General features: G+C 40.9%; 1 protein-coding gene across 1 annotated transcript; it reads left to right on the top strand.

The window, feature by feature from the left end:
* The first annotated feature begins 124,185 nt into the window (after positions 1-124,185).
* On the top strand, positions 124,186-253,300 carry KLF7 (KLF transcription factor 7). The gene is made up of 4 exons (XM_063430091.1): positions 124,186-124,687; positions 212,186-212,798; positions 240,517-240,640; positions 250,883-253,300. The coding sequence occupies exons 1-4, from the start codon at positions 124,586-124,588 to the stop codon at positions 250,932-250,934; spliced, it is 891 nt and encodes a 296-aa protein (XP_063286161.1). The 5' UTR covers positions 124,186-124,585; the 3' UTR covers positions 250,935-253,300.
* Positions 253,301-288,358: the final 35,058 nt, after the last annotated feature.

Here is a 288,358-nt window from a genome sequence, read left to right as displayed (position 1 = left end):
GAGATTGGTCTCGTCACATCCACCTTATGTTTTACTATATTACCCCTAGGATATGGAACAGATCTGAAAGGCTGCTGGTAGTCAAAAGCAAGTATAGGCCCTCTCTTGATGTTTATTGATACTTAGTTACCTTGGGCTGTGGGAAAAGGGAAATGGGCAAACAACCACTCAAGTTATTACAACCTCACCACAGCTTACTAGATGAAAAGTATAAGAGCCTCCTCCCCACAGATTATGGACTGTGACCCAGAACCCTCCCCATAGGCTCCTGGAACCATCCTCGCTAGACTGGTACTACCAAGCCACACACGTGAAACTCAGAGCCAGAACGGAGAATCACTGTGAACCCGTCACACTTTGAAGTATTATTAGTCAAGCTAGATGCCTCTGAGCCAGGTGCTATTTGAACTGTGCATGGCTGAGACTAGGGGCTATCTGGGAATCTGGGAATATACAATGTTGTGGTTACAGAAAAGACAAATATTTGTGTTTCTGAATACCTGGCATCCTTGTCTGAAAAGAAATAAACTATACATAACTTAATTAACCAACAAATAATATCATTAGCCTGGGCTGAATTAAATAAACTGCGATTAGCCCAAACTTAGGGAGCCAGGGAGGGAACTTTTTCAGTTGTTCTGTTAATCACCCCCTGTAGAGTTGATGTACATACGATCCAGTATAAATATTTGTGTGTTGTGTTAATAAACTAGTACTTGTTAAACCCACACTAAGTTTGGCCACTGTTTGCGGAAAGGGCTATTCACAATACTGTGATATCCTGTGACTAGAAGGAGTGGAAATAACAGAGATATCCAGTCTAAGTACCGAACTCTGCTACAAAAGGTATATCTTAAACCAGAGTGCCCAGTATAAATATTTATGTGTTGTGTTAATAAACTAGTACTTGTTAAACCCACACTAAGTTTTGGCTACTGTATGGGGAAAGGGCTATTCACAATACTGTGATATCCTGTGACTAGAAGGAGTGGAAATAACAGAGATACCCAGTCTAAGTACCGATCTCTACTACAAAAGGTATTTCTTAAACCAGAGTGCCAAACTTGGCTTGTAAAGGTATCTCTTAAACCAGAAAAGGCAGAGAAAATTCAAGTACTTTGTTCACAAGGCTATTGCAAATGATATATACCGTATCTAGTATAAAATCATTGCTTTTGTATAGACTTTAAAGATTAATTATAACCCTCCAGCTTTTATGGGCTCCTGTTATCTTATTTCTTTTACTTTGGAGCAGATGTTAAATGGAACACTAGGCATATGGGGTGCTGAATACCAATTACAGTAGTATTGGGCAGAAAAAAATAAGAAGGGGAATGGATATATGTCTGTCTATCTATCTCTATCATTTAATTTGTGATTGAATATAATTCCACCTTTTGTATATAAAACAGGGTTACTCGCTTACGTGGAAACTGTTTGTAATTTGCTAGAATAGCTAAGTTAAAACCATTAACCATTTTCTATTTCAGGAAGTTCAACCTAACTAGTGAATAACTCAATAATTGGAAATGTACATCTATTCAATAACTTTTAAGAATATTAATTAAACCAAAAATTGTAGAAGAACAAAATGGGAAACCAAAGATTTTTCAGTCAAGTCAAGTGATCTGGAGAAAGTAGACATTAAGAATATTTCCAATTATGATACTTTGTCTTGACATGTACATTTTTGGCCTAAATTCTCTATCAATTCTTCACAATGCCCAGTTTAGAAAATAACACGCTTTGTGGTGCATTTTAAAGGAGAGGTAAAGAGCCAGACCTTCATTAGGAGATAAAACTCTTATTACTGCTCAGATCATGTGCATTATTTTTATTTGGCAGACCATCTTTAACGTTAATACTATATGTATAATATTGCATCCCCGGTAATTTAGGCAGTCCGGTTACCTTTCAATCCTTTCAGTTGTGTTAAACATTTCTGAAGTATATGGGAATTACTGAGTGATTTTGTGGCTTTGTTTTCTCTGTACCAACAGAAAACTGCAAAGTATGAGTGAATAAATAAATTATTCTCATGCGGCAAAATTTACAAAACTTAGCTATCTGTGCATCAACACAATAATTCACATATTCTGAATCTCTGAATCCTAATAGTCCTAATGAACACATGGAGTGTCAATGTAAGATCAAACCAATTTAAGTAGTAAAAATAAAAGTGACAGAATCCATGTAGAAGCAATGACTTTGTCTAAATCCTTGGCTATAGATAGATATATTTGAAAGACAGACACAATAAAACTGGACAGCTAATAACTCCAAAGCCGTGTTCTTTTATTGGCTCATGTGTTGCTATTTATGGTACTGGATTGTAAATACAGATATTCCCAATGCTTTTGTTTTATTATAATGATAAAAATAACTCACCTTTGATTGTGTTTGGTTTGTTTATGTGTATGCTGCCTAGGAAGGGGGCTTAATGAAGATGCATGTTGTAATTTGCTCAAATTAAGGGATGTGGCCAGGATAGAGCCTTGATAACGTCCAGATAAAGAGAGATTATGGAAGATATCCAGATTGTTTCATTGCTAATTTACCATAAACCATTAACATATAGACCATGTTTTCCAATTTTAGGTATCATTTTACGTATATAAATCAGCAAAAGAAATATATTTTTGTTTTATAGTACCTGTGAAACACATAATCTGGGGACAAGCAATTGACAAGGAAACTTGGAGAAGATACAATTATCACCTATGTTGGCTTATACTTTCCAAACCCATTATATCCTTAAAGGGAAACTCCAGTGCCAGAAAAACGATCCGTTTTTCTGGCACTGGAGGGTCCCTCTCCCTCCCACCCACCAATCCCCGGTTACTGAAGGGGTGAAAACCCCTTCAGTGACTTACCTGGGACAGCGGCGATGTCCCTCGCCGCTGTCTCCGCCTCCGCGACGCTCCTCCTAGTGTTTACGTCGGCCGGTGGGCGAGACTAATCTCGCTCACCGGCCGAGGAGACCTAATGCGCATGCGCGGAAATTCCGCGCATGCGCATTACGTCTCCCCATAGGAAAGCATTGAAAAATCATTTCAATGCTTTCCTATGGGGTTTTGAGCGACGCTGGAGGTCCTCACACAGCGTGAGGACGTCCAGCGACGCTCTAGCACAGGAAACCTGTGCTAGAACCCAGGAAGTGACCTCTAGTGGCTGTCTAATAGACAGCCACTAGAGGTGGAGTTAACCCTGCAATGTAAATATTGCAGTTTATGAAAAACTGCAATAATTACACTTGCAGGGTTAAGGGTAGTGGGAGTTGGCACCCAGACCACTCCAATGAGCAGAAGTGGTCTGGGTGCCTGGAGTGTCCCTTTAGCCACTTTGTGATTATTTAGTAAGGCCTGGAAGGTTTTCTACAGGAAAAGTATAATATGGTCCATGGAAAGGTTATAAAACTGTGTGCAGAAGATTGGAGGTCCTATCATATTATCATGGGATCTGCAAATGTGTTCTAATTTAGAGATCACACACACAATGCCCCTCATACACACACACTACCCCCTATACACACACACTGCCCCATAGCCACACACACACTACCCCATACACACACACACACTGCCCCCATACACACACTGCCCCCATACACACACACTGCCCTCATACACAAACTGCCCCCATACACACACTGGTCCCATACACACACTTCCTACATACACACACACACTGCCCCCTTACACACGCACTTCCCCTATACACACACACACTGCCCCCATACACACACACTGCCCCCTATATACACACACACACTGTCCCCATACACACACACACTTCCCCCTATACACACACACTGCTCCCATTCACACACACTTTTTTCTGGCTGACACCTGTCCGTGAAATATTTCTCCTCTTTTCGCCGGTCCCTGGGTGCTAAAAGGTGGCAGAACGCTGCCCTAGAGTATGTATGAATCTCTCAATGAATACATGCCCACAGACTACATTCTAGTGGCCTTTGACTGATGGTCACCTATAGCCCACTGCATATATTGGAAGGTATCTCACAGAGGCAAATAGGAAGAAGTTGGTGATGAAGGTTGACAGAGAAGAGACATTGTTCTTTTTTTCTCCACTGTCAAGTACATCAAGAGGAAAACAAACACTGGTCAGTATGGATTTTTCTCTCAAGCGGCATGTTCTGTGAATTCTCTGTGTTTGTATACACATAGCAGAATGAAAATCTTCTTCTTGCTTTACCTACGCAATACCTGAATGGCCTTAGGCAAAGTGTGAAGATGAACTCCATCGGAAAATCAAAACCCACAACTGAAAACAAACAAACAAACAAATAAACAAACAAACAAACAAAAAGAGCAATCTCAAGACAAGATTAGCATAGTTATTCACTAAGAGAATTTCAAATTGAAGGCCAAGGTAGTCAAAATGAATGCAAAGCTGACTGGGAGAAATTTTCTAGTTCAGCTAGTTTTACCTTAAATTTCAATTCTCTGCAATTCTAACGTTAGTGAATAACCCTGTGGAGTGATTTTTTTCTCCAAATCAGTTATGTTACTTTGGCTTTAAATTTGTAATTTACTTTGAATTAGTTTTGAATTCCTGACAGTTTTCACTTTGGCAAATAGCCCTGAATGCCTTCTCTGGAACTATTTTCCTATATTGCCAGTGCCCATATATTTAAAGAGACACTATAGATCACCAGAACAACTACAGCTTATTGAATTTGTTCTGGTGAGTAGAATCATTACCTTCAAGCTTTTTGCTGTAAACGCTGTCTTTAAAGAGAAAATGCAGTGTTTACATTACAGCCTAGTGATAACTTCACTGGCCACTCCTCAGATGGCTTATAGAGATCCTTCCTGGGTCATGGCTGCCTAAAATGCATCCGAACATTCAGTGTCTACACCCTCTGCATGCAGACACTGAACCTTTCTCATAGAGATTCATTGATTCAATTCATCTCTATGAGGAGATGCTGATTGACCAGGGCTATGTTTGAATTGTGCTGGCTCTGCCCCTGATCTGCCTCTTTGTCAGTCTCAGCCAATCCTATGGGGAAGCATTGTGATTGGATCAGGCTACCACTTCTGCTGATGTCAGCAGGCAGTGGGTAGGTCTAAAGGAAACAGGGACAAATCCAGCAGCTCCAGACTTGAATACATGTAAGATTTTACTATATTTAGGGAGGCAAGAGGGGGCAAGGGGGCCTAGATGGTGGTTTTAACCCTATAGGGTCAGGAATACATGTTTGTGTTCCTGACCCTATAGTGCTCATTTTACATTCTGATCATAACAATAGCATTATATAAATGTTTAGTTGCTTGTTGCATAGGGCAATTGTCAAGAGTATAGTTTTGCAATATAACTATAATAGATTCATTGCCTCTGAAAATGTTCTGCTGTTTATAATAAATTTTACATAACAAAGACAGCATTTGCTTGGAGTTCTGTGAACAGACTGTAAAGGTGAGTGCTAGATTTAGATGGAATAAGGACATAACACAGACATAAAGATGATCTTGTGTGTCCTGTGGGTCTTTGTGTTTTTGGCAGTGTAATGAAATTGCCCATATCATCAAAAGAATAGTTTTTCTCACTTCCATTTTTTGATTGACAAGCATGGTTCTTAGACATGGTGGCGAGAGGATTCCTATACAGACACAGGGAGATTATTCTTTACTTCTACAGTGCGCTGGCGGCCTTACTGTTTTTTCAAGACAAAGATATGTGAAAAATAAGAAATTTAGATGCAAAACACTGAATGAGCCATATACAGTGGTTTACACAAATACAACATTTTAAATGAACAGGAGCCTGGAAAATCTAGAGGTAACAGCATCAGGAATGAATTCTAATCTTATCGTTTAGGCTCTGAGGCAGGAGCTGGGCTGTGTGCGGATATAGTAATGATGGTTTGGGCCTCCCAGAATATAATAAAAAAAAAAAAAAGAATATAATATTGTCTGAGGTGTAGTGGGTAGAAAAAGTATAGACAGTGTGCACACAGTGATTTTTATCAGGCATCCCATTCTCTCTCCCTGTGTTTATGGAGAATTGCATGCTTTATCAAACTACAAGGTTCAGCATACAAATTTTCTTTGTGAAACAAATGCAGATAAAAAAAAGAGGACGATAGTAGTAGGTTACAGTTGGGTAACTCTCTTTTTAGATTACAAATACTATCGCTACTGAACAGGGAAAAAAAAAATGTTAGCGGTAGCAGATAAACATGTAAACAAAAATATATGTATTGATGCATGTCATTATATTTACAATGTACATTCGTTTTTTCAATGTTTTTATATACTTAGGCCTTCTCATGAGTGTGTTACTGTTTTTCTAATGTAGCGCATGACTGTCTCTCTAGCTTTCTGTGTGCCAATGAAAGACTCTGAGATGTCATAGTATGACATTTCCAGTTCATATCCAGTCATCATTTACCTCAGAAGAATTGTCTTATGAATATTTTTCCAAGGTCAAAAATGAGGAGCTTAACGTGAACCATAGCTCTCTCAGATTGCTGATCCAAAGCTCCTACATAAAACCATTCTGTCTTTCTCTACATGTCGCTACTGTGCTCTCACACAGAGCCTGCCCTTCAATCCTCTTTCTATTCAAAGGCATTGCTTTCCCTTAAGCTAAAGGCAAACAAGAAGTGGGGTTTCCTGTTAACAGTCATAAGGAGCACAGTCTTCTTATCTTTGTGCCAATTGGCACAGACTGATTAAGTGACAGGAGGAGGAAAAAGCTGTTTTGTTTTAGAGAAATCCAGACATTTGTGAGAAATTCCACTAGCACAATTTACAGATAAAATATGATTGTCTATAATTTGAGATTAAGTTGTGTTTATCGTGACAGCTATCCTTTAACCCCTTCAGGACGGAGTCAATAGTACATGTTCTGATCAAAACAAAATGTAAACAAAAAATTGAATTTGCGCTATGTCTGCTCAACCGTAATTCACCTCTTTTATATTAAGTGCACCCACACTTATTATATATTATTTTTTTCAGGAGAAACAGGGCTTTAATTTCTCATGAACTATTCATATATGAAACATAATTTATTATGAATAAAATAAAAACTTTCTTTTAGTACAAAGTGTAAATGTCATAATACTGTTAGCTTTTACTGCAATAAAATGCACATATTTGTATTTAGCAAAGTCTCACGAGTACAACAGTAACCCCTATTAACAGGTTTTACAGTGTTTTGGAAAGTTACAGGGTCAAATATAGCACATTCCATTTTTCTGTTTTTTTCACATTGAAATGTGTTACCTTTGAGACCGTGTGGTAGCCCAGGAATAAGAATTACCCCCATGATGGCATACCATTTGGAAAAGTAGACAACCCAAGGTATTGCAAGTGGGGTATGTCCAGTCTTTTTTAGTAGCCACTTAATTACAAACACTGGCCAAAGTTAGAGTTCATATTTGTTTTTGTGTGAAGAAAGCAAAAAACAAATATTTGGCCAGTGTTTGTGATTAAGTGGTAACTAAAAAAGACTGGACATACCCCACTTGCAATACTTTGGGTTCCCTACTTTTGCAAATGGTATGCCATCATGGGGGTAATTCTTATTCCTGGACTACCATACGGTCTCAAAGGCAACATTACCAAACTAGCAAACTTCAATGTGAAAAAAATGAAATGCAAGCCTCATATTTGACTCTCTAACTTTCCAAAACACCATAAAACCTGTACATGGAGGGGTCCTGTTATACTTGGAAGACTTCACTGAACACAAACATTAGTGTTTCAAAACAGTAAAACATATTACAACAATAATATCGTCAGTAAAAGTGCCATTCATGTGTCAAAAATGCAAAAACCGTCACTTTTACTAAAAATATAATCGTTGTAATACAATTTACCATTTTGAAACACTAATATTTGTGTTCAGCGAAGTCTCCCGAGTAAAACAGTACCCCCGCATGTACAGGTTTTATGGTGTCTTGGAAAGTTGCAGGGTTAAATATAGTACTTGCGAATTAAATTCTCTGCACTTTCTGCTTGGGTTGTCAGGCCGGTCAATCAAATTTTAAATAATAAAATCACATAATTATGCTAAAAGATTACTTAAATATACACATATAATTTGAATATATATATATATATATATATATATATATATATGTAGTTAAATGTTATGTGTATACTTATGTAATTATTAATGTAATTATATATATATATATATATATATATATATATATATATATATGTATCCATATATATATGCGGTTATTTGTATATTATATAGATAGAAATATATAGAATGTCATTCTAAGTGTATTTTGTTACCTATATATATATATATATATATATATTAATAACAAAGTACAGTTAGAATGAAATTACATATGTATATATAATTTATTTACATTTAAAAAATATATTTTATTATTTTATTTATTTATTATTGTAATTATATATATAGTAACGGGAGTTGCACTCCAGCTTTCCTCAAGTGTCTGCCCGGTGCTCGGCTGCACAAATGTATAGCGTTCAGAAAAAGTCAGCACTCAGGGACTTTCGTTTATAAAAAGTAAAAACCTTTTATTCCAATTTGTCTATGGGTCGACGTTTCAGTCCACCGTTGTGAACTGGTGTCCTGAGGAAAGTTCACAACGGTGGACTGAAACGTCGACCCATAGACAAATTGGAATAAAAGGTTTTTACTTTTTATAAACGAAAGTCCCTGAGTGCTGAATTTTTCTGAACGCTATATATATATATATATATATATATATATACAAAGATATTCTTGGCACTCACCCCTCAATGAATATACCGTTGCAGTCTGCCTGGGTGCAACCTTGGCGTCAATATATAGAAAAAATAGGAAAAAAGGTGCACTCACAGGTCTTCATCCAAGTGGTATTTTTATTCTGAGTTGTGGTATACAAATGTAAAAATGAATCAACGTTTCGACCCCGTCTCGGGTCTTTTTCAAGATAACATTACCTGTGAAACCATAGTGAATATATAGGTAACTAATTAAGGAGAACTTACTTACCGGTGTGTGAGGGCCAACTCCCGCCCGGCCATCCGAAACCCGGAAGTGCACTCGTGTAGTCACGTGAATGGGCGTGATGACGCCAGTGCTACGTGTCGTTGCTAAGTAACCGGATCAACAAACCCTCCGTGCAGCTATTCATAAACCGAGAGCTGCTCGAATTGTTTTTAGTGCGCACAAATGATCGAGTGAGTTAAGTGCCTGTGGTGAAAAGATCCAAGCATATAAAAAATAAGAAATCCCTCGGGTTACATCTATAACTCTAAGAGATTGTAGTGAACCGATACACTGCTAAGTGCCTATGGTGGAAGGATCCAAACTTATAGTAATAAGTGATCCTTCGGATTAAAACTATAACACTAGGAGGATATGGTAGAACGATGGACTACCAACTCTGGGTATCCATAATGAAACTAGATAGGTTGGAGCATATAAAACTCGTGTGTCACATGCACATGTGTATGCAAACAGTGTCCGTGAAACTTCAAACAAACAAATCCCATCACCATGTTTCCAACCCAACCTAGACAGGATGCCCAGATCTATATAGAATGTGTTCAGAAATAATACAATACAATGCATGTTAGTATGTAAATTACTTAATCACAAAATTCCATCATACTACTCTGTAATATGGTATCTTGCATATATTACCGTAAATTAAATATGGCTCTTGTAGTTACTAAAGCAGAATGTATCCTACCCCTCAACTCTGTATAGAGGCCATCCTAATAGGAATATACCTCTCTTAATACAAAAATTATGTATATATACAAAAATTATATACAAGAATAATATATACAAGAATAATATATACAAGGTGAAAAATCGGCGGTGAATCTGTCTAGTCCCTGATAAGGGTTCCAACATGCTAACTACAATCCATCACCAACCAGTGTATATGGACTAAACGCACCATGGCTCAAAAACCTGATGCTAATGTATAGGGATATACGAGCTATTATCGACTGATGAGAACAAAATTCTAAACCTTCAATGCACAAGAATATAATGATGTCACAAGAACATCGAGTAGGTATTGTATTCATTAAGACCTCTGGGTGTGACTGTGTCCAGGGTAAAGATCCAGTACGCTTCCCTTTGCACAAATGTATAGCGTTCAGAAAAAGTCAGCACTCAGGGACTTTCGTTTATAAAAAGTAAAAACCTTTTATTCCAATTTGTCTATGGGTCGACGTTTCAGTCCACCGTTGTGAACTGGTGTCCTGAGGAAAGTTCACAACGGTGGACTGAAACGTCGACCCATAGACAAATTGGAATAAAAGGTTTTTACTTTTTATAAACGAAAGTCCCTGAGTGCTGAATTTTTCTGAACGCTATATATATATATATATATATATATATATATATATATAATATAGTTTTATATATATATATATATATATATATATGTGTAACTTCATTCTAAGTGTATTTTAATACTAATATATATATTTATATTAATATTAAAATATACTACGTATGACGTTACATATATATATAAGATGTATATAATATATATATATATATATATATATATATATATATATAAAATATGCATAAATACTTTCTCAATTGTGTTAGGTGTTTCTGCAAACCCATCATTATTATTTCTGTATCTGATTCAAGAATGCACACTAAATACCTATTGTAATCACATGATTTTCAAACATTTTGAAATCCTTCACGATTTCTTGTATTGCTTATCTTAAGTAGCGTATCCTTCAAGAACGGTGACTTATCTAATAGTTACTGAGTCAGGGGTTGAGTGGTAATTTTCTTTAGTTTTTTCCAGAGATCATAAATAATACTTTAAATTTCACAGTTCTGCACAATGCTCTTTACTGATATTGTACGTGTTCAAGAGTCTTTTTTTTTTTACTTTACTCTTTAATGACCAACCAACAATGTAATGCAATGAAAGATATTCATGCCGTGTAACTACTTGCCTCTTAGTATGTGATTGATAAATATAGGCCAGTAAGGATGCAGTCAACTAACAAATGGCCTACGGCAGTGTCATTAGCTATATCTGACCTCAGGGCTGGCTGACTTTCACCTGAAATAGATCTCAAATATATGTGATATAAAACGTGGCCACCCTTTTATAAAATGTGTAAAATTTCTTCATGAATGTTACATTTGCTTTTTCTATGCTAATCTAATCAAATAGGTCATACCGACCTTCAAAATGACTTACTTTTCTCTGATGCTGTTTGTATGGTTTATGGTTAAATCGTACTAATTTATTAACTTTACCATAAACCAAGTGAACAGGGGAAGTCATGGCTGTTTTTAGCCACAATTTGGGGGTCAAAAAAAGAATAGATCATTGAGATATTGCTCCAATTAAGTACAAGGCATGCCCAGCTGACACTGGCTATGTTTTTGTTTTTTTTTGTAAATAGGTCTCAAAAACACATTATATATAAATAGGTCTCAAAAACACATTACAAAAATAATATCACAGAGAAAAAATATATGCTGTACACTCACATGGATCTGAGCCTGATATGCTCTTAAGGTATCACTTAATTCCAGAACAATTCTCTCTCAAATGGAAAATAGAATAACAATAATAGTGTAGTATTGCCAAGTTCAGTAGCATAAAAACACAGAGGTTGTATAATAACACTCACCCAATTTAGAGCCCTTAGATCCCTGTCTCTGAGGATTAATAGGGGTGACACTCCCCAAACTGGAAACGTGTGAATCACTTGGGCTATTAAGGTTCTATGGCAATGTTTATTTGTATTTTTTTCTCTTCTTTTTCTCATCTATGCTCTATCTATATTTGAGACTTATTATATTTGAGACTTATTATAGAAGGCCTATGGAGGGGTAAGCCCATTCCCCCATATGCACTATTGTATATTTTATACATTTATTGTAAGTGCTCCACTAACCGGGATATAGGATTGATAACACTTATATATACTGCTGCTTAGCTCACTGTAATGGTTGTGTTGTTTTGTATCTCTGGGTGACTCCATTTAACACTGGCGGGAGGGACAGCACCAGGGGACTCCAAGCTCTATAACCACTTTAATGAGATAAAATGGTCATTTGTGTACTTGTTTCTGCCAATTGCCTCTCTCCCTCCTCCCTAACTTGCTATTTCCTCATTTATTTTCTTTTTCCAGTTGTCTCAAATCCGAATTGCTTTAACCTCTGCATTACAGCTATTTAAAGCCTCAGTTTAATATTGTTGGGTAATTAGCATACAAATAATTTAGATATACTTTTAAAATAATTTTTAAAAATATTGAAAGTTTTTAATAGTTTGATAGTTTTTGATATTTATTTTTAAATATATGATTGTTTTTGTATTTTGAGAAAATCTTTTTCAAAAGTTTATCTGAAAATATTAAATCACTGGGAAAACTAATCATTGGAAAGCTTAGCCAAGTGTATTAAATCGAGGCCGTTGTTTACTTGTTTCACTGTGGTCAAAAATCTTTAGACTTAAAAAAGGGAGGCATTCCCAAAAACACATTACTGCTAATTTCTGGGTCCAATAAAAAAAAAAAAAGGTATTACAAGAAACTGCAATATTTCATTAAGTTGCAACTACATTATTGGACTAATACGGCAACTACAATATCATGATTAAATAATCCCTTAATGGTAAATATAACATTATCAATATAGTTTTAAAGAAAATATATTGCTTGTGTTCTTTGTGGTGAAGTTGAATAAGTAATTCCATTTTGTTCACTTGGAAGTTTATAGGATGGACAGGAGCTGGCTGCAGTTATAATTAATAAATGTGGGCTAAAATAAGACATTTTACAGTAAAAGCTTAGTCTAATGGAGTTTCTCACTTATGCCAGAAATCTTTTTTTTTCCTTTGTCAGCTTTCTACAGAGGAAAATAGCCACAAGAAAGTGGGTCACGCCAAAGAAAAGTGCAGTATACTCACACACAGGAACAAATCAATTTAATATAGTTAAAATCTTCAGAGTAATGCATAGATAAGAAATGCACTGTTACAAGGGTTTTTTTATTTCTCTCTCTACAATTTAGGATAATTAAGTGTTATTAAGATTTCTACAGATATACAAGTTATACATAATGATATGGAGCTTATTTATTTATTTAATTATATTTACTGGAAAATATTTTAACAGGATTAATACTCTGATATGTATTTTTGTTTTGGGTAAGTCTAGGACACAAACAATTCATTAAAGTTACTGGGTTACATCATGAAAATATGAAACACAATCCTAAAATATGGAATCACCATCATAAATGGTGAGTTCAGTGTGAAATTACACTTCCTCATTATTAATGTAATTTTTCCAATCTGGATGGCAGTGATTGTTTCGGATAGCCCAGTACTCTACGCTTACTTCTTCCATTAAGGTTAGACAAAATTGACAATGATGATGCAGATGAGCATTCCAGATGAGATGAAAGTGGTTTCTGGTTACTGCGGAGACATTCAGCTTTGGTCGAACCACTCCCAAATGGTCTTGTAAAATTCTGGGGGGAGACTTTAGGCAACATTATTATTATTATATTTATATAGCGCCAACAAATCCAGTAGCTCTTAACAATGGGTGGACTAAAAACCATGTGATTGTAACCAGACAAGTTTGACGCACAGAAACAGAGTGTTGAGGGCCCTGCTCAATGTGCTTAAGCAGTAGTGGTTATATTGCTTAGCTTTTAAAGCAGGGATCTCAAACACCAGCCCCCGAGATGTTTTCATCCTACAACTCCCATAAATTATGTGAATTCTGGTGAATATATATCTGCCACATTAAGGATCAGTGAGAATTTACGTAATTAAAATACCAAGGAGAGAGAAATTATAAAAAAAAAAAAAAAGACTGGCGGTTACTGTGCATGGGCCATTATAGATCATATAATTATTTGCAAAATAGTGTTGTGCTTCTGAGCAAACAGATGCATTTTATAAATAATGCATTAATTAAAATAAATATTAATAATGCAGGACTGGAGAAACTTATATTGAATTTTTTTTATATTTAATGTGCAGCTAAATTTGGTAGAAATACATCTTTCAATCACTCTCTTCTGTTTTCCTGATGTTTTTTCTTGTTTCTTAGACTGTCTGTGTCTGTTTTTAGCTCTTTTTTTTTTTTTTGCTGTGATGCTTTCTTGGCAGTCATCTTAGTAAACCCAGTATGTTATTAGTATCGGTCCAGCAGCTATCTTGGTACACTCATGATTGTGTTCTGAGAGGAATTTAACACTTTTTGTTTTACTGTAATCCTCTAAAAATACACAACAACGTGTAATCCAATTCAAGACAGTGGAGTGCTTATTTTCCTTTAAAGTGCAAAACATGCATGCATACCAGTATATAATATATATAATATAGTGGCATTTAACTTTGTATTCCAATTTGAAATGTGTCGGTCTTTTTACCTTTAAATACAAATAAAGTGCAAATATTGTAAAACCTTAAGTAACCACAACTAATAGGGAGTGCTATTGGAACACTCACATAATCAAGAGCTATAGAACTTAGTTCTGGTATGAAGGGCCCAGTTGGTCCGTTTATGGGCGACCACTCCCCTCTTGAATGAAGTAGGTTCAATTATTCCTCGAGTATCTCAGGATAAGGAAAAAAGACAATATAGTGAAGTTCCACTTGGCAGAAATATATAGGTGCTGATACTTATAATACTCACAAGTGTAGAGCCTGTGGTCTGGCTTAGTACAAAGGCTTGGTGCAGTGTGGGACTACATTCCATTCTGTATAGATGCAGGAATCCAGAAAGGTATAGTAAAAATATACTTTTATATATGTATAAAAACAATAAAAATCTAAATACAAATACCAATATGTAGCTATGAGTCCATTCAGATAGTCCTAAAAACGCGTTTCGCTGCTTTCCTTGCTTTCTCAGTTTAGTTGATGTGACTCCTCCGGTTCGTGCTGTTTAAATACCCTCCTTGTTTGTCGTAATCCTTTGCAGCTTGTGTTTTCTTTCATGTCGGTGTCGCGTGCCATTCACCATATTATCAAAAGGACTCTCCCACTTTTCATTTTTTTCCCCTAAGCGACGTTGCAGTCCAAGCCTCAATTTCATGGCGCGATCTCAAACTCATGTCAGGTCACATTTCCGTTTCCTGCTGGAAGAAGGTCACAGGGCTGGAGTACAGAGTCTTGAGTTCCACAGTGCGTTCCACTGTGTGGTACAGTCTCCATGAAATTGTTTCGTCAATACCTTTTATTATATATTGTAGTCCTCATAAGCATATTACATAAATTAAGGAAATAAAATAGAGAAATAGGAAAAAAGTGTTGAGAAAGGTGTCCTTATTAACCCCTTCAGGACGGAGTCAATAGTGCACGTTCTGATCAAAACAAAACGTAAACAAAAACTAGAATTTGCGCTATATGTCTGTTCACCCGTAGTTCCCCTCTTTCAAATTATATGCACCCACACTTATTATATATCATTTTGTTCAGGGGAAACAGGGCTTTAATTTATCATTAACTATTCACATATGGAACATTATTTATTATGAATAAATTTTGGTTCTTCCATTAAAATGTCTTTTAGGGAGCGGGGCCTGACCTTAATGGTGGATAGTCGCATGTCAAGAGAGCTCCTCACTTGTTGAGTGTTCTAACCCAAATACTCACCCATTACCGGTCTCTGCACTACATTGATTGTGCCCCACAGGCTCCTTAACCGGAGTGGATTAACGAGACTCAGCTGTTCAACTGGTGGTTTGATCCCCACCTAGGATTTCTTGGAGTTCACAACGATAAAAATGCCAGGTCAAAATCAAAAGAACAATTGTAGAGTGTATAAAAGATGATTGGCAAAAATAAAAGTAACCAACAGAGCTTTTAATGAGTAAAATACACAATATAAAAAGCTCTGCTGGTTACTTTTATTTGTGCCAATCATCTTTTATACACTCTACAATTATTCTTTTGATTTTTACCTGGCATTTTTATCGTTGTGAACTCCAAGAAATCCTAGGTGGGGATCAAACCAATAACGCTGATACCAGTGGGCACTTTGTCTGCCCCACCCTTGTGAGTACCATTTTATATATATTTTAACACCATTGTTTTATCCAGAGAGCACTATCGGTTGTCTCTATTTTATTCTCTTTGAGTGTTGAACATACCTTTGAAGCAAGACACCTGCACCATATCCCAAAAGCGGGGATTGTACCGCTGTACGCTGTCCATACTAGAGCTAGCTATAGCTCTTACACATGTGAGTTCATTACCGTCTTCCTTTTATCTTTTATTTTATCTTATTTGATATATTGCACTGTTTTGTTCTATCTTTTATTTTTATATATTATTGGATCATTTCGGGAAAGATCTACGTGAACACTATCCCTGACCAAGTACGTTACAGAACATTTGATCTAAAGAAAGAACTGTCAAGTTAAGACTTTTTGGGGATATATTACTGCTATCCTATTATATTTATTTTGTGTGGGGTAGCCTCTTTTCTGTATTTTCTCAGCTGTTCAACTCACTGTTTACCAGCAAATCTGACTCTACGCAGTGCGGCCTGGTGAACGTATGGAGCGGGAGAGGCGGTCGGTCTCCTGATCTTGAGTGTCCTGGCCCCTGTGTTGTCCCTCTAGTACCCCGTTACCTCCCCCCCCCCCCTGGACCGGTGGGGGTTATCCCGGCCTACCCCTCAGAGGCCCTGCTGTCTCACTACAACCTGTGAGCCTTCTCTAAAATGGCGGATGCCATGAGTCCCACTGTTTTGTATGTGGAGCAAGCCGACATCTCCTGTCACCTGGAGAGAATCTTTGCCGCGTTTTGGCAGAAGCTCCACCAGTGTCAACAGGCTACTGCTCAGCAGGAAGCATAATCACCACGGAGGCTGCTTGAAACCCCCAGCGCAAGACACCAGTTCCAATACCGGCTCTAGTCCGTTGCCAATAGCAAAGAGTACGGCCCTGCAGGATGGCGAAATCTGTCCCTGGTCCACTACGCGATCCTGATGCTCGGGTCCACATCTTGGATCTCCCAAAGGAACTGGGAGAAGGAGGATGACGCCGGGAAGATCACCAGGGCTGTTTCTCTGTGCTGCTTGGAGGTTGCCCCTCATGATGCCTGCGCCTTCAAGTCTACCAACTTGCACTAATACGCAGCACTCAAAATTGGCCCCAGGAGCGAGTCAGCTGAGCCAATGAATGTGCACGCTGAATGGCTCCACACAATGGTTTACACCTAAGTTTGAAAACCTGACACTATATAGTATTGCGGGACTCTGATATGCCTGTGGCTGGCATTGGTTGATCTCGACTCCTGAGCCCAGGGCCATCGTATTTGTCCATTCCATACTATACATGTTAGGAAGCTATACCCTCAGTAGAGATTCTGTTTGGTTGATCTTGTATACTGTCTTTACCCTGTGGCTTTACATTATTTTTGTTATTGCATGCTGACTTTATGTACTTACGCTACTAGCTATCAGTTGGTTTGGATAGTTTTCTTTACTTACATGCTTATGATTTAATCTATGACCAGACATGCTTACACAACCTATACTCTAAGAGTGAGGCAGACCTAGCCAGGAGACGATTCTCACCTTAACTCACACATGGTTAAGTGAAGCCTATATATCCACGTACTCAATGTGTATGTTATCACTCTGCTCCCTACATACTGTGCTATTTAAGCATAGTCTAGCGTGATTCCGACTTTGCTAGCTTACCTCCCTCCAGTATGACTGAATAGTCTTACATACCTATGCTTTTCCTGCACTTTAGTAGCTAGACATGTCAGAACAGCCTGATATTTTTGTTCCCTTTACTTAAACAAAATTTGCAGTTTTTCCTTGTACCATGATGCTGACTGCCTTTGACAAATGCCTTTGACAAATGCTTACTATTGCTATTGTGGCACTGAACGTTGATTGTCATCTCATGGACAACAAAAATAAAGAATTGAAAAAAAAAAGTGTTTTAGAACGAGGTCTTTTTGTAATATATGCCAATGGCGTTTTATTACATTTCTTACTTTCCTGTTGTCACTACTACTAGTTGCATATGAAGGGTATAACTTCTATTTGTTTTGTTTTTATTTTAATAGGTCTTTCCTATTTCTACCCTTTATTTCTATTTTAGCTCCTTCTAGTTTTTCTTCCTCATATCCTTTCTCTGTGAAGTCTTGTTTCATTTTTAAGGATTGTTCTTCATACATATTTACATCTGTTCAGTGTCTTCTTATTCTGAAGATCTGTTCTTTTGGGGAATTCTCTAAACAAGGGAAGTAGTGGCAACTATCTCTCCAACTACTATTGTTTTCCTTGGGTTTAAAATAATTTTTAGCTTTAATAACACCTCTCTCAATAAAAATATTTAAATCTAAATAACCAGAGAGGCATACTGCAGGCGATTCGGGGACCTAAGGAAGTTCGACAAAGACTTACATACCATGTGGGCATGTCGGCTCCACAGGGCTGCCATGAGATGGATACAAGCCCACCAAGTGAACTCCATGGAGGGACCATTGCAGCTGGAGCAATTTTATAATGGGCTATCCCTGGACATCCAAAAGTGGGTGAGAGACCGCAACCCCATCAATCTCACCGAAGCAGCAAAGCTGGCGGATGAATATGTAGATGTCCGCCGCCCACAGAGACCAGCACAACCAAAGATATTTACCAAAACCCTGCTGCCCCCTGCAATGCCAATGGCCCAACCTCGAAGCGGAGGCCCTTACCACCCACGGTTCCAGAACCAAAACAACACACAATGCCACTTGTGTAAAAAGATTGGGCACATGCGGAGAGACTGCCTACAAAACAGGGATTGGGCACATTGAATTCAGCCTGGGCCTAATTAACCGAACAGTCAGCCACTCGCTGCTACCAAACCAATACCACCAGCTCAGTTCGGTTCCCAATCCGCCAGAGGAAATTTGGGGAACCATGCATGAAGCCGACCATGTCCAAGTGGCCTCAAACAACAGACAGCACCACCGACAAACCGTACAGCTACAGAGACACTGGAGCGACCCTCATCCTAGACTGCAGACACCTGGTACCGGAGGCAGCACAGACCAGGAACTCCGTAGCCGTTGGAGTAACAGGGGGAGCTATCTACCGCATTCCCGCAGCACGGGTTTGAATTAGGGTGTGGGGTCAGGGATGGTGGAGGCAGCACTTGCCACTGGGAACTACTGGTAAACTACTTGGGTAAGCTCACCTCCGCCTTTGAGCCACCAACCCATACGCTATGTGATCGGCCCTTGCTCTGGAGCGGGAGGGCAATCCATGCTCCATGTGAACATGCTGAAGCCTACCACAAAAGAGCAGAGGACGTGGCGGACATCTGTGCCCCTGCCTCAGAGGACATTGAGGACATTCCCCTACCAGATCTCCTAGGGGACGGAAGTCAGACAGGTGAACTGGCAGAGGCCCAGTTGGGAGATAGGTTGTCCATGTACAAAAATTATTAGAAGCCACGAGGGCTACCTTTTCGAACATACCCACATACACTACTCTGGCCACTCACCATGTGAAAATCCCAGGTCAGTTACCACTAAGGCAGCCTCCCTATCGAATCCCTGATTGAGATGCTCTGACTGGGAGTGATCAAGCCATTGAGGAGATGCTCTGACTGAGAGTGATCAAGCCGCATGACAGCCTCTGGGCCTCCCCAGTAGTCCTGGTCTCGATGCAGGATGATACGACCCGCTTCTGCGTGGACTACCAGAGGTTAAATGACAAGACTGTGTCCTATGCCCAGGATAGATGAGTTGTTGGACAGGATGGCAAGGGACAGTACCTCACTACCATTAATCTATGTAAATGGTACTGGAAGATTCCCCTCGCCACAGAAGCCATCCCTAAGTCGGCATTCGTAACCCCATTTGGCTTGTACCAATTTCGCATCATGCCATTCGGGACAAAGAACGCTCCGGCTACCTTCCAGAGGATGGTAAACTGACTCCTAGATGGGTCCCAGGACTATGCCTGTGCCTACCTAGATGATATCGCCATCTTTAGCACTTGGCCCATATAGGAGCAATCCTAAATAGTATTAGGGAAGCAGGCTTAACTCTGAAGCCCAGCAAGTGCACTATAGGGATGGCCAAGGTACAGTATCTCGGTCACAGAGTGAGTTGCGGGCAGCAGAAGCCTGAGCCCACTAAGATTGAGGCAGTGACCCTGTGGCCTAACCCCAGACCAAAACTCAGGTGTTGGCTTTTTTAGAAACGGCAGGGTATTATTGGTAATTTGTTCCCAACTACAGTGCCCTGGCCAAACCCTTGACTGACCTGACCTGTAAAAACCTTCCCCGACAAGTCATCTGGGACCCAGAGTGTGAGCAGGCATTCCAGCAGTTAAAACAAGCTCTTATAAATGCCCCTGTCCTGGCAGTTCCCAACCCAACTAAACATTTTATCGTTCATACAGATCCTTCTATGTTTGCATTGGGAGCAGTACTGAGCCAAGTCTGAGCCAATGGCGGAGAACATTCCATGGCTTGCACCAGTTGCAAGCTGTTACCCAGAGAAGTAAGCTACAACGCCATTGAGAAGGAATGCCAGGCTGTGGTGTGTGCCCTTAAGAAATTGCAGCCCTATTTGTACAGGCAACCATTCTCCTTGCTCACGGATCACAACCCGTTGGTCTGGCTGAACAGGGTGGTAAGGGAAAATGCCAGGCTGCTGTGCTGGAGTTTGGCGCTGCAGCCCTTTGACTTCACAATCCATTACCACCGTCAGGGATCAGGCTGTGTATGCTGGCTTGTGGTTATGGGGGAGCAGTGTAAAATGTTTTAAAGAAATGTAAAAAAAAAAAAAAAATGCTCTCCCCCCCCTATCTCACCTATTGCAGCCACTAGTTTGCACAAACTACATGCCTATACACACTGCATTCATTATATACACATTACATCCCCACACAAACACACACCATGCATTCACTATACACACTGCATAAACACACACTGCATTAACTATACCCTACCTGCACTACACAAACACACACTGCATTCACTACACCCTACCTCTACTACACAAACACACACTGCATTCACTATATGCTACCTCCACTACACAAATACACACTGCATTCACTATACCCTACATCCACTACACAAACACACACTTCATTCACTATACACTACATCCACTACACACACACACTGCATTCACTATACACACAACATCCACTACACACACACACTGCATTCACTATGCACACAACATCCACTACACAAACACACACACACACTACATTCACTATACACACACTACATCCACTACACACACACACTCTGCATTCACTATATGCACTCTGCATTAATTATACACACTGCATCTACACATAAACACTACATCCACTACACAAACACATCTAATACACACAAACACACACTGTGCATATAATATACACTATATCAGTAATGGCGAACCTTTTTGAGCCCGAGTGCCCAAACCGCAATACATGCCAACTTTTTTTTCCTTAAAGTGCCAACACGGCAATTGCGTGTGTGTGGGGGGGGGGGGTGCGTGTGTGTGGGGGGGGTGCGTGTATGTGTGGGGGGTGCGTGTGTGTGTGTGGGGGGGGTGCGTGTGTGTGGGGGGGGTGTGTGTGTGTGTGTGTTGTATGTGAGGGGTGCTGTGTGTGTGTGTGAGGGGTGCTGTGTGTGTGTATGAGGGGTGCTGTGTGTGTGTATGAGGGGTGCTGTGTGTGTGTATGAGGGGTGCTGTGTGTGTGTGTGTGGGGTGCTGTGTGTGTGTGTGTGTGTTGGGTGCTGTGTGTGTGGGGGGGTGCTGTGTGTGTGTGTGTGTGGGGTGCTGTGTGTGTGTGTGTGTGTGGGGTGCTGTGTGTGTGTGTGGGGTGCTGTGTGTGTCTGTGGGGGTGCTGTGTGTGTGGGGGGGTGCTGTGTGTGTGTGGGGGGTGCTGTGTGTGGGGGTGCTGTGTGTGGGGGTGCTGTGTGTGGGGGTGGGGGTGCTGTGTGTGTGAGGGGGTGCTGTATGTGTGGTAGGGGTGCTGTATGTGTGTGTGAGAGGGGTGCTGTGCTGTGTGGGGGGTAGGGGTACTGTGTGGGGGGTAGGGATACTGCTGGCGGGGTATGGGTACTGCTGTGGGGGGTAGGGATACTGTGTGTGGGGGGTAGGGGTACTGTGTGTGGGGGGTAGGGGTACTGCTGAGGAGTAGGGGTACTGTGTGGGGGTAGGGGTCCTGCGTGGTGGGTAGGGGTCCTGCGTGGGGGGTAGGGGTACTGCGTGGGGGGGTAGGGGTACTGCTGAGGGGTAGGGGTACTGTGTGGGGGGGTAGGGGTATTGCGTGGGGTGTAGGGATACTGCGTGGGGGGTGTAGGGGTGCTGTGGGGGGGTAGGGGTACTGTGTGTGGGGGTAGGGGTACTGTGTGTGGGTAGGGGTACTGTGTGTGGGGGGTAGGGGTGCTGTGTGTGGGGGGTAGGGGTGCTGTGTGTGGGGGGTAGGGGTGCTGTGTGTGGGGGGGTAGGGGTACTGCGGGGGGTGGTAAGGGTACTGCTAGGGGTGGTAGGGGTACTGCTGAGAGGAGGTAGGGGTGCTGGGGGGGTAGGGGTGCTGGGGGGTAGGGATGCTGGGGGGGTAGGGGTGGTGCTGGGGAGATAGGGGTGGTGCTGGGGAGATAGAGGTGGTGCTGTGGGGGGTAAGGGTACTTCTGGGGGATAGGGTGCTGCTGGGGGGTGGGGTGGTGCTGTGGGGGGTAGAGGTGGTGCTGGGGAGATGGGGTGGTGCTGTGGGGGATAAGGGTACTTCTGGGGGGGTAGGGTGCTGCTGGGGGGTGGGGTGGTGCTGTGGGGGGTAGGGGTGGTGCTGGGGAGATGGGGTGGTGCTGTGGGGGGTAAGGGTACTTCTGGGGGGGTAGGGTGCTGCTGGGGGGGTGGGGTGGTGCTGTGGGGGGTAGGGGTGGTGCTGGGGAGATAGGGGTGGTGCTGTGGGGGGTAAGGGTACTTCTGGGGTGGGTAGGGTGCTGCTGGGGGGTGGAGTGGTGCTGTGGGGGGTAGGGGTGGTGCTGGGGAGAGAGGGGTGGTGCTGTGGGGGGTAAGGGTACTTCTGGGGGGGTAGGGTGCTGCTGGGGGGTGGGGTGGTGCTGTGGGGGGTAGGGGTGGTGCTGGGGAGATAGGGGTGGTGCTGTGGGGGGTAAGGGTACTTCTGGGGGGGTAGGGTGCTGCTGGGGGGGTGGGATGGTGCTGTGGGGGGTAGGGGTGTTGCTGGGGAGATAGGGGTGGTGCTGTGGGGGGTAAGGGTACTTCTGGAGGGGTAGGGGTGCTGTGTGTCAGTATCCCCCCCTCCCTCCTTCTTACCTTTAATGAAGTGGGGGGGGGGACACAGCCATCCCTGGTGGTCCGGTGGTGGCAGGCAGTGCTTCCGTGTCGGGAGGCAGGGGGAGGGATCTGTAATGCTGATCCCCTGTCCTCCCGCGCGATGCTGTGTGGAGCGTTGCCATGGTAACGCTCGGCAACGCTCCACACAGCATCGCGCGGGAGGACAGGGGATCAGCATCACAGATCCCTCCCCCTGCCTCCCGACACGGAAGCAGAGTAGGCGCCTGCCGTTTCGGGCAGGCAGGTGCCTACTCTGCAGTGATGGCGGACCTGTGGCCGCGTGCCCACAGAGAGGGCCCGGCGTGCCACCTGTAGCACGCGTGCCATAGGTTCGCCATCACTGCACTATATACATTACGCAAACGTACAAACTGCATCCACTACACACGCAATCTGCATCCACTATGCACATTCTACTCCCACTATACACACACCACATTTAATACACACACCGCATCCCTGTGGGCAGAATCAGGGGCGGCCCTGTGGACAGACTCGGGAGGTGGGCCGCGGGGGCCCAGACCTTAAGCTGTGTCAGGGGCCCCAAAATTTCTGATGGCAGCTCTGATCAGAAACCCTACATTCAGCTGTAGTGTTTTTCTGATAACTATAGTGTCCATTTAATAACTAGAAAAATATTACTATTATACAAAGAAAGATGAAAATAATTTTAAAATAATAATGTATACAATAATGTATAAACACAGAACACATTTATTACACTTATGTTATCTAATTATGAACTTTTTTGAAGCTTTGTTAATTGACTGAAAACCATATGCCATATAACGGTCTGGTACCCACATGGGTTAAGATGACACAACCTACTACTAATAATTAGTAGATGTATAAACACAATCCAAGCAACAAACAATTGAAAAGTCACAGTTGTTATTAGATAAGATTCAGGAACAGGAGTAAATAATTTAACATTACATAAATGCAAAGGTACACACTATGCACCATAACCATTACAGGAAGCTTCCTTGTGCTTTCTTACAATAAAGAATTAAACTATTTTGGAATGGTTTCACATTTACCTGGGTCCCTTGGGTGCCTATGCTCTTTCTGGGCTTTAGTGATATCACTGCAGTGGAAGTTTCCATTCTGTTTTAGAAATATCAGTATTGTCCAAATTTGGGCATCATCCCTTGGCTGAATGCCAGTCAAAATTTCGCAATTCCTGGTTTAGAGAATAACTCATTTTGTAAAAGCATTTTATTTTATTGGTAATTTAGTTTTGGGCTAACTGAAATATTTACCATCAAAGCTTTCATTTGCATATTTATGTACCCACAGGTACTGACACAATCAAGACCTCTTACTTGGATGATCTGCTTTAAATTTAAACATTAGGATGCAAGCTGAATGTTTGCCAAGTAAAACCTTTGAATCCTGAAGCCTTGTCAAAATAAATTTTGTTTCGAAATCGTTCACGTATTTGAAAGGCACCAAAAAAGGATACATTAAATGCAGCTTTAAATAATAAACTTTCAAACTGAGAACTACCAATATCTGATAGACTCCCTACCAACTCAATCAACAATCCTGTAACTTAATGCCTGAAATCTCTGAAACAATTAAACCTCACACAGCCATTTAAAACTTGAGATAACATAAAATAATTAAAGATTTATTTGTGTCCCCCAGTTAACTGTAAAAGGATATCCCTGTCAAGTGAAGTCTAATAGGGTATACCTATAACCCTTTACCATTTAGAATTTCAACATTACAACCATATCTACCAACCATGGGGACCACCCTGACTTACAAATGATATCATGTTTTGTTTTTTTTCACAAATTTACACATATACTTAGTTGTCTCAGAGTAATTCCCAAAGTATTTCTAGACAACCTCTCCTCCATGTCAACTCAAGTGTATATTGACAGAACTTATCCCACTACGACCAAGATAAAGAATAATAGCTTGGTTAAATATCCCAGCAATCAAATATTGTATATAAAATAACATATCCAGTCCACGTGTTTTTTTTTTTTTAAAAGTTACTACAACATGAGACTTTTCCGCCATATTTAAGGCCCGCCGCCCACACAATGTCTAAACTTTGCATTTGAGTAATGCATACTCATTCTCTATTGTATTTTGGCTATACGTCTGGTAGGCAATAATTCACATAAATAACTTAGACCACACAATAAACACAGACACCGTTTATTTTATTTCAATGGGCTTGGCTGTGGTTTTTTATTAAAGTTTGCAAATTGGGGCACACACCAAAACTTGATAACGGTAACATGTTAGGTAAACTTTTCACTTAACTTCACAAAAACTTTACTTTATTTTCCATCACTTAGTGCCAGTCAGTCATATCTAACCTGACCGCCTTTAACACCACCACTCAACAATATCCATCATCATCCTTGAACCTGAGGATGACTTTGCCCCCAAGCTTCTAAAAACCACAACATTACTTATACAACTTTAAACAAATAGGGGAGGTTGGGCGGGGTCCGCAAAGCTTCTCCCGTCCTGTCACGAACAGCTGGCAGGGAATCCCTTACTTACCTCCTTTAATTCTTACCTGGCTTCCCGCTCTTTTGCTGGCTTGCTGCCAGCAGCCAATCCTCAGTCAGCTACTGTCCCCAGCAACAGCTGTGTCACTACAACTGCCCAGATACCTGTCCCCCTGCTGCCCAATCACTGATCTTGGGGTCATGAACTTTATCTCAACTTCTTTTAACCTTGACTGGACTTCATTAACCATCTATTGCCACCCAACATACAGGGAGTGCAGAATTATTAGGCAAGTAGTATTTTTGAGGATTAATTTTATTATTGAACAACAACCATGTTCTCAATGAACCCAAAAAACTCATTAATATCAAAGCTGAATATTTTTGGAAGTAGTTTTTAGATTGTTTTTAGTTTTAGCTATTTTAGGGGGATATCTGTGTGTGCAGGTGACTATTACTGTGCATAATTATTAGGCAACTTAACAAAAAACAAATATATACCCATTTCAATTATTTATTTTTACCAGTGAAACCAATATAACATCTCAACATTCACAAATATAAATTTCTGACATTCAAAAACAAAACAAAAACAAATCAGTGACCAATATAGCCACCTTTCTTTGCAAGAACACTCAAAAGCCTGCCATCCATGGATTCTGTCAGTGTTTTGATCTGTTCACCATCAACATTGCGTGCAGAAGCAACCACAGCCTCCCAGACACTGTTCAGAGAGGTTGTAGCGTTACTTACCTTATCCGGGGGCCGGCCGCGGTCCTCTCTTCAAGCCGCGCGCGGTCCTGCGGCTGCACGAGCCGCGCGCGGCTCATCCGACTCTCCTAACAGGAAGACGGCAGTGACCGCGAGATGCGGTCACGTGTCCCGCCTGCAGCTAAGAGCGCGCCGCGAGTCTCGGGCGCGCTCTTAAAGAGACAGTGGGAGCCTAAATTGCAAAAAGGCTCCCATTGGCTCCTGTCATGCCAATCACCCCATACAGTTACCTGTTGGGGGTGTGGAAGTGACAGGAGCCAATCACATTAGTTTGAAGGCTACTTATACTCACCCTTTTCCCTTAGTTCCTTGCCCTATCGTGGTTTCTGCTACAGTTCCTTTTAGTGCTTCTTGTGTTCAGTTGTGTTTCTCCGTATTTGACCTTGGCTTTGTATTCTGACTTCGTTTTCGCTTTATCCTTGTCTGTACTGTTTGCCGGCTTGCTGATTCCTGTGTACCAGACCCCGGCTAGTTCTCGTTTACGCTGTCTCTTTGTGCCCTTGACCTCGGATCGTTCCTGACTCTGTACTTCTCCTATTACGTCGAGTCCGGTCACTCTAAGGTCCGGTAGACGTATCTCTCCTCTGTGCTGTCTTCTGTTTGGCTGGATCCTGCGTGTAGGGGTATATTCTCGTTACATTACGATAGGGCCATGGACCCCGCAGATTTAGCTCAACAGATGGCGTCCCATGAGGCTAGATTTGTAGAGCAGGATCATCGTATGGATCAGATAGCTCAGGCTCTCCAGACGCTCTTAGCTAGAACCATTCCAGCAACCGCACCTAACCCTCCTACACCCCTGCTTCCTGAAGTATCCACTTTGCCTACTACTTCGGCCCATTTAACACCTCCTCCTAGGTATGGAGGGGATTCTAAGACTTGCAGAGGGTTCATTAACCAAATAGAGTTTCATTTTGAGATGTATCCACGTTCATTTCCCACAGAGAGGTCTAAAGTTGGGTTCTTTATGCACCAACTCACCGACAAAGCACTTGAATGGGCAAACCCTATTTGGGAGGCTAATGGACCTATGGTGCATGACTTTCACAGTTTCCTTACAGCATTTCGCAGAACTTTTGACACTATGAAAAGGTCTAAGAATGCCGCAAGAGCATTAATGAGAGTTAAACAGGGTTCTAGGTCTGTGGCTGATTTCGCTATTCAGTTTCGTACCCTTGCCTCACAGGTAGACTGGACCAACAATGGGTTAACTACTGCCTTCATGGAAGGCTTATCAGACTCTATATTGGATGAGGTAGCGGCTAAGGAACTTCCTGTTGCCTTAGAGGACCTTATTGACTACCTCATCGATATAGATAATAGGATTCGTGACAGGCTCTATACCAAGAACAGGAATAGACGTTTTGTTACACCTATCCACCCCAGAGTTAATACACCGGAAAGTGTAAAAGTATCTGAAGAGGAACCCATGCAATTAGGGGTTGCCAAACTCTCTGATAATGAAAAATTACATAGGAGAAGGGAGGGACTCTGCCTGTATTGTGGTAGGAGAGACCATATGGTAAAGGAATGTCCTTTGCTCCCGGAAAACTCTCGCACCTAAGACCTTATAGGGGACTGGCCTTGGGTGTAATTTCTAAGTCTCCTACATTGCCTCCTAACCGACTGCTTCTCCCTGTTTCTTTACATATGGGAGAGAGTTGTATAGTTGATAATAAATACGCCCTGGTTGACTCTGGGGCAGCTGAGAACTTTATAGACTCTGGTTTTGTAAAGAAAAACAATATTCCCATCAGGGAGAAGGAGATACCCTTGGCCGTTGAGGCCATAGATGGTAGACCATTGATATCTCCAGTTGTTACTCATGAGACTGCACCGCTACACATGTACACAGGGGTTTTACACTATGAAACCATTCGGTTCCAGGTCATCACCTCTCCCTCTTCACAGTTGGTGTTAGGGTATCCATGGTTACGTGCCCACAATCCCATTTTTGACTGGGAGAAAGGGCAGATAAAATCATGGAGTGAAGCCTGTCATGAGTCCTGTACTATTGAAGTCACACCTATGAATTCTATTAATGTTCCTACCGTTCCTCCTTTGTCTACGGCTATACCCTCTCAGTATTTATCTTTAAAAACTGTCTTTGATAAAAGAGAGGCTGATAAATTACCGCCTCACAGACCCTACGATTGTGCTATTGACTTGTTGCCTGGCACTATACCTCCAAAGGGCAAGGTGTACCCCTTATCGGTTCAAGAAAACCGTGTCATGGAGGAGTATATTAAAGAATCATTAGACAAGGGATTTATTAGGAGATCCTCTTCTCCGGCTGGAGCGGGGTTCTTCTTTGTATAAAAGAAAGAAGGTGATTTAAGACCTTGCATAGATTATAGAGGTCTGAATAAAATCACCATCAAAAATGCTTACCCTATACCTTTAATAACAGAATTGTTTGACCGGCTCAAACATGCTACGGTATTCACCAAACTAGACCTTAGAGGAGCGTACAATTTAATACGTATAAAAAAGGACCACGAATGGAAGACAGCCTTCAACACTAGGTCAGGTCATTATGAGTATACCGTCATGCCATTTGGGCTTTGCAATGCCCCAGCCGTATTCCAAGAATTTATCAATGATGTCTTAAGAGACTTTATTCACTCATTTGTTATTGTGTACTTGGACGACATTTTAATATATTCTACAGACATTCACACTCATCACAGACATGTTACTACAGTTCTGAAGACCCTTCTTGCTAATGGTCTTTATTGCAAACTAGAAAAATGTCTATTCGACCAATCCGAGGTCCAGCTTTTGGGGTATTTGATTTCCGCTAAGGGTTTTCGGATGGATCCCCAGAAACTCGCTGCGGTCATAGAATGGCCTCTGCCACAAGGTCTGAAAGCCATCCAGCGTTTTCTGGGTTTCTCTAATTATTATAGACGTTTTATCAAAGGTTTTTCGTCTATCGTAGCACCTATTACTCGTATGACTAAAAAGGATGGCAATACACGTGCCTGGTCTACCGAGGCACTTCAGGCTTTTGACTTTCTTAAGACTACGTTCGCTTCTGCACCTATTTTACAGCATCCTGTCCCCTCATTGCCATATATACTTGAGGTTGATGCTTCCGATATAGGGGTAGGTGCTGTCTTATCCCAAAGAGAGTCTCCTGATAAGCCATTGCATCCTTGTGGCTTCTTTTCTAAACAAATGTCCAAAGCAGAAAGGAATTATGATGTGGGTAATCGCGAACTCCTTGCTATCATTTTAGCACTCAAAGAATGGAGACATTTGTTAGAGGGCACTAAGGATCCTATCCTCATATTTACGGATCATAAGAACCTATCCTACCTTAGCGAAGCTAACAGATTGTCTTCCAGGCAGGCTAGGTGGTCACTGTTCTTGTCTCATTTTAATTATATAATCACCTATAGACCAGGTGATCGGAACACTAAAGCGGACGCTCTGTCCAGACAGTTTGAAACTATTGACAAACAGGAGGTTGATGTTACTCCTGTCATCCCCCCAGACAGGATAATAGCTACTACTATATTGTCTATTTCCTCGTCCCTCTTGCAGGCCATACAAGCGAAACAAAGCATGGCACCTAGCGAGAGGCCTAACGATAAATTGTTCGTTGACATTCCCGAGAGAAGGGATATTCTGTCACTGTATCATGATACTAAGACTGCTGGACATCCTGGTATATCCAAAACGGTGTCAGCTGTTTCTCGGTATTTTTGGTGGGATACCTTACGCAAGGATGTCACTGATTATATAAGTGCTTGTTCTACTTGTGCATGTATGAAATCCTCTCGTAGAGTTCCTTGTGGGCTGTTGCATCCGTTACCCGTTCCCGAGAGACCTTGGTCTAATCTATCAATGGACTTTATTGTTGAATTACCCCCTTCGAATGGTAACACAGTCATCCTAATGATAGTAGATCGATTTTCCAAAATGGCTCACTTTGTGTCTCTTCGCAAGTTGCCCACTTCCAAGGAACTGGCTCTTATCTTCGCTAGAGAAGTGTTTCGGTTGCATGGTATTCCCGTATCTATTGTATCCGATAGGGGTAGCCAATTTATTTCCAGGTTCTGGAGAGCCTTTTGTTCGGAAATGGGGATTTCTCTCTCATTTTCTTCCGCTTACCATCCACAGTCTAATGGAGCTGCTGAACGTGCCAACCAGTCTCTGGAGCAGTACCTCCGTTGTTTTGTGTCTCACCATCAGGACAATTGGTCTGACCTGCTTCCTTGGGCTGAGTATCTCTCGGAATAACGCCACTCATGATTCTTCCGGCAAAAGCCCTTTTTACGTTGTCTATGGCCAGCATCCCGTTGTTCTTCCGGCTGCATTCTCCTCACAGGGCATGCCAGTTCTGGATGAGCATTTGGCTGGTTTGCGTAATACTTGGGAACAGGTTCAGCGTTCTTTGGTGGACTCTGCTGCCCGCCAGAAGGCTCAGGCTGACAAGCATCGCAGAGCGGCTCCTTCCTATGTTGTGGGGGAAAGGGTTTTGCTTTCCACACGGAATATTCGCCTCCGGGTGCCTTCTATGAAATTGGCTCCCCGCTTCATTGGTCCTTATCGCATTATACATAAGGTTAATCCCGTTTCTTATGCCTTGGGTCTGCCTAAGAATCTGCGTATACCTAATGTATTTCACACCTCGTTGTTGAAGCCTTACGTACGCAACCGCTATACCCGGCATACTCCCCCTCCCCCTCCTGTCTCTGTGGAGGATCATGAGGAGTTCGAAGTGTCTGCTGTTATTGACTCTCGTTTCCTTAGGGGTCGGCTTCAGTACTTGGTACATTGGAAGGGTTATGGGCCTGAGGAGCGCAGTTGGATTTCTGCGGATGCTGTTCATGCTCCCCGCCTTGTACATTCTTTCCATTCGCGTTTTCCTGCCAGGCCTGGTCCTGCCCTCGGGGGGGGGGGGGGTACTGTAGCGTTACTTACCTTATCCGGGGGCCGGCCGCGGTCCTCTCTTCAAGCCGCGCGCGGCCCTGCGGCTGCACGAGCCGCGTGCGGCTCATCCGACTCTCCTAACAGGAAGACGGGCAGTGACCGCGAGATGCGGTCACGTGTCCCGCCTGCAGCTAAGAGCGCGCCGCGAGTCTCGGGCGCGCTCTTAAAGAGACAGTGGGAGCCTAAATTGCAAAAAGGCTCCCATTGGCTCCTGTCATGCCAATCACCCCATACACTTACCTGTTGGGGGTGTGGAAGTGACAGGAGCCAATCACATTAGTTTGAAGGCTACTTATACTCACCCTTTTCCCTTAGTTCCTTGCCCTATCGTGGTTTCTGCTACAGTTCCCTTTAGTGCTTCTTGTGTTCAGTTGTGTTTCTCCGTATTTGACCTTGGCTTTGTATTCTGACTTCGTTTTCGCTTTATCCTTGTCTGTACTGTTTGCCGGCTTGCTGATTCCTGTGTACCAGACCCCGGCTAGTTCTCGTTTACGCTGTCTCTTTGTGCCCTTGACCTCGGATCGATCCTGACTCTGTACTTCTCCTATTACGTCGAGTCCGGCCACTCTAAGGTCCGGTAGACGTATCTCTCCTCTGTGCTGTCTTCTGTTTGGCTGGATCCTGCGTGTAGGGGTATATTCTCGTTACAGAGGTGTACTGTTTTCCCTCATGTAAATCTCACATTTGATGATGGACCACAGGTTCTCAATGGGGTTCAGATCAGGTGAACAAGGAGGCCATGTCATTAGATTTTCTTCTTTTATACCCTTTCTTGCCAGCCACGCTGTGGAGTACTTGGACGCGTGTGATGGAGCATTGTCCTGCATGAAAATCATGTTTTTCTTGAAGGATGCAGACTTCTTCCTGTACCACTGCTTGAAGAAGGTGTCTTCCAGAAACTGGCAGTAGGACTGGGAGTTGAGCTTGACTCCATCCTCAACCCGAAAAGGCCCCACAAGCTCATCTTTGATGATACCAGCCCAAACCAGTACTCCACCTCCACCTTGCTGGCGTCTGAGTCGGACTGGAGCTCTCTGCCCTTTACCAATCCAGCCACGGGCCCACCCATCTGGCCCATCAAGACTCACTCTCATTTCATCAGTCCATAAAACCTTAGAAAAATCAGTCTTGAGATATTTCTTGGCCCAGTCTTGACGTTTCAGCTTGTGTGTCTTGTTCAGTGGTGGTCGTCTTTCAGCCTTTCTTACCTTGGCCATGTCTCTGAGTATTGCACACCTTGTGCTTTTGGGCACTCCAGTGATGTTGCAGCTCTGAAATATGGCCAAACTGGTGGCAAGTGGCATCTTGGCAGCTGCACGCTTGACTTTTCTCAGTTCATGGGCAGTTATTTTGCGCCTTGGTTTTTCCACACGCTTCTTGCGACCCTGTTGACTATTTTGAATGAAACGCTTGATTGTTCGATGATCACGCTTCAGAAGCTTTGCAATTTTAAGAGTGCTGCATCCCTCTGCAAGATATCTCACTATTTTTGACTTTTCTGAGCCTGTCAAGTCCTTCTTTTGACCCATTTTGCCAAAGGAAAGGAAGTTGCCTAATAATTATGCACACCTGATATAGGGTGTTGATGTAATTAGACCACACCCCTTCTCATTACAGAGATGCACATCACCTAATATGCCTAATTGGTAGTAGGCTTTCGAGCCTATACAGCTTGGAGTAAGACAACATGCATAAAGAGGATGATGTGGTCAAAATACTCATTTGCCTAATAATTCTGCACTCCCTGTATATGCCACAGTGCTTAGTGCCTGTGGCATCTTTTTTGGCTTCAAATCTAAATGTCACTTTGGATTCACTTTAAATGCCTAATATTTCACACTTTGGTAAGTAACTATTAGACTAATTTCATATCAGGTTTATTTTTATTTTTTTTGCCATAGCCTAGAGATAACCACCTGTTAAAAAGAGCGGTATCCCACCTCTTAGTAAATTAAAATAATTTTAAAGTCCATACACTCAATGCATACATATAATGTATGCATTAATTAAATTGTTGCTAATAAATTAGTCTTCCATTATGCAATCTAAAGAACAAACAGTGACTTTTTATACACAAATACGGAAAGCTAAGACAAAACGTACAAAACAAAAACGTCTTGGAAAATATATGACCCACTGCCATAACTCCATGAATAAAAGTAAACCTATCAGTGGCTGTCTTTTTTGTTTTTTTTAACCAGACTTTCTTTTTTAAATAAAATTCATCATTAATTGAATTAGCAATTCATCTAGAAGCTTATATTCAATTTCAACTGTACCAATTAAAATTCAGAGAAAAGTAATTTGCTTAGTTGGCTATACTGTTTTCTCTTTTGCAGTGGAAAACCATACAGGTTTGTAAAGGATATAAAGACATTAAGTAAATCTCCACATACCTGAGTATCTTTTGATCCCATATATAAATTATAATTCAGGTAATGGGTCATACTTTAGAATCACAAATTCTTTTTAATAAAACATTATCTATGTAATGGATCAAATTCTATACTCCAAATTCTTTTTAATGACCCATCCACAAATCCATGATACCATTTTAAATAAGTGAATGGCAGACAGTAGCCCCTAAGGAGGCATTACTCAAAACAGTATTGACAGTCAATCTCAGAGTCTAATGGGTTAACGGCCCTTGGACTTATTGCCAAGAATCTAAAAGTTGACTGGATATCCAACCTTGCTAAAAAAAAATCTTTTTTTTACCCTTCTAAAGATTGTGTGATTTTGACATTCTATATCATTCATTCTCAACATACAAGAATAGCTCTGATGGGTATGAAAGATAATGGATCATCCCAAAGCATTCTTGTTCTTGATTTAGAATAATTTCTGTGAGGAATTCCCCACAAATTAGAATTAAGACCTGCAACCCTTACGACCTTTTTTCATGGCTATGGTTATCCTTTTCGATCTCAATAATCTGGTCAATTGATATTAAAATGCTTCCCTTAAATCTCCAATGCTATCAAAACTCAGGATCCTCAAAACCAATCAAAGGAACTCCCTCTTTATTTATTATCATTGTCTGCTTGTTTAGATATTGTGTAAGTCAATGGGCCAATCTTTCTAACTTCATTGGCATTTCCACATTTTCGATGTCTTGTCTAACCACATGTAGGATTGCAGCCAATTCCTTACTAACACACAGTGAGTGAATCTGCACACCAACAAGCAAATCACTATCCACATTCAAATCTACAATTATGTGGTCAAATAAAAGATTTGTTAAATGCCCTGTAAAAAATGTGCAAGGTATTCTAGAATTATGGATTTTAAATTGACTACCGTGAAACTGCCAACATAATAGAATAAGATGCAGCCAAAGAGCCACTTCCTTGGACCCAACAACAAATTTTTGTGCACTCCTCTATTTTTCTGAGTAATTCATACAGCTGAATCGTGTCATGCCCAGACATATTTATAGACTTCCAAAGAATCTGCAAGAACTAGAATTACCCAGAACAATAAACTGGTTATATTGTAAACGTTTACAATCATTAAATGTACAACTCCTATTCTGCTCTGCTTCTACACATACTCCCTGATCAATTCCAACAGTGACTATAAATCTATGTACAGTACTCTTGAAATCAAAATCCTTTTTTTATTATTATCATATGAAAATAGACCACTGTGTCTCTCTGACACACCACTGACATGCCAGACAAAATATCAATATAAACTGGGTATTTAGTTTGGCCTTTTCAAACTAAAAACACAGTTATCGTTATTACTCAGTTGATTGTATCGCTTTTTTTTAAATTGTTTACATTTCCCAAAATTATCTGTTTCTGTACTGTGTAAAAATTGTTTATTCAATGTTGTTTTCTAGCATACTCTTTAGCCAACAACTGTTAAACCCCTTAAGGACCAAACTTCTGGAATAAAAGGGAATCATGACATGTCATACATGTCATGTGTCCTTAAGGGGTTAAAATCATGTAAAACTTTACAAAACAAATACATTTTGCCTGTCTAACCATGTAGTTTTGCATACCTCTTTCACTTAGTTAAATGCTAAAATTCAGACCATCTTTAGGTGTTTAGATTTTAAAGAAAGATTACTTTTGCTTACCCAATTATGAATAGCTGCTTCCCATCTCTGGCCTCTCATTCTTCTTCCTAGTCCTTGTGCATTTATTTTGCCATGTAATGCAGCATTTGCTTCTTTTTGCAATTCTTCTAGGTTTTGCTCAAAAAAACTCAACTTACTGTTTCATAAAGCATTACTGCCTCTTATACTCATCATCGACTGATATAGTTTTTCCTGAGTTCTATTTTTTTTTTTATTATTATTTATTTATTTTTAATTCTTTATTTTTGTTCGTGCATAAGGGTAACAGGTGAGTTTGTACTGCCACAATAGCTAGTACCGTCGAGTTTGCATACATTCTTAGTCACTTGGCATTAATGACGTTGCACTTTTTTTTTAAAAGTAGTTATATAAACAAGATAATATCGTAAGCTTAGTAGTGTTAGCAATTTAAAGACTTAGACATAGACATAAACAAGGAGAAACAGTTGTGTGTCATATTAACTTTGCACAGTTTCAGAATGTAGGAGCATGCTAAGTCTATTGAGGCAATGGAGTGTTATGCAGGCTGAACATTGTGATTGTACATAGCCCTATAGATTGTGTAGCGGTTGTGCTCTGTTAAAAGTTTGGCATATGTTTATACTAGTGTTGTCAGTCAATAGGCATACAGAGAATTGCAGTAGGTTAGCGTGTGAGTTGTAGAGTATAGCATATGAGCATAAGAGTAACACTATATGTCTCAGGGGAACAGGAAAAAAGCTATGCCGTGATTGAGGGTATGTGACTGGTGTGAGTTAAAAGTCATCATTTAAGTAGTAAGAAATTACCATGAGGATGCCTAACAGTTAAACACTTAAACATATAAAAACAATTGAACAGTTAGGAAAGTTCACACTTTGAGGGTTATTGTAAAGTTCTCTGCCGCTGTAAATCTCAGTGAGGGAGGCTGCGTGTTGGTCTGGTCGGCATCTGTCTTGGCATAACGGTCGGTTAGGTGGGCCAGGTAGCGTATATAGTCCAGGTGTGGAACGGTACAAATCAGTCCGTGAGAGGAGAGCGTGACAGTAACTGAAATGTCCAGGCTGCATATTAGTGGTCGATCACCCCATCCCTTGTCTTGGTACCTGGCTTGTGAGAGTCTCGATGGCCCTGATCTTGTCGTGTTGTTTTTCCCATACTTGAGTCGGGTTCCGGTTCCTGCCGGTCCGGCTGCGTGCAGCTCCTCCGCTGGCTCGTTGCGGTGCAGTGCCGGCTTGCTCTTGAGGCCTCAACCTCTGTAGGTGCGAGATGTGCGCCGGGAGGCTCACCCTTGCTGTTTTTAACCGTCGGCAACGTTTAGGGGAGCCACCGATAGCAACCACTCTGCGGCCGCTCTTAGGGCTGGAGATTTCTGTGGGCATACTTGCAGAAGTGGTCTGCAGAGTGGAAGCGGCATGCAACTTTCTCTCTGTTACCTTCCTCAGCGTCATCTGTGGGTGCTTTGGACGTTGAATAGAGTTCACCGGGTTGGGTTTGTGTTTCGCCACTGCTGTTGGCAGTTGCTGTCGCTTCGGCCTGTAGGCTCCACGTGTCTGCTGGTTGTGGCTCACCTCGTGTGTCGCTGGAGCTCGCGGTGGCGTCGGCTCTGTGCAGGTGAGTGTCAGCTGCCTTGCAGGTATGTTTGTGCCCACCAGATGCTCCCTGGATGCCAGTTTCGCCCAGAACCTGGTGAACAGCTCATCTAAGTTAGCTTCAAGCGTTTGCTTGCCGCGTGTTGTGGAGTTAGGCGCATCCGTCATCTTGGGTGTCGTCGCTCTTTTTCTGCACGAGGGTGTCTCCGCTACCTCTGCTTTGTCCAGGGCTGCAGTCATCCAGCTCGGCAGGGACCGGGATAACCCCCGCCGGTCCAGGGGGGGAGAGAGGCAATGTGAGAGTGCTCCCCCTCGGCTCCCACCCGTGTAGGCTGCAGGCTGCGATGTGGTCGATTCAGCCACGGAGGGTCTCATATCGGGTATCCCCCGATGCAGCATCGCCCCCCTGGTTGGGACTATCACTGTCCACAGCTGGTACGCTTGGGTGGTCGGGCATTAACACCCAAATCTTGGCCTCAGGCTCAGCTCTTAGCAGGCACGTCTACTTTGCTCAGCAGGCAAGCTCCGCCCCCCCTGAGTTCTATTTTTCACTAGCTTCAGTGTATCATTTTTTGTGCAACCAAATCTACTTCTTTAGATCATTGTTTCTCAAATGGTGGTACTCATACACCAAGAGCTGGCAAACTTAGTTGGGCCGGCTGTGCACTAAGGCAGAATACACAGCTATTTACCTGGATGGCAGGTGCATACTCTGTCTAAATACAGTGTCCAAGAATGGAGGTAGAGGCGGAAAGGGAGTGTGATGCCGGGAGCCAGGTTATGATTTTGCTTGCCGCGTGTTGTGGAGTTAGGCGCATCCGTCATCTTGGGTGTCGTCGCTCTTTTTCTGCACGAGGGTGTCTCCGCTACCTCTGCTTTGTCCAGGGCTGCAGTCATCCAGCTCGGCAGGGACCGGGATAACCCCCGCCGGTCCAGGGGGGGAGAGAGGCAATGTGAGAGTGCTCCCCCTCGGCTCCCACCCGTGTAGGCTGCAGGCTGCGATGTGGTCGATTCAGCCACGGAGGGTCTCATATCGGGTATCCCCCGATGCAGCATCGCCCCCCTGGTTGGGACTATCACTGTCCACAGCTGGTACGCTTGGGTGGTCGGGCATTAACACCCAAATCTTGGCCTCAGGCTCAGCTCTTAGCAGGCACGTCTGCTTTGCTCAGCAGGCAAGCTCCGCCCCCCCTGAGTTCTATTTTTCACTAGCTTCAGTGTATCATTTTTTGTGCAACCAAATCTACTTCTTTAGATCATTGTTTCTCAAATGGTGGTACTCATACACCAAGAGCTGGCAAACTTAGTTGGGCCGGCTGTGCACTAAGGCAGAATACACAGCTATTTACCTGGATGGCAGGTGCATACTCTGTCTAAATACAGTGTCCAAGAATGGAGGTAGAGGCGGAAAGGGAGTGTGATGCCGGGAGCCAGGTTATGATTTCACTCCAGTCTCAGCATCGTTAAACAGTAGTAAGAGAGCAGTTCTGGAAGAGCACACAAGCCCCATACTGGACCCCAGGGAAAGGATCCGCTTCAGCTCTCCCAAAGGTAAAGAGGCTAGGTGGATAAAAAGAATTAAACAAATAATAATTTGCCTGTGTGTATGAGAGAATGTGTATGTGTCTGTCAGTGAGAGTGTGTGTGTGTGTGTGTGTCTGTCTTGTGTGTCAAATCAGTGAGTGTCTGTTAGTGCGTGTCAAATCAGTGTGTGTCTGTCAGTGAATGTGTGTCTCTGAGTGAATGTCTGTCAGTGTGTGTCAAATCAGTGAGTGTGTCTATCAGGGAATGTGTGTGTGCCAGTAAGAATGTCTGTTGGTGTGTGTCAAATCAGTAAGGATGTGCCTGCCAGCAGGGGAGGGCTGGCAGCCTTAGGCCTGGGGGGCAAATCCAGTCAAGTGGCCCATTGCACCAAGAGGAGAGTAAAAACACCTTTCCCATGTGATTGAAAGTGTGTGTGTGGGGGGGGGGGGAGCAGTCACCTAAACAGACAATCAATGACAGGCACACACACTTGCTGATTTGGCACACACTAAAAAACACACACACACTGACAGGCACACGCACACACTCACTGACAGGCACACAGACACACACAGAAAGACACATTGTTACAGGCATACTGACTCAGACAGACAGACATACTGACACACACAGGCATACTGGCTGACACAGACAAATTGGCACACACACAGAGACATACTTGCACACACAGACATACATACTTGCACACACATAGACAGACATACTGACACACACACAGACAGACATACTGGTACTCACACAGACACACACAGAAAGACACACTGTTACAGGCATACTGACTCAGACAGACATACTGACACGCACACACACACACAGGCATACTGGCTGACACACACAGACAAACTGGCATACACACAGAGACATACTTGCACACACAGACAGACATACTTGCACACACATAGACAGACATACTGACACACACACAGACAGACATACTGGCACACACATAGACAGACATACTGATGCACACACACAGACATACTGATGCACACACACACAGACATACTGACATACTGACTGACACAGACATACTGACTGACACAGACATACTGACACACACACCCAAACTTTACACTTTTAAAACCAGTGGACAGGGGCTGAGTAAGGGGACAGGGCTGTAGTGGGGGACAGGGGGTGGTAGTGGAGGGTATAAGCTGTAATTGGGGGTTTAGGAAATGTACGGGGGGACAGGGGCTGAAGCAAGTTGATGGCTACAATTTGGGAAAGGGGCTGTGGTGTGGGTAATATCGGTTGCAATTGGGGGAGAGGAGCTGTAGTGGGGATGTTATGGGGCTGTGGTGGGGGGCATGGGGCTGAGGAAGGGGGCAGGAGCTGAGAGGGGGGAAAGGAGCAGGGAAAGGGTGGGAAAGGGTGGGACAGGGGCTGATCAAGGGGACAGGGGCTGAGGTAGGGGACAGGGGCTGACTAAGGGGACAGGGGCTGACTAGGGGGACAGGGGCTGAGGTAGGGGACAGGGGCTGAGGTGGGGACAGGGGCTGACTAAGGCTGAGGTGGGGACAGGGGCTGAGGTGGGGACAGGGGCTGACTAAGGCTGAGGTGGGGATAGGGGCTGAGGTGGGGACAGGGGCTGACTAAGGCTGAGGTGGGGACAGGGGCTGAGGTGGGGACAGGGGCTGACTAAGGCTGAGGTGGGGACAGGGGCTGAGGTGGGGACAGGGGCTGACTAAGGCTGAGGTGGGGACAGGGGCTGAGGTGGGGACAGGGGCTGACTAAGGCTGAGGTGGGGACAGGGGCTGAGATGGGGACAGGGCTGAGGAGGGGACAGGGGCTGACTAAGGGGACAGGGGCTGAGGAGGGGGTACAGGGGCTGAGGAGGGGGGACAGGGGCTGACTAAGGGGACAGGGGCTGAGGAAGGGTGACAGGGGCTGAGGAGAGGACAGGGGCTGAGGAGGGGGCAGGGGCTGACTAAGGGGACAGGGCTGAATAAAAAAAAACACTAAAGTGTATTTCCCCCCTCCCTGAGTCTTACCTTAGGCCAGGGAGGGGTGGACAGCAACCAACAGGAGCAGCAACTAGCAGCAGCCAGTGAAGTCGTCCTCTCCTGATGATGTCAGGAGGAGGGGCCGTGACTTCCTCTGCTCTTCTCCCAGACTCCCCAGCGGTCCTGTGAGAAGAGCAGTGGAAGTCACGCCCCCTCCTCCTGACATCATCAGGAGAGGCCGGCCGACTCCACTGACTGCAGACTGCAGGAAGAGTGAGGTAAGTTGAAAAATCTGACTCATCAGCCAGAAGCAGGGGATTCAGATTTTTCTTTTATTTGCTGGGTGTGGGCGGCCCTGGGTTTAGGGTGGCCTGGGGGGCAATTGCCTCCCTGACCCCCTGCCCAGCCCGCCCCTGCCTGCCAGTGAGTGTGTGTCAGTTTCACCTGTGTGTAAGTGTGTGTCAGTATCCTTTGTGTGTAACTCTGTGTGTCAGTGTCCTCTGTGTTTAACTGTGTGTGTGTCTGCCAGTGAATGTGTGTATGTGTCAGCTTCCTCTGTCTGTGAGTGTGTGCCTCAGTGTCATCTTTGTATAAATCTGTGTGTCAGTGTACTCTGTGCGTGGTAGTGTCCTCTGTGTGTAAATATTATGTGTGTATTATAATCTCATTTTGTGATTTTTATTCTTTTAATTAATAGTACATACACACCTTCTTGCATTCGCAATATTCACGTTATGCCATATTTATTTTTAAAATATTCTTTACTACCTTTAATCAGGCTTGCTCTTCAATTAGCGATTAACTTAAAAAGCAGTGTCTTCACATTTCATTTGAAATGTAAATCAATATAAATTACTTTCTTGAGGCAGGGGTACATTAGGAATTTTGTTTAGACCGGCATGGGCACTTCTCTGTAAAAGGTTGAGAAACATTGCTTTAGAATAGATGATGACTCTTCTGCCATTTCTAGACACATAAGCAGCTATAAACAGATAGATTTGCTATACTCTGCAAATCCACCCTTTATGAGTTGCCCATACAACAGAGCAATATTTTAAATATACCTCTCCAATATATGTATAAAATGGAAACAAATATGTACTCAATCCTGCTACAGTTAAATGGATGGTCAGTCCTTTATAATACACATTTCAACAGAAACCGATTTCCTGGAGTTCAAGAAGTAAAAAGCAGCAAACATTATTCTCCCCTGTGCAATGTGCATCCAATAATTCACAAGCAGTGCCTTATCTCAGCACATGCCAAAGGGACACTATCTGAACCATCTACATGCTTCGTTATGTAGCATATAACTTTATCAAGATCCCCATACTTTGGTGCTTTGTACCACACTCACACACCACTACCATATGTAATCAATCCTCTTACACTGGGCGCTGCTATGACACCACAACACACACCTTGACACACTTATGCAATAAACGATACAACGACAGATCCTGCTTATTGATGGGCACACGACCCTGTGAATACCACACACAGCACACTATTCACATAACCCTAGCCTTAGACAACAAGGCGTTGCCATCACACAACTCTCATGTGCCATAGCACCGCCACTCCTCCTGGAGAACGAAAACACACCTGAAATTTACGAGTGGTTTTAAGTTGGAAAATGTTATTGTAAATTGTTTTTAAACATGACGCTTTCCTTATATGATGCTATATCTGTACGATTCTTAACAGTCCTTACACTGTACTCAAATTCTATTATTGCGGGCCTGCGTGCCCAACAGTATTGCTTTCATTGCTACCCAATAAAACTTGATTAACAAAAAAACAAACTAAAAAATACTTTATCAAGATCACCTGGGCAGCTCTCATGAACTTCTCCTGCCACCACAAGGCACCAGTGAAGAGAACCCTACGTTTCAACTGGTCCAGCAGCCAATATGGATCCCCCACCATGGCTCTTCATATGAAAGGGAACCATACAATTGCAGTTCCCACCATAAACCTGGTACATTACATAACTATGGGCAAGTTAACCCATAAGGCTCGATGACAAATATATGTCTGGGAATTTTTTTATTGTTTATGGCTTACTCCCATACCCAGCACTACATTGAGGCAAACCAAGTTATTGTCTTGGGCACAGACCCATGGATCCATTTTTATGTTTGTTTGTTTGTTTGTTTTTAGTGTAATCGCATATCACAGCACATAGTATCACAAAATACTGTTGCTACATGTAGGTCAGAAAGCATAACTCCTCATAAAACATTTTGCTTTTGAATCTATTACCACTGCAAGGTTTATGACCTAGAAGCAATAGCTAATTATATGCTAGATGTTCTTATCAGTCAGAGATGAGTATACTAATGGAAATTCCCATATGTGTGTATGTTTGTATTTCAAACATTTTCAACTAAACCCCTCAACCAGAATGCTCAGTGTGATACTTAAAGTGTTATATGCTTGATCTTTTACATTGGTTTTCAAGCTTACAAACAGGTTGTTAATCGTGAGACTATTTTCCTATTTAATTAATTTTAGGACACGGAGGGTGACCTATATTTAGGATATCCACAATATATTGTCCCTTCAATCAACTCCTGTTAGTGTTATGGGAGCATGGGTTGCAGGAATGACCACTGAGAATGGACAAGGAAGCCATAGCTGTCCATCCCACAAATGACTTGCACAGTATCAACAAAAAGTAGGAGTAGCAGCATGCCTTGTGTCAGCTTCCTGTGTACCTATATGTCTGCAGAGCAATAAATACTAAATGAATACAATTTAAAAAATGAAAATTTCCTAACAGTCCCTGTCACAAGAACTGTCAGGTAGGCAGAGAAAAAAGGCGACATCGGGCTTCAAGGTTACCTGTTCTAAAAGTATACAGTTGCTCAATCCCCTGGTATAATTTCATTGCTATACCTGTGAAAGTTGGCAAGTATATCAAGGGAAACATGCTCAGATAATCACAGTAAACAGTGTGGTTGCTGTGCCATGAATTGGACTATGTGCTTTTTATTACATGTAGGTTGCAAAATGGTAAATGGTATTAGTGTAGATGGACTATAGTAGTTATAGTTATTAAAGGGACACTCTGGTCGATTAAAGGTGAAATGCTTTATGTGTAAAGAGTGTGTCCTTTAGTGGTTAATGTTTACTTTAATAGCAGAAGTATGGAATTCATTTGGACAGTTAGATTTTGCACAGATGCATGGAAACATTTTGTCTCTGAGTGAATGTCTGTCAGTGTGTGTCAAATCAGTGAGTGTGCCTGTCAGTGAATGTGTGCATGCCAGTAAGTGTGTCTGTCGGTGTGTTTCAAATCAGTAAGAGTGTGTCTGTCAGTAAGTGTGTGTCAGTGTCCCCTGTGTGTAACTCTGTCTAGTCAGTGTCCTCTGTGTGTAACTGTGTGTGTCTATCAGTGAATGTGTGTATGTGTCAGTTTCCTCTCCAGGGCCGGTGTAAGGATTTTTGCCACCCTAGGCAAGCAAAAATTTGCCGCCCCACCCCCTCCCCCATATGTTCTGCCCATCATGTGACATCACAATGCCCCACCCATATGATCTGCCATATGAGCCAATGCCAATGCTGCACACAGTGTCTTTTCTCTAAAAAGGCAGTGTGTTTACATTAAAAAAGCCTGCAGGGATAGACTATAGACACCAGAACCGCTACATTAAGCGGTAGTGGTTCTGGTGACTATAGTGTCCCTTTAATGTGAGATAAATAGAGATTAATGCCACTAATATTTGTGGGGCTATAGCTGCTAGGTGACATCTGACTGCTATTTTGGGGTCAAGAAGGAATTTTTTCCTAGTTTGTTGCAAAATTGGAAGCGCATCAGACTAGGTTTTTTGCCTTCTTTTGGATCAACAGCAAAAACATGTGAGTAAGGCTGAACTTGATGGACACAAGTCTCTTTAGCTATGTAACTATGTAATACTATGTAATAATATAATAGATTGCCTACTTACCACCAGATGAGAACAAGATGATGATGGGCTCAGGCTGCAGTCTGACTCCACTGGTCTGGTGTAGAACAGGCTCTCTGGAGGCTGTTTGTATCAGTGCTCACAAAAATCAATTAACAGGAAGTAGTTCCATTATCTTGGACAGCTCAAGGTCTGGGCCCCCAGGGCCTGACCGTGAGTATGCCTACAAGGCTCGCCCATAAGTCCACCTACATGGCCCACACATGAGTTCGCTCACAGGGAGTGGAGTGTATGTGTGTAGGGGTTATGTTATGTGTTATTGTAAAGGATGCAGTGTGTGTGTGTGTATGGGATGTAGTGTGTGTATAGGGCATGTGAATAGGACATGCAGTGTGTTTGTGTGTAAGTTTGCGTGTGTGTGTGTGTGTAAGGGATGTAAGGTGTGTTTATGTGTATGTAAGGGATGCAGTGTGTGTCTATAAGGGTTGCATTGACTGTGTGTAAGATACATTGTATTTCTGTGTGTGTAAGAAGCAGTGTGTGTTGAGTTGTGTCTCCCTCATGAGCCCCTCTGTGTTTCTTTTTCACCCCTTCCTCAGCCTCTCTTTGTGTCTTACACTCCCCTAGTCCCTTAATGATCTCTTTCACTCCCCCTGTCCCTTATAGGTCTCCCATCCTATCCCTGAGAACGATCCCCTTCCCTCCTGGTCCCTTAGTGTCCTCCCATCCGCTCCTGTCCCTTAGTGCTTTCCCATCCCTTAGTGATCTCCACTGCCCCCCATGCCTCCCACCCATCCCTTAGTGCCCCCCCCCCATCCCTTAGTTCTCTCCCCTGGATCACTTGCTGCCCTCCTGTCTTTAGTAATCTCCCCACCTGTCCCTTAGTGCTCTCCATCCCTCAGTGATCTCCCCTCTCCCCGTCCCTTAGTGCTCTACTCTGCCACCTGTCCCTTAGTGCTCTCCCCTCCCCCTGTCCCTTAGTGATCTCCTCTGCTCCCCTACTGCTCTCCCCTGTCCTTTAGTGATCTATCCTACCCCCTCTGTCCCTTGTCCCTTAGTGCTCTCCCCTCCCCCTGTCCCTTAGTGATCTCCTCTGCTCCCCTACTGCTCTCCCCTGTCCTTTAGTGATCTATCCTACCCCCCCCCCGTCCCTTAGTGACATCCCCTTTCCCCCCTGTACCTTGGTGCACTCCCTGCCCCTTGTCCCTCAGGGGTCTCCCTCCCATGTCCCTTAGTGGTCTCTCCTCTCCCCCCCCCATCTGTCCTTTAGTGGTCTCTTCTCTTCCCTTCCCCCTTTCCTTAGTGGTCTCTCCTCTTCACTCACCCCTGTGCCTTAGTGATCTCCCCTGACTCCTTCTGTTAGAGTTCTCCCCCACCAACCCTGTCCCTAAGTGGTCTCTCCCTCCCCCTCCCCTGTTGGTCTCTCTCCCCACCCCTGTCCCCTGGTGGTCTCTCTCTCCCTCCCCTCCTTCCCTGGTGGTCTCTCCTCTCCCTCCCATCCTTCCCTGGTGGTCTCTCTTCTCCCACCCCTTCCCTGGTGGTCTCTCCTCTCCATCCCCCCTTTCCTGGTGGTCTCTACTCTCCCACCCACCCCCCTTCCCTGGTTGTCTCTCCTCTTCCACCCACCCCAACAACTTCTCTGGTGGTCTCTCCTCTCCCACCCACCCTTCCCTGGTGGTCTCTTCTCTCCCACCCCCCCTACCCTGGTGTCTCTCTGACCCCCCACCCTTCCCTGGTGGTCTTTCTGCCCCCTCTGACCCTTTCCTGGTGGTGTTTCCTTTCCCAACCTCCCCCCTTCCCTGGTGGTCTCTCCTTTCCCACTCCCCCCTTCCCTGGTGGTCTCTCCTCTCACCTTGTCCTTCTACCTCCCTGTGTAGCGTGGCCGGGTGGCACGGACCGCAAGACAGGATTTTCTGTTTCCTGAGCACACTTCCTGTCAGTCCGGGCGGGTACAGGAAACTGAAGGTCCTGTACCGCGGTCCGCTTTACTGAGTGTGTGCTTTCCTCCTGCTGGGTCACTTAAATTTTGCGCCCCCGGGTCAGTGCACCCTAGGCGACTGCCTAAGTGGCCTATAGGACGTGCCGGCTCTGTTCCTCTCTGAGTGAATTTATGCCTCAGTGTCATATTTGCATAAATGTGTGTGTCAGTGTATTCTGTGTGTGGTAGTGTTCTCTGTGTGTACATATTATGTGTGTATTATAATCTTGTTTTGTAATTTTTATACTTCTAATTAATAGTACATACTCACCTTCTTGCATTTGCAATATTCACATTATGTCATATTTATATATAAAGTGTTATAGGGGGATCCCTTAGCTTTTTAAAGTAAAGGTAATGGAATCCAGTGGCGTCTATAGGATTCATTTTTAGGGGGGGCACATGGTGGGCCAGGGACAAAAGTAGGGGGGCACATTTAACCCCGCCCTCACCGCAGTTTGACACCGCCCCTGCCGCATGTTAAGCCCCACCCCCGACATAATGTTTTTTTTGTTTGTTTTTTAATAATCCCTGGTGGAGAATTCAATTTTTTCCACCAAGGATTATTAAAAAAACAAACACATTTCCCTTGATACAGTCCATACACAGACTGCTGAGTCCTTACACACACAGAGACACAGACTGCTGACCATACACACACACACACACAGACTGCTGAGTCCATACACACACACACACAGACTGCTGAGTCTATACACACACACAAACACAGACTGCTGAGTCAATACACACATACAGACTGCTGAATTCATACACACACACTGCTGAGTCCATACACACATACAGACTGCTGAGTCCATACACACATACACACTGCTGAGTCCATACACACAGCTGAGTCCATACACACAGCTGAGTCCATACACACTGCTGAGTCCATACACACATACAGACTGCTGAGTTCATACACACATACAGACTGCTGAATCCAAACACACATACAGACTGCTGAATCCATACACACACTCTGCTGAGTCCATACACACATACAGACTGCTGAATCCATACACACACTGCTGAGTCCATACACACATACAGACTGCTGAATCCATACAGACTGCTGAGTCCATACATACACACTGCTGAGTCCATACACACATACAGACTGCTGAATCCATACACACACTGCTGAGACCATACACACATACTGATACCGGAGAAACTGACGGAAGCCAAGCACAGAGAAGTGGACACAGGTTTCTTCAGGAAGGAAGAGATTCTTTATTCGATTCACCGACCGGGGCTCAGAGGGACTAATGTCACCAAAATACAACAAGATCTGAGCCCAGAACTGACTGTGTAAATGCATGATATAGACATATAGCTCCTCCTATAGTTAACTCTACCCACATATACTCTTTACCCAATCAGCTGAACAAAGCCTAACTTCCCTTACCTGTTAGACCAAATGGCTCACCCAGAACAATGGAGGAGGGGAAGTGTTTTCAGTTTCTGCATTCCTGCACTTGCTCAGTACACTGTTGATTGTATCTTAGCTACGTGTAACTGACTAACTGATACACCAACATTTACACATATGCCACGTGGAAATCTCGACCTACTAAATTTAATTTCTACCGAGCTTCCACCACAATACAGACTGCTGAATCCATACATACAGACTGCTGAGTCCATACACACACACTGATGAGTCCATACACACATACAGACTGCTGAGTCCATACACACACACACACACACACACAAACACACACAAGCTTCCTCACTAGCAGACAGACAGACAGACAGACACACACACACAAGCACATTAAGCCTACCTGTCCCTGGAGCCTGTTGCTGGTGGTCAGACAGCCATCTTCCATCTTTTCCAGCAGCAGCATGGGCTGCTGCTTAACAGTGGGGGCGGGGCTTATGTGCGAGAGGCGGGCTTCATTTGGGGGCGGGGCCTGTGCCGGGGAAGCTGCTGGGTGCTGAAAACACCCAGCACCTTCCAGCTGCTCTGCCCTGCATTCCCTCGGGCTGTGACAGACTGTTACAGCCCGAGGGAAAAGAATTTAAACACATGGCCAGCAAGTTGCTGGCATTTGGGGGGGCTCAAGGGGGGGCACAGCATGATGTGGGGGGCCATGCCCCCCCCCTCCCCCCCCCCCCCAAGCGATGCCACTGATGGAATCCCCTTAGAAAAGGGATTTTTTTTAGGCAACACCTATATATTCAGTTATCAGAAAAAAAGGGGATTTTTTGGAACAAATGTACATTCAATATTTAGAAACAAATAGGATTTTTTTGTAAAACCTATGTATATACAGGATTATTTGCTAACATGTGAAATGTGAAATCACTGTAAATTTCAAATGTGTGGGTCAAAATAGACAAAATAGATAAATCCCTAAGTTAGCCATACCATTACTTTGGCTATTTTCACCTTTAATTTTAAATCTTTACATTCCTGAGAATTCAAAATTTTGTAAACAATCCTGTGTAACATCTGGTATAAAATAGACATTTTATTTAGTACCTAGCAATTTTATTGTGTCTGGAGTGTTCTTTTATTTTTAAAACAGTTACAATCAAACTCCAAAAAAATATATTTAATTTTCTATAACTTTTTTTATTATTATACGACATGGTTGACAACACTGAGCTCTTGAATATAAACTCTATAAAGTTATAACCGGGGTGTAATAAAACCTGGACCTTAATAATTATATTTAAACTGGTCTTAAATTATGAATATTAACCAGAAAGATTTAATTTTGAAAAAAAAAAAAAAATATTAGGATAAAATAGCTGAACTGCAAATGTTGTTTAGTGTTCTTTGCAGCTTGCAATTTCCATGTCAAGTCTTGATATTTCACAGTTTAGTGAATAAGCATAATAGTCTAATTATGGGTAAAAAGAAAATAGCAATGGCATTAAGTAAAGCTGGTAAAAGCAAAAGAATTGGAACATTTCAATTGAAATTTGAGAAATGTAATATGCTGTGTGTGAACAACGTGGCCAAATGTTTACCTAAGCTGACAATTTCTTTACATGAGGAAGTTATTTCTTGTTTAAAATTGGAAAAATTAGTATTTCCAGGAAATACATCTATTTGGGGGAATCCTGGGGAAATCCCTGAATCTGTATATATTGTGTATATACACAGCATTAAATCAATACATAATATTCTTCAAATTGGCACATTTGGTGGCACATTCAGGCATTGTTCTCCCTATTTTCAATAAAGAAAGAGCAGCAATGTATAATATTTGCAAGCTGCTTGTTAAATAAATGAATATTTGAGTATCTCACAGGTCCCTTTTTTAAGAAAAAAATGCCTGGTGACACAATAATAATAACAAAGTATTTAACCAGGAAAGGTACATTCAGATTGCTCTGGTTTCCAAGTACATCCTGGGGATGTTACTTTTGCCCAACATCCAGGGAACATGGCCGTTATTATATCCTTATATCAGAATTCCTATGAGCTCACCTTGTTTCAAAGTGGGGATATATACACAGCACTCAGCACCAGTACCACACCAGTTGGTCTACTGGAGAATCTTGGCTGCCGTCAAACCCAACCACATCCAAAATGACATTGTTAGTGGGGTAGGGTATTGGCAAGAGATGTGGGCTACTTGCCTCCTCTGCATGAGATCGCTCTATTTAAAAAAATAATTATATATAATTTAATGTTAGGACTCATGGCACCTATGCTGTAGGCATCCAGAAAGAGATTCTAGAAGCATATAAGGTCAATTAACTCTGCACTCTGTGCATCACTACTATGAGACAATAACTCTACTATGAATATAGGGTGCTGTCATTGGAAAACAGATAAATGAACAAAGAAAAAAAGGTCACCAAATGTCATTCCTTAACTTATATTTAGGAACTGCCCATATTTTTTGCTCTTACTATAATTCTATAGCCCATAATATGCAGATAGAGCTGCCTTACATAAAAATGTGGTGTTGAAAGCTTTTGAATGCCATAGTTTAATGTTATACTGTGTCTAAAAAAAAATAAAAATAAAAAAAAGCATAAGCAAAGTATATTTTCCGTAATCAAGACAAGCAAATAATTCCATCTCTATGGCAGAATCGTTTGAGCAGAAATCTGATATTGGATAAAATGCATATTTTATAATATTCTCCCAGCCGTAGCTGCATTTAAGTGCAGTTAAATGGATAGAATTATTTCCCACAATGCCCATTAGATGAAGAGTTGCAGAGAAAATAAAAGACATTACACCAATTCAAACCACAAATATAATAAATATGCATTTCTAAGCATCAAGAATATTTTTCTAAGATTTATATTTCACACAAAAATCCACAAAGCTAGCTCCGGTGGTTATGTTTAACGAATTGGTCAGGGGATAATCCCAAAACTGTTGCAATCAACATTAACATTGATTTGGTTTCCATTGTGACATGGTCATATTTGCAAGTTTGGTTCACTTTTGCTCTTTATACAAACCTCATATGCATGCCTACTTCTGTCAATCGTAGTTAACCATATATATGCCTTTTTTATTAAAGTGAAAATGGAATTGAAGAGATTGCAAAGAGAATTTCCTAATTTCATATTTTAGACCAAAATAGCTGAACCAGAAACCTAAATTTTTCCAGTTGAATAATTTTGGTCTTAAATTTTACATTGACGTTTAGTTCTAGATAATTCTCAATTTAGTAAATAACTCAGACAGCGAAAAATCTGCCACATACATTCTTATTTTATTCTTGTTTTGCTTCTTAGGAGTATATATCTGCTGTACATCCAATAAAATATATTTATCATTAAATACGTAGGCTTAGCACTTTGACTGTAAATAAAAGTCATTATTTATAATGCTGCAGTATGTAAAACTCAATTTAGAATGTGGAAATCCATATTTGAAGACTTCAATCAAACCGCGATCATGTTAGTAGTTGTGAGGTTGCATTGCAAATAAAAATAAGCCAGGAATGGAAGAGATATGTGAACTATTTTAAGATTTCCTGCGGGTTAGCTTTTTCAACTCTAATAGTATTCGTTGAGTAAGCACTTTAGTTTCTTAAAATAAAAATAAAAAAATAAAAAAATGTGTGAGTCTATTCAAATATGCATTTGGCTACCATAAATTGATGTGCCCATGTGGTTTATATTCTTTATTTTGATCTGATTGTGGGTGTCTAGTAGGCTTATTTTAATCTTCTTTTCAGTTTAAGAATATGTTAATTCTTTTTGTTTTACTGCTGGAAGCATAACCTTATCTGGAATCCTGGAAAAACTGGAGAAAATACACCAAAGGCTTAAAAATATAGCTATAATTATGCACACTTATGGAAGGCAAAGAGTAATCTGTCTACATAGATTCTTCACAGAGCTGCTCTCCATCTATTTAGTATGGCAGGGGTTACGAACTCTGCAGAAGGTGCCCAGTTAAGCTTTCTCAATGCTCTTACCCTAAAGAAATATGTTAGGTGAAGAAAAGAAAGTCACAAATATAGGTCAACAAATATTTCCTAACCTTCACATGCAAGGCAGAGTTCTTCGAGTGGCACAAAATAAAAAGTATAAATGCCAGGGTAAACTACTTTTTTCTCTAAAGCCTTTCAAGTTTTAAAAATATCTGAAAGTAATTCAAAGCAACAAATGGTTTAATAGAACACTTTGGGAAAATCGACATATTGAACTGTGCAATTCTCTGTTCATTGAAAATGTCTTTAATAAACCAGGCCATCGCATCCTGCGGTGTAAATACTGTGGGTGGCATGGGAATGTGACTTAGAGGCAAATGTCAGGACACGCATAGGTTTCACTCTGTGAGCGAGCTGGTAACTCAAAAGGTGTGGTACTAAGAGTTATGTTTCTGATTGATGAAGTATACTATACTTTCAAGCAGTGGCCACAAATAGAATTATAGAATTTAAAAAAAAGCTAGAAAGTGTAAAGACAATAATACTGAATCTTTATACAACAGTTTTAATTATTTCAAACTATTCTGTTATAGGCAGAGGTGTTCCATGATCCTCGAGCTCAAATATATTTTGCCGTGCCCCCTGCCATACTGTATGAGTTTCTATTGTGTCTCACTGTGCAATCCACTAACCCCAGTTTGTTCTTTAGGGAAACCACACATAAATTTATATACACATACATTCTAATTCACACATATTTACATTTACACATACAAACACAGACACACACATTGATATACATGCACACAGACTCATACCCACACACCTAGACAGATATACACACAGAGACTCTTCCTGTTGCAAATCTTCACCTAATTGTGCTTCTGTCTCCAGGAGCCGAGGTCAGCGCTCTAGTTATGCAAACGTGTGAGAATAAAGCATTTAAGTCCATGGAAAATGACATCAGACCCTCCATAGAAGGTGCTGATTTCCCTCCATTCCTCATTGGATTGATGGCAGAAGTTCTGCCTAATGTAAAGCTTTGACAGGCAGATGAAAAATACTGTCGATTTTTTGACTGGATTAGAATTTCAGTGGAAGCCCAACACAGTCATTCTGAGTATTCCATAAAGATTCTGTCTTTATTAGATACTAATTTTGGAGGGGTGGCAATGCCACTTTAGTATACAATCCTACATCACTATACTCATAAACCCTCTTTGGTGGTGTCATCTTCTGTTCTCTGCTCCTGCAAGAAGAAACTACCAGAAGGAAAATCTTCACCTTTCACATGTACAAGAGAACACAACTGTGGTGTAAGGAAGATTTAGTGATATGTCCACAGGTCATCTCATGCATGTGCAGGAAAATGTATATGTATCTATTCGCATCAAGCGCAATGGTATATTTTCCCATCAGCCATTACAAGTGAAGGCTGATGAGAAATCACAAGCAATGCAAGCAGAAGCTCAATCAAGCTCCATTTGTCATGTTTTGTTATTTTCCAACGTGTACATAATACAAAGAAGTCCATTTTTTTTCTAATGTATAATTTATTTATTGAATTTTAATTTTATTGGAATTCCACTGCAATATATTAGAAGTTTTCAAAAAGATAACTGATAGGTGGAAACATTTTTTATGTAATACACTTGCTTAAGCAAAATAGAGAATAAATATAAAAAATTCATTAAAACAAAACGTAATTCCCAAGTGAGATTTAAAGAGGATAATAATGGAGGCAGTATCTGTTTCTGATTTGTAAAAGAACATATGAGTTTTACTATCCCAGAGACCTTTTGTGGGTAATTTTGCAATAATCATTAGATTTTGTGTTTGCTTGTACACTGGCTAGTTCATGGGAAGCTGTCATTATTGACATTTACCTATTGACCCACCATTGATTTTTACCACTATTTTAAAAGTAGCTAAGAGTCACAAAAGAATTAGCCCAAACCATCAATTATGCTCAAATTTTCCTTCCATGAGTTGGTTTCCTGCAGACGGAGATGTAATTGGAGGATGGTATTTCACAGCACAATTGAAAGGCAAATGGTTTTGTTGCTATCTTTGTGAACCAAATGAATATATGAGATCAAAAAATGTTAAGTATCTTTCTGTTGCTAACGGAACATCATTTTAGACAGACAGACTTTTATTTTTCTGTGTTTTTATCCACACATATATTTATAGATACATATACATCCAAAATACATGTTATAAATTGTGAATCTAAATATATATACTAGATTTCTGTTTTCCTAAACACTAAGTGCTGGAGCTTCAATATAAATGTACAGTATTGATCACGTACACCACCACTCCCAAACAAGTGTGTGACTTAATTCAAAGAGTGAATGGGTACAAATCACTAATTGTCTGCACTATATCCCAAATAATGATACAAAATCCATCTTAACATCACCACACTTATCTCTAGTATCAAAAAGCTGCCACTACAAAGCAAATTTATAAATGGAGCACCCTAGGTTACTGCGCTAACTTAGCTTAAAAACCCACCCCAATTATTTTATAAGTGATTCTTATACCAGACAAAGGCAGAACTTACCAAAGGAATATTTTATCATTATTATCATCATTATTAGGAACAAGTTGTCACAGTGCAAACAAATACAAACTATATTACAAATACATTTACATACATCAACCAACAGATACAAATAAGAAGGATAGAAATAAAAATTAAGAGACAACCCTAATACTCACTGCACTAGCAAAGTACCAGTATCTTTGTACCATACACTGTCTCTCATAATGGATTACAAAGCTTTTAGGTTTCATCAGATACTATATACAGCTTTTCTGCTCATGTCATGTTAAAGACCTTCCTTTTGAATGGGTAAGGGGGGGTAGAAGAATCCAACTTTTATGAGGGGCAATTGTTTTTTTTTTTTAAACTGTTTTTTGTGAACCCATCCAATAGGTTTGATACAAAACATGACATATTTTGACATAATGCCACAAAATAAAATACCACTTAATATCACTTCCAATATTTGTTTATTTAACGGTAAAGTTTAATTTGAAAATAATATTTCAAAATTTGCCAAAATGTTTGATCAGTTTTAACATAAAAAAGGCATATTTCTTAAAAGAAATCCTAGCATCTTTGTTATGTACAGTTATAGAAAATACAATTAAATTTGATTATTTTTATCATATCATTATCAGTGATACTTTAGACTCAAAGATTTAATTGTTCTTGTTAGAAAACAGAAACATATCTTCCACAGTAAAAGATATAATAGTGACTGGGCCTCTTCTTTGACTTCTTTAAATCAATGTATTACTTGCTCATCTAAAAATGCAGAGGATTAAATGTCTATTTTGGCCAATGTATTACAAGCATTTTTGGTGGGCAATAGGTTAAATGACTGGGGGCACATGTTATATAGGATGTGACCCTCTGATAAAGAAAAGGTTTATGTTGTTAACAATAAATGTCATTTTTAAGTAATGACTGCAGATTCAGTGAGGGAATATCAGACGAAATCCAATACGTTTCCTGATGAAAAAGCACATTGGAGTTACAGGAATCTGAAGGTTATGTCTTCAGATACATTCCCCTTAGTCACATCTCACACAGTCTTTCTTAGATCTTTTTCCCAGTCTGAGCACCTATGATGGCCTATTATTTTCCATAGTGAATTAAAGGGGAACTGTCACTTCTCTGCAATTCACACCACTGAATAAAACATTGAAAATCACTTTAAATAAGTTATGTTAACCTATTTTTTTTATGTGACGCTATGTTTTGTTTACATTTATATTACATATATAACACATTAAATTAGAATCTCATTTAGGCAAGGCAAAGCCTTGCAGATGAGGATAAGACATATAAACATTATTTAATTCCTAATCTTCTCTCTATGCTTTCTCAATTCTGACTGTCAGGTGCAAAAGACAGATCTTATAACAATGGCTGACAAGAAGCTAAAATGGAGGTGCCCAGTTGCAGGAAAAAGGGGTGTGGAATTCTACATTTAATTTTATTTTTCACATGCCACAAATATATATTTACTAAATATATGGATGGGTAAACTATTCAAAACACTGGGAAGTGATAATTTCCCTTTAAATCTCAATATTTGTAATCGTTTGTATGTTAATTTCTTATTGGGTGAAACGCAGTCTAAATTGTTTCAATATTAAATTTTCAGTCACTAATGTAAAACTTTATTTTTATGTATATTTACATGAATATTTAAAAAAAGAAATACGTGTAGTAAAATATAGAAGATTCAATAGGGTATATGACAAATTTTTCATTGCAGTTTTATGGTGAAGTTGGCAAGTACCTGGAATAACCTTGCAGTAGAAACAGTAGTAGGTAAATATAATTAAGGAATTAAAAGTGTTTCGTATGCCAATCTATCCTGAAGGAAAAAATAATTAGTAGGTTTTAAGTTGAAGATTGGCAGGTCAAATAAGCCAGCAGAATTAATGCTTAAAATTTGGCATTCACACGGAATGTAGTCTTTGACGGATGGTGTGCCAAAGGTTATCATCCCAGCTGGACAATTTACCTTTACACATCACAAGAAAAAAATCTGTGATGGTGACTGACACTATAATCACTTCTTAAACAAATTATTCTGCAAAATATTTTGACCGTACTACATGGTGTAGCCGAATGATGGCTCTATCGTGCCCTACCTTAACTAATACAGTACCACATAAAACCAATACCATTATGAAAATGAATAGAATCAAAGCATTTATTCATAAAACGGTAGTGGTGAACTGACTGTTTTTAACTTTGTTTAATTTGCACACTCCAGTTATCGTAGACTGAGACTATTCCAGCTAATTTGGATATCTTTGTGACTATTTTTAACATTGTCACACTTTGATGTACTCATGGAAATTATATTGTCTGGAGACAATTGTGAGATTCTAAACCATGGACTTTTGTTTTCTTGCACCGTATTAGGTGGTAACTGGAACCTTCTACTCTGGACATTTATTTGACACAATATTTATATACAAAAGCCTTTTTAATAAAAATGTGTTGTACTTTATGTCATCATTAACTACATCAAGTTTTAGATATTTTGCAGAGGGTACAGCAAAATATATGATTTTATATTTGCATTAATAACGTGATTTCTTATTGCTACCTTTGTTGTTTATAGCTAATCCAATGAATAACTTGCTAACTTGCTCACTAGCATACCAGATCATATCTAAAAACAGCAAAGCCCAGCTCTCATCTTCAGCACTTTAAGTCAATAAATACATTGAATTCCATTAAAATAAGTTATTGATGGTCTCCATACAACTGGGGTAGACACACAATATTATTCATATAAAATAGGAGGCTCAGCAGTGTCATAGGGACGTGATTAGCAAACCAAGAACAAGAGTTATGACTGGCTTATGTCAAAGCTGTGCATATTTCAAAGCACAGAATGTCATTCATTCACTGAGAGCGATCAGCTGATATTCTCAGCCAATGAATGGCTGGCAGAATTGGTATTTGATTATCACAGATCTGCAGAAGCCTGGTGTCATTTAGCCCTATTTTATCTGTAAACTGGGATACAGGGCACATCACTGTTACATATTTATTTTCTATTATAAAAGAAAAATGTTATTTAAAACAATAACATCAATCAATATTGTTACTAATATGATCATTCACTTATAGGGATGTGAGAGCATATATGCTAAAATATTGATTTGGGGGAGGGGAGAATATCTAATTTAGTCAAGTTTCATTATTGTCCATTCCCACTGCTTCTCTTACATTTATTAAAAAACCTACTTATTCAACGACTTGATATTAAAGGGAAACTCATTTCTCTGAAATTTACTCAATGTTAATTTTATTTTAATGAGATGCTCCATTTTTATAAAGTATATGAAATATTTAGTAAATGCTATCACAATCCAGTTTAGACAAAGCAAACATCAAGAAGGACAAATCATAAATTCTACGTACCGAAAATTAAACCCCCAGCAGGGCCAGATTAAGAGCCCAGTGGGCCTGGTGCTGACAATTATGTGGGGCCTAAGTACAGAATCTTATCGACCAAAAACACTAAACCAGTCATACCTCCCAAGCGTTATGTATATGGTGGAGATTGCCAGAGGGAAATTCAAAGGATGCAGCTATAAGAAAACTCAGATTCTCTTAAAATATGCTAATCTCTCTCTTATTCATGCTTTCATCTTTCAAGTAAATCCATATCCCCTAACAGCAGTGTCCAGTGAAGCAGGAAGTCAATGGGTGGTGTAAAAGGATGGGCCACTGATGCAGATCATGTATCCCAAAAGGGACAAACATGCCCATACTTAAGCAAGAGTATGTGACGAGTAGTTAGGGTTGCCACCTTTCTTGGAAAAAAATACAGGCCATACTAATTTGCATAACTAATTATGTATGTGGGACTTCACATGATGTAAATCACAAGGAGTGACATAAGAGAAAATTCTGTAAAATCACAAAAAAACTACTTACAGTTTGATTCTGCTGTATAGATGGATTGTTCACAGTGTCTCCCTGTCTCCCAATGTCCCCCAGTGTCCCCTCGTGTCTGTGTCACTGATGTGGGATTATTTAAAAATCCTTATTGTACTTGTATTCAATTATTGCACTAACTCCATTTTAACCTCATATTGTGAATCCTCCATTTTGTCCTCATAACCTAACTTGTTCATTTTAAAACTACCTTACATGACAGAATTTCCCAGCACATCTAATACAATAGACAAAGACTGTATTTTCTATAAAGACATGATTAACACAGGAATTGCTGACTTTTCCTTAATAATTTGAAGGCCATGAGAACACAGTAGTAATGAAATGTTCTATTCATAAGAGACCTTGCACCTGGCCACGAGGCCTGAGATCACCGACCGTGTAAAATGACGTTCAAGACCCCCTTGTCCCCACCCGTGTCCAGAACAATCCCACCTCTTGGTGGGTGGGCACGGGACTAACCACTTAATTTTTGAGCCAATTAATAATATTGATAGGTGGACACTAATCCCGACACTTAACAATTAATCCAATTAATGATGTTTATTTGCTGATATTCTAATAATCAATGATGACGTAAAATGCCTCTTAAAAGGGCCTGCGCGCCCGCTTTTTAATCACTTGCCAATAAATTTTCTCGAAGTTATTTTAACCTGAACCTTGTGTGTCAGACTTAATTACTTCAGCGTATATACGCAATTCAATTTTATTAATTTGGACAGGAACAGATAGACATTTAAACATTTTGGTTTACTGCTAAAAAGTACCATAACAACTTTGGCGCCCAACGTGGGGCATCGGGCTATGTCCGGCCGGTGAGCCGTCCTAAGGAAGACAAGGGTGGACGGAGGAATCCAGGGGGAAGGAAAGGAGATTGATCACCTCCAGGTACACGGTAGAGACTTCTGCAGAGCCACCGGTATGTTCCGGCCCCTTTGATTGACCCGTCCACGTGTCTGTGACTGCTTCCCGGGAGGACATCAAAGACAGGTAATATCTTGCCCGGTGTCTCGTTACTCACTTGTTTACCTGCATTTTAGTCTATCTGTTGCCTGGGTGTGTTTGAATTGTTTGCCTGTTTCCCCATTTTGAGATAAAGGGGGGTGGACCTGCAGGGGATTTGCCTGGGGTTCTCTGTTTTGCTTGTTTTCCCCTTTTTGGGATAAAGGGGGGTGGACCTGAGGGGACTTGCCTGGGTCTTCAGTTTGTCTGTCTATCTGTTTGTATTTTACCCCTTTTGGGATAAAGGGGGGTGGACCTGTGGATGCGTTCCTGGGGGTCTTCTGTTGCCTGTTTTACTCCTTTTAGGAACCACGGTGCTGTGGTTGTAGGGAAAAAGGGGGGTTGACCTGTGGATGCGTTCCTGGGGGTCTTCTTTGCCTGTTTACCTCTTTTAGGAGCCTCGTGGCTGTGGCTGTAAGGAAAAAGAGGATTGTTGGAACTGTGGATTTTGTGTAGACTCATAATTTCCTGTGATCCTTCTTGTGTCACTTTGAGAGCCTAGCTAGCTTCTTTGTGCACGTGGTAACCCGCAGCTTCAAGTGTGGAGGCTGAGGGAATTCCAGTTTTCTTTTGGTAACCACAACCCCGAGCGCTGGGGCTGGTGGAATTCCAGTTTTCTGTTTATTTGTGGTAGGGGACTTAGTCTTGTGGCAGGGGACTCTGTTTCCTGGGGGGATTCAAGTAGGCATTGCTTGTTTTCCGCATCACGTGGTAGTGAGACTTATAAGTGGGTTTTATAGGGGCACTACGGGAGTGAGGATAGAGGTGGCCACATTCTTGTGGACTGCTGCGTAGAGGGAGGCTGACGGAATTCGGACCGGTGTCAGTTGTTTTCCGTGGCCGCTGGTAGTGAGACTTATGAAAGTCGTTCTCCGAGCGGAGACACTACGGGGTTGAGGGAGGTGACTTTGGAGTAAGCACACGAGTAAAGGAAAGGGATTATTGTTGATTTCATTTGAACTGTGATGCATGCACTGTATTTCAATTGTATTGTTGTCTTGTTTGTCTAATTAGGAGTCTCATGAACTCCTGTGTCTGTCTCTAAGGATTTTCCTTGCCTTTCATCTTTTCTACACTTCCTATATTATTATACTATCCACTCCCATTTCTCTTAAAAGAGAAGTGATTGGTCACACACTTCTCACCTCGCTCCAATCCGTGTCTACCACCCCGGGTAGGCGGATTCAGTGACTAGTCTACGTTTTGGGAAGACGCACCTGAGAAAGTCCCACGGTTCTCAGGTGGCAGTCGAGCATTGTAGACGTTCCTGTTCAGTTTTCCTTCTCTCTCCCTATATCTAGGACGCTGGTATAGGGGAAAAGGGATTATGGGGCAGGATTTAAGCAAGCCCAGTAAGGGCTGGTTAGCATGTGATTTAGTTGAGGACAGAGAGGGCGAGGAGATGGTTAAAGGTGTTGAAAAGATTGCAAAAGTATGTAAAATTGCTGTACCAACATGTGGAAGATTGCAACCAGAAAGTTGGCGTAGGTTACTGACAGAAAAGAAAGGCAAGCTTACAGATAATGGTTTATTAAAGACTGCTGAAGCATAGTACAGAGTAGCGAAGGCTATTCAGCTAGAAGGTTGGGTTGAGGAAGAAATAAATCACAAAGGTGTGAAATTGTTTGTGTATCATAATAATTGTGTTGCTGGGGTTTACCCTCAGCCAGCGCCCCAAAATGGCGCCCAGGGAATGTCTATCCCCAAGGTTCAGTCAGCAATAGGTCATAGCCAGCTGACTATGTTCCCCACTCCCAATCCTCCCGAAACCCATCCCATCACCTGCCCTGTCTGCCCGGTCCTGAATTCTGATGGATCTTTCTTTTCCCCTTCCCCGTCTCTAACATTCCCATCATCCTCATCCATCCCTATGCTACCTGCTGTACCTACTCCTAACATTTCATCTGCCATTCCTTCCCTGCATTCTCTCTCCGTTAATGATCCCCTCCCCTCTTCATCCGCCCAGCTAACCACCTCCTCCACCCTTGCCCCGGCTCCTCCCTCTACACCCACCTCTACCAATCCCTCTCCGTCCCCTCCCATCTCCACCCCAGTCCAATACCCCACCTCCTTAAATGTAAATACCCACCCTACTCTTCTCCCCTCCCCAGCCTGGCCCTACCCCTTCCCATATCCCATGGCCCTGCCCTATCCCGGCTACCCACAACCCCTTCCCCAAGCCACTCCCCAGGTTCCGGTCATGCCCAGTCCGGCACAGTCTGCCCCGGATGTGCCCACATCCAACATGGCCGCCACTTCTTCCCTTAATCCTAATGCAGTTCCTTTTCCGGCCACCAATATGGCGGCCCCCAGTACAACCCTGATGCCGGTAATTCCCGGTGACTACCTATCTGGTTCTGACCCGCTAACCACCCCTGCATCTGGGACCCCCTCTCATCCCCCGATCCTGTCACCTCACCCGGGCCCTGCACGCAAGAGAGCCCAGATCATAGAATTAGATGAGGAAGAGGAGGATAGGGTATCCCAGGACTCATTGGAGGCTGCAGGAGCCGCTGCAGGAGCCTCAGCTCATCGTTCTATCGATGATCCCTTTGGACACAAGGGTCGGGGAGAACGGGCCCCTCCTAAGTATGTTGCTTTTAACCCCACTCAAGCTAGTGCATTGATGAAATCGCTCCCTGACCCAGAAAAACAGCCTATGCCTTTTTACCGAGGGATAGTTCAAATTCAAAAGACTTATTCCGCCGCATGGCGTGATCTACTGAGCATTTGTGCTATTAAAGCAGGGGATGCATATTGGCCAAGTATGGCCCGTCACCTCAGTACAGATCTGCTTTCCAGTGATGTTGATTACCCCTCCGGGGTAACCTTTTGCAACCAATTAAGAGAATGGGCTAAGGACAAGCTTGCAGATCAGGCTGCTGGCCTTACTGATGTTATTCAAGATAAAGGAGAATCAGTGGAAAGGTTTCATGCAAGACTGTATCAAATGTTTACAGATTTGGGGTTTGATCTTACTGACAAGATTCATTCACAAATGCTGTCAGGTGCGTTTGTCCAAGGTGTTAAAGACTCTATACGCAAGGGAATCATTGCTGCACGCCCTGAATATAAGGTTGTTCCCCTGGATACCCTGCTTTTAGTTGCTAGAGGTTTGGAATCTGCTCAGACCCCAAGAAGACCCACTTCCGCTCCTCTCATGGTATCCCGCTCCACTCCAGTCCCAAGAGGTACCAGACCGGAGGAGGGGGGACATTGCTTTAATTGTGGAGCAAAGGGGCACTTTAGAAGTGACTGTCCAGAACCAAAAAAAGAGCCAAGGGAGCCCAGAAAACCATCCAAGCCTGCCCCGGCTCCCAAAGCCACCAAACAGGTTCCAATAGTTGAGGAACCCGATGAATAGGAGATTGGCAAGCCTGTGTCCGTAACCCCTGTCATGGCAGTGTCTACAGGGGATAAGGGGGGGCCACTTGCCACAGTGACTTTGCCCATTGAAGGCCACCCTACCACATTTCTAGTTGACACAGGTGCAGCCCGTAGTGTTCTGCGAGAACAAGACCTGCCAGACCTATCCTTCCTGTCAAATATTGATGTCTCTTGTGTTGGAGTGGATGGCCAGCCAAGACATAGCCCTTTAACAACTCCACTACGAGTTGGCTCTAGCCTGCTTGCTCGCTTTGTGGTATCCTCCACATGCCCAATTAACCTGTTAGGTGCTGATGTTCTCTCACGCCTGCAAGCATCCATCACCTTCACCCCAGACGGGCAGGTAGAAATGTCTACACCTCTATCTGAATCAGACACCTCAGCCCTGTGCTCCTTGCCTCTGATGCTGCATTTAGAAAAGCCCCGTGAGGAAGCAGCAGAATTAAGGTCCAATTTCCCAGAGGTATTAAAAACAGGGGTGCCCGCCAAGTTATGGTCCTCAGGCCCAGAGGACATAGGTCACCTAAATGTTCCCCCTGTGGTGGTAAAGCTTATTCCAGGAGCTAAGTTACCAAGAAAGCCACAATATCCATTAAAACCAGCACAGGCTGCTGCCATTTCTATCCACATCAAGGCACTCTTAGAGAAGGGTGCCCTGGTAAAATGTAAATCTGAATGCAACACCCCATTATTTCCTGTGAAAAAGAAAACTCCAAAAGGTGAGCCAGAGAAGTACAGGATGGTCCAGGATCTCCGTGCTGTCCATGAAGCTACCGTCCTGGACACCCCTCTTGTACCAAACCCCCATACTCTGCTCTCTGGAGTCCCACCATCTGCAAAATTTTTCACAGTCATTGACCTGGCCAATGCCTTTTTCAGTGTCCCACTGGACCCATCCTGTCAATACCTGTTTGCTTTCACTCATGAGATGCAACAGTATACCTGGACTGTCATGCCCCAAGGGGCACAAAATTCTCCAAGCCAATTTGCAAAGGCCATGGGTACCATCCTTGACCCATGGCAAGCTGAGCACCCAGAAGTTGTTTTGCTCCAATATGTGGATGATTTACTGCTCTGTGGAGATGATATACCCACTACTGAAAAGTGTTCAATTAGTCTTCTTTCCTATTTGGCAGAACAAGGATGCAAAGCTTCACTCATCAAGCTGCAATTCTGCCAATCTTCAGTGATTTTCCTTGGACATTGCCTATCTCAAGGTACCAGACATCTTACTCGGGACCGGGTAAGAGCTGTACTGGACATTCCACCTCCAAGGACTTCAAAGTCCCTCCATGCCTTCCTAGGCCTCATTTCCTACTGCAGAGCATGGATCCCAGAAGCCTCTCTGCTTATGCAACCTCTCTATGATGCACTTAAATCTGACCCATTCTGTTTGACCAATGAAGCTCTGGACAATTTCAATGCTCTAAAACGTGCCATTGCTTCTGCTCCTGCCTTGGGCCTACCTGACTACACCAAACCTTTCAAATTATTTGTCTCTGAAAGACAAGGCCATGCAACAGGAGTTCTCACCCAAACTAATGACTTAAGAGGCCGTCAGAGGCCTATTGGATATTTCTCATGTCAGCTGGACATTGTGGCCAGAGGGACCCCCTCCTGTCTCAGGGCCGTTTTTGCTGCAAGAGAGCTCATAGAAAGAACCTCAGACCTGGTCCTTGGCCACCCTCTGGTTGTTTTGGCCCCTCATGACATTTCTGCCATCATCAACCAAGTCCAGCTCAAGCACGTGTCTCCAGCCAGACACCTGCGCCTACAGTGTCATCTTCTTTTGCCTGACAACATTTCCATCCAGAGATGTCAAGTGCTTAATCCATCCACTCTTCTTCCACTCCCTGAGGGGGGTATCTACTATGGATTCATCACAGATGAGACCTACATTTACCTGCTCTGTGGGTGTATCAAGAAGATCATGCACCCACATTTGACATTTCAAGAAAATGAGAATCCTCTCTGTGAAGGCCCAGATTACGCCTTCTGTACCATGTGGTACAAACCAAACATTACTCCCGAACCTTGCTATGAAGATGAGCTTTACCACTGGACTGATGTGAAGCTCACTGCTCAAGATTTCTATTGTGATTCTGAAGGCAATAGCATGGTCTTGGTCCAAATACCTCAACAACTTAACTACCTCTACCGCCATTGGGATACCGCTATCCCACATATTCCTGTTACCAAGTTGAAGACAAGGTCATGGAATGATCTTGGGCCCATGGCAAAGCTATGGGCCACCATGGATGAAGAACAGCTACAGGAAAATGGTATTGCCAAATACCCAACAACTGACCTTCTAGAAGCATGGCCACGCCATTTCCTGGAAAAGGAATTTCAAGATCTGGTCATAAAGAATGATTATGACCCAGAAACACCTCATGACTGTTTCGAACAGATGAAAATGGAAACAGTGCACTTACCAACTGTACATGAGAATCCATTACCAGATCCAGATTTTACCCTGTTTGTGGACGGTTCAAGATATGCTGATGAAGAAGGAAGATACCATACAGGATATGCCGTAACCACAACAGATGAAGTTATCAAATCATCATCTTTACCACCAGCAATGTCTGCGCAAGAAGCTGAATTACAGGCTCTGACTTCAGCATGCAAAATTTCCGAAGGAAAACGTGCCAACATCTATACAGATTCAAGATATGCTCTGGGTGTGGCACATGACTTCGGCCTAATTTGGAAGACAAGAGGATTTCTTACCACCGCCGGTACACCAGTCAAACACAGCACTGCAATCAAGGAGCTAATGGATGCCCTCCTACTCCCTAAAGAAGTGGCCGTTTTGAAAGTCAAGGCCCATGGGAAATTGGATACAGATGAAGCAAAGGGCAACCATTTAGCTGATCAGGCTGCTAAGCTAGCGGCCAGGGATCTGCAGGAAGTGGATGAAGAAGTGTCCGGACAAGAAGAAGAAGAAGTTCCTATTTTTGCTCTGCAAACTCTTCCTACTGATTTGCGAATTTTGCGAGAACAGCAAGCTGCAGTCACTCCTGAAGAAATCCAGAAATGGAAACAGAAAGGAGCTGTCCAAAAGGACGGAGTATATTACAACAACTTCAAATTTTGTCTTCCCAGAAAATTATATCCAGCAGTTGTCCAATGGGCACATGGGCCTGCACACCTGTCAAAAGAATTGATGGCCGCCCTCATACAGAAGTATTATGAAGCACCTGGAATTACAACATTGATCAATAGCTTCTGCAAGGCCTGTGTCATTTGTGCAAAATGCAATCCAGGAAAACCAATCAAGGTGCCTGCAAAACACCTGGCGAAGCCCATGTACCCCTTTCAGAGAATTCAAATTGACCACATCCAAATGCCCAAGAGTGGGCCCCATGAATATGCACTAGTCATAGTGGACATGTTCTCAGGCTGGCCAGAAGCCTACCCAGTGGCCAATATCACTGCAAAAACAACCGCAAAGCGCCTACTTACAGATATTGTATGTAGATTCGGACTCCCAGAAGTCATTGAGAGTGATCAAGGCCCAGCCTTTACAGCAACAGTGACTAAAGAAATTTGGACTGCTCTAGGGGTGACTCTAGCCTTCCACACCCCTTACCACCCACAAAGTAGTGGTAAAGTGGAGCGCATGAATGGCACTTTAAAAACCAGAATGTTAAAAATGTCACAAGAAACAAAGATGCCCTGGCCAGAAAGCCTGCCAATAGCTTTATTTAGTGTTAGGCACACACCTAGAGGGAAGCATTCACTGTCCCCATATGAGATTCTATTTGGGACAGCACCCAGATTAGGTTGTTATTATCCGCAGCAGTTGCAGCTCCAATCAGATGTTTTAGTAGACTATGTAACTGAACTTGCAAGTGCCTTAAACAAAATACATGCCCAAGTTTTCTCTTCAATTCCAGATCCCGATTTGGATACAGGTACCCATAACCTGCTTCCCGGAGATTGGGTTCTGGTCAAGAAGTTTGTACGGAAAAATACCCTGGAACCAAGATTTGACGGTCCATTCCAAGTTCTCCTGATTACCGCAACCTCCGTCAAACTGGCCGGCAGGCCACATTGGATCCACGCTTCCCACTGCAAGAAGTCTCCTGCCCCGGAGGAAGCAAATACCGTACAAACATGTACCTCTGGTACACCTTCTCCCTAATTAGCCTAATAAAGGCCCAGCAAGTAGCCATCACCAAAGATATTAGTGGGTATACCTTCTGGTACAATTCATCATGCACCCATGTGGCTACTTATACCTTTGACTATTGTGATATTGTAGAATGCCCATTTCCCACCTCACAAATCCAGAGTATCTATAGAGATATCCCTCATTCAAAAGACCCATATGTTTGTGTAGTTGACAAGCAATGGGGGCACAATTGTGACCATTGGGGGGCGGCGGGATGGAATGCCGGGCCTGCCTGGGGTTACAAACCAAAAAGTGCCTTATCTAAAGTAGATGATCATGGTAGATCCCTTCTCCAGAGAATGACTTTGAGAAAGCCTGGGGGGGGTACACCAATGAAATTAATCCTTAACATTGAGCATCCAAGCCCCACGGATGCAGACCAGTATGTGATGGGAATGTATTGGAAAAAGGGTTCCTACCGTAAATTAGGGCATTTCTACCTCAAAGATATGTGCAACTCTTCTGAGTGGCAAGGGGCCACCCATATGGTCCCTAACCCATTAAAACCTCATATCCAGACCTTTCAAGACATGATGGCCATTGCTAACCCCACCTTTGAAGATACCATGGCCGCTGAAACAGGTTTTAATGATGTTAACCTATGGTTAGAATGGATGAAATACAATGCTAATAAGCATAACAAAACCGCATGCTATGTGTGTGGCGGTGCCCGGCCTCACCTGGGTACTGTGCCTTTAATCCTGCCAGTAGATATAGAAGAATGTGTTTTAAGCCTTTTTGCCTATCACTATGATTTTAACAGGTCCATATGTATAGCATGGACAAAGGAGTATCCTCTCCTAACTAAGGATGTCAAACCCCCAGATGGTATTACCGTGTATAAAGGTAATTACACTTGTTATGCTAATTATGATGGAATTGGTAAATTCTTGGGTAACTTCTCTAAGGGGTATTGTGCTACCTACAGAAATGTCTCTATGAACTTGTTGCAATTTCACACCAGGTCATTGGGGGATATTTACTGGTTGTGTGGGGATTTACAGCTAAGATCCAGAATGGACAAAGAGTGGTGGGGGGAGTGTACTCTGGCTAAAGCCATTATGCCTATACATATCATCTCTGACACACACCTCGTCACCCATGAGTCCAGGCAAACTAAGGTTAAGCGTGACGCCCCAGTGAAAGGAAGTTTTGATCCTCATGTTTATATTGATGCCATTGGAGTGCCTAGGGGGGTGCCCAATGAGTTTAAAGCAAGAGATGAAGTTGCTGCAGGATTTGAATCACTTTTTGCCATAGTTACCACAAACAAGAATTTAAATTGGATAAATTACATTTATTATAATCAACAACGTTTTGTTAATTATACCAGATACGCCCTCCAGGGGTTGGCCGAACAGTTGCAGGCCACATCCCAAATGGCTTTCCAGAATAGAATGGCCTTAGATATGATCTTAGCCGAAAAAGGAGGGGTTTGTAAAATTTTGCCTGACACCATGACATGTTGTACCTATATCCCAGAAAACACAGGCCCTAATGGTAAAGTTACATTAGCCATAGAAAAATTAAATGACCTGTCTGAAGAGTTAAAAAGGAATTCTGGGATAAAAGATCCCTGGGAAAGATGGTTTGGTTGGATGACAGGATGGCAAAAGGCTTTAATGCATATTGGTATGGCAATACTAATTTTTCTTTTTCTCTTTGCTCTTCTCTTTTGTTGTATCCTCCCATGTCTGAGAAAATCCCTCATGAAGACTGTTGACCAAGCGGCACCCACTTTCACTCATCTCGAAGTTGATGACCAAGATTTACAAGACATCAACTCACCCTGTATACCGCTGCAAACAATCCCTTTTGTTGATAAAGTGCAGGAATTCTAGGAAGGGACCAGCTTAGGGACAGCATCTGTCAGTGAATGGTAAAGGCCCCGTGTGGAGAAGTGGTGGGTTAGCTGCCATGGGACACCCATGGGTGTGAAGTGTTCGAGAGCCATGCTGACGGATGAGTTAGCCTATCAGGGTCAGATCTAGGGACAGTCTTGCACTTTGCATTAACACCTAGCTAGCGGCCACGGGGTTTCTGTGCCTTTGGGTTAACACGTCTTCCTGGTACTAACTTAATAAAGTTTTATCTCTTAGAATCTAACATTTCATAGGGGGGACTTATGTGGGATTATTTAAAAATCCTTATTGTACTTGTATTCAATTATTGCACTAACTCCATTTTAACCTCATATTGTGAATCCTCCATTTTGTCCTCATAACCTAACTTGTTCATTTTAAAACTACCTTACATGACAGAATTTCCCAGCACATCTAATACAATAGACAAAGACTGTATTTTCTATAAAGACATGATTAACACAGGAATTGCTGACTTTTCCTTAACTTGCAACATAGTATAATTTGAAGGCCATGAGAACACAGTAGTAATGAAATGTTCTATTCATAAGAGACCTTGCACCTGGCCACGAGGCCTGAGATCACCGACCGTGTAAAATGACGCTCAAGACCCCCTTGTCCCCACCCGTGTCCAGAACAATCCCACCTCTTGGTGGGTGGGCACGGGACTAACCACTTAATTTTTGAGCCAATTAATAATATTGCTAGGTGGACACTAATCCCGACACTTAACAATTAATCCAATTAATGATGTTTATTTGCTGATATTCTAATAATCAATGATGACGTAAAATGCCTCTTAAAAGGGCCTGCGCGCCCGCTTTTTAATCACTTGCCAATAAATTTTCTCGAAGTTATTTTAACCTGAACCTTGTGTGTCAGACTTAATTACTTCAGCGTATATACGCAATTCAATTTTATTAATTTGGACAGGAACAGATAGACATTTAAACATTTTGGTTTACTGCTAAAAAGTACCATAACATCCCCATGTCTCCCAGTGTCCCATGTCACTAGGGGACACTGAGAGACACGGGGACACTGAAATACTTGGGTACATTGGGAGACATGGAGACACAGACACTGGGAGACATGGGGACACTGAGACACTAGGTACACTGGGAGACATGGGAACACTGAGACACTGGGAGACATGGGCACACAGAAACAGTAGGGACACTTGGAGACATGGGGACACTCAGACACTAGGGACACTGGAAGACATGGGCACACAGAGACACTAGGGGATACTGAGAGACATGGGAACACTGAGACACTAGGGACACTGGGAGACATGGGCACACAGAGACACTAGGGGCACTGGGAGACATGGAAACACTGAGACACTAGGAGACATGGGCACACAGAGACAATAGGGACACTGGGAGACATGGGGACACTGAAACATTAGGCACACTGGGAGACATGGGGACACATAGACACTAAGGACACTGTGAGACATGGGGATAATGAGACACTAGGTACACTGGGAGACATGGGCACATAGAGACACCAGGGACCCTGGATAGGAGACATGGGGACACAGAGACACTTGGGTCCCATGTCTCCCAGTGTCCCCAAGTGTCTCAGTGTCCCCATTTGTGTCTGTGTCCCCAAGTGTGTGTTTCCATGTCTCCCAGCGTCCCCTAGTGGCTCAGTGTTCCCAGGTCTCAGTGTCCCCATATCTCTGTGATCCCAAGTGTCCCCATGTGTGTCTGTGTCCCGTATGCTGTAACTTCCTATCCCTGCCTCTCTCAATGGGCCTATTCAATGGGTATGGGCCTGAAGCTGCAGCTCCATCAGCTTCTAGGTTAATCCGGCCCTGACTTCCAGAGGTTCAAAGAGTTCCTCTCAGAAGGCATTCAGTCCTATGGTGGAATATGAGAACATTCTGGTAGACGAAGTTGATATGTAGCCTCGCAGAACATCCTTATAAGCACTTCTGAAGATTTAAAAAAAAAAATAAGAGCAGAGATTTCAACTTTTAGAGTGGAGAAAGACCCAGCTTAAAAGCTTCTTGAAGAAATTCCAGGATTACTGGAACTAATGGATTAAAAGACTCAAATGTATGGTGTTGACACCATGTAAGAAATGTATGCTATATCCATAAGTTTATTTTGTAAAAGAAGGTCTACAATATGTTCGTTAACACGCTTCTCCAAAAGGATCAACCTTGTAGCTACCATGTCTTTTGCTTAAAGGTGTGTTGAGTTTGTAATGGAACAGTTTTGTTTTCCAACATAAGATGTGTTACTGGCAGTTCCCAAGGTTCTGAGACTGTTAGATAAAATTGGAAACGAAACCAGCTGCAATTCGGCCAGAAATTAATGATTGCCAGCAAGGAGTATTGGTACTTTTTAATTTTCTGTAGGACCTTTGGCATTAAGGCTACTGGAAGAAAAAAGTTGTCCATTTGAAACGTCCATTTCACAGTGAAGAAGTCTACAATATCTGTATTGTCTAGTCTGTAAAGAGAAGTGAATTTCGGAACTTTTCGATTGGAAGTTGTAACTATGAGGTCTACTTGTGGTAAACCAAACTTTTGGACTAGACTTCTGAATAGCCAAGTCTGAGTGGCCACTTTGTTTCCAGAGATGTCTGCTGATATTGTCTGCTAGTTGATTTTCTATACCCTTTATGTGAATGGTGGAGATAGCTGAGAGGAACGTTTCTGCCCATGCAAAGATACATGCACATAAACCCACCAGGGATTGGACTCTTGTTGCTATTTGTTTGTTTAAGTATATGATACTGGTGAGGTTTTCTTATTGAATCTGTATGGCTTGATTTTTTTATAGCATAGCATCAAAACATAGCATTTCTCTTCATAGGTAGGGTGGTGGGAATATTGGCCTACTAGTAAGTGTTTAGGCCTGTGTTAATCACCTGGTTTCTGCTGGAGTGGGGCTAGATGTTCTGGCCTCGTGCCCCAGATAGGGCTTGGAAATTGTCCTCTGGACTCAGTGTCTATTATGTAACCAGTATTTTTTAATTGAGATAGAGGTGTAGGTACTCTGTGACCTTGGAGCCCTTTCCTTGAAACCACCAGGCGAGGGGAGGGAGAGAAGGGGGAGAATCTTATGGCTGACTGAGCATGGATTGCATTGACATTGCAGGTAACACAATACTTTCAGTAGACAGGAGCTGTATTGAAGGGGTGGGCTAAGTTATATTTCCTGGGAATCGTGTTGCGGGGCAATGTCATTTGGAGCATGTGTGATGGAGCATGTGTGTTCAAATTGTGAGAGGGCGGGGTTGACTTTTTGGAAGTATTGTCTCATTTGGAGGAAGTGAGTGAATTGGTTGTATTGGAATTTGTGTAATTGCATGTGAGTCCTGTCTGGAAGGAGTACACCTAGCTGTTTAACCCCTTTATCATCTACGAGAGTGTTCAGGGCCAAGTAAGGAATAGTGTGGTATTCCTTGTAAGTATCTCCGGATTCACCTGGTTTAAAACGTGGGTTGTGTGAAACCAGGTAGAGTGGAGAAGGGGACGGGGATATATCTGTGTGATGCGACCATAATCTCAGGGTAGGGGTGTTGCGAGTGTTTCAGAAGTGCTTGCCCTGATTTATGCCAAGGGACCGTGTAAATGGGGACCCAAAAGAATGTGTTATCTATTGCTACCCATTGCTTACTCACGGTAGCGTCAGGCCAGTCGTAAATTCTCTCTAGGAGTACCGCCTTGTGATATATTTCCACGTAACGCGTGGGACAATCTCGGATGTTTGTAGGACCTTATGAATGTAGTGAATAGTTTACGTAGTGTGTCAAAGAATAATTTCAGGAGCGTAATAGGGAAGACCTGGAGAAAGTATAAGATTCTAGTTAGGACATTCATGTTCAAGATATTTATTCTACAGATCCACCCGAAAGGGGTGCTAGGAGGTTAGGTCTTTGGAAATTGCTTGAATTAGAGGTGGGAAGTTGCATTCGTATATTTGTGACAATGAGGGACGAAAATATTTAATGGATACTTTGGCCCATGTGAAGGAAGGAGATGATATTAGCTGTGTTGGAATGTTTAATGGCAAAATTTTGCACTTACTCAGGTTCGTTTGGAAGTTAGAGACCTTGCTGTAAGTGCCCATTTCACGGCGTATGTAGGGCAGGGAGTGCACGGGATCTGCAACTGTGAACAACATGTCGTCTGCGAATGCAGACACCTTGTGTTCAGCCCCCCTGTTTGGAAACCCTTTATATGTGGGTTGCCTCGAACTCCTTGATGGAGGGGTTCTAGAACCAAGACAAAGAAGAAGGGGGATAACGGACACCCCTGTCTTGTGCCGTTCGAGATTTGTACTGGGGCCGACAGTTGGCCATTGATACGGAGTTTCGCAGTCGGTTTGGAGTATAGTGCGCTCATCCATCAGAGCCAGTTTGGGCCAAAACCCATCTGTTCCAATGTAGCGAGCATTAGGGACCAATCCACCCTGTCAAAAGCCTTTTCGGCATCTATAGATAGTAGTACAGTTGGTACGTGGGTATATTTGGATAGGTGTATGAGGTTTAGTAATTTTGTAGTGTTATCATTGGCTTCTCTACCTGGTATGAACCCTGCCTGATCAGGTTGGACTAGTCCTGGGAGGAGGGGGCCGAGGCGGTTCGCAAAGATTTTTGTGAAAGGTTTAAGGTGTATATTGATGAGGGATATATAGCTCCCACAAAGTGTTTGGGCAGAAGAGTTTGGTGGCATCTAGAGCTTGGGGTGGAAGGGAGGAGGTCGTGAGTAGAGAATTGAAAGAGTTTAGAAAGGGTTGTGAGAGCTGGGAGGAAAAGCATTTATAATATCTCTGTCAGGATTACTAATTGATCCAGCACGTAGAATTATGTCACACCTAGGACTAAAAGGTAACTGTTACGGTTACCTCCAAGCTAGCTGAAGGCTGGACCGCTTGGATGTCCTGGTTCCCGAGTGTGGAGAGAGAGGAGAGCAGTTCCGATCAGCATACAACGAGAATCCTGTAAATATAAAGCAATCCCACTAGCTATGGTACAGCTAGGATACCCTTTTCCCCACAAAACGAGTCGAAGCTGCGATTTGAGGGTCAAAACGAACTGAGTTTAATGGCACACAGGCATGGCAATTTATGCAAGACCCCAGGGACAGCCCCCTCTGGACCTGATGGGATACAGGGACAATACAAACAGTTGACCAATGGCATTACAATGTATCATTTGAAATGGTTACCGCCCAGCTTGGAGATAATGAATCCAATGGTTATGACAATTTAATTATCTCCAAGCGCCCAAAATCCCACGTTTTATTTTAACAGGTAAAACCGTATAAAAAGATGTAACTTTAATATTTTAGTAGCCACATCTTCCATTCAACCATTCTTTAGGTAGCCCAGATCTGAGTGCAACAGATAGGCGAATAGCGCTCAGATCACACGAACAGTATAGCCAGTTTCTTTATTACAAGGTCCGTTTGTGCCTTTTGTCCCGAACACGAGATGGCAGCCATGTTTTCAGGCAGGGAGAAAGAGAGCGGGACCTGGACCTAAAACCCATGGAGCGAGTAGCGGCTGAGCAGTTGCACGAACCCCGCTCAGAGGATCGTTGTCTCCGAACGGGGATCGCTATGAAAGGGGTACTTAACCCAACGTTCTAATAGTGGCCACACGCCAGGATGCGTTCAGGAGTCTTTCGTGAGTTCCAGTTCGGTGAATTGTCACACGAATGAGGCTGCCCTGAGACAGTCAATTAGGCTGCGGTTAACCGCAGTCCGCAGCTTCCCGGTGGTCAATTAGAGGCACACTCCGTTTGTAGGGTGGTTGGTCTTTAGGTTATTTCAGGGGTGACAAAGGTTAAGTGACGGCACACGCCAAGAGCCGGGTGGTCTGTCGTTCGTATGTACGAATGCATAGTCCTGACGGTTCGTAGAAGGGGTTTACACAGTCTAAATACCGAAACAGGGTATACTGTGAAACAAACAGGGGTAATTCCATAACAGTCTGTAAAGCTCCCGTAGCAGTAACATATTACCGGGCCTTAGAATGGCTGGACTTAACGCACCAAAGAATAGTCAGGAAACTTGCCGAGGTCGGGTGGGTACAGAATGAGACACAACGATAAGGGAAAAATAGCAGTCAGGGATATCAGAATACAGGGAAGTCAAAAGAAGCCAAAGTCAAATACCAGAAATAAAGGCTCAGGAACACACTTTCAAACAACCACTAGGGAAACCATGACAGGGAAATGAGGAAAAGTAAATTTGAGCTTAAATAAGTGCTTTACATTTCTTTTGACTCCAAAACGTGCGCCTCTCCCGCGTGATATCACGCGCACGCCGATGTCATCTTTAACGTGGGCGGACATGGGGGTATAATTTGGCATGGATCCGCAGCAGCCAGCGTCCATTAACATGCTGCAAGAGTCAGTCACACAGACGCACGGTCGCTGGGTGCTGGCTTTCCCTTATCATTGTGTCTTTATATAAAAATCATGAAAAGCCTCAGTAATGTCAGCCATCAGGCTAGATTTGGTGCACTTGGAGGTTGTTATGGTAGGTATAAATGTGGTCTGTCTCTGTTTCTTTAATGCCTGGGCCAGTAGGCGTCCGCGTTTCCCTCCTTGTGTGTAATATAGACTTTTAGTCAATACTAGTTTCCTTTTGATTTGGGCTCCCATAAGGATGGCCAATTCCGATCTCTTATCAGTCAGATTGCATGTTGCTAAGTCTGAGTCTGCTTTGTGTTTGCTTTCCAGTGTTCCTATATCTGCTAGAAGGGATTTGGTCTATTTTTCCCTTTTGCGTTTGTGGGCCGATACTAATTGTATGATTGTGCCTCTGACCACGCTTTTGTGCGCCTCCCAGATTATTGGATAGGGAGAGTCAGGATTTTTGTTTAGTGAGAAGTAGTGATCTAGGGATGTTTTGATTTTTGACACAATCTCTTTATCATTTAGCAAGGTATCATTTAATTTCCATTGAGCCCTAGAGGGATGGAGGGATGGGATTCGGATGCCAAGAGACAGGAGCGCATGGTCCGACCATGTTATTGAGCCATAAGAACAGTGAGTGATCAAATGGAGAAAACGGTAGTGTATGAAAAACATATCTATTCTAGTGTATGAGCCCGCGGAGTGAATAGAAGGAGTAATCTCTGGTCAAGGGGCGAAGTGTTCGCCAGTTGTCGAACAGTTGGGCTATATCAGAGGTGTCTGCATCTGCTTGCGTGTGGAAGTCTGGTATGCTTGTGTTGTAGATGTGGAATCTAGGGTGCTATCTAAATATGTGTTAAAATCCCCTCCCAGGAGCAGGAGATCCTCTGTGAATTGTTCTAATTTGTTGAGGATTTTGCATAAGGCATAGCACTGTTTTCAGTTGGGGAGGTAAAGGTTTGCGAAGGTGACCATCATTTTACCTATCAACCCCTTCACAAACAAGAACCTGCCATTGTTGTCAACCGTGTGATCCTTGTAGGTAAAAGGTAAATTGGCTCCCATGAGGATCGCCACCCTCCTAGCTTTGGATGCTGTGTAATTACTGAAATAACCTAGGGGGTAATGCTTGTCCCTGAGGTTGGGTGCCGAGTCTTTGTGGAAGTGGGTCTCTTGGAGGAAGGCCACCTCTGCTTTGAGGCGGCGTAGTTCAGTAAGTGCCATACGTCTCTTCTCCAGAGAGTTCAGGCCTCTTACGTTTAACGAGATTGTTCGTACCTCAGCCAAGGGTGATAATGTTAGGATTGGGGTTTTTATATGATGTCTCCTGCTGGATAGCGGGATGGGGGTTACCATAGGTTAGCAGGGAGTGAAGCGAGAAATGCAAGTACAATTCTGTAGGCTTAACAAACAAATATGCAACAATAACAGTAACTACATACAATAAAATAGCAAACAATCAAATGCCTTTTTTTAGTTGAGCTATGAGGGTAGAATTTGTAAACAAAAGTGCTGGTGTCGATCCCTGAGATTAACCAGAGTCTACAGGGAACAGATTTGTACTTTTCGACATTGCAAATAGGTAGAGAAAGGATCCAGTTAACAAAGGTGTGGAAACCACCTATCTACTGTGCGACTAGTAGTGTATTTGGGGTGAGTGTGCTTGGTAGAGTGTGTTCAGTTGAATATTTTGACATGAAGGTAAATGTTTTGGACGTATATTGGGTGGTGATGGATGGGTGTGGGCGTACAGGTGTAAATACTTAATTTGGGGTGAAAATGTTATTGAGGTATTAGAGTGTGATTCTGTTAGCACCCAATGTATGATAAATACTCCAGACCAGAGATAAAGGGGGAGGAGAGGAGTGGGGAGGGGGAGACGAAAGGTTAAGGGGGTTTAGATACATGTTTCCCCCCCTTTTTTTTTTTTATAAAATAACCCGTTAGTCCTTGTTTGAAAACTAGTAGGTTGTGTAAAAGCAAGGATTCAACCGGGAAGAGAGTGTAAGGGACTGAGTCATAGCTTTCGGTGGAGCCCTCATGTGTACCCTAGGGTAAATGTGAACATGGTCTGGTTCGATTGAGAGAACCGTTATGGGACTAGTTCAGAGGTGTAAAGGGACCCTCACGGATTTATAGCGTACGTGGTTAAACATCCCCAATAACTGTGGGTGCAGACATTTTCATATATAACAGCATAATACGACCTGATATTGTCTGATCACACATTAGACAGGGAACAAGAAGCTTCGTCCCTTTTTATTTGCTTATGAATACATTTGCCGAACCTCCATAGGAAATGTCCAGGGGTATGCCTTTTGGGACAGATGGCTTAGTGAATTCAGTTCTATCCATGAAATCTCCGTTAGCTGGATCAGTCCATTTATAGAATGATGGCTAAAGTTCGTCTATGCTGATTGCAGACGCGGGGGAATCCAAATATAAAATAGGTAGAAACACTGGAGACGGTGGGGGGGGTGATAAGGGTAGAGTCCTGGTAGGTCTGGAAAAAGTCCAGAGTCCTGGTAGGTCTGGAGAAAGTACAGAGAAAGTCTAGAAGATTATGAGAATAGAGAATATCCAGTTAGATCTTGGGTGCTTTGTCACAGAATGGGTATCCTTGGGGTAGATTAACGATTTTGGAGTCGCTCATGACTGTCGGAATGTTGAGAGGTGTCGGAGGGCTCCGTCCATTGCTTCTTCATGGGTGTCCTTCCCTTCTGGCATTCATAGCGGTTGAGCATTACTGGTTGGGTCATTGGAGTACCAGTCTGTAACATGGACTTTGTTAAGCTCGAATGCCCTTTTGAAGAGTTGGACATCCTGATGCGTTGCTATAGTGTGAGTGGAACTTTTGTGCACTACTATTAAGGTGAGGGGGAAGCCCCAACGATATTTAATTAGTTGTTGACCGCGGCGCAAGTATAACCTCCTCTTTATCCGCAAAGTAGTGCATTCTGCATATATTGTCCCAATGTGTGTCTGCCGTGTTTCTGGATTTAAATGAGCGGTGAGCTCTATCAAACAGTAACGGCATGTCTACGACCTTGCCCAGAATTAAATTAAATAGCTCTGAAAGCCTTGTGGGAATGTCTTCCCCTGCTGCTTCGGGTAGGCCCCTGACCCTAGGGTTGTTTCCGCGGCCCCTATTGTCCACGTCATCCAAGGAACGTTGAAGGTGTGCAAGATATGCAGCTTGGGAGTCTACCCTGGAGGTAAGTGTTTGTACTTGCGTTTGGATCGTGTCTCTGTCCTCCTCAAGGTCGTGGACGCGGTGACCTACATGGTGAATTTCCGATTCTAAGCCCTCCAGCCGAGTTTGGAATGTAACTTCCAGTTTTCCCAGCATGTCTGCAAGGTCTTTACTTGAGGGGAGAGTTTTCAGTATCTCCCTGATGTTGGGTTCTATACAGCCCGAAGAACTCTCAGAGGGCGCAGGACTGGGTGGCGTGGATTCAGGCAGCAAGGCTGTTGGCGCCATATTGGAGTCGGAGATGTCAGATATGCGCTCCGCATATTCTTTGAATAACTTCATTAGGGAGCCTGGTTTCCCAGAGGGAGTCTTCCCCGAGCTGGAGTGGCCACTCTGGAAGCATATAGGGTTAACCATAATTGTGTGGTACTGATTTGCCCGGAAATGTTTTAGCGTCTGTCCATCCCCGTTGGCAGTTGGCCATGCCCCCATTGCTTGATTTTTTTATGTGCTGTCTGCAGTAGAGAAGGGATTTCCAAATGGCTTTCCTTTTCTTAAAGTTGGATGATTTTTTTGGATATTCTTTGCCGACCAGCTTCCTTGATCCATTCATTTGCGAACCCGATGATGTTCCAGAAGTGTCTATAGTAATAATAACCCAGACTGTGATTACGAAAGACAGGCTGATACATGAACCTTGACCTTTTCCAACAATTTAGCTTGAAAAACATAAGCTCCTGTCCAGCTCTTCTGTGATCATGATCTGGTTCGATTGAGAATCAGATTGAGAACCAATCTTCCTGTTGTATGGACTTAGTGGGGTCTTATGTAAGCCTTTGCCCATTTTACTGCTGGAATTGTGGATGTCAGTAACCCCAACAGGCTCATTGCCTGCCTAACTTAAAAAAGAGGATTGCTTTGAAGGCTGGAAATAGCTTTGCTTATCTTGATCCTTTTGTGATCTTGAAGTAGAATGCATTCATTTCTTGAGTCCATGTCTAGAGAAAGGGGCAAAGAACAGGCTTTCACCAATTTTTCAGCCTACCATATCCTTGAAGTATAGTAAGAGCAACCTTCAGATAATCCTTTAGTTGGTAGTATGTTTTTTGCCTTTATATCGTCCTACATAAGGATTCTCTTTTCTCATAGGAGTGCGGCAACAGGAGCTAGGCTTTTTGTGAAAATCCTTTTTTACAGTGGTGAGGCTGGAGAGCAAGGCCACAAACTGAAAACTAAGAATTTTCTTGCAGTTTCTGAAGGCAATTCCTAAAAAGTTTTTGGATGCCTGAGCAATTGGAAGTTAGCATCTTTTGAGCATTTGGAATCTTTTCTTGGCTCTTTTTTGGAATAATTTTATTGTTTCTGAAAATAATGTAGAAATGGAGGCCTTGGTCTTGAGACAAACCTTATTTTTGTATCCATACTGAAAGGTATTTAGAATCCAAAAGGTTGTATGTGGTAGTGAGGCTGAAAACAACTGTTCCATTTAAGACTTATTTCTTGATGCAGTGCTTTCTTACTCTCAGTGTTCCATTTTATGCTGACTAAATGCAGTGTCAGCTGACCAGGATTTTAACCAGATGGGCAACAGAGCATAGCCCCATATTCCTTGCAGACTATTTCAACGATTCATCTGTCATCTCAGACAGATATTCTTTAATAGTTTAGTAGTATCTTTGCTACTTTGGGCTGTGGACAACCCTCCAGTTTCCGGATCCAAACACTCAGATTTGCTGATAAAAGCAGATGCCTGAAAAATACACCTGCAAGACATTTCAGTCCTTTTATCCATTGGGCCTTTTAAACCACAACCTTCACCAATGAGTAGAGTAGTCGTTTGGGATAGGTGTGCAATTGGAACATCTACTTAGGTTGCAAATTCCTGCAACCTAAACATTTGCTTAAACTTTTTAAAAATTAAAGTCTTCCTATTCATCAGGATTCATTGGAAAGCCTTTTACCTTCTTTTTCCATAGGGACTTCTACATTCAGGACTTCTTTAATTCGTTTTCCCAGTTTTTCCATTTGAAACCCAGTTTCTTGTTCAGATCACACACTGGAGGAATTAGAACTCTGATGAGCTGTGTGAACAATCTCTTGATGACAGCTCAGGTGTAGAACCAGACCGGCGCCTTTCGGTTGGTCTGCTACCTGCTTCAACTTCTTTAATGTTGACTTGTTTGAAATTGGAGAAGGTCTGAGACAAATTTTCCTGAAGCAATGACAGGAACTTATTCATATTTTGTTTTGCTTGGCCTTTTCAATGGCTTCCTGTTAGCAGATATTGCTCACCCTATTCCTGCAACCATCAGGATGTAGCATTGCACCTTTTGTGCTAGATAAATGCTTGGTTTTACTGGATGTCTTTTAGCTGGTGGTGGCTGAATCTTATCTCCCTTTTCCATTATTTCAATGATGTGCTAGACATCCACAAAATATATACAAAAGTCAAATTTTATGACCGACTGCAAAAATACAGAGAAAGACCAGAATATGATGATGAATAAACATAATTCAAACCTTATTTGGTTTCAGGGTCGTTAAGGGGGGCTGGTGGACACAACTTTCCTGTTATGACAAGCACCCTTGCTGTCAAACAAGTATAATGTCTATTAAAATACTTTGGACCATTTTAATTTGGCGCCAGGAGCTGGCTGTTTGCGCATGCTCAGTAGCGCATTTGGAACACCATGGATTGCATCAACTCTCAGTTGTGCATTCCATTAATGGCCTGTAACTAGATTGGCCACCACGCAGATCGGTCAATTGCCCGGCATATCATATGTTCGCCAGAAAATAAATGTGGGTGCTTCCTACATTCTGTAATGCCTTGCCAAAAACTACTGCTCACCTTGTTTCCCGGGTGGAATCTCACTGCTGGATGGCCCCCGGCAGCAATCAGTGCATGCTATACAACAGCAGACACAAAAGGAGGCATAACATGTCCGTCCCCAACCGGAAAAAGAAAGAACTGAGGGTGTCCAGTGCAAATAAGGTATTTATAGTAGAGCGATGGGATCTCTAACACATTTTATTTGCAGGATGCTACTTGTTCCTATGAATCTGAATATCCCTCACGTACTGTTGTTGTATGCAAGACAAATAGAAACTGTTTAATATCTCCTCTTCTCTGTATGCTTTCTTTATGCTGATGCCAGGTGCAAAAGACAGAGCATATAACTATGATTGACATGGAGCTGTGATTGATAGGGAGCTAAGATAGAGGCACCAAGTTGCAGTATGCAGAGGTATGGATTTCTACATTTACTTTTATTTTCCACGCCTCAAAAATAATATTTGTTATATATTGGGGATAAGTAAATATAATAAAAATCCTAGTTCCCCTTTAAGAAGATCTAGGAATTATATAATCCACACAGTTTTCGGCTGTAGCCTTATTCCGCTGTCATTTAATTTTAGATGTGATTTGCGGAAAAAATATGCCTATTATTGTGCTTCGATGCAGAAAATAAATAAACACAATAGAGATTCCAATACACTGTACGTTTTCAAAACTCGTCTAGAACAAGTACTATTTGAACCCCTTAAATGCAATGTCTGACAATATGTTGAATGCAGTAAATTTATTAGCAACTGCGGAATATGAGGATTCTCAGAGTGACACTCTAATAAAGCTTTTCAGTTAAGAATCAGCCAGGCCCATTAAGAATAAGCGAGACTTGCAAGACATATGCTGTGTGTGAATTTTCTCAAGCACGGATATTGAAAGGTTCAAATCATCTTCTAGAATCTAGATGAAAGACTCCTACAGTAGCAATGTATGCTTCTGAGTTTTTAAGTTTTGAGTGAAATAAGGGATTCCATCTAATTATGGTGCCTGACTCATTCAGAAAAGACACAATTGACACGTTGCAGCCTAGGAAAGAAAAAATATTTTTTTTTCCATCCTTGTTTAATGGTGTTGTCCAAAACCTCAAAAATGTCACTCAGGTTTCCATAGTTACCAAGCATAGCAACATCAGTAGCAACAGAGTAACTGGATATATTTCAAAGGGTCCTTTAGTTGTCTATGCATGCAGCTAAAACCGATGTGCATCCAAATTTTATGTCAGCTTGAATCTCTGCTAAGTGATAGCATTTTCTGTCTATTCATGAATAATGCCAAAAAAGCCATCTAAAACATACAGAAATTTCAGCAGCTATATCCTCACTCCTAATCTCTTTATCAATCCAACCCTCCCTACGAAATTTATAAACTGCTCTAAAAGGAGTAGAGGAAAAATAAAAAAAAAAGGACCACTTGAATTGAAATATAAGACAAACAGACCCGCAGTTAATATTTCTGAATTGAGAATGTACTGAATTATATTAGAATGGTTTATGCTGGTAGTGCATATACTGGGATTATTATATTTAATCCTTTCATATCACAAAACTGAGCTTTAAACCTATTATGGTAAATCAATATGAAAACAACAATTTACACTGGAAGGGTTAAACAGAAAATATTTTCTTGATGACATCCACTCTCCAGCTTTTAGGTTATTGAGGTATAAATGTCTTATTCCATAATGCACCTGTGTTTCTATGCTTTGGGCAGAGAAGGACAAAAATATCTTTATACGGTATAAAGATACAGAGGTAAGTAGTGTATGCAAAACATTTTTTAAATATAAAAGCAAAGACTAGATTAAAGGTATATGTTCAGTCCATGCCAGGTGGGCTTAGGTACAAATACAGCACGTTACAGAGGCAGCAATTTCACTGTGTGAACAGCCTAAAACATAAAACAGTGTTATAAGGTAATAGAGCTGTAGAACTTAATATATATATATATATATATATATATATCTGTTGGTGCGCTAAATAATAAATACTAAAAAATAGAGACTATATAGTTCTTTATTAAAATGTCAGGAATTCAAAGTGAACAGCATTTTTTTGGTCAAAATAAGTGAACTGAAAACATAGCCGATTTGTAAAATTTTTCAATTCTTCAATTCTGGCCTAAAATGTTAAATTCATTTTGAATTCTCAAAAAAAAATAAAAAAATTCACACTTCATTAAATAACTTGCGTGTTACAGAAAAAAAACCAAACAATCAAAATAGTTAATGTGCTAAGGTGAAAAATGAGGGGATGGAAAGAGGAAGGGGAATTTCAGCATATATCAGATGAAATGTATATTAAGATTAGATTAATTTATATGTCAATTACAGATTCTCTCTGTAATGGTGCAAATGCCAGTATGGTATGGCGACACTGGGTGGACGTTTAAAGCACAGATTGCAATTTATTGAAGCTTAATATACATTTAAAATCATTATTTCAAAGTATATAGTTTAGTTTACAAATTAAGCATTAATCTCTTTAGTTTCTTCTGAGCTCTGAATTTTCCTTTAATCTATACAATCAATGTATAATATAAGAAATAAAATGTAGCTATTTACTAAAACAATTCAAATGTTGATTTAAGAACCCTTGCACTAATAGCTGAAAGCCAAAATGTGTGGTTGGGCTGTCCCCCACTTACTTTCAATTCAAAGACTTGACAAACACCAAACCTGGTTCAAAACATTTATAGGACTATCCCTTGGGCTGAGTAAAGGTCAGTATTTTGCACCAGGTATATACTGAAGAATGTTGTGCTTGTTTCTGAAAAAAGGGGGTTATGTTAGCCTGACTGACACACACAGTGGCCGTGTACATTCAAGATTATCCATGGGCAAAGCACTGTTGAGTAACCATATAAGGACTTGCCCCAGAAGTGGGATACCAGAAAACAAATTGGAACAGCAGAGCAGGAGTCTATTTTGACCCTCTCTCACCAACCAGTGGACTGTTGGGAGGTATGGTAGGTTATGCCTTGGTTCAATGCACGTAATCTTTTCAGGGAATATCAGTTGTGTTATTACAGGAAACATAGTTAAAAATTACGAACATGGAAATCTATTGTCAATGGTTAAAACTATGTACTATAAAATTTTTGTTCATAGAATATAAATTAAAAAAACAAAACAAAAAAATTACAAAAAAAATTACGAGCATGTAATTTCTATGCTTACTTTACAAGTGAATAGCTAAGTAAAAAAAATGAATAAACATTAACAACGACTTACGTTGTAATGTCCCAAAAGTAAAAAGGCCAGTTCTTAGCACAAAGAATTCCACAATCGCTCAGTCATAAATAGCACCCAGTCATAAATAGCATGAATATGTTAGAGATAAAGCAGGAGATAAAGAAATGCATGGCATGTTAATATAAAGTATTTTGTTTTAAATTCCAGCTTTAAAATGTAACCATGTTTGTCATTTGAAATATTAATTAAAACCTAATACAAAAGTAAATAAAATGATTCTGTTAGTCTGTCTTCCAAAAACGGTCTTGCATTACCAGTGACTTGGATCACATTTTTATCATTAGGTAAATGTAGTTTATTTAGCCTACTTTCAGGACAGCTTCTATTATGCAAGGATGGGACAAGACAGAGAATAATTTTATTGCATCAGTAATACGAGCCATTTAAAAAAACAAAAACATTTTTTTTTCTAAATTTAAGATAGCATGGGGAGGGACCAATTCTAATGCTTTTATCCAGGTCAAACACGACAGGATTTACCAATGGTTAGCACCTCCCCCCACAAGTGGTGAATTTTGAATTTCTGCTGCCCCAAGCATGAACACACTCGGGCACTCCACCTAATTTAAACTCTCCCCACACCTTCCTATCAAGGCCGCACGTACTTCGACTGACAGACACTGCCTCACTGATGCATGCACTGACATACACACTGTTTACCCAACACACGCTTTCACTACAGACACACACACTCACATACACTGACATACAATTACATACACTCTCACTGATATGACACACTCTAAAAGTCACACACTATTACGCAGACACACACAGACAGACATACACACTCACTGGCAAACACACACACTCACTGACGGAAACACATACACACACACACACACTGACAGACACACTCTCACAGACACACACACTGACATACATACACTGACGTCATATTCCGGCTCCTGGCATCAATGAGTGCGCGCGATGGAGCTGATCAGGAAGAGCTCAGAGTACCGCACTCCTTCGCCACTCGACCGCAATGCAAGCTGCCGCCTATCTCGGGGGGCCCCAAAGCTGGCCAGTCAGCCAACTCTTGGACCCCCCAGAACATGCGGCTAACAAGACATCCGCCCCCAGGAAAGTGCTGCCCAAGGCAAATGCCTTGTTCGCCTCATGGTGAATACATCGCTGCCCCCCACAGCAGAAAGTACAATAAATAGAACTCTGACATTGGTATGAATGAATCCACACCACCAGGCATTCTTTTTTTTATCTGCCCTTACAGCAGTCTGCTTGTTATTTTTGTTTTGTCTAGGATCCTTTGAAAGCTGAATGCTTTCTTCCCAGAACAGATTACAGCTTGCCATGTAAAGCAAAGAGCAGATACATGGCTATCTTGCAGTCTGTGTGATAAACAAACATAAGGTAATTATTTTAGACTTGCTAATCTATACCTTCAATAATCATCCAGCTAGGACAGAGTATAGATCCATTAGTATTAGTGGATTGCAGTGGACCTCTGTCATGCATGACATAGTTTCTTAGATGGCAAAGATGTGCTGAATATAGTTATCCATATGTTGATAGTTTGAAATAACATGACTCAACAAAACTATCCCCTAAACCCTAGGCTCCACTTTAGACGGTGGGTTTGGTTGACCATGACTCAAAGTCAGAATTCTTAAACTGAATCTAATAAGCTACTATGAAAACCATTAAAGGCGGCATTATAGTAACCAGATAAACTATAACTTATTGTATGTGTTCTGGTGGTGAGTATAATCATAACCAGACTTTTTGCAGTAAACACTGTCTTTGCAGAGAAAATGCAATGTTTACCTTACAGTCTAGGGATGCCTCCAGATGGCTACTAGAGGTGCTTCCTGGGGCAGTGTGGCACAGTGTACAGCACTACCATTCAGTGTCTCCACCCTCTGCATGGAGATGCTGAGCTTCTCTCATAGAGATGCATTGATTCAATGCATCTCTATGAGGAGATGCTGATTCTCCAGGGCTGTGTTTGACTTGTGATGGCTCTGCCCTTGTTTCTATCTATTTGATAAAGTCTTGCAAGGCGAAACACGTTGTAGATATATATTTCTTTTTTTTTTTTTGTAAATCTCTTTTTTATTGAGGCATAAAGTCATGTGGGTACAGAATGTAGAAAGGGAGACAATAAGGTTTTCAAACAATACGGGGGTAATACCATGCAATACATATCATCTCTGTACGGTGTTAGCCTCTTTTTTGTAGATTTTATGTTCATTATTTCTTTTCTTTTTGTTTTTTGTTTTTTCAATCAAGACGTTTGAAGCTGTGAGACTCGCAGGTCTCCATAATGAGTTATATACAATTTAAATCAACATTAACAGTTTGGGCACGCAGGCCCGCATTGTTGTAGGTTTCGCAAATCACTAATGTCAATTCAGTCACGTTTCTGGTTGGATAAGTAGTCAAGTGTGTGTTAGCTGGTGTCTCCCCCAGTGTCTGTGTGGTTTGGTTGTGTTTGGGAGTCAGGTAGAGTGAGCGCCACCATAGCTGTTGGAGCGTAGTTTGTGGGTAACTTTCTTCAGTAGGTGTGTGAGTTAGCTCCTTCCCCTCCTTGTTTTCCTTATTCCCTTACTGTGGTTGGACCCTCCTATGCTATGTCTGTCCCCCCGAGGGGTTGAGTGAGTTGGTAAGTCCGAAACTTGTTTGGTTCCTTAGATTTCAGGGTTGTATGTAGTGTTGGCGGGGGGTCTACGGTGGCTGGGTAAGCTCTTGTTTAGGGTCTGTCGTTTTCCCTTGTGTTGGTGCGTTCCTGGGGGCTGAGGCAGGAGTGTAGCTAGGTCAACAGGGGGGGGGGGAGGTGGGAGGGGGGTGGGTTGAAGGTATGTCGGGTAGAAGAGGGGGGTCGGGTGCGTCCTTCGTCCGTCGTCCTCAGTCGTGTTTGTTGTGGGTTGGTCTAGTCTGGCTGTGTCTCAGTTGGCGTTAGTTCTGATGGTCTGTTGGAATCCTTCTTTTGCTGTCTCAAGGATCCAGTGTGTCCAAATGTCTAGGTAGGTCTTATGGGTCTGGTTGGCCGTCATCGTCAGTTCCTCAATTTTCCTAAGGTCTTCCATTTGGCTAAACCATGTCAGTAGCGGGGGTGTTGTAGTTTGCTTCCAGAATTGGGGGAGCACCTGTTTGGCTGTGTTGAGTATTCTAACGGTTATAGATTTTTTGTATTTGGAGTGTGGGACAGTTGTATGGTGTAGGAGCATCGCAGCCGGTTCCAGGGGGGGGGGCGCATCCGAGAACTTCTCCAGGACCTTGTGTATTCCCTCCCAGTATGTTTTGATTTTCTCACAGTCCCACCATATGTGTTTAATGGTTCCCACCTCTTTTTCGCATCTCCAGCATTGGTCAGAGTGTGTTGGGTCAATTTGGTGTAGGAGGTGTGGTGTTTTGTACCATTGTGTTAATAATTTGTATGCTGTCTCTTGAGTTTTACTGTGTGTTGAGCAGTGGTGTGTTAGGTAACAGATGGACTCCCATTCCTTATCCGTGAGTGTGGTGCGTAGGGCCGTCTCCCATTTACCCATGTAAAGTGGTGTGTCGGATGGGGTTTCTAGTTGTAGCATGGAGTATAGATAGGATATTCCATGCGGGAGTGGATCTGGGCTTGCGCTGACCGCTTCTATTGTGGTCAGGCCCCTAGTAAGCGCCGGGCCTTGCGGTAGCGTTCGGATAAAGTTAGTCAGCTGGGTGTGTCTGAACCTGTGCATGAATGTCATAGGTGTCTCCCCTAGTAGGGCTGTCAGTGGTTTACATTCACCTGCTTGGAGGATGTGGCGTAGGCGAGGGGTCTCGTCCGGAAGAATGTTGCGAAGTGCTTTCGGGTCTAGTCCCGGGGGGAAGTCGGGATTATATGTAAGGGGCAGAAGGGGGGAGGGGAATGGCGACATGTTGCCGGTCTTGGAGGCTCTCCTCCATACTTTCAAAGTGTGCCATGTGTATATGGACATGTCTTTCCCATCCGCTGCCTCCCGGCCCCAGGGTAGTCCGGAGAGCGGTCTGCCCACTTCTGCCTCCTCTACTGTTTTCCAGAGCTTCCCGACGGTATCCTTTGACCACTCCACGATCCGCAGTAGGTGCGCCGCGACGTAGTATTGGTAGAAGTCTGGGAGGGCTATTCCCCCCCTGTTTTTGGGGCGAGTTAGTGTGGTGAATTTCAATCTAGGTCTACCCCCGTTCCATACGTATTTGGTCATCTCCGATCTAAGGGACCCGAAGAATGTCTTTTGGATCGCTATGGGGATGGCCTGGAGGAGGTAGAGGAGACGTGGGAGGAAGTTCATTTTCAGGACCTGGACTCTTCCCAGCCAGGAGATGTGTGGGAAGGACCATTCTCGCATGTCTCTTTGGAATGATTGTAGTGTGGTCGTGAAATTTTCTTTGTACAAGTCCTCACTATGTCTTGTCAGCCATATCCCTAAGTACCTAATTTTGTGTTCGGCCCATTGGTATGGGAAGCTGTTTCGTAGGGGCTCTGTTTGTGTAGCATTTAAACTGACGTTGAGAATGAATGATTTCCCGTGGTTGATTTTTAGATTTGAAATGTTCCCGAATTCCCTTAGTTCTTTCTGCAGGTTTGGAAGGGAGATCTCGGGTTTGGTCACCACAAAGAGCATGTCGTCCGCGTACGCGGCGACCTTGTGGTGCACTTGCCCTGTTTCCACTCCGGTGATGTCTGTGTTGTGTCTAATGTGTGAGAGGAACGGTTCTAGTGCTAGAACAAATAAGAGTGGGGAGAGGGGGCAACCCTGTCTCGTGCCGTTGTGTATGGTGAAGGTCTCCGTGGGTGCTCCATTAACTATTACCTGGGCTGTCGGTTCCCGGTAAAGTTCCTCTATCCACCTTCTCAGGTGGGGTCCTAGTCCTGCTTGGGCCAGCACTTCGAAGAGGTACACCCAACAGACCCTATCGAAGGCCTTCTCTGCGTCAGTTGACAGGAGAAGAAGGCCTTCCCTCTTACCTGTACTACCGTGCATGAGGGTAAGCGCTCTGATGGTATTGTCGCGGGCCTCACGTCCCGCCACAAACCCCACCTGGTCCGGGTGGACCAGCGATGGGACATGTTTTGTGAGCCGTGTGGCCAGGATCTTGGCCAGTAGCTTGATGTCGCAATTGATGAGCGATATGGGCCTATAGTTACTACATTGTTCCCTGTCTTTACCGTCTTTGGGGATTATGGAGATATGCGCCGCTAGGGCTTGTTTAGGGATATTGTGTCCCTCCCTGACTGCATTAAAGGCTTCTACCATTGGTTGGTATAAGTCTTCAGCATAGGTCTTGTAGTATTTGGTCGGTAGGCCATCCGGCCCTGGGCTTTTACCTGTCTTAGTTTGCTTAATTGCCATCGCTAATTCCTCTATCGTGATAGGCACGTCTATCATGTCTGCTATGTCTGGGTCCAAGGTCGGCAGTGGGTGTTCAGCTAGGTATTTCCTGATCGCTTCGTGCAGGCGGGCTTTCGCCTTTTGAGTATGTGGTTGTGGCAGCGTGTACAGGTCCGAGTAATATGTGCGGATGGTGTTTTGTATGTCTTTCGGGAGATGGTGTAATTTCCCTTGTTTGTCTCGAATCTTGTCAATGTAAGTGTGTTGTCTCTGTTTTTTTAGCATCGCAGCTAGGAGCTTGCCGCTTTTGTTTCCCTGTTGTGCAAAGAGGGCCTTATGTCTTATTGCTTCTCTGTGGTGTTTGGTGTGTAGTAGGGTGGCGAGCTCTCTCCTTAGTTGAAGAAGTCGTGATTGGTGTGTGTTGTCAGGTGTTAGTTTGTTTTGTTCGTCAACCTTGTGGATGTTGGACAGTAGGTCGTTTAACCGTGCCTCGGTCCGTTTCTTCAGTAGTGCCCCCTGTTGTACGTAGTGTCCCCTTATCACGCTTTTGTGCGCTTCCCAACGGATTGTCGGGGAGGTCTGTTCGGCCGTGTTGAGTGTGAGGTATTCTTTTATTTTCTCGCCTATGAAGCCCGAGATCTCCTGGTTAGCTAGGAGGTACTCATTGAGTCTCCATTTCGGGTTTGTGGGACGGTAAAGTGGTGATGTCAGGGTCAGTAATACTGGGGCGTGGTCCGACCAGGTGGCCCCACCGATTGTGACTGTAGTCACCAGGGGAAGGTCGTGGTGCGTGGTATAGACATGGTCTATCCGAGAGTAGGAGTTATGTGGTTGGGAGTAGAAAGTGAAGTTCCTTTCATCTGGGTGGTGGGCTCTCCAGCAGTCAACTAGGCGCTGGCTACGGAGAAGGGATTTGATGTGTTGTAGGTGTTGTGTGGGGACATGGGAGACGCCTGATGAAGTGTCCCATGCCGGGTCTAGCGCAATATTAAAGTCCCCCCCTAGAATGAGAGTCCCTGCCGTGAAGTGTTGGAGCTTGCGTAGTGTCTGTTTGAGAAAGCGCGCTTGTTGTTTGTTTGGTGCATAGATGCTTGCGAACGTGTATTGGTGTCCCGCAATTGTCCCTTTGAGGAATAGGTATCGACCTTCGTCGTCGGTCATGCATCCCCCCTCCTGGAACGGCAGCCTTTTGTGAAGGAGTATCGCTGTCCCCCTGGCCTTACCACCATGGTAGTCGCTGTAATACCCTTGGCTATAGTGATGGTTTGTTAGTTTGGGTCTTGCCCCTTTTTTGAAGTGGGTTTCCTGAATCATGACTATTGAGGCCCTGTGTCTGTGGAAGTCTCGTAGGGCCCCCGTCCTCTTTTCCGGTTTGTTCAGTCCTTTAGCATTTATTGTGAGGACACGTAGTTGGTCGGGAGTCAGCGTCATGTCGTGTGGTCGGTTCGTGTCCGGACGGGTTTAAGGGGGGTGTCTCCGTCCGAGGTCTCTGTCTGTCGGGTAGGCACGTCGAGTCTCGGGTGTGTCGGGGAGGGTACGGTCAGAGGAGTGGGCGTTAGGGTGGGGATGGAGGTGGTATGGGGGTCCGGGTGGAAGGGTGAGTGGTGGAGGTGTGGAAGTGCCTCCGGGAGTCTCGTCACTACCTAATGACGATGAGGTATAGGCGTCGGTGAGCCTCACTCCACCGCACCTCCAGAGGTGTCAGTGGGCGGTTCGTTACCTGGTTGGCGCCTCCCTGTAGGGCGTCGGTTGGGCGTCCGGTGTGTCGAGTCGGTGTCCCTGTGGCGCGTCGGGTCACGTGGCTTCCCTATGTGGCTCGTCTTTGTTCGTTTGATATGTGCGTTTCTGTCGTCCCCGCCTCGGGGTGTAGTGGCCTTAAGGCCTGTATGGGTGCGTGTCGTTGAGTGCCTTAAGTCAGCGTGTGGCTGGTCTGTCATTTGTAATAAGGTCGCATTAATATAGCAGTGGTATAACAGGTTACATATCACAACAGGTGAAAACAGGTCTAAACAGTTCTAAACAGTTTGTAAACTTCACTAGATCGTGTACATTTCGCCCCCCCCCCTCCCCCAAAACCCACACAATTCCCCCACCCGGTGATTGAACATAACAAGGACGTCTGGGTCAGGTAGTGCTCGAGGTTCTGGGCCTCTCTATCCCGTGTCGTGAGTGGCACCCCCGACTGGGTCTATGCGTGTGGAAGGTTGGGACCGAATTATGGGTGTCTGAGACCCAGGGCGGTTTTAGTAGGGAAGCAGTACGGGTGGTTTGGCTATGCTAAGAGGATAATCACCAGGGTGCATGCCCTTTGTTGGCCCCGTCCCCTTCCCACATTCATAAAGCAGATATTCTTGCAATCCCCCCTTCTGGGTCTTCCGTATCACCCGTCTACTCATCGTCTGCTCTACAGAGTTTGGTCGTTTGTTCCTCCCCTCCCAGGTGTGCCCCACCAGCGGAGCCCCCCGCCTGCTCCCCGAGGTTCGTCACAGGTCGGGCGGGCTCCGGCGGTGGGGCCCAGCCGGGATACGGGGCTGCCCTGTGTTATGCCATCTAAGGTTGGATAAGTTTGCGAGCTTGTTCTCTTCCCAATAGTGGCCCTCCCCAGTTGGACCCTGTTGTCCCTGACTATTCAGCTAAGTGGTGGAATCTGGAGTCCGGAGCAATGTCCTGGTATCGCATTGTCCTTTATACTCTGCGGGCAGAACATGTCCGCCTGTGTCTCTAGTTCCCTGTGGCCCTGTAAGTTCTGAGTGTCTATCGCCCATTGGGCTGTATACTTGCGTTTCAGACGTGCGGGGTATCTTTAGTCTCTTGAAGTGGGGGTGGGCGACTGTGAGCTTGGTTGCGGTCGGTCTCCCGTGGGTTCCGGAGGTGGAGGGTTGCGGTTGTCTTCTTATGCGTTGGCTCCCGAGGGACGAGTAGCCTGTTGCCTCGTCCTCCGGGTTCTGGGAGGTTGCTGTGCCTGGCGGTGTGTCTCAGGAGCAAAGTTATAGAAGGCCAGTGGGTCCGGCCAAGTCATGTGTAGTGGGGGTAGTTGTAGTTCCTTCATGAGGTCCCCTAGATCTTCTTCTTTCCTCGCCGTGAGAGGGCCAGTCGGTGTGGCGATTTGAAGTCCTGTTGGGAAGTTCCAGCGGTATCTGATCCGGTTGGCCTGTAGCACGTGTGTGAGTGGGCGCATGGCCCGCCTGTACGCCAATGTTGCCGGCGATAAATCAGGGTATAGCTGTATGTCGTGGCCATTATGTGAGACTTGTTTCTTGTCCCTAGCGCTTCTCAGGATGTCTTCCTTTTCTTGAAAGTGTTGTAGGCAGCAGATAACATCCCTAGGGGGGGAATCTGGAGGTCCCCTAGGTCGGAGGGCTCTGTGGGCCCTGACAAAGATGATGGGCGTCTCGGTTGGCCTCTGCAGGAGGGAGTTAAATATTTCAGTTAGGGTGTCGCGTATTGGGGCAGTTTGGTCTAGATCTTCTGGTAGGCCCCTAATTCTTATGTTTTGCCGCCTCCCTCTGTTATCCAGGTCTTCAACGTGGAGGGCCATTTGGCGGATTTGGGCTGCTTGCTTCTGTATGATGTCTGCGGCTGTGTTTTGCGCCGCCACTACTTGGTCACACTCTGCCTCCAGTTTGTTTAGCTTGTGATGGATTCCCTGTATGTCCTCTCTTAGGGCTTGAAGTTCACCCTTTAAGGAGTTATGTAGTGCCGTGTTGGCCTCTTTTAAGTCGGCTTTAGTGGGTAAGCTGCTAATTAGTGCTACCCAGTCTGGCTGGAACTGGGCCTGGGGTGGATTAATTCCGGGCTGTACCTGTTGTGAGTGTTCGCCCTGCGGTGAGGACGGGCGTGGTAGGCCCGAGGCTTCTGCGCCGCTGGAGGCCTGTGCGGTGTGGTCGGCCGGGGCAGTAAGGTATTGGCGCATACCTGCCGGTTGAGAGTTCCTCGGTGTGCCGGTGGTTGAGGCAGCCTGCTGTTGCTTGGTGTTTTTCCCCATTTTTCCGTTGATTAGTGCTTGTTTAGCGGGTTTTAGCTGTGAGCCTGAAGGGAGCCCTCGTTTCACGCCGCCATCTCGTCCGGCGTCCAGGCCACGCCCCCCGATATATATTTCTTTTTATCTATTTGTACCAATAAAGGAATTTTTTTAATACCTTCTAAACCTGGCATCCTGACTCTACTATTTCAAGCGAGGACCAAAAGAATCCCAGGTGGGGAATATACCACCAGCGCCCTATTGATCAAGCAGTGAGCCTGCTCAGAAAAATGTGAGTACATTTCCTCCATTTTTTAAGTATTCTAATATCTTCTGCTACAGTGAGCACGGTATTTGTCATTTTTACTTTTCCGGTTTGGAATTATCACCACTGAAAATATCTGATGAAACTACATATTACACATATCCCGGAAGTGAGGATTATTTCACTTCACTCTATACACACCGGAGCTAGAAATAGCTCTGGTAAATGTAAGTAAAATATATCCCATTTGTTTCCATATACATATTGCATTATTTACTGCACCATTGGAGTTCCTTTGTCTTCCCTTGTGTCTTGCATATACCTCTGGAACGGCAAGAATCCCTCAAGAACGTTTTATCCTATCTAGATTGGCTGTTCCTCTTAAAGACGTTTTTATTCTTTCTTTTTATTTTAGTTCACCTGTATTTTATAAATTTAACTGGATATGTTATCTGTGATAAATACTTAATATATAAGTTTTGTTATATTTTAATTTATATTGGGCACAACCTTATTCTCTTTCTCTTTCTCTTGCTGCTAATTGTGGGGTATTAGGAGGGAACCCCTTTCTATCCTAAGGTGTGCTGCCCTAAAACAAATTGTATTTGTGACTTTATTCAGCTCTGACCCTTTTTTGAATATCTGCCCCTGGTCTGCCTCGACAGGGTCTGCCAATCCTATGGGAAAGCATTGTGATTGCTGATCAACACTTCTGATGATGTCATCCAAGAAGGCAGATCAGGGGCAGAGACAGCAGCAGCCTGGAATGAAAGAAAGATTTTTACTATATTTAGGTAGGGCAGGTGGGCTAGATAGTGTTTTTAACACTATAGAGTCGGGAATACATGTTTGTTTTCCTGACCCTATAGTGTTCCTTTACATATACATGAAAGCAGTTCAAATGATACTCTGAGCATGCTGGGTGTTTGTCCTCATAATCATGCAGTATATTTTCCCACATTTAAATATCTTTACTTTTGCTTTCTTCTACGCAAAGCCATGCATCCCCTTTTCACAATGCAACTAATTACACATATTCTGTGTAGGTACCGATCTCAGCCAATGAGAGGCCACTGTGAGCTGAGCGGGTTGACAAGAGCGGGTGGCCCCCCAGCCACTGTCCTCTTATTATCTGCCCTTTTTTCCCTTAGGACAACTTTAAAATGCAATGATGATAGTAGAGGACAGTAATTGGCTGTGGGACAGAGAGCTCTGTTTAGCTACAGTACACTGCATACCATCCAATAAGTAAGGTGTTTTGTGGGAAGGGGTGGAGTGGCTAGAGGGGCAGAGTTATGCTTTTGAATTAAGTAAACATATTTGAATAAACACAAAAATACAGCATGAATCCAATGCCAAAATGTATGAAAGAAACGTTAAGGGTTACTCCAACCTTTTCAAATATCTTTTTTATTTTTATTTTTATTTAGAATTTCCTTTTGGGCATTATTAATTAGGTCCCCCATCCCTTTAGTACTGCAAAATAAGCATTAAGCTTACCTGGAACCTAGTGCCAGAAAAGTTCCGCCTACTGACTCCCACGCCCAGCACGGCATCACTGCTTCCCTTTCTGTGGCCAAATGTTTCTCAAAGAGCAATCATATGATAGGCTTTAATATCACAAATCTTCAATCCACTTGTAAGGCACTTTACTAGATAGTTTGCATCAGAATTGACACTGGAGTAACGTAGGATGTTGCAGTGAGTGCAGAGAAGTGCTGTATCTACAAACTAGAAGAAATGTAGAGTTGTTGAGAGTTTTATAAGATGTAATATTTTGAACTGAATCCTATATGTTAAAGGAAGCCAATGAAATGATTGACAGAGGGGTGACATGTTAGAGGAGAGAAAAATCGACCCGGCAGCAGCATTCATTAAGGTATTTAGAGAGGCAGTGTGATTTCTGGAGAAATTAATTAGGAGGGAATTACAGTAGTCAATGGGAGAAGTTACAAGAGCATAAACAAGCTAATAAGCAGCATCTTGCATAAGAGAGGGACAAATGCATTCAATGCTTTCAAGGTGGAATTAGCAGCATTTGCCGACACACTAGATATGAGATGTAAAGGTAGGGCTGGAATCGAAGATAACACCAAGGTAGCGAGCTTTCAAGAAAGGGCTTATGCATGTACCATAAATGTGCAGGGAAAGTGACAGTAAATACTGCTGTTTTTGAGAAACTGCAAAAATTACCGTGGAGGGTTAACTCCACCACTAGTGGCTGGAGCAGGGGGGCGCAAAAATCAGAGTGGCTGGGGACTTGGATCTTTCAATTACCTCACTCTCCATGCAGCCTGCAGCCAGTGAAGTTGGCTGGCCTTCCTGATGATGTCAGGAGGAGGGGGCGTGACTGTCCCTGCTCTTCTCTCAGACAAAGAGCAGAGAAAGACACGCCCCTCCCGTTACATCATCAGGAGAGACCCCACTGGCTGCTGTGTGCTGGCTGCAGGCTCCAGCTCCTGTCCCTCCCCTCCCTGGCCCAAGGTAAACCTCAGGGAGGGGGGATACACTTTTGTTTTTTAATCCAGTTTTTTTAAAGCAGCCCCTGTGCCCACTCTCCAGCCCCTGTGCACCCATATACAGCACTCGTGCACCTCTCTACAGCTCCTGTGCACCCACCATAGCCCCTACTCCCTCTCACCACAGCCCCCGTCCCCCGCTCTCAGCCTCTGTCTCCCCCTCTCAGCTTCTGTTCCCTCCTTTCTGCCCCTGCACCCTCTAAAGTCCCTGTCCTTTGCTCTACAGCTCCTGCCCCACCCACCTTACCACAGCCCCTGCCCCCTCCACCACAGCCACTAACTCCCCTTTTATGCAACCCTCCAACTACAGCCTCTATCCCCCCATGTGCAGCCCTAATCCCACTACAGCCCCTATTCCCTTACTAAAGTCCCATATCATCCCCACTACAGCCCTTCTCCCTCAATTGCAGCCCATACCCCCCACACCACAGCACCTTTCTCAAATTGTAGCCATCAACCTACTTCTGTCCCTGTCCCCCCACTACATTTCATAACCCCCAACAACAGCCCATACCCTCAACAACAACCCAAAGCTTCCTACTACACCCTTAACTTTTTTATTACAGCCACTACAACCCACTACCAGTGCCCTTCCCAAGATTAGGTTCAGGATCCGCCCCTGCTCTGTATACATGTATCTGTATGACTATTTGACCGTGTATGTATGTCTTTGTATGCCTGTGTCTGAATGTCTCTGCATGATAGTGTCTGAAGGTCTGTCTGTGTGTGTGTGTGTGTCTGTATGATTGTAGCGGTACTTACCCTTTCCAGGGGCCGGCCGGGGTCCTCTGTTCGAGCCGCGCGCGGCTCATCCGACGGCTGTAACAGAAAGGCGGGCAGTGACCGCGAGAAGCGGTCACGTGCCCGCCTGACTCTAAGAGCACGCCGCGGGTCTCGGGCGCGCTCTTAAAGGAACAGTGGAGAGCCTAAATTGGAAAAGGTCTCCCATTGGCCCCTGTTATGCAACATTCCACATACACCCACCTTTTGGGGGCGTGGATATGACAGGGGGGCAATCATATTAATTACTAAGGTATATATACTCACCTTTTTCCCTTAGTATCTTGCCCTATCGTGGTTTCTGTTTCAGTTCCCTTTAGTGCTTGTTGTGTTCAGTTGTGTTTTTTCGTACTTGACCTTGGCTTTGTTTCTGACTCCGTTATCTCTTTATCCTTATCTGCTCTGTTTGCCGGCTTCCTGATTTTTGTGTACCAGACCTTGGCTAGTCCCAGTTTATGCTGTCTCTTTGTGCCCTTGACCTCGGATCGTTCCTGACTCTGTATCTCTCTCCTTTACGTCGAGTCTGGCCATTCTAAGGTCCGGTAGACGTATCTCTGCTCTGTGCTGTCATTTGTTAGCTGAATCCTGCGTGTTGGGGTATATCACCGTTACAATGACATTGTACCTGTATGTGTAGATTGTATGACTGTATTTGATAGTGTGTCTGCATATCTCTGTGACTGTGTGCCTGAATTATTTTGTGTGCTTGAATGGTTATGTTTTGGGAAGAAAAAGACACACAAAGGGCCCTGGGGGTAGGGACACACAAAACAGGTGGAGGGCAGAGAGCATCAGAAAGGGTCTGGGGGAAAGAAAGAGACACACAAGGGGAGTGTAAGAGACACGCAAAATGGTGTAGACATAGTAAAGGGGGCATAAAACACACTAAAGAAGCAAGAAATTCAAAAGGGGGGTTGGGGGGGGGGAGGGGAGACGGCAAAATGCATCTTCGCCTGTGTAGCCAAAAATCCTTCCAGTGGACCTGGAGGGACTTCAGGTTGGTAAGACGACTTTTGGTCGCCTGACGCTGGACATACTCACGCAATGTATGAGGACACCCAGCGTCACCAACAACCCAATAGGAAAGCATTACATATTAATGTAATGCTAGCACATAAGAACTAGGTTTTATTCCTAATATTGCATTTACTCAGTATTATATAATTTATATTTTTTTAGCTCTGGAATTATATATATTTTTTTTAAATTAATTTTATAAAGGTCTTGATCCACAACTAGTGAGAAATTCTAAAAGCTCGTAACTGTTACGGAATTTCTGCTTATTCATTTTCTGTGAATTTCTTCCAAAATTGTGGTGTAACTGAACTGCTATTAATAGGAACTGTTAAAGTCTTTTTATGTTCCAAAGAGGAGACTTCTAATGGTCTATGAATATATATGCAATGAAAATATTTTATCAGTGGGATGTACCCTTTTATTTTTTAATGTAAAATAAGCACATTGAGCAGTTATTACATTTAAATGGATATTGCAATTCAGAATATATTGCCAGTCATTCTGGCAGACTAAAGCTTCAGCTCACCGTGCAAGATTTACAGTGAAATATACTCAAGTCACATAACTCTGATCTTATTCTAATTATGATTATATGTGTATAAAGGGCAAGGACACTTTGATCAAATAGAAACCAACATGCTACCATAACACATTATTAAAAATACATATAATTTTTTTTTATATCAAATGAAGCACACATTAAAATTAAAACTTTTTTTCAACTTTGCCAGAGTAGCAAGATACTTAAAAATATAGCTGCTTAATATGCATTTGTTATACTTCCTAACAACTAGAAAAAGGGGTCCCATCAGAAATATTTGGTTCCAAGTCAGACTTAAAATTGCATTGTCACTTGTTTTGCAGACCCCCAATGTAATGTGTTTTTTTTTTTGTATAGTATTGTCTAGGGAAGTAGATACAGAAAACCACTTACCTGATGCTCCCATGTCTCTTCAGCACTTGCAAGTGTCACCTACATGGAACTTCATCAGTTGTGTACTGATCCACATGTGCAAGAGTTACAAACGGGATTCTATGGAAGATCTTGTGGCCATGGGTATCTATCTATTGCATATTAGTTAAAGGGACACTATAGTCACCTGAACAACTTTAGCTTAATGAAGCAGTTTTGGTGTATAGAACATGCCCCTGCAGCCTCACTGCTCAATCCTCTGCCATTTAGGAGTTAAATCCCTTTGTTTATGAACCCTAGTCACACCTCCCTGCATGTGACTTGCACAGCCTTCCATAAACACTTCCTGTAAAGAGAGCCCTATTTAGGCTTTCTTTATTTCAAGTTCTGTTAAATTAAGATTTTCTTATCCCCTGCTATGTTAATAGCTTGCTAGACCATGGAAGAGCCTCCTGTATGTGATTAAAGTTCAATTTAGAGATTGAGATACAATTATTTAAGGTAAATTACATCTGTTTGAAAGTGAAACCAGTTTTTTTTTCATGCAGGCTCTGTCAATCATAGCCAGGAGAGGTGTGGCTAGGGCTGCATAAACAGAAACAAATTGATTTAACTCCTAAATGACAGTGAATTGAGCAGTGAAATTGCAGGGGAATGATCTATACACTAAAACTGCTTTATTTAGCTAAAGTAATTTAGGTGACTATAGTGTTCCTTTAAGAAAAAGGGTTTTCAGCCGTCATCACTTGCAATGGAAGGATGCTGCAGGGGAAATTCTCTTCCCATTGCAACATTTTGTCAAAAAATCACAAGGACAGAGCAATCCCTTGTTTGTATCATGTAAATCTTTTGATTGTTAGACAGGTGAATTTGTTGTACTCTTCCTTAAAGGGACACTATAGTCACCACCAGGGCCGGCCTTAGGGGTGTGCGAGCTGTGCGGCCGCACAGGGCGCCATGGAGCAGGGGGCGCCCTGACAGCCGACACAACCCGCACATGGGCGGTGTCAGGGTCTATTTAAAATGTTTTTTTTAAAAATCGCGGCAGAGGGGGCGGGGCTTACCGAGCTGCGGGAGTGGGGCTTATCGCGAGGCAGAGGCGGGGCTAATACCTCCCGAAGCCCCTGCTGCACAGGAAGAGGGAAGGAGTCCCTGCTTCCCCATCAGCCAGCTGCATCCACTGGATAGAGGTAAGTGTGACTGTTTGCCTGTTAGCCCTCTATGTGTCCCACTATTCCCCCCTCCCAGCCCTTCATATGCTCCTATACCCCCCCCTCCAGCCCTTCATGTGTCCCTATAGGCCCCCCAGCCCTCCATGTGTCCCTGTACCCCCTCCCAGCCCTTCATATGTCCTTATAGCCCCATGTGTAGCCCCCTCCCCAGCCCCATGTGTCTCATTATAGCCCCCATGTGTCCCTATTGTCAGGATCCTGCGGGCGGCTGCGAGGGGAGGCTGCAGTCCGCTCGCGGCACTCACCCTCCAGCCGTCCGCGGTCCCCTTCCTGCCATGTGTTCGGCGGGCGGCATCCTCCCAGCCACGGGTGCCGCCCGCGTCTTCTTCCGGGTCCCCCGGCGGCAGCATGCATGACGCTGCACGCTGGGAGACCGCCCAATTTGTTACACGCCGGGGTCAGTCACCTGACCCGGCGTTAAAGGCACAGTGCCTCAATCACAGTGGGAGGTTTAGATTTCTCCCACGTGTGATTGTTAATTCTGATTGGAAATTAGCCAATCAGAATTAACCTTCTGGTTTAAATACTTACCTTTCCTGTTCCTCCCTGCCCTGTTGTGGTCTTTGCTTTATAGTATTGATTCTGAACGTGTGCTTTCTGGTTACGTACTCTCTGGCTTGTTATACTGACCTGTGACTTTCTCCTACCCTTTGACCTCGGCTTGTTTCTCGTTATTCTGTTTTCTGGTTCCCCTTACTCGGCTTGTCTCCTGACTATTCTGTGTGTGCTCAACCCGGCCACTCTAAGGACCGGTACTGCACACTTTCTGTGTGTGTGTCTGTGTGTGTGTTAGCGTGTTGGGTTCCCCGAATCGTGACATTACAACAGGGCCATAATGGAACCTGCTGACATACCACAGCTCCTAGTTAATCAGGAGGCTAGAATGGATGGCTTGGACCACCGTATGGATCAGTTTGCTCAAGCTTTGCAAACTATACTGGCTCGTACTGCACACTTGCAGCCTGCCGTTCAGGAGGCTGCTGCTGCTGTGCCCGAGCCCATTCCCACTCCGGTACCCGTTCCTGCTCATGTAGTGCATATGACGCCGCCACAGCGCTACAGCGGTGACCCAGCATTGTGTCGTGGTTTCCTCAACCAAATCGACATCCATTTGGTGATGAATCCACGTTACTATCCCACTGACAGATCTAAAATAGCCTTTTTGATAAACCACTTGTCAGGGAGAGCTTTAGCATGGGCTAATCCCATGTGGGAGAATGCTTCCCCAATGTCCTTTGCAGACTTTTTGACCGCTTTCAAACGCACATTTGATCAACCCGGTAGGGTTGCTTCTGCTGGCAAAGCTCTGCTTAGGGTACGACAGGGTAATAGATCTGTAGCGGATTACACTATCGAATTCCGCACTCTAGCAGCTGAAGTGGTTTGGAACAATGACGCCCTCGTAACAGCCTTTCAGGAGGGTTTGGCCGCTTACATACTGGATGAAATAGCATCCAGGAATTGCCTGTTCTTTTGGATGATGTTATAGACTATGTGATCCTTATTGATAACCGTATTAGAGAGAGGCGTAGTCAAAGACGGCTGGATACACGGGTGTTACCTGCTCTACCCAGTACTGCATTACTAGCACTACCCGCTCCTAGGCCACCATCCCCTGAACTCACGCAATTAGGCGCTACGGGGTTAACTGAGGCTGAAAGAGCGTACCGTAGAAGGGAGGGGTTATGCCTTTATTGTGGAAAGAGGGGGCACCACTGTAATGCCTGCCCTAAGGTACAGGGAAACTACAGCACCTAAGGCATAGAGAGGGGTCGGCCTCGGGTGTTATGACTTTGTCCCCTCATGTGTCCATCTCCAGACCGTTTATTACGGTTTCTCTTTTGGTCAATAAAACCACCATAACAACTAAAGCCTTGATCGATTCAGGTGCGGCAGACAACCTTATGGATGAAAACTTTGCCAAAACCGCAGCCCTGACTTTGATCCGAAAGGCCACACCCTTGGCCGTTGAGGCCATAGATGGTAGACCGCTTGAGAAACCTCTGGTAACCCATGAAACCCAAGAAATCATTATGTCTGTGGGTGCTTTGCACAAGGAAAGGTTAACCTTTCAAATAATTGACTCCCCTACTGCTTCCATCGTTCTGGGTTTTCCCTGGTTAGTTAAGCACAACCCGGTACTTGACTGGGGTTGTTTAGATATACTCTCCTGGGGGGAATCTTGTCAACGAGACTGTATGGCTCATGTACGTCCTGTTTGTTCACTCAATGTGCCCACGGCTAAACCACTTTCTGTTTCTGTCCCTTCTGTGTATGCAGACCTTGCATTGGTTTTTGAAAAAAGGGAGGCAGATAAACTACCCCCACATCGGGAGTATGACTGTGCCATAAACCTGTTACCGGGTACTATGCCTCCTAGGGGTAAGGTCTACCCTCTTTCTGAGAAAGAAAAACAGATCATGGAGGAGTACATACGGGAATCCTTAAGTAAAGGTTTTATTAGAAGGTCCTCTTCTCCTGCTGGTGCTGGTTTCTTTTTTGTGGCAAAGAAGGAGGGCGACTTGAGGCCATGTATAGACTACAGGGGTCTGAACAACATAACGATTAAAAACGCCTACCCTATCCCCCTCATCACTGAGTTGTTTGATCGTGTGAAAGGTTCTAAGTTCTTCACCAAATTAGACCTCAGGGGGGCTTATAACCTCGTCCGTATAAAGGAGAATGACGAGTGGAAAACAGCGTTTAATACGCGCAGTGGGCATTACGAATATCTGGTCATGACTTTTGGACTGTGTAATGCCCCTGCTGTGTTTCAGGACCTCATAAACGATGTCCTTAGGGATCTTTTGCATGTCTGTGCCGTGGTGTACCTTGACAACATACTTGTGTATTCCCCTGATTTGAAGTCACACCATAATCATGTTAGGATGGTGCTCAAGAAATTATTACAGAATGGACTCTACTGTAAGTTAGAAAAATGTTTGTTCGATCAAACCTCGGTGCAATTCCTTGGTTATATAATTACTGAACAGGGTTTCAGTATGGATCCTGCTAAATTGGAAGCCATACTGTCCTGGCCACTTCCCCAAGGACTTAAGGCTATCCAGCGTTTTATAGGATTTGCCAACTATTATAGGAAATTTATAAAGAACTTTTCACCCCTTATCTCTCCTATAACGAAGCTGACTAAAAAAGGTCTACACCCTAGGGTTTGGACTCCCGAAGCCCTTAAGGCCTTCGAAACTCTCAAGAAGGCATTTGCCTCTGCTCCAGTACTGCACCACCCTAATCCTTCTCTTCCCTTTGTTATGGAAGTAGACGCTTCTGAATCAGGTGTGGGAGCAGTACTGTCACAGAGGTTATCGCATGACGAACCCCTCCATCCCTGTTGTTTCTTTTCAAAAAGGTTGTCCGATCCAGAAAAGAATTACGATGTTGGGAACAGGGAACTATTAGCTATTGTGTTAGCTTTTAAGGAATGGAGGTACTTATTAGAGGGTTCTAGACACAAAATCATGGTTATTACTGATCATAAAAACCTCTCCTATATAGCTGACGCGAGAAGGTTATCTGCCCGGCAGGCTAGATGGTCTCTATTTCTTTCACGTTTTCAATACGTTATTACCTATAGACCTGGTTGCCGTAATGCCAAAGCTGACGCTATCTCCCGACAGCATGAACCTTTAGAATTTGTTAACCTGACTCCTGTACCTATTGTTCCTGCGTCTCAGATAATAGCTGCTACCTGTTTGGTTGTTTCATCTCCTTTTCTTGATAGTATTAAGACATACCAAACCCAAGCACCCCCTGAGACGCCGGCTGGTAAACTATATGTTAAAACAAAGGACAGAAAAAAAGCTGTTAACTTTATTTCACACCGCCAAAACTGCTGGTCATCCGGGGGTAACCAAAACCTATAAGGGCCTCCTTCAACAGTTCTGGTGGCCTTCGCTTAAGCAGGACGTAGGATATTTTGTACAGGCTTGTCGGGTCTGTACGCAGTGTAAGTCCCCTAATGTGAGACCCCAGGGTCTACTCTTGCCTCTGTCTATACCAAAGAAACCATGGACCCACTTATCCATGGATTTCATTGTAGACCTTCCTCTTTCTGATGGTCAGACGGTGATTTTGACTGTGACGGATAGGTTCTCTAAAATGGCGCACTTCATTCCGCTTAGAAAGCTTCCTTCTGCGGTTCAGTTGGCTCAGGTGTTTGCCAAAGAAGTGTTCCGCTTGCATGGGGTTCCTCAGGATATCGTGTCTGACAGGGGTCCTCAATTTGTCTCTCGGTTTTGGAGGGGCTTTTGTGCTGAGATGGGGGTCTCCTTGTCGTTCACTTCCTCCTATCACCCGCAATCTAATGGTGCAGCCGAACGTGCTAACCAGTCTGTGGAATTGTATTTGCGCTGCTTCACCAATGCGCACCAGGACGACTGGTCTCACCTCCTTCCGTGGGTTGAGTTTGCCAGGAATACGGTGTCTCACTCGTCTACTGGCTTAAGTCCTTTTGAGGTTGCTTATGGGTTTCGGCCTTCTGTCCTTCCCGGTGCGTTCTCCGACAAGGGAATGCCCGCCTTGGACCAGCACCTCGCCTCTTTGCGGAAGATGTGGGATCAGGTCCATGTTGCGCTGTCTCGTTCAGCAGCTGCTCAGAAGAGGTTTGCTGATCGCCGTAGGGTTGCGGCCCCTTCTTATATTCCGGGTGATAGGGTATGGTTGTCCTCCAGGAATCTCCGTCTCAAGGTTCCCTCGATGAAATTTGCTCCCAGATTTCTGGGTCCCTACAAGGTGTTGCGTAGGGTTAACCCCGTTTCCTACTCCCTTGACCTGCCTCCTTCCATGCGTATTCCGAACACGTTTCACGTCTCTCTTTTGAAACCCTTGCTGTGTAACCGGTTCTCTCGTCCCCTCGGGCAGCCCGTTTCCCCTCGCGCGGTCTCCAGTGACGTGTACGAGGTGGCTGCCCTTCTCGACTCTCGTGTTTCTAGGGGTCGGTTACAGTATCTGGTGGATTGGAAGGGGTACGGCCCTGAGGAGCGGTCTTGGGTTTCGAGCTCTGATTTGCACGCTCCCTCTTTGGTCCGCTCCTTTCATGCCCGGTTTGCTTTGAAGCCTTCTGCTTCCCGCCCTCCGGGCGGTCTTCGAGGGGGGGTAATGTCAGGATCCCGCGGGCGGCTGCGAGGGGAGGCTGCAGTCCGCTCGCTGCACTCACCCTCCAGCCGTCCGCGGTCCCCTTCCTGCCATGTGTTCGGCGGGCGGCATCCTCCCAGCCACGGGTGCCGCCCGCGTCTTCTTCCGGGTCCCCCGGCGGCAGCATGCATGACGCTGCACGCTGGGAGACCGCCCAATTTGTTACGCGCCGGGGTCAGTCACCTGACCCGGCATTAAAGGCACAGTGCCTCAATCACAGTGGGAGGTTTAGATATCTCCCACGTGTGATTGTTAATTCTGATTGGAAATTAGCCAATCAGAATTAACCTTCTGGTTTAAATACTTACCTTTCCTCTTCCTCCCTGCCCTGTTGTAGTCTTTGCTTTATAGTATTGATTCTGAACGTGTGCTTTCTGGTTACGTACTCTCTGGCTTGTTATATTGACTTTGTGACTTTCTCCTACCCTTTGACCTCGGCTTGTTTCTCGTTATTCTGTTTTCTGGTTCCCCTTACTCGGCTTGTCTCCTGACTATTCTGTGTGTGCTCAACCCGGCCACTCTAAGGACCGGTACTGCACACTTTCTGTGTGTGTGTCTGTGTGTGTGTTAGCGTGTTGGGTTCCCCGAATCGTGACACCTATAGCCCCCCCACATGTCCCATGTGGCTGTGTGACTGTGTGTGTGACTGTCTGTCTGCCTGACTGCCTGTGTGTGACTGTCTGTCTGTGTGTGACTACCTGTCTGTGTGTGTGTGTGTGACTGCCTGTCTGTGTGTGTGACTGCCTGTGTGTGTGTGTGACTGTCTGTCTGTGTGACTGCCTGTGTGTGTGACTGCCTGTGTGTGTGTGACTGCCTGTGTGTGTGACTGTCTGTGTGTGTGTCTGCCTGTCTAACTGTCTGTCTGTGTGTGACTGCCTGCCTGCGTGTGTGACTGCCTGCCTGCGTGTGTCTGTCTGTTTGTAACTGTCTGTATGTCTGTAACTGTCTGTATGTGACTGCCTGCCTGTGTGTGTGTGACTGCCTGTGTGTGTGTATAACTGTCTGTCTGTGTGGGTGACTGTCTGTGTGTGTGTGTGACTGTCTGTGTGTGTGACTGTCTGTGTGTGACTCTAATTGTGTGTGTCGCTGTAGCTGTGCCATTGTGTGTGCCTGTGCCTGTATGTGTGACTGCCTTTAACTGAGTGTGTGTGTGTGTGTGTACATGCCTGTAACCAAGTTTAAATTTCCCCCACCCCTTTCTGTCAAGGCCGCACTTTGACTGACAGACGCTCACTCACTGACAGACGCACACTCACTGACAGACACACACTCTCATATACACTAACAAACAATGACATACACACACACACTATTACTTGGACACACACTGACAGATGCACACTCTCACTGACAGACGCATGCACTCACTGAAAGACGCACGCCCCCACTGACCGACACATACACACATTCACTCACAGACACACACACACACATAAACACTTACACACACATTCACTCACAGACACACACACACACACTTACAGACACCTACAGACACACACACATTCACTCACAGACACACACACACACACATTCACTTAGACATACACACTCACAGACACACACACACACAGACATTTCCACTAACACTCACAAACTAATATTTTTTTAATTTTATTTTAAATCCACCCAGCCTCCATGGGAGAGCTGGAGTGGATTTCTTGCCTGCAGTCCAGTGTGGCTGCTGGGCGGGCAGGCAGGGGGCGCACAGACTGAGTAGGCGGCTCTTAGTGATGCCAGGAGCCGGACTGACGTCATATTCCGGCTCCCGGCTTCATTAAGCGGCGCAGAGGGAGCTGAGCAGGAAGAGCTCAGGTGAGTATGCTCCTTCGCTGCCCGCTGCCTGCCGGGGGGGGGGGCTCAAACATGGCCAGCCGGCCAGATCTTGAGCCCCCCAGGACATGAGGCAAGCAAGGGATCTGCCTGGGGGTTTGGGGGCGGCTTTTTTTGCCACCCCCTGCAAAGTGCCACCTAAGGCAGATGCCTTGTTTGCCTCACGATATACACGTCCCTGGTGCCTGTGTGTGTTACTGTATTCAGGCAACTTGGTGGGTGGTGGGGGGGCGCCATGAAGACTTTTTGCACAGGGCGCCTATTTGCCTAAGGCCGGCCCTGGTCACCACAACAACTACAGCTTATTGCATTTATTCTGGTAAGAAGAATCATTCCCTGTAGGCGTGCAGTAAACACGTTTTTTTCCCCAGAGAAAATTCAGTGTGTACATTACAGCCTAGGCTAGGGATACCTCCACAAGCTACTCCTCAGATGGCTACTAGAGGTGCTTCCTGGGGCAGTGCTGCACACTGTGCAGTACTGCCATTCAGTGTATCCACCCTCTTCATGGAGACACTGAACTTTCTTCATGGAGATGTATGAAGAGATGCTGATTGGCCAGGGCTGTGTTTGACTTGTGCTGGCTCTGCCCCTGATCTGCCTCATTGACACTCTCAGCCAATCCTATGGGAAAGCATTGTGATTGGCTCAGATAATCATTTATGATGATGTCAGCCAAGCAGGCAGATCAGGAACAGAGCCAGCAGCAGCAGACGTGACTAAAAGTAAGGTTTTACTATATTAAGGGGGCAAGGGGGCTTGATGACGGTTTTAATACTATGGGGTCATGGATACGTTTGTGTTTCTGACCCTATAGTGTTCCTTTAAATGAATTGATTTGACCGGCATAGAACCCTTTTCCATGGATTAATAAATTAAAAGAAAGGGGTTCTATGCTGGATGAATCAATTTGTCATTTGTTTAAAGAAGAGTGCAACAAATGCACGTATCTACTGATTATGTTGTAAGATCATTGAATTTCTAAGACAGTCTAAGATTTCTATAAAAACTAAAAAGCTACAGTGTCACTTCGAGAAACTAATACCCCATCTATTCATGCAGAATTATAAAGGTAACTCCTCCATTACATACATTATACATATATGATTATAGAAACATTATTACATATTGCATACTCACACATATTTATGTATATACATACATGCACATACATTAATACACATTTTATACATAGATCTAAAAGGGTTCTATATATAAGGGGATGTTAGGATAAATGGAAGTGAATAGTCTTGACTTTGTCTAGTGAAGCAAAAAACCTGAATACATTACAGTCCATTAGCCTGTTTGCTCTCTCCGGTTATCCTTTTTGTCAGGTTTATGCTGGTGCTATACTGATACTAATGCTTTCAGTAGTGAAAGAGTTAATAGGATATTAAGAAAAACACAAAGCAACAAAAATAATTTGTGCTTAAAACCACAATACAAGTCACAAATGAGCTATTAAATGATATGAAAAAAAGAGATAAATTAACTCTACAGTTAATTGAGTAATCTCAGTAAATTAGAAGGAATATATTTAAAGTGGCACTGTCACCATCGGGGGACTTTGACGAATTCGCAAAGTCCCCCGACAGTGATATCGCTGCTTAATTGCCCTGTGGCCCTGGGGACAGGTAAGGGTGAGATCACTTACCTGAACGTGTCCCTCGCGGGCGCTACCATCTCCTTCTGAAACCTCAAAATACAAACATTCAACCAAAACATTTAAGTCTTACTCCCACCTTCTCTTACTTTCTATGCTTCTGCTCCTGGCAGCTGGCGATGTCTCCCCAAACCCTGGTCCCGCCTCTACCTACCTACCTTGTGTCCAACCCAGAAACCTTTCCAATCTTATATCCATCCCATGTAACTCTCCCTTTAAGTCCTCCTTCCATTCTGCCCTCTGGAATGCACGCTCCGTGTGCATCATAACTAAATCTACTTCTATCCACGACTTTTTCATCTCACGCTCCCTAAACTTACTTGCTTTAGCTGAAACTTGGCTCTCTCCTTCCGACACAGCTACCCCTGCCTCATTATCCTATAGTGGTCTACAGTTTACGCACAACCCAAGACAGTCTGACAGTAAGGGTGGCAGTGTAGGGTTTCTCCTTTCTCCCCACTGCTCCTTCAAACCTCTACTCACCCCACTTCCCTCTCTTTCTCCTCCTATGAAATTCACTCAGTTTGCTTATTCAAACCCATATCTGCAAACATTGTAATTATTTATCGGCCCCCAGGTTCTCTTCGTCTCTTCCTTAAACATTTTGCTGCCTGGCTTTATACTTCCTCTCAATCAATATCCCATCCCTAATTCTAGGGGATTTCAACATTCCCATTAACCTACCCTTGTCCTCAGTAGCCTCAAAACTTAAATCAATCACCTACTCCTTTGGGCTATCGCAATGGGCTAATTCTTCCACACATGTAGCTGGCAATACCCTAGATCTTATTTTTTCAAATGCATGCTCAGTATCCAATCTCTGTAATACTCCATTTCCTCTATCAGACCACCACCTCCTATCATTTGTTCTTGAGTGCCCCCACACCTAATATCCTCAACCTTACCCCCTGCAACTCAGGAGGAATATGAATTCTCTTGACCCCCAGCAACTCTCATCTAATCTCCATTTCAAACTCTCATCCATCTCTACCTTCTCCTGTCCCTCTCTGGTTATCTCCTCATATAATGCTACCCTCACCTCTGCCCTAGGCGCTGCAGCCCCGCTCCAAGGCGCGCATCCAACCGTGGCTGAACGCTGCTGGTAGTAGTCCCGCACCTTGTCAGACTTTCTACACTATAAAATTGTCTTGCGCTCATACAGTGCAGTCCTCACCCTTGTCAAACAGTCCTACTTTTCTTTTCTCATTAGTTCATGCTACCGCAATCATAGGCATCTCTTTAATACTTTGAACTCTCTTCTTTGCCCTGCTGTGGCCACCCCACAAACTAATCTTTCAGCTGATAGTTTTGCATGTTACTTTATGGACAAAATTAAACAGTTAAGGAATTAATTCCCCCCCCCCCCCTTCTCCCATCTCTATCTCAACTTGGACCGTACCATTCCTACTCTCCAAGACTTCCCTCCAGCTACTGAACAGGAGGTGGCTGCACTTCTCCTCTTGCCCCACCACCTGTCCGCTTGATCCAGTACCTGTCCACCTCATGAGCGCTCTCACCCCTTGTCTTGTACCATCCTTAACACAAATCCTAAACTGCTCTCATTCATCTGGTGTTGTCCCTGCTCCCCTTAAGCATGCTACTGTCGTTCCCATCCTAAAAAAGCCATCCCTAGACCCGTCTTCCACTTCCAACTATTGTCCTATATCCCTGCTTCCTTTTCCCTCAAAGCTTCTAGGAAGGCTTGTCTTTACCCGTATGACTCACTTCCTAAATTCCAACTCCCTCCTCGATCCGCTTCAATCTGGTTTTCGCCCCCTCCACTCTACTGAGACTACTCTTATCAAAGTTACAAATTACCTAATCACAGCCAAATCCAAAGGTCACTACTCCATACTAATTCGTATTAACTTTTCTGCTGCCTTTGACACTGTTGATCATGGCCTTCTTCTCCTAACTCTTCAATCTCTTGGTATCTGTGACACAGCCCTCTCATGGTTCTCCATCTATCTCTCCCAATGCTCCTTTAGTGTCTTAAATTTAAAATACTAACCCTTACCTATAAAACTCTAACCAACTCTAGCCCTTCTTACATTTCTTCACAGATCCATAGGTATGCCCCCTCTCCACTCTACTAGTGACCTCCCCCTTACTGCAAATTCACGCCTGCAAGACTTCTCACGGGCAGCTCCTTTACTTTGGAACAGCCTGCCTACCCCTGTCAGACTCTTCCCTAGTCTTCAATCTTTTAAGAAGTCCATCAAAACACATCTTTTCAGGAATGCTTATGGCCTCCAAGAGTAACTTCTATCTCTTAAACCTTCCTCTCGCTATCTCCTATAGGGCCACATTCCACTCTCACCTCCAGTTCTGCCACTTTCCCACTATGTCTATTTGTTGTATCTCTCAATATCCTTCCTATTGTGTTTTTATACCCCACCTTCTCTAGACTGTAAGCTCGTTTGAGCAGGGTCCTCAACTACCTATTGTTCCTGTTACATTTAGTTATTGTCTCATTTGGTAAATTCCCCTTTTTATTTTAAAGCACTGCAGAATAAGCTGGCACTATATAAATAACAATAATAATAACAGTCATGGTTGTCACCCCCTGATGGCGGCCCTGGGCTCAGAGACAAAGTAGCGCTCCACTGGGTTTACTTAAAATGGCTTGGATCCACTCAGTTCACTAGTCCCTACTTTGTCTCTGTATTTCTCTTAAATGGGTTGGAATTTCCGTGATACTATCTTTATGAAATACTCATTTTATTTTTGACAATCTTTATTTTGTAATTTTGTTTTTTGAACAAGAGAATACATGTAACAATCAGGTACACAAAAGTATTTTGAAGACGACATCTGTATCTTTATAAGGGACAGTAATAATAAACATTACCCATCTGACAGATAGCTCTTCCGAAAGTAAAAGCATAGGTTCAAACAAGCTGCAATAGCTTTATCAGGCCTAACACAAACAATAGGGTATTCTCAACTGATACAGGCTTTTGGGAATTATCCAGTCCCAGTGTACCTTCTTTTCTTACTATTACATACAAGTACATATATGGCATAGGGGTACTGTTGAGCTGAGAAATTGTAACATCGAATAAGAAGCAATATGAAGTAACAGTAACTTGTACAGTGTATATGTGCAACAGAGACTGTGAGTTGCTGTGCATCATAGCTCGTGTTACACCGTTACAGGGTTAGCGGGCGTACAGTATAGAGAATACTAGGGTCAGTTTCGGCAGACCAGAAACAGCTTAGCCGTAGTTGGGTCTCCTTGTATTTGTTTTTTTACTTAGGTTGGTCATATTGCCTATATTTTTCGAAAAGGCAGGTATCAGATAGGGGCGGGGGACTAAGGTGGACGGGAGGATAGATAGAGAAAGGGGGGGGAGGGGGTTCGGCCCACATTAGTCTAGGGACCTAACCAGTATCTGGAGTCTGGTTGTCTGGGAGATATATGCCATCCAGGGTGTCCAGGTGTTAAGGTGTTTGTCTGAGGTGCCCCAGAGGGCTGCGGTAAGAAACTTTCAGCTATCTCCTCTACTCTAGCTATCCACTACTGGAGGGTAGGCACCCTCAGGGCTTTCACATGGTTGGGATTAAGGATTTGGCTGCTATGAGTAGGTTTTTAATCAGGGATTTTGTGTAGGGCCACTGTTAGTTGCATGAATATATCGTCTGTCAGGGTGCTATTGTGAGTCTGTTCTAACTCGGCAATTCAGGAGAGTAGGTCGGTGATGTGCTTAGTGCGTTCCTTTTTTCGCTGAAAGCAAATGGTAATGTGAGGAGGTTTTAGTTTAGTTTCCACTGGTGGCCTGTGGGTTTAAACAGGAGGGATGTGATCTGTACCAATGTCGGAGAATGGTCAGAGGTATCGAAGAGCCCTATGTCGCTTTACAAAAGGAGGGAAAGGTATTCTTGTGCTAGGAAAATATAGTCTATGCGACTATACTGTTTGTGGACTGGGGAGTAATACGTGAAGTTTTTATCTTCGTGGTGCGCCACCCTTCAGCAATCTACCAAGCCCAGTCCACGCAGGACTGTCTGCGCTGAATGGATGCAGTGAGGCAATATGGTGCTAGTCCCCCTGGAGGAGTCCATATGGGGTTCCAGGGGAAGATTGAGGTTCCCAGCCAGGACTAGTAGGCCCTCACTGAACATTTGGAGCTTCACAAGGGTCTTAGTGAGGAAGGTGTGCTGTCTAAGTTTGGGGCCTTTTATACAGGCCAAGGTATATGTACACTTGGCAATAGTGTCTTTTACAAATAGGAACCTTCCCAGGGTGTCTTCAAGGGTGGCCTGGCATTGGAATGGGATCGTGCGGGCGAACAGGATTGCGACACCAGGGAGGGAGCGTGGAGGGTGGGAGTAGAGGGGGGAAGGCAGAGGAGGAAGAGGGAAGGTGTGAAGATGGGGAGAGAAGAAATAGGGGTGTAGCAAGCAAACACGACTCTAGATCGGGGAGTATCGGGTAGGGATGCACAGGCCCGAGGGTCTCTGTACGTTCCACCCCACCGATCGTATGTACACTGGGAGTCTTTTGCGAGGGGGACTAGGAAGTGTAATGGTAGGTAGGTCGGAGAACACTACGGCATAACAGGCGTAGGTACCCAACTCACAGTTATGCAGCAAATAACACTTTCAGCATATGTTTAACAATTTTTAGAAAAGGGAAATATATACAATTGCAAGTTAACCATCTCCCAGAAGTGTGGACTGGTCCATGTCTCCCTCGCCCACCCCATTGCGTAGTCCAGGGGTCCCAGTGTGAGGTAACTTGGGTAACATCAGCACCCTAATCGTCGGTGGAGTGCAGTCGGGAATCGTGCTACTACTGGTGTCTAGGGGGGGGTACGTCAGAGACAGTTCAGATGTTTAAGATCACCTGGTCTAGGTCCTCGGGGTACTTGGACACATCCAGTCGACCCCCCACCCCTCCACCCATCCCGACACATAATATGCATTTGGTTGTACCTTCCATGGCAATACTCAGGGCATTGCAAGGAATAGAATGTGGGAAGGGCTGATGCACATGGGGGTAACAACAGCTGTTACTTGCGTCTGGTACTTGCAACAGTGAAGTTCGTACGGTGGGTCCGAGAGGGAGCTGCGAGCTACCATCCCGGAGAGTGTAGGAGAGGTTTATGTTCAAATTCCAAGAGGGAATCCCATATCTCTATCCCGTCCACCCCCACTCAATATGAATAGTGGGTTCCATCCCAACCCACAGGGGTCTACATTCCGAAGGGGCGACCATCCTTCCAGGGCCATGTAGCGCAGGGGAGGGGAGAGGGCAAAGGCCGCCCGGCGGACAATGTTCCTAGCGTTTATGATCAGGATAAGGGCCTGGTTTCAGAGTTCGGGGGATTAGGGTCTAAAAGGTGTGCTCACCTCTGGTGTTGAGCCCTATGGGCATGGGAACAATATGGCCCCTAGTCCTGGTAGTGTTGGTTGCTGTGGCTGAGAGCCCTCAAGAATCCAATTTTGGATAGCCACCGCCGGCAACCTCATGGCTTGCAGGAAATGGGGTACATTGTTGGGCCAGCGGACCACATGCCAGGTGTTGTCCATGTGGGCCTGGAGACTGAAGGGGTACCCCCAGCAGTAGGGGATCCGTTTTTCTTGTAACATGCATGTCAGAGGCCTCAGTGATCTCTGCGCTTCCAGTGTCAGGGTGGAGATGTCCTGGAATAGATTGACTTGTGTGTCCATGAAATGGATTGAGTTCAGGGATCTTGCCACCCTCATGATATTGGCCTTCAGTTGAAAGGACAGTAGACAGCATACAACGTCTCTCAGCAAGCCATCTCTTCTAGGAGGCCAGAGGGCCCTATGGGCGTGTTCATTATTATATTCCACTGCTGCTGATTTACCCAGGATCTGTGTGAACAGGCTCGGCAGGATTTCTTGCAGGCTCTCGTCGTCTGTCTCAGGGATATTGTTCTGCCGGCCCCTGTTATCTCGGTCTTCTACCTGCCGCTGAAACTCCAGGAGCAAGGAGACCTGTCTGGAGGTCACTAGGTCTGCAGCCTGTGTGTGTTGCGTGAGGCGCAGGCCTTCTGCCTCCAGTTACTCCACCCGGTTTTCAAGGGCTTCAAGGTCTCTGCGAAGTTCTCCTATTTCCTCCCGGATCGCTGCTCTCAGTTCTGTGGGAGGAGAATGCAGGGAAAGGAGGGAGTCAGTGTGGGAGCTCTGACTCCCATCACCATTCGGCAGCCACTGGAAGCCAGGGACGTCACCCTCCTGCACCTAAAGGTAGGAAACAGGAGGGTGACTAACATTTTTAACAGTTTGTGTGTGTTGTGTGAATGTCTTTATGTGTGTGTGAATGTGTGTCTGTATCCGTGTGTGTTTGTGAATGTCTGTATCTGTATATCTGTGTGTGCTAAATGTTTGTCATTAAGTGTGTCTGTGTATCTGCATGCATGTCTATATGTGTATCTGTCTGTATGTGCATCTGTGTATCCACATGTGTCTGTGTGTTCTGTGTCTGTATGTGTATCTGTTTGTCTTTATGTGTCAGTGTGTGCCCCTATGTATCTGTATGTGTGTCACTGTTTATATCTGTATGTGTATCATTCTGTGTATCTGAATGTTTGTCATTAAGGCTGTCTGTGTATCTGCATGCGTGTCTATGTGTTTCTGTGTATCCGCATGTGTATCTGCATATGCATATTTGTATGTGTATCTGTTTGTCTGCATGTGTCTGTATGTGTATTTGTATGTCTGCATGTGTGTCTGTATGTGTATCTTTTATTGCTGCACGTGTGTATCTGTCTGCATGTCAGTGTGTGCCCCTATGTATCTGTATGCGTGTCATTGTGTATGTGTATCTGCATTTGTCTATATGTGTATCTCTCTGTATGTGTGTGTCTGTGTATCCGCATGTGTCAGTGTTTGTATCTGAATGTGTGTCATTCTGTGTGTCCGTGTATATAAATTGTGTTATGTTTTACAAATGGTGGGACAGGGGTAGGGGGTAAGGAAGATGTATGGGGGGCGGGGGACCCAGGACAGTTTTCGCACGGGGCCCTGTGGTTTCTAGTTACGCCTCTGATTGACCAATGGAACCAATGTAAAGATGGCCCTTGTGCAAACAAAAGTCCCCCTACCCTCCCCTGTAGACCATTTGTAGCCAAAAGGTGATCCTCAACTGTGGTACAACTCTTATGATGCTTCACCAGCTGTAGATCTACTATTCGCCCATACTTGCAGAGTTCTATGTGTGTGCTGTGCCTATGTGTGAATATAGGTGTTCTTTTGTACAGAGTATATATGTGAATGTATGTGTATTTGTGTATAATGCTGATGTTTGACTGCATGGGTGTATTTGTGTATAGCATTGGTGTTTGAATGCAGGAGTATGTTTGTGATTAGTGTCAGTGTTTACATGTAGGGATGTTTGTAGTGTTTGCATGCAGACGTGTGTTTATGTACAGTGTTGGTGTTTGAATGCAGTGGTGTGTTTGTGTGTAATGAAAGTGTTTCCATGCAGAAGCGTATTCACAGACATACATTGTTAACCACAGAAACACACACACACATGCACTACTATAGATATATATTCCACAGATTTACACACATACATAGGGATCTTCACACGCTGACAAACATGCACAGAAACACACTCGCACACACATAGATTGATTCACATGCACAGATCTACCCACACAGATACATACACTGACTTGAAATAAACAGATACTCACCCTCTCTTGGAGTGTAGCTCTCCCTCCTTGGGCCATGTTTCCTTACATTTTGCGGTGAGAACCACCGGCTATGACACCACAGCCAGGAAGTGCCTCATGGAGCTGCACCTATATCTGGCATTGGCAGGCCTCCTGACTCTCTGAAGTCCTGGTGTGCCAGAAATACCGCACATGGTGGCCAGTGGCAGAGAACTATCAGCTTTTGTGGGTTTATGCTCTCTGGATTCAAAAGTAGATGGAAAGGTAAAACTTGACTTGTGTTTCGACAGAAAAATTATATATGGAAGGTTTGTAGGACTGCAGAGGCATGTGCTTTACCATGATCATTTTGAAAATATTTATTTTTATTTACAGGACAAAAAAATTAGGAACTGCAAAATTCTGGAATTCTAGACATGGGGAATACTGGCCTATAATGTGAAGTTAATTACAAAATCGGGACCAGCTATCTAGAACTATTTTTAGTTCCAACCTCTCCTTTTACTGTTTCGACCTCTCTTCTTGACTCTTTTTCTCATTATACGTAATTGTACTTTTATGAACCTCCTATCTCACCATGTGCTTCTCTCTATTCATGTTTAACTTTTGTGCCATAACAATAACCCTTCAATCCCCAAATATTTGTTTATTTGTATTTTTCTCTTGCTCCACTCTTTCCTTTCTTTATTGCTGTGCCTTTTAAATTTTCCATTTTCTCAGCTTTGTAGTTGTAATATTTTTGCATCATGCTAGCTTTTCTACATTCTCTGTCTACCTTTTATTTATAATTTTGGATTTAAAACCATAAAAATAGGTATTAGAAATGTTGGTGCATAGATGTTCAGAAGATAGGCTGATGGAAGTGCTACTCCTCCCAGGATCTATGGTTTCGCCACTCCTAGTTTAGAGAAATGTCCAAGTCTAGAGATTGCGACAAAGAGCAACATACCAAAGTAAAGCAATGATTCTGGCTCATACTGGGATTGTCATGTCAGTATCGGAAAGATCTGATGAAATTTTCAGAAAAAATCTAGAAAGATAAAAAAAAAAAAAAAAAAAAACTATTGACACACGTGCCCCTCCCTCCCCACACTTAAAAGCTTTTGTAAAATATTCTTATTTACCGTTGATATGAAGCTTTTCGCTGGATGCAAATAAATAGTAATCTTTGAAAATATTTATATTTTCTTGTTCCATGATCAAGGACTTGTGTTTGAAATGTCACCAGCAGTCTTTTGTGTTATGCACACAAGGGGTTTGTACGGTTATGCCTTGCAATACAATTAATACACACATGCTCAGTTGTGCATTATATTTTTATGCGTGCAGCAAGGTGGAAGATGAAAAATATGAGCTACATAAAAGGCTAAATAAAAATGATACCTTCGAGGGAGTTTATTTTAATATAGCATTTGAGTTTCAATAGCAATGTCTCAGCTATATAGTATTATATTCACATAATCAAAACTGTTACGGGTGAGGATATATATTTGCATGAATTTAATGGTTTCTTTTTTGAAAGAAAACAACATATTTTCCAACTGAAATAAGGACAGATATAATAATGGCATTGTAAATGTAGCCTAATTGAGAGGGAGGTAAAATAAATGAATTGAAAATGCAGTTTGTGATTTAATGATAAAACAGACAGCGCTAAATTAGGAGTCTTAATTATGGTTCACAAGGACAGCTATCATGGCTCATTGACTCACACTTCGATGTCACTCACTGAGAACCAGACATTCCCTGCTTTAAAGAAGCAGGACATCATCTATTATTATTATTGCTTAAATAATAAAAATTCTGAAACTGGTAAGCCTCTCTGATCCGAACAATTCCCCATATTTAAATTCTAGATAGCAGATATACACATTACATTATCAGAGTAGGTTCAGCCCTGTAAGAACCACATTTATAATCCCTTAATGATCACAATCTGATTCCTAGAGTCCATATGTCCTTCTAATTTAGTATTTGCAGCTTTGTACAACCCTGAAATTGTTAAAGGGACACTATAGCACTTCCTGCTGTTTAACGGAGTGTGACTCTGTAAAATGATGCTGGATGTCCTCACGCTTTGCATGAGGACGTATAGCGTTTTCAGAATTGCTGTGCGTGCTTATTAGGTTTCCCTGATCGTCCGATGACGGCGGAGCAGCCAGACAAAGTGCCGAACATATTACATAGTTACATAGCTGAAAAGAGACTTGCGTCCACCAAGTTCAGCCTTCCTCACATGTTTTTTGCTGTTGATCCAAAAGAAGGCATAAAAAAAAAAACCAAAAAACCCAGTTTGAAGCACTTCCAATTTTGCAACAACCTAGGAAAAAAATTCCTTCTTGACCCCAGAATGGCAGTCAGATTTATCCTTGGATCAAGCAGTTATTACCCTACATTGAAAGATTATATCCTTGAATATTCTGTTTCTGCAAGTATGCATCTAGTAGCTGTTTGAACATCTGTATGGACTCTGATAAAACCACTTCTTCAGGCAGAGAATTCCACATCCTGATTGTTCTTACAGTAAAAAAACCTTTCCTTTGCCTTAGACGAAATCTTCTTTCTTCTAGTCTAAACGCATGACCTCGTGTCCTATGTAAAGTCCGGTTTGTGAATAGATTTCCACACAATGGTTTGTATTGGCCTCGAATATATTTGTATAATGTTATCATATCCCCTCTCAGGCGACGTTTTTCTAAACTAAATAGGTTTAAATTTGTTAACCTTTCTTCATAGCTGATATGTTCCATTCCTTTTATTAATTTTGTAGCCCGCCTCTGCACTTTTTCTAGTGCCATAATATCCTTCTTTAGAACAGGTGCCCAAAATTGCACAGCATATTCAATGTGTGGTCTTACATTACAGGGTCTTATATTGACGCTGGAATCAGGAAGGTGCAAGGTTGGGTGAACAGATATTTTCTATAGTGTTCCTAACACTATAAGGCAGCCCATATAGGAAAAACATTACACTTTCTATATCTCAAGACATTAGTCTCATGGATGGAATGCCTATATTACTTTGCAATTGTATGTCATCCACATTGCTATGGCACCATTATCCAGGCATGTGTTTTTTGCTTGTTTTCTTTCTTTACGGAATTGGACAATTCACCTGCAAGTTTACCTATATAAATTTATCTTCATGTGTTTTTATATTGTCGATAAAAGATCTGTCCGAAGATTTGTTTCTGTCTCCACAAAGGTTGCTGTTGCAAATAGATATGTTTAATGCATACACCATCCCCCACACACCTGTATCATGTGGCACCCCACAATTCCTAGTATGAAACCTTTGGTAGCCATTGTAGGATGCCATGTGTTATTTGTGGGTAGCCAGATGTGTGTATATCTGTTAAGAGAAGCCAGATTTGTGGTTTACAATAAAAGAGGGCACAGGTACAGGGTTATTGGTCATTGTTTCTGTCTGAAAGGAATTGGTAAGTTAGCTATACATTTTCTTAGATATTTGGCTAGCTCAATGTATAACTGTATGATTATTGAAATAGTTGCCTCCTTTAGACCATTATCTGCTTGCTCACTGGATCAGGGTTAAATACTAAAATGAGGGTTGTTGGGAATTCAAAGTGAAATTAAATTTTTAGACCAAAATAGCCAACCTGGAAGCACAGTTGACTTGGCCTTAAATCTGAAATTCATTTTGAACGTACTTTGAATTTCAACAATTCTCACTTTAGTGAATAATTCTGCGTGTCTGTAATTCAGTATAAGACAGAGGGGTTGCTAGGTTCCACAAACATCTGGGGCGTGATCACAAAGCAAAACGTGATAACCCCTATATAATAATGACATATTTTCTTTTTAGGTTTGCTCTCCTCCGCTCTACCCATGCACAACATGTGGCTTCTGCTACGCTATCGTGGAGAACATAAGCAAGTACCAGGTATCCTGTCATGCTAACTACTTATAGAGTGGTGTGCAGCAAAGTTGCCTCCTCCCCAGGCTTACCTAGTTAATTATACAAACAATTACTTAAAATGAATACTATAGGAATCCAGGCCACTTCATCTCATTGAAGTGGATTGTGTTTTATATATGGTGGCAGCAACACCTCCCTGGATGTCACTCAGACTGCCAATGAGTTCTTCTCCTGCCTATGTTTGCTCTTCAGAGCTAACAGAAGCAGCAGATGTGCTAAACTAGAGTGCACTTGCCTTCACCCTTCTCAAGGAGCTGTACTGCGATTGTGTGTGTGCGTGCGTGCGCACACACGCTGCTCCAGCACAGAGGTTTCTCCATGAGAAGCTTTTGATGGGTCATTTTAATCTGTCTCTGAGAAAGAGGGCTTTTAAGGATGCAGACCGCAAGCCTCTAACTTTTGCAAGACTTTTTTTTCCTTCCCATATACCCCCAAAGGGGAAAAAAATAAATAAAATAAAAATACATACGTTTCCTAATTTAGTAGATAAAACCTGCAGAGTAACCATTGGACATATAGTGATAGACAGGGCCGCCATCAGGGGGTCACAACCATGACGGTTGTCACGAGCCCGGCCCCCACGTGAAGTGGCGAAACTGCCACAGGTGCATCTGCACCAGGGCCCATCAGATGGCCCAAGCATTTAGGGACACCCAATGGGCCCTATATCTTCAGGGGCCCGGTCAGCACTGCGGCCAGGTAATTGCGCGACCGGGTCCCTTTTAAAAAAATTGAGGCTACACTGCAAGTGCTGCTGGGAGGAAGGGACGGCCAGTCACTTCCTCCCAGCTTACTCCGCACGGGGGGAGAGGACACCAGAGGCATCCGCTCCCATCATCCCCAGCCACCCTCCTGCAACTTAAAGGTAAGAGGAGGGTGGCTGATAAATGACGTGTGTATATGTATGTGTCTGCAAGTATGTATGTATGTATGTGTGTGTGTATGTGTCTGCAAGTATGTATGTATGTCAGGGGAGCTGGGGCAGTGGGTGATAGTTGCAGAGGGTGGTAAGAGGGCAGAGACAGGGTAGAGGATGGTAGGGGGGCTGGGGCAGAGGATGGTAGGAGGGCTGGGGCAGAGGATGGTAGGAGGGCTGGGGCAGGGGGCATGGGCATAGAGTGGCTGGGTTGGTGGGGCAGTGACAGGGTAGGGGCAGAGGGTGGCTGCAGCAGAGGGTGGTAGTGACAGGGTAGGGGCAGAGGGTGGTAGGAGTCAGTGACCAGATAGGGAGCAGAGGGTGGTATGGGGCAGTGACAGGGTAGGGGGTGGCTGGGGCAGGAGGTGGTAGGGGGGCAGTTACAGGATAGGGAGCGGAGACTGTGACAGGGGATGATAAATACCTTTACAATAAACTGATTTCCTGGTGGGCTCCCTATCTTGTAAGCAGCTCCGTCAGGTGCAGAGCTGCAGACCATGTGTTAAGTATTGAGATCTCCAGGAGGTGGTAGGGGGGCAGAGGGTGCTGGGGCAGAGGATGGTAGGGGGCTGTGACAAGGCAGTGGGTGCTAGAGGGCAGTGACAGGGTAGGGGGTGGAAGGAGGGCAGTGAGCAGAGAGGTAGGGGGCAGAGGGTGGTAGAGTGACAGGGTAGGGGGTGATAGGAGGGCATTGACAGGGTAGGAGGTGGGAAGCAGAGACTGTGATAGGGCAGGGGGTGATAAATACCTTTTCAATAAACAGATTTCCTGGTGGTCTCCCTATCTGGTCTGCAGCTCTGTCGGGTGTAGAGCTGCAGACCATGTGTTAAGTCTCACGATCTCCAGTCAGAGCGTTCTGATTGGCTGAGATTGTGAAATCCCTCAGTCTGCAGCTCTGCACCTGGCTCTCTCCCGGGCAGGCGGTGTAGAGGGGCCTCGCTCCCGGTGGCATAAAGGGCAAAACGCTGTGACCCCTCCTATGTCAAGACAGAGTGCCCGACATGTCACACTGCCCCAATGCGATTTAAGTGGCTGCAAGGCCCCCCATCAGTGCTAATTAGAGAGCCGCCTCTGCGGACAGGAATACTGCACCCAGACCAGTTCAATGAGAAGAAATGACATGGGTGCCTATAGTGTCCCTTTAACATTCTCCTGGTTTCTGCAGAAAACTATGCTATTCACTGGTTAAATGTGTCAGCTGACTGTTTTCAGCCAAAGACTGCAATTCTGTGCAATGCAATTAACAGAGAACTGATATTAGTGGAGTTCAGAGCAGGCTGATGACACCCTAATGGTGCTGACAGAGGTGAACTGCATATGTGCAGGGTTTAAAATCAAAACTGTACACATGCAAACTTCAGGCACCATGACCACTTGAAATCACTGAAGTGTTCATGGTGCTTGATGTAAACCTAGGCAGCTTCAGAACTACTAGTTTTACAATGTTTTTCACTTCTGCTTTAGATGGGGTTCAGCAAAACCTTAACTATACATTTACATGGTTTATCTAAATCCTAGAGACGTTACAATGTGTACAGAATATCACTGCTAGAGAATGTTTGGTACCCCTGGGCTGTGTATCAGCGGCTCCATGGAGAACATACCTGGTTTGTGAACTAAGCCCTATGGAAACTTCACATTCTGCACCAATGATTTAGAATCATAGGTTCCCCAACTTTTGGGAACTACCATTCCCATAATCCTTAGCCAAGCATCGCTAGACCACAAGAGCAGAATAGCCAAAGGCTGGTAGCAGCCATTCACTGGTGTCAATGAGCCCAGCCATCCCCGGAGTGCACCATGCACAGTGTGTGAGTAGTCTACAGAGGGGATACTACATGTTTCCTGCTAGGTCTCCAGCCATTTAAAATTTAGAATCCGAGCCAGCACATGCGTTCGCCAGTGGTCGACAGAGATGCTCTCGCACTCCGAGCTCTGCACAATTTCCTAGGCCAAGCGGCTCTGCGATGACACGCTGCGGCTTATATAGGGCTCCAAAAATAGCTCCCCTTACACTGCCTTGTAAGGCAGCACAGAGGGGCTCGCTCAGCCAATCACAAAACGCTCAGCTCGCTAAGCCCCGCCCTTAGCCGGTCTCTGCCTGTTCCGATTGGTCGCGAGTGACGTTGCAGCACCCCTCCAGCCTAAAACCCGCCCCTTTCTCTTCCCTTGTTTTCCTAACATGGTCACAAGGCTCTCCGGAGTGACAGCTTCTTCCAAGAATTCCTTGCGCATGCGCAGTGCGGGCAGGGGACATCGAAGTGGAGAAGGAGGAGGGGGAAAGGACTAAGGGAGGAGCTCAACTCATCTGCCAGATCTGGAGGAGGAGGAGGAGGGAGAGAGAAAGTCTCTTAAGAAGCAAAAAAGGGAGGGGGGAGTGAAAAAACGAGAGAGAGAGAGAGAGAGAGAGAGAGAGAAAAAAAAAAAAAAAAACAGAGGGGGGGTGAAAAATGCAAGCACTTCTCTTCCCCTTCCTCCTAAAAAAAAAAAGAGCTAAGATTGCATCCAGGAGCAGGCAGCACTGGTATACAAATAGATGATGGCAATTTAATGTCAGTGAGTTTGCATCTTTCTTCCTGGTACAAGCTCTGGAGTGATCACCAGCTTTGCAAAAGGATTTCTTGCATCCCTTAAAGTGCTCTCTGGATGTTGACTTTTTCATTATTATTTTTTTTATTCTATTCTATTTTTTTTTTTTTTTTTTGCCCATATACATTTATCACCCATGTAATATATTTTTCTTCCAAATGCTGGGGTTTGATTGATCAGTTCTCCTGCTTGCTCTTTGCATTGACTGTGTAATCACCCTGTGTAAAACATTTCAAAGAGAGGACTTTTTGTCTGGATCTATCTTTGTTATAGGAGGACGCTATAATCAAGGAATATACATATTTTTTTTTCTTAGCTTGCAATTGCAAACATGGATGTTTTGGGTAGTTATAGCATATTCCAGGAGCTGCAGATTGTACATGACACGGGCTACTTCTCAGCAATGCCGTCTTTGGAGGAAAATTGGCAGCAGGTGAATGATTTAAATTAATCTTGTAAATCTTTAACTGCATACACACGTTCACTTTCACATTGCCTTGATTTTCTTTCCCTGGTACCTTGCAGAATCCGAGTAATCAGCAGCTCATTCTAAATTCTTAACCCTCACCTTCTATTTGGAAACTGCATTAGGCTTTTAGAATGAACAACATGTGGATACGATTGCAATTCCATGTTGTATTCAGTAAACTGAAAGAGTTGCCCATTAAGAAATCATGGTATAAAACTGTCATTCTTGGTTTTTAAATTTCTGTTTTATGTTATATGTGAAAGATAGGTACATATGCTTTCATGCCTGTGTCATTTCAGCAGACAGATTTCTTTTTTCTCTCTGTAAAAGCAACATGCTTAATCAGCAAAACCCAGTGACTTTTTTCTGAAAGGCTACCGATGACCTGCTTGTTTTCACCCCATCATCAGAAATCTCATGACCCTTAGTCATATAATAATAATTATATATTTTTTAAAATACACAGAGTTTAATTCATGATTATGTTTCTTTCATTCAAATTACATTAAAATGGAAGTGTGTAATGCATGTCACATTCAAGGTTCCTGACTGAGTATACAATGCAAATAAGGAAGCTAAATATATATATATATATATATATATATATATATATATATATATATATAATGTAATCTTTAAGCAATGTATGTTTTGAGTGCTGCCATGCTGTAAGATTGCAGGGTTATAATTGTATTTTTTCCTCCATGTGTTGATGAGAGGCAGTGTAACAGAATAACTGCAGCTGCAAAGTCAATTACACTATAAAACAAAAGAGTTGTGTTTTAAAGTATTGTCATACAGCACACTACTTAGTGCTTGCAGGAGACATGAAGGGTGCATTTTATAACCCTTTAAGTGCTGGACCTGGGCACATGCCTTGTTCGAGTGACAGTCCTGAGATCTCATTTGGCCCTGAAGGGGTTAAATATAATTTACTTGATGGATGAAATGTGAATCTCTTCCCACTCTGCACTATAATAATGGGTTAGAATGCATTTGTGGGGGGGAAAAAAAAAGGGGATTTCCATTAGTACAATTACATGAATACCATAATAAATCAAAACCTGTAACTGCTTTTGGTTCTGTTAAGTCAACATGTTAGAATTGTCTCTGGAAAATTTTGTGTATTCTGATGTGTCTTGAAATATTTCCAGTTTTGTCACCCTTGGCAATTCCATAAAGACTATTTTTTTTTTTTATAAACGTGTTTCAGTGTACAGTAACAGAGAAGATGATTTTGTGTCTAACACAAGTTGTAGGGACTGGTTGTTTCATTCATAGAACCTCTCTACTGGCTTTGATAATTAATACTGTCACTTTAATGCATGCATCTCCTTCCTTCCAAAACACAGATATGACATTTAATAAGCACATTACTTGCTTTCTTTCAATGGGTGTCCGCTGAGATGCGTTCATGCTATTATTTCCTCTTGTGTGCATGATGGGTATTAAATCCGCTGCCATTTTTTTTTTTTTTTTTATATTGAGCAGGATAATTAAAAAAGATTATGCTACTTGGCCCCCCAAAAACACAACCCACAAGGCCAGTATTTTGAATCAGTTGCATATTAATAACAGTCTAGACAGCTCAATGCAAGATAATCTGTTGACATAGCCAGCATGCCCAAGGCAGACTGTATGTGATACTTTGGCTGCAGCTGTTGCCTTACTCCAGTAGGAAACCATAACAGCAGTTGCACTTTAGAACAATAGATCAAAGTACAGTGAGAATCCCATTTAAGTTTTAAGAGTCATAATAAAAGTGGTAGTATAAGCCTGTGTGAGATCATCTATTGGTCCCTTGATTGGGGGGTAAAAAGCGTGAAGTAAGAAAATGGTTAATTTTGAAACGCTGCGATGGTTTGCACAACATGGATAGCAGCCTTCAGAATAAAACTAAAACGCAATGTGTTTTTTTTTTTTGTTTTTTTTTTCAGTGACATACAAACATTTTACTTTCATTTCTGTGTAATCCGTAAGGTTGCTTCAATCTACTTTTTCCATAAAAGTGGAACTTGCAGATACGGTAGCTGAGAAAAAAGCAAAACCCATGTTTTTTTAAAGATGGAAATGTAAGCTCTTGGGAATGTATGGGTTAATATGCTCATTATATGTATCCATACTACTTCGTTAAGGTCAATGTTATTTGAAAAAAAGGCCATGGTTTTAGTTTTGAATATATATATTTTTTAAATGGCGTTTCCTATTGACGTCTGAATTTATATTCAGAAAATAAATGAAATTCTTTGAATTCCGAAAACCAGCAACAAGATTTGAGTACATGTTGCTACCACTAACCATCTTGCTGGTTCTGGCTTTTATCAGTATTTATTGTGTAACCAAGTCAATGGCTAGTTTCGTTCTGGCCAGATAACATATTTTTAATGATATTTTAAATTTTGTTTGAAGCTTTCAATTGACATTTACAATGCATATATTTTCTAAGAATATGTATATTTAGAATTTCAAATTGCTCTACCACGTGTGGGTGGATTGTCTTTTTTTTTTTTTTTTGTCCTAAATGGATTCATTGATTTTGTTCCAGAGATATGGGGGAGGTGTGAGATTGCATACTGCTAATGTTTTATAATCTCTTTTTGAATAGATCACAGCTATGCATCCATACAGTTGAAGTTATACTTTTTGTAAAGCAAAATGGGATTTATATCCGAGGGGGGGGGGGGGGAAATGTCCTCCATTTAATTTCAAAGCTCCAATATGAATAATTCAAACAAGGACCAAAAGCATATTGCCCTAATGTTTAATAATTCAGCATTAAATCAGTTGCAAAACCATTAGATTTTTTTCAAGTCTGTGTATCGTCTAGGTAGTCAGTGACGCATTCTATAGCCATTTGACTTTTTTTTTTCTCATAAAATTGTACAAAGAAGAAGATGATGGGAAAATATGCTTTTTGCATGAAAGTCATTAAAGAGATTAAGTTCTAGGAATCCATGATGAGCATAGTGTATATCCAAATGTCAGTTCTAGCATCTGATGCTCAGCATGTATCCAATGTGATATTTACTATATGCAGTAATTGTGCTTGTCTGTTCCATGCAATCTGAGAACAGACATGCGGTTTCAGGATTTTTAGCTCAGCGACTGATACCTTTTGGCTGGCTGAGCTTTTTGAGAAGTATGGTTCACCATAGCTGGAATTCCACATGATAGCCATCACTGCAAATACAAATATGCATGGTATTGTGATGTATTTGAATTGTGCTATCCCAAAAAATGATTACCGTACTTTGATTATAAATATTAAGGTTTTGTTTCAGTGTATGTTTAGCTGATACTATTGGTATGTGTTAATGATCATGTGATACATTTTCTATAGTGGAATAACTCTTGATAATTACTAGTGCTCATCCACTAAACCAATCATCTGTCATAGTAGGTAGTTTTTTGTTTTGTCTTGGTTTTTACATTTAATAGATATGTGCACAAGAATACTTGATACATCATTTTGGTTATATGATCAGCTAACCTAGATATGTTAATAAAATACCAATTTTTTTATATTTTTTTTAAAGCCAAAAGACAAACTGATCGTTTTTGATGGATATTTTCCCTCTTGAGAGAAAATTGCTGATCGCAGTTGCGTCGAAATAGGCAGCCAATTGAGTGTTTTGTTCTGGGATATGGGCAAGGTGGTGATGTCACAAAGCACAGGAAGGCCTACGGGAAGGGGGGCGGGGGGGATCTACCTATTTATTATAAAATAAGTCTTAAAATACTGGTAATTGTTTGAAGTGTCTTACAGATTTAATTTAATGTTATGTATATGAATTATTTGTGAGCCGCTTCAATGAAGCAGATTTGTGAAATCTGTGCAGCAGGTGCTCTGACATTTTCATCATAAACCTGTCTTAAAAATTATTCACACAGATGGGAAGAGGTAGGCAAAGAAAGCTTTTAATTGCTTTGCTCCATTTACCAGTATATGCATTTCTTCATCGTATACAATAGAGCATCCACTTCCTTTATTTCAGCCAGTGATTCTAGCCATGAAGAACCTTGCTAAAACAATGAATGCCAAAATGTGTGATGCTATTTGACAAATGATGACTTATATTGGTTTTCATGTAGATTAGTTAGAATTGCAGACTGTTTTGTCATTACACAAGTATAGATAATATACCTGTAGAACTGTACTACTACCAAAAACAAAACCACTACGTAAAACAAAAATCCATTATATTTGAGAGAGGGAGGATCTTCTGAAAGCTTGTCTTTTTCAAATTTCTGTTAGTACATAAACAAACAGTGTATTGTCTGATTTTTGGCACAACCCTATAGCTAACTGGTTTTAAAATTATTTTTGATAAAATCTGTATTTGCATCTTGTGCCAAAATGTCCTGGCATAGCTAGAACATGCAGGCCTATTTGCTTAATTTCCACAATGCCATGCACATGTTCATCATGAGGGTGCATGCCCATTTCCGGCAATATGGAAGAAATTCCCAGGCCCCTAAGTGCTCGTACAGCACTGACCATGTAGATTTCCAAGCATCTGTGAATATGACTGGGGCATCATGGTGTGATATTATCCACACTCCCAAGTGATACAGAGGTAATTAATTGTGCTTTATGTAGCCCATGGATCAGCACAGCTAGGGGAGTGGGCCTTGACAGAGCCAGGAGGTAGGCATAACAGCCAAAGGAAGTTGAGTGACCGTTAATAAGCTGGGTTAGGCGGAGCTACAACGGGAGTATTTATACCGGCCATCTTATGAAGTAGCCATCTTAACTAAACTTACCTGTCAGTTGTCTCTAATTGGCTAGGTTATAACATTTTCTAGTTTTTTCACAGCGGCGGGGAATGGCCTGGTTAAATCAGGAGTTAGATGGAGGAGGAAGTGGGCATCCTGAGGTTTAGTGTTGATTAGGCAGTGTTACATGTGGTTGGTAGGCTCGAGCCTGTCAGTGGCTCAGAACCTGGGGGTGTAGCCATGTCTTGGTACACCCCTACAATTAATCTGGTGGAAATGTGGTCATATTGGACGGCCAGTTTCTGTGTTAATATGTTAATTGTTATTATTGTGGGGTCATTGCCAGGGGTATGTTATGTATATGGGGGGGGGGGGGGGGGGGATGATGACTTTAATAACATTTGTTGGCAATAACCCTATTTGTTATTACTTAATTAATAAAGCTGTGGACTAATATTTCTAATATTATAACCTGTGTCCGTTTCTTAATGGGGTTTGGGTTAAGGTTAGTATATATGCCAGTAAATCAGACTGTGCGCCTGTCATGAATTCTGTGCATATTCTTTGGTTATTCATCTGCTGAGTGCGCTCAGCTGAGGGTCTCAACCAATAGCTAGATTTGTGTCACACAGCACCAGGGGAGACTACGTTCCTGGCAGGATCCAGGCAAGAGGGCAAACTCTTGCAAAATGGTTTGCTCCATTACTAGGGAACAGCACCGGGGTACTCCTGTAATTATAGCAACTACAGTTGGGATGCAGTGGTTATGATGCTTGGAGTAACCTTTCAAGAGAAGGGATAGTTCCTCTTTTAAGTCCTATGGTACAATGTCAGTGTTGGCCCAATTCACTATCACACTATCAACATAATTCTGATTAGGGAGACAGATATGTGTTTTATTCAACAATCATCAAGAAGCTGAAAAAGCAGTTTAGTAGTAACCACAAGGAAAATGGAAATCCTAGTGTGGCTTGAATTAAATATTTGTTTATTAAGGGTTCTCTCACCACTGTTAATATTGAGTAATGAGTTTACTCTAATCTATAAAGTTGTGTTGACCCCCTGACACCTCTACTACTTGATCTAATGGTGGGAAAAAAAAAACACAAGCTTCCCCATTATGTCTGGCTCCTACACATTGCAAACATTTGTTAAACATGTTTAGAATTGTGTTTTTATATAGAAGGATAATCAGTGTGACGTAACATTAGTGTTTTAGCGTTAATTTAAATCCATAACCACATGCAAGCATATATGCTCACATATGCACATACAGCTCTGCATCCTGAATAATGCATTAAATCATCTCTCTCGCCTTCTGGTGTGCTGTACAGCAGAGCTATACTTGCCTGATGGTCTCTCCCCATAGACGCCGCCATCTTCAATCATCAGCTTCTGGTGCTTCATCCACCATGAGCCCACTTCAGTGCGAGGGGGAAGTGACAAAACTCTGCCTTTTGTCAAGAGGAGGATAACCATAAGACAAAGTAGCCCCTGCTTTGTCTTTTGATAACTTTTGATGGAAATTGCAACTGAAACACCGTCTTTATGAACATTTCATGTTCTCTTCATGAAATGCTGAGAAAATGTTTTCTGAGTGACAGAGCTTCTTTAAGTGGGAACAGAAATTGTTGTTTAGCAGCTGCAGAAACAATGTGTATACTTTATTGTTTTTAATCAATCTAGTGCCTTGCCCCTCTCCGTGAAATTCTACAGTTATATACTAACAGACACATTTCCATTCCTGCTATTCATGTTTAATATCAGTTATTGTCTTTTTTTTCTTTTCTTTTTTTCCCCCCCCTACATTCATATACCCATATTATCCAAAAAAGGTGTGTGTTACTTTTCCCTGATTAGAGAGAAGTGATTTGTACTCTAATTTAATTTATAATTTACAAGATTGTTTAACATGTGCCAATAAAAAAAATATTCAAAGTCATGTTGGACATTCCAAAAGTAGCACTGGACCAATTAGGGAAAGGGTAAATTGGTCCAAGGGTAAAAGTGCGGTAATATTTACAAATATTGACCGTTTTGATTTAAAAAGTGCTTGGCCTTAAAGCCTTACCCGTTTGTCATCAGGGGAAATCAAGAACGAAGATTCTACACCAACAGTCCCACCTCTCTCGTTTACTGTTCTTTATTACTGTACATTTGTTGTTTTGTGGGCATTTATTTTTTATTTTTTGTCTCCGCACTGGAGAACCTTGCCATCAAAAATGTCACACAGATACCTACAGTTAAACTTACTGGGGAGACAAGTCCTTGGTCTTTCTGTGTGATGACCAGGGCGAGAGCTCATGCAAAGAATCAGTGGGACATGCACACCGTGCAGGTTCAATGGCTGGTGGCATTACATTTTGTCATAATGTCTTGTTTATTATGCTGTAGACTGTTCCCACACTTAAGTTGTCTGTGTCCTATTAGACATTGGTCAGATGGGAAATCTAGTTCTTAGAGTTCATGTTTTTGATTTGAGATTATGCCATTATAAGAAATACACTATTTTCCTTTTGACTCAGGGCCCTTCCCAAATTGATGTTTTGGTTGGCCTCTTATTTCAAATAGAAATTGTAAAGCCCTTTAACTACTTGTCTGGTGCCAGAGATTTTCACAGAACTTGATACAGTAAATGGTCATAATAATAGCCTTTTAAATGTAATAATATTTCAAATGGCAAAATGTTTAATGCTTCAAAAATGGCAAAGTGAAAGTAAAAGTCTAAATAGAGAAAAATGAATAGAAAGGCAGTGGAAGATTATTTTAACAAAGGTTATGCTTCCACACAGTCAACGCTTATATACACAGAGGCCAGAAAGGAAACAATCCGCATCGGAGATCATAATTTTACTACTACGATATGTAGTACATTGATTATCTATCGGTCACTGGTGACCATGGCAAGTGAATTATCCGCTTTGACTTACTAATGATTATTTCAAAAAAGTGTCGCGTGAGATCCTTTGAGACCTTTTTGCAGTTTTTCAATAATTTTACAACCTCTTGCCAGTAAGTCTTTCAGTGGAGAGGTGTGTCATTTAGCTTTTGTTTTTTCAAACCGCATAATTGTTTGTTTTGTGTGTAATTTTTCTTTTTTTTGCTTAATTTTGTTCTAATATGTTGGGTTAGAGTTCTGTTATTTGTAGTTTTTTTGAGTAAATGCGCACATTCAAATTTATTTATTTTTTTAAATTACTTTTTAAAGGGACACTCCACTGCCCAAATAAAAGAGAAATTCACGTTTAGTTGATATATCTTATTGAAAGCATACATATAATTCTACATTAAAAAAAATAATAATTCTGAAGTGATTGCAAGCACAGACTTCCCAATGCTGTTCAATAAGAAGTATTTCCAAGGCAGGTTCTCTGGACTGTTACCTGCCTCTTAAAGGTCAACTCTAGGCAGCCAGACCACTTCAGCTTAATAAAGTGGTCTGGGTGCCAGGTCCCTTTAGGATTAACCCTTTTTTTTTTTATAAAATGTTTATATTGGGGTTAATCCAGCCTCCAAATCCTCTAGTGGCTGTCTCACTGACAGCCGCTAGAGGCGCTTGCGTGATTCTCACTGTGAAAATCACAGTGAGAGCATGCAAGCGTCCATAGGAAAGCATTGTGAATGCTTTCCTATGCGACCGGCTGAATGCGTGCGCAGCTCTTTCCGCGCATTCAGCCGAAAGGGAGGATCGGAGAGGAGGAGGAGAGCTCCCCACCCGGCGCTGGAATAAAGGTAAGTTTTAACCCTTTCCTCATCCCAGAGCCCGGCGGGAGGGGGTCCCTGAGGGTGGGGGCACCCTCAGGGCACTATAGTGCCAGGAAAACGAATATGTTTTCCTGGCACTATAGTGGTCCTTTAAGTTCAGCACAACTGAAGTAACAGGACTGGTTGTCTGATTGACAGCCGGGGTGGGGGGTGTAACAAGATTGATTTATAAAAGTGCCAATTTCTAGAAAAATCTGCACTTTTGTAAAATTTAAAAAAAGAGAACCCACTTCACACACACAATGTATAAATATATATATTTTTTAAATGACTACCACATCTCAATGACGTGGTCTGGGTGCTGTGGTCCTTTAGTTTTAATCCTGTAATATAAAGAAGCGCTGTTCTTACATTTTAAATATGCCTTCAGTGGATGTCTTCTTGACCGCCACTAGAGGCACTTCCTTTGAGAAACAAGTCAAACTCTGATCCCACAGCTAACCTCCAATAGGAGCGCAGTGCGGCCGCACATGTGTTTTGTTTTTTTATCCCAATGCTCATCTACGAGGACCATAGGATTGGACTTTTTTTTTGTTTTTTTGTTAATATATTTTTCTTTATTTCAAATGATATTACATACATGACATAACAATATTCTAATAAAAGCTTATAATTACTGTAATACATCTACAGCATTAACATCATAAATATACAGACAAGAATATAAATAAGCATCACTGAGAGATAAAGGTAGGAGCACTTTCCTTTCCACTAAAAATACTTGTTTCTTATAACAATATATGCGCATTTAGGGGGTCTAGCCTTTTAATCCAGTATATTCACATTCTAACCAGGTTTGAGTTACAACTGTCTGTTCTTGCACATCCTAACTCCATTTTGCATTACCAGATAATCTGTTCATATAGTCCGTCACATCGAAGTAAACTAGCAGGTTTCCCATTTCCTAGCAATTATTCATTTTGGCTGCTGTAAGGATGTGAAGGACTATAGGGAGAGAATCTTTATGCGCTGTATTAAGATTGAAGTGTAGCAACGCTACCTCTGGAGATCCGTCTATCTTCATGTCACATAAAAAATTTTATAAACAAAAAGGCCTCTTCCCAAAAAAGAAATAATCAATTGACAAGTCCACCATGTATGGAAAAAATTACCTATATTCAAACCACATCTCCAACACTTTGTATCTGGACTTACACAATTCTTTATTTAGCTAATGTACTTGGTACCCAATACAGTCTATTGTGTATTTTATATTGTACCTCTCTCAAATTCAGAGCATGATTATGTATATAGGTTAATACTAGAGAGGCCGTCCACTTATGGTAGTGCAGTTCTTACCTAGATCTCGCTCCCATTTTCTTCTTGAAATACAATTATTGCCATCACACTTTTTTTTTTATATAATATTTTCACTTATTTTGAGATATAGCCTTTAAAATTAGATTGATTATATAGCAATTCTAGGTATTCCACTGCCTCTGAAATACTACTTGGAAAATACTTATAAATTAGACCACTTATTCTTAAATAATTAAAATAATTAAATAATTCTCTCCCTGGAATATATATATATATATTTTTTTTTTTTTTTTCCCGAAACAAAAGTAGAAAACGATTTGACCTTATTCACAGTAGTGATATCCTTCATATTATGTAATCCACGACTGTACCAATTACTTAGATTTATATTTTCAATATTTTCTTCGACTTTTTTTTAAATAATGAACCCAACAATTTATTTGTTCGAGTTTCTTCTTTATATATTTCCATTCATCCAATATGTCCATTTGAGATTTTAATTCTGAAAATGAAACATAATTTATTAAGATGTTCTGTAAAGCTATACAAGCAAAATAAAAATCCTAGATCTCTAGAACATGACATTTCATATTATTGAGACAACAAATTGGACATTCTACAAATGGAGAAAATATGCTTTACATTGAAATGTCAGAAATCCGTATTACAGGATCCAGGTAGTTGAGAAGTGTCTGTAATTTTTTTACTTTTAGTATGATCTGAATCAATTACTCCCCTTTTTTGGAGGACCTAAGCTCCCCTGTCAAGTATTTTCTATGTTAAGGTTTCCCTTTTATAGGAACCTTGAATTTGTGGTGTGTATCAATTTATAATTGATCAGTTGAGAAAAACTTGCTCTAAGGATTATTTATGGCTAACTAAGGTGGTATAAACTGGGTTCCATGAGAAATGTAGAGCAATGTTGACAGTTGTCGGCATTTATGCACAAAGATTTACATTTTTTACACTTGGCCTTCTATGTCTCCGTTCTTTAATTGCGATATTTTAGTGAACTTCTTTCAAAACACGTAGAGCAAGGCTGTCAATCATTTCTTGAATTAAATCACTGTTCTGTCTGCAGGTATGTAATTGGTAAAGAACTGCAGCAGATCAAAACCATCCAGATGGTGCCACACCGTTGCTCTCTTTGTATCTATTAATATAGGATATTTTCAGCTTTGTTTATTAAAGGTTACTCCAACGGGTTTTGGTTAGAGTAACCATTTAAAAATAAATATGCCAAAATCTCACCATCACAGAGTAAAAATTTTCATCTAACCCAATCACTCCCCCTCGCCTGAGGGTTAGGAAGGTCAGGGAAGACGGATTGAGGGGATAACCGGGGTGGCACAGGCAGGAAACTGGGCCACCATTGACTGTATGCTACCATCATGCTGTACATGTTGGCATCGGTCGCCAGTTGGGCACAGAACTGACCTTAACCAGCACGGAACTAATGAAGCTGCTGGAGTTGGCGTTACAATTCTGGCAACTAAGATGTTAATCTATGTGTTTGCAGAATTTCAAATCAATGAAGTAGTGATGGCGCTTGGAGTAACCCTTTAATCTGAGTGCACGTAACGTTTATTTTTCTCTCTCTCTCCCTCTCTCGTGCACGCACTATCACAAATATAAGGATGTAGTGTACCTGGTGTGCTAGTTTATTTAAGGGAAATTAATTTTCTGATCATTTCCTTTGTCTTAAAGTGCCTTCATAGGATTTTTAACACTGGGTTTAGTTATTACTATAGGTCTGAAATATGCATTTGTAAGGTGAGTAATGCAATGTGAATGTAGAAATCCACACCTCTTTATCCTGCAACTGGGTGCCTCCATCTTGGCTCCCGGGTCATTGTTAAAATCTCTGTCTTTTTGCACCCAACTGAGACTCCGCACAGAGAAAGCATACAGGCAAGAGGGCAAATTAAACAATATTTCTTTTTCTCTTATCTTGGCAAAGTTTTATCAGGCTTTTCCTTGTCTGAACTGGATTATGATGTCCTCTGCTAAATCTGTAATATAAATTTTAAAGGAACTGGAGTGTCTCATGAAAATAAGGTTCACTTGCGTTATAGGTGATTTTTCAATGTTTTTATTCTATGGTGTAAATTCTAGAGAAGTGACAGTTCCTCTTTAATCAGGATATTAACCCACACGACTACAATATGTGAGAAAGTGTGTTCTCTGCTGTACAGTATCTCCCCACTTCATTGAAAAGGCAGCACTGGCAAAATCCAATTTTCATCTTGAGACTTTAATTAGGCCTTGGTACAGTCTGTATCTATTACACTTTTGTGTAGAATATATCCTGTATTCTGCATTTTGGGAATTGTTTTTGCATACATTTTCAAATATAGACATTGGATGATGATCATGTGACATGTATATTGTTAAATAGTGTCATTACTTATGAACGTTCATGGATCTTGGTATAGATGAGCTGACCATATAACACTTCTGAGAGAAATATAGAGGTGTGTTTGTTTGTGAGATGAGGGCATAGATGTAGGATATCTCTAAGGGCAAGTGTTTTCTACTTTAGGTGAAGGACTGGCAAAAACATTGACTGCTGACCGTATATTGGAAGCTGTAAATCTATCAATCAACTGTATTTGTGAAGAATACATTTTGACAATGTAAGAAAATGAATGTAAGTCTGATTGCAACTATGGGGAGCCATTTTACCAGTAGAAATTAGAATATAAACCTATGATATGATTATTTTGCAACATGCACATGCACATCAATTTGTTTTTAATTTTCAGTACAATTTAATATAAAACCACAGGGTGATCTACCAGATAATATTCCTTCTATACATTGTGCTAATTGCTAGCACATGCATACATTTAAAGGACCACTTTACATCCATAAAGCACTCAATCTTGCTGAAGTGCTTAAAGTGCAGAGAGGATCTCATTATATTGAAAGCTTATAAAAGTGCAATTTCTATATAAAAAAAAAAATAGCCATTTTTATAAATAATGAAACACTTCACCGACTTAATCAAACGGCTCTACTTCACCGTGAAAAGACTTGGTCTGTCCTGGGTTAAAAGGGCAGGGCTTGCTACGGCCTTTGGAAGCTCTTTTAAGATATACGTCCAGTGAATACTTGCATGAAAAAATAATTTGTTTCTTCATTGAGGTATAACTATTAAATAGTGATATCTATTTTTTTGCCCACTTGGGCAGTGGAATGTTCCCTTAAGTGTGTGTATGGTATACGTATACTTAAATGATCACTCTAAGCATGCTGTAGTGGTTATGGTGCCAGGAGTTCTCTGGCACCTCCTTATGTATGTAGTCAACTAGTTTTTCAGCTTACCAGGGGTTTGTAGGGTCTTGTCAATCATCACTTCTAAATATATTCTCACTGTTTAACAGAGATTCTTCATGCCTGGCCTCCAATAACAAACTGGTAGAAGCGATGCTATGTTCCTTTTCACTTCAGACCAGAGGGTGAATGTTACCTGAACACTCTTACCCTGCACTGTGATGCCCTAGGATTATTATTTATTGCTCTTAGCCATTCGCTGCCACAATACCTGGTATGAATTAGCATGGTGAGAGGCGGACGCATAGCTCCATTTCTGCCACGTCCACAAAGAATGCTGGGTTAAGACCAAGAATCTCTATTAAATAATATGCAAACCATTTAGCAGTTTGAGCCTCCTGTGAAGTATATAGTAAGGGAGGAGTTGTACTAGTTTCCCATGTTGTTAGATTATAGTGTATGTAAGCATTTGCTGGATGCTGGTGCCAGGTAGATTTTGTATTGGTGCAGTGAACCACAGAATTTACCTTGGTGTGACAGAGCAGTTTCAAAGCAGAAGTGCAAGTACATAAGTGCTTTATCCTGCCTGATTGAGTGCATTTCATGTTTGTATACACTTTTCATAGTAATTCACTATACGTGGTCCCTCTGTGTATGCTTAACTTGTAGTGTGAAGATTATTAATGAAGCGGTGGGACTGCTGGTCAGCATAGCTGCTCATGCGGTCTCCCCTATTCTTTTCGGATATTGCACAATTCTAAAGACACTCTCTGTTCTATCTTATTGATTTATTTGTGAGAGATTGGGTGCAGTTGTTGAGCTAATAAGGATATTGGTGCACAGCCTGAACTAGGTTTATTGTTTTTGGACAGATTTAAACCGTTTAGCAGTGGTGTGAGAAGCCGCGCTCACAGAATCCAGGTACCACAGCCGTGTTAATTTATTCAATAGATTCACACCAAAATGTAATGTTCTGCACTCGCCTTTGGGTAGCTGTGTGTAAGTGTATCATTTTTATTGCTGGCTATTCCACAATGTATACATCAAATCTGTATCTAGCTGGAGGTGTATATCCATAAATGTTGTAGATGACAAGTTTGAAATCTTCTCTATCTGTAGACTATACGTACATGAAAACATAACATACACTTTAATAACAGCTGTTATAAAGGCATTTTTAATTCACTTCCTCTGTTTCCATTTAAAGGGGCCTTCCTTAACCACAAAGAAATCACTTCAATGCATCACTGGCATTGTTGCATTTGCACTTTTGCGAGCTTTAGATAATTGTGTTTTATCCGCATTTGCAAGCACTTCCCCAGACATCCTATTACAAATGCAGTTCTTTATTATCTAGTAAAGGCGCACAGACCATTAGCAAATGCATTTTTTATGGGGAAGGCCTTCTGGAAGTAACATGGATCTTAGAGTTTGTCCTTCCATTGGTTTAATTAACATGGATTTTTATTATAAATTTAAACCCTAAATTTGCTAAAGACTCTTTTTTTCTAGGTAGCCTTGTCCAGCTTATTTTAATTGGGCAATAATGATAAAGGTAAGTTATTTGAAATCAATGCCACAGACTAATTCATCTTACTGAGCTGTATCTGACGTTTCATTTTCTTTGCTTTTGTCCCTAACATTTGCATGTTCTACATCCTTTTCATTGACTTAGAAAAGTAGACAAATGCTTTCTAATGCTGAGAATACCCTTGAGATAATTTAAAATAGAGGCTAAATGACACACAATTCTTTAATGGCAGTTTTTTATGCTAATTGAGTAGTTACCATATTGGTGTTCTAAAACCTAAGATCATATGCAGTTCAAAACATTTTAGTCTTAAACCTAAAAGTATAGCCCCTACAAGTGAGAAAAAATAAAAACAAAAAGATTTTGTAAAAAAACTGTTTTTTTTGTTATAATGTCCTATACCTGTAATCCAGTCTCTAGACTGATTATTCATTCTAGTCTGATCATCCTACTGTGAGACCATCAAGATTGGTGATCTTTGTCGAAATCAGATGCTTCTTTTAGGAAAACATTAAGGACGCATGCGCATCGATCGTCGGCCAGTTGAATGATTTTCTATGAGAAGCATTAAAACCGATTTTACATTTTGATGCCAAACCTCAAATGAATTCAATAACGAATCTATATCGGTCCGCACCTCTCGTGACTGATTGTCTGACAGCCAGTAGTAGGTGTCCTAATTGTGCAGTTTCTCAGAATCACCCAGACTTCAGAGGCATCTATGCCCCGGCATTACTTCATGATGGTGAAGTGATTTTGATGCATAGACTATGCCTTAAACGAGCAAGACAAAACATATCTATTATCAAATTAAAGGGACACTGTAGGCACCCAGACCACTTCAGCTCATTGAAGTGGTCTGGGTGCCAACTCCCATTACCCTTAACTCTGCAAGTGTAATTATTGCAATTTTTTTTTTAAATGTGTTTTCCCCCATGTAGTTTTATTCCAAGTGTGTAATATGCCTTTTGACTGCGCGGGGGCACTCCAGCAGAGCCTGTGCGCTTACAGAACGAGGACCACCCCTGTGCCCCATTAGAAGGTTTCCACCAATTAATCAGAACGTCCACACTTGCAACATAGGTGTGAAACCGCAAAGGACGTAATTAATGAGCGCTCCCCTGGGTGGCCCCCAGGGGGAGCATTCCCCTGGGTGACCACCAGGGGGAGCGTTCAGATCCCAAAGAGCAACGCTTCCCTTGTGGGGGGCTTCACACTGGGACTCCAGGGACAGGTCCCTGATGTTGGTGGGAATATCTTCTGGGGTATTGGTGGTCCGGATCACCTTAACCTACTCCTAAAGGAGCCATAATCACTGTTCCACTGTTCCTCAGTGGAGGTAGCCGCCGGGAAGAGGCGTGAGCCCCAGCGGGGACTGTGGGGCTGTGAGTCTGCTTCGCAGCCGCAGAGTCCCCGCTGGCCGCCTGGAAGTCCGTGACGACCAATGGGTTTGCGCCATTCTCCTGATTGGTAGACCCGAGGGAGCGCTGATTGGTCGCTGCAGTGCGCAGGCCACCAGTCCGAGAAGGAGCCTTCCAAATGGGGTTTTGCGCCCTTTCGTCTGATTGGGAGGCGAAACCCCTCTCCTCACGAGCGCTGATTGGCGCGATTTGGTTTGCACCCTTTAAGCTGATTGGTTGTTGCTTGGCTTGGGCGCGAAGTTTGAATTCACCAGACTAAACCAAGCAACTCCCTGGAACTAATTTCGGGGATGTACAGAGCCTCGAGCCCCAGACTTTAGACAATGATTTCTCGGATTCTGTACATCCGATAGCCCTGCTATTTGTAGGAATCTCAGAGGAGACCCGGGTCTATCCAGTGATATGTGTCTGATATGTGTGACCCCTTCCTTTCCCGGGGTGCCGAGCCCTTAAGTGTCCCCCCTGTATGTACTATGTTTTTTAATATGTGTAACTATTGTCCAGTTGGTATCTCCCAGAGCGGAAGATGGTTATCTGCTGTAAGCCATCCCCCGCCAGCCTGGGACTGAGGAATTTGTACGGAATGATTGGAGACCCCCTGTTGGGGTCTGTGCATAAAAGTAGCCTGTTTATAATAAAGATTGTCAGAGTTGTACCTCCAGAACTGTGTCTCGTCCGGTTACTGGGGGAAAATGGGTCTCTTTGTATTTTAAATTGTTCATGACCGGCTGAAGGAAGGGGAATTAGCGGAGGTAACCAGTCTGGTTACCAGGTGGTCCGCTACATATATAATGAAGCTGAGTACTTGTTAAACTGTGTTATACTCTTCCTTGTTGCTAATGAAATAATTCCGAAGATGTTTTGATCTAATTTTTGCGCTTTCCTAAATAAGATGGTCAACAAAAATGTATAATATGCAAAGTGCAAGATTGTTCATTGCGCACTGTCTGTACAAATGCACGCAGATCACAAATTCTTTTCTAAAACTGGATGCCATTTAAAGGTTTGCTAAAAGCAGAATAAATCATTTCAACTGCTTATGATTTTAGTTTTACATTTCTTTTCCCCCAGTTGAAAATGTAAGAGGATTTCACAAATACCTTTCCATAGACTACAGAAAAGATGAAAACTCCAAAACATATACTTGAATTTGTGTGTTTAGTTGTGTTTTTTTTTTATTTATTTTTTTATTTTACCCATTGTATGACCTTGAAAATTATTTTATCTAATCTTGCCCATCATGCCTTTGTTTGACTGATACAGCTGAAATCCAGCATCCTTTTCAAATGCAAATTGAATTTAAAGAAACCTCCTGTACATCACCCCCCCCCCCCCCCCCGCAGTAAGAAAGGAAGTCATTATTTTATTATTGCATTTCCCTTTTACTGTAGTTATTGCACAGCCTAATATATCCACCTACTGTGTTAAGATTTATTTATATATTTTTCCTTTACCAGGCAGAATGTGACATAAAATAAATTAATATCTACCTTGTTTGTAAAGCAGATGTGATATTTTCATATATTATCTATCTATCTATCTATCCCGTGTTATTTTAAGGTTCTGAGAAGTGAGACACAGATTGAACATTATTAATTGGCTCAGAGGCATCAGCCGATAATATTTAAACTTGGTATAACGTTGGTATGATAATGTGGATGAACTTCAATTTTAACTATTTCAGCTGCAAGTGGAAGCAGTGTGGGCAACAAGCAGAGCCAAACTACTATTAAACCTGTAACTTATAATGACTTGACAGTCTACAACTGGATAGTGCCAAGAAACTGCTGGCATCATATCAACTGCAATGCACTGTAGTGATTATTATTTGTTAGTGTGTGGGTGTGTGTGTGTGTGTGTGTGTGTGCGTTTTGTGTGTATAAAATGTACACTCACTGATCCTTTGCTGTTTTGGTGGCGGTGGAACCAGACTGGTTGAAGAGATTAACTGTGTGTTGTCTGATGCTGGTGTTGACTAGGCTGTACTAAGACTCCAGTGAGAGGGTAGTGTGCAGCATGTTCCACTATATAAACTGATCTTTTCCTCTCCGACTCCATCTTGGACCTGGATAATTGGACTCCCAATGTCATATAACCCTTATGGTAGTTCTGACAAAATGGGACAAGCAATATATTGGACATTCTCTCTGGTCTCTAGATTTCCAATCTGGTCATTATTGACATTGTGATTGCTACCATGGTTTATTTTTGGTTTAGATAGGGTTATTGACATTCTCATAATTCTTCATTTAGTTCAGTTAGTGTTCACAAGTAAAGGTTTTGCTAACTAAATAGTTATACCACACGCTGTTGGTGAGACTGTAAACAATAGCCACTTATTCTTAAGGACAGGCTGTTTTGTGAAATATAAAAATGGAATGTATGGTTCTCCTGATGTATGAGACAAGTTACCTTGTTGCTTTTATTTAAAATTAAGAAAAAAGATAACTATAATGGCTTTCACAGTGTAACAGACGCGACATCAGGCCTGAGGCCTAGTAACTTTGCCAGGGCCCTTGGCTCAAACAAGCAACGTTGCCAGTGCTTATCTTGTAGACTGAGAATTCCGGTTCCCTAAAGGGTTTTAATGCAATTAACATCATTTTCTCAAACCCATTCTCATTTTCCTCACAATGTGTCGTTCATTTGGGGAAGAATATTAAGAAATAAGTCTTCAGTAATTACAAAATTTCAGTAAAAAGCCATCCATCTCAAGTGCTTCTGAATTATTTCAAAAAAAGAATAGGATATTCCAAAATATAAACAAAAAGCTGTAACCGCTTTAGATTGGATACAGAAGCTACATTTACTGAATTAGATAGTGTTCCAAAGAATCTCACTGAATATTTGATTTTTTTTTATATTCGGCAAATAGCTGAAGTGTGCTTCATTAAATGAGCAATGTCATATGGGTTTAAGACCGTTTGATTTAGCAAAACGTTAATATATTTAGTATATTTGTGTTCATACATCTTTGGCTTGTAACATGTAGCAAACATTCTATATAACAAAAAAAAGGCTTATAAAATGAAGTCTAATCACGTGATGATGTGAGCATGCATATGTATTCACGAATTCAGAAGTACACTTTTACCTTTTTAATCTTGAAATTTCGCTCCTTCTTCAACCCCTTAAGGACCAAACTTCTGGAATAAAAGGGAATCATGACAAGTCAGACATGTCATGTGTCCTTAAGGGGTTAAGTGACCAGCAGCTCTCTAACTGCTCATCTACCACTCACATGCTTCCCCAGACCCAGAGGAGACCAGAATGGCTACAGATCATAAGAGTTGGTTTATGAAAATAGTTGGACAACTGTTGGCCATCTTGTGCCAGCTGTTTTTACATTATATTTGGTAATAAAATGTCTGACTGTTGACGTGCAGTGAATTTTGTTGACTAATTGTAGAGTTAATTGTGTCTCCATCCCTGGTGATTAGGTGTTCTCTATATGGATTTTATTTTATTATTTTTTTTAATCCAAGCTTTTTAAGAAATGCATGGTCTCGATCTCACTGAGCAATTTACTTTTTAAAGTTGCATCAGGAATTTCATTTAATGTCATCAGCACTTCCTGGAAGTAACTCTACAATTTAGCAAAGCCTTTCTTTGATTTAAAGTTGCCAGCTTTACTGATGGAGAAACAAATGCTGTCCATGTCTTTGATCGCACATGCATACTTTTCGTAGATTACATTTTATCAACCTACTGGTTTTATTTGATGCATTCTATTTATGTGTTTGTATTTTTCCTGATTCATTTCGAAGGACATTTTGTTTCTGTCATTTACAAAATTCTTTGTGTGCATTTGTCTTTTTTTTTTTTGTGTGTGTTTTATCCTCTGAAAAAAAAACAATTGAAATGACTTATAGTTTCTTCTTCTGTAATCAAAATGTGCAGAAGTATGAAACTGATATTTGCATGGAAGGGGTTAACCATAGAGTAGATGACAATGGACGAAGTATAGACCTTTCTTATTGTTTAATATGCTGTTGTTTCTATTGGACTGTAATGTGCTGAGATTTTGAAAGCGCTTTCTTTTATCAGATTATTCACTCCCCTTCTGTTACTCCCTCTCATTTTAATGTTTCCCAGTGTGTGCCCTTTACTTGCATTAGACACATTAACCATCTGAGAGCATTGATAACTTTACAAGACAATGCATTAATCAGTACAGCAATTTATAAATTTCATTTATGGAATTTTTAAAACTGGATCAATTGCAATCCCTATTTGAAAACCATGTTTACATAAACAAAATAGAATTTCCTTTGGGACTTGCATTTCTGCTTCCCTTTACTGTTTGAAGATATGTTCTCTACCACCGCTGCGTCCAGAATTCCCTTCTTCATTACTTTTGATTACTGGTGATAAAACGTATGTTTATGATAGCCTGTATTATATCACTATGCTATATCCCTAAACCCAATCTCACATTCTCCACCGGTTTTTACTTCTCCTCAAAAATATCATAAACATTATTAGAGGGGATTTATTTGTGCTACATAAAGCCCATTTGAAAAAAAAAAAAAATTTGCTATGAGTTATAGTAAGTATAAAAAAGAACAAGTGTTGCATTCTTCAATGTATGTTCTTAAATGTTCTAGCTTGCATTGTTTATGCTCAAAGAATCTAATTTTAAAAAGTGTCTGTAGCTCATCCTGATCTAAAAATAGGGATAAGGGTGCCATAAAGTGACTGGCTGGGTGCTGTGGGTGTCAAAGGGATGTTTGGAAAGTTATTTTATGTGGTTAGAGGACAATGTGGGTCACTAGATTCTATGGGTGATGGTTGATCCTGTTGGACGCGAAGGGTATAATGGATGCTGTGTGTAAGGTGAATAAAAGGAAATATCCACAGTTTACCAAAAATACTTTTACAAAAATTTGGTCCCAGATTAAGATTAGTCACAGGGTAATTTGTGAATAATCCCTTTTCATCTTATTGTGCCATCGGTAATTTTTGCTGCCTCTGTATCTGCTCTGAAATTGACTTTTATTGGAAGAAGCTCCTGGAAATGTTACATGGTCATCCGCTGAGTAATCTTTTCTCTCTGTCTGTGCCAAAGATGCTGATGTCTCCATTGTCGGACAAAAAAAAAAAGAAGCAATTCCAGGAAAGCAGATGAAAAGCTCTCAAATGAGGAAATAGATTCTGCTGCCTGCAAAGAGAGGCATAACTCGAGGCAGTGGTGGGTTAGCTAACCCCTATTAGGAGGTGTGGGAGAAATGATGGCAGCCTGGGGGGGAAGAATTGTAATTTCAGGGTGAGATAAATTCTACCCAATCCACATTTGTTATGTCAGTATCTTTATTTTCTTGCTTTCTGTTTCTCTTTCTCTCTCACTTCTACATTTTCCTTCTTTTGCTATGTATCTTTTTGGTGTTTTTGTGTTTCCCTTTTTCACTTTCTTAACCTTGACTTCCCACCATATCAGCAGATATCCGGTTCTTAATTAAAGGGACACTATAGTCGCCAAAACAACTTTAGCTTAATGAAGCCGTTTTTAAGCAGCTGCAGTTCTGCTTAAATGACCACTAAAGGTACCCGGACCCCTTCATCACAATTAAGTAGTCTGGATGCAGTGGACATGTAGTTTTAACCCTGCAATGTTAAACATTGCAGTTTTGTAGAAACAGTCTCCCTGACAGCAGCTAGAGGCACTTGGTTGTGAAAATTGATAACAAATTTGGTTGACTGCCAAATGCTACTCCTAGAGCAGAATTTGATTGGTGCAACAATTTGCCACGTATGCACACCAGCCTCCCTCTGTGAGAAAGCATTGGATTGGCTGAAATCGTCAAGTCTTGATGATATCAGCCAGGAAGGCAGAGAGGCCACAGTAAGACCAGCACGCCACATTAGTTGGGACTGTTTAGTAGCTTACTTGCTGTCATAGGAGAAAGTTTGGCTAGATAGCATGCTCATTCTACCAATTTTATGTTGATGGTTCCCCCCCCCCCCCCCCCCCCTCCACTTTTATATAAAGTTAGGTCTGGAAATATTTGGACACTGACACAAGTTTTGCTATTTTGGCCGGTTACCAAAATAAATTCAAGTTACAGTTAAATAATGAATATGGGCTTAAATTGCAGTCTCTCAGCTTTAATTTGAGGGTATTCACATCCAAATTAGAGAAAGGGTTTAGGGATTATTGCTCTTGAATTTGTAGCCCCCTCTCTTTAAGGGGACCAAAAGTAATTGGACAGTTGACTCAAAAGCTGTTTCATACACAGGTGTGGGTTATTTCTTTGTTGTTTTTCTTACTCAATTAAGCAGGTTACAGATCTGGAGTTGACTTCAGATGTGGCATTCACATTTCGAAGCTATTTCTGTGAACCGGCAATATGTGGTCAAAGGAGCTCTAAATGGAAGTGAAACAGGCTGAAAAAGAAAAGCCATCAGAGAGATAGCAGGAACATTATGAGTGGCTATATTGAACATTTTTGGTACATTCTGAGATAAAAAGAACGCACTGGTGAGGTCTACAAAACACAAATGCCTGGACATCCACAGAAAACAGTGGTGGAAAATCGTAGGATCCTTTCCAGGGTAAAGAAAAACCTCTTCACAATATCCAGCCAAGTGAAGAACACTTCATGAGGTAGTCATATCATTATCCACTTTTACCATAAAGAGAAGACTTGTACAGAAGGTTCACCACAAAGTGCAAACCATTCATAAGCCTCAAGAATACAAAAGCTAGATTAGACTTTGCCAAAAAACATTTTAAAAAGCCAGCCCAGTTCTGGAACAGCATTCTTTGGACAGGTTGAACTAAGCACAATCTGTACCAGATTGATGGGAAGAAAAAAGTATGGAGAAGGCTTGGATCCAAAGCATACTACAACATCGTCTGTAAAACACGGTGGAGGCAGTGTGATGGCATTGGCATGCATGGCTTCCAATGGCACTGTGTCACTAGTATTTATTGATGGTGTGACAGAAGCAGCCAAATTAATAAAGTGTATAGGGACATATTATCTGCTTGGTTTCAGCTAAGTTGATTGGTCGGCGCTTCACTTTACAGTTGGACAATGACACAAATATACAGCAAACGCAACCAATAAATAAAAAATGTATTTTTAAAGGCAAAGAAGTGGAATATTCTGCAATGGCCAAGTCAATCACCTGATCTCAACACGATCGAGCATGCATTTCACTTGAGGAAAACAAAACCTAAGGCAGAAAGACCCATGGCTAAACAACAACTGAAGATATCTATAGTAAAGGCCTGGCAAAGCATCACAAAGTAGCAAAGCCAGCGTTTGGTGGTGTCCATGCTTTTCAGACTTCAAGCACTCATTGCCTGCCAAGGATTCTCAAGAAATATTACAAATTAACTTTTTATTTATGGATGTGTTAATCTGCCCAATTACATTTGAGTCACTAAAGTAAGGACTCTGTGTATGAAAAATGTTGCAATTCCTTAAAGGACCACTATAGTCCCAGGAAAACATACTTGTTTTCCTGGCACTTTAGTGCCCTGAGGGTGCCACCACCCTCAGGGTCCCACTCCCGTGGTGCTGAAGGGGGAGGAAGGGGTTAATCCCTTACCTTTTTTTCCAGCGCTGGGCTCCCTCGGCGCTGGGACTCTCCTCCCTCTTCTTCCGTCATCGGCTGAATGCGCATGCGCGGCAAGAGCCGCGCGCGCATTCAGACAGTCTCATAGGAAAGCATTATCAATGCTTTCCTATGGACGCTGGCATCTTCTCACTGTGAAAATCACAGTGAGAAGCGCGGAAGCGCCTCTAGCGGCTGTCAATGAGACAGCCACTAGAGGCTGGATTAACCCATAGGTAAACATAGCAGTTTCTCAGAAACTGCTATGTTTACTGCAAAAAGGGTTAAACCTAGATGGACCTGGCGCCCAGACCACTTCATTAAGCTGACGTGGTCTGGGTGCCTATAGTGGTCGTTTAAAGTTACAATCTGGTCCCATAACTTCATCTCAAAGTTTTTATGAAGCCTGGATTAGCTGGAGTCATTACATTATAACGCTTTCCAAATGGTTTAATGCTGAAGTTCTGTCGCTGACCATGAAAAAATGGGTTAACCCTAGAAGGACCTGGCACCCAGACCACTTCATTAAGCTAAAGTGGTCTGGGTGCCTATAGTGGTCCTTTAACGTTTCATACAATATTTTTGTTGAACACCATGGATTAAAGCTGAAAGTCTGCACTTAAATTGCATCTTGGTTGTTTTATTTCAAATCCATTGTGGTAGCATACAGCGCCCAAATTAATAAAAATTGTTTGTGTCCAAATATTTCCGGACCTAACTTTATTTAACCCCTTAAGGACACATGACATTTCATGATTCCCTTTTATTCCAGAAGTTTGGTCCTTAAGGGGTTATATACCCAGTCCTCTTATTTACAGTTCTGCATCACTGGACTCTTTGCAACAGAGATAATTGTTTATTCACTGAACTCCGAACTGGAGCAAATTGAAATTTGTCAAAATTCAGGGTAAAATAGCCAAACGGTCACTATCGTTGTGGGAATTTCTCCAGATCTGCATTTTTAGCCTAACTCCCATTCATATTTTAGTTGAGTAAATTTAATAAACACCAGGGTCTGTTTCATGTCCACTTCTCTTTAAATTTGCTCAGATCTCAAATTGTACTTTTATTCAAGATTTTTTTTAATGGCATTGTATATGTTCTTCCTTAATAATATTTCTATGTAATGTGGTTTTTTTCTTTCTTTTCTTTTCAATTAGAAATAGCAGTAAAAAAAAGCATTGATACATACACAATAGCTTTGCTCAGCATTCTGAAGATGACTGTATTGTCCTTCCAAAACTCGATCATGACCTATTGCCATGATAAAATTCCTCTTTACACAGTATAATATAAACTTCTAAAGCGTGGTATATAATGCTGTACTGGGAAAGAGAAGAATTCATTTAATAGCTTCCTGGAAACTGCAAGCCTTGCTGAATTGGGTGACTTATCTATCAGAAAGCATTTTGTTCTACCTGCGCATAAAATGGTATATCTGAGCATACAGTGTGCATTTTCATTTAAACATTTTTACTACAAACAGGATGAGCCTGAGCTATTTTATTTTATTTAATTTTTTTAAACCTATTTAAATTGATATCGGTTTGCAATGGCAGCATGAGCATTAATAGTATCAGATATCAGCATCTGCTTACTCCTCTATAAATATATATGAACCTAATTTAAAATGCAAGGTAGAAAAAATATATGATGTAAAACAAAGGCTCCAGGCACTTATAGCCAGGAGGAGGGCAGAATACAATACAATGGAGTGGCTATAATATAGTAAAGTAGACTGTACCAAGGCATTAAACTATTTTACCAATGGCTGGCTTTTGCCCATTCTATTTTATAGTTAATTTAGACTAGTGTATCATACTAATAAGCCTTGCACAATATTCAACACTGAAGAAAGATTTTAGATTAAACAAATTCATAGAGAATGTCTACTTACATGTGTATAGAAATATTGATTTATTTTTAAATTCATATTTTTTTTTTATTTGACAACTGAAAAGAACCAGTGTTCCCATCTGTTCTTTCAACTCAAAAATAAATAATATTTTTTTATGGAAATTTAAGCTTATTGTAAAATACTATCTTATAGACCTCCCTTCAAGTTCTCTAAAAAGCACTTTTTTTTTATTCTTAATTTTTATTTCCAGCCTATTTTGTGTATTAAATGTTGACTGTAACTATTATACTGGTGAACATATCAGAGAGCCAAGTCTCTCCACTACACAATTGTATTTAATAATAATAATAAAAAAAATAAAATAAAAAAAAAAGTAAGGCAATGCATTCCTTTTCCTAGGTATTGCTGTTACTTTCATCTTTTTTTTTTTTTTTTTTATTTAATTTTTTTTCCCTTCTGGAAGAAAAATGTGTGTTTACATAGTTACATAGGCTGGAAAGAGACATGTGTCTGTCAAGTTCAGCCTTCCTCACATTAGTTTTTTGTTGTTGATCCAAAAGAAGGCGAAAAAATAAAACCATTTTGAAGCACTTCCAATTTTGCAACAAACTAGGGGGAAAAAAATTCCCGTTTGACCCCAGAATGGCAGTCCGATTAATCCTTGGATCAAGAAGCATTTACCCTACATTAAATAATTATAAGTATGCATCTAGTTGCTGTTTAAACATCTGTACGGACTCTGATAGTTTTTTTTTTTTTTTTTTTTTTTTTTAAAGGAACACTTTATTAACACTTTATTTATGGCATATTTGTATATTTTTCACTGTGAAACAAAATATCACTTAACGTTTTTTTTTTTTTTTGTTTTTGTTGTTTTTTTACAGTGCATTTCTGTAGAAATAGTCATACACTGTTTATTCTCTCTAAAATACTCGCATTATAAATTGTATAATGAAATATATTACTTGTTTGTGTGATATTTTGTCTCTGGTTAGAAACAGAGACAAACTCTAAAGCAGATTTGGCCTGACATGGCAACTGTCAAATCACCATTTTCCAGGCTGATTAGCTGTGTGACACGAGTCCGTGTAAAGCAATATATATCTGCAAAGATAAATGACGGTTTTATGATGCTCTTGTGACTACTTCATTTTGGTAGTTAATTCCATTACAAAGTAAAAAAAAAAAATAGTGTCACTTTATACCCACCGTTCATGCATTTATCGTGATTTCCATCTCTGATACACTGGAACTACAAGTGATTTAATGGGTAATGTCAGATATTATTATTTTATTTTATTATTTATTTAGCGCCAACAAATTCCGTAGCGCTGTACAATGGGTGGACTAACAAACACATAAATGAGATCAGACAACCGGACGTACAGGAACAGAGGGGGATGATTGGATAGTGCCACATAAATAATGGCTTTTTAACATGTTGCTCATATTTTTATTTTTTTTGTTTTTTATTTTTTTACTGTGTACCCTTTTTGTAATATATGTACTATACATATGTCTTTTAGATGATGACTATTTTCAATCTATACGGCATAGAACTAAATTATTAGATATTTTCTATATCAAAATATGGTTGTTGCAAAAAAAAATTAAATTTTAATACCATCAACAGCATAGGGATGTAGGTAAAACATGTTGGGGTTTATTTGCTTAGTAGCTAAATAAACTGATCATTTTTGTAAGTGTAGCAGTTTGGTTTAAAATACGCTACGTATTGTTTAGTGAATAAGCTCCATATTTTTGGTGGGGTCCATTTTTCTTAGCATTTTGGTTAGATTAGAGCATTAATTAAAACGTGTAGTCTTTAGAGTGCATCCAAGTTCTTTTTAAATGGCAGGCCACCTTTAATATCAAATCTCATCCATGAGAGAAAAAAGGTCCTATTTATAAATCAGTCGCATTCATATAGAGCCCCTTTGTGTTCTAAACAATGCAGCTGTCATCATAAACAGACCAGTACCAAGCTTTGTCCATTTTAAATGCAATAACGGGAATCCATGTCACAAGAGGAATTCCCCTCCTAAATGCCTGGTTGTAATGTATTTTGTTCTCCTGTCATCTAATCATCAATATTGTGCAGCAGGCCACACACACCTAGACATTGAACTCTATGCTTGGATTAAGAAGGTGTGGGAGCATGCAAACAGAAACTCGAGTTGTCTGATTATAGTGATTTAATCTATTTTTTTCCTTTCTGGAACTATGACAAGAAGTAATGTAGCTCTCCAGTAGATTGGACCCCCAGGCCATATAAAGAGGTTATTAAAAGGGCAGTAGGATGATAAATGAGATATATTTTTATTTTTTTCCTGCTGGTCTTTTGAAACTCTTGGTAGTTCTGCACCTTATTGTATAGTGTATATGACGCTTAAGGCATTTACCATTCTGTAGCTGACCCGTGGATGTCCAGAATGGAGTTGGCAAATCATAAATTCTTCATTTCATATTAAATATTTAGGGGTTTTCTGAACAGTTTTTAGTTTATTGGTTTGTTTTTAGCAAATATGTGGCTTTTTGTGTGATTTTACAATATAGATGTCTGTAAGTGGATTCTTATATACAGTGTGCAGTGTATTTAAGTATTGTTTTGCTTTTCATTTTGTTTTTATTTATATTTTTATAGTATAACTTATTTACTTAAAGGACCACCAAAGTGCCAGGAAAACAAACTTGTTTTCCTGCCACTAGATGGTCTTTGGGTCCCCCCCCCCCCCCACCCTCCCCATCCTCAAGGTCCCACTCCCGCCGGGCTCTAAGGGGAGGAAGGGGTTAAACACTTACCTTTCTCCAGCGCCGGGCTCCCCCCTTACCTTCTCAATGCTTTCATATGGACGCTGGCGTCTTCTCACTGGGAAAATAACCGTGAGAAGCGCGGAAGCGCCTCTAGCAGCTGTCAATGAGACAGCCACTAGAGGCTGGATTAACCCATAGGTAAACATAGCAGTTTCTCTGAAACTGCTATGTTTACAGCAGGCAGGGTTAACCCTAGATGGACCTGGCACCCAGACCACTTCATTAAGCTGACGTGGTCTGGGTGCCTATAGTGGTCGTTTAAAGTTACAATCTGGTCCCATAACTTCATCTCAAAGTTTTTATAAAGCCTGGATTAGCTGGAGTCATTACATTATAACGCTTTCCAAATGGTTTAATGCTGAAGTTCTGTCGCTGACCATCTTTCTGACCACCTGCTCTCATTTCTCTTTAGTCGATTGGCTAATAGGGAAGCATTGGCATGGGCAAGCCAGTGTTGGTTGAGAGTGTATGCTGCAGGTTTTGCAGTGATTATAGTTACTGTCACCAATGCTGCAGGGTGCAAAGCTTTCACAAACTCTAGATATCGTAGGTTATGGATTTCTGAGAACTCTCTTCTATCCCTGAACCTCACATTTCTAAGGGAGGATGTTTTGTGTCTTTAGATATGTGCTATTGTGTTACTGAAAAGGTTGGTGTCAGTGACGGTAAACGTATGTTAATGTGGTTAGTTCTGTATGTGAAACGATTATGCTTGCATGGAGAAAACGCTGTACAAATATCTTACCCAGGACGCTGCATCTGATAAGGTTGGCCCTACCCTTAAAGGAACACTATATAGTCACCTAAATTGCTTTAGCTAAATAAAGCGGTTTTAGTGTATAGATCATTCCCCTGCAATTTCACTGCTCAATTCACTGTCATTTAGGAGTTAAATCACTTTGTTTCTGTTTATGCAGCTCTAGCCACACCTCCACTGGCTATGATTGACAGAGCCTGCATGAAAAAAAAACTGGTTTCACTTTCAAACAGATGTAATTTACCTTAAATAATTGTACCTAAATCTCTAAATTGAACTTTAATCACATACAGGAGGCTCTTGCAGGGTCTAGCAAGCTATTAACATAGCAGGGGATAAGAAAATCTTAATTAAACAGAACTTGCAATAAAGAAAGCCTAAATAGGGCTCTCTTTACAGGAAGTGTTTATGGAAGGCTGTGCAAGTCACATGCAGGGAGGTGTGACTAGGGTTCATAAACAAAGGGATTTAACTCCTAAATGGCAGAGGATTGAGCAGTGAAGCTGCAGGGGCATGTTCTATACACCAAAACTGCTTAATTAAGCTAAAGTTGTTCAGGTGACTATAGTGTCCCTTTAAGTTTGACTATGGTACGTAAGAAGTCTTACATTTCACATTGATCAGTCGCACATAAAATGTATCCATTGCGATATAGATTTAAGAGAGATCAAACTAATAATAACCATGTTGTGATTTGAGAGCTAAAACGAATGGCCTCGGTGGTGTTTATGTTAACTTTTAATGTATTTCATTGCTGACATCTCAGTTTTTGTATCTGGAGTTGCCATTGATAGAACTAGCTATTCTACTGCTACAACTCCTATAAAGCTTTAACTAGGGATTTATGTTTTTTGGCCTCGCCGGTTTAGAAGAGCGATATATATAATTTAAAGTTCTTGCCTTTTGCTCTAGGTAATTTGTCACTTTACTGTACAACGACTTAACATAAATAAAGCAGATAATGTTCATGGGTGACTGTGTATTATGAGGCTGTATGTTGGCTACATTTAAGGATTCTGGTCCTGTATTGTTCAGTAAGGTTGCTCCATTTATTACCCCCAAGTCTCTCTTTATACAATTCTAAAACAAAAGAATTGCATTCTTCTCCAAGATAAAAATCTCTCCATTATTTTTCACATATAAAATAAATCCATTGCATGGATATGAATTTCAAAAAATGTGTATAAAATCATTCTGAAAAAAGCTTGCCTCGTTACACGTTTCGTGCTATGCCTATACTGACTCATTCTGGTGCGCAAAACATGTAAACATATAAGGAGTGAATCTTGTTTCAAGGTGAGGTTTGTGTGAATTTATACACTTTCCCCCCCCCCCCCCCCACTATTTTTAGAATCATATTCATGCAGTGGGTGAATTTTATATGTGAACGATAAAGGGGAATGCTTTTATCTTGTCAACAATTCTTTTGTTCTGAATGCAAAGCTGTTCAGACGATCCCAGATTGCTGTCTCCAACCATTTTGCCTAAATAATGATTGAGATAGGTGAGCACACACCGTTCCTATTTTTTCTTTCTTTTTTTTTTTTTTGATTCTGTGTGAATTGTCGACTAACACAATTCTAATCCCATGAAAACAGGAACCTGTGACCTCCACTGTAATTTATTTAGGAATGGAAAATCGGTGCAAACGAGTTTTTACTTGGCTGAACCGATCAGTCAGGAGCAAAGTGCTATTGAACAGAGCAGCTATGTTTGATAACTATATTATCGACACGTTGACTTGGTTACCATTCTGTCTTTCGGATTGTGAGCAAATCCAATAAGTTTGTTTCTTGGGAATTCATGCGTTTCTAAGATAAAACAGCATTTTCCTTACATAGAGGTGGTGTTATTACTTTAAAAAAAAAAATGTATATCATATTGCTTATAAAAAGAATATATGTACTTTTTTCCCCTTAGTGTTTACAATCAAACTGCCTCGTGAATATTAATGGCTAAGAACTGGAAATGAATCACCGATCACAATTTTATTTTGAAATTGACTGCATTATCTACAATTTATCTAAGCATTTAAAATGTTACAATGTACCGAGATAAATGGTGTGCAGTAAAGTTAATTGACAATTTCTTAGTATAATTTCTCAGAGTTTTTCTTCTTCAGGTTGAGTAGGCTCCAGGTGATAACCCAAATGGGTAAAATAATGTTTTAAGATGCCAATGCCTTCATTTTAAAAGTGGCTGAGACTAATTGGAGATATGCCATGTTGGTGTTGGGTTAAGGTTTAGAGACACCCTTGATAAAGGCAGCAGTTGGTTGCCGAAACGTTGGGGATTGTTGTGGCTCGTGTTTCTGCCCTAGGGCTATGTAGAGTTCTGCTGGTATTGTATTATTTACTATTATATTTGCCCTTGTTACTGTCATTTTGTTCAATTGTTTTTGTATTCTTCTTTTGTGGTACTGTTTTTGTACTTAATAAATTATATATTTTTTACTTGCAGTGATTATAGTGTGCATTCTGTAATTTATGATTATAAGGTTTAGAGATTACCATCATTTCCCAAGTATTGTGTCTCAATTTTTTTCCATCTTTTTTGAGGTTGCCCTTATTACTCAATACTCAGAGATTTGGGGATTCTACTTTGTCGCTCTAAGCCCATCAATGGTTGCCCATTTAGAGAGGTAGTAATATTGTTCTTAATTGGCATCTACTGATGGGCTTAGAGTGTCAGCTGAAGCTCTCAGCTTGTCACCGGGCTCCTGGCTAACTTTTCCTCATACTGCAGTACAGAGAGGAAGAGTAACCTGGAGGCAAATGCCCTGGGTGCCAAGCCCAACTTCGGGTTAAACCTTTGCATATTGGTGTAACCTCTGAAGGTAAGAAGGTATTTTGGCACATATATATATATATATATATATATATATATATATATATATATATATATATATATATATATATATATATATATATATATATATAATTATACTGCCATGTATGCTACCCTCTTCAGCTCTGCAATAGACTGTCCTGTCTTTTTACCTCTCACCTCAGGGAGGTATGGCTGGGTGTATTGTTTCTTTTAAAAATACTTTAATTTTTAAACAAACTCGTTTTCCTGGCACTGTGGGGTCATTAGGTGTGTCCTCTCCCCCCCCCCCCCCTTTGGGGCCCCCCTCCCACTGGGCTGAAGGGGTTAAATCCCCTCCAGTGCAGGGCTCCCTCGGCTTTGGGGAACTCTCCACCCGCTGCCGACGTCCGATCCGAATGCGCATGCGCGGCAAGAGCCGCGCGCACATTCAAACCACCCATATGAAAGCATTACTCAATGCTTTCCTATGGATGTCCAGCGTCTTCTCACTGTGATTTTCACAATGAGAATCGCAGAAGCGCCTCTAGCGGCTGTCAGTGAGACAGCCACTAGAGGCTGGATTAACCCTCAGTGAATCTAAGCAGTTTCTATGAAACTACTATGTTTTCAGCTGCAGGGTTAAAACTAGAGGGACCTGGCACCCAGATCACTTCATTGAGCTGAAGTGGTCTGGGTGCCTATAGTGGTCCTTTTAAATTGACTATTTATTTATTTATTTATTTTTTTGAAAAAAAAAAAAATGGAAGCAATGCAGTACAGAGATTAGTTCGTTCTTGGCAATCCGTGACATAGTATTACACTGAGCATCTTTACTTAATTACAATTCAAATGGCTTTTCTAAATAAATCTGCACCTTATACTCTAACCTTGGAATATGCAGAAAATCCTTTCTATTTCACTGCAGAATTATACAGTAACTTGCATATCTTTTCATGGTTTTAATGGTCTAATTGCTTTCATTAGCATAGCAATTTACTATGCATTTTTAACAGAGTGTTAATCAATTGTAATCCATTTTTTGATAAAAGTGCATTACAACGCTACACAAAGGCAGTCTGGAAATGTACAGTTCTGTTGTAACAAACCAATGTGCCCCTGGGCTTGTGTAATGAGTTTTGGGAAGGTGATTATCTGCTCATGCCTTGTTATTCAAAAGACGGGCTTTAAACATGCCGGCCCACTGAAACACGGCACAAGCACTCAAGTGACTGGTGGCACATAAATGAAGAAAATATGCCCCCATTTTCCTTTAGTTTACAAGTAATATACCATTTTCTTAATGTATAATATATTAACTAGGTTATTCTATATATTTAATACCCTTTGTTTTGGTCAGTATTGTGTTTTCAGTTCCATCTTTCCCTCGTTTGAAGGTATGGATTCATGACGGGAAGATGGGCCTTTGGAGGGTCATCACCAGTGCAACACGAACAATGCCCATAATGGGTGGGCATGCCCATTTTAAAGGGTGTATCAGTCTGGCATCACGCACACCAACAATTCTACAACCGTGCAGGAGTGCTCTCTGCATAATTCTAGTGTGAGAGCATGTCTAATGATGCACTTGCACTGTGCTTCCCGAGACAGTTCTCTGGTGTTCCCAGATGCAGAACAAACGGGAACTTAATTGAGACAGCAGAACAGGACCCCCAAATAGGAACAGTTGGGAGATCTTCACATACTAGCATTTAAAATATACGGTAATACTTCAAACTTTAAAAAATGATTCTTTGTTAAACTTTAAAAATTACTTGATTTATCAGAAGGTTTTCAAGATACATTTTCCTTTTGAAATTTGCTTGTTTGTTAATGCATCTGAATGTGTATGTTCCAGTCTCCATGGAGATCCCCTCACTCTTTCTTCATTGGATTTTTTAAGTGAGCGGTGTTTCCATGAAAGAATGTGGTTTTTAATTTCTGTAGCGCATCTCTGCACACATTACAGATACTTCATGGTAATTATGTTTTTTTTTTTTTCCTTAAAGGACCACTCTAGTGCCAGGAAAACATACTCGTTTTCCTGGCACTAGAGTGCCCTGAGGGTGTCCCCACCCTCAGGGACCCCCTCCCGCCCGGCTCTGGAAAGGGGAAAGGGGTTAAATCTTACCTTTTTCCAGCGCTGGGCGGAGAGATCTCCTCCTGCTCTCCTCCTCCGATCCTCCTCTTCTCCTCCCCGTCGGCTGAATGCGCACGCGCGGCAAGAGCTGCGCGCGCATTCAGCCGGTCACATAGGAAAGCATTCATAATGCTTTCCTATGGACGCTTGCGTGCTCTCACTGTGATTTTCACAGTGAGAATCACTCAAGCGCCTCTAGCGGCTGTCAATGAGACAGCCACTAGAGGACATAGGGGGAAGGCTTAACCCATTCATAAACATAGCAGTTTCTCTGAAACTGCTATGTTTATGAAAAAATGGGTTAACCCTAGAAGGACCTGGCACCCAGACCACCTCATTAAGCTGAAGTGGTCTGGGTGCCTAGAGTGGTCCTTTAAACATGGATAAGCCAGGACAATTCCAGAACGTTCTCAGCTAAGGTGCTAATGTCTTTTTATTTAGTTTTTTTGATACCCAGCTATGACTGTGTGTCTAGTTTTACCAGATCTTATCAGAGTTGGCATGGAATGATCACTTGTGCAATAGCAATTGCATGATGATTTATAGTCGCACAACAATACACAAACTGATTTGGGTACAATGTACACAGTGCACTGCTGTCACTACAAACTAAACTTAAACCAACACCAAATGCTGCAATAAATTAACTGTGCTTTATGTTAGAAATGAAATAAAGTGCATACATATACAACATTTAAGGTATTGTAGTGAATTACTAATATGAGGGCACATATTGACCCCCACAGACTTTTTTTTGTTTGTCATTAAAAAAATGCAGTAAATGTACTTCTTATGTTTATTTACCAGAGGCTTGTTTGGCTGCTTGTATTTCTGCTGGCGTTAAATCCAGCTGAAATAAAAAAATAAAAAGTCAGAAAACAGTCCATAATTTATTGCCTGTTTTTTGTCAATTTAATTCAAGGCCATTGTTGGGGAAAATCGAGTGTCTTTCTGCCAGATTTGTAATATTAAGTTTCAGAATCCTGGTGGAATCCGATTTAGATCTACAAGAACATCAAATTCAAAGATATGGTATATTGTGTCATAAAGATTATTTTAAGATTTTGACATTTTCAGTATTGGTTTTCCTTTAAGCAAATACACAGAATGGCAGCAAGTAATTGAAAAATCATTTTGGGGATAGGGGAATTAAGTGGGGCCCTGGTATCATACCATTCATAAGAAATCTCTTTATATATATATATATATATATATATATATATATATATATATATATAATCTACATGTGGATGTTCTGTATAAATCATGGTTTAATTATTTCTTGGAACTCCTGACAAGTACGGTCTACACTGGCTGGAGTAGGTCTATACTGCAGTTCTATCGTTGTGTGCCAGGCTAGGATCTTGACTTGGTGTGGAAGGCAGGGGGGGTGGTGGGGTTGTTAAAGTTTCTGAGATTTTTCTATATTTTATCTAATATTGCAGATAAATCCCTTTATTGCCCATAAACTTTTTACCGAGTTTGTGTATCTACATGAAAGGCTAGAAAATGAACTACAGAAGACGTTGTTAAAGTTAAGCAAAACTTCTATACTTAATTTGGCTTAAAGTAACCACCATTTGAAATGCAAATTAAAGCACTTTCAATTTTTTAAGTTTTATTAATACTATATAGTCACGACAGGCTTCTCTCTGTCACAAAAGCTCTACATTTGGCCTTCATTTCAGCAGGTAGATGAGTGCTTTTTAATTTGTGCAGATGTGCCCATTCTAGGGTTATCTGCTATGCATCATTTGCTGGAAAGTGGAGTGGGATTCAGGGCACTGATTGTGATGCTTACTTACCAATTAACCATAAGCTGCTCCATTCGGACACCTGGCATCCCATCCATCTGTCACTGTGTTTCTCTGCACTCTTCCCCCCCGACCCCATCCCATTGCATTTGTAGATAACGCAGACATGACAAGTCAATTTCACCTTGATAGCACTATTCTGTTTGAGAAACCCAAATTAATACAATAAACCGAACATTAACCTTTTAAAAGTTAAAGGGACATCTGAACACTACAACTCTTAATTGCCACTTTTTCATGAATCACAATCTTTTATGTGTTAAGAGAGAAGTGGTTAAAATAAACCCGAGCAGCATACCATTTTATGTTCTTGTACAAATTATGGTAGTACCATTTGACCTTTTCGATTTTATTTTTTTTCTAAAATAAATACCCTCTTGATTTTTCAAGGCTTGTTATGTTCCAGCTGTGTGTGGCATTCGTCCAACTCTTCAAAGAAATGCAGGTGGACCGTTTCCTTTACTCCTACAAAAAATAATCTATAAAATAGGAGACCTTCTCCTACGTATAGTTTAGGTTATATTAAGTGGTTATGCATCCTTGTGCAGTTTACAGTGTAAAGCAATACATTCTACAATTTTGACGTGTGTGTACGTTAGCTGTAAATTTGGAGCTTGGAATTTGCTCCCCAGGAATGAAGCCTTATATGTATTCAGCTGTATCTGAAATGTGTGGCATTTCCCAGTTAATGTGTGTGCTCAAAATCGGTAGTAGTGGCATTGCTTTCTGATTGCATAATTTTATTTATTTTATCCTTTGCAGCAGAATCAAAATTCCTTGTGATCAAACAGGTGTACGAGGTAGATAGTGAAAATAAAATGACATTTAATAATGGTTACATTCTTGTTACCTTACAAATAACTACTTTTGGAAGCCTGGCCACCATATTTAGTTAGACTACATTAATGATCTCAAGTCATCCTGATCTGTATTTATTAAATCAAGTTTGACTAGGAAGGACATATTAAGATTTTAAATTATTGTTTTCAAATATGTCCTAAACTTGGAAAATATATACAAATAAACTGTTACATATATACTGTGAGACATTATTTATTAACAGAGTGCATAACTGTTTTTTTTTTTTTTTTTGTCTTTTGCCTTTTTTGTTTTTTATATTTATAAAGCTTTTTTTTTAAAATGTTTTATTTATTTTTGAGACCACACAAGACCCACAGGACTCACAACATCAATAAGTGAGCACACACATCTGATTAAAGTGCTTTGTGAAACTAACTGTCATTTCATGGGTCCCACCTTTTGGGAAGATCGAGCCGTGTGGTTGGTGTCCCTGACTCTACAGATTATGGTGGATGTTCTTACACAATTTAGAGAGAACACATCTGTTGACCAATGTGTTTTCATAAGTAGTATAAGTGTCTGTTAACTTGGTGGGAGAAGATGCCACCATGGAGACAGATCAACTGTTTTACATAGAATTTCTGATATCACTTAATTTGCTTTAACCCAAAACCTGATCACATTTAGGCATTTACACCATATGTGGCACAATGTAACTCTTTCAATATAGACCCATAGATCTAAGGGGATACAACCCATATAAAAATGGCTTCATAGGCATCTCAAACAATTTCATGAAGAACCACAAAAATGGAAAAGTTAGATGTGGCCTCCCATATGTGTTCCCACTCAACTCTAGCCTCTGTCATACAGTTAAGGAATTTATTTCTGGCATGAGGAACATTAATGATGGTATAAGTGTGTGAGAAGACATTCTGTTTGTATGTGCAGCTTGTGCCACTTCTGGTTTACCAGTAAGGCTATGCAACTGAAGGGAATGGAAGTTGTCCTCAAGTGTGAGGTTACCCTCAACCAAAGAATTTCAAAAGAGATCACCTTACCTTCCTAAAACTGAGTCTCTGTACATCCACTTCCTCATGGTGGCTGACACCATGCTCAGGATAAATTATGGGGTAAAATGTTGTTGTATTGCTAGATGGATTTGTGGCACAGGTGCATACAAATACTACATATCCATAGTCTATGACTGGCATTGATATTTGCTGCACAGCCCTTTTGTGTAGCAAGATCTAAGTAGGCTATAATTCTGAACAGAACTTATAGTTTTTGATAATACATTTTGATAAAATTCCTTGATAACGCATAAGAGCAGCAAAATGTGCACTCAGGATATTTGGACATCTCAGCATGTCACCCTGTTGAGCTGGCATGTAAACTTGTGATTAGACACAAATTTATATGCATAGTTTGTAGTAGGAATGTCAAAAGTATAATATGTACAGCTATCGAAAACATGGTGTAGGAAGGGTAAGAAATGCAAAACGGCTAGGAGTGAGGGGCATTGCGAGAGAGAAATTGGAGTGAGGATGTGATAAAACACACGAGACAAGATTTTGGGCAGATAGAGTATGAAAATAAATTTCCAGTTCCCTACTTCAGAAAGTTTAAGATAGTCTACTTCAGGTGACCTTAAAGGAACACTGTAGTGTCAGGAATACAAACCTGTATTCCTGACACTATAGTGCTGGTGTAGCTGTTTAGATGACTTTAAAAATCACTTTAAAAAGTGAATTTACTCACCTTTTCTCCCATGCTGCGGCTGGCCCTGTCTCCATGGCTGAGACCATCAATATTGATGATCTCAACCAATCCAATGCTTTCCCATAGGAAAGCATCATGAAGCTATTGCTGGCAAAACGCAGCGCTGCACCAATCAGCATGTCCATGCAGAGCATTGAGATGCTGAATGTCACTGTTACACACTGTGCAGCACTGGACTAAGAAGTACAGCTAGTGGGCGTCTGAGTAACTGCCACTAGAGGAACTACTATGCAACAACGTAATGCTGCCTTTTCACTGAAAAGGCAGTGTTTACATTGCAAGGCTGCAGGTACAATTATACAACTAGGGTGGATATGCTACATATATTTTTTTTAATTTTTTTAAATCTCTATTTATGTTAAGATTTTAGTTAGGTCAGAAAAAGGTTGTACAGAGAATGCAACAGAGAAAGCACGCAGGCTTCTTAACCAATAGCATGAGTTAGGCATAAAAATATAAGTTTGCAACGTAACATTCCACAAACAACTGCCCTACACCCGCTATTGCCAAATACCTCCTTGTTAGCCAGTAGTTGCTGAAAATGCCTGCAGAAAGGTAATATATCAAAAGAATAGTCACCAAAAGAATGAAATGGTTCTTGGGGCGTGTTACCCCTCCAGAAGGCCACCCCCCCACATTCCCTCCTGGGGAACCGGAGGACATGCTACGTATTAACTCCAGCCGAAAGCCAAACTCAGCAATTTTATGTAATATCATTTTGAGAAGCTTTTACTTTTAAATATTGTTGCGCAAATGAATAAAACTCATCACAGTGCAAATAGAACAAATATTGCTATGCATCACCTGCATATCTCAAGTTGGGCTTTGAGACTTTTTTGGCATAAACCTTAAGAAATTGTTGTGGAAACATGATTCCTTAAGTTTCTGTGCCCAAGGATGACTTCTTAAAGTCCGGGTGAGACATTCAGGTGATTCATAACCGTTATTGTTCTATTTGCACTATGGGGAGATTTATGGTGTTTGGTCTTGCCACGGCAGGTTTCTGATTCTTTTGGTCTGTGATTTGGTAAAATAATTCTAAAAAAGAGCTATGGTTTAAACCGTGTTCATTTCTTAGAGTATTCAGAAATGCAGTATGAAGTCAGAAACACAATGCCTGTCTGTTAATTTGCATGTCAAACTGGGAACTCTGGGATAGTTGTGGAAACGTGCTTTCTTGAGTTTCTGTGCACAAGACTGAATTCTCAAAGTAGTTTGATATCCTCATTAGAGCATTCCTTTTATCAAAATAAAAAAAAAGGATAAATAATTGGGACTATTCTTTTGTTACTAATGTATAATATCAAACAAATGCGTCCCTCCCTAAAGCTTCAAAGTGCAGTTCAGATTCCTCTAGTTGTGCTTTTAGTGGTATCATAAATTACAGCCAGCCAGTGATATGGGCTAATCCCACGCAGCATTGCTGGGATGTGTTGAGAAGTCCATTACTCATTCTCTGTACCATCAGGCATCCCACTCACTTGCCTTTTCAGCATTTTTCCTTTTCATTCAGGAGACTTAGTTCAGGGTCTTGTAGTCAAGTAATAGGACTCACAGAAGGACATACTGAGTCATATGAGGTTGAATTCCAAACATAGCCAGCTATAATGGCATGGCCTCAAAAAGGAACAAAGGGAATTATTTGCAAGGGTCATGTTCAAAGGTTAAATACAGGTGACTGGAGACATTAAGTAGGCTAAAAATACTTTGCTATCTTTAAGTATTTTTTTCTTTGTTTATTTTTTTTTTAAAGGGAACATGTTAACAAAATAATGCTGCCATGCGTTGATGCTAATAGCACTGCTATGGCATTGTTTCAGGCAATGAAATGTGAAAAAAAAAGGAAAAAACTGACTTTCATTGCCTTAGAACAGGGGTGCCAAAAAGGTAGATCCCCAGATGTTTTAAAACTACAGCTCCCACAAAGCTTTGTCATTCTAAAGGCACGTTCAAAGCATCATGGGAGTTGTTTTACAACATCTGGGTATCTACCTTTTGGGCAGCCCTGCCTTAGAGTGTGTGTTTTTTAGAAAAAATGTAGCAGCGTGTGCCAGCTTTATTTTAGGCTACAAAAGGGGGGGAGGAAAAAAGTCTGTGTTCTCTGTAACCCGAAGACTTTCAGGGTTATAAACTGAAGCTAGAATTGTTGTGAATTATATTAAAATTAAGGACAAACTAGCTGGGCATAAAAATTCTCCTAAGTCAGCTATACGCCAGTTTAGATACTTTGGCTTTACATTTGAAGTTCAGTTTAAATTCATTTTGAATTCCTGACAAATCTCACTTTAGAGATAGAGAAATAAATCCTTTCAAAGTAACCTGTGCAGTGGTTATGTCCACAAACACTGAACCAATTAGGCAAAAAACAAATTTGTGTTTGCTTTACGGCAATTCTCTCGATATCCTTATCATTGACAGTTTAATTGCAACTGATAATTAGTTTCACTTTAAGATATATACAACTGTACTGCACAACCAATTTTATTTTTTATATGCCTTTCATTTTAATTTAGGTTTAAAGTCTGCTCTTTTTAAATGGCCTTTTTTTTCTTTTAACTAGGCGGCATAAATCTGTTTTCAATTAAAAGTACATGGAACCAATTGAAACATATGTTCTTTTAATATTTTGTCCTCAGCTTTTAAAATAATAGGGCTCCTAAAAAGAGATTAGCTGTGCTAATTTTATATAGATTTGTGTTTGTTTTTTGCACCGCTTTCTTGAAACAAGTGGCTTGTTATCCCATTCTTAAAGGGACACTCCAGTGCCAGGAAAACAGTCTGTTTTCCTGGCACTGCAGGCCCCTCTCCCTCCCACCCCCCATCCCAGGTTGCTGAAGGGGTTGAAACCCCTTCAGTGACTTGCCTTTATCCAGCACTGATGTCCCTCGGCGCTGGTTCAGGGTCCGCCCACGCTCCTCCCCAACCGACGTCATCCGGCGCACGCGCATTAAACGTCCCCATAGGAAAGCATCAAAAGATGATTTCAATGCTTTCCTATGGGGATTTCAGCGAAGCTGGAGGTCCTCACATAGCGTGAGGACGTACAGCTACGCTATAGCACAGAAAATCTGTGCTATAAACCAGGAAGTGCCCTCTATTGGCTGTCTAGTAGACAGCCACTAGAGGAGGAGTTAACCCTGCAATGTAAATATTCCAGTTGATGAAAACTGCAATATTTGCAGTTGCAGGGTTAAGGGTAGTGGGAGTTGGCACCCAGACCACTCCAATGGGCAGAAGTGGTCTGGGTGCTTGGAGTGTCCCTTTAAAGGAACACTACAGTGTCAGGAATACAAATACGTGACCGCCCACACGACATTAAAGTAAACATTGATTTTACTCCCCTTTTTCCAGCGCCGCGCGGGTCTCCTCTTGGCTGGCTCTGCCCTGTTGACTGAGATCATCAAACTTTATGATCTCACCCAATCCAATGCTTTCCTATAAGAAAGCTGTCATGTATTCATCCGCACATAAAAATGTGGTTAATGGCATTTACCGTCCTGACAGGAAAAGTTGTGCAGAGCAACAATCATGCACATGGAAACCTGGTAATTGCTTTTGGGGTCAAAGTCCGGTTACGGACAATCAGATTCACAGGAGGGTTTGTGCAGAGCAGCAATCATGCACATGGAAACCTGGTAATTGCTTTTGGGGTCAAAGGCTGGTTACGTCCAATCGGATCCACAGGAGGGGTATTTAAACACAATTTTCCTTTTGCTCATTGCCCTGTCATGGTTTCATCCTGATTGTAATCCGAGAGTGCGTTCCTGATCTTGATTTTCTGGTATTTGACTTTGGCTTCGTTTTGACTTCCCTGAATTCTGTTATCCTTGACTTTTGGCTTTCCCTCATCGTTGTGTCTGATTCTGTGTTCCTGACTTCGGCAAATATTTTGACTATTCCTGGAGACGTTAAGTCTGGCCATTCTAAGGTCCGGTTATACGTCATCCTTAGTCCTAGGTGTGACACAGTTCTGTGTGCTGGATCAACTTTTAATCCTGAACGCCGCACTGTGTCAATCATAATCTTCTCAATGCATCTCTATGAGGAAGTTCAGTGCCTCCATGCAGAGCAGAGTGACTGCCACTATAGGTGTTACTATGCAGTGATGTAAACACCGCCTTTTCTCGGAAAAGGTAGTGTTTGCATTAAAGTGCCTGCAGGGACAGGCTATAGACACCAGAACAACTACATTAAGCTGTAGTTGTTCTGGTGACTATAGTGTCCGTTTAATGTTCAAGTTAGGTTTATGTCTACCAGGGGGTTGTTTTATTTGTACACTATAATCTGTTCACCTCTGCTGGGAGGCATAGCCATAAATCTCCCACCCTCTTTGTAAATTAAAAGTTGCTTTTGTCTCCTACATTTGATTTTAAATTTTAGTTTCTTCCTGCAACTTGAATTTTTCCACTTATGTGAACATTTCAAATGTCACAGAAGTTTGAAATTTCTCCCATAACCCGACCTTTTTAGCTTCTGCTCAGAACTCTGTTACAAATTGATGAATAGCCTATTTAAGCCCTGTGCATGCTTCAATTAAGTCCTGAAAGTCCTGTTGGAAGCTATTGATAGGTTAAGAACTAGATCAGTGTTCTAAAAAACAATTTTCAGTACCCACCTGCTGCATAGGATTTCATAGTATACAGACCGTAAACCTAAAATCTGGGTAAGTACTGCGTCAAGCTTTCTCCCTATCAATATATTGTAAGGAATTCTTTGTTTGTTGTTCCTATATTCTGAGCTTAACTTTACCTACCCTGTTCACCTATCTAGACTACCTTCTCATCTATTAAGAGGAGTTTTGTATGTTTTTTTTGATTCTTGTTTTGTAAAAGTCACCTCCGCTGTGAACTTGTTGAACAAGAGTCCTGGTTTAGTTTATATCTGGTATCCAGCCTTTCATCTCTTGTTTTGAGATTTTTTGTTATTATATTCCTCTTTTTTTTTTTTTTTTTTTTTTTTTTTTTTGAGGATTTACTATATACAGTTCTGTTCTTTAGTAATAAACCTCTGTGTTCCTTGTTATGGTTGAAAAGCCCAGGAGAGACAGGCTGACACCTCCCATGCTACTCAATAGTATTGGCTATGAAGTTTATGTTCCTTAGTAGATGAGAGATCTAGTCCAAGTTATTGATGGCCTTCTATGTAAGCAGGAAGCCTGTCCACTTCCTACATGCACGTGTTGATCCGTGTTAAAGGGTGCAGACATTTCCGTAGCTATCCTGAAAGGCATATTCTCACGGAAGTGGATTTCCATTGTAAGAACAATAAGAGAGTACAAATTAGTCTGAAATTCTAGGTAATTGTTTTGAGACAAATGCAATATGGATGTATACAACGGGAGTTTCCTTTATTTATATTCACTTGTATATCATTTTCACATTGGTCTGAATTGTCCAATAATGTACAGTCGTGGGATAAAGAAAGTACACTCTCTTTAAATTCTATGGTCTTACAGTAAGGGGGAAAAAGTATTTGATCCACTGCTGATTTTGAACGTTTGCCCACTGACAAAGAAATGATCAGTCTATAAATTTTAATGGTAGGTGTATTTTAACAGTGAGAGACAGAATAACAAACACAAAATTAAAAAAAAACGCATGTCAGAAAAGGTATAAATTGGTTTGCATGTCAATGAGTAAAATACGTTTTTGACCCCTTAGACTTAGTACTTGGTGGCAAAACCCTTGTTGCAATCACAGGTCAGACATGTCTGGTATTTGGCCACCAGGTTTGCACACATCTCAGGAGGGATTTTGTCCCACTCCTCTTTGCAGATCCTCTCCAAGTCATTAAGGTTTTGATACTGACGTTTGGCAACTCGAAACTTCAGCTCCCTCCACAGATTTTCTATGGGTTTAAGGTCTGGAGACTGGCTAGGCCACTCCAGGACCTTAATGTACTTCTTTTTGAGCCACTACTTTGTTGCCTTGGCTGTGTGTTTTGGGTCATTGTCATGCTGGAATGCCCATCCACGACCCATTTTCGATGCTGAGGGAAGGAGGTTCTCACCCAAGATTTGACAGTACATGGCCCCGTCCATCGTCTCTTTGATGCGGTGCAGTTGTCCTGTCCCCTTGGCAGAAAAACACCCTCAAAGCATAATGTTTCCACCTCCATGTTTGACGGTGGGGATGGTGTCCTTGGGGTCATAGGCAGCATTCCTCCTCCTCGAAACACGGCGAGTTGAGTTGATGCCCAAAAGCTCGATTTTGGTCTCATCTGATCACAACACTTTCACCCAGTTTTCCTCTGAATCATTCAGATGTTCATGGACAAACTTCAGACCTGCCTGTTCATGTGCTTTCTTGAGCAGGGGGACCTTGCGGACACTGCAGGATTTCAGTCCATCACAGCGTAGTGTATTACCAACTGTTTTCTTGGGGACTATGGTCCCAGCTGCCTTGAGATCATTAACAACATCCTCCTGTGTAGTTCTGGGCTTATTCCTCACCATTCTCTTGATCATTGAAACTCCACGAGGTGAGATTTTGCATGGAGTACCAGATCGAGGGAGACTGACCGTTATTTTGCATTTCTTCCATTTGCGACTAATCACACCAACTGTTGTCACCTTCTCACCAAGCTGCTTGGCGATGGTCTTGTAGCCCATTCCAGCCTTGTGTAAGTTTACAGTCTTGCCCCTAACATCTTTTGACAGCTCTTTGGTCTTGGCCAGTTTGGAATCTGATTGCTTCTGTGGACAGGTGTCTTTTATACAGGTAACGAGCTGAGATAAGGAGCACTCCCTTTAAGAGAGTGCTCCTAATCTCAACTCGTTACCTGTATAAAAGAGACCTGGGAGCCAGAAATCTTGCTGATTGATAGGGGATCAAATACTTATTTCACTCATTGACATGCAAATCAATTTATACTTTTTTTGACATACATTTTTCTGGATTTTTTTTTTTTTCTGTCTCTCACTGTTAAAACACACCTACCATTAACATTTATAGACTGATCATTTCTTTGTCAGTGTACAATCGTTCAAAATCAGCAGGGGATCAAATACTTTTTTTCCCTCACTGTAAGTGGAGCGCTTGAAATAGAATGGAATTAAAATAAAATATGTGTAAATGGGGTGAACCTGCCCCGCGTTACTTTGTTAAAATCTTTAACTTGTGATACACATAAAATATAAAAATAGACACAATATAGTGCAGATGATATACACAATTGAGTAGAATAAATGATAGAGAAGTAGGATCACTCACATTTAAAGGAATATATACAGTTGCAAGAGAAAGTATGTAAACCCTTTGTAATGATATGGATTTCTGCTCAAATTGGTCATAAAATGTGATCTGATCATCACCTAATTGTAGAAAATAATCCAGCCACTCCAACAAATTCCAAAATATAGGCAATTTTATTAGAACCAGGAGCTACACAGCAAAGTTTCAACCCCTCAGGGCCTGACGGGTTGAAACGTTGCTGTGCAGCTCCTGGTTCTATTTTCTACAATTAACCCTGGATTATTTTCTACAATTAATAATTTTACATTTGGTCCATTCTGGTACTGGGAATTGTCCATTGGAGCACCCTGGATTCCTTGATGAAAGGTTGAGTGCACTTCTACTATTTCTTTATATCTATCTGATCATCATCTAAGTCACAACAATAGACCATCACAGTCTGCTTAAACTAATAACACACAAAGAATGAAATGTTGCCATGTTTTTATTGAACACACCATGTAAACGTTCACAGTGCAGGTGGAAAAAGTATGTGAACCCTTGGATTTAATAACTGGTTGAACCTCCTTTGGCAGCAATAACTTCAACCAAACGTTTCCTGTAGTTGCAGATCAGACGTGCACAACGGTCAGGAGTAATTCTTGACCATTCCTCTTTACAGAACTGTTTCAGTTCAGAAATATTCTTGGGATGTCTGGTGTGAATCGCTTTCTTGAGGTCATGCCACAGCATCTCAATCGGGTTGAGGTCAGGACTCTGACTGGGCCACTTCAGAAGGCGTATTTTCTTCTGTTTAAGCCATTCTGTTGTTGATTTACTTCTATGCTTTGGGTCATTGTCCTGTTGCAACACCCATCTTCTGTTGAGCTTCAGCTGGTAGACAGATGGCCTTACGTTCTCCTGCAAAATGTCTTGATAAACTTGGGAATTTATTTTTCCTTCAATGATAGCAATCCGTCCAGGCCCTGATGCAGCAAAGCAGCCCCAAACCATGATGCCCCCACCACCATACTTCACAGTCGGGATGAGGCTTTGATGTTGGTGTGCGGTGCCTCTTTTTCGCCACACATAGTGTTGTGTGTTTCTTCCAAACAACTCAACTTTGGTTTCATCTGTCCACAGAACATTTTGCCAGTACTGCTGTGGAACACCCAGGTGCTCTTGTGCAAACTGTAAACGTGCAGCAATGCTTTGTTTGGACCGCAGTTGCTTCCTCTGTGGTATCCTCCCATGAAATCCATTCTTGTTTAGTGTTTTACGTATTGTAGATTCGCTAACAGGGATGTTCGCATTTGCCAGTGACTTTTGTAAGTCTTTAGCTGACACTCTAGGATTCTTCTTCACCTCATTGAGCAGTCTGCGCTGTGCTCTTGCAGTCATCTTTACAGGACGGCCACTCCTAGGGAGAGTAGCAGCAGTGCTGAACGTTCTCCATTTATAGACAATTTGTCTTACCGTGGACTGATGAACAGCAAGGCTTTTGGAGATACTTTTATAACCCTTTCCAGCTTTATGCAAGTCAACAATTCTTAATCGTAGGTCTTCTGAGAGCTCTTTTGTGCGAGGCATCATTCACATCAGGCAATGCTTCTTGAGAAAAGCAAACCCAGAACTAGTGTGTGTTTTTTATAGGGTAGGGCAGCTGTAACCAACACCTCCAATCTCATCTCATTGATTGGACTCCAGTTGGCTGACCTCTCACTCCAATTAGCTCTTGGAGATGTCATTAGTCTAAGGTTTCACATACTTTTTCCACCTGCACTGTGAATGTTTACATGGTGTGTTCAATAAAAACATGGCAACATTTCATTCTTTGTGTGTTATTAGTTTAAGCAGACTGTGATTGTCTATTGTTGTGACTTAGATGATGATCAGATCACATTTTATGACCAATTTGGGCATTGTGTTGGCACACACCTGAATACTTCAGCCCAGCAAACTACCGTATATACTCGAGTATAAGCCGACCCGAATATAAGCCGAGGCCCCTAATTTTATCCCAAAAAACTGGGAAAACTTATTGACTTGAGTATAAGACTAGGGTGGGAAATGCAGCAGCTACTGGTAAATTTCTAAATAAAATTAGATCCTAAAAAAAATATATTAATTGAATATTTATTTACAGTGTGTGTATAATGAATGCAGTGTGTGTATGAGTGCAGCGTGTGTGTATGAGTGCAGCGTGTGTGTATGAGTGCAGCGTGTGTGTATGAGTGCAGCGTGTGTGTATGAGTGCAGCGTGTGTGTATGAGTGCAGCGTGTGTGTATGAGTGCAGCGTGTGTGTGCATGAATGCAGTGTGTGTGTGCATGAATGCAGTGTGTGAATGCAGTGTGTGCAGGGCCGGTGCAAGGATATTTATAATATTTATAATTTATAATTTATATTATCCATATAACCTCCCCCCCTCCCTCCCATAATGGTCCTTATACCCCCCCTCCCTCCCATAGTGGTCCTTATCCCACCCCCTCCCATAGTGGTCCTTATCCCACCCCCTCCCATAGTGGCCCTTATACCCCCCCTCCCTCCCATAGTGGTCCTTATACCCCCTCCCTCCAATAGTGGTCCTTATCCCCCCTCCCTCCCTCCAATAGTGGTCCTTATCCCCCCTCCCTCCCTCCCATAGTGGTCCTTATCCCCCCTCCCTCCCTCCCATAGTGGTCCTTATCCCCCCTCCCTCCCTCCCATAGTGGTCCTTATCCCCCCTCCCTCCCTCCCATAGTGGTCCTTATCCCCCCTCCCTCCCATAGTGGTCCTTATCCCTCCCTCCCTCCCATAGTGGTCCTTATCCCCCCCTCCCTCCCATAGTGGTCCTTATCCCCCCTCCCTCCCATAGTGGTCCTTATCCCCCCCTCCCTCCCATAGTGGTCCTTATACCCCCCTCCCTCCCATAGTGGTCCTTATCCCCCCCCCTCCCTCCCATAGTGGTCCTTATCCCCCCCCTCCCTCCCATAGTGGTCCTTATCCCCCCCCTCCCTCCCATAGTGGTCCTTACCCCCCCCCCTCCCTCCCATAGTGGTCCTTATACCCCCCCTCCCTCCCATAGTGGTCCTTATACCCCCCCCCCTCCCATAGTGGTCCTTATACCCCTTTTTTTTTATTATTAATTTTTTTTTTTATTATTTTATTTCTTTTTTTTTTTTTTCGTCCCCCCTCCCTGCTTGATATATGGCAGGGAGGGGGGCTCTCCTTCCCTGGTGGTCCAGTGGCAGTTCAGTGGGGGCTGGCAGAGCTGTACTTACCTTTCCTGCAGCTCCTGTCAGCTCTCTCCTCCTCTGCGCCGTCCGTTCTGCTCTTCTGTCAGCTCCCAGTGTAAATCTCGCGAGAGCCGCGGCTCTCGCGAGATTTACACTGGGAGCTGACCGAGGTGCTGAACGGACGGCGCGGAGGAGGAGAGAGCTGACAGGAGCTGCAGGAAAGGTAAGTACAGCTCTGCCAGCCCCCCTCTCCCCCCAGTCTGTATTATGGCAATGCAAATTGCCATAATACAGACTCTGACTCGAGTATAAGCCGAGTTGGGGTTTTTCAGCCCAAAAAATGGGCTGAAAAACTCGGCTTATACTCGAGTATATACGGTACTAAAACTTGGACTATTACAGTAGTGCCTGCTACTTAGCCTGGTGTGCTCAGTTTTTTCACACATGGATTGTAGCGGACCCTGGGTAACTCTGCTGGTTACCTCCGCTATTGATGAACAGACCCATTTCCCTCCCAGTAACTGGACGACACACAGTTTCAGGGGTGCAACAACAACTTTATTGGCCACACGCGGCTTTATACTTTTCCCCATGCAAGGGGTGGAACACACATGAAGACAATGTCCCTTCCCAGGGTCCTCCCACGCCCGGGCGTCATATAACAGAACTGGAACCTCAGTCTTTTTGTCCCCTGTTCCGGCCACTCAGTGTCCCCTCCCAGGGTCCTCCCCCCCTACCCTGGGTCTTCTTCCCAGAAGTCTCTGTATCTGTGGGTCGTAGCGCGGGACAGAGAGCCCGCTAACCTCCACCATTGTCCCACTAATCTCAGGGACCCCCAGATTGGTAACCGCCACGGACAGCCACCATTCGCGGGGTCCCTGTGTGGAGCCAGGCAAGGGAAGCGTCTCCTTCCGGGACATGAATGCTCCCTCTGCCCGGCATTCGCCTGTACTAATGGCGGCCACCCAGGGAAGCACCCATTAATTACTTCCCTTGCGGTTTCACACCATGTTGTGGGTTGCCAACGTTTAATTGATTGGTGTGAACATTCCAATGGGTGCCGGGGAGGTCCTCGTTCGGGAACCATACTAGGTGGGAAGTAATCCGCAAATGCTCCCCCTGGATGGCGTTCGTCTAACGAACTGGCTGCCACCCAGGGGAGGCACGTGCTGAGGCTTCCCTTGCGGTTTGTGGTTTTGACACCTCATTGTGAGGTGCAAACGTTCTATAACCACATTCTAAATGGGATTTCATGGTGGTCCCCGTTCGGGGGGTGAATGGGGAGCAGGTAGTTCTACAAACACAACAAAGGAAACACAGGGTCAAGATAGGGAAAACACACAAAAGGAATGTCAGGAAAGTAGCACACATTGCACCGGGGCAGTTTGTCGGGAGTTCCACTACACATGGCTTCTCTATTTTGGATGGATTTTTGTTAAATAAATCATGACACTGTATAATATTTCATGTGGTGTTATTCATTTTAGGTTATATTAACTAATTTTAAGTGTTAAGGAACATATTATTAACATTATGTCCTGTTATGTAAAACTATAGAATTCAAAGAGGGTGTACTTTCTTTTCCCCATGACTGTATACCTGGTGAATATGTATCTTTTTCTTTATATGTTTATTAGTAGTTGTGTTGCTGCTCATATTGTTTCCATCAGTAATCAGTTGTTTGTATAGCAGTAAAAATGCACCAATATAATTTCCAAAGCACTTTGCTTATTATGCCCGCAGTTCCACTGACCATCCCCATTCCTTTAAATCAGCCATTTTTAATAGTGGCTGACCAGAGCAGTTTTAGGTCGATATAAAATGCAATCCATTCACCGTGCTATTAAAATTGATTTAGACAATTTATAATTAGCTGCATTTTTGCTTGGTCTTTTCCGGATGACTGCTGCAGTTCTTTAGAGGCAAATGTTTGTTACATAAAAGACAAATAACCTTTTAGCTATAAATTTGCTAGCTATACATCCAGCACAATATAGGGATACAGCTTTATTCTCTGTAAAGCAAAACTGTCTAATTGTTCTTCTATAAGCACACTTTTCATATAACCTTCCAATACAAAGCAACATTACAGGCACTCTGCCTACACTTTGGACAAACTGACACAAAGTGTATGCAGACTTCTTTCTATACCCTAACCGTTGCAATCATACAAAGTTGTTATGGTGCTTAGATCGGCATAGTGTTTGAACTCTTATATATGGGATAAACACGGTGGTCAAGCCATTGCTGTTTTTGAGAAATGAACCTTATACATTTTGCAGTGTGCGTGGCTAGTAATGACTGTCAGACAGCCACTAGGGGCTACTAGCAGAAATAGATCCAGTTATTGAATACGGCCTTCAAAGTATGCGGATGCCTGTCACTCTGTGTATCCAATGTTTGAAAAGTAAACCATTGCATTCAATGCTCCTCATATAGAAGCATTAAATTGGCAGATCAATGTTTGCACTGGATTCTTCTCTATGAGAAAAATCTGTTTGTTTGGACAAAAGTCATCAGGATTGATGACTTCACGGTAAGATGATTGAAACGAGGAAACGTGTTTCTAGGGAAACTTTTTGTTTTGTTTCTGTCTTTTTTTTTTTTTAGTAGCCTAAAGTAATGCAGCACTATGGCCTCCATTTTAATTTCCAAATAAAATCATATTTTTGGATAAACTTTTCAAATAATTATTTCAACATAGTAAAGTATGAAACAAAAAGTATATTAAAGTGTCAAAATATTAGAAAAAATAATGTTCAAAGTTTATCCCAAAATATTAACTCATTTGGAAAACATACTATGATATATAGGCACCCACATCATTTCAGCTCATTGAAGTGGTCTGGGTGCAATGTCTCAGGTCATTAACCCTGTAAAGGTAATTGTTGCAGTTTCTGAGAAACTGCAATAATCGTCTTGGAGGGTTAACTCCACCTCTAGTGGCTGGCTACCAAACGGCAACTAGAGGGACTACCGGATGGTTAGGCGACTTTTTGTCGCCTAACCTTCGCTGGACGACCTCCAGCATCACACAAAACCCTATAAGAAAGCATTATACAATGCTTTCCTATGGTGGAAGTCCTAATAAGAGCACTGGCTCAGGCATAGAGGCGGAGCCTGAACTAGCACTGATGTCCCTCTGCACTGGAATAAGGTAAGGGACACAAGGGGATTTTAACCCATTTTCACCACGTGGGGGAAGGGTGCAATATAGGGAGCTATAGTTTCCCTTTAAATAAAGGCGTATTTCAGACACAAAATCCAAATTACCTTCTGGGAAATTTTGTTCAGCCAGGAGGAGGTGGCTGAGATTTCAGAGCCAATTCCCAGTCACTTGCTGGTGAACAAGCAGTCACGCAAATTCATTTATCATAGGAATCAATGATGGGCAACTTCCATGTGCGCTATACAACCAAAAGTAGTTGTTTTATTCTTTTAAAGAAGCATTGGACTTTCTTTGGGCAAGGGAATGAATTCAACTAGTGGCTTCCATTCACTTGTGTTGATTTTTCTCATGGCCTGAGCAGAGTCCCCATTTATTCATGTTGGAAAATGATAGATGGTCTTGATAGAAAACCCCAAAACATACACTCTATAATGGAAGTGAGAAACTAGTTTGCATGGGTGTTATTTTTAATACATTGAGTACTGCAAATGGTTCTGAAGTTTACAGTGTTTCTTTAAACCTTTGTGCACAATCGCATGAACATGCCAATGTGTTTAGCCGTAAGACTGTTGATGTTGGTCTACTTTGGTTACAGTCAAACGTAGTATGCCGTGGCCATAACTTAAGATATAATATTACAAATAAGCAAATTCTTTCTTTCTTTTTTTTTTAATTAATGCTCCTTTGGTAATTGCAGATATTCTGTCATCTTTAGGAATAAATGTCTCATTTGTGTCTTATATAAAATGAATAAACTCTGACTAATTTTTTGCTTTGCACAGCTGCAGTAACTAGATTTCCGATTCTAGCCTGCAACACTTTCTGTCCTGCTACTTATGGCTGTTCTAAGCAAAATGTTTGTAATATATACGATTTGTCGCTTTCATCTGTTTACACAGCTCTAGTTATGACCCCAGGGCGCAATTCACTACCTTTTCATACCATGAAAGAACCTTTTCAGAAACCAACGCTGGCTTTCAACAACACTAAGAAAAGTTTATTACATGAACAAATCATCCACAATGGAAAAAAAAATGAATGCTCCATCGCTCGGGGAAATCTTGAAGCATATTTTGTTGAGAGCTTCTGTCGCATTTTTTTGGCATCGTTTTACTTTGATTCTTCTTGGATTTTGTTGAGGTCAAGAATGGCAGGAATCTGTGTGTTTTTGTTTTTTTTCGGGGGTTTATTACTCACAAGTGATCGGGCCACCAAATTTGAAGCATGGGCTACTGATTACTTAAATTACATATCCCTTGATGCTTTGTTAATTATGGCTGTAAGAGCATTATTAGAGATGTAGGCCAAAATATCTGAAGGGCCGAAGTTTCCCCAGCCCTGACATAAAGGGACATATTACTGCCAAAAAACATGTTTTGTAGATAGATTCCCAATGAAAACATGCATGTATTTAATTGTTTTTTTTTCTCATTTAATTTTTTTTTTTTTTTTTTTTACAAGGTATCTAAAATACCTTGCAAAAGCTGCAGATCTCCACTCCTTCCCTAGCACAGACTTTCTGTGGCTGCCCAGTCACAGACTTCCCAATGCAGCTCACTGAGTCTTTGCAGTGCAGGTGCTCTGAGCAATTGTTGCCTCTTGAGTCTAGCTTCATTGAGGTAAACAATCTGTTGTCTGATTGACAGCAAAGGGGGTGTAACCAGGTTAATTTATTAAAAAAAAAATTGTCCAGTTAACGTCTGGTATTGCAAACTAGATATCTTGTATATTCATTTCTTAGACGAGATATGTTTATTATTATGCAAGAATACTAAAAAAAAAACCTGCGTTTTTTTTATTTTCTCTTTCAGTTACGTTGAGCTGATTTTATTACATTTTATTAACACTTAGTATAAATTAACAATTGACTTATTGGCAATAAAGGGTCCTGCCCACTTGGATTAGTAATATAGATGTTGGACCATTATGTCTAGAGCAGTGGCTGAGACCCAAGATTGTGTCCATGTGGCATTTTATTGCTTTATTTAAAATTATGAAAAGACAATCCTAAACAGGACTATACATAGGACAGAAGGTCACGCATTTAGAATGAAAGGAGATTTAATCTAAGGCAAAGAAAACTTCTTTTTTGTTTAAAAAAAAAAAAAAAAAAAAAGATGTGGGGTTTTCTGCCTGAAGAGGTGTTTTTATCAGTCTATACAGATGTGTAAGCAGCAACTCGATGAATACATGCAAAATCAGAATATTCAGGGATATAATTTGAATATGTGCGGTAACCGCTTATTGAGCCAATGAGAGATCTGCCTGCCATGCTGGGGTCAAGAAAGAACTATGTAACTAAAAAATATAGATCAGGTCCCAGACAACGGCCTTTAATAAAGTTATTACTATATTACTGCCTTTATTCAATACAGTGGAGTCTCTTTAGACTCGGCGAGGAGTCAAACGAAAGTATTTCGCATAATTAATTTTACTATGTGAAGAATGGGTCACTGAGTTATTTTTATAATTGAAGAATGGGTTGTCAAGCTAATGCCCATGTATGTTATTTGGCTTACAGTCAAAACAAGATTAAATAAAACTTTGTTCTAGTGTAAATAGAAAAGAGTCAAAGATTGAGGGAATTCGAGAATGTTTGAGATGTTCATTATGCCATCATGTATAATGAATAAAGTGCAGGCTAGATATTTTTTTTTTATATATATATATAAAACAAGAACCATACCATACAGGATGGTTTGTTCTTAAGACCAGTTCATTGTGTTGGATTGTTGGTCTTTTAAGGTACCCTTAATAACCGTAATCTGGGTTTATTAAACAAAATGTTCATGTCTCATTATAAAGGTGACAATAAATAAAATATATTCTTATTACGTTGTGTTGTAAAAGAAATCATCTAATGACAACTTGTCTATATAAATAACAATTATTAAAATTATGTTAAGCAAAAAAAAAGAAACAAATACAGTAATTTAACCCCTTAATGCCGTTACGGCATTCTATGCATATAACGCCGTAATGGCTTAAGCCCCCAGGAGCTCCGCGGTACTTACCTCTGCCGCGATCCTCTTCGGGAGGACTGCCTGACAGCCCAGACAGCCCTCCCACGGCAAAAATGGCCCCGTATAGCTGGCTGTGGATCTGCCGACAGGGGGACTGTCTGGACTGTCAGACAGTTCCCCTGCCGGTGGGTAGTGTAAAAAAAAAAACAACATTATTAAACATGTAAAATAAATTAAATGTACGTGTGTATGTTACATAGTTACATAGTTACATAGCTGAAAAGAGACTTGCGTCCATCAAGTTCAGCCTTCCTCACATATGTTTTTTGCTGTTGATCCAAAAGAAGGCAAACAAAAAAAAACCCAGTTTGAAGCACTTCCAATTTTGCAACAAGCTAGGAAAAAAATTCCTTCTTGACCCCAGAATGGCAGTCAGATTTATCCTTGGATCAAGCAGTTATTACCCTACATTGAAAGATTATATCCTTGAATATTCTGTTTTTGCAAGTATGCATCTAGTAGCTGTTTGAACATCTGTATGGACTCTGATAAAACCACTTCTTCAGGCAGAGAATTCCACATCCTGATTGTTCTTACAGTAAAAAAAACTTTCCTTTGCCTTAGACGAAATCTTCTTTCTTCTAGTCTAAACGCATGACCTCATGTCCTATGTAAAGTCCTGTTTGTGAATAGATTTCCACACAATGGTTTGTATTGGCCTCGAATATATTTGTATAATGTTATCATATCCCCTCTCAGGCGACGTTTTTCTAAACTAAATAGGTTTAAATTTGTTAACCTTTCTTCATAGCTGATATGTTCCATTCCTTTTATTAATTTTGTAGCCCGCCTCTGCACTTTTTCCAGTGCCATAATATCCTTCTTTAGAACAGGTGCCCAAAATTGCACAGCATATTCAATGTGTGGTCTTACCAGTGATTTATAAAGAGGCAAAATGATATTCTCGTCCCGAGAATGAATGCCCTTTTTCATGCATGACAATACCCTACTGGCCTTGGCCACTGCTGATTGACATTGCACATTGTTGCATAGTTTGTTGTCTATAACAATTCCCAAGTCCTTTTCGTGTGTTGTTATCCCTAATTCGCTTCCATTAAGGGTATACTTTGCTTGTGTATTCTTTACGCCGAAGTGCATAACTTTGCATTTTTCAACATTAAATTTCATCTGCCATTTGAGTGCCCAGTCCTCCAGTCTATCTAAATCCCTCTGCAGCAAAGTAATATCTTGCTCACATTATTATTTTACAAAGTTTTGTGTCATCTGCAAACACTGAAACATGACTTTCAATGCTGTCTTCTATATATGAGATATATATATATATATATATATATATATATATATATATATATATATATATATATGTAACATTATACGTAGTGTATTTTAATTTTAATATAAGTACATATATTAGTATTCAGATACACTTAGAATGGTGTTACATATATAAGATATATATATATATATATATAATATATATATATATATATATATAATATATATATATTATATTTATATATGTATGATTACAATAATAAATAAAATAATACAATAAATAAAATATTTTTTTAAAAGGAAAATAAATTTATACATACATATGTAATTTCATTCTAACTGTATTTTGGTATATAAAAAAAATATATATATATATATATATATATGTGTATGTATATATCTCACAAATAACCGCAAATATATGTATATAGATAAATATATAATTACATTAATGATTATATAAGTATACACGTAGCATTTAAATACATATATGTATATATATTAAAATTTGACGTGTATATTTAAGTAATCTTTTAGCATAATTAAGTGATTTTATTAATTAATATTTGATTGACATGCCTGACAACCCAGGCAGAAAGTGCAGAGAATTTAATTCTCAAGTACTATATTTAACCCTGTCACATTCCAAGACCTGTACATGGGGGATACTGTTTTTCTCGGGAGACTTCGCTGATCACAAATATTAGTGTTTCAAAATGGTAAATTGTATTGCAACAATTATATTTTTAGTAAAAGTGCAGTTTTTTGCATTTTCACACATGAACAACTTTTACTAACGATATAATTGTTGTAATACATTTTACGGTTTTGAAACACTAATGTTTGTGTTCAGTGAAGTCTCCCAAGTATAACAGTGCCCCCCATGTACAGGTTTTATGGTGTTTTGGAAAGTTAGAGAGTCAAATATAAGGTTTGCATTTCACATCGAAATTTGGCAGTTTGATAATGTTACCTTTGAGACCGTGTGGTAGCCCAGGCATGAGAATTACCACCATGATGGCATACCATTTGCAAAAGTAGGGAACCCAAGATATTGCAAGTTGGGTATGTCCAGTCTTTTTTTAGTAGCATTTGTTTTCTGCCTTTTTCACACACAAACAAATATGAACGCTAACTTTGGCCAGTGTTTGTGACTAAGTGGCTACTGAAAATGACTGGACATACCCCACTTGCAATACCTTGGGTTGTCTACTTTGCAAATGGTATGCCATTATGGGGGTAACTCTCATTCCTGGGCTACCACACCTTCTCAAAGGTAACATTACTAATCTGGCAAATTTCGTTGTGAAAAAATGTGCTATATTTGACCCTGTAACTTTCCAAAACATAAAACCTGTAAAAGGGAGGTACTGTTGTATTTGTGAGACTTTGCGGAATACAAATATTTGCATTTTATTGCAGTAAAAGCAACATTTACAGCTAAAATGTCAGGCGGAACTAGAAATTTTTAAAGAAAATCTTAATTTTTCACAGTTTCTTTTTTTTTCATAATAAGTTATGTTTCATATATAATTAGTTCATGAGAAATTAAAGCCTTGTTTCTCCTAAACAAAAATTTGTATAATAAGTGTGGGTGCACTTAATATGAAAGAGGGAAATTACGGTTGAACACACATATAGCGCAAATTCCAGTTTTTGTTTACACATTGTTTTGATCAGAACGTGTAATATTGACTCTGTCCTGAAGGGGTTAAACAAATAAAATTATTTCTTGTTCTTTTTTTTTTATTTATTTTTATTTTATTTTAAATCCTAGCCTTAAGTAATGTATATCTTACTAAGTTCCAGGCGAGTCCATCATATCAAGCATTGGTAAACAAAGATAGCCTTCTAAACCAGTCTCTGTAGACTGTCTCTAGCCTGATGTGTCTCAGACTTGTTGCCTTGGTAGTGAGTTTCTGAGAAGTGGGTATGGTCGATGGATTATAATTAATGATGTGAAAGAACCCCAAGAGATCTGCATTCTCCCCTATGTGAAGTCAACTGACTGCCTTTTGTGCAAGTAGAAACCTGTTTTAGGGTTATATAGACTTTTAGTCTGCATACATCTGAGGGGTGAGCTCTTAATTTGCCTTGACTATGAGAATTAGAGTAGTTAGTGCATTCTGGTGTGGATGCTGGTACATAGCTCCTTGAAGGTATCTAGAAACCAACTAATGAGGAAGCCTTACCATTTTTGTGTGTGTGTGTGTTTTGTTTTTCAGTTTTGCTTTAAACATTCCAAACTGCATGACATCTTGTGTATTCCATTATATTGAGTTGGAAAGTTGACAACACGACTATTGCATAGTTTTGATTTTTTTTTTATTTTTTTTTATTTACTTCATACTATATCATATTTCCAACATTTCAAATGGGCAAAGTGGGATACTTATTAGGGGTGAGCGTGTGCGGCGGGGGTTGGTCTGTTCTGAGATATTTTATTTGACTTGCCAATAACAATATGTGCAACTAAAATTTAATTTAGAACATAAACATAGTATTTTCTTTACATAGACACATTTTTAAACCCATTGTTCAAAGACACGTTACAGTCAGTATTATGTGGACCTCTGGTATAAATTCAGGCACATCAAGAATACCAAGATGAGAAGATTGGGGCCAGGTTTTGGGCCCAAAGTAGGGACTGTCCCTCCTAAGCAGGGTCACTTGGGAAGGTGGGGTAAGGCAACCTTCAGCATTCCAGATATCGTGGACCATATAATGGCTGTAAGAGATATGTGTGATGTAGACTCAGATTTGGACAGCAACATGGGCCAAGAGAGGTGCTTGTCGTTTATGCCCCTGAAGTGTAACTTTCAAGCTATATCATATGTTAAAAAATAAACTAAAATGCATTTTATGATCTGTTTCACACTTTGCAGGCTCACCCTTGTTAGCATTATGACCTTAAATTAAAAAAAAACTTTAAAAAAAAATGTTTTAAGTGTATCTTGGAAACTGCAGTGTGACAGGTATCTTAAATTATATTATTTTTGTGTCCTTACGGCTCCCTGTCATTAGTTCGTGTTGTAAGGGTCCCGATCTGAAAATGTTCTGCAATGTGTTTCCACAACTTGGACAAATTTAGTTATTAAAATACCCTGGGGACCTGTGAGGCATTTTCAAAGCAAGGTTAAATTTACTTGTAATGATTGAAAGAAAATCCTTCAGGGACATTAAACCTTTCTATGCAGTCACCCACAGAAATGGCAACCTTGACTCCAAACAACATACTGTGTTGTATCCTTTCAACAAATGTTTTCCGACCTCCCATTCAAAACCTGCTTTGATTTCCAACGAATATATAATAAAATCCATCAGTGGTTATACATGATGGTTATATATTACCATATGCTTGTTTACAATGTAACAAGTAACCATATCTGCTAATTACAATGGGCCTAAAATGCTATATTTTATCCTGGTGCATTATGGCAATCTTTTAAATGATTACAGGTTAATCTATCTGTTAATAGCTGGTTGGTCATCCCAAAATCTTTTAAAAGAGACAGCGTCTTTCTTTTTGTGAATCACATTCAGCTAGGGATACAATAACCTAAAAATTAATGGATTTATTGAACAGCTGATTTGCACCGAAGAGAAGTAATGAAAAATTTAAGGAATAATCCAGCCAATCTAATAGTTTAATATACATTTCAAGCACCGTAACCACTGGAGTTCACTGCATAAGTTATGCTTCAATGAGCTCCCCCTTCTCCCTATATTTCCAAAATCACTGGGGCCATACGCGCTCATGAATTTGTTTTTATTCTATATGGGATATATATACATACATACACACACACACACACACATAGAATCAGATTTGTGTTAAAGGGCTACTGAAATCACCCATACTATTTAATTTTAAGTGGTCTGCGTACTGTTGTGCTGTCACAACTGCAAACCATTGGAGCTTAGTGCATGTATGATGTATTTAAAGAGAATGTGCCAAGGACAAAATATGACACAAATCAACATAAAATTCATTATTGATGGATTATTAGACTATGACTCAGAATCTGGGTGGGATTGGAGCAAGGTGCCTACCGTGAGTGTTCCACGTGATGGAACCAATGTGAGTACTTATCCATTAGCCACAGAGGTAGGGAGAAATACTATGCGGGATGAAGTGCAGGCAGAAATGTTAAAGTTGTGGAAGGATAAGCAGTCTATCTCCACTGCTTTGTCCTGTAAACAGGGCGCAAAGGAAACGGTGACAGAGTTTACTAAAAGGTTTTATAAATGTTGGAAAGATGAGGCTGGGCTTGGTTCAGGGGATGGTGGTATGGGTTCCCTGGAGGTGCAGACCTGCATAGGAACATGCTTTCTCCATATTCACTGCTAGTCAAGCAGCTGATCTCGGAGTGGTCAACTTTGACTCCAGTTGTACTGGGTACAACTGTGGATTTTTCCCCCGGGGGTGGCATGACAGTTTCCCTTACTACCCCCTCCTCAGGAACTTTCCTGCAGATGGATATGGATGAGGTCCCTGCTTCTGTATGGGCTTCATCCAAGCTGGATGTAGGATACATAAATTGTACCCCCTATAAAGCAAAACTATGCCCAAATGTCAGCCCAATTCATATCAAACAGTATCCCCTGTCACAGGAAAAGAGGGACGGGATCAGACCTATGATCCATTCTTTCCTCCAACAGGGTATGCTAAGGCCTGTGGTCTTTCTCTACAACTCTATTAACCCAGTCCCCAACACTACCAAGGACTACAGATTTGTTCAAGACCTTAGAGCCATTAATAATCTAATCATCCCCATAGCCCCCATTGTCCCGACGTAAACACTCTGATAACAGCCATTCCTCATGAAGTCAAGTATTTTACAGTCATTGACTTAAGTAATGCATTTTTCTCTGTCCCTGTTGACCAGGAGACACAACTACTTATGGCTTTCACTTTTGAGGAGGTACAGTACACCTTGACCCGCCTTCCCCAGGGCTACGTGGACTCACCAGCTGTTTATTCACTGGTGCTCCAGCAAACCCTTAAGTCATGGGCCACTAGTCATGGTTCCGTCCTCCTTCAGTACGTTGATGACCTACTGTTGTGCAGTCCTGACTGGGAGGCCAGCACACAAGACACTGTCAGCTTACTGAAACATTTAGCACAGGAAGGCCACAAGGTAGTCAAGCATAAGATCCAATTAGGTGCAGAGAAGGTTGACTATCTAGGATTTGTTTTACAACAAGGTACACACTCCCTTAGTTTCAAACGTATTGAAGCCCTACAAAAGATACCCAAACCTGTCACAAAGAAGGAGTTGCTCACTTTCTTGGGTATGATCAACTACTGTCGCCAGTGGATACCAAAGTGTTCACACTATGACTCAATCTTGAGAATAGCTGTAAAGGGGGACAGCCCAAATTATATCAGATGGTCACCTGAAATGGATGATGCATATGTGGCACTCAAAGTAGGCATTATGCAGGCCCCAGCTTTAGGACTGCCAAACTATTGTAAACCATTCCACCTCTATGCGAGGGACAATTGTAAAACCATGTCTGCGGTCTGTGCTCAGGAACATGGAGGTGCTATGCGTCCTGTAGCATTTTTCTCCAAAGTAGTCCCTGTTCAGGGGATGCCCACGTGTCTCAGGGCCCTGGCTGCATGTGCAATGGTTGTTGAGACTGCTGCTACTATTACTCTGGGCTTCCCCACTATCCTCCATACCTCCCACCAAGTGTTACATTTGATCAACAATCTCACTACCCAACACATGACAGCCCAGAGACTAAGTGGAGTTAAAATAATTCTCCTCAACTCCACTAATTTACAGATTAAGTATGGCCCTATTAATTACAGCCCTATGAGTGTACTCCATGCCATCCTTACCCACGCCAACCCTAATCCAGGCACAAGAGGAACATGACTGTATCCATTCCATACATACACACACCTACCCCCGCCTAGACCTCATGGATACCACTCAGCTAGGTTCTGAGGATATGTTTGTGGATGGCTCTTGCTCCCGACCTGTTGACAGTCAGTACCAGACAGGGTATGCGATAGTCTAATTACCTGATAAGGTCCTTGAGGCTAACTTCATACCCCACCCGTCAGCCCAGGCTGCTGAGTTGTTTGTCCTCACCCGTGCATGCACCCTATTTACTGACAAAGATGTTAACATTTACACTGACTCACGATACGCCTACGGGGTTGTGCATGATTTTGGTATGATTTGGAAACAAAGAGGATTCATTGCAGCAGATGGTAAAGGTATTTCTCATAAAACATTCATTGAAAACCTCTTACAGGCTCTACAACTCCCCCATACAGTGTCTATCATCCATTATAGAGCTCACACTCAAGGTAGGGATGATATATCCCTAGGCAATGCACTAGCAGAATTGCCAAAGAGGTAGCATCTCAGACCATTTACCATCGTATGATATTCCCAATTTTTAGCTCCCCTATCTGCCCTGAGGCACAGTTGTTGCAAGAACTTCAGGGTTTTGCAACCGATGTATTATATACTGGCAACATTACTTGGAAGCAGACTCTATTAAGTAGACTCTTTCAAGTAGGAGTTAGAAAACCAGGAGTTGCTTGGAGTGGTTTGTATTTTATTTTTGTTTAATTGGTTCAGTTGGTAAAGTTTAAAAAAAAAAAAAGTTTTGTTTTTTACATTTTTTTTTTTGTGTGTTCTGGTTTTTCCCCCTCTTTTGTGCTGCTGCTTGATTGATTGGGTGGAGTGTTCAAATTGCACCTGTTAGGGATTTGTATCCCCATAAAGGCACACCCCTAACTCACTGAGCTTGCTCACATTACTTGGAAGCAGACTCTATTCAGTAGACTCTTTCAAGTAGGAGTTAGAAAACCAGGAGTTGAAACTAACTAGGGGTTTAAGCTATCAAGGTAATTTTTTAAATTTATTTATTTATATATTTTCATTTTATTTTTATTGTTCTGTATCTGGGGAAATGAGTGTTAGCAAGATTGCTGGTTTAACTCAATGCACATCTTGTTGCATTGATGGATGCCTGGATGTACCCGTCCAGGGTCCATACCTCTGTGATGGTTGTTTGCGAGTGGCTTCTCTGGAAGCTCAGATTGGAGATCTCGAGAAGCGAATCGCAACTTTGAGGGAGATGGACAATCTTGAGAGGAGTCTGCTGCTGACTGAGCAGAGTTTAGTGGGGACAGGTAGTGGAGAGGGAGGAGATTAGAACAGGCATGTAGCTGGGTGACAGTGGGGCGAGGAAGCAGGGGGGGAGGGAAGAGGAAAAGGCTAGCTAGTCCTGATTTGGTGCAACCTAGCAGATTTGCCCGTTTGAGGGAAGATGTTTGGAGCATCAGCTCAGGAGTAGCTGTATTAGAGGAAGCTGTTACTTCTAACAGCCGAGCTAACAGCCCCCCTAGTACGGGTGGGAATCAAAATGTAAGGAAGGCAAGACAGGTTGTGGTGGTAGGGGACTCTATCATTAGGAGAGCAGATAGGGCAATCTGCCGCTCTGATCGGCTCAACCGGACAGTTTGTTGTCTCCCGGGTGCTCGGGTCCGGCATGTTGCTGACAGAGTGGATGGATTATTTGGAGGGGCTGGGGATGACCCAGCGGTCATGGTCCATGTTGGTACCAATGACAAAGTAAGAGGAAGATGGAAGGTCCTAAAGAATGATTTCAGGGAATTAGGTAGCAAACTTAAGAAAAGGACCTCCATGGTGGTATTCTCTGAGATATTACCTGTGTCACGCGCTACAGTGGAAAGGCAGCGGGAGATTAGAGAGGTTAATGCGTGGCTGAAGTCTTGGTGCAGGAAGAAGGGTTTTGGGTTTTTAGAGCACTGTGCCGACTTTGCGATTGGGTACAACCTTTATAGTAGTGATGGATTGCACCTAAACGGGAGAGGGTCTGCAGTGCTGGGGGATAGGATGGCTAGAAGGTTGGAGGAGATTTTAAACTAGTAGTAGGGGGGGAGGGTCATAGCAATTTACAAAATGGAGATAGGACAGAAAGGAGATGGGCTTTAGCACAGTATAAGGAGGGTGGAGACGGGGGGAGGGGCAAGCTCAGAACAGAGAAGCTATGTAATGTTGATAATTCACAAAATATACAAGTGATGCATGATATTAAATGTATGCTTACTAATGCAAGGAGCCTAAATAACAAAATGGGGGAACTAGAGGCATTAGCGTACACTAAACAATATGATATAATAGGCATAACTGAAACATGGTGGGATGAGACACATGACTGGGCAGTTAACTTAAATGGGTACATGTTATTTAGGAAGGATAGGAAAAACAAGAAGGGTGGTGGGGTATGTTTGTATGTCAACCATGATTTAAAGCCAAATCTTAAGCAAATGGAATGCGATGAGGAAAATGGGGAGGCTTTATGGGTAAATATCTGCTTGGGGGAAAAGAAGGGAAACCAACTATTGGTTGGGATATGTTATAAACCACCTAATGTTAATATTGACGAGGAACAACAGCTGTTTGAGCAAATTGAGAAAGCTGCAAATTTGGGTAACACTTTAATTATTGGAGATTTTAATTACCCGGACATAAATTGGGACAGAGGGACTAGTAGCTCAGCAAAGGGAATTAGGTTTTTAAACTTGTTAAATGACACCTTCATGTCACAACTAGTACAAGCACCAACTAGAATGGACGCTTGTCTGGACCTGGTTCTAACAAACAACGTTGATCTTTTGACCAACATTCAAGTAGGTGAGCACTTGGGAAATAGTGATCACAATATAGTGTCCTTTGAAATAAACTCAAAAAAACAAAAGCACATGGGGTATACTAAAACAAAGGCCAATTTCAATAAGTTAAGGGAAGCTTTACAATATATTGACTGGCATAAACTCTTTAGTGAAAAGAACACTGAGGGATAAATGGATCATCTTCCAACAAATATTAGAAAGGTACATTTCTCAGTATGTACCATTGGGAAATAAATATAAAAGAAACAAATTAAAACCAATGTGGCTTAGTTGAAATGTAAAACAAGAGATTAAGAATAAGAAAAGGGCATTTAAAGCATTTAAATCGGACAAATCAGATGCATCTTATAAAAGGAAGCAAATAATGCGTGCAAAAAGGCAATTAGACTTGCTAAACTTCAAAATGAAAAAATGATAGCTAAAGAGAGCAAAACCAACCCTAAAGCATTTTTTAAGTACATAAATTCTAAAAAAAACAAAAATGAAAGTGTAGGTACACTAAAAACTGAAACGGGGGTGTTAGTCAATGAAGACCAGGAAAAGGCAGGAATTATGAATAACTGTTTCTCCTCTGTATATATTAAGGAAGAACCCATGGCAATAGATGTGCAAATGATTGCTACTAAAAACTTGCAGAATAATTGTAATTGGTTAACTCAAGACAAGGTGCTGCAGCAACTAAAGAAAGTTAATATAAACAAAGCTCCAGGGCCTGACGGTATCCATCCACGTGTACTTAAGGAACTAAGTGTAGAAATAAGTGAACCTCTGTTTTTAATCTTTCAAGATTCTTTTCTTTCAGGAAGTGTTCCGCAGGATTGGAGGAAGGCAGATGTGGTTCCTATATTCAAAAAGGGTTCAAAATCCTTGCCTGGAAATTATAGACCTGTGAGCTTAACTTCTGTGGCTGGTAAAATATTTGAAAGGTTATTAAGGGATAATATTTAAGAATTCCTTGAGAAGAACATGGTTATTAGCAGAAATCAGCACGGTTTTATGAAGCACAGGTCGTGTCAAACTAACTTGATTCCATTCTACAAAGAAGTAAGTAGAAGTATAGATCAGGGTGTTGCAGTGGATGTGATCTATTTGGATTTTTCCAAGGCATTTGATACAGTTCCACACAGAAGATTAGTGTTCAAACTCAAGGAAATCGGTCTAGATGAAAATGCGTGTTCTAGGGTAGAACATTGGCTTAAAAACAGAGTACAAAGAGTTGTCGTTAATGGTAAATTTTCAAGCTGGACAGAGGTGGCAAGTGGTGTCCCTCAGGGGTCTGTTCTGGGACCCTTTCTATTTAACATGTTTATAAATGATCTTGAAGACAGCATTGAAAGTCATGTTTCAGTGTTTGCAGATGACACAAAACTTTGTAAAATAATACAATGTGAGCAAGATATTACGTTGCTGCAGAGGGATTTAGATAGACTGGAGGACTGGGCACTCGAATGGCAGATGAAATTTAATGTTGAAAAATGCAAAGTTATGCACTTCGGCGTAAAGAATACACAAGCAACGTATACCCTTAATGGAAGCGAATTAGGGATAACAACACACGAAAAGGACTTGGGAATTGTTATAGACAACAAACTATGCAACAATGTGCAATGTCAATCAGCAGTGGCCAAGGCCAGTAGGGTATTGTCATGCATGAAAAAGGGCATTCATTCTCGGGACGAGAATATCATTTTGCCTCTTTTTAAATCACTGGTAAGACCACACATTGAATATGCTGTGCAATTTTGGGCACCTGTTCTAAAGAAGGATATTATGGCACTAGAAAAAGTGCAGAGGCGGGCTACAAAATTAATAAAAGGAATGGAACATATCGGCTATGAAGAAAGGTTAACAAATTTAAACCTATTTAGTTTATAAAAACGTCGCCTGAGAGGGGATATGATAACATTATACAAATATATTCGAGGCCAATACAAACCATTGTGTGGAAATCTATTCACAAACAGGACTTTACATAGGACACGAGGTCATGCGTTTAGACTAGAAGAAAGAAGATTTCGTCTAAGGCAAAGGAAAGGTTTTTTACTGTAAGAACAATCAGGATGTGGAATTCTCTGCCTGAAGAAGTGGTTTTATCAGAGTCCATACAGATGTTCAAACAGCTACTAGATGCATACTTGCAAAAACAGAATATTCAAGGATATAATCTTTCAATGTAGGGTAATAACTGCTTGATCCAAGTATAAATCTGACTGCCATTCTGGGGTCAAGAAGGAATTTTTTTCCTAGCTTGTTGCAAAATTGGAAGTGCTTCAGACTGGGTTTTTTTGCCTTCTTTTGGATCAACAGCAAAAAACATATGTGAGGAAGGCTGAACTTGATGGACGCAAGTCTCTTTTCAGCTATGTAACTATGTAACATCAGGGTTTGGATAAAGACCAAAATGGCCTTTATTCCAAAGAGGGGAAGGTATGGATACCAGAAAGTAGTGCTCCTATTTTTATTTCCCAGGCACATGGAGTAGGCCACAAGGGTCTTAAGGCCACTTTGGGCCTTATTCAACAACATTTTGTTATTTTAAATCACTCCCTCCACTGTCAGATATACCTGCAGAGGTGTGTCCAATGCCTACAATCCAATACTACAATCTTTATAAACAGTCATAGCGTCTAGCTTTTTAAATAGATGATTTAAACAATCAAATTAATGCATGGACAGACAGCAGTTGTACAGGATGCTTTGCCAGCTGCCTCTCGAAATGGACACAGGTGCAAAGAGAGTGGGAAATATCTAGAAGAGATTTGGATAATTACAGGTTGATGAAGCACCAGACCAGACTGGAAAGGACTGTGCAGGGAATCTGAGACCAGACAGACTCTGGTACGAAAGCTGTCTAGATACCAAGAGCGTCTGCAATTAAAAATTGACAAGCAAGAATACTTCTAATTAATTTTATCTGAAGTCTTCAGCAATACAAATAGGAAAAAAAAAATCAAAAATGTTTTATATATTTATTTACTTACTGAAGACTCTGCCATGACATTTTAAGATATCCAAAGCGTAATGTTTTGTTTAATTATAGGTGGTCCTAATTTTACGACCTACCTGTTTTACAGTGGCTCGCGCTTATGACCAGCTCTCCAGTGTGGGGGTAAGTGCAAGCTGTCGTGGGGATTTAAAGGATTCCCTGCTCTGGTGCGTTCGTCTATGTTCGGGGAAATTTCCCCGAACATAAACAAGCGCACAAGAGCAGGGAATCCATCAACTCCTCACTTACCGACCAATTTGTTTTACAACCGGGTCTTAAGAACGGAACCCGGTCGGTAAGTGAGGAGTATATGTATACATAAGAAATGAGTTCTCAAACTTGGTGCTATAAAGGTGATTGCTAGAGTTCCCATATATATCTGAATAATTAGTGGACAACTATGAATGTAATACCACAATAAAACATGAAACACCTAAACATATTGAGACCGCATTATATCCGCTGGGAAGTCCTCTCAAATTACATTTGATTAAATAGACCATGTCATTAGCAAGTACCGGTCAATATAGAGTTATTGTATGCGTTTCCAAACCTCAGGTGCACAAACGTGCAATTAGCAACATGTATGAACGCTGTACACAGACCAATCCTAAAACTCTGAATGGGGCTGTCTTTAAACTGCTAGAAGCTGCTATATGTCAGCTGAAAGCCTAGTTGGTAATTTGACTTACCAGACCTGGTTGATTATGCTTCATCCATGGGCTGAAATATATATCCCTGAAACTTCTTCAAGGCAGGTATTTATTGGATAAGATCAAATTCAATTGAGAAGCTCCAGAATAGTGGAGCCTAATCCTGATCTGGTAGCCATGTTACTTGGCTGTAGATTAACAGCAGCTGCATTGACTTTAAAGACATAAAACACAACATCACTAAACAGCCGTTTCAAAGCTCACAGAATGTAATCCTTTAAAAAAAAAAAAACCTCACCTAGGCAAAAATTATGGGGGTTAGTTACAGTATATGATCATACATTGCATAAGCCTGCCACAATGCCAATGTACCCTATTTTTGGCGGTCCTACTGTAGCAATCTTATGAGATTATGAGATCCAGCTCACTAACTCCTTTCTCAATTAAGTGGATTATGAAATTAATCCAATTACTTTGGAAATGAATTTGTGCGCTGGATCTCGTATGTTGTATGAATTGGCCCCAGCAGCACCCTTATAATGTATGCATGTTAGGTGAGTAAAACCATCTTGGTTATACTATAATTAATATATATACCGTATATATAATTTATCCCCCCCCCCCCCCCCCCCCATAATGATTATCTATAAAAATGTGGTAAAAAATATTGCTTTCAGATTCAAATGTGCTTTTAAGAATGTATGAAATTGTGTCTTCTGACAGGGATATTTTTCATGAACTAGCAGTATGAATATTTGTTGCAAAATTATTTGGAAATCTTGAGTCAACCAAAATTTCATAACTGTAGGAGCTATGACATGATTGTCATTGAAATGTTGAATAATTTATAAAAAAAAAAAAAAAAAATGTACCTCTTTAATTGTTGCCGTAAAGATGAATTAAGTATTCCAATTTGCCATTGGAGTAAATGAACACTATAGAGTCAGGAACACAAACGTATTCCAGACCCTATAGTGTTGAAAACATTATTTAGCCTCCCTTGACACCTAAATATAGTAATCTTACCTTTATTCCAGTCTGCTGACATCAGACATCAGAAGTGGTGATCTCAGCCAATCCAATGCGTTTCCATAGAAAAGCATTGGATTGACTGAGAGTGTCAAGGAGGCAGAGCCAGCACAAACCAAACACAGCCCTGACCAATCAGCATCTCCTCATAGAGATGAATTAAATCAATGTATCTCTATGAGGAAGGTTCAGTCTAAATGCAGAGGGTGCCATATGAAACACTTCTAGTAGCTAGCCATCTGATGAGTAGCCACTGTATCCATAGACTGTAATGTAAACACTGCATTTTCTCTGAAAAGACCGTGTTTATTGCAAAAAGCCTGCAGGGAATGATTCTACTCACCAGAACAACTACAGTAAGCCGTAGTTCTGGTGGCTATAGTGTCCTTTTAATAAACCCCTTGTAAAAGCAAAAATATTACTTAACAGTTACTTTTACAGTTAAAATTACTGAACCAGTGCAGGACAGATTCCTTAAAGCAGCCCACTCATCCTTCAGTTATCGAGAATAATGATTTTTATTCAAATACAGTACATGCGCAGCAATTGCTGCAATCCGACAATCAATGTCTCTCGGTGAAACTTATTGAATGCAATTCTTCTCCCACAGATGCAATGGAAGCCCACAGTGCTGAAACTGGTTGTCAGATTAAATGACTGTCTAATTGTGTTCAAAGCTTCTAGTAGCTGTCTGTCTGCCATCACTAGTACATGTAAACATTGCCTTTTCTCCCAAATGTCTCACAAGTCCGGAGCTTAGTGTTCCTTTAATTCAGCAAGAGGACAAGTACTTTATGTAAAGTGATTATATTAATTTTCATGGTCTACACTGCTAATCAGTGTATTTAATAATTATTTAATCACTATTTAATCATGGCAGCCGAGAATAATTGCACTAATGAATTTGACCTTTGAATTGCTGTCTTTTCACATCAGAGTTTATGGCTTATAACTGAGATACTTTAAAGTGCACCTGTTACACAAAACATTATTTGGTGCTACTTTTATAGGGTATACAACCTATACATTGTTCTATTAATTGTTTGGGTATATATACGTTAAGATATTGACATTTTTACTTTGCCTGTAAGTGGCATCTCACAAGGTAATAGGATTTCAGGTTGCCACAGAAGCCATGAGTGGGCAGGGTAGCTGTGCACCAAGTTGTTATGGTGCAAGGAGGTCCAAGCACCAGTTTACCTTAACAGGTTAAACTGTGAACTAACAATTTAACCTCAAAGTTTAGTAGATGGCGTCCAATTGTTCTGCCCAGCTACTTACTTTATTGGCCTGAAGCTAATGCTCTCAGCCATTGCTTGCTCCCCATTCACCAAACTGAGTAAAAAGGGTATGCATTTGATCAAAATATAATTTTGCCTCTTTAGAAATCAACGGTAAGACCCACCTCGTTGCAGCATAGGGCACCTGTTTTATAGAAGGATATTGCAGAAATGAAAAAGCACGGGTGCAAGCTACAAGGGGGATGCAAAGCATTATTAAGAAAGGCAAGAAAAACAAAAAAAAATATTTAGAAAAAAAGCGCCTCAAAGGGGATATGATGTCACCATATGAATATATACAAGGTCAGTTCATACCACTATATGCTAACCTGTAGCAGGAATATACAACAGACAAAAAGTTACCCATTGAGAGTAGGGGAAAAGTATTTGTCACAATAAGATCAAAATAGATGTGGCATTATCTACCTAAAGAGGTTGTGTTATCAGATTCTATAGATAATTTTTTAAAAGGCCTTCTCTCTTTTTTTTTTTTAACTGAATATTCAAAGCTATAATTAATGTGTGAACAGGATGTTGATCTCTGAGAACTCTATTGAGTCAATATGGATTTTTTTTCCTTTTCTTCCCATTTGTGACTTATTTGGAAATTGCTTCAAACTGGGTGGAGGTGGGGGGGGGTTGAACTAGATGGACTTGATTTTTTTTTTTTTTTTTAGATTTTTTTCGGCTCGTTTCTGCAGGGTCCTTGCAAAAAATTCTGCTGAATAAGTTGGCGCTATATACTTGCCAGTAATAGCACTTATAATAATAACCTAGGTTATTACATAACATTGAATGGGCTTCAATAGTGGTTGCTCTATTTTTTTTTAGAAAAATAATTCCTTGTTCCAGAATTTCTTTTTATACATAACATTTTGATTGTGAACTTATCCGATTAACTTCCTTTTTAGATCTTACAGCTTTCAGTGATTTCTCACAGGCTCCTAGTTCAATATTCATGACCGCTCCCTCTGCATAACGAGCAATTGAGAAAGTTCTCACTCAATTAATCTCTATCACCTCTGCTGGGTGTCTGTTTCCTGAAAACACCACTGGTTCTGTAAAGTCTTACATTTTCCTTCGCCTTGCCACCCACCAATTATAAAGGATGGTGATGTTTTTATTTTTTTGTGTGTTTCACCAGCTCTTTCTTAAAAAACATCATTCTATTTATGTGCTTAGCAGAGTTTCTTCATGCTCTTTAGTAATCTATCTGCCGGCGTTCTGCATTGTCTGTGCCATTGCCGGTGTTAACTCAGACTGGCATGTTCCCACATTAAGGACAGTGTTTTTATTTCATTAACCATGGTAAATAGGTCTACATTTTTTGAACACATAGTCCAAAGCATCAGATGAATAGCACTTACAGTAAACACCATTAAACACAGGAGCGTAACAGCCCGCTGTTATCCTCAAGTAGCATCAATTCGGTGTCTAATTGCACTTTGGTTACTGTTGATCTGCAGTAAAGCTTCACTATGGACATAATAGCATCCATTCATAATGGATTAGAGAGAAAAAGTGGAATTAAGAAAGTCAGCATGGCATATTTATGTGCTGTACGACAGGGTGCTTTTGGTATGCTATTTTATAATTACGTATTGTCCTTTGTTGCTGCTATGTAGAGAGGTACAGTTATTTGGTAAATATTACTTATTCCACAAACCTAGATCTTAACGTGAGCAGCTGTGTAAGGAAAAGGGGTAGCCCTTCAAAAACATGTTTATTTTTTGATTGTGGAGAAATGAATTTCACAGAGTTTGGGAAGTATGACAAAATATTCAACCAACATATTTTGTTCAGCTGAGCTTTTGTTACCCTGGCTTGCAATATGTTTTCTAATCAAAAAATATAATTGGATGTTGGAGAGGCCAAAAGATGCTTTAAGTAGCGGGGACTCTGGCGTAGAGCTTAGCCTAGCAAGCCAACTTTGCAACCTTTTTGAGATGTCAAGGCTTGAAATCCAGGAAGAGGTGGATGAGTCATGTGATCCAAAATGGTGTAATTGATTTTCTGGAATCCCCAGTTATAATGTTTTGCAGTACCTGGGGCTAATAACGTTTGGGTTATTAATATGTAATTCTGACTATGACTATGACTTGAAAGAGATCATTTATGAACAAGCACTTGTCTTCCTAAACATTGTCCTCCCATGTGCAGTGGTACTGTTCTAGTAGAGTGTACTGCTGAGAACAATCATGGCAATCTGTCATATAAAAATATTAACCAGTCCAGTCTGCAAAATTAATTTGGGTATTCACTAAAATGAACTACCGTGACAAGCCCACAGATAACTACCATTTCTGTTTTATTATGGATTGTATGATCTCTTTAATCATCCAATATTTTCATTCAGGAACATGTGAATGGAGATCACATAGTAAATGTACGGATATATATTCGACAAAGTATGTTTACTACATGATGCCTAGTTACAGCACATAAAGCACGCAACCTGTGGGCATGTTAGGCAATGAGAGGCTCAAACAAAAAATGATGGTCAGCTATCTAGTTGTATGTGCTGTAGTTATTTAATGGATCCCGATGAGAAAGCTCTCTTAATATCTCTGCATTTTTCATAACCATCAAAGCCATAAGACTGGTTGTTTACCTTTAATTCTGTGTTTTTGTTTATTTCTACACAACCCAGTATGACTTCAACATGTTAGAGTATATGTACCACCAACAATGTACTACCTAAGAGACAGATGTTTTGATTACTTGCCAAACACTAGTGTACTCATAGCTATGCAGCATCCGGTACCCAGCTGCAATTTATGTAATTTACAGAACATTCAATTTGAATTGTAGGCAGTGTATTTTTTTTTTTTTTTTTTTATTATTCTTTTTGCACTTGTTTAAAATTGTTGTCCGTTTTAAGCATAGTAAATATCCTTTGCTTTATATGTGGTATGCCATATTTTATATTTAATACTTTGGTTTGCAAGCTCTGATGTTTTCGTTGTTGTAATATTCACTCCTCCAGTTACAGTTACTATATTTCTGACTACAACAAAATTGCTACTTAAAGGGCAAAGTGCATTATATTCATCACAATAAAATGGAACACAAATGAGTGGGATGTTTTTTGGATTTATTTTTCTTTGTTAAACCGGATAAAAGGTTGCTCTTCAATCTCTTGTGTCCTTTTTAAAGGTTCTCAAGCGGAACAAAAACACTAATTTGAATTAATTTGTTATTCACCTCCTGTGCCCAGCACTCCTCAGTCCAAATCGTTAGTATGTTTTATATCTGTCTTTCTAATTCTGTACTTTTACAAGACATTGTTTGCAAAGAAAAAATAGCCTCTGAAATTATTTTTTTTAAAATTTTATTTTTTTATTAAAGCTTGGTGCAGTTATTCATGGTTATTAGGACCTAATGTATAAAAACATTTGTAAAAGACCTGGTTTGTCTGGCATGTATGTCAAAGTGCGGCTTCTGTGTAATTTTGACGTGGACTTATTGTGATTGTGTAAAGTACTAAATGTAAGCTTCTCCGGGAACTGTGTTGCTGCAACAAAGTAATTATGGGAAATGAGACCGCTTGCAATGGGGTAAATGTTGCTTACCATAGTGTTACATAATTTAAAAACTGTCTTTTCACAGAGAAGATGCAGCTGAATGCAATACATATAGAATCTGACAGGCACTATTGTGCAATTTACCCCTTAGGAAACAACTTTCTGTGCATCCTCTAGTTGCTTATAATGGTTTTTCTGCCATGTCAAATCCAAGCCTTTAGGACATTAATGGTTTGGCTCAGCAGATGTTTATGAACTATAAATCTCACGATGCTTAGCCAGCCATTGGACGGTGCCGAGAATTATCCTCCCTACTCTAGGTTAGATTATATTGGTACAGTTTTTAATGAGAATCACAAGTGAAACACTGTAGTTTATACGTAGAGCGCTTTAGTGAGGGATTTTAATTTTGTGTGTATGAGATCTGCCTGTCTGTATACGTCCCCATTATTTATTTTGTGGTATTTAATTATAAGATGGAAAGGTGACAAAAAGTTAATGTCAATCCTGAAAATATAGTGCTGTCCATTAATATGTGTGTATTGGTTTATTAATTGGACTGTATATGTAATGCAATATACCTACAACTGAGAAAAAGGTTCTGTTCTGCAGTAAATATATTGAATCCAATACCGTCAGAGGCTGCTTTATCAATTTTAAGTATTCAGCCATATTCAAGAAATCTATTCTTAAAAAGGTGTAGATGATTTTTGTAGAAAGTGCAGGAATACATTTATATAATAACTATTCTTAAAGGAACACTATAGTCACCTAAATTACTTTAGCTAAATAAAGCAGTTTTGGTGTATAGATCATTCCCCTGCAATTTCACTGCTTAATTAACTGTCATTAAGGAGTTAAATCACGTTGTTTCTGTTTATGCAGCCCTAGCCACACCTCCCCTGGCTATGATTGACAGAGCCTGCATGAAAAAAAAACTGGTTTCACTTTCAAACAGATGTAATTTACCTCAAATAATTGTATCTCAATCTCTAAATTGAACTTTAATCAGATAGGAGGCTCTTGCAGGGCCTAGCAAGCTGATAACATAGCAGGGGATAAGAAAATCTTAATTTAAACAGAACTTGCACTAAAGAGCCTAAATAGGGCTCTCTTTACAGGAAGTGTTTATGGAAGACTGTGCAAGTCACATGCAGGGAGGTGTGACTAGGGTTCATAAACAAAGGGATTTAACTCCTAAATGGCAGAGGATTGAGCAGTGAGGCTGCAGGGGCATGTTCTGTACACCAAAACTGCTTCATTAAGCTAAAGTTGTTCAGGTGACTATAGTGTCCCTTTAACACCATGCTAGTTATAGAATTTGAGGGTCTTTTTGTGGAGAAGTGTTGTGTTGTGTTGAGTTGTTTGTTTTTGTTTTTGGCATGGTTGCCATTTAACAAAAACATCTATGTATGTAAATTTTTACATTCATTTTTATTCATTTATTTTTATTTATTTATTATTTTTTTTTGTTACAATCTTTGGATATATTGTATCATGCCTGCAAGCCATGCTTGTTTTAATTCCTCATTTCTCAGTTCAGTACACTTTAATATACTTTTCAGAATAAGAATTTTTCTTTTCCCATTAAGTTGTCAATTTATTAAAGCCCAGTCCCATAATCTCCCGTGCTCATTTTGTGACAGCTGCACAATCTTGCTTGATGGAATCCATGGTCCGATTTTATGGGGCTGAAACCCTGTGTCACAGGATATTTGCGCACGATTCAGTGGCCGCTAGTTCGTAGCTCAGAGCACACTGCTGTCTCTGATTTAATTTTTCATTTGCATATTACGAGAGAGGAAATTCAAGCTAATTCCAATGGGACTAGACCGAAACGAGCATTTCAAAATATGCTCATCCCTTCCCATTAACCCCCTTGAGTCATTGTAAATAAATCTGTCAATATCTGATTGTGCAGTTTCGCATATATTCCTTAATTAAACTAAACCAGTTAAGAATCTTATCTTTTTATGCTCTATATTTAAAAAGTTTAAAAGCAGTAATTCTGCATTTATAACCTGAAATATAGTCTGTTCCTACAAAACTTTTAGAGTGTTTTGTTTTCTTTTATAGTCTCCCAAATTCTGTTAAAATACCAGTGAAACCATTTTTACTTTTTGGAATATCTGGGATTAATTTGCCTTACAAAATGTCATGTCTTTTAATTCCAAAACAAATGCTGTGCTGCTTATTTTGGCATAGGAAATAGGAAGTTGATAAATAGTGTCTTTTTATAAAGCCCTTGTGCATCTGTAATAACTTTGGATGTGCACATGCTGATCACTTTCTTCATCCTTAAACAAAGGCCACCATATATTTCAGAAAGATGGTGCAACTTGCCCCTATGTTGCAATTGTGTGACAATTTGTGGATGACATTTTTTCAATAAGTTGGCAAATTATGGTATTTATGTATATTTTCTAAATAATATAACCGCATTGCTTTAAAATCTTACAATTCTATCTTTATTATGTCATTTACCAAGCATATTTATATCACATGTTCATCCCAATATACTAAAGTTAAAATTTGAATACGGACTTAACCACTCAGTATCCTTTTTAATTCCTTAGCTACTTAACAGAAAACATGGTGATTCGTTTATAAAATTCATAATGTTAAGAGGAATGCATGGACTTCAGAATCACTACAGCTTAATGTAGTGTTCCTAAGGCAATGGGCCTGTCCATACAGTGGTGTTGCTACCCAACACCACCTCTAGTGGCTGTCATTCTCTGCCACTGGATGAACTTTCGGAGTCCTCCAAAAAGTACAGGAACAAAGTTCAGCTTCTCCACGCTGAATGCGCCTCATAGAGATGCAATGAGCCAATGCTGATTGGCACAGCGCAGCAATTTGCTCTGCATGAGCATCAGTCCCCAATAATTTAATAAGGGGAAACATTAGATTGGTTTAGATCATCAGGACTGATGATCTCAGCCGATGGGCAACCAGGACGAGACAGTGCTAGGGAAATAATGCAGGTAAAAACAATTTTCCATGCAGCATCTGGCTTCTGAATTTTCAGATTTGGAAGCACTGAGTGCACTGATTAGCTTATAGCCGTGGCCTGATGCTCTCAGCCAATCAGTGACTCCCCATTCTCTAAACTGGCTGAGAAAAGGTATGTTTCAGAAATTCAGAAGCCGAATGCTGCCAGGGAAAGAGTGGACAGTGTCGCTGGAAGCAACTTTAGGTTTAACCCTTTGAGGTAGGAGTGACTGCAGGGGCCTCCTGGCACCATAACAACTTAATTTAGATGTGTCCGTTTAATTATATGTTGAAGTAGCCATAAAATGTATTCTTGAGTTTAAGGCCCCTGGTCTTTTTGGTCTTTTTTGGTGAGAGCTAGATGGCTGCAGTATCTGGAATGGATAACTGAACATGCCAATTGTAACTTTAATGCTCCGTAGATAAATTTTAGATCTTCATGTTTAACACTCTGTTAAATCAGATTAATTTGTGCTTTGTGCATCCTTCTAGTTTAACTAGCTCTTTTAGCGAGAGAATTATATAAACATTTGGCTTTCTGTTGCCATGGTGACACAACATACCATTTAAAGCCTCTTGATTGAGCCTCCCGCATGCTGAAGACCTTGTCCATCCTTGTTTCTGTACAATAACCTTATCTTTTGTGTAACAAACTTTACAAAAGAAACATTTAATAGTAAAAGTTACAGAATTGTTTGTTGTACATATTTGTTAGCCTTGAATTTTGTGCTGTGTGAAAAAGGGATACTTGTAGCATTATATTTAAATATATGTAAATTACCGATACTCAAATCCACAAATTAACACAATCCCCACTTATTCTTTTGTTTATAGACAAATCTATATTTTTCAGAGCCTTTTCTGACGTTAGGTGATCAAATTTCATATCATATTGCCCTGTGCAGCTGTCAGAAGTATTGCAAATGTTCTTATTGTTAACTACAAGCGTGCCTTGTCTCCTAAAAAAGGAGTGATCACCTTGGTTGGAAGTGTATAATGGGAATCACACAAAATAACTGAGAATGTATAACCCAAATATAACTTTTTATTTTTTTTAAGGATTAACTATAAGTAGCTCCTTAACATTAAAATATATCCCATTTAGTTTTTAATTTATATTTTGTATTCCTCGAATGAGCTCTTGCAACACCTTCAATAAAGCTCTACTAACTTGAATATATCACTAAGGCTTACCTTTATTTATGGGTTGTATTCTCCTCACACTGAACACTTATGTTTGCATTGTATTCAAACTAGGAAATGTTTATTTTAACATTATTATTATTATTATTATTCGAATAGAACATAGACCCTCCTTAGCCTTTTTATGATTTAAAGATACATCGCTATTACAACAGTCAAAGTATCATAATATATTATGATAACCTCCATTTGTGTGGGTATATATGCAAGCTTATGTTTAGTGATGTCCCGAATGGTTCGCTGGCGAATAGTTCCTGGCGAACATAGCTTGTTGGCGGCGGATGGCGAACATATGCGATGTTCGGTCCGCCCCCTATTCATCATCATTGAGTAAACTTTGACCCTGTACCTCACAGTCAGCAGACACATTCCAGCCAATCACAGCAGACCCTCCCTCCCAGACCCTCCCACCTCCTAGACAGCATACAATTTAGATTAATTCTGAAGCTGCATTCTTCTTTTTTTTTTTTGTGTGTTTGTTATACATTATCCTCCATAGCCAGTAACCTGTGTTTATTATACATTATCCCCCATAGTCATTTATTGTTGGACTTAGGCAGCATGATGTCTTAGGCTGGCCCAGAGAGGGAGTGAATAATATAATATATATGTTCAGAAACATATTAGTAATATATGTCAATCGGGTTCATGCAAAGAGGGTGAAAAGGTATTAAAGAAAAACACACTTATTGCATTAAATTTACAAAGCCAAACTTTTAAAAGCTTTCCTCATTTCTTTCTCGGGATGAGGAATATATCGGTTGTAGACTGAGGATTTCCATCTGCCCAATCTTTTAATAATATGCACTGGAGTATCAGTGTTGAAGGAGACCGAAGCTGCCCCTATTCTAAATGAAAGACCCGAGTCATGGATACAACCCAATCTTAGGAGTAGTGTTCTGATGTAGAAGATGAATTTAGCCGTAGTCAGAGGGATTCAATGAGAGTAGTGGTGAAATGTGTGTGGCATGACGGAGTGTGGGTAAGTAAGAGTCAAGTATTTTAACTGGGTACTAGTTCTAGGTGGGTTAAAGTAGTATAGCGGATGGATGAGTAGTTTGGTTTGTTTTAGAGGTTTGTAGAGAAATTATATAGTGATCATGATTTTTAACGATATCCAATATTTTAAGGTGGTCTCAAACAAACATAAAATGCTATATAAAATTTGTGGGAATATCGAATAGTCGTGTACAGTAAATCAGAGAGGGCTCAGAATATCGAACCACCGATCGGTAACCTGGATGAAGTAGGGGCTCTATCTGTTTTATTAAATACACGGCAAAATGCTTTTAATGGGATAGGACGTTAGGAAAGGTGTGTGATTGGGATAAGTGGTTGTGGCTGTATTTACCTTATCCTGGGACCGACCTGGCTCCTAAGCTTGAGCCGTGCGTGGCTGGATCACTCCTGCCTCCACACGAGCCGCATGCGGCTTGATCTCCTCTTCTGACTTAGCCGCGTGCACTGACCGCAGTGATCGGTCACGTGGCCCGCCTGGCACTATGAGCACGGCTCGAGTCACGAGCTCGCTCTTAAAGGGGCAGTGGGAGCCAAAAGTTGATTCAGGCTCCCATTGGCCCACGTCATTCCAGCACCCCCACACACAAACGTTTTGGGGGCACAATAGCTTGCATTTAAAAAAACCAAAAACTTTTTTGACTGTAATATAATAGCAGTCAGTTTCCTTCACACGTGTGCGTTTCAGGGCCTGCCAGGGCACAGTGTCACACCAGTGCAACTCATATCTGGTGTAACAGTAGTGTACATTAAAAAAAAAAACTAGAAATTTGACTGTGAAATAATAGCAGTCAGTTTCCTTCACACGTGTGCATTTCAGGGCCTGCCAGGGCACAGTGTCTGGTGTAACAGTAGTGTACATTTAAAAAAAAAAAAAAATACAGGGGGCTTGTTGTCACCTTTCGGGGAGCCTTGGTGTTGTACGTGGCTGGGTGGAGGAAGAGACCTTCAATGACATCAGTGAGGACAAGGAACGGGACATGGCTAGCTTGGTATCCAACCTTGTGCAAATGGGGAGTTTGCGGTTGTGCAAATGGACTGTTTGCGGTGCGTTAAACGGGGAGTTTGGTCTGTCACTGTGAAGCGGGCATAACCCTTACACTACCTGATCGATACAACATCATACCTGATGTTTTAAAGCATGTTATTCCAAACAATTTAGGAATGTTAGGTGATTTATGCCCTTAACCAGACTCTGCATCAACTATGTAATTTTCCATGGGAGTTTTGCCATGGATCCCCCTCCGGCATGCCACAGTCCAGGTGTTAATCCCCTTGAAACAACATTTCCATCACTATTGTGGCCAGAAAGAGTACCTGTGGGTTTTAAAATTTGCCTGCCTATTGAAGTCTCATATTGGTTCGCCCGTTCGCGAACATTTGCGGAAGTTCGCGTTTGCCGTTCGCGAATGGAAAATTTTATGTTCGCGACATCACTACTTATGTTTATATGTGCAATACATCTATTGACTGACATCAACTAAAGTTGATAAATTTATACATTGCAACCGTCGTAATTTCGGTGACAGTCACAATTTTCTGAATTCGTAAATGCAGGAAAATAATGAACATGTTCTGATACAAAAGGAATGGAAGACCCTGCATGTGAGCTTAGAGTCTAGCAAATATCTTGACTGTTAAGATGTGAAACATACAACCAAAATCAGGCCAAATATGTGTAAAATTAATCTATGCGTTAATGTGTTAATAGCGCTCAACTTATTGCACAAAATGCTATTTAAAAAAAATAAATCAAAATATTTAAATATATTTATACCATCTACATCACTGTCTGTCTCTTTACATTTTCTTTCCAGGTATACACAGATAGTAGTAACATAGCAAGGGAGAAAATAAATCTATATTGTGTAATATTGCAAGTGAAAATTGGTTATTTGGACAAAGACTGTTGTAATCCTACTCACATCGATGGCAGCTTATAAAGAAAAAGCTGTAACACTTTGCACTATCTATAGGATGGTACTTCCTGTTTCTTTAAGTGGAATCTGCTTTTTTGTTTCACTTGTATATTTTCTTTCAGTTGGCCATACGCATATAAAGAAAAAGTAGTACAAAGCACTATCTAGTGCAGGTTACCTCCAACTCGATTGTTTGTTATTTAAAGGGACACTATAGTCACCAGAAAAAATACAGCATATTGTATTTGTTCTAGTGAGTACAATCATTCCCTTCAGGCTTTTTACAGTAAACACTGACTATTCAGTTAAAATGCAGTGTTTACATTAAATCCTAGGTATACATTCACTGGCTGCCCATCAGATGACTGCTAAGAGGTGCTTCCTGGGGCAGTGCTACACACTGAGCAACACTGCCATTCAGAGTGTCTCCACCCTCTGCATGGAGACACTGAACTTTCATCATAGAGATGCATTGATTCAATGCATCTCTATGAGGAGATGCTGATTGGCCAGTGTTGTGTTGTGTTTCGGCGATGTAGCTTCATTTTTACACTACCATAGTTCATGAAAAGAGAATAAATGCAGTTTACTTTTTTTTAATCACCGGGAATGTTTCTAGAAGTTCACACTTAATTTATAACAAAAGGTATCAGGGTAATATTGTACAATAACTTTCTCTGGTTCAACAAATCCATCTTCATCCAGATGTGTGGCACGGCTATGGGGACTAGGTTTGCCCCTAGCTATGTCAGCCTCTTGTTAAATCGATCCGAGCACGACACAGAATGTAGTAAGAGAAGTGTCAGTTATATAAAGCGAAAACTATAGTACTGTAAGCACAGAGAACTTACCACATGGGGCACGCTAAGCATCAAGAACAAAACTACCAGGCTACTTTGTGCTAAAACGTACATTCTAAAAGGGCTTATGAACAAACAAAACTGGTTAAATTGCTGCAAAATAATGGAAAACGTTAAGCGTGGGAATAATAAGTAACTGCACATGATTATGGACCATAGAATAAAACCATCATTGAAACATGGTGGGAGTAGTGTTAGCCATGATGATTAATGGAACTGTTTCACTGGAACTGGGTATTCTATTGATAGATTATGAAGAGAAATCCCTTATTATCAGTTGCCTCAGCACTCATTAGGAGTCCCTTAACTTCTGAAGGACAATACTGCCGAAGAAATCAAGGATTATTTCAAGGACAAGAAGTGCAATGTTCATGAGAGGTCAAGTCAATCATTACCCTGGGTATAACTGAACTGGAACTAAAGATACAATGGTCTGATTTCTGAAGAGCAATTAATACATTTCATTGATCTATCCTTGTATATCACAGTATATTCTGGCATATTATTTAGAATTGTATAATGTAGGGATGCTATATTATAGAAATATTTTGATTAAATTAAATTAAAAGTCGTGCGTCTTTTCAAAACTGGCATTCACTTCAATCACTAATGCTATCTGTCATGTCCTTATCACATACGGGCTTAACATAGGAATATTTTACAAATGAATATATATTCCTATTTTAAAGGACCACTGAAGGTACTCAAATAAGTCATCGGGATGCAGTGGCCCTGTCATTTTAATCCTGCAATGTAAAACATTGTCATTTTATAGATAGGGCTATGTTTACATTACAGTCATAATGCATCTCTAGTGTTGTATTCCTGACTGCCACTAGACTCTGTTGTATAAACATTGAATTCACTATGATGTTTATCTTAGGGAAGCATTGGATTCAGTGCTTTATTATAGGAAGCATTTGATTGGAGGTCACTGTGCTTGCTATAAATGGCCTTCTTATCCCCCATGCTTCTCTATGAGAAGTATTGTATTGGACAATACGATGAAGCGCAATAGCATTTTCTCACTTTAATTTAGAAGGATAAAGAATCCATGATTCAAGAGGGTTTTGCATGGTTTTTAAATAAATTAAACATCTATTTGGTGCACCATATTTATTATAATTTTCTTGTATTTAGTCAGTGCTATAATTTATATAATTTGTGTATATATGCATGTAAGTCCCTACATATATCATGTCCCACTGCCTGTTTTGTACAATGATATACTTCCAATAACACACGAGCGTTTATTTGTAAAACATTTTATTTTGTGGATGGCTTTTGATAATCCCTCCCACCTTGCATAACCCCCCCCCCCCCCCCCCAACAAGCTGTATTAATTGGTTACCATAGCTATATTCTTTATCGCTTTATTTAGAAGCATACCTTGTTAGTCAACCTCTTTCTGTAACTACCACGGAGAGTTCACGGTGGTACAAGCTTGCAAAAGATGGCAGGTCCCCTAGCATCAAGCAGGTGATAATCACCGGATGCATAATACTTGAACAAAAATTGCCTTACACTTATTTTGGCACTTTGGCTGCACGCTTCAGTAATTTCCCATTTTCGTTTAAATATTACAGTTGAATACATTCTTTGATACCTTGTATTACAACATAGCATAGTTTTATCCTCTGCTGGTAATGAACATTCATTATCAGTAAGGTTTGGCACTACTTGGCTTTTAAAAGGAACTATCTCTATTTTTAAAATTCTGAATAATATTATGATTACTTATCACATATGTTAAATCTTTGTTTTGTGAGGTCTGAGAAATATAATCCACAATAATTTGTCTGTACCAGAGTGGCTTCACTTTGGGTCCCAGTGAATCAATCATTGTTATAAACTTTGCCCAGTAGACTACTGAGAAAAATGGTCCACCTCTGGTGACCGTTGGGAAGGGGTGCACTTCCACTCATTGTAAATGCCAAGCAACGGTGTGAGCAAGCAGAATATGTTGAGATATGATTGACTGTTCTAACCCCCCTCACTGTTCACTGAAAATGCTGTTTGCTCCAGAACATGGAGCTGCAGTGCCATGGTCCTGCTTGGCCATGGTACAATCCACAACCTTGTTATGTGAAATCAGTCAAGGTGGGAAAACGTCCTACGGATGTATGGGGGTAAGGAAAGAAACACGGGGGTGTTAAGATGTGATTGAAGGACAGTTAGAGCTGAAAGGGTAAAAGGGGACACAAACGGTGCAATGGGAGACACTCAAAGGTGTGTTATGTGGTGCCGGGGAAAAAAACGTGCCAAGGCTACCAGATACTTTAGGTCTGCCTCTGTCTCTGCCCTTTGAACTTGTCAGTCTACATAAAGTCGGCATAGAACTGCACTGTGAACCTTCCTCTATGAGTTCGAATCCCCTGTACATCAAGCGCTCAAGCACTGTCAGTCACAAGGTATCTGCACGTGGATCAAGTGCCCATATTCCTTTGTTGGATTTGACATGATGTCTAGGAGATGTGAAGATTTTTTGAACACTGGTGAGACCTCACTTGGAGTACTGTACACAGTACTGGAGACCATATCTTCAGAAGGATATTGATACCTTAGAGAGAGTTCAAAGAAGGGCTACTAAACGGGTTCATGGATTGCAGGATAAAACTTACCGGGAAAGGTTAAAGGATCTTAACATGTATAGCTTGGAGGAAAGACGAGACAGGGGGGATATGATAGAAACATTTAAATACATAAAGGGAATCAACACAGTAAAGGAGGAGACTATATATTTAAAAGAAGAAAAACTACCACAACAAGAGGACATAGTCTTAAATTAGAGGGACAAAGGTTTAAAAATAATATCAGGAAGTATTACTTTACTGAGAGAGTAGTGGATGCATGGAATAGCCTTCCATCTGAAGTGGTAGATGTTAACACAGTAAAGGAGTTTAAGCATGCGTGGGATAGGCATAAGGCTATCCTAACTATGAGATAAGGCCAGGGACTAATGAAAGTATTTAGAAAACTGGGCAGACTAGATGGGCCGAATGGTTCTTATCTGCCGTCACATACTATGTTTCTATGTTTCTAGAAAGAGGTAGAGAAACAGAAACCACGTGTGCCCTGACTGTATCTAAACTGCAGTGGATTGTGATGTCAGTTGCTAAATCTTTTATGTTATATTTTAAGTAAAATTGAGTATTAATAAAATAAGGTTAACACATTTCCAATCTTTTATTCAGTGGTGGTATTTGCAGAGAAATTAAGGTTTTCCCTTTAGGACTGACTTGCACTTTAAGAATTATTTAAACACGTAGACATTTAATATATGCGGTTGGATTGTCCATGTTTATAGCTTTAATATTGTGCCCAATAAATGTGTACAAATCTGTGAAATATACAACAGATCTTTTATTACATGCTGCAATGAAACAGTCTTTTTTTTATTAATTTTTTTTTTTTTTTTTTTTTTACCCAAACCTATTCTCTTGGGCTTATTTTAATGGCATGTATGTGTTTGTCCATAATCCTTCCCGACACCTTTTTTTTTTTTTTTTCTCAGTCGCATGAAACATCGAGTAGCTCTCGAGTAGCAATTCATTAAAATTTCAGCTCTCACTATGGCAGCTTCTAAATCTCCATCATGTTAGACTGGCCCAGGGCAACCATTTTAATAACGATGAAATAGCTTATTTTCCTAAGCGTCGGAACTCTGTGGAAATATATCGGAGCTCCCTATTGTCTCTGGGCATCCATAATGCTTTAGGAGAAGCTGTTATTGCCGGCTTGCTAACTATTACCTAAAGTTAATATCATGTTAATTTATTTATTCAAAACCCAAATACAACTCCATTTGTCTCTGAAAGTAACTCTGCTTATATATACATTTAGTTTTTTAATGGCTTTATTCTTTATTGAAAATATTTGAGATAAATTGGTATTCACGGTGCTCTATGCTAAATTCCTCTGAGAAGCTGTTACAGACTGGTAAAGAGAATTGTAAGCAAGGTGTTATGAAAGTTATCACAGTCTCTCAGATATCCTTGGAATGCCTTGCAATGCTTTTTTAAATCTCTTATTGTGTACTGGCAAACAGATGCTGGGAGCCCTCTATGCCTAAGTGCTAAATAGAGAATGTCATCTGAATTATAAATACTATGAAACTTGTTCGACAGCATGTCTGCTCTGATATTGAGGCAAAAAAATATTTTTTATGGATTGTATGGGTTGAACTGCTGATGTCTGTATGAGACAAAACCGCAATATACACAGTAATACATGCAGTTTTATCAATTAGTCATCTGTTTAAATAGCTGTTTTTGTTTAATATATGGGAACCAAAAAATGTACAGAAAAATATTTGTTATGGTGGCAGTATTTCCACTATCTATTGCTCTAATTTTTTTTTTATTATTTATTTTATATATATATATATGAGAGAGATATATAAATAAATATATAATTTTTTTTTACATTTTCTTCTTTTAGGGGATGGCTTAATTGTAGATTGCAGCAATGTGACACAATACGAAGGCAGTGATCAGTTAAATGTCTGCTGCCAAAATTCTGTTTTAATATTTTGTGTGTGTATTTACAAGTATAGCAAGGAAGAATGCGTTGGTAAAAAAAATGAAAAATGTATTTCAATATGATCCTATATATGTATACCCAATCAACCATAATTATTGCTGCGTTTACGGAGTGTAGGTTTCAGTACTTCTGCTTGATCCCTGTTAACAATATTCTGTGTCGGGTAGCTTGACGCAGGTAAAGATGGACATCTAGCCATGAGTCTTTGAGAGATCCTTTAATACAAAAAACCTAGGCCTATACTATGATATATTCAAATGATGATAAATAAAAAAATACAAAGCTTATATTGTACTTTGCTATATCTATCTACTTCTACTTCGCTATATCTCTTAGATTGTTGTTAAGAAATTTCTATTTTTTTCATTGTTCTCGTATAAAAAAACACCATAATGAATCGCACATAACAGGCGAAGGAATGAGGAGTACCGAGGAGTACAAACCGTAACCATAAGCCATGCCAACTCTACGTGGCTCCATTTAGGAATGCTAGTCTTTGTTGTTGGGTTTTAGATTTTTGTGTTTGCCCCAACTAGCTCGTGTAAACGTGGTAACATTTGAAACATGTCTTTATTTGAATGATTTTTTGTATACAGTTTTTTCTTTTCTTTGTATGTTCTAATATCTTTCTCATTTATTTCTTTAGACATGTCTGGAGCTGGAAAGGTATTTGCAGACAGAACCGAAGAAGATGTCGGAAGCATTTGGAGAAGATATTGACTGTTTCCTTAACACCTCCATTGCTCAGGGCCCAGAAGGCAATGCCCGCAAAATAGATCCAATTGTAATTCCTGTAGACATTAGCACGTATGAGAAACGTCCTAGTATGGACATTTTGCTTTCACAAGACAAACTGTTATCTGAAACATGTGTTAGTCTACAGCCTGCCAGTTCTTCTGCGGAGTGCTACACATCCGTAAACCAGGCACAGCTCAATGCAGTGACTTCCCTAACACCTCCATCGTCCCCAGAACTCAGCAGGCACCTAGTCAAAACCTCACAGTCCCTGTCTGCTCTAGATGGCACTGTTACATTAAAACTTGTATCAAAAAAAGCATCTGTTAGCTCGGGAAAGGCCACGGAGTCTGCATCTCCTGGCATTACGTCAAAGTGTGGACTGAGCGACAGCGAGCAAGCTATGGCATCGGGGGAAGCATCCCCTGAAAACAAGAAAAGGGTTCATCGGTGCCAGTTTAACGGCTGTCGGAAAGTCTACACAAAGAGTTCACATTTGAAAGCTCATCAAAGGACGCATACAGGTACAACTTTGGCCTATTTTAGTTATCTGTTTATATAACGCATCAACCCCTTGCACTCTCCCCCCTCTTGTTATAAGCCCTTCTAGCGAAAAGGTGGTGTTAATCCAAGATTTATTGGTAGCAGTGAGAATAGAACTACACTGGCCCAGATGTTGCTTTTCTTCCTAACGTTAACCAAGTGGACGAAGTCTTACTATGTTGAAACGCGCAGGCCTTAATATCGCTGTCTTACAAGGGCGCACAAAAAGAGAGATCAGTTTTATCTGCAGGAACCTCTCCCTCTCATAAACTACTAGTAACGGATGCAGAGGTGTCAGCCCACTTCAAATTCAGGACACAGTGGATTCTGAAGTCTCTAAAGGTCCTATATTAAATCCACTAATCACTTACTATGTTCATCTGAGTTCCTGTTAAAGGCAGCTAAATTACAACAAGGGCTGGATAAATTCAAACTTACTGTAACACTGCATATAAATTAGTAAGACACATTTGTATTTTATGACTCTGCTTGAAGTGTGGCTACACAGAATAACAAGCTGCAATAACTTGAAATATATTTTATATTATATTTATATTTTTCCTACATCAATAATGAGTTGTCAAGAGTTAACATTTTAACATGCCTTCCAGCATTTTTAATAGACCAAGAGAGACACTTTAATTTTAGGGTTGTGAGTGGGGACCATTGGCAGGACTGCGTTTAGAAATGTGAACTGCCTTACTGATAACATCTTATGCAACCAAAAAGACTGATTTCTAAACACATTTATTGTAGTTCAAATACCCATCACTGGGAGTATTATTGCAGTGGAGCTCTGTTATACACTCAGACACACCAACAATATAGAGCTCCAAGAAAAGAGTGGAAGAGGGATTTCAGTTTGAAATAGGGACCATCTCTTAAATAGGGACTCTTGTGAGTATGTTTTAAGGGCTCAGATGCCACATTTAGGGCAAATAACACAAATTAACCTAAATGTTGTCACTTTGTCATCAAACCTGCCACAACTCTGTAGTGAATAAATACCTGTCATTGTCATTTTCCACTTTCTGGTAATATCCTCATCTCCAATTGGGCATAGCTCTGGGGCAAAACGTGGTTAGTTTATTTGCATTTGTGTGTAGTGTTTGGTTTTTGAATGCAGGGGTATGTTTATATATAAAGTTGGTGTTTTAATAGATGCATGTTTGTATGCAGGGGTTTATTTGTGTGTAGTGTTGGCATTTGAATGCTGAGATGTGTGCACATATACGCATACACTTCCACACACACTGTGATACACACACTGACACACAAATGCAGATACACAGATATGTACATTGACACACATGCAGAAATACGGATATACACACACACACACACACACAGACACATGCAGATACACAGCCACACACTGACACACATACAGATACACACATGGATACATACACTGACACACATACAGATACACACATGGATACATACACTGACACACATACAGATACACACAATGTAATTTTTTTTAAAACAAAGTGAAACTAGTGGAGTAAAAGTTGCTAAGCACATGAAAGGTGATTCCTATAAACCTTAAAACACAAATATTCTACAAAGTGTCAGTGCTTCAAGTAGTTTTCCCCTTAATAAAAAGGGGGAAAAAAAATTAATCACAATATTATATTATAAATCTAGTCTTGATTCACCTCCACACTGGTGAATATACACTGACCAAATAAGAAAATATATTGTGGTCAGAAGTAAAATGGTGTAGAAAATCCACCGTTCAGAATTGTAGTAATGTCTTTGTGGAAATTACTTCAAACAAATGAAAGTTCAAACACTATTTATTCATCAAGAAGATTAAAACCAAAATTCCTTGTAAAAAATATGTAGAAATGTTAAAAATAGCAAAAGTGGTATAAAAGATGTTAGTAACCACTATTAAGTCCTTGAAAAACACCTCTTGGTAGGTCGATACGTTGCTGTCTGGTTTTTTTTTCAATAAACTCACACTTTGAGTGCCTGGGAATCTTTCCTACTGCATTAAAGAGCTACATGGCCTGACCAGACCTTTTGCTGGTAGTTCCGCCACTGGTGTAGGTACAATTTGAACCCCATTCCCATATACAAATAAAAAAGCTTTTACACCAAGAGTCCATTTAACTGCTTTTCAAACTCAGCACAGACTTTGCATGAAAATGAGGATGTTCCCACCAGTGTAATGCATAGCCCATCATGATGATACTGCATTATATCTCCGAATGACTTTCACATTTGCTGGATTCTCATGGATATAGGATTTGTTCTTCTGCACAGATTCTAAAAGATCCAAAAGGGTAAGCCCCCTTTCTTTATAATATTATTCCTGGCACACATTTCCGATAACCTGTATAATAGTTTAAAGTTGCCAATTATAGTGATTATACAGACAGACTTGCTGGCACAGTCATGTGCCCCATTTTAGATTGGTCTGAAGATACTTTTTTTTTTTTAGCCCAAGGTTGATCTATTTTCTGCACTCGAGTTGATCTATTTTCTGCACTCGAGTTGTGTTTTGGCAGTATTTGAGGCTTACCCTTCTTGAAATAAATCAATACCTTTCACAAAGAAAAAATTGCATGGCACTGAAAACACTTACCACGTGATACTCGACAAAAATCAGAAGAGGTTATTGATTGGATAACGATGCAAGATTGTAATTCGAGTATTTTTTTAAAAAACAATTCTTCTATAATATAGTAACTCATTTTCTCTTTGAGAAAAGACTAACATCACTAATTGTTTGGATTAGATATTTTCTAGCAGAAGGGATGTCTCTACCTGGTACTTTTCTGGTACAAACTCTACCTGGTATTTTTCTGTCTTGCCCATGTTTTGTTTTGTCCCCTCTAATCTATTTATTTGTCCGGTTCCCATGTCTGCTATTGTTCCAAACTCTCCCATTTAAATTTGCCTAGAATAAAATTTTGCACAAATTTGTTCATTTTTCGTAGCTTGTTGGTCCCCTTTTTTATTTTACCTATGCAGTCTCCATCTCGCTCTTAGTCTCATTGGCAAATTAACCCTCAGTTTCTCTCATCTTCTTTTTTTTTTTTTTTTTTTTTTAAAGGGATGACCGCTATATTTTGTTTTCAGCAAATAAAGTACATAAACAAAGCTGTTTCAGCTCCCCTTTTTTTTTGCACACCATTTTGGCACCAGAGGCTTTTTCGATATTCTTGTTTGGCAAGACTGGAGGAAGCACCTGGTCGTGTGTTCTGCCAACACAGACCAGACCGTAAAAGAGCAGCATTAGAGATCTATGTAAGCAGGTAAAAACATAGACCCAGTGCTTCCTCTTGTAGCACAATTAACCTATAGCAAAATAAGATGTAACATATCCATGGAATATCCGACAAAGTCATTGCAAGACTTGACTGGCAACCCTTGCTTTTTTTTTTTTTTTTTGAATTCTTTATTTTTGTAGTGCATAAAGATATAACAACGCGTATGTGGTACCCCAAAGGCATTCCACACGCTTTTCAATGACATTCACGACATTGGGGAACATTATAATATTTGCACAATTTTTGTATTAATGTAAAAGATAATTTCCGTTTCGTGTAGCTTGAAAGCGGGTTCAACACTTGAGACAGGAAACAGTTAAGTAAGATCATATATATAGATACTTTATGCACAGAACACATGCTTTTCTAATAAGTAATGACCAGCTATTCCATTTAGTGAGAACTAACAATTACAAGGTAAACCAACGCATGTGATATAGTAGGACTCAGGCTTGGTAGTTACCCGTATAGGTTAAGTTGGGGTGTGTGATTTGAGGCCTGTCTGCTATACATGCTGTGAGTGGTGCTAACTGTGCACTGAGTGGGCAGGTAGCTGTAAGGGCAGCATTGAGTCTAGGTTGTAATGGGAGATGGGACATGCTGCTAACCCTTGCTTTTTATTGTCAACAACCACTCACTTTAGCATACTATTTCACACACCATGTATTTGTCTTTTAAATTATTATTATTTAGAGTGGCTCTGTTACCTTTCTGGAATCTGCATATTTTGCTGCAACCTCTTGGTGTGCGGTGGGTTAATATACTGACCTGAGGCTGCCACCTTCTTTCTTCAGCTCTTGGCACTTAATCTGCCAGAAGCCCATGAGAGTACAGCTCTAATATCTCTGGAGGATCCAACAAGACCACAGGAACCTCCGTAAATATTGTCTCACAATGAGCGAGACGATGCTCTATTCCCCCAGCCATCACAACACCCATCAAGTGAAAAAAACTTGACAGAGGTAGCTCTGCCTTTTGCCAAGTTTTAGCAAGTGGATGAAAAATACAGAAGTCTCTACTTTGCCTTATGAATTTTAGAAGAGTAGATCAAAAAAGAAAAAAAGGAAGAACAGAGTAGGAGTAAGGAAGAAAAGAGGAACAGATTAAAGTTAGGTAAATTTAGATGACAAAATCACTGTAATATCCCCTTTATAATGCAGGTTATAGCTTATTGTTATGTAGGACTGTGCTTTGAAGGGCAAAAACATATAATAGAGAAATCATAGGAGGACATTGACAGAATGCAGAATTGGGCAGATTAGATGGCAGATGAAATTGAAAATGGGACAGCAGCCAAAAATTGATTCCCCCCTCCTCCAGTTTCTGGCAAGAGAGATTCCTAAGCCATTTAGTATGGTGTTTAAAAAAAAAAAAAAAAAAAAAATATTATTTTAAATTAAGCTGCTGCCTTTCCAAAAAGGCTCTTTAACTGGATATAAATTCTGCACTAATCTCCAACGTGCTGTTTTTGAATTTCAACTAACCTGCTAGTTAATATTTAAATATATATGATTTAATCTTTAGTCCCACTGATGGGTGTTGCAAACAAGAAATCTAGAACGAAAAACAATGTTTCAATTATCGGATTATTCTTTAACCCCTGCAGAGTCCTCAACCATAGTGCTTCTGAAATGTGTAAGATAATACAGTGTCATTCTTTACATTTGTGCCAATTTCATGCATAGCAAGGGGGGTTCAAGAACTCACTGCGTGTTATACTAATTAAGGATGTCACTGGCACAATGACACAAAGTGGCAAAGGTATTTTCTCATATTGTGGAGAAGAGGGATGCAATCTACCATGGTCGATATATCCATACCCATTGCTCCCAGACACAGAAGAGAGCCATGTTTGAAAGGAAAGAGTCTGCTCTTTCAAACAAGAGTCACTTGCCCCATTAATTTGTTGTAGGTGACCTCGACATAATTGGTGATCATTTGCAACAACTGCAAAAAAAAATAATTTTTGGCTTAGAGAGTGGTGGCACTAATGGGCAAGGTATGCATCATTAGAAGGCATAACATAGGCCATTTCCATTTGGGATGCAGTTAAATACCATTATAAACCCACATCAATGTCCATCTGACCTGTATGTTATGGAGAGAGATGTAGGCTCCAGTCCCCCATCCATGTACATTGATGAAAACGTTTCATGTCCCATCCATTTCTAGTGGTCTAGTCCTTGGTGTACAGAGGTAATTTCCTAGCATGTTTGCGGTCAGCAGCTGAGAAACGTCATCTAGCTGAGCCTGCATTCTGGATTTGGTCTTTTTTCTCTAACCAGTGCAGTAGAAGATCCAGTAGAGAGAGAAACTGTTCTGGTCTACACCATTCGCTTTGCAGGAACCTTACAGATAACTGTATGTAAACGTCTTCATTGCTTTATCACATAGAGTCTCATGCTAATAGAACTGCTTTATTATTTAGTAAATTAACGAAGTACGGTTGTCTTAAAAATCTAGCTTAAAAGGGAATGAAGTTGTTTTTCATCAGTCTAAGGTCCTCTGGATACCAAACATAGAATTAACCACGAAAAGGGGAATGCTGGGTACACGGGCAAATTACAAACACATTGTCCAATTTAAGAGCAAAAGAGCAAACTTTTACATCACACTCCACTCACTTTCTTAATTTTATTTGAAATGTTTTATGCCGATACTGTTATAAATGGCATGCAATTATAATACAAGAATAGTTAAAAACGTTACAGAATATATTTAACAATGTGAGTGAGACAGCAAACCCACAAACTTCTGTATACTAGTAACCCAAGGGATAAATTTCCCCCTGCCCCCTTGCCAGCGCTCCACTGCTTATGAATCCCAATTATCTGAAAAATGGTATATCATGCAAACAACCACTTTGCAATTATCACAATACATTGATACAACTTAAAGAAGAGCAAGTGTTATTAGTAAACCATTTGGTAATTGCTCCTCCCTTGTGTCAAGGTTTTACATAACATTATTTAATGTGGTTTGGTAATGCATGTTGTATACAGATATATATTCTAAACTAGACTCTTTGCAGTGACGGGGTTAAAATATATTTGTGTTTGACAATGTAAGACAGCAAGAAAAGCTAACAAAGCTGTACTTATGGCTACATACAGTGTTAAGGTGTTACAGAGGGAGTCAGGGCAGAGTAAGAGAAAGGTGTGGAGAACACCTTTGAGAGAATGCTGGTTGCTAGGCAACCTCATCAGCATTAAATGCAGCATGCTAATTGGCTGCAGTGTTAAATCCTGGGTACCAGCCTTTGCTTGCTGCTCAGCTGTTTCTCCTCAGTCACTCTGTTGCTAGACTACTGCAGCCCTGCTCACGGTTTCCCTAGAATCTAAGGGCTAATTGGCTGGCTGCTTGGTGGTTCTGCCGAGTACCAGTCTGAGCCTGCATCTCGGCTGTTCTCCCTAGAGGCACTCTGCAGGAGGGGGAGGGGGGGAAGAGAGGGAGAGAGAGACAAGGATATGTCTGCAATTAATGGAGCACAAGTGTAAATTCTGTACAATGTCTGCCACCTGCGGCCCCCTGACTCAGCCCTTAAAATCAAATCCTTTATGTCTGTATGCACATCACAATCCTCTCTCTCGGATTAGTTTTTGACTGTTAGAAGAAATGCTCCGACCTAATGGAAACCCAAACTATCTTGCTGTTATGAAATTATGTAACCGTTTTAAGGTATCGAGAAGGTTAAAAGAAAAGTGCAATTGCACAGCAGCTGTGATCCACAGTGAGGATTTCTTTCATAATTGATGATCTGCGCAATAGCTTTTCAAAGTCAAACACTGAAGTATTTTTCCAGAAATACCTAATAAACGCAGCACAGAAATATCTAAAAAGCATTCTTTTTATTATATGTATTTGTTTGTGTATGACTAGGTCTTTGTATGTATATCTGATATAAACAAATATATATATATATATATGTATATATATAATGTAACATTTTCAAGATACACATACATTCAAATCATAATAAAAGAATATATATTATATGGTATTTTGTTAGACTTTAACATTTTATAGAACAGTCACTCATAATATTCATAGAACATTTTAGAAATCATGTTATGTAGTATAGGGGGGGGGGAAATGTTTCCTTATTTAATACGCTTGCACTGCATGCTGGAGCCAGACTTCTATCTACCTATTTAGTTCATTATAACCTAGTGCTAAACTTAACTGGATAAGACTATGCAGTTGGACCAATGGAAGACCATTCCTACTTCTAGGAATTATCAGCAATTCTAGGATATAAACCATTTTTGGGCTGTGCACTTTACCCCATTTAATAAGCACCAAAAGCTGCTTATTTGCCAGCTCACATTACTCCTTCACATTTATCCATTATGACTTACCATAGTTGTGTACATGCTTTGGAATGGCATTTCTCATCAAGAGAGGGTGGCAATATTCCCCCAGGCCACTGATTTATAGTTATTACTATTTTCATGTATTAGATAGTGCCAACATATTCAAGACCTTTTACAATTATAGAAAGTGGATATTAGAGGTAAAGAAGGTCCTGCTCAAATGAACTTAGGATTTTCTGCTTTGACAACAGCATCACAGCATAACACTAAAATATATTATACCATTATTATTATTATTATTATTATTATAGTCTAGTTCCTGCAGTATTAGTGTAAAAAAAAATAACTTTGGAGTTGGTAGTGTTGGGACAATATGTTAGTTTGGTCTCAAAATGGGCTATTTTTTGTTTTTTTTGTAGGTGCAGCCAGCCTTCCCCTGTTTCCCAAGATGCCTTTAAAGCATTTTAGATATCTGTGCATCATGGAAATGTAGTTCACAACACAAGTAGTCAAGGCTAGGAGTCCCTGTCCAATATAAATAATCTACATACAATGTGATGGAATATAGAATTATTCATGTGAGTTTCTTTCACAACACGAGGTACCTGAGGCAAATCGTGACATGAAAAGGACCACTACAGGAACCCAGACCACTTCATCTCATTGAAGTGATCTGGGTGCACCTTCCCTAACCCCTTAACCCTGCAATCTAAAGCATTGCAGTTTTCAATGTAAACTATTGCAGAGTTAAGACGGCCTCCAGCTGTCTACCCAACATACACCCTTCCTGCTGTTTCACAGAGTTCTCACCCTGTGCACAAGGACAACCAGCATCTATAAATCCCCCATAGGAAAGCATTGATTCAATGCTTTTCTATGAGGAAGACCTTAAGTACGTGAGGTGCTCACCGCGCATGCACATTAGTTTCCTCCTTGGCACTGGAGGAAGCGAAAACAGAGCAAGCACCGAGCGACCTCTGCGCTGGAAAAGGATGTTTAAAGGTTTTTTTTGTTGTTTTTTTTTTCATTAAATCCCATTAACTGTGGGGGGCATAATGGAGGGAGACGTAGAGGGTCACTACAGTGTTGGTAATACAGTACTGTGTTCCTAACACTATAGTTTTCCTTTAAAGCTATTAAGCTATCCCAGATATGCAATTCCTTTTCTGTGAGTGCCAACAGTCCCAAATATGCATACGGAAGCACAATGTATTGAACTATGCATTCAGAAAATGGCCATACAATTATTTCAGTGAAAAATTGTCTGGACTTTGTTTTTTTTTCTGGCCTTTAAAGAGTGCTTAATTATTATGTAACTAGTGACTAGAAATTAGCTGTTCAAAATGCACAGTGTGCAACCTTGGGCTCACTTAAACGATTGTGTTGGCAGCAATTATTTTCTTCACTATGTTTATGTTTTCAGTATATGCCATAGTATTAACAATTTGCCAAAGGCCGTATATAAACTTGAATGAATTGGACAATCGGTGAACATTTCCACATTTATTAAACAATGTGCACATGTCCAATAATGCTTCTTAGAATTGCAACCTTCCCAAACGCCGGTATCTATTTCAAAATATACATATTTTGTGCATGTCTGTTATTGAAATATGAGCAAAAGATGTAGAGAAAACATACAGCTTTCTTTATTTACCCAAGGAAACCTGTGCTTAAAGACTGGAAAGGGGGGGGGGGGGGGGGAGAATCTGTTATCATGCAAAAATAAATGTGATCATATGATGCTCCGTTAAATGCATTTTCTGGTATACAAGAAGCTTCTCCCTCCTCTGACCTTCCTGGTGGATGCCATACTTCAAAAAACTTTAATGTTTTTAGATGATTAGCTCACTTTTCAGTTTGCATGTTCTAACACCCTTAACATCGGAATTGTCAACTGAAGGATCCCCTGTTTCAGTTAATTCCTACACATTTATGTAACATCATCTATTTTAGTATGTGTTCAGTGTGAATTTCAGCAGTTATTTTCACCTCCTCTTCCATGAATTGTTGTTCTCAAGCCTCAATTTCCCTCACATTAGGTGCAATATCACAAGCTCTCTATTGCCTCATCACTAGCACTGAATATGTAATTCCCTGTCCTTACTTATCCTGAATTGTACATTTTTAGATGCTTTCTCCAGCTTCTTGTGAAAGTGCATTCCCTCTTTGAGTCATATACTGCAGTAGAATTATGCTAGTGCCCTTTAACAACCTATCCAGTTGTCAAGGTCAGAGTGCTTGTAATACCCTTTGTAGACAATGACCTGTAATTACACTGAACCCTGACTAGCAGACACACAGTACTTGTTAGTACCTGTTGTGTTACCAGGGCAAAATGAGGCTTGTAGCTAATGGTTGCTATATTCATACCTCTGCTAAAGTGCCTCAGTTGCCCAGCTTTTAGTGTGTTACTGGAATTTACATCCCTTGTAGAAGATATAGACTGTTATTTTATTTAAAATGTTTTATGAGGAAGGATACATTATTTTTGTAAATTTATTGTGTGTGTGTGTGTGTGTGAATATATAGTCAATACAATGTTAAACACATAATTTCACACTAGTCAAGCCATAAGACTTGCTTTTCCCAAGGAAATCTCACATTTGCAGTGATTTTACTACTGCAAGGGATTCTGGGTGGGCATATGCAAATTAGTTCAACAAAGAATCACATTTTGCCTTATTATCCATTTTAAATATGGATTCCTTGGAGTTTGTGTTTGCTGTTTACAACATCTTTAAAACACAACTCAGGAAGAGATATACACTCACACTGTTAAACATAATAGGAGCCAAATACTGTATCATAAAGTGCAGCTGCTTTATGGATGTTATTATTTTTACTGTGCTATAACCTTGTATTGCAATGCTTCAGCCTAAACGAGGTCTTTTTCAAATATCTCTAACATTAGAAATGATCAGATCTCTGCACGGTCATATTGCCCTTTATAAAACACAGTGCACAGGTAGTTCTTGATCTATTGAGTATTTTTATGTATGTATTTATTATTTGCTAAGAGCTAATGAGCGTTATTAAAGAAATGCAAAGTTATTGATTGACTCTTTCCTCCTCCTTTATACTCCTCCTTCCTCAAAACACCATCACTTAAGAAATTGACAGTTTGAGACAGTATATTTTTAAAGCCATTCCAAATGAAACACCTGGACAGAAAAATAATGGCATGTACTTCAGCATCAATTTTAAAACCAATTACTATGACACAAATTATAATATATCGCAAATATTATTTCATTTGCATTTATGTATAGAAAATGCAACTCAACCCTGATGCTTGGGAAGACAAAGAACCTTCAACTTCAATCTGGGCCCCCTAGTCCCCCACACAAAACATAATTAAAGGAGTGTTTTAAAATGCCTTCAGGAGCTTAATGGGACAAAGTCAAGACGGCTGAACCAAGAGACAAAAAGTTTTCCCGAGGACCGTAGATCTAATTGAAATCTTCTAAGGAGCATCCGGAAGTACTGGGTCGGGTCTCTATGGATCCAGATTCTTTGTTATTTGATAGCTTCTATACAACACTTAAAAGGTAACTGGGATTTAGTTCTAGTTGCCCCTGTAGATGGGACTGTAATGTTCAAGATTTTGCGTTTCTCCAAGTTTACTTTGAATTCACCAGATTGCTATATGCAGTGAACAGTGTCATGAGATTTGAAAGTATTCTTGTTGTTTGGCTATCCAGTAGCATCATATCATCGGCATTGTCACGTTTACATAGATTGAGATGGAGCTCAACTGCAGATTTCCTTGGATTTAGTTGAAGATTTAGATTTATAGAGAATAATGTAGGAACTGGCAATACAATATAGGAAATACGGTTACTGTATCTTTAATTATTCGGTTGAAGTAGGAAATAGGTACTGTATCTTTAAATACTTCAATATTGGCAAGCGGCTTCCTTATTGCAAACAAGTATAGTTGCTTTTGCAAGAGATAAGTTAATTGAATGAAGCTATAATGAAGTTTAAACCAACAGAGAATTGAATGAGGAATTAAGCTAGCAGGATCAGCTGGAGCCTGGAAGGTTAGAGAGCAGGTTACAGCAGATTTGATTTGAGGACTTGAGAGCAGACCAAAGGATGAGTGTTCAGGAGTCTTTGAGAGGAAAAGTTCGTATAACAGAAGAAACGATTAACTTAGCTTCCTGAGGCTGAAGTTTGGTTCAAGAGTTCCCCTCCAGGAAGGTTCTTTGGGAGACAGGACGAGAGGAGTCAGATACAAGCCGTGGTCGAGGAGAGGAGAAGGCGGTTAGACGAGTTTCAGTCCGATTCGGGACACAGGTAAGTTGCAGAGAGAGATTTTCAGCCGGTTAAGTTCCGCGGTACGCCGTTCATTAATCCAGCGTCTTGTGTCTGGCGCGGTCGCATTATGTAGCGTGATGAGACCGCGTCAGAGAGTGGGTGTGGCTAAGCTGCGGCAACCCGGAAGAGACAGGAATTACTGGTAACGGGCATGACAGGCATATGCTGCGACCCTATGATCCAGACCTTCCTTCGCCTCCATAAAACCTAATACTTTTTTTAGCAGTGTTTTCAGGATCAAAAGGAAAAGGAGTGGAGAAATCGGGCAACCCTGACCGGTGCCATTTTGTATATTCACTGGTCGCATTAAAGCTCCATTGACCTGTACACTCGCTGTGGGGTTGTTGTTAAGAGTCTTGATCCAAGTCCATAGTGCCAATGTAGCCATCATAAAAGCCCAGTCCACCTGGTCAAATGCCATTTTGGCGTCAGTTGAGAGACGCAAGAGAGCCCCAGATTTCATGGCCCCCAATGGTATTATCCTTGGCCTCCCTCCCACGCACAACCACGGACTGCTCTGGGTGGACTAAACATGGAAGAATCCCATGACTTCATAATGAAAGTATTTTTGTAAATAGAGAAAAACAAGTTGCAAGACAGGTAAAAACGGACAACAGCTCAATTAGCCTGCCCTTCAACGGGTCCCCGCTCAGATCTCAAGCTAGTTTTAGCTCATCTAGTGCCATTACAGAGAGAACATATCTGAAGCATATCAGACTGGTCCCACCCATACAGGCAGTCCAGATCCGAAATGCCAGCAAGTTCCCTCTGCACGAGAGATACAGCAACCCCAGACGATCGTTTCAACCCTGTAAGGTATCATCCGTGAGGTATAGTCCATATCCCTCTAGGTACCATGAGCATGGTGTCTACGTCTGGATCGCACTTTAAATTTAAGGAGAGAAAAACAAGTAGCAAGAGAGGTGAGAACGGACAACCGCTCAATTTTCCTGCCCTAACTTAAGATCTGTGTTCAACAGTAAGATTGGTATAGCTAGAACATGGGTGGGGATCTTTTCCTTCTTTAGGTAGGACAATGATGTGTGCAAGGAGCATATCACTAAGTAGTGTACCACCATCAAGCAAAGAGCTGTGACCAGCTTCTAAGTGCAGGAGCACGACTTCATCAAATGTCCCGTATTATTTGAGCGTGAGGCCCCTGTATAGGAGCACTTCAGTGCACACTCCAGTTCATCCATGGTGATGGGGTCTTCCAGGGTACTTGATTTTTCCGAGGCTAACTTGCGGTTGTCTGTCTTCTCCAAGAAGAACTATTACTCTTAGAGGCGACAGCAGATTCGTTGCTTCAGGTTGTGTATGCCTAAAGAGAGCACTGGTTTTTCGTTGATGGACAAGACACTAAGAAATATTTGTACGGTTAAGGTACATGTAATCCCAGACAGCCTGCTAACTAATTATCTGCATGTGCATATTATTCTTCTTAAAACAGCCCATGGCTTTCTTACCCTGTATTTGAGATCACCTTCCAGTAAGATATTATATAAATTTATATAGTATGCTTCAGAGGCAGAAGCAATCTCTTCTGGTTATTGAGATGTAGCAGTGGGTGTTGGCGGATCGAGTGGACATGACATTAAGAACTTTTCTTACATAGGATTTGACCAACAACTGACCACACATATTTGAATTTTCAAAGAAAAACCTTTTAAATCTCTGAAGGACCCCTCTTTGTGTTTTACCTCGAGACTCCTAATTCTTTAAATGAGCTCCTGAATTGCCATCCCCTGAGCCTTTTTTTCAACCACCTGGAGGGGCAATTCGTCATGGGATCCCAATTTAACTTGGACAGCGTGCACCTGGTTCTGTTTAGCAGGGAGGCTTACCCATGTCTGAGTGCGCCTGGATGCCTGTCCCTTCCCCTTCCAATGACATTTACAAGAGGAAGTCTGTGGGAGGGCCTGGCACACACATATATATATATATATATATATATATATATATATATATACCTATAAATCTTGTTTTTTCTGTTTCTCTATTGGATGATTTATTGTTTGCTGCTATTGCAGATTTCAGTAAAGGATGTATGCAAAATTTAAAGCCTCTTGTTCTGTCTTAAAATTAATCTTCACATAGTTTACATGTTCACTGGGTATTCCTCTGCTGTGCCGCACAGGTATAAATGACTTCCCATGATGTGCAAGCATATATGCAGGTAAAAACATTATTAATATACATCACTTTTTTGCATGAAGAACTGTCCTATTTCTGATTCGATCACATCCTCTATGCTCACCAGGAAGCGCTAGTGATATGTTGTAGATACAATTTGTTGTGCTAGGGACACCTACTGCATCATTAGGGTGATAAATTAACACTTATCACATTACAAATCTTATTTAAGTTTTTGCCGGGAAAAAAAATAAAATAGATAACAGGCTTGATAAATAAACTACCAAGTATGTGATTATTTTTTTTTATTTTTTTTATGCAAACCTTAACTCACTACTGTTGCTCAAAATCTGTAACAGTATAATAGTCAGAAAATGATACCGTTGCTCCTGGAAACATTTTTTTTCAGTAGAGCTAGATTTTACAACCAGGTGCAAAATGCAATGCAGGTCTCTTATCAAAACCATGTGCTTTCTCTGAAGCAGACATCAGACATCTCATCTTTAATATATGCTAGTACAAGTAGACTACATTTTGTTCTATGATGATTTGAGAAGCCTATCGAAAACCTATCAAGAACCTGACATCTTAAATGACCCAGGAGAAATCTGAACCCATTATGCCATGCTGCTAAAAAAAAAAACGAAACCCATTTACTGCTTCTAGAATGAGGTCTAATGCATGTTGTAGATGACATATCAAAATGGCTAGCACTTCGACTACTTGGTTGTATAATAGTCATGCAAAATGTATTACTGGTTTCCGCTCTGCTTTCCACCACAAAGCTAAGGATGCTACAAGCAGTACAGTTGTTTTATTTTTTTCTTTCTCCCTAAGTAGATGCTTCAATTTTTATATTTTTTTTGTCATTTTAAAACTTTCAATATCATGACATCTATAACAATATAGCTTTTAAAGCACATTTTACTTAATGTGTGAGAATTACCTGTATTAGTTTTGTCTAACTGTTTTTTAATATGCTTAACAAAAATTATTCAGTTCTAAAATATCGAATAGTTTCTAAACTATGTTCGAGAAAATGAGGGGCATGGCGCAATTAGAAAATTCAATTGTAATGGCCCTATCTTTGTGTTCACACACAAGCCATTCATAGGAATATTTATTCCAGCTCTTTAGAACTGGCTATTTCCTATACAATTACTGAACATGTAATTACAAAAATATATATATATATATATATATATATATATATATATATATATATATATATATACGCTGAGTGTGGTTCCTTAGAGCAATAAGGAAGAATGAATGCAATAATTGAATCAAAGGGACTGCTAAGAACCATACTATTTATGCTCACTGCATAGGTTATGGTCCTAAGAGATCCCCTGTCACACTGTCTCTTCTCCCTTTAATGACAGATGAGGATATGTTTTTTTGTAAAATGCGTGTTCACTGATCAAATGACACCCCTGTCTGACTATCGACAAGGTTATTTACTAATGTGAGAATTCGAAGAGAATGAAAAGTGAATTTCACATTTTAAGGCCACAGTAGCTAAACTGAAAGCCTAGTTGACTTAGAGGATTTTTTTCCCAGTTTGGCTATTTTGACCTAAAATTCAACTTGAATTTACTTGGAATTCTCATTTCAATGAATACTCCGGTGAATTTTTTCATATGTGACATATACATTCAGTTCTGTTACAGGCATTCATAAGTTCTAATATTCTTTATAGCCAATACACCTATGCATTTTACTCCTTTCACTTATGATTGGTGTAACCAAGACCTACTATTATCCTTTGAACTCATGTCAATCCACAGAACTCATAGGACTTAATATGTATTAGCTTTATGACATCATCATTAGTCATTTTAGATTGATCGATAGCCTAATAAAATTGATTATTCAGCTGCGAGACCGGTGGATAATGAGCAGACAAGATCAGTGGGTTATCCGCCCATAGCCTTTTCTAATGATGAGCTATGCGGTAATATACGTTATATTTAGGTGGCCATGTGCTCTGGATGAAAATTGCCCCTGTCCCTGTTTGAATAATATCACTATTTAGATAAAGTATATTTGGCTTGGAGAGCCTAACACTACAACTCCTATTACTCTGAGAGGCATCAACAGATTAGTTGCTTCAGGTTGTGTATGCCTAAAGAGAGTGCTGGTTTGTACGTTAATATATAAGAGACTAAGGAACATTTGCAAGGTACATGTAATCCCAGGCAGCCTGCTGAGTAATTCTCTGCATGTGACATTTATCACGTTTCTCTCTTGGGGGTTCTGCTTAAAAACAGCCTTATTTCGGCATCAAGGTGAAAGGTAACTAACATCTAGTTAGTATTTTCTTTTGTTGCATCGCTGTTGCAAGAGAAGAGGAATTAGCCTTACACTGGAGATTTTATTAATACATTTGGATTTTTAGGTACCCTGTGCAAATAACAGGACCTATTTTAGATAACAATAATGCTCATTAGTAGACCCTGGCCTTTGAAATAAAGATTTTATTTAGAAGTCTAGTTCTAAATGTATATAATAATTCTTTGACTTTTTTATATGGAATCTCTTCACCTGAAACATCATGAAAGAATTGGGGAGTTAGATGCGATCAAAACATATATTTTGTTTTTCTTTTAAAAAAATTTCCAGAGCGTCCAGTAGTTAAATTGTTAATTTTTCGCCCATTACGGCATATTTTCCAAACAAGACAATTAGAACGGAAGCCATCTTTCTCTCCCTCTCGTTCTCTCTCTCTCAATTCGCCCTTTAGTCTAATCGGAATACTTAATGAGCATCTGTGGGATATGAAATTAATCCTTCTAATGAAGGAAAGACCTTTCTAATTCACTTCCAGCCTTAATATTTGTGAATCCCTTAACGCTGCTCGGATTAATACAGCAATCTCTGTCTCTTTCTCCGTCAGGCATGCAACGACTGTAGATATAGTTCTCTGTCCTACCCTTCTTCTCAACATTTATGGGTTTTTTTTGTTTTTTTTCTTATGTTGAGAGAAGAACCATAAAGCAAACCTTCAACATGGTTTCTTAATGACTGCAAAACATTCAGATATGCATACTTCTGTTGGGATATTTAAATGTGACATTTTGCCTGGATTGCAATGTGTTACCTTTTGAAATGTTAACAGAAGCATTTCTTCAGCCATTTAACTCCATGAGCAATTGACCAATGGCATGGTTTGCGGTGCATTTATTTTATGCCTAAGCAGTTTATAATTGGCCTGTGTATCTGTTATACACATCTACTGCATGTATTATTCTGCCAGTTGCAATGTGATATCAGAGCATATCTGCTTGTTTGCATGATTCATGATCTTATGAATGTCAAAAGCCATAAGACTGTTTGTTTGTTTTCCATGTGTTTGCACGAGTGGTACCAGGTATGTGCCCCACAGTCATGGATTCAGTGACACCGTCCCTGCTCCCCCCGCTCTCTTACCCCCCCCCCACCCCCCCACCCCCAGGTATTGCACATCTGGAACAATCAAAGACAAGTCACCCCTAAGTGCACTTATACTGTGAATTTGTACCCGGGTTATGCATCCCAAACAAGAGCTTCAACGGTGCTCTCTGCACTGGAAGGCCTTTTCTGAATGGTTTTGCCCACTCTTGCATTATACCATGCCCAAGTCTTGGCCATTTCCTGTCCTGCAGTCATATCTCACAATGTTGGCAGGTATTATACATCCGCATACAGATAAGAATAATATCTATGCTTCTCTTAAAGGAACACTATAGCCTTAGGAATACAAACATGTACTCCAACGCATTTGTTTTCTAGTAATTATTTAGATACCAGGGCCCTGTAAATGAAATAAATCTTTTTTTTTTTTTTAATTACCTTATTACCCTGGCACCAGTCTTGTGTGACCTCCCTGGCTTAGGTCATTAGGACTAATGATGTCACCCAATCAAATGCATTGGGAGGCTAGTGCGCATGCATGGCTAATCACTGCGATGTGCAGTTGAGTAAATGCATCTCTATAAGGAGCGTTCAGTGTCTCCATGCAGAGGTACAGGTGTCTTTTGGCAACAGTATAAACACTGCATTCTCTCAGACAAGTCAGAATTTACATTTCTCAGCCTACAGAAACAGGCTACATGCATGAAGCCTTAGTGGTTCTGCTTCCTATAGTGTCTACCTCTAAATCACAAGCAAAAGACAGGCAAAAATATTGTAATAGTTGTAGTTCTTCAACAGCAGAGCGTTGCTTATTGCCCATGCCTGGGTTAAATATGGGCATATATTACATGCCTATAAATAATCTTTGCAAACAATTTGATTGTGAAAAGCCCCTCCTCCTTTTGACAGTGCACTGCCAAGCATGCTGGCTCCATGTAAACAAATACTATACTCACTATATTTGCTTATAATTGCTTTTGGCCCATAGAAAATTCTGCAGTAGTTCTCCCCTCCCTCCCACTGCTCTCGTTTGATAAATTCAAGGACCACCTTGAAGTGTTTCTTTGGGAGAGCAGACTAATCTCTTATAAAGATTGTAAGACTCCGATTTCGGAGGGTCAAGGGTGCTCTTAAACTGCCACATATGGAGACTAGTGTTTTTGTTTTCAGAATCAATCTTTCTCCCAAATCTTGCAAATATTTTTTCAGTTATGAAAATACACATAATTACTGAGAGTTGTAGTTCAATGAATAAAGTGTATATTTTACATTAACCAAGGATTGAAAAAGCCAAATGTAGACACATGACAATACTATATTGGATTAGTAGCAGAAATAAATCAGTTTTATATAATTGCGTGTGTGTGTGTGTGTGTGTGTGTGTGTGTGTGTTTGTGACTGTGTAGTTAATACAATGTTAAACAAAAATCTGCAAACCAGTCAAGCCATGCTTTTCCCACAGAAATATCTATATATATATATATATATATATATATATATATATATATAATATATTATATTTTTTTTTCTCTCCTTTAAAAATAAAATGATTCAGCAATTCAAAAGCAATTGGCAATCAGGCCAATTCATTGTTCAGAAGATATAAATAAATGGGTTCATTGTAAGAAAGCTGATTAGATGGTTTGATTGTATACATTCATTTTATTGACCTTTTAACCTTTATTCCCCCAGGGCAGAAACACGTTCGCTTGCTTTCTCCTGTTATCTGTGCAGAACTAGCACAAACATACTACATTAGTTCAATGTTTTACAAAAATTTAAATCCATTTTGTCTAGCGTGCTATGGTTTGTCATTGCTGTCCTAGAGAACAACATTTTCGCCTCCGCAGAGAAAATATTGAGGTTAGATCACTGGTAGGTGTTAAATTAAAATAGAATGACTTAAATATTGCAAACCTTTCAGTAACTTTCTTGCGCTTTTTTTCGTTGGCGTTCCATACCAGTCAAAGGTCTTACATTTTATTGCATTTCTTGTACGTGACTTTGCCTAAATGACTAGTGCGACTCAGCACATCTGAGCTATCCTCATTGGGGGAAAAGAGCCTCTAATCTACCAAGGGTCGAAAATCCCATCTGACGGAGTTTAATAGGTCACCTACACATTTAGCTTTAAGTAATACTGCAAGGATTTGATTGTAACCTTTGCTATCCCAGCCTTAGGCAGGGCAATGAGTCACTGTCTACCAAGAGACAGATGCTGCCTTACAAATAGTAGGATACAAGGCCAGGAATTCATCCAATCCCAAGTATTATTTTGGGGAATAAGTACCTAAAGCCATAGCAGAAATAATTCCATATAGGGTGAACGTGGCAGGCATGACTCGCTGTTTATATGCATTCCTGCTACAATTACCATTTTTGTGGCATGATGGTAGGATTGCTAAATTTGGATGTGTAGGGAGGGGGGACCTCTTATTACATGTTACTTCAGTCTTCACGTGATACTCGTGAAGTCTGCACATTTTTAGGATTTTAAGGATGTGTATTGGACGTGCAGTTTTTCACACTGACTTTAGAACTATTATTAGGAAATCATCTTTTAATAAGACAGCCTGGATGCAAATAAGCATTTGTAATATTTCACAAAAGTAAAACGATATTTTGTTAAACCATAACGGATCTGCTTTTCTAAATTAAAGCAATATTTCAAATGATTGCTTTTGACGATTGCATTTCTCATATGTACATGTATATATTTGTATAGACTACATAGCCTGCACTAGCCTAGAATGTCTATCTTAAAGGGTCTGGGCTTGCAGGAATTTACTGCCCACTTCCCCCTTTTTTAATGCATTAAAGGGAAACTCCAGTGCCAGAAAAACGATCCGTTTTTCTGGCACTGGAGGGTCCCTCTCCCTCCCACCCCCCAATCCCCGGTTACTGAAGGGGTGAAAACCCCTTCAGTCACTTACCTGGGACAGCGGCGATGTCCCTCGCCGCTGTCTCCGCCTCCGCAACGCTCCTCCTAGTGATTACGTCGGCCGGTGGGCGAGACTAATCTCGCTCACCGGCCGAGGAGACCTAATGCGCATGCGCGGAAATTCCGCGCATGCGCATTACGTCTCCCCATAGGAAAGCATTGAAAAATCATTTCAATGCTTTCCTATGGGGTTTTGAGCGACGCTGGAGGTCCTCACACAGCGTGAGGACGTCCAGCGACGCTCTAGCACAGGAAACCTGTGCTAGAACCCAGGAAGTGACCTCTAGTGGCTGTCTAATAGACAGCCACTAGAGGTGGAGTTAACCCTGCAATGTAAATATTGCAGTTTATGAAAAACTGCAATAATTACACTTGCAGGGTTAAGGGTAGTGGGAGTTGGCACCCAGACCACTCCAATGAGCAGAAGTGGTCTGGGTGCCTGGAGTGTCCCTTTAAATGAATACTGAATTGAAACATTATGCAGAAAAACACAACAATAAACATATACCTTTTAAGTTCCTGTAGCTTGAGCACTTTCACAGATCGTTTTCTCCCTGACCACCAACCAAGAGCCTTTTATTCTGCTTTGACGTGTGATCTTTTTCCATAAGGCACTGTTCAGTAGTTATTTTATGGGATAAGTCGATCACATAGAAACTGCTCAATAAGTTACTAGCATCCATCCCACACAGTTTAAACGGTACTATGTGCAGTGATCTACCAGATGGCCAAATTCTCATATTCATAGCCTCGGTGTGATACCGATATGTCTGCATACCAGTTGAGCAGCATAGCACACGGACACTTGGACACATCTCAAACAACAGAGGAAGAAGTAGAAATGAATCCTCTGACTGGAGAAAGTCATGGAGAAGTGGCCTATAGCTGGAGCATAGCTTGCAAGTCCCTACAGTTGTAGGCCACTCTTGACAGGAAGAATGGGTGCAGAATATTCTCCTTACAACATAATCTTTGTAGTGCTATGAATTGGTTATAGTGCTACAGTGAATATTTTGCATGGTTATATGGTAAGCAGTATTTCCTTGGTTTGGAATTCGTTAAATGGCTATAACTCTTTTTTTTGTTTTTGTTTTTTGTTATTCATTTAAATAAACAAATGTCATCATCAATGTGCTTCAGAAATCTTCTGGTTTCCTTAATTGACGGAATTGTATCCCTTGCACACTTCCAATCTGGCTGGTTTTATACCACCCAATAAGGGGATGTATGAATTCTATGCAGAACAGCTTAATATTACCGTCTGTATTTAGTTTTTTAATTGTATATAATATTGCAGTGCAGTTGGGTAGATACCACTGTGGTATATTTTGATTGATGAAACCAGCATATAAGCACTCCGTCTATATTGTTGGGTATTGGATACAGCACCCTCTTTCCAATACCAGAAAGGGGCAGAGAGACATGGTCTTGCTGTACCGACTCTAGAGAGGGCTTCTGCAGCATGTTTGTCACTGTCCACCCACTGCATGTGCTCTCAGAGATGTGAAACCATGAACAAAGCGTGTTGTAGATCCTGTAGTTATATGCATGATGCTGCATTCTGTTGGTGGTTACTAATTGCAGAATGTCCTTCACTGCTAATAGGTGCTTGGATATCTGCAGACCAGGAAGTGCATTGTGTTAAATGCCAGCATCATTGTTTGGCAACACACTTCCCCTTAACCTACTGACTACTGATTTGTAACAAGTTGGCTTGCTGATACGTCTCCGTAGCCTTGCATTAGAAAAGTGCCTCTCTGTAGACTTGCAAGGTTATCGGGAAAATGTCAGGTTCTTGTACAATGCCCATCTTGTGTTATTGTATTTTATATAGAAACAGAATGATAATGCTTCTGAATAAATACCATGCATTAGATAAAATTCTATATATGTCAAGCTTTTTTGGTGGGGGTTTCTCACATGATGCTCGGCCAGAGTCATTTTTGCACCATAGGGTTCTGGAGAGTCTGCTTTAAAGGAATCCTATAGTGCCTTTAAGCCCTCTGGGCTTAAAGGGTTAAAACCCCTTCAGCCACTTACCTGAATCCAGCGCCGATGCCCCTCGGCGCTGGGTAATGCCGGCAGAGGGGACCTAATGCGCACGCGCGGCAATGGTCGCGCGCACATTAGACCTCCCCATAGGAAAGCATTATTCTAAAAAGCATTTAACTAAATTTGAGATACATTCAAGTTTGAGATATATGCAGTAAACCACTTTCCCATTTTAAATGAAACCATGCACAAGTATATTTTTATTTTAGCTGCAATTGTATTTTTGTACCAATGCTTTGCACCAAAAACATGTGACCGCAGTTAAATATTTGCATGTTCACATTGTCAAGTGAAAAACTGATAATTTTTCCTAGCTGCTGTGTTAATTATGCTCTGGAAGACTGAGAACTGGAATACCTAACATCAGGTACAAAAATAAACTAATTACAGAAAGAAGGGGGGGGGGAGGGATTATAAAATCAGCGTGATTCCGGGAAACACAAACAATTAAAAATGTTCTTACTGAGGTAGTTTGGAGCCGTATCTTACTCTATCTAGAACAGATCTGCTTGTTCTGCCTAATGATGTATGATTGAAGCTGGCAAAAAATGAATTTGGCTTGTTACTGCAATGGTGCACTGACTGCCCATTAATACTTGTTCACCCATAAATGTCTAATTACATATGTGAATTTCCTGCACATCGGAGTCCCATAAACACTCGAAAAATCACCATGAAATGTTCTCTTTCTGGACATAAAACATGATCAATGGCACTCTGAGGACCTATGTGAATTGCACCAAAACGCAGCACCAGAAATTATATCCACATGTCACATTTCCTCTCCCTGTAAAAGCGTGCAAAGCATTTTTTCAGTCTAGTGATCCTGTTAATATAGCGGTGAAAGCTTATTAAACATACAAAGGTGACCCTATAATTGGCATCCAGAATGCTGGATTTCACTATTATGTGCTTGCCAACTACCTGCAGGTCGAAAGTGATCCAGTTTATTCTTTGCATTTTCAAGCAGACCAGTGAATGGGGATTTTAAATCCAATCATGCTCATGATATGAATGTATTTTCTTCCTGTATAAAACAGCAATATAGGATTTTATGCAGGGAAAATAGACCTATTTTTCATGGAGCTAGGAGCCCAGATTTCCCCATACTAAAAATGTGCTTATATTTAATGGATACGGATATACTATAAAAAACATAAACTAAATAAAATACATGTTGCATTATTCAAGACCATGCCATTCATTATTTTCTGCATTTGCTTTTTTTTTTTTTGTGCTTTTTTTATAATTTGAATCTTTGGTGTATGCAGCTCATGCCTGCTAGGTAAACTGAAAGGAAGTCCTGTGTTTATTCCTACTTGCCTGTAGGATGCTGAGCGCAACTACGATATTGGCAATAGAGAACTGTTGGCCATTATTCTTGCCCTCAAGGAGTGGCGACATCTTTTGGAGGGTTCCAAGGACCCCCTGTTGATCATAACCGACCACAAAAATCTGGCATATATAGGGTATGCCAAACGTTTGTCTTCCAGACAGGCTAGATGGTCACTGTTCCTTTCACGTTTTAACTTCCTCATTACTTATAGACCTGGTTCTAAAAATACCAAGGCTGATGCCTTGTCCAGGCAATTTGATAATGAGTCAGCTCCAGAACAGGTGACATCTCCTATTATTCCACCAGAGTGTATTATTGCTACTACTGTCCTCTCACTGTCTTCTCCACTGCTTGGCACCATACTGGAGGCCCAGCCTCAGGCGCCCAGTGGTAAATCGTGTGATAAACTGTTCGTTCCCCTATGTGAAAGGGTTAATATCATGAAAGTGTTCCATGACAATATAACTGCTGGACACCCGGGCATCAATAAGTCCACTGCCGCGATCACTAGATCATTTTGGTGGGATTCACTCAGGAAAGATGTAAAGGAGTATGTGCAGGCATGTTCTGTGTGTGCAGTTTCTAAGGTGACTCATGCACTTCCTTGTGGCCTGTTGCAGCCTCTTCCTGTTCCTGAGAATCCATGGTCCCACTTATCCATGGACTTTATTATTGAGCTTCCTGGCTCTGCTGGGTTCACAACTATTCTCATGGTTGTAGACCGATTTTCTAAGATGGCTCTCTTCATTCCTCTCAAGAAGTTGCCATCTTCGCAAGAATTGGTCCTAATTTTCATACGTGAAATTGTCCGTTTGCATGGCATCCCTCACAATATTGTGTCTGATAGGGGCTCTCAGTTTGTGTCCAGGTTCTGGAGGGCGTTCAGTAAACAATTGGGGATTGATCTCTCCTTCTCCTCCTCCTACCATCCACAGACCAATGGTACAGCTGAGAGGGCTAACCAGTCATTAGAGGTTTATTTGCGTTGTTTTATTAATAGCACACAGGACAATTGGTCCGAACTACTCCAATGGGCCGAGTTCGCTAGAAACAATGCTGTTCATGACTCCTGTGGGCACAGTCCATTTTTTGTCAATAATGGTAGGCATCCTACGGTTCTCCCTCCGGTATTTTCTGATACTGCCATTCCTGCTCTGGATGAGCGTCTGGCCTCCATTCGGGATACCTGGGTTAAGGTTTAAACTGCTCTAGGGGCTGCTGCTGAACACTTCAAACATTTTGCTGATAAGCGTAGGAATGCCAACCCGGTGTACCAAGTGGGGGACCGGGTTTGGTTGTCATCTCGCAACATCAAGCTTAAGGTCCCTAGCATGAAGTTTGCCCCCAGATTCCTTGGTCCCTATAGAGTGCTTCGTAGGATCAATCCAGTGTCTTACTCTCTGGCTCTTCCTGCATCTTTAGGGGTTTCCAACACTTTTCATGTGTCCTTACTCAAACCTCTTGTCTGCAATAGATATACTGTTCCTTGTGTTCCTCCCCCTCCGGTGGTTGTGGGTGGTCAGGAGGAGTATGAGGTATCTTCTATCTAGGTTTTCTCGAGGCACTTTACAGTACTTGGTTATTTGGAAAGGTTACGGTCCTGCTGTTCGTTCTTAGGTTTCGGCTCCTGACCTGCATGCGGGCCGTAAGATCCGCGCTTTTCACGCCAAATTTCCTCTCAAGCCTGGTCCTGCCCGCCCGGTGGGCGTTCTTCAGGTGGGGGGTAATGTCATGTATTCATCTGCATATAAAAATGTGGTTAATGACATTTACTGTCCACACAGGAAAAGTTGTGCCGAGCAGCAACCTAATCCACAGAAGGGTTAATGCTGAGCAGCAATTATGCAAATGAAACCTGGTAACTGAATTTGAGGTCTAAGGCCCGTTACAGCCTATCAGATCTAGAGGAGGGGTATTTAGGCCCAGTTCTCATCCTGCTCAGTGCCCTGTCGTGGTTTTCCTTGTGGTTGTCCGAGAGCGCATTCCTGTTTATAGTTTTCTACCTGGCTTTTGACTTTGGCTTTGTTTATTGACTTCTCTATATTCTGGTATCCTGACTCCTGGCTTTCCTCATCGCTGTGTCCCTTTCTGTGTTCCCTGACCTCCGCTAGTATTTTTGAATATTCTTTGTACGTTAAATCCGGCAATTCTAAGGACCGGTAATACGTTACTTATTTGTAATCCGTGCTATACAGTTCTACGTGCTGGATCAAACAGTAATCCTGACAAGGGTCAGGAATACATGTTTGTGTTCCTGACCCTATAGTGATCCTTTAAAATAAAACTAGCCCTAACTTAAGACATCCCAATATGCAAAAACTGATTTCAGGGATGTGGCTTCACCAGCTACTGTCTCCACCTCCCCCACACAATCTTGGGAGGGGCACTGGTACTGGGTGGTAGTGGGGTAATAGGGGCTGTAGTGAAGGGTATGGGACGTAATGGGGGGGGGGGTTAGGAAATGTAGTGCAGGATAACTGAAGTGGATTGCTGCAATTGGGAAAAGGGGCTGCAATTGGAGGATATGGATTGAAGTGAGGGGTACAGACTGGTCAGGGAATATGGGCTATAGTGGGGGTATAGGGTGTAAAAGGGGGGTTAGGTGATAGATGCTGTAGTGGAAGGGATAAGGGAACCAATTGCTCCCACCCCCCATTCCATCCAGATCTCCCACCACCTCATATCTCCGCCCAATATCTCCCCCCACCATCTCATATCTCCGCCCAATATCTCCCCCACCACCTCATATCCCCGCCCAATATCTCCCCCCACTACCTCATATCTCCGCCCAATATCTCCCTCCACCACCTCACATCTTCCCCCAAGATCTCCCACCCACTCATATCTTCCCCCAATATCTCCCACTCCCTCGTATCCTCCACAATATCTCCCAACCCCTCATATGTTCCCCCAATTCTCCCATCCCCTTATATCTCCCACCCAAATATCTTCCCTCAATTCTCCCACCCCCTCATATCTTCCCCCCTCCATTTCTCCCAGCCCCTCATATGTTTCCCCTAATAACTCCCATCCCCCTTCCTTCCTTACCACCCCTGAGCCTCCCTTCTGCACAATCCGCAATCAGCTGCCTCCCAAAACACCTCTCTGCATACACAAGATTGAAGCCCCCCTCCTCTGCTGTTTTACCTGTCATGGCAGGTGGGGGGGGCTCCTTGAAGTCCGGTACCTGTAGGATGTCCTTTCTCCGGCAGCACGCTGTTCGACTGAGCGCCGATGTCGTCATCGGGCGCTCCCCCGCAGAACATGAGGGGGAGGATTTCCTTATTAGATAGTGAGTGCAGTTCCTTTATGGAGCCGCACCGTAGTATCCTGGTAATAAAAAATAAAAAAAAATAAAAAAGTTATAGTAAGAGAGTAAAAAAAAAAAGTTGGTTACCGGGATATTATATAGAATTCGCAGGTGTTCAGGAGTCGCAATTAAAATGCGGGAGACTCCCGGAACGAACGTCCAGGAGAGTTGGGATGTCTGTAATAATATCATGAACTATAAAAGGCACTTATTGGTGGTGGGTAGTAGAGGAAAATAATGCCATCTCATTTTGGAGATATTTATAATCCACTTTACCTTCAGTCCATGATGTCTCCAGAACCCATTGATGTGGCGTACTTTCATATAATAAATGATTGACATGTTTTGTTTTGTTTTGAATAATCATTTATTCTTTAGAAACTGAATAGTACCATTCCCTATCAAAGTGTATATGATATCTTATTCTGCAGAACATTTATCTAAGTAAGATTAGGTATATTGGCAGAAATGGGATTGTGTGTTTTATATGTCATTGTCATATTAATTTTTTTTTTTACAGTTATTGTTGGAGGCTGATACTAATCTTGCAACGTTGCTTGTTACCATTTTTACTTCCTTATATCTCTCATCTCCTTTGTCTGTCTTTATAGGTGAGAAGCCATATAAGTGCTCCTGGGAAGGATGTGAGTGGCGCTTTGCTCGGAGTGATGAGCTCACAAGGCATTACAGGAAACACACAGGGGCAAAGCCATTCAAATGCAATCACTGCGACAGGTGGGCTCAATCTGTAATTTTGCTCTATAAGCTAGACCTGCATCACATGGGCCTTATGTAGCAGATTTGCTAAATGAAAGTTGTTAAGTGACACTGTTTTTTTTCAACAGATGTGTTGGTTCAGATAACCATATTCTTACCATCAGTAATATGACTGGCATTATTTTTGTCCTTTCTTAAGAAAATGTGGTGATGTGTGAACTCACTTTTTTCATAATGTAGAGTTATTGATCTACATTTGATGGGAAATAAATTAAAGTGAAACTATAGGCACCCAAACCACTTCATCTCAACAAAGTTGTCTGGGTGCCAGTGTCCCTTTCTTTTTTTTTAACCCAACAACAGAAAAAGCATGCCTCTAGTGGCTGTTTTCATGATAGCCCCAATAGCCAAGATAAACTTGGTTATTCAATTAGATGGTCTTACAGAACCCATTTGATTGGCTCTACGGGGAAATATTACATTGGCTGAGATCATCTACACTGATGATCTAAGACAAAGAGGTGGGACGTGATCGTTGAGACCTGCGCCAAGAGGGCTGAAAGGTAAGTAATTCTCCCCTTTCAAACCACCACATGAGGACAGGACCTAAATAGGTGTCAGGACAATACAGCATTTTGAATAAATGTTTGTATGCCTAACGCTAGAGTGTTTCTTTAAAATAGTCTAAATTCGTTAAGGATACAGCAGCAGGGGTGGGTGGGGCCCTGAGGGGTCTTAATCAGTGACACAAACCGCGTCACTAGGGATGCCCATAATGTGTGTGCCCGCCAAGCAAAGGGGCAAGCTCACCAACAGTCTGACTTTTTCATGGTCACTGTATAATCCAAGTGTCTGCAGCAGGGAAATTGTGACTGCCCCTCCGAAAGCACGACTGTAGGAAGGCAGTGATACTCAAATCACTGTCTTGTCTCAATGTATGTGTTTCTCTTTATTTTTTCCTGTTATGTCTCATTCTATAAGATCACAATGCCTGCTGTTTTCAGGCAGTATTAAATGCGTAATTTGAAGTCTCTCAAAATAAGAGGTAGCTTTGCCTAACATATATTTTTACCTGTACTGTACAAGAAATAATCTTTAAAGTTTGCTTTAGAATGCGTATTGTGTTACAGAAAACATAATACCATACTAAATGGCTCTGACAGCCATTTTCTCATATACCGGTTTTAGTCTGCTCTCCTGATATACAATTCTGCTTTATTATTTTACATCTTTAATAGCAGGAAATCTTCCAGAGAGAACAAGTATTCCTGTATGGAGCAAGAGGGTTTGCAGGGTGAAATGAACAGAGTGCTGGAGTAATTATAAGTGACAGGCCTGACATTATCATCTTATGAAAAGCTGAGTAGCTGAGGCCTAGCATGCCAGACAAAGCCTCGGTCAGGCTATTGTCAACGTTATTGAATAAAGATGTGCTTTTAATCACATTAGAAAAGGGCTGAAGAAGATGAGTTATCAGGCCAAAGAACCCACGAGTAGCATTAAAATAAAAGGCCGGGAAAATGTCTGTAATGTGATCATGGTTATATATTTAGCTGCTGGTAGAATAACAGGTCAGGAAACAGGAAAGCAACTTTTGCCTTTGATTGCAAAGAAATGTACTCTCTTGTACATCCTGCCTTTCCAAGTCCTCTCTGCTCCCTCCTGTGAAATACCGAGGTACGTTTGATGTTATAGTCCCTGAAGTCCCTGTAAATACAGTTCAGCTCTTCACGTGCCAGATATCGAAATGACATTGATCCTCTCTGACACATAAACGATAATGTTAAGCTAACAAACCAAATAAATGTTATTTTAATGCAAACTCAAATGCAAAGCAAATTTAAACTAGTATACAATGTCCCCAGTTTACAGTCACATAAATGTCCATTTGAATGATCTTGCCTTGTGTATTTGCGTTTTCTGCCTGCTTTAGTTTTTTATTTGTCACGATAAAGATTAATGTAACCCTGTGATACTGATGTCTAAATAACGTGCACACTGGTCTCATTATTGTTCCCATGTCGTCTCTTTATTACCCAGAAGCCCCTTCTATAAAAGGCTGTTATCTTACATTTTTCAGAAAGCTGTAAAAACCTTGCATTGTCGACTTGTAATGCCGATTCCATTGATGAACGTGTAACACGTTTTTACCATGAGAAAGGCTGGTGTCATAAAGGGGGTTAAATGGACACTCCAAGAACCATAACATAACACCTTATGTTTGTTGCATAGATTTGGTTGCAAAGAGATTTCTGTTTTTTTGAACCCTGCAGACACCTGCTTAAAAATGTAGCACTTTACAGCTATGAAAATCCCCCCCCCCCCTCCTTTTTTTTTTCTTCTGAAATGGACACTATGTGAACCCAGACCACTTTAGCTCATTGAAATCGTCTGGGTACCATGTCTGTGTTCCCCGTAGTCCTGCAATGTATAACATTGCAGTTTTTAGAAACTACAATGTTTAAATTGCAGTACTAAGACGGCCTCTAGTGGCTGTCTACCAAACAGCCACTAGAGGTGCTTCCGGGAGTTTACTGGACTCTCGATCCCCTAAAAGAAGACGGACGTCCAGCATCAGTGAAATCCCAATAAGAAAGCATTGAGGCAATGCTTTCCCATGGTGAAGGCCTAATGTTCTCACAGCACTCACCGCCCATGCGCTTTAGGTCCTCCCATTGGATGATGTCAGAGGAGGCAGAGCGCCGACCTCAAAAGGTCTTACTTAGTTTCTCATATATTTTATCTAGAAAATACTATAATTGGGAATTGAATCGAATTTTAAATGACAAATCAACACTAATGAAATTGGAAATCAATTTTTTTTTATTTATTTTTTTTAGATAAAGGAAAAATAAAATTTCGAAATAGAGACTTGAAATACAGGACAGGGGAACCTTGATGGGCACCACAGAAAGTTAAGGAGGTGTGGAACGCAAATTGTGTAAGGCATAATATTGCCACTTAAGTAATTAAAGGGATTTTTAACTATTTATCTGAGAGAGGGGCCATGAGAGGGGAGGGGGGGGAGAGGGAGGGGGGGTTGAAGCTTGGTAGTACTTGTGAAGCAAGAACCAAAAAAGTTATGGTGAGGAAAAATCGTGATTGAAAACCACCTTAAAGGACCACTATAGGCACCCAGACCACTTCAGCTCAATGAAGTGGTCTGGGTGCCAGGTCCATCTAGGGTTAATGCTGCCTGCTGTAAACATAGCAGTTTCAGAGACAGCCGCTAGAGGCGCTTCCGTGCTTCTCACTGTGATTTTCACAGTGAGAAGACGCCAGCGTCCATAGGAAAGCGTTGAGAATGCTTTCCTATGGAGAATGCATTCGGTCGAAGAGGGAGCAGAGTCCCCAGCCCCGAGGAACCTAAATACCATATAGTGCCGTTTTCCTGGCACTATAGTGGTCCTTTAAGATTTTCAGATGCAAATTTGCATATCCCCACCCAGAAACCTTTGCGGTAGAAACATCACTGCACATTTGTGATTTCTGTGGGAAAAGCAAGTTTTATGGCTTGACTGGGGTGCAGATATTTGTTTAACATTGTATTGACCATCCACAGACTTCAAGTGGAAGGGGTTTTCAATCACAATTTTTCCCCTCCATAACTTTTTTGGTTTTTGCTTTGTATATAAACACAAACTTACAACATTAAAGCTCCAGCGCACTCAATTTCAAATCTCACAGAATGTAATAACGTTATTTTAAAATACCTCATTTAGGCAAAAATAATGGGGGTTTAGTTACAGTATATGATCATACATTGCATAACTCTGACACAACATCAATGTACCCCATTCTTGGCAGGTTCTTCTCTAGCAGCCTAATGCCTGCTCTTGTGAGATTAATCCACTTACTCGAAACTGCTGTTTGGTGAATAAATGAGTGAGTGCGCTTAATGGATCACTATAGTGTCAGGAAAACAAAGTGGTTTTCCTGACACTATAGTGCTATGAGGGTACCCCCACCCTCAGGGTCCCCCTCCTGTGGCACTGAAGGTGTTAAAACCCCTTCAGCAGCTTACCTCCTCCCCGCCGACGTCAGCTCCCCAGTCCGACGTCAGCGGAGCCGCATGCGCATTCAAAGTGTCCATAGGAAAGCATTTCTCAATGCTTTCCTATGGACGCTCTGCGTGATGGAAGTGAAATGTGCCTCCAGCGTCGCAGATGCGCCTCTAGTGGCTGTCCGGAAGACAGCCACTAGAGGCTGCATTAACCCCAAATGTAAACATAGCAGTTTCTCTGAAACTGCTATGTTTGCATCTGAAGGGTTAAAACCTGAGGGACCTACACCCAGACCACTTCATTAAGCTGAAGTGGTCTGGGTGACTATAGTGTCCCTTTAATCTTGTATGTTGTATGAATTGGCCCCAGCAGCACCCTTATAAAATATGTATGTTCAGGTGAGTGCAGCCTTCTTGGTTTTGTGTATGTGTGTATATACAGAATAATAATTGTTATATTATCAAGAAAAAAAAAGACTGGCTCCACACTTAAATCTCCGTAGTTTTGTGTCTGATTTAATAAAAGTGGAAATATTCCATTGTACTAGTACAAGGGCGCTGTTTTATTTTGTTTGCATCTCTGTGAGTGACAGACATGCAGGTAGTGGCCAACCAACATGACATTGCTGTGGTAGACAAGGAACGGAAGATTGCAGTGGTGGTGGATGTGGCATTACCAAATAAGCATAACCTCAAGTAAGAACATGAGAAGATGGACAAATACCAAGGACTAAAAAGATGTGGAAAGTGGAGTTGTCCCAGTTGTGATACGAGAACTCGGGGCCGTGTCACCCATGTTAGGAGAGTACTTTAGCAGATTCCAGGTGGGACATTTGAGATTGCTGTCCAGGAGAGTGTAGTTCTAGGAACACCTAAGATTCTGCACAGAACCCTCAGACTCCCAGGCCTCTGATAGTGAGGAATATATATATATTCTCTCTCTCTCTCTCTCTCTCTCTCTCTCTCTCTCTCAACATTTTCTAAAAGCATATCTATATGAATAAGCATTGATACATCTGACAGATGATAGAATTGATAGAAATGTTTCCACTGTTTCTAATAGTTGGCCTTTTGTTGACTTTAAGGGGTGTCTTTGATCACTGTACCACTTCCCTACAGCTGCTAAAACAAAGGAGGAGTGAATCTCTGCTGTTAAACAGAACCTTTGACCGAGACTGGAAAACAGGAAATGTCGTTTCTGAATGACATTTCAAACCCATTCACTACTAAAAGTGCTTGTGTTGACTAGAACAATATAGTACTGGGTCCCAAGATGCCATAGAACAATATTGTAACCTGTCTTACAAACTTGAGACATTCTTACTCTTCTTAGATTGCAACTTGCTCAGTCTTCTACTGGTGTAAGAAGAGAAGAAACCAGGTTCCACATTTGTGGTCTATAGATTTCCATGCTTCCATTTTTGATGAGTATTAAAGAAACACTCCACGCACCAGAACTACTGTAGGGGTTATGGTGTCAATAGTGCCTCAGCAACATCCTACAGTAAGATATTCATAGTGTTGTGTATATATATATATATATATATATATATACAATCAGCCATTCAGGGAGTCTGTAAGCTTCTCTGTAAAGATGATGATGTAGTGTGGTAGCATCGGTGCCCCTCCAGAGGACAGGAACTGGGGCCTTTGTACCGTTAAAAATTTCCATTCAAAATTTATTTTATTTTCCTATTGAAGCTTTGATGAAGTGGATAGGCTGATTATGTGGTCAGAACTCAGAACAGGGATAAAATAGATTATTTCCCTATCTGTTATTTCTACAAAGGAATAATACCACTTTGCTGATAATTTCATGCACCATGGTTGATAAATAAGTTGGTGCTAGATTTGTGGATGTTTTCAAGAGGACATAGAGTTACGTTTAATGATAATAAAAAGTGGCCCAGTCATGTAAAAAAATAATTAAGGTTCACTTTCATCGACAAAGAAGATATCCAACTATGTAATGTAGGTATTATACGGTTAGGAACAAATTTAGCCCAAACCACTTTGCATTAAAAAAATAAAATTAAATATGAAGACTAAATAATCCCATTATATCAAATCTGATTTTTTCCAAATTCCATACTACTTTGTATGAGAAATCATTATATGTTGATCTTGATTAGTCAGATTTTTTTTTTTAATAACTTATCCCACATAGTGCATAAAGGGAGGGGCACTTTAAGCACCATAATCCCTACAGTTAATTGTAGTTATTATGGTACAAAGAGTTTTGTGGTTTGACAAAACAGGGGCTCTCCTGACACTTGAAGCCCAGCAGTGTCTATATATTGGTATACAATATATGATAAACTTACAAAATAAAGTAAAAAAGATGATACTTAACCATATGTATGGATCTCCAACAAAACGGTTAAAATCTTAAAGACAAAAAATAAAGCATGTAATAGTACAGATGATCTAATATATAATATAAGCACTCTGTGTCAGAACTTTCCAAAATGTCAACTCACATGAACCCGCAAACCAAATTTGGCTCTAACTAAACTCTTTGGAGTCTTGTATAGGGCACTCTTTCCCTCCCACGGTTGGCTTCTTATTGCTTTTAGGGACATGTTTTGAAGCCTTTTCATAGGCTCTTTTTGTGTGCTAGAGTATTTTTTTGCCAGATGACGCCACCCCAAATGGTAGATTAGGCTGTGTAGTTCTTAATGATCTAGTAGAAAAGAGCTTTATTTGTATTCCAAGCAAAAAGAATAAACAAACTGAAAAAAATGACATGCACAAATAAAATCTATATAAAAGCATTTCACCTGTTTAAAGACTTCCTCGGTAAATATATTCGCCCTGCACCTCTTGTACTTGTATACCTGATTCCAATAAACCTCAAATGATCCTTTTCGGTATTGACATGCCTTCTAGGCCTTGTACGCAGTCCAGACATTTAAGGTCTTTGTGTTCCAAGCCTCCTTTGGACATAGTGCCTCTTTACTGGCCTTCACATCAAGCGGCAATATTATGCCTTACACAATTTGCGTTCCACACCTCCTTAACTTTCTGTGGTGCCCATCAAGGTTCCCCCATCCTGTATTTCAAGTCTCAAAAATTTTATTTTTCCTTTATTTAGAAAAAAAAAATTTGATTTCCAATTTCATTAGTAGGATCTGCTTTCATCTGTTAATATGTTGATTTGTCATTTACGATTCAATTCCCTATTATAATATTTTCTAGATAAAATATATGAGAAACTGAGTAAGACCTCTTTTTTTTTTTTTTTTTTTTTTTGAGGGTCAAGAAGAACTGATGTTTAATAGCAGGTACTCTGCTTTTTTTTCCTTCAATTCTTTATTTTTGTGTGCATAAAGAGTACAAACATGCTGGTAATGCCACAATAGCTGGTATCAGCGTCTCATAGTGGACATACATATGGCATAGATTAAGACTGCACAATTTTTTATAATAATCATGCTTGACTTCAGTACAAAACATCAAAGTAGCGTAAGTGTGGGTATAAGATAAGTATACAGAAGTGTATATGTGCGAGGTGTCTCTAGAGTCTAAGATCTAGGTTGAAATTAATAATTTCTTGGTGTGTGTCTAGAAGTGTTCTGAGCTATGTCATGAGAAAAACATAGGATTTAACAACCAAAGAAAACAGAGTAAAACACATCCACTAAGATATTAATCCCTAGAACATGGCTGTCCTGTGTGAGCGGAGACAAGGAGCTTGCTAGATATGTCAGGCAATGAGATGTGTCATACAGTATATACTCAATCAAGCTATAAAGTAGGTAACTGTAGGATTAATAAAAGAAATAGAAAACAGAACGGTAAATTCCACTGGTTAAATATATTGGGCTGTTACTGCAGCTGGGTGAGTAGCTCATTATAGAAGAGGGAGACAACTAATGGATAGCAGGCATTATGAACTGTGAGAACAGCATTTTAACAACCCAGCCCTGCAAGACACTGACATGCCTCCTAACCAATGCCCCTACTTGCAGCCAAAGTTCCTGGAGAGTCTGTTCCGATCTTTCCCCCACAGTCAGCCCAAGTTTCCGCTGGGGTTTGCAGTTGCAGAGCTGCAGCCCTGCACTCCCAGCAGCATAAGTTGAGGATCTTTTGTTCAGGCTTGTCGTGCTGGAGGCGAGGGAGCAGATCCTCTTGCTGGTGAGGTGAGTGATAGCGGGAACACCCTGGTGGATGAAGTGGAGCCGTCCGTCGTAGCTGCTTTTTGCGCCATCTCCTTTTGGGCACCTTTCGGGGAGCACATGTGCGATGCTTGCGTTTGCGGCAATGTGCAGCAGGTCGGCTCCGGGGAGCCACGGATCTGTTAGCAGGAGCAGAGGTGAGTGCCCTTTTCGCGGAGCTTCCCCCCGAGTGGGGTACACGTGCGGTCAGGCGTTCTGAGTTGCGGTTCCATGCATGTTGGCCCCACCGGGGCAGCCCTGCTGTCCCGCTGTGTATCCGGGGAGGTGAGTGTGTCAGCTCTGTGTTTCAGGCGTTCCCAGAACCTCTGGCATATCTCCTCAAATTTTGCGTTGAAGTGTTCTTTCCACTCCAGACCCGCTTGGTGTGGTTGAGGTTTGTGCATGGCGGCCATCTTGGTCGCGCCACGCTGCTTGTAAGTCTGCTGGAGTCTCCTGCTCAGCGGGATAAAGTTTTCCCAGTGGGGACCGGGATATCCCCTGCCGGTCCGGGGGGGGGGGGAGGTGTAACAGGACACCCTTGATGCTGCCACAGAGCTTGCACACTGCCCCGGGAGACTGCACACTGCCTCTCGCCGTTGCCCGTGTGCCAGTCCAGTAGGCCTCAAAGATGATGGACGTGAATGCTGGTAAGCAGGGTGTCCTGTGCTAGATTTTTCAAGATGCTCGGTTCGAGATAGCCGCTTACGTGCTTTTTGGGTCGTCTGGTGTCAGAATGTCAGCTTTAGTCATTGATTTATAGCACCATGTGCCAGGAGCTAGTGGAAAGCACGTCTGGCCATCTTGGATCTGAGTAAGACCTTTTGATGAGAAACAAAAAGCTTCAGGATTCCTAAAAATGTATTCACGTGGTTATTAACTAAAGTGTGACTTGTCAGGAATTCTAAAGAAATTTTACATTTTATTTAGCCCAAAATAGCAAAACTGAACATATAGTTGTAGAAATGTTATAGTTAATCTATTTGGGTCTAAAATCTGAAATTCACTTTCAAGTCACTGCAAATAACTTTTCCATTCTGAAATGGGCTTGCATAGTAAAGTAATTTGTGTATTTAATAAATGTATGCAGCTTTTAATCATAATGGTAATGTAATATGGTCGAAGCATTGACCTCAGATGCATGTTTTGTTCATGGAGCCCATACCCTTAAAATCAGAATCAGAAAAACTTCCGTCTTTCAAGGAGAATCTGAAAGGTAATCTATGGAAACTCTGATTGAGGCTAATGGATGTTCAGCAGATGGTTCAGAGAGCAGTAAGAGCAGAGGGCTTATGGCGTGGTTTTTTTTTGTAAGGTAAATAATCAAATATTCACAGGATTTAGTGAAAGCTACAAGGAATTCTTTTTAGGGTGTATTTTTGTGCTTTTAATCCGTGGACTGATAGAACAGATGGAAAATTGTAATTGGTCATCTGGCTTGCATGAAGTTAGATTTCACTTGATAAGAGACTTGGTGATTATCAGAGGACAAATACTAGCGAAGAGAAGTGTATTTTATAGGCTTTAGGGAATTTTTAAAGTCTTATTGCTGTTATTGTTACAGTTATGGTATTTATATAGTGCCAACTTATTCCGCAGCGCTTTCCAATATTATGGAAAGGGGAAATTAAACAATAAGAGGGACAATTACAAAATGATACAGGAATAGGTAGATGAGGACCCTGCTCAGATAAGCTTACAATCTACAGGAGTGGACACAATACAGAGGGTATCAAGGAGGACAACAAACAAACAAGGTTGGAAAGTAACAGAACTGGAGGTGAGAGTGAAGTGTGACTCTTTATGAAGAATTAGTATGGAGTAGTGGCCTTTGGTTTAGCTGTGATTAGATAATTTGTAACTTTTATATATAATTATTTTTATATTCCTGGCAAACGGTGTAGTGGAACCGGGTCAGTGTGTTCCGAGAAATATTTGGGGTAATGCCTTTTAGCTAAGCTGCAATGTTCAGTTTAATGTGTTATAAAGTGGTTGTTTGTATTAATTGATTTTTTTAAAATTCAGGTTCATAAAGGACAGCACAATGTACTGCACAGTTTAATGTCTATATTAACTTCCCGCTTTGAATCTGTTTATTTTCAGGTGCTTTTCCAGGTCTGATCACCTTGCTCTGCATATGAAAAGACATATCTAAAGACACTTGAGAACCAAGATGGCTATGAGGCTAAGGGAGTGCCACAAGTTGCAATGGGACACTCTTGGCTATGGCCTTTGACTTGCAGGAGAAAGAGAATATTCCAACATGTAAAACTCTGTACACAAAATCCATATGAAATATTCACGCACAGTCACATACTCGAGTATATGAGAGAACACTGTCTGTTTTGCCTTACGCCCAACCTGATTGAGAAGTACACAGAAGAATGGCGATGACTTTAAGAAACTGTGATTTCCTCAACAGTTGCGTATCAGGCAATTCTATACATGTTTGAGGAAACCCGTCAAAACAAGGCTTCCCTGCAAACGGACAATTAGTCTTAAAAAGCTCTGAAGAACTCACTATATTGCAACTCAGAAGCTACTGAAAAGTTGCATCATTGTAGCACTAAAAAAAATTTCTTTTAAAATTAAATTTAAAGGAAAAAAAAAAAAAAAAAAAGACGGATTTCGAACTAGGTAACCAAATCTCAGTTCATGAGCCTCTTGGCTTGTGTTGAAGACTCCTCATCAAGAAAGGTTTTAACGGGATCCTGCAAAGTGTTTGATTCTGTGTGGCTTTGTCTTGTTACAGAGATTTAACTCAATGCCATAGGCCTTACTGGCACTAAACTGGTGGAGTCACAGACATAGAAGTTTCTGCAATTGTTAGGTCTATGTTTCAGGAGGAATCATGAATGGAGGACCACATAGAACAACCCCTTCCCTTACCCCATCCTCTATTTATTAATTTTTTTTTATTTTTTTATTATTATTTTTGTGTGTAGCACACCTTATGCACTAGGGACTGGTTAAAGCCACTAACACTGACTGAGACAGGACTTTGTTTCTTGAAACCGAAGTGTCCTGGCCCCAGTGTGTGCACTTCCAAAGGTTTAAAGACCTTTCAAATTTTTATTTTGTCGCTGATATATATATAAATATATTTTTGTTCTGTTTAGTTAAAAAGCTATTTGAGAAGCTTTGTTTAATTACATTCTCACCATGAACTTGTGTCTGGCTAAAATAATCATTCTCCACATGGACACTTTAGCTTGGATTGGACCAGCAATTTTGAATTTGCTTCTGTCTGGCAGGCTTCAAGCAATCTCCCACTAAACTTTCCAAACTTTGTGCTTGATCATTGACTTCTAGTCCTAACAATATAACTAGTTAGAAACTTGATGTTATTTCCAGAGCAGCTGCATTTTGTACTAAATATATTGTTTGAGTGTTTAACAACAACTGCAACAACAAAAAGCCAAATATATCAATCTCTAAAACAATGAATACTGAAGGACATCTTAAAGTAAGTTGAATTTGTATGACTGATGGTAGTAAAAAAAAAAAACACTCTTCCTTGTATACCAAGGCCATCAATAATTGGGCCGCCAAGAGTTCCCATCTGAGTGAACCTAATGGTTCAAATTATCCAGTGCATTGGTGTTTTCAATTGTTTTGGCCATAGAGAAACCGTACAAATTACACACAGAAGTTCTTATTTGACCCTATTTTGGTAGGATCAATGGTTATAAAAGGAATTATCCCAAGAATAATGTGAATATCTGAGCTTTCCCATGAATAATCCAGAATTCACTGCAAACAACAATTAATCCATGTACATAAAAGTTCCATTGGTTCTCATTAAACTGTGCTCCAAAGGCTGCTAATTTGACCATAATTTGATCAATTCAATTAGGTGTAGTGGGGAACTGGTTGTATATTGTGTATATTCTGGGACCACTCCTAAGCAGCTATTAAAATTGCACATTCATTTGGTCCCACTATCCAGATGAACGGAGCTCATTTATCCCAGCCAGCTGGCCTCTTTTTAACTTGTTTTGACTCCTTGACTGTTAAACACAAAAAAAAATGTAAAAAAAATGTAAAAAAATTAAATATTGAAAATGATTTAAAAAAAAAAAAGACAAAATAATAAAAGAAATACTAAAAAAAAAAAAAAAGAAAGAAAGAAAAACCTGACATATTTGAGAAATTGACCGAGGGGATAGACAACAAATGAAAAGAGTTGCCTTGGCACATATGGTTTAAGCTTGTAGTTACCAGAAAGACTCGTAGAGACTTTCAGTTGCCAGCTACTCTGGAAGCTATCAAGGTTTTAAATTTTCCTTTAACACTGGGATACAAAACCTGCTTAATGTTAGGTTATTTTCATTTTTTACCAAATATTTTAATTCTCATTATCATGTTGCTGTTGGTGGTAAGGGTCAGGAAGTAACATATTCGACCAAAACCTAAGAAGATTTTTAGGTGTTTCGAAAGATGTTGGACAGTAAAGGAGAAAAGAAAATGATTAAATTCCAAAGATTTAAAAAAACAACTTAAATATACCTGAAGCATTGCTTGTCGACAATCCCTGTAGTCCTCTGCTTCTGCATAATATATATATATATTTATATATATATATAATATACATTTTGTTTTATTTATTTATTTAATGGCCATCTGATGGGTTTTTAGTGGATCAAGAAAAGCCAAGGGACATAGGTACATGTGATGTAAACACAAACTGATTATTGGAAGGTATAGTATTATAGATGTTAGTTTAACTTGCATATCTTCAAGAGGCACCTTCTTTGTAGATATTTTTAACTTCAAAAATGGATGAACTCAGCGCTTATGTTTAGGAGGGAAATAGCTTTGTTGCATTTTTTGTAATTAATCTATCTCTCAACAATTTGTTTCCAACCACATCTAAAAATGCTCTTACTATTAAGTAGATATACACATTTAGAAGTAAACACTTTTTATTTCCCATGATAGATTATTGACCTTTTCTATTAGTCCATGAGAGCATTTTTAAAATGTTAAATGTTGATTAGGCAGATCAGTATTGACTGACCATGTACACTCCTTATTAATGGTGCAAACACTTATTACTAAATACACACTGCAATCTACTGCTACAAGGTGTTTTGAATAATGTTGAGGGTTTAAATTCCTGTAACTGTTATTTAGCCTTTCAAGAGAAACCTGCTTTAGTAAACCCAAAAATAAAATACACACGCGCACACTTTTGTCATTTATAAGCCAGACCACCATATTTAGGAGCCAGATGTAGTATTCTGGGCAGATATACACCCACTTGAATTCTACTTCAAAATCAAATGGAAATGAGCCATCTGTAATATTTTTTAGACGTTAAGTATCCCATCTTTATTGTATTTGATAGATCTTGACCACACAATATGTGTTACATCAAACACATTCTTTATCCTAATATGTTTCATTCTTGATCTTATATTCTGCCCAACAGAAGCACCCTAGAGATGTCCATTCCTTTCAAAACCATTGCTGACTTACATGTATTTCCCTAAAAAGTAGCCCAGTATTATTTTAATAAAAACATAAATTACTTAACCTAATATACTGCAATTTTAATGTAGTACATTTCCTAGTATATATTTTCAGATATGTCATTTTTCTATGTGAATACGTTGAAAGTCCACTTGTATCATACCACCATGATCTGTTTAGTTACTCCATTTAGTGTACAGTACTATGCTAGCCTAAACTTAAGAACGCTCTGTGGAACAGATTTCTTGAAGTTTGGCTTGTCTGTAGTTTCCGTGCTTTGCATTAATCAATGAAAGAACAAATGAGGAATAAGAATTCTTTTTTTTTTAATTTCATGAGGTTAAAGTTTTCTTGTACACTGCAATGTTTCCTACATGGTTAACACCATCTTACTTTAAGAGGTTACGCAGTATACAAACCGTTTAAACCCATAGTTGTTAAGACATCACCCGTTTGCTCTGGCCCTCTCCTTGCAGTGAAGTTCCAAGGCTTCAGTGAGGAAGCCTTGGACTGGGTGCCACTGATAGACTGGCAAATTGTTTGGCTCAACATCAGTTGTATACATTAAGTTACAGATTCTATGAATCCAAAGAATACATTTCCACCAGTCTTTCTACAGTGACATCCAAGTATGGAAAATTGCTTTAAGACCCTTGTGGTGGTAAATAAACATGCAGTTCTGACTTGTTCAGTGGCAGGCTTGAATATGCTATGTTCCTCATTTTAATGTACATTACTCTTTCCCAACTTTTAATCATAGTACTAATTTCCTGTTCATATATTCACGCACATTTGTTTAGGCTCACGTGTGTGGCTCACAGTCTGAGCTCAGTCACAAGTTGGTGAATAGGAAAATAGTGAGCAAATCTAAATTTTGTCAATTTATTAATGAGATTACATACACAAAAGGGTATTGGAGAAGGTTTCTGTTGATTGCACCATAATCTCCCTTCGTTATGGGATATAAACTCTCTTTTCCTAAAAATAAAATATAAATTAAATTAATATTTACATTTTTCCATCCCCAAGAGCAAACGAAACCATCTATCTATCACCATGGACTTAAACATGTTTTGGTCACACCAACTGGTTCTTAATGTTAGAAATATGTGTTTGCGTTTCTTTCATTTAGATGCCTACTCATTACACAGAAAAAAAAACCGCAACATTAGAAACCTAACCAAGTTTTATGGGGTGGAGGGGTTGTTTTATTTTTTTCCTACCAATAAAATCCTTTGTTCACAAAATGGCCAACAAGGAAGAGCCAAGGAGTGGTTTAAATCCACCAATCAAAAGTAGTTAGTGGACCGTCAACTGCTTCACTACATTTCCATAGGTTTTTCTCTTTTCAAACTTTAAGGGGAGGATTGGCAATGTGTTAAGGTTTCACTCATTGCTTGCTGGGTCTTGGGAAACCTTTTTTTTGCCCTATCCCAAGTGTAATCCTGAAAATGATCACTTTAAGGTCACGCCTAGTGTAGTATTCCATAAATGTTGCACTTTTTCAATCTTGTATTGATAACACAGAGGTTGAGAAGACTAACACCCTCTGCTTCCCTCCGTTGAATGAATGAGAAGAGTGATTGCATTATTGCTTAATTCTTCTGTTGGTTATTCTTGGTAAGCAGATATTCAGTGAGTAGGGGGTATTTCTGCTGCCTTATTTTCAACCCAGTGACTGGAGTTGTCTACTTTTAGAAAATTTAGAAGCCTGAAGTAATACTTGTATTCCTTTACCCCCTACAATACCAGAAGGACCAGAAATACAATGTATTTCTTGTCCATCTGGCACTGGAAGGGTTCATCCAGTTTCCTTTTTACACTCTTTTTCAGGCCTATTTTTGTGTGTGCAAAAATATAAAAAAAATTAAATAAAAGTCAGAGATCATTCAGAATTTTTTTAAATAGTTTGGTAAAACAAATGCTTGGATTGTTATTACTCTACATTCTTCTCTGTGAGCAATCAAGTAACCATCAACGTTTTGTATGCAGTTTAGTTGCTGTTTATGATACTTTAGAGCTTTTGTTATTGAGCATATGTGTTATTTTACATTAAGGATTAAATTATCCTTACAGGCATAATCAATTGGAACTTGTCTGTATTTTTAATACTTAATCATAAATGATGCTAATTCTTATTTTAACATAATTTTTTTTTTTTTGGATGGTGGGTGGGGGTGAGATTCTTTTCACAGTCAATTCTTGCTTTATTCTAAAACAGTACAACGAGAACTCTTGGTACACTCGTACACTAGTATTTAAATAAAAAGCATCATCTAACAGGCATACTTAGCAGCATTATACTGTTAAAATAAATTAATTCATTTTTTTCCTGTAAAGTATATGCCTTTAATTGTTTTATAATTTTACTTGCCAGTTATACCACTATAAACTTTGATATATATATATATATATCTGTCAACATTATTAATATTTATATATATATATATAAATAAAATAATGTGACCGCTATTTATTTACTTGTAAGTAATCTTTTTAGAATTCAGAGCATTTTCTTTTTTCTTTACGGTGACACACTTTACATTGTTGTCTTTCCGTACCTATTAATTCATTTGAAACAGCTGTTCGAGTAGTAGGTTTAACTACCACAGATGTTTTAGTGCATATGCAAGTTAATTCAAAGGCAGCTGTTTTTGGGAAGGAAAGTTGGCCTTAAGGTATCATAAACAGCAATTAGGTACTTCTCCAGGACCAATATTGCTTCGCTGATCACGCACACTCGGCATGGTATATTTGTTTTGCCCTGAGCTCTCATTCCTTATGAATCCACTTGGCAGCTAAAATTGTTGATCAAGGAACCAATGGCATACAAAGTTTATTACTGAAAATGTATGTCTAATAAAAAAAAATGATTGGTGTGATATTGGCACACACACGATCATTTTTTATTTTTTTTCTCCAAGTTGCTTGCCCAACTAGTGTGGCCCAAAACTTGCTAACATTTCAGAAATATTTTCACGGATATCTTTTTATATTGCCCATATTTATTCCGAATTTGGATTGCACATTTAGAAGCATAAATCCATTAAATAATAAACATTATGTGAAAATTCTGAATTTTCTCAAGCTTGAAAAAAAAAAAAAAATTAAAAGTTTTTTTTTTAAAAGAAACATAAAAAACAACACATTGCTTGAAGGAATTTAATTTTGCACTATAATTTTTAGAATTGTTTTTTTTTTTTTATTTCTTTGGCCAGGCGTGTCGAACAAGTGCTTATAGAGAGACCCTCTATTATATTCTCTCAGGCCTTTTATGGTATTTCTCCTATAATCCAGAAATACCCACTTTGTAGCTCTCCGTTATACCTTTTATTTTTATTATTTACTTTTTATTTTTTTAATTTTTTTTATATATATATATACACATATATATATAAATATATTACTTTGTCATTTTTTTGCTGTAAAAAAAAGTCTTACAATTTAAATAAAATATTATTTGTATTATATGATGGTGGTATGTTAATGTTACAAAATTATTAATGAAGAAAAAAAATTTATTTTTGTTACTGGTCTGTTTCATAATTCTTTTTTAAATTGGTATATTGTAAGATATCTATGCAAAAATGTTATGTGACGCATTTTTATTTAAGAATGTAATGTGTAATAAACCGTAGAATGTGTTTGGCCTGGAAATGATTAAGCGCCTCTTGTTCGTCATTTTGTTTTTAATTAAGAATGACATGAATGGTGGTCACATTCAGGATACCTGCTGTTTAGTTTGCTGTCCTTTCAAATCTAATGTTTTTGAGCCTACAGCAATATGGCATCCCCTGTTTTTTGTTTGTTTGTTTTTTGTTTTCTTATTTATAACCGTTGAATGCAATGAACTGCTTACAATTATTGCAGCAACACTTTCCCTTAGATTTTCTACTTAACCATTCTAAAATTGTAGTAATTAATGTGATCTGTGCAAATGCAATTTAATGAAATCCAAATTTTGTTATTCAAACGTAAAAAAAAAAATAGAAAATCAGTTTGTGGGTGTAACTGGATATATATCTACTTAGTTGGTTTTAACATTATAGAATCTATTACCCAGAACATTCAACCAGGTAGTGGGATGCTGCACTCAGGAGGAGTTAGCCCCCAGTTTATATCCAAAAGTTTAGAGCCACAGGCTTCACAGTGCAAGGTGAAAGCTCAAAAGTGCTTTTATTATAGTTAAACGGTCAAAACAATGATACAATGTTTTGGCCATAAGCCCCTTACATGATTGATACATAATTATGGCCTCACGTATCTTTGTTTTGTCTTTTTGACTATAATAAAGGCATATTTTGCTTTTACCCTGCACTGTAAAGCCTGTAGCTCTATACTTTTGGTTACCCAGAACATTCTTGGAGAGAATTTTGGAGTAGCCACCTCTAGTGTCCATCAGTATTACAGCCTCTTGAGCGAGGTTAACCCTGCAATAAAACCATTTCTGTTTCTGCCGAATGACAGTGTTTAAAACTGCTTGGTTATTAAAAATGTAGGATATAAAATGAAATTTAAGCCGTGTTCCAGACTGGCAGCTAAAGCAATCTTTGTTTTACATTCTACATGTTCAATTACACTGGCATGCACATACAGCCAACTTTAAATAAAAGTGCAATCCACACACAGTTCATTTTGGTGCCCTAATGAACAACAGAGTCAAAAAGCACTATATACCAGTGACGGTTAACATTATGGTTGGCTGAGCATCACCGTAAATGAATTTCAGAAAAATCAGGAGTGCTAGATTAGCCATTGTTGCTCTTTCAAAAGAGGTATTAGTCTTCAGTTGAGACTCAAATGTAGGGATATATTTGAGAAAACACACAACTTTGCCTTTACTGTAATATTATGTTCTACGTTATTGTTTACAATACACAAAATACAATACCAAACCGCCACATGCTATCACTCTGTATTCTACAAATTGTGATATAAACATTTATTTTTGTCTGTGAAAATCAGCTATGCATTTGTGTATCTGTTTTTTTTTTTTTTTAGTATAATATATTAAAATCGTGGTATTGTAAAAATAGATGTACACATTGCACACATCGGGTTATTTGTTTTTTGTTTTTGTTTTTCTGTGTGCCATTAGCAAGTGTCATATTTCGGCTTAGTGTGCAGATTTCACCTTTTGTCAAGGAACTGTTCGTGCACTTTAAATTAGTTGCAATATGTTGCTTTATTTATTCTTTAAGTCATTAAACAAGCTAACTGACTCACATACAAAAGGCCAGAAATCCTAGCATGCTGTCATTTCAAATCCGAGCCGTATTTTTTGAATGTCTCTTGGAAGCTGTTGAAAGATAGATGTGCTACGAAACACTCCATAAAGTGGTATGTCTAAAATCAGATGACAAATCAAACATATAGAGGCTGCGCAAAATGTTGCTATGTGCACAAAGTGCTACCAAAATTTATTGGAGGACAGAATAATAAACAGACGTTTCGGGTACAACCCTTTTTCAATGCACCATGTCCCACCATGTAAAATCAGATGATAATTAAATGTAATTTTTCAGCAAATTTGAAATTACAGAATACTTGAAGTCATGTTTACATATAATGAAAAAATAGCCCCTTTGTCAAATTATATATTTATTTATTAATTAATTTATTTATAAAATATTTTACCGGGAAGGATAAATTGAGTTGTTTTCAAGTATGTCCTTGGTATATATTAAACTATTCTAAAGTGGCACTGTCACACCCGCCACTTCCAAAATCAGTATTTCATAAATTACAGTATTGACTGTAATATTCACAGGGACTACTTTAGCTCAGTATTTTTTATAGTGACTATTTTGTCTCTGTAAAGCATGTTATTTCCCCTAGCCGTCACCAGTGATGGCTTATTGGATATTAGCTCTTTCTATGAAGGATCCCGCAGGATCCTCCATAGACTTAAATGCTTTACTCTTGAGCATGTGCTAGAGTAGAGCATTGACGTATGTCCCTGGCAGCTGAAGCTACTGGAGCAGAAGAGGGGTAGGCAGAAGGCCATGAGGGACATGTTCATGTAAGTAAACTACACCTTTGCTTGCCCCCAGCAGTGATGTCACAGGGGGTCTTTGCAAATTATGCAAAGTCACCAGAATGTAACAGATTTGCTTTAAAGACTGCTTTTACAAAATGATGCAACGATTAAGCTGTCCCCAACATTAATGTTAACCCCTTAAAACCGGAGGGCGTAATAGTACGCCCTCCGTTTTTTTTTTACTTACCCGGTCACCGGTGATCGCGGTTGGGGGGACTCCCAGGGCAGACGGCAGATCCGTCCTCCTGCAGTCCCCCCCGGCCATGTGAGAGTGAGGTCCTTGCGAGGACCTCACAATCGCATGGCCGGGTTAGCTGCCTGCTGCATTGCCAGCAGGGGGACTCCCTGTAATGACAGGTAGTCCCCCTTGCTGGCTGGAAATAAAATAAAATAAAGTTAAATAAGTGTAAAAAAATATATATATACTTAGATCATATATATATTATATATATATATATATATATATATATGATCTAAATATATATATATATATATACACACACACACACACACTGTCTAGGTGTATTTTACTATTAATATATAATTATATATATATATATATATTAATATCAAATTACACGTAGACTGATACTGATTAAATATATATAATTATTGTTATATATATTTATATAAAATATTTTTTAAAATGTAAATACGTTAAAAAAAAAATTCTAAAAATAATAAAAAAATATATAGATGTGTGTTATTTAGTTCTAACTGTATTGTGATATTAATATATATATATATATATTTATATCAAAATACATGTAGAACGAAATAATATATATATCTATATACATAAATATATACGTATATATCACTATATATACCTATATATAAATAAAAATATTTTTCAAAAATTATATATATACACATACGTGTGTGTGTGTGTGTATATATATATATATATATATATATATATATATATATATATTAATTCTACATATATATTCATGTAATATTTTAACATAATTAGGTATCTTAATTAATTACTATTATCGGGACCTGGCTGACAACCCATGCCGAAAGTATAGGGAATTTAATTTGCTAGCACTATATTTAACCCTATAACTTTACAAGACACCATAAAACCTGTACATGGGGGGTACTGTTTTACTCAGAGAACTTCGCTGAACACAAATATTAGTATTTCAAAACAGTAAAATGTATTACAACGATGATATCGCCAGTAAAAGTGAAGTTTTTTGCATTTTTCACGCACAAACAGCAATTAAATGGACAATCTTATTGCTGTGATACTTTTTACTGTTTTGAAACACAAATATTTGTGTTCAGCTAAGTCTCCCGAGTACAACAGTACCCCTCATGTACAGGTTTTATGGTGTTTTCAATAGTTACAGCGTCAAATATAAGGCTTGTGTTTCATTTTTTTCACATTAAAATTTGCCAGATTGGTTATGTTGCCTTTGAGACCCTATGGTAGCCCAAGAATGAAAATTACCCCTATGGTGGCATACCATTTGCAATAGTAGAACACCCAAGGTATTGCAAATGGGGTATGTCCAGTCTTTTTTAGTAGCCACTTAGTTACAAACACTGGCCAAAATCAGCGTTTTTTGCATTTTTCACACACAAACAAATACTAACGCTAACTTTGGCCAGTGTTTGTGACCAAATGGCTACTAAAAAGAAAAGACTGGACATACCCCATTTGCAATACCTTGGGTTGTCTTCTATTGCAAATGGTATGCCATTATGGGTGTAAATTTCATTCCTGGGCTACTATACAGTCTCAAAGGCAACGTAACCAATTTGGCAAATTTCAATTTCAAATGTAACCTGCTATACTTGACCCTGTAACTTCCCAAAACACAATAAAACCTGTACATAGGGGGTACTGTTTTACACGTGAGACTTTGCTGAATACAAATATATGTATTTTATTACAGTAAAAGCAAACAGTATGATGACATTGACAGTGACAGTTATTTTCTCCCATTGTTTTCATATTAAATTATGTTTCATAGCTAAATATTTGATATTAAATGAAATCCCTGTTTCCCCTGAATAAAATGATATATAATAAGGGGGGTGCATTTAATATGAAAGAGGTGAATTACGGTTGGACAGACATATAGCGCAAATGCCAGGTTTTGTTTACGTTTTGTTTTGTTCACAACGTGTACATTTGGCTCAGTCTTTAAGGGGTTAAACACTTGATTTTTATTTATCTATATATATTTTTTCAACGTTTAACTTATAGCACCAGTGTATGTTGTTTCACTAGACACATCATAATATAAAGTGTATTTTTAATACGTTGAAATCGTTTTTTAAAACGGCGCTATGCAGATTCAATTTATGACTGCCGCTAAGATATGTCTAAATCTCCATTGTTGCCATTTCCCCAACATAGACACAAAGGTTTAGGCTTGGGGAAATAGCCACTATTTCTTGAACCCAGCAGTTTCCATTTATTTCACAACAGATTATTGGCTAAAACAGCACTGTTCTTCCCTACTCCCCTAGATTTTTTTTTTTATTATTAAATATGTTTTCCATCAAACAAGCCTGCCCTAAGTTTATACGCTACTTACGTGAATATAGAGAGTTGCGGAATGTGGAAGACGGTGGAAAAGTGAAGCAACCTCGTGAATCATCTAAGAGAATTAAGAGGGTGATATAAGGAAACTGCAACATTTTCAAAACATATATTTATATGGTGGACTACTACTAGCTAGTATTTTAAAAAACAGCTGGTTTTTGTTTTCTTTTAACCCTATGTTAGCAGAATGTGGAACAGAAAGGGTATAAGGACATAAATAACAATGTCAACGTCAACCTCCGTGTACTCCCCATTTACCAACTATGAGCATACATTAATTTTATGTTTGTGACAAAAAGGAAATCAATTATAATATTGCGTTTCCAAGTGTCTCAAGATGATTGTTTGTTTTTTCTTAAATTACATGTAGGTCCTCAAGGCCCAGCAGTTCTCCCCTTCAGTACCTAAACTGTTAAATTACAGTAGCTCAACTAGAACATTAGCAGAGCTCATAAATGTTGATTATTTTTTTTTATTATTATGGATGTCATCATTCAAAATTAAGATGTTCTGATTCCTGCATTTTGCTAATCAATGTAAGTCATTTCCAAGAATACTGTCAGGTAAGTTTTATTATGTTTTTAAATATTTATAATGATCCACTTTAATTAAAACCATCATTGGAAACTTTTATATAAATATCTGCAAAGTGACTGAAATGGAACAAATCATCAGTCATGATCACACATTGTTATCTAAAGATAATTATATAAAAACATGTTTTTTTGTTTTTTTTTAAAAATGGTACAAATCCTTAAGTCTGTATATAAATTATATGTAACATTACTTGAAAATATAGTCATACAGAGATTGGAAAAAATGTTTGCCGACTAGTTGCCTTCCTACTATTAAACATGTGTCATGTAATGAAAATTGTAGCCCGTATTACAGGTATAGCATCAGGAGTCTTTTTAGCCACTATGCAATAATACGACTAGAAGTGTATAGCTTCAGCAGACATTAAACAAAGTTTCTACAAGGAAAATATATGATCCGGTAAGATTAAAATAAAATAAAAAGTATGCCCCGTCAAAGCTAATAGATCAGGGGTAGGCAACCTACGGCACTAGTGCCATGCACGGCACTCGAGGTGTCTTTGCACGGCACTCAAGGCTGCTAGAGCCAAACGCACTCTGGCCTATCAGGAGTCCCAGTAAAACTTCAGATATCTGCTAATATGAAGAGGTGGTGAAGGACAATCTTCAATTTATGCATTGCAGCACATAGAGGAAGTGATCTCAGATCACTTCCTCCCAGCACTTGTGAATGGGAATCCACACTGTAGTAGAGCAGCCCTCCACAGCTATCGCAGCTCCTGTCATTGACCTGTAGCTGGCCAGCCTGGTCCCCACTGGAACCCACCCACACTGCTAGATATACACAGACCTGCAGAATAAGCCTCCCCTCATACAAATAATATGAACAGCCCCCCCCCCCCCACACACACACACCACACAATCCCCTCAAACGCAACACCACTAACAATCACACAACCCCACATGCAGCCTCTCATGTGCAATACCCCAAACAGCCCCCACACACTACCAAACACACAATGAGACATCCATCCACACACAATTCCACAAGCAGCCCTCATACACAACCCACATTCATATGTATCATACACGATACCATAAACTAATAATGAACATATACAATATAAAAGCTCATATACGCACAAATACAATGATACAAAGCAATAACAGTAAAAATAACACACGCAGAATACGGCAGCATACACACAATTTAAAAAAATAGGATCGGCACGCTACGGGACATCACAATCCTATATCGGCACAGTGCTGCTAAAAGGTTGCCTACCCCTGTAATAGATTATACGTAGACAACTAAAAATGTCAGACTGAATGATAATCTGACATTCTTTAAAATTTAACAGAGTACGTAATGATAGTTGGTTGATAACATTTGTGCACTACTTCACATTAATTTGTAAACACCATTGCACAGTTGGTGGTTAACATTGCTTTTCATCAATGCACACATCGTATGCACATATATGGTAATTTTCACTTTTGTATATGGTTTTGGCATACCTCACAACTTCGGTGTCCTGTGAAGCAGGACATTGACAGGAGGAATAAAAGGAGGCAGGTTAATGATGCGATTTGCATCACTTCTCCCAAAGGGGTCAGACTCAGCCTGTTTACGGTTGGCCAACCCTTAGAATTGACAGGTCAGCCTGCCAATCAGGTGGGGGGCTACAAAGAGTGTATCATGCAGGGAGTACTGTTTCAGTGCTCTCTGCAGGTTCCCATTACCATGAGCATACCACATCTAATGATGTGGTTGTTGGGGACAGTTCCCTGGTGTGAAGATTATTGGGAGACCTGCTGTGGCATATTGCAAAAACGTTTTTCTAAGATGACGATACACATTAGATCACTTGTTTTTCTTGGTGGATATCATTGTAAGTGTCCCTTGTTTTCTGTTTTAGTTTGAAAATTCAAGCAACTGTGAAAAATAAGGTTTCAGTCAGGGGCTTGGTCAATTTTAATGCGTACTAAACTGTAAAATAAGAACAACCCAGAGGTTCCTGGTGTTTATGAGAATACAAAATATAGATAAAGGAGCAGCGCACACTCAAAACCAAACAATTTTACATGCTACTTAAAATCACCTATACTTGCAAACAAATATGGGGATTTAGTTACCCCATATGGCCATACTATGTTAAGGCCACCTCTACGTCACCGTACACCAATAGCCGTGGGGCCTGCACTCATTTTAACATGGGAGACTTACATGCTAACTTGTAATACTGCTTCAACAGCTTCCAGAGACTCCTTAATTTCTGCTTTATGTGGTCACTTCCAAATGGGCACCATAGTGCATTGGTGGGGTGCACAGCCCAATAGGAATCTGGTCTGGATTCCAAATCTACACATGAGCATTAGCGATGTCGCGAACATAAAATTTTCCGTTTGCCAGCGGCGAACTCGAATTTCCGCAAATGTTCGCGAACGGGCGAACCGCCATAGACTTCAATAGGCAGGCAAATTTAAAACCCACAGGGACGTTTTCTGGCCACAATAGTGATGGAAAAGTTTTTCAATGGGACTAACAACTGGAGTTATTTTAGTTTTTTGACAAAGAGCAATTTAAGAATACATGTACTGAGAACGTTAAGCATTACTGCCAAAGAACACCCCAATATGTGTTCAGCAACATCTCATGAGTACAGTGATACCACCCATGTATAGGTGTGTCAGGTTCTCTGGGGGCTAAAAGACCTTATTTGGATTCCAGTTTTCCAACTTAGAATTTTCACATTTGGTCATCATGCACCCACGGCCAATGTAATTTACCATCAAACGATTTTTTCTAATAAAAAAAAAAAAAAAAGATACCCTAGGGTATTTCAAATGGTGGTGTTTTAACACTTTCCATGCACTAATTCTGCCACCAGTCTTTGTCAAACCTTCGGGTAGTCATTTTTTGTGTTATGTTTTTCACACACATTGTACTTTAGGCATGGATTATCAGCTTCTGTTATGTGTTACTGCCAAACACCCCAATATGTGTTCAGCAACATCTCCTGAGTACAGTGATAATACCACCTATGCATAGGTTTGTTGGGTTGTTTAGGGGGTGCAATGCCAAACCTCTGAGATGTGTTTTTCAAATTTGACATATCTTCCTTGCTTATTTTCTTTTTGGGGCCTTTTTACATATCCCAATTTAATTTCTTGCCATGAACGTGCATATATTTGAAAAATTGACACCCCAAGATATTGTATATGGAGTGTTTTGATGCCTTTGATGCAACCATTTTAGCCAAAAAGGTTGGAGAAATATGGGGTGGTAATGTTTACATTTTCATTTTTACACACACATTTGTGGGTGATTTAGGTGAGCCTGTTGTTGGTTATGGCAAGAAAACACTCAAGGTTGTTTTCTGCAAGGCCTCCTGAGTATACTCATGCCCCCATGCATAGGTTGAACTTGATCATGAAAATAGTCTGGCGCAGTAAAAGCAAAAAACAAACAAACTCATGAACAGTAAACGTTACCAAAAAACTGAACAGCAAATGTAAAAAATAAAATGAAAAAATGAACCGGTGTGTGATATCGCTTGAAGCAGTCCCCAATGCAGAGTCCAGACTGTCCAGGGCAATCAGGACAGTAAAAGATGATGTCCTTTCTCTGCCCCCTCTTGAAACAGACTGCATCTTTTGCTTTGCCGCAGCATGGGGGCATTTATTTAAAAAATAAAGTGGGTAGCCCCAACTCTGCTCTCTCTCATCACCGCCCGGGGAGCGGTGTATGTCTTGGTTCAAAATCCACTAAATTATCTGAAACTACTGCTTTTTTGAACAAAAAAAGCGTTGTGGGTTGCAATCTGCTACAGCAGCTGATCTGCCAGATCAACCCCACCCATATGCCGTTGCTCTCAGCTCTGCCACGTAGAAAGAACTCCACAGTCCTCTCAGTGTTGATGGTGGTAAGAACGCACACTCGGCGGCCCTGCAGTCAGGAGAGGTATTGCTGCAATACCCTTAGAGTGGCTGGAAGCGATCACGATCGCTTCCAGTGCTGATATTTGCCGCGGACATACTAGGTTTGTCCGGGGTCCTTAAGGAGCGATTTATGTCGGATGCTCATATTTGCCGCGGTCCTTAAGGGGTTAATCCAGGACTGTAGATAGAAGCTAGCGCCTTCAGAGGAGCCGATGTGATTATATTAACAGAACCTAGTAGGAAAGGCACATGTCTCCTCCAAGTATTGAGGACATGTCTTGTATTTGGCAGCATTGCTCTATGTTTAGGTGGGTCTGGTTTTGCAGCGGTCTAAAGAAGGTGGGCCACCTCGTTCGGAGATGTGCATGCATTTTTCTAGATGCAGCCAGAGTGGCTGCGAGGGATTTGATAATACTGATTAGCCTGGGTGATTAGTGAGGCTTTATAGTACATGGCAATGTTCAGGATTCCCAAACCTCCCTTTTTAGAACGGAGTATTGTTGGGGGCTTTTTTTTCCATATGTGAGCATTTATGAGTGTTTGGAATTTTTTAAGGAGTTTGTGGAGAAGCTGGAGGACCAGTATACTTTGAAAGTTAGAGGCATCCCAGAAGCTGTGGGCCCCCGAAGAGATGCCACACTACATTAGAATGCTTTTTGCAGTCCTAATGCCATCCAAACAGGCAAAAACTCTGAAGATGTACAGTATGTTCCGTTTACCGAAACCACCCACTAATGTAGCCCAAGCCACTACTGAAGCTGATCTAATACTTTGCTTTCAAACCTCACAAGATAAAGCCTGATTCCTCATAGTGGCAAAGGGCAAAACACCTGTTCAATTTGAAGGATCATTCCTCTCCATCATTCCTCATCTCCAAGTTACTATTGTTCTCATATCAAGGGAAGAATTATCAGGCGCAGAGTCATCAGGACTTGGAGGCGTGCATGGTCAGCTTGGGCCTTGTAGAGGCTGCTGGAGCCAAGGGCACACAGCTGTCTAACCTGGATCCCTGGAAGATACTTGTATTCACACCCGACCTTCCCCAGGACACCTGTCCACTGTTGCAGTCACCCGACTGATAATGTGTACATGATCTGCTGACTGCAAGAGTAGCCATCTCCAAATTTGGAAGACCATCCAAGGCCACTCAAACTATGTGACCACTGGCGTACATACCGGCGTCACAGGGGTCGCAGCTGCGACCGGGCATGTCACTCCAGGGGACCCGGCCACCCTGTACATCCCTGTGACCAGGTGCCCGCCATCACCATTTGCGGCCTTGGCCCGCGCGGCAATCCGCCGGGGCTGCCGTCTAAGGGGTCCATCAGGTGGCCCATGCTGTCAGGGCCACCCGATGGATATGGTCAGCGCGACCAACAGTGCGACTGGGCCCCCTGTGATGAGATCATCACTGCTGGGAGGAAGTGACTGCACGTCACTCCTCCCAGCTTACACAGTGTCAGGGTACCTGAAGTCTCTACCTCGGAGGAGGTTAGACTTTCAGACGGCCGTCCTCTCAGGGGGTCTGACTCACCCGATCCTCACAGCTCTCCTGGCCGTTTACACGCCGGCCGCGATAGCTCCTTTTACACGCCTCCTTTTATGACGCGGCGCTCAGGAGCCGACATCATGACGGTAATCACGTCCCGACCTGTCAATCTAATCCCGAACAACGAATCAGGGCTCGTCAGGGGCGGAGTCATCAATTAAAGAACCAAGGTATAAAATAGGGATGTGTGTAATGGTTCATTGCCTTGTCGTGGTTCTAGCTTGTCTGGTCACTCAGTGCTCTTATTACTGGTTGTCTTTTTTGGTTCTGACTCTGCTTGTATTTTCGTTCCTGCTTACCTCTCGTGTCCTTTGACCTCGGCTCGTCTCTCGCTTACCTGTTCTCTCGTTCCCTCGACCTCGGCTTGTCTCTGACCATTCTTTGCTTTCTCCTTACGTTAGTCCGGCCATTCTAAGGTCCAGTATACGTACCTAGCTCCTGTTTGTATTCTGCGTGTTGGATCCCTGTCCCGATCCTGACATTACGACAGGGCCAATGGATCCTGCAGGTACAAACGCTCAGATTGGTTCTCCTGACTCGAGATTTGAAGCCATGGACCATAGAATGGACCAGATGGCTCTAGCGCTGCAAGCATTGCTATCTCATCCTAGTAATCAATCAGAGGAGATGCGTACACCATCCATCTCTCTTGTTAATACAGGCCTAGAGGTAGCCACAGTGGGAGCCTCTTCCAGTGTTACTTCCCCTTTACGCTATGGTGGTTCTCCGGATACCTGTCGAGGTTTCCTAAACCAGATAGGGATTCATTTTGAATTACAACCCCGCGCCTACCCTACAGACAGGGCGAAGGTTGGATTCATAATCTCGTTACTCATTGACAAGGCTCTTAGATAGGCTAACCCTCTGTGGGAAAATGATAATACGTTAGTCTATAATTATAATGCATTTGTCGCTACTTTTAGGAGGACTTTTGACCCTCCAGGAAGAAAGGCCAATGCAGCTAGACTACTATTACGTCTTAGACAGCATAGCCAAACCCTTGTGGATTATGCGTTAGAGTTCAGATCCTTGGCGGCAGAGGTCAAGTGGAATGAACAGGCCTATATGGACGTATTTCTGAACGGATTATCAGATGAGATCCTAGACGAGGTTGCCACAAGAGATCTTCCTGAAAATCTGGAAGATTTAATTTCATTTATTTCTCGAATAGATGAACGCATGAGACAGAGGCAGAACACTCGAGACTAGCTCCCGCATTTCAGAATTCTGAATCTACAACTTTAGCTCTCCCAGAACCTATGCAAATAGGTAACACTCGTCTCTCAGAAAGTGAAAGACAATACAGGAGAAGGGAAGGGCTGTGTATGTATTGTGGAGTAAGAGGTCACCTACGCCTAAATTGCCCTAACCGTCCGGGAAATGCTCGCACCTAAGTTTCTCAAGAGGACAGGCCTTGGGTGTTTCTATCTTGTCCTCTATATATGATTACAAGGATCATAGGCTTCTGTTACCTGTTTCTTTAGCTTGGGAGAAGGGAGTACTTAATGCTATGGCATTGATAGATTCCGGAGCAGCTGAAAGCTTTATTGACCAAGCCTTTGTCACGAACCACTCTATCCCATCTCAGCTAAGGGATACACCTTTGGCTGTTGAGGCCATAGATGGTAGACCATTATCAGAACCTGTTATTTTTCGTGAGACTATACCAGTTAAGTTAACCATTGGTATTTTACACGAGGAAGGAATATCCCTCATGCTTATCTCATCTCCTTCAGTTCTAATAGTCTTGGGGTATCCCTGGCTTAAGAAGCATAACCCTATTATTGATTGGGAACAAGGTGAGATAGTCTCCTGGGGTCAGGGTTGCCAGAGAGGTTGTTTACAGAAAATCTCACCGGTTTGCGTAGTTGACGCACCGAGTAACTCTAACCAATCCACAGATTTACGGATACCGTCTCAGTACCTGGATTTAAAGGCAGTCTTTGATAAAAAGAAGGCTGATACTTTACCCCCACACAGGTCCTTTGACTGTAAGATTAGACTCCTGCCTGGTACTATGCCTCCGAGGGGTACGGTATATCCTCTATCCACTAAGGAGAACTTAGTCTTAGAGGAGTACATGCGGGAGAACCTAGACAAGGGATTTATTAGGAGATCCTCTTCTCCAGCCGGGGCCGGTTTCCTTTTTGTAGATAAGAAAGACGGCACTCTACGGCCTTGTATTGATTATCGGGGCTTGAATAAGATAACGATTAGAAATGCTTATCCTATTCCCTTGATTACTGAGCTCTTTGATCGACTGAAAGGCTCCAAGATTTTTACCAAGTTAGATCTGAGGGGAGCTTATAACTTGGTGAGAATTCAGCAGGGAGACGAATGGAAAACGGCTTTCAATACCCGGTATGGCCACTATGAGTATACGGTAATGCCCTTCGGGCTTTGCAATGCACCTGCTGTATTCCAGGACCTAATTAATGAGGTTCTTAGGGAATTTCAACATGAATGTGTTATAGTTTATTTGGATGATATACTAATACACTCTAGAGAGACTGAGACTCACCACAAACAAGTCAGAAGGGTATTGCACAAACTTCTACAACATGGTTTGTACTGCAAATTGGAGAAGTGTAGCTTTGACCAATCTCAGATAAACTTTCTTGGTTACGTTATTTCTGGAGACGGGTTTAGGATGGACCCGGTTAAACTCCAATCAATTTTAGATTGGCCATTGCCCAAAGGACTCAAGGCCATTCAGAGGTTTATCGGATTCTCCAATTATTATAGGCGCTTCATTAAAGGGTACTCTTCTATTATTGCTCCTATTACCAATATGACTAGACAGGGTGCTGATACCAAGACTTGGTCTCCTGAGGCGCTTGTTGCTTTCAGAACACTCAAGGAACAGTTTGCCTCAGCACCGATATTAGTTCATCCTGACACCTCTTTGCCTTTTTTACTCGAGGTAGATGCCTCAGAGACAGGTATAGGCGCTATCTTGTCCCAAAGGCTAGGTTTGAATAAACCGCTGCATCCATGTGTTTTTTTTTCCAAGAAATTATCTGGGCCTGAAAGCAGATATGATATTGGTGACAGGGAACTATTAGCGGTCATTATGGCTTTAAAGGAGTGGAGACATTTGTTGGAAGGGACTTTACACCCGGTTACTATTTTGACGGATCACAAGAACTTGTCCTATATAGGGGAAGCCAAGCGCTTGTCCCCCAGGCAGGCTCGTTGGTCCTTGTTCCTTACTCATTTCAACTACGTGCTCACTTATAGACCTGGTTCTAAAAACTCTAAGGCTGATGCATTGTCCCGCCAACATGAACCTTCTATGTCTGATATGGTTTTTTCTTCTGTAGTTCCCAAGTGTAATATTGTTGCCAACACGAGCATCAAGATTCACTCCCCGTTGCTTGCTGAGATCAAGAAAGTACAACATCTGGCTCCCAGACATGTCCCTGGGGATCGGTACTTCGTTCCTCCTGAACTCCAACTGGAACTGATGCAGTGTTTTCATAACAGTAAATTTGCTGGACACCCTGGCATACGCAAGTCGTGTTCTCTGATTTCTAAAGATTTCTGGTGGCCTTCGTTACGTAAGGATGTTAGGGATTTCGTCGGGGCATGTGATGTCTGTATGAGGACTAAACAACCTCATACGCTCCCATGTGGGCTTTTGCACCCCCTAGAAATTCCCGAGAAACCATGGTCCTGTTTGGCTATGGACTTCATTGTCGATTTGCCTGTTTCTAAAAAACATACTGTTATCCTCACGGTGATTGACAGGTTTACTAAAATGGCTCATTTTGTACCCTTGCCTAAATTGCCCTCTTCTCCCGAATTGGCTGAGATTTTCGCGAGGGAGGTTTTCCGTTTACATGGTATTCCTTCTGAAATTGTTTCTGATAGATGTCCCCAATTTGTTTCCCGGTTTTGGAGGTCCTTCTGTTCTCAATTTGGCATCAAATTGAATTTCTCTTCTGCCTATCATCCCCAGTCCAACGGAGCTGCCTAACGCACCAACCAAAAGGTTGAACAATTTTTGCGTTGTTTTGTTTCTGAACACCAGGACGATTGGGTCGGTCTGATTCCTTGGGCGGAGTTTGCGCACAACAATCTCGTTTGCGATTCTACTCGTTCTAGCCCCTTTTTCATGAATTATGGCTTTCATCCTTCCGTTCTTCCGTCGGTTTCCCCTTCCCAAGGGATACCGTCGGTTGATGTTCATGTTGCCAATCTGAGAAAGTTGTGGGATCAGACTCGACGAATTCTTCTTCATAATTCCACGGTGTCCAAACGACACGCTGACAAACGTAGACGGGTGGTTCCGGTTTTTGCCCCGGGTGATAGGGTATGGTTGAGTACCAGAAACATCCGCTTGAAGGTTCCTTCCATGAAGGTTCCTTCCCTTCCGCCTGCCCTGCGCATCCCGAACTCCTTTTATGTTTCCTTGTTGAAACCTTTGATTTGTAACAGGTTTTCCTCCGCTGTGTCCTCCCCTCGTTCTGTCCAGGTTGAGGGTCAGGAGGAGTATGAAGTCAAATCCATTCTCGATTCTCGGGTTTCTCGGGGGAGGGTGCAATATCTTGTTGACTGGAAAGGGTATGGTCCTGAAGAAAGGTCTTGGGTGGTCCGGGAAAATGTGCATGCCCCTCGTCTCCTCAGGGCATTTCATGCTCGTTTTCCGTCTCGCCCCGGTTCCTTCCGCCCGGTGGGCGTTTCTGAGAGGGGGGGTACTGTCTGGGTACCTTAAGTCTCTACCTCGGAGGAGGTTAGACTTTCAGACGGCCGTCCTCTCAGGGGGGCTGACTCACCCGATCCTCACAGCTCTCCTGGCCGTTTACACGCCGGCCGCGATAGCTCCGCCTCCTTTTATGACGCGGCGCTCAGGAGCCGACGTCATGACGGTAATCACGTCCCGACCTGTCAATCTAATCCCGAACAACGAATCAGGGCTCGTCAGGGGCGGAGTCATCAATTAAAGAACCAAGGTATAAAATAGGGATGTGTGTAATGGTTCATTGCCCTGTCGTGGTTCTAGCTTGTCTGGTCACTCAGTGCTCTTATTACTGGTTGTCTTTTTTGGTTCTGACTCTGCTTGTATTTTCGTTCCTGCTTACCTCTCGTGTCCTTTGACCTCGGCTCGTCTCTCGCTTACCTGTTCTCTCGTTCCCTCGACCTCGGCTTGTCTCTGACCATTCTTTGCTTTCTCCTTACGTTAGTCCGGCCATTCTAAGGTCCGGTATACGTACCTAGCTCCTGTTTGTATTCTGCGTGTTGGATCCCTGTCCCGATCCTGACACACAGAGCCCGTACGGGAGGAAGAACAGGGAGTCAGTCACCACTGGACCACAGGGAAAGTCACCCTCCTGCACCTAAAAGGTAGGAAACAGGAGGGTGACTTAAATATTATGTGTGTGTGTGTGTGTTTGTTTGTATGTCTGTGTCTATCTGTATGAATGTGTGCCTGTCTGTTTATCTGTATGTGTGTATGTGTGTGTCTTTGTATGTTTGTCGTGTGTTTGTGTGTCTGTATGTATCTGTGTGTGCCTGTCTGTTTTTATGTGTGTGTCTTTGCATGTGTGTGTCTGTGTGTCTGTCTGTATGTTTGTATGTATATGTGACTTGTCTGTATGTATGTGTGTCTGTCTGTATGTTTGTATGTATATGTGTCTTGTATGTATGTGTGCCTGTCTGTATGTATCTGGCTGTATGTGTGTGTGTGTCTGTCAGGGGGGGAAGGGGAAGAGGTAGGGAGGGTCGGGGGAACCATGGATCAGACTTGCACCGGGGCCCCATGGGTTATGTGTACGCCACTGTATGTAACTGTTACTTCCGATGCTAATCACAGTTTTGCACTTTACTTTATGTTGTTGAATTGAAATTCTCTCTTTTTACATGCTGTCTCTCTGGGCTATTCCTAAAAATAACAATTCTGATAAGTCCCCATATGCAGACACAAGAAGGCCTCATCTCCCCCTCACCCCCATTTGATCCCACACTTATTTTATGTAGCCAAGACCAACGTTCACCAGGGAATAATCTCTCCTAGGGTACTTTGCTGCCTCACCGAACCTACAGCCTACTAAATGGGCAGGTCACTCAGTGGTCTCACTAGTTATGAAAAAACACAATATAGGTTGACCCAGGTCTTTAGGATCCCAAGATGAAAAGCTGCCACTCAATAGGCACACTCCAAAGAAGCTTATATATACAAAATCTAAAACAAAAATTTAAGTTTGGGACAAACCAAACTACCAAAGGAGGGCGCTAAATATATAGACAAAAAACGAGATATAATAAATGTGAGAATCAGATCAATATATAAATGTCATGATTTATTATTAAAACGTATAAAAATAGAATTGATAAATAAACAGTACAGTTGCAAGACCAGGATATGAAATCTGGCACCAACCACTGGGAGAAATATATCTCAAGGTTCAATCAAAAGCCCTGCTGTTCGTCACTCATAGGGGCTAAGGAATACCTTCTGATGTAGACACCGTGGTGGTAATCAGGTCTTTCTACTGCAATGTGGCTCAACGCTTTTCGTCCCGATATTCGGGACTTCCTCAGGAGCTGGAGATGATCTATGGACCCCTCCGAAGTCTCTTCTTAAATATTGAGATTCTTTGCGCTCAGTTAGGTATTCGCACATGCGCGTGAAGGCATAATCCTCCGTCCCGTCGCATGTATCAGTGCACAGTATTGCGTCATACACTATGATCATTCAGGAGGGCCCAACGTACATGTGCAACCATCATGGAACGCAAATAGCATCCAAACAGCTTCCACAATGTGACACAAAACTCTACACAAGTAGAAGTCGCTTGTAGTGGCAGGTTCGTTATATTAGATGCTTTTAAATCAACCATCACCTTGATAAATACCACAAATAAATAATATGTATAATTAAATATAATAAATATACAAATAAAAAAATTTAATAATAGTGTAATGTATGTTAATACACATTTGTGGTATACCTCACAATCTAATAAAAATTGCAATTCATATACTGGGTATATAATACACAAAAACCTTCTTTAAAAATAGTGGGGAATGTGTATGATTAAAAGATAATAATAAATCCATCTATACAAACAATTACTTAATAGTGTATGCATCATATAGCTATGAGATAATGAGATAATGGGCATAAATCTTATATAGATCTTGTATAGAGGATAAAGGTACATAAAAGTTCTGGATGTATACATACATACATATCAAACCTAAGTATCAACATCGCATCAGGAATAGCAAATATAAGAATAGATATAAAAATATAAGAATATAAAAATATCACAATATCAAAATAGAAATAGAAGCAAAGCAAATAGTGTACTGGAATACCTATATGTATAAGGAATAGGAGACATAAAAGATATATCATGTTAATAACATTATAAAAATAGCATATAAAATATATAAATATACTACATATAAACAATATGATACTCATTCAACTCTTCCATGTCCCTTGCACATAAAATAGAGAATAATGGACTATAATTTCTCTTCATACTTCTTCTAAGAAAGCTTGTGGTCTAGGGAATAGACTTTGTGTGGAAATCACATAAACACTAAATTATCTAAATCAGTGTTTAGACCATATGGGGTGGAAGATTTAAGTTTATAAATCCACTCGGTCTCTTTCTTGGCTAAAGTCTTTGCGGTGTCGCCAACTCTCCAATGTGGTGTTACCTTGTCTATACCTATACATAAAAAATCTTTAAAATTGAAATTGGAGCATTTATGACAGTGTCTGGGGACACTGTGTTTATCACTATGTTTCCTAATTCCATTAAAGTGTTCAAGCAACCGTTCGTGTTATTTACGGACTGTATGGCCTACATATTGTACTCCATATTTACATTCTAGAAGATATACTATATTCTTACTAGTACACATGAAAAAATATTTAATTTCAACATAGTGAAGCTCTTAAAACTTGTGGTTTTCTTTCTTTGATGACTGCAAGTACTGCAGTTGCCACATCTAAAAAGCCATTTGGTTGTTTACCTAAGCAGTTATTTTCAAATTTAGTTGTATCTTTTTTAGAGAGAACACTGGGTGCTAGAATAGTCTTCAAATTATCAGTTTTCCTATAGATAAGCTTAGGTTGTTTTGGCAAAATATTTTTCAAAAAAGTGTCTTACAATAAAATTGGCCAATGTTTTTTAAAAGCTTTCTCAATTTGAATTGCTTTATTATTATATTTTGTCAAAAATGCCATATTAAAAGGATTAGTATCAGAAACTGTCTTTAGGTTTTACTTGCAAAATTTCCTTCCTATTGTGACTCTCTACTTCCTGTTGTGTTAGATCTTTAGGATAGTTCCTATCTAGGAATTTCTGGTTTAAGATCTTAACTTGGCTTTTAAAATCCTCCTTTTTAAAACAATTATGGTACAGTCTCATATGCTGACTTTTTGAAATGTTATGTAACCATTTTGCGTTGTGGCAACATAAGAACTCAATAAGGCTGTTGCAATCTGTAGATTTAAAAAAAGTCTTATTGTGGATTACTTTCTCATGGATTAAAAAAAGTTACATCTAAGAAATTGATCTGCGTATCTCCTAATTATTGTGTAAAATTTAAACCACAGTTATTAGAATTAACATATGCAATACAATTGTTGAATTCAGTTCTTCCACCTTCCCAGATAATAAGAACACCATCTATGTATCTTTTCCATAGCACCAGGTTTGCCCTAAATGGATTGTTGTCCCAGATACATATTGCTTCCCAATCTGCTACAAAGATGTTGGCATAACTGGGGGCAAACCTGGTACCCATGGTAGTTCCACAGATCTGGAGGTAATGTGTGCCTTCAAACCAAAAAGAGTTTTTATACAAAATAAATTTCCAAATAAACTCCATCTGTTTTCTTGACATATTTACATCCTTATTTAAAACTTCTTTAATTGCAGTCATCCCTTTTTGGTAATCGATTACTGTGTAAAGTGAAGTAACGTCTATTGTTACCCATAGATAGTTGTCTTTCCACTCCATTCCTTCTAACTCTCTAATCATCTGTGTAGAATATTTTATATATGAAGCTGCTACAGTTACATATTTTTGTAAGAAAAGATCTACATGTTCTGATATATTACTTGCAAGGGATCCTATACTGCTAATTATCGGCCTCCCTGTTGGATTTTCCAAGTTTTTATGAATTTTGGGCAGATAGTAAAATATTGCTAATTTTGGAAACTGGATAAAAAGATAATCAAATTCAACTTTTGTAATAATATGTTGATTTAAGGCTTCTGTCAGAAGTTGTGATTATAAACGTTGCTTGGGTTTTCTCTTAAAACTTTATAAGTATTAGTGTAACGGATCACCTGTCACCCTGACTGGGTACCTCCGTTGAAGGATGCTCCTAGCACTTCCTGAGGGCTCCAAGCACTCCAGCAGACACTATAACCACCTGCAGACCTCACGAACCGCTGCAGCTTGGTTGGGGTCTCACCGTCTCCTTCCCACCCTGGACCTCCGACAAGGCTCCAGGCTCCAGTGGGTGAACCTCTCTTCCAAGAGAGGGAAGCAGAAACAAGCTCTTACAAGAGCTTAGAAGTGATTATCCAAGGGAGCATGCAGAGCACAGCAATCCCTTGTAGTGATATAGAAATTCCCCACAATAAGAGACAGGACTCTAGATTGAGGGTGAAGAAGAACTGTCTCCAATGAGCGTTTATTCCTGCTTATATAAAACTTTCCCAGCAAGGTTACCACCCACTTGGACCTTGTGAGGCACTGGAACTGTAAATTTAACAACCAATAAAATAAAGGCACATGGATAAGCACACCCACTTTTTACAATGAGAATCCTCCCCTCTGCTTGGGCGATAATTGAGTTAATTACTGTATCAACTCAGTTATCTCCAAGCTAAAAAACATAATTTTATGCCATTTTTGTAACTTTGTGAGTTTACATGCAATATCAATAAAACGTATATTATAACCAGCATAATTTGGGGACAAACATATCCAAAATTCACTAGAATTGGATAAGTGGATAAGGAGATAGGTGGAAGTCTTATTTTGACCAAGGAGGGAAAAAACAGCCAGTTCCAACTGGTTTGACAGTGTCCCTGGGACAACGCCCTGCTGGAGAACAATGGGACAGGGGGAGGGGAAGAGGCACACCTTCCCATGGATTTAAAGGGGCAAAAAAAGTGTCCCAAAAGTTTTAATATGTCCATACACTGTTTTTAAAGGGCCAGCACTAGTCCAAATAAAAGTCCATAAGCCCCAATGCTGTTCTAAAAGGGCCATACCCAGCAGGGCCATAATCATGTGGAAGGAGGCTGGCAATTAGGCTTCTCCATAAGCCAAGGACACAGGGCAATTTGTCACATAAAATCCCAGTTACAAACGGCAGTTTGTAACATATCTCCCCTTTGGGAGGTAGACTAACCAGGAACCTTCTGTTGGTCAGGGCCTGTGTTAGTCGGGCAACCCACCCACAACAAACAAGCACAGGTGTAGCCCACCCACAACAAACAGTTACTGCACCTGGTGATTCCTCTGGTGTGATTGGGCAACACGCTGTGGGGACTTGGGGGGGCAGAGGCCAGCTGCGCTTTGCCCCGCTGCCAGCGCTTCTGCTGGGGTAGCCTGGTGGGGACTTGGATGGGGAGGGGAGATATCACTTACCCCCTCCTCCTGGTACTCCTGCAATGGTAGCTGGGGATCTGGACAGGTTGTCCAGCATCCCTGTGGGTCAGGCACAGAGACCACGGTCCCATGTGCGCCGTCTTGAAGATTGGTGTCTCCCCTTGGTAGGGTAAGCTGCCGCTGGGGAGAGAGGGTGCTGTGCTCCTCTCCCTGAAACACAGGCTGCCGCTGGAGAGGGAGACTGGCTGTCTCCACTCCCGTAACATTGTCCTGCTGCTGGGGAGAGAGACCGACTGTCTTTGCTCCCTGTAGGACACACTGCTGCTGGGGGGGAAGGATGACACCTTCGGCCCCCTGTGATGCATACTGCTGCTGGGGAGGAAGACCGATTGTCTCCACTCCCAATACAATACTCCGCCGCTGGGGAGAGAGACCGGCTGTCTCCTCTCCCTGAAGCTCACCCTTCCGCTGGGGAGGAAGGATGGTACTCTTGGCTCCCTGGACATCACACTGCCGCTGGGGAGGAAGGACGACACCTTCAGCTCCCTGGGACTCATACTGCCGCTATGGAGGAAGGACGACACCTTCGGCTCCCTGGAAATCACACTGCCACTGGGGAGGAAGGACGACACCTTCGGCTCCCTGGGACTCACACTGCTGCTGGGGAGGAAGGACAACACCTTCGGCTCTCTGGGGCCCACGCTGCTGGGGAGAGAGACCGGTTGTCCCCTCTCCCTGGAACTCACACTGCCGCTGGGGAGGAAGGACAATACTTTCGGCTCCCTGGGACTCACACTGCCGCTGGGGAGGAAGGATGGCACCTTCGGCTCCCTGGGACTCACACTGCCGCTGGAGAGTGGGTGTCCATATCCTCAACCTCCACAGTTTTTGCTCAAAATCCATTGCCGCATGGTTCTTAGCACTCAACTGGTGCATTACTTTGAAGACCACCTCGTTCGAAGGGTCTGGGCCATACCAGACCAACCGCCTCTTTACCTCCTCAAGGTAAGCGTCGCCCTCAAAGCGACGTATCAGGTTGAGGTGCTCTTCACAGGGTTCTATCCATGGTCTTGCTCTCTCCATGCTGCTGTAGGTAGGGACGCTGCGCAGTGGCTAGCGTTGCCCTCAATAACCTCTCATACGATACCAGTCAGTGTCTCCAGGGTGCTGCTCCTTGCGCTAGGACGCAATGTAACGGATCACCTGGCACCCTGACTGGGTACCTCCGTTGAAGGATGCTCCTAGCACTTCCTGAGGGCTCCAAGCACTCCAGCAGACACTATAACCACCTGTAGACCCCACAAACCGCCGCAGCTTGGTTGGGATCTCACCATCTCCTTCCCACCCTGGACCTCCGACAAGGCTCCAGGTTCCAGTGGGTGTGAACCCCTCTTCCAAAAGAGGGAAGCAGGAACAAGCTCTTACAAGAGCTTTGAAGTGATTATCCAAGGGAGCATGCAGAGCATAGCAATCCCTTGTAGTGATATAGCAATTTCCCCAATAAGAGTCAGGACTCTAGATTGAGGGTGAAGAAGAACTGTCTCCAATGAGCGTTTATTCCTGCTTACATACAACTTTCCCAGCAAGGTTACCACCCATGTGGACCTTGTGGGGCACTGGAACTGTAAATTTAACAAACAATAGAATAAAGGCACATGGATAAGCACACTCACTTTTTACAATGAAAATCCTCCCCTCTGCTTGGTAGATAATTGAGTTAATTACTGTATCAACTCCGTTATCTCCGGGCTAAAAAAACTTACTTTTATGCCATTTTTGTAACTTTGAGAGTTTACATGCAATATCAATATATATTATATTTTTATAACCAGCATAATTTGGGGACAAACATATCCAAAATTCACAAGAATCGGTTAAGTGGTTAAGGAGATAGGTGGAAGTCTTATTTTGACCGAGGAGGGAAAAAACAGCCAATTCCAATTGGTTTGGCAGTGTCCCTGGGATAACGCCCTGCTGGAGAACAATGGGACAGGGGGAAGGGAAGAGGCACACCTTCCCATGGATTTAAATGGGCAAAAAAAGTGTCCCAAAAGTTTCAATATGTCCATACACTGTTTTTAAACGGCCAGCACTAGTCCAAATAAAAGTCCATAAGCCCCAATGCTGTTCTTAAAGGGCCATACCCGGCAGGGCCATAATCATGAGGAAGGAGGCTGGCAATTAGGCTTCTCCATAAGCCAAGGACACAGGGCAATTTTCACATAAAATCCCAGTTACAAACAGCAGTTTGTAACAATTAGTATCACTTAAAATCCTAGACGCTTCATTCAGATACATCTCCCTGTCCATAATCACAATTCCACCTCCCTTATCGGCTTGTCTAATAACTATTTCAAATTTCTCTTCACGACATTTCATAGCTTTCTTTTCACTTACAGACCCGATTGTTTCTACCTTTTTCTTTCTTAATTTGTTTTATATCTCAAAAAAATGGCATATATTCTTCTTTATCCCAAGTGGGGAAGAATTTAGATTTTATTTTCAGCCCAGAATTAATTGATTCTGAGGTGTTATCTAGATTCCTCAAAGGTGTTATTTCCAATGTATTGGGATCATTATTATTCTCACCTTTTTTCTCAAAAAATCTTTTCACTATTAATTTCCTAAATAATTTTTGTATATCCATAAATAATTTAAAATGGTTATTGCCTTTTAAATTCATTATCTTTCTTGATGATAATGTTTTCTTCCAGTTTTTCTCATACTGATTGTAACGGACCGCCTGGCACCCCAACTGGGTACCTCTGTTACTGGATGCTCCTAGCGCTTCCAGAGGGCTCCAAGCGCTCTGCCAGACACCACAACCACCGCAGACCCCACGAACCGCCGTAGCTTGGTTGGGGTCTCGCAGTCTCCTACCCACCTTGGACCTACGACAAGGCTCCAGGCTTCAGTGGGTGAACCTCTCCTCCAAGAGAGGGAAACGGGAACAAGCTATTAAAAGAGCTTAGAAGTGATTATCCAAGGGAACCTGGATGACTTCACCATTCCTGTGGAACTCCCTTTCCTTTTCTGTTAGACGCTCACTCAGTCTCCTCTCCTTCAAAAAATCATTACAAACTAACTTTTTCACAAAAGCATATAATTTAAACGGTCAATGGCTTAAAAAACAAACAAACACATTAAGTCTTTATTTAATACTATTCAACCAATCTACTTCCCTAATATTTACCTTACCTTTTGTTTCCCTTTACCCCACTCCCTCTAGCATGTAAGCTCATTGAGCAGGGCCCTCAACCCCTCTGTTTCTGTGCGTCATACTTCTCTGGCTACAATTACATGTTTGCTAGTCCACCCATTATAAAGTTCTACGGAATTTGTTGGTGCTATATAAATTGTTATAGTAATATAAGATTTTTCAGTGGTGAACATGGCATAGAGCTGAGAGACATGTTTGTATTGGTGTGTTGTTTTTGTTTTCAGTAAAATTACTGGTAGCATCCTAAGAGACAGGACTCTAGATTGAGTGTGAAGGAGAACTGACTCCACTGAGCGTTTATTGCTGGTGATATACAAGTTTCCCAGCAAGGTTACCACCCACGTGGACCTTATGGGGCACTGAAACTGTACACTTTGCAACCAATCAAGTACAGGCACATAGATAATCACACCCACTTATTACAGTAAGAATCCTCCCCTCTGCTTGGGAGATTATTGAGTTAATTACTGTATCAACTCAATTATCTTGAAGCTAAAAAACATACTTTTATACAATTTTTATAACTTTGTGAGTTTACATACAATATGCATTTTTACAACTAGCATAACTTGAGGACAAGCATATCCAAAATTCACTTGAATCGGTTAAGTGGTTAAAAAGTTAGGTGGAAGTCCCTTTTTGACCGACCGCATGCACAGGGTACCGTTCGTGCAAATAGCTTAGTCTCACTGTGCGTTCAAATCGCCGAACAGGACTTAGTTTTCAGCTGCAGCGGCTAAGTGGAGGAGAAGGTATGGGTCAGCGGTGTTCCTGCCTTTTTGTAGCCAATTTCAGTTCCATGAATGTGGCGGCATACACCGCTGACCGCGTTCGACTAAATAAAGATGGCCGCCGCCACTGTACGAAAGGCGGCCACCCATCGGTCGGCAATTAACCTGCGGTTAACCGCCAGCCTGGGAGGTAAATTGCCTGCACACTTCTACTTGCGTGTGGTCCGCCTGTGCAGTAATTGGTTCGGTAAGCCCCATTTACCGAACCGAGTTGGAAAAAGCCACGAACAAAGTATTTTAAACAGTCTGGGGACACAGTCTTAAAGGGGCATTGTTCCCAAAAGTCCCAATATGTGCTTAAAAGGCCAGCACTAGTCAAATAAAAGTCCATAAGCCCAAATAATGTTTTTTAAAGGGCCATACACCCCAGGGCCGTAGTCATGAGGCAGGAGGCTGGCAAGCAGGCTTCTCCATAAGCCAGGGGAGCAGAGCAGTTTGGCACATGGAAAGCCAGTGGCAAATGACCGTTTGTCACACTGATCATTTGCATTAACAGTGTAACAGCTGTCTAAATACATAAAGGGAATCAACACAGTAAAGGAGGAGACTATATTTAAAAGAGGGAGAACTACCACAACAAGAGGACATAGTCTTAAATTAGAGAGGCAAAGGTTTAAAAATAATATCAGGAAGTATTACTTTACTGAGAGGGTAGTGGATGCATGGAATAGCCTTCCAGCCGAGGTGGTAGAGGTTAACACAGTAAAGGAGTTTAAGCATGTGTGGGATATGCATAAGGCTATCCTAACTATAAGATAAGGCCAGCGACTAATTAAAGTATTTAGAAATATGGGCAGAATGGTTCTTTTCTTCCGTCACATTCTATGTTTCTATGTTTCTATCTTAGACTTCAATTTCAGATTGTGTTCTTTCACTGATTCTTCACTGTTTTCGTAATTAATATCTGCCTCAAGTTTATACATTTATTTTTTGGTTTCTGTTAAGGATTTTTCATGATACTATATCAATAATTCTATAAATTGAAAGGAGCAAATTTTATCTTCATGTCCATATGCAGGCTGTTTGTTCAGTCTCAATCCTCTGGGTATAATACCCTCATAATAATCCTTAACAGAAACTGAAAAATACATTTATAAACTTGAGGCAGATATTAATAAGGAAAACAGCGCCTTTTTGTCATGCAAGAGCTCTTCACCAGCGCTCTGCACATTGGCTGCCTTGGAGGACCATTGAACTAATATCGTCATTCTGAAGGAAGCGTGCTAGTCATTGGGGATTACACAACAGCCACCCCTCCCTCCTCTGGTCTCACCCCCTTCCCACTGGGCCAAATTTTTTCCCCAGTCTGGCCCTGGTTTATCGGGTGGCCCATGCACTTAGGGTCATCCGATACACATATGTCTCCAGGGGCCCGGTTGCACCCTGAAGCTTTTTAATAGGGACTCCTGTGCTAGTGCAGCCAGAGCTGGGAGGAAGGAACAGCTTGTAACTACTTCCTCCCAGCTCACTAAGCAAGTCGCACGGGAGAGAAGGGGGCGGGGTGGACCAGACTGGGAGAGCAGCAGGCCCCTAACTCCCACCAGACGTAGCCAGCCAAAAGGTAGGAAACGGACATGTATGTGTTTTTGTGTATCCGTATGTGTGTGTAGTGTTTGTGTGTATGTATCTGTATGTCTATGAGTCAGTGTATGTATCTGTGTATCTGCATGTGTGTCTGTGTGTCAGTGTGTGTGTGTGTGTATGTGTCTATGTCACTGTATGTATCTGTGTGTCAGGGTATGTATCCTTAAGTGTGTCAGTGTATGTTTATGTGTGTCTGTGTATCTGCATGTGTGTCAAGGTATTATAAGCATAGAAAAGCTAAAATATTTTTTTGTAAATAAAAAGCACAAATAAATACACATTTTAACCAATCTGAAAAACTGATGGAGTCATGACTCTCTTATGCTTTAATATATAATTTATTTGAATGTCCACATCACATCACTCAGACCCTTAAAGGGACACTATAGTCACCTGAACAACTTTAGCTGAATGAAGCAGTTTTGGTGTATAGAACATGCCCATGCAGCCTCACTTCTCAATCCTCTGCCATTTAGGAGTTAAATCCCTTTGTTTATGAACCCTAGTCACACCTCCCTGCATGTGACTTGCACAGCCTTCCATAAACACTTCCTGTAAAGAGAGCCCTATTTAGGCTTTCTTTATTGCAAGTTCTGTTTAATTAAGATTTTCTTATCCCCTGCTATGTTAATAGCTTGCTACAACCTGCAAGAGCCTCCTGTATGTAATTAAAGTTCAATTTAGAAATTGAGATACAATTATTTAAGGTAAATTACATCTGTTTGAAAGTGAAACCATTTTTTTCCCCACCAAAACTGCTTCATTTAGCTAAAGTAATTTAGGTGACTATAGTGTTCCTTTAAAGTAAATCCTTCTGGGTGAGTTTTAGCATGCTGACTTCCCAGCATTTCCTGTATTCTTCAAGGACAAATGAATTTCATAAATGCAAACAAATCATATTGTGTAGATTTTCTGTTTTGTTTCTTATGATGTGCCTTTTGACGTTGCTTGGTCGGAAAGTATTGTCCTTTGTCTGTTTGGAAAAAGAATGTACATCCTTTACGAAATAAGTGTATCAACCTAGATGACATCACTCTTGTTTTAATCTGTATGGAGTCCCCCGTATTACTAGTCCAGTTTGTATTTTCGCAGCATGTCCTCAGGGATAAGAGTGTTTACTAATTCTTATTTCTCCTGACTCAGGACCTTGAGTTCCTGTCATTGTTGGACAACTGGTCAGGAAGAAGGAAAAGGAAGACCAACATGTGGGGGAGGAAAACAGATAAGAAGCCCACATTCTCCCTCCTCTTCTTTAACAGCTGGCAAAAACGTAAAAACGGTGTTCATAGAGAATGTGCAGAAACATGAGTCAAACACTGGGATTTAAATGTAGTAGATTTCTGGGAAGATTGGTATGTCTTGCATGATTACACTGAGCTGTTGAAAGGGTTCTGTCATGGCAAAAAGGTATGATTTCATGCATACATTGTGCTGCCAAACATCTGACAAATCTGCAGCATTAAAGTTATTATTTAGTATATCTGTTGGACCAATGTGCAGATCTCCTTGCCATGAATAAAACTTCAGACAGCCATCAGGAATGGATGAAAGTGGTTCAGTCCTGTGAGGAATGTGCAGTGAATTGTGTGATGCTGTGCTTGTCAATGAGTAACTGGAGCCTCTTGACAAAGGGTTTTCCAACCCCCCTCTTTTATATTTATATATATATATATATATACACATATATATATATATAATTTTCCACGTGTCCCGCACTCACTGCTCCCGGTCTTGTAAACGCCTGGGTGCAAACTCCGACCTTCAGAATATATAGAACCTTGTTGAAGTGCACTCGCAGGGCATAGTTGAATGTGCTGACAACAAAATCACACAAAAATTAAAAAATGGAAATCAAATTTTTCAACCCATGGAGGTCTGGATTTGGAGTCACACTCAAAATTAAAGTGGAAAAACACACTACAGGCTGATCCAACTTTGATTTAATGTCCTTAAAACAAGTCAAAATGAGGCTCAGTAGTGTGTGTGGCCTCCACGTGCCTGTATGACCGCCATACAACGCCTGTGCATGCTCCTGATGAGGTGGCGGATGGTCTCCTGAGGGATCTCCTCCCAGACCTGGGCTAAAGCATCTGCCAACTCCTGGACGTTGGTGGATGGAGCGAGACATGATGTCCCAGATGTGCTCAATTGGATTCAGGTCTGGGGAACGGGCGGGCCAGTCCATAGCATCAATGCCTTCGTCTTGCAGGAACTGCTGACACACTCCAGCCACATGAGGTCTAGCATTGTCTTGCATTAGGAGGAACCCAGGGCCAACCGCACCAGCATAATGTCTCACAAGGGGTCTGAGGATCTCATCTCGGTGCCTAATGGCAGTCAGGCTACCTCTGGGCCCCCAAAGAAATGCCACCCCACACCATTACTGACCCACTGCCAAACCGGTCATACTGGAGAATGTTGCAGGCAGCAGAACATTCTCCATGGCGTCTCCAGACTCTGTCACGTCTGTCACATGTGCTCAGTGTGAACCTGCTTTTATCTGTGAAGAGCCCCGGGGCGCCAGTGGCGAATTTGCCAATCTTGGTGTTCTCTGGCAAATGACAAACGTCCTGCACGGTGTTGGACTGTAATTCAAGGATTTTACTATTACCATGACGTAAAGTCATGATTTTATTAATGACACGGAGGCGAGTATTATGCTGCACTCTTTCTTTATTTCCCTCAGCAGCAAAGAAAAAACTTTATAAATATAACAGTAGTAACATTAACAGTCTTAGGTGTATTCTTCCTAGTAACAGGAACAGCCAATCAGGAACAGCCAATCAGGAACAGCCAATCAGGTTCCACTTCTCCAGCATAATAGGCTCTGTCAGCCAATCCTGTTCCTCTTTATTTGCAGTCCCGAAGTAGTAAAGTGTCCAACCGACCATGAAACTATACAGGAAGGAGTTGTCCCTTTCGATGTAGATTAGATTAGGCTGTAAAAGAGGAGAAATATGGTAATACCTTAGCATCAAACTGGGTGTATGCATAATCATAGGTATTTGGGCTAGTGTTTGGTCAATGTTAGTCCAAGGGGATATTATTTAATCTGTACCTACTGGTGAATGTATAGACAAAGACTATCATAGTGAAGATTCATCTGGTTGCAAGTATAACTGTAATTAATGAAAAGAAATAGGAGTGGCCAATCGATAATGCGGACAGAGCAGGGGGTAACCCTAATAGTAAATTGGAACAAAAAAAGGAGAGAAGTCTGTCCTATAGGATATAGATCGCAGTAAATGCAATAGGTAATGAACAGTTAAAATACCCTTTAATA

This window comes from Pelobates fuscus, chromosome 8 (genome assembly GCF_036172605.1).
Source record: "Pelobates fuscus isolate aPelFus1 chromosome 8, aPelFus1.pri, whole genome shotgun sequence".
Lineage (NCBI taxonomy): Eukaryota > Metazoa > Chordata > Amphibia > Anura > Pelobatidae > Pelobates > Pelobates fuscus.
Note: the sequence above shows the minus strand (reverse complement) of the source record. Positions and strands in the feature narration are given on the sequence as shown.

Coding starts and splice junctions, on each gene's coding strand:
- KLF7 (XM_063430091.1), top strand. CDS start 124,586: ATGGATGTTTTGGGTAGTTATAGCATATTCCAGGAGCTGCAGATTGTA. Junction 124,688..212,185: donor TGGAGGAAAATTGGCAGCAG/GTGAATGATTTA, acceptor TTATTTCTTTAG/ACATGTCTGGAGCTGGAAAG. Junction 212,799..240,516: donor TCATCAAAGGACGCATACAG/GTACAACTTTGG, acceptor CTGTCTTTATAG/GTGAGAAGCCATATAAGTGC.